We start from the raw sequence: 288,358 nt of genomic DNA, 5'->3' as shown, positions 1-288,358 counted from the left end.
GGGTCCACCTCAAAATCTATACCAGACCCTTATCCCAGCATGCAACCTTGCAGGCCGCAGGAAAAGAGGGGGACGACGAGAGAGTGCCCCCCCTCCTGAACCGTACCAGGCCACAAGCCCTCAACATTGGGAGGGTGCTTTGGGGTAGCCCCTCAAAACACCTTGTTCCCATGTTGATGGGGACAAGGGCCTCATCCCCACAACCCTTGGCCGGTGGTTGTGGGGGTCTGCGGGCGGGGGGCTTAACGGAATCTGGAAGCCCCCTTTAACAAGGGGACCCCCAGGTCCCGGCCCTCCCCCTGTGTGAAATGGTACCCCTACCATTTCACTAAAAAACTGTCAAAAATATTAAAAATGACAAGAGACAGTTTTTGACAATTCCTTTATTTAAATGCTTCTTCTTTCTTTTATCTTCTTTCTTCTTTCTTCTATCTTCTATCTTCGGTTTCTTCCTCCATCTTCTTCTTCTTCTGGTTCTTTTGGTTCTTCCTCCGGTGTTTTCGTCCGGCATCTTCCTCCGCGGCATCGGCGTCTTCTTCTCCTCTTCTCCTCGGGCCGCTCCGCATCCATGATGGCATGGAGGGAGGCTCCCGCTGTGTGACGCTTCTCTCTTCATCTTCTTCTCTTCATCTTCTTGTCTTCATCTTCTTTTCGGGCCGCTCCGCATCCATGATGGCATGGAGGGAGGCTCCCGCTGTGTGACGCTTCTCCTCTTCTGACGGTTCTTAAATAACGGGGGGGTGGAGCCACCCGGTGACCCTGCCCCCCTCTGACGCACGGGGACTTGATGGGGACTTCCCTGTGGCATTCCCCGTGACGTCAGAAGGGGCGAGGTTATATAACGGGTGACCCCGCCCCCCTCTGACATCACGGGGAATGTCAAGTCCCCGTGCGTCAGAGGGGGGTGGGGTCACCTGGTGGCCCCGCCCCCCATTATTTAAGAACCGTCAGAAGAGGAGAAGCGTCACACAGCGGGAGCCTCCCTCCATGTCATCATGGATGCGGAGCGGCCCGAAAAGAAGATGAAGACAAGAAGATGAAGAGAAGAAGATGAAGAGATAAGCGTCACACAGCGGGAGCCTCCCTCCATGCCATCATGGATGCGGTATGGCCCGAGGAGAAGAAGGGAAGAAGACGCCGACGCTGCGGAGGAAGATGCTGGACGAGAACACCGGAGGAAGAACCAGAAAAAACAGAAGAAGAAGAAGATGGAGGAAGAAACCGAAGGAAGATAGAAGAAAGAAGAAAGAAGATAGAAGAAAGAAGAAGCATTTAAGTAAAGGAATTGTCAAAAACTGTCTCTTGTCATTTTTAACATTTTTGACAGTTTTTTTGTGAAATGGTGGGGTTACAAAAGTACCCCCTTACCATTTCACACAGGGGGGGAGGGCCGGGATCTGGGGGTCCCCTTGTTAAAGGGGGCTTCCAGATTCCGATAAGCCCCCCGCCCACAGACCCCCACAACCACCGGCCAAGGGTTGTGGGGATGAGGCCCTTGTCCCCATCAACATGGGGACAAGGTGTTTTGGGGGGCTACCCCAAAGCACCCTCCCAATGTTGAGGGCATGTGGCCTGGTACGGTTCAGGGTGGGGGGTGCTCTCTCGTCCCCTCTCTTTTCCTGCGGCCTGCTAGGTTGCGTGCTGGAATAAAGGTCTGGTATGGATTTTTAGGGGGACCCCACGCCATTTTTTTTTTCATTTTGGCGCAGGGTTCCCCTTAAAATCCATACCAGACCTAAAGGGTCTGGTATAGATTTTGAGGGGGACCCCACGCCATTTTTTTTTTCATTTTGGCCGGGGTTACCCTTAATATCCATACCAGACCTGAAGGGCCTGGTATGGAATTTAGGGGGACCCCCGACGTCATTCTTTTTTTAAATTTTGGTTCGGGGTTCCCCTGTGGGGAATTCCCATGCCGTTTTTATCAATGAACTTTTATGTGTATTGTCGGACCGGCAATTCATTAATAGCCGCGAGTAGTTTTAAATGACTTTTTTTCCTTTGAAATGTCATTTTGCTGTCAGACCGTTCTAAACACGGGAAACATGCGCCCCTTTACAGGCATATTATAGACACCCCCAGGTACAAAATTTAAAGGCATATTACACTTTTATTGTTTCACTTTAAGCATTATTAAAATCACTGCTCTCGAAAAAACGTCCGTTTTTAAAACTTTTTTTTGCATTGATCCATGTCCCCTTGGGCAGGACCCAGGTCCCCAAACACATTTTATGACAATAACTTGCATATAAGCCTTTAAAATTAGCACTTTTGATTATTCATGTTTGTGTCCCATAGACTTTAACGGTGTTCGCGTGTTCGAACAAATTTTTTCCCTGTTTGCAAGTTCTGGTGCGAACCGAACAGGGGGGTGTTCGGCTCATCCCTAACCTGCACTATGGAAAATTCTGTTGTAAAATAAGTAGATTTCTGAAGGATTGCTCCAGCAGTTGGTATAACAAATAACTTAGCAATATTAATGTTTGGTATTAACTAGGGTTGCACTGATACCACTTTTTGAAGATCGAGTACAAGTACCGATATTTTTTCTTCAAGTACTCGCCGATAGCGATTACCAATACTTTTTAATGTCATGTGACAGTGGCACTAATATGCAGCACTGATGGGCACTGATAGGTGGCACTGATGAGGCGTGGACAATAGTTTTTTTTCTTTTTACAATTTTATTTTTTACAATTTTTTTTTTATTGCTTTTTACAATTTATATTTTGTTGTTATTTTTTTTTACAATGCTTTCTTTTTTGGGGTTGGGGGAGTGGATGGTGTCAGTGTTTTGTTTTTATTTTATTTTTTTACAATTTAACTTTTAAATATTTATTACAATTTTCTGTCTTCTTTTTATTTTTAACAGCTCTGTGGGGGGGGGGGAGGGTCTTTGGTGAGATATCAGGGGTCTTAACAGACCCCTGATATCTTCCCTTTGAGATAGAGAGATAACAGACCCCTGATATCTCCCCTTTGAGACACAGTTTACAATGCTCAGGTATGAATGGACAGAGTCAGTGATCCGGCAATTGACAGATTTACCGACTCCTTCCTCCGCTCTCCATCCTGACAGATTCAGGACATGGGGGGAGCCGGAGGAGGAGCCGGAGAGCGGGGGAGTACACAGGGGGACCCGAAGGATGACATGGATCAAGACCCAGAGGAGAACCGGAGGGGGACACAGAGACACAGGGATCACAGAGGGGGACCCAGAGGAGGACACAGAGACCCGAGGAGCACAGAGGGGGACCTGGAGGAGGACACAGGGGACAGTCGGGGGTGATTGCTGCGGCGGTGGGGGCCACACCGATTATCTGTGATGCTGCCCAGGTATCGGGTTAAGCATGGGAGCATACTCATGTAAATGCTCGGTATCGGCACTGATACCAATACTAGTATCAGTATCGGTGCAACCCTAGTATTAACTGACCTTTTTATGTCAATTCCTTCATACAAGTGTAGCACCCTCTAGTGTAGAGTGCTAGTTAATGTACATAGGTTTTTGTAATGTAGGTAAATTTAGGCTTGACTGGCAGCCAAGCCTGTATTTTGAATCTGGGTCACAGTGAGTAACTCAAGGAGGCTGGATGACTCATCAGGCAGCACCTCTGGTACCTCCCCCTACTTGCTGGAACTTTGGAGAAACTTCCAGAACAATGAGATGGAGGTTAGGAGGAGCTGCCTAAGGTATTAATAAGGGCCACGGGCAATCCCCAGCTAAATCGGCTGGCAGAGGGAGGGCACCTCCTAAATACTGTGCAGGGTGGGGGATCCCTATTCACCAGTGGCTCCTATGGGGGATGGGCTACATATAGTTAACTACTTCAATACAGGGCACTTATACCCTCTTCCTGCCCAAGCCATTTTTCAGCTTTCAGCGCTGTCACACTTTGAATAATTGCGCGGTCACGCTATTCTGTAACCATGTGACATTTTGATCATTTTCTTCACACAAATAGAGCTTTCTTTTGGTGGTATTTAATCACTTCTGCGTTTTTTTTTCTTTCCTAAAAAAAAAGACAACATTTTGAAAAAAATAAAAGTTTTTCTTAGTTTCTGTCAGTAAATTTTGTAAATAAGTAATTTTTCTCCTTCACTGATTGGCACTGATGAGGCAGCACTGATGGGCACTGATAGGCTGCACTGATGGGCACTGATGAGGCGGCACTTATGGGCACTGATGAGGAGGCACGAATATGCCGCACTTATGGGCACTGATAGGTGGCACTGATGAGCACTGATAGGCGGCACTGATGGACACTGATGGGTGGCACTGGTGGGCACTGGTGGGTGGCACTGATGGGCACAGATAGGCGGCACTGGTGGGCACAGATAGGCGACACTGATAGGCGGCACTGATGGGCACTGATGGGCGGCACTGATGGGCATTCATGGGTGGCATTAATGGGCAGCAGTGATAGGTATTGGTGGGAAGCAGTGATAGCCAGCACTGGCTGGCATCACTAATGGGTACTGATTGCTTACACTTGTGGGCACTGTTTGCTGGAACTGGTGGGCACTCACTGCTGGCACTGGTGAGCACTCACTGCTGGCACTGGTGGGCAAACTGCAGGTACTGGTGTGCACACTGCTGGCACAGTGAGTGCTTTATTGTAATCAGGGTACTGATTACCAGTGCCCTTTTTACATACCTAGATATCCTCTGTGAGGAGATGCTGCTGATCGGCTCTCCTCTCCTCACACTCTGTCAGAGAGCTGATTACCGGCATCTCCGTGTTTACGTGCAACCGGCTGTGATTGGACACAGCCGATCACATGGTTAAAGAGCCATGGCTGTTTACAGAGATTGGAGTCATGCCGTGTCCTAGCAACCCAGCGCGGCCAAGATCGCCGCACTGCGCACCCCCGGGGGTGCACGTGAGTGGCCGTTCTGGGCACCATCATATGACGTCCACCTAGAACAAGAGCCGCACCGCCGTCAAATGACAAGTGGTTAAAGAAGAATTCAAGGTATGGATATTTCATACATAATTACATATACCGTACTTGGCCAAAGCCCCTGGAAGCTGGAAATCACTGAAGTAGAAACCACTACCCCTGTGATCTCCACTTGCTTCTGGGTCCCATGCCGAGCAGCTGCCATGCTGCATTTTGAACACAGGAGGCTGGCTGCTCAGCACCAGGCACCATTCAGAAAATGCTTTGTATTTTTTTAATGAATGCAAAGTGTTTTCTGATTGAATGAGGTGGAGAGGTGGGGCGTAATCTCCTTTGATTAGACAAGGTGGAGGGTGTGATGTCCTGCTTTGCAGAGAATCTCCTGTTCAGAATGCAGCAGGACAGCTGCTTGGCATAAGACCAGGAAGGAAGCATTGATCACTGAAGAAGTGGTGACTTCAGTGATTTCTAGCTTCCAGGGGCATCAGCCAGATGACGTATATACATTGTTGCATTGGTCCAAGTGGGGCCAATGTAACTATATATAAAATAACCATACCTGGAATTCTTCTTTAACTTATTACCTATTTAGCATTCTAGCCCAATTGATCAAATAAGATTTCATTTAACCACTTGCCGACCAGCCGCCATCATTATACTGTTGCAGGTTGGCACGAACCCGTGAACAGTCGTAGCTGTACATCAGCTCCTTTAAGCAGGATAGCAGGCGCACGCACGTGGCCAGAGGCACGCGTGCCCGTCGCTGCATTGCGGGGGTGCCAATGCACGTGGCCGGCGGTCGCGATGACCGCTGGCTGCGCGCGATCATGGGCAAGAGAGGCAGAACAGGGATGTGTAAACACACAAATCCCTGTTCTGTGGGTTGAGGAGAGGCAGATCGTGAGTTCCTAATAGCTGGGAACCACTGGGATCACAGTTAGAACACACAGTCAGGGAACACAGTTAACCCCTTGATTGCCCCCTAGTGTTAACCCCTTCCCTGCCAGTGACATTTACACAGTAATCAGTGCATTTTTATAGCACTGATCTTTGTATAATTGTCAATGGTTTCAAAAATGTGTCAAAAGTGTCCAAGGTGTCCGCCATATTGTCGCAGTCCCAATAAAAATCACAGATCGCCGCCATTACTAGTAAAAAAAAATAATAATAATAAAAATGCCATAAATCTATCCCCTATTTTGTAGACGCTATAACTTTTGTGCAAACCAATCAATATACGCTTATTGCGATTTTTATTACCAAAAATATGTAGAAGAATACATATCGGCCTAAGCTGAGGAAAAAATGCGCTTTTTTAAAAAAGAATATTTATTATAGCAAAAAGTACAAAATATTGTGTTTTTTTCAAAATTGTCACTCTTTTTTTGATTATAGCGCAAAAAATAAAAACCACAAAGACGATCAAATGCCACCAAAAGAAAGGTCTATTTGTGGGAAAAAAAGGATGTCAATTTTGTTTGGGTACTGCATCGCACGACCGCGCAATTGTCCTGTTTGGGTCTGTCACAATCAGACCAGGCCAGCTTCTACCATTGGTCCGTGGTTGAGTTCTGATACTCATATGGCCAATCTACAGTAGGTGCATTTGGCTGTAGACACGGGTCAGCATGGACAGCCTGACGGGTCTGCAGCTACGCAGCTCAATACTTAACAAACTATGATTCACATTTTTTCTGCTTTTAACATATCAACTTCAGGGACAACATGTTTACCTGCTGCCTAATTTATCCCACCGGCTTTTAGATGCCATTATAAGAAGATAATCCCCCCTCCATTTTTGTGTTTTTTTGTTTATCGTTTTCTTTTTTTTTTTTCTTTTCTTTTTCTTTTTATGTTATAATAATATAAAAATAATGTGTATTTCCAGGGATTTCATTGATATGAAACCATATATGGTTTTATTTGTAGGTTTGTTTATTTATAATAATTTTGGAAATATTCAATAAAAACTTATTAAAACGTAACAAGATAATCAATGGTATTCACTTTATCTGTCAGTGGTCATAATGTTATAGCAGATCGGTGTATTCTTGCACTATATTTGCACAAATGTCTATGAAATTTATATTTTTGGTAAAAATTATGCTAAAATTATTTATATATTAATGTATATCTTATACAGAATGATTTCTAAATGCTCCTTTAAAGTGGTTGTAAACCCTTACATAAGCCTAGTGAAGTGACTTCCTCAGGTGATAAAAAAAATCCTATTACATAAGTTGTATCTGTTTATCTGCAGACTTCCTTCTGCAGAGCAGTTCAAAGTGTACAGATCTGATGTCACACACTGCACAACTAAAACTGGAGCACTGAGTGTAATCTGAGACATGTGTGTAGTGATGGACACACACCCTTCTACACAGACTAATAGGAAAACATGCACAGCTGATGCTGTCAATCAACCTGCTGGTAAAACAAATCTTAATGCCTAACCACAATTTTGCAACTTTGACATGTATTAGTAAAACCATACATATAATCACAAATACTTTGTACATACAGGTAAATTATATCTTGTCTTTTTCAGGACAAATTGGGCTTTCATTTGGTGGTAAATGGTTATGGATATCTCCTGATTTTCTTTATCAAAGAAAAAAATATTTTTTTAAATGTAGGTGTATACTTCTTGTTAATACCATAACCTACCATCAAAGAACACCCCAAAATTAATTATCCTGCTCCTGACGATCGCAGCGATACCACATACAGTATGTGTATGTAATTTGTTGTCTATACCCAAAGTACGGCCCAGAAACAATAGTGTGCATTTTGCTCTTTTTTGTCCTACCTAAAACACACTGAACTCAACTGACTGAACTTAAAAAAATTAAATAATTTAAAATCCTGCCCAAAATATATTGACCCTGACCTTGACCTTTGACCCTTACTTGACCCAAAGGCCCCTTTCACACAGGCTTTCCGATCAGGTCTGCCTGTCAGTTTTTCAGGCGGACCTGATCGGACACTCCATGCACCTCTATGGAGCGGCGGATGTCTGCGGTGACATGTCCACTGAATCTGCCGTTATCAGATAGGATTGGATGAAAATGGACAGGTGGCCCGTTTTCATCCGATCTCCATAGAGGATGGCAGGGCTTTGACAGGTCCATCTCCGTGCAGTGAGCGGAGACGGACCTGTCATCCGCCTGCTCAGCGGGGAGCGAACCCTGCTGAGCAAAGTGGAGTCCCTACATGAACAAGCCCGTGTGAAAGGGGCCAAACACTAATCCTGGCACTTATCTAGATCAGACCTTGATCTAGGTATTTTTTATTTTATTTTTTTATATTTCTTTTTTTTCTTTTTTTTTTTTTTTTTTTTGCACACTTTTTTTATTCTCTCTCTGCAAGGAGAGACAAAGATACAATTTATCTTTCCTCTCCATTCACAGAGAGTAAAATGCAGGGTCTGGCTTCACAGTGAACGGATCAGTCTCTGTGCTGGGAGTGTGCCCCATGGCAAAAGAGAAATTATGTGGCCCCACGGCAAAAAGCCCAGTGCAGTGGGGCCGCATATTTGTGTTAAGTTGGCGTCAAGGGGTTAATGAACAGAACTGATTCATTTAGATGGTAGAGGGAGGACAGAGCAGACAGAAATTGCACTCAGAGCTTTAGATTGAAGTATACATTATAGTAGGATATGCTTTGTTTACTTTTTGTTTTACAACCTCTTTAAATGTAAAGATAAGAGTGTTTTAATAAGTTAATAAATACCAGTTATATAAAAAAAGTTTACATATGCTCTTACTTAAAGTTTACATTTGCATCAACTGTCATTATTGTCATCACTATCCAACAGAGTCACATCAGTAGCACTTGTTCCTCATTTTTCAAACACAGTCAGATTTTTCACTAAAGGGGGAGCACTTGGCACCCTCAGGTTGCTTCTAGAATTCTCTTGAGTCCAGAAGGGCCAGAGAAGGGACCTACATGGCTCTTAGGGCCATGTTCCTAATTCCTAAAATGTTCCTAATTTTTACTGACAGTCTACTGACCGGAATGGTACCAGCTGATTGGAGAAAAGCCAATGTAGCACCAATATTTAAAAAAAGGGCCAAAATACATCCCTGAGAATTACAGACCAGTTAGCCTAACATCAATAGTATGCAAGCTCTTGGAGGGGATGATAAGGGACTATATACAAGATCTTAGTAATGAAAACAGTATCTTTAGCTGTAATCAGCATGGATTCATGAAGAATCGTTCTTGCCAAACCAATCTATTAGCCTTCTATGAGGAGGTGAGCTGCCATCTAGATAATGGAAGGCCCGTAGACGTGGTGAATCTGAACTTTGCAAAAGCATTTGACACAGTTCCCCATAAACATTTACTGTACAAAGTAAGGTCTGTTGGTATGGACCATAGGGTGAGTACATGAATTGAAAACTGTCTACAAGGGCGAGTACAGAGGGTGGTGATAAACAGGAATACTTGGAATGATCAGGGGTGGGAAGTGGGGTCCCCCAGGGTTCTGTGCTGGGACCAATCCTGTTTAATTTGTTCATAAATGACCTGAAGGATGGGGTAAACAATTCAATCTCTGTATTTGTGGATGATACTAAGCTAAGCAGGGCAATAACTTCTCCGCAGGATCTGGTAACCTTGTAAGAAGATCTGAACAAATTAATTGGATGGGCAACTACATGGCAAATGAGGTCTATTGTAGAAAAATGTAATATAATGCATTTGGTTGGCAAAAATATGAATGCAATCTACTCACTAGGGGGTGAACCTCTGGGGGAATGTAGGATGGAAAAGGACATGGGGATCCTAGTAGATGATAGGCTCAGCAATGGCATGCAATGCCAAGCTGCTGCTAACAAAGCAAACAGAATATTGGCATGCATTAAAAATGGGATTACATCCAGGGATAAAGCAATAATTCTCCCACTCTATAAGACTCTGGTCCAGCCTCACCTGGAGTATGCTGTCCAGTTCTGGGCACCAGTCCTCAGAAAGGATGTACTGGAAATGGAGCGAGTACAAAGAAGGGCAACAAAGCTAATAAAGGTTCTCGAGGATATTAGTTATGAAGAAAGGTTGCGAGCACTAAACTTATTCTCTCTGGAGAAGAGACGCTTGAGAGGGGATATGATTTCAATTTACAAATACCATACTGGTGACCCCACAATAGGGATAAAACTTTTTTGCGGAAGGGAGTGTAATAAGACACGTGGCCACTCACTAAAATTAGAAGAAAAGAGGTTTAACCTTAAACTACGTAGAGGGTTCTTTACTGTAACTACACTGTACTGTAATCTACACACGGTCGGAATTTCCAACAACAAATGTTCGATGTGAGCTTATTGTCGGAAATTCCGACTGTGTGTAGGCTCCATCGGACATTTGCTGTCGGAATTTCCGACAACAAAAATTTGAGAGCTGTATCTCAAATTTTCCAAAAACAAAATTCAGAGTGTGTGTAGACAATTTCGACGCACAAAATTGCACGCATGTTTGGAATCAAGCAGAAGAGCCGCACTGGCTATTGAACTTAATTTTTCTCGGCTCGTCGTACGTGTTGTACGTCACCGTGTTCTTGACATTCGGAATTTCCGACAACAAGTTTAAGCCAACATTCGTCGGAAATAAATCCACGGCTTTGTTGTCGGAATGTCGGATCGTGTGTAAGCGGCATAAGAGTGGCAAGGATGTGGAATTCCCTTCCACAGGCGGTGGTTTCAGCGGGCGGCATCAATAGTTTAAAAAACTATTAGATAAGCACCTGAACGACCGCAACATACAGGGATATACAATGTAATACTGACCTATAATCACACACATAGGTTGAACTTGATGGACTTGTGTCTTTTTTCCTTGTCAAAAGAAGTTTATTGAGTATACAATGTTATAAAGATACATAAAGTAAGTTTACAAGGATCTATAAAGTAAGCTCATTGTTTTACAGTAGGGTTTATATAGGTAAATATCATGAAATTTCAAATATTAAACATTGGGTTCACGTAAACCTAAATTAAAGATATATATCATTTCCTTAGTTACTTTTGTAGGTATTTAAATGATTTATACCTACTATACATATTGTTTACAAGTAGAGTGTATATAGGTCAAATAAATTCTGATAATGAGCTTTAATCGTAAGGTGGAGAAAAGGAAAGAGAAGAAAAAGGGTAGAAAGGTAGAGGTATGGTCCACAAGGTTGTCCCGCTCGTCAGTTTATTATTCTTTTTAGTTCTCTTTGAAGCCTTAGAATGGGTGTCTCTGTAAGTCATTTAATCTGTTACCATGGCAACAGGACAGAGTCATTGAAGTTTGACAGGAATTGTTGTTTTATCCAAGGATGCCAAAGTTTTTCAAATTTTGGAATTTGGTTTTGATCGATGGCTACCATCTTAGCATGGGACATTGTATTATTCATTCTGTGAATTGTTACTGCTAGTACCAATGTAGGAGATTTCCATGCCTTGGCCACTGTTTGTTTTGCAGCCGTTATTAGTTGGATCATAAGTTTGAATTGAGAGAGTGTTAACCATTCCGGTTTTAGATTAAGTAAAGTTAAATATGGATCTGGTTGTATTATTTTTTTAAATATTTTAGATGCAATCACGAAGACTTCCTTCCAGAAGGTTTGGATTACTGGGCACGTCCACCATATGTGTAAATATGTGCCTATTTCTGGGCATCCTCGAAAACAAAGAGCTGAGGTATTAGGTGAATATTTTGCCACTCTAGCGGGTACAAGGTACCAGCGAGTTAGGACTTTATAATTTGTCTCCAGTGCTAAGATGTTGGGTGAAGATGACTTAGATGTGAGCCATATGTTAGACCAGTCCGTGTCTTCTAAAGTTCGTCCCAGGTCCTCCTCCCACCTCTGAACGTAAGAGGGTCTATTAAGATTTGCTACTCCATATAATTGATTATAAAGTGATGAAATTGTACCTTTAGCAAATGGATCTTTTGTACAGATTGATTCAAAAATGGATAATTGGGATAATGGTGTATCCCCCTTTAGGAATGGTGTATAGAAATTTTTGATTTGGAGATATCTAAATATCTCAGAGTTTGGTAGATCATATTTTTCTCTAAGCGATGGGAATGAAAGGAATGATTTAGATGCTATGAAGTCATTTAGTGTCTGAATGCCTGATGTTGTCCAAGCTTTAAAAGAATTTGGGTAGATCCATGCCGGATAAAAGGCCGGATTTCTGATAAAAGAAAGGAGAGGATTGTGTGGAGATTGTAACTGATATTTGGTTTTTAGTTTATCCCAGAGAGATAAGAAGTGTTTAGTTATGGGATTATGAATTTTAAAGCGGTCTTTAGGATCAAGCCATAATAAATTTGATATTAATAGAGGGTCATTTTCTGAAGCCTCTATAAATACCCATAATGGGATTTCCTGTTTTGCATGGTATTTGGACAGACTGGCCAAATGTGCTGCTCTGTAGTAGTTAGTAAAATTAGGGTATCCCAGGCCTCCTTTATTTTTGGGAAGATGTAGTGTGTGTATAGGTATACGTGGTTTAGAAGAGCCCCATATAAACGAAGTTGCTCTTTTTTGTACTATTCTCAAAAAATAGGAAGGAATTGGAATAGGGAGGACTCTGAATAGATAAAGCAATTTGGGTAGAATAGTCATTTTGATTGCATTAATCTTCCCTATCCAGGATAAAGGAAGTTGCGACCATTGTTTTATTAGATTTGTGATCTGTCTTAATACAGGAGGATAATTGGTTGAGAATAAGTCAGAATGAGATGCTGTTAAATGAATTCCAAGATATGGGATTGATTTTTCTGCCCATGTGAATGGGAGTGCAGCCCTAGCCGGGATCAATTCCATGTTTGTGAGTGAAATATTAAGCACTAGGCATTTCTTAGGATTAATCATAAGGCCGGATAGGGCTGCAAATCCATCAAGAGCTGGTATTAAGTTAGGACCAGAGACCTGTGGTGATGATAGAAAAAGTAATATATCGTCTGCAAATATACATAATTTGTGTGTAATACCTCCCACTTCAATGCCAGTTATAGTTTGGTTTGTTCTGATGTATTGGGCCATGGGTTCGAGTATAAGGGCAAATAATAAGGGAGATAATGGGCAACCCTGTCGGGTACCTCTTTCGATATTAAAGGCTTCAGATTTGTATCCAGCATATTTTATATAGGCTTTGGGTTTATTATATAATGCTTTGATCCATGTTAAAAAGTGGGGTCCAAAACCCCATTTTTGTAATGAATATTGCATATATTGCCAGGATACTGTGTCAAATGCCCTCTTAATATCGAGAGATAGAAAACATAAAGGGATTTTCCGTTTTTTAGCAATATGTGCCAATAACACTGCCCTGCGTATATTATCGCCTGCCTGTCTATTTGGCATGAAGCCTACTTGATCTCTATGTATTAATTTTCCTATAATGCTATTGAGGCGTTTTGCTATTATTTTTGCTAATAATTTAATATCGAGGTTTAACAGAGAGATAGGCCGATAATTCACACAGGAAGTATCATCAGAAAGGGGTTTTGGGATCATACAAACAATTGCCATTAGTGTTTCTTGCCGAAAAGAATGTCCATCTAGAAGATTGTTAAAAGTTTCAGTGAGAATGGGAGAGAGTATTTCTGAGAATGTTTTATAGTATAAAGCCGAGTAGCCGTCTGGGCCTGGTCTTTTGTTCAGTTTTAGGTCTTTTATGGCGTTAGCAACTTCATCTATAGTTATAGGCTCATCCAAACTGCTTTTTTGATTCTGAGATAATTCAGGTAAGGTTATTTTTGAGAAGAAGGATTCAGCCTCTGTAGGATTAAATTCATTGTTTGTCTTGTATAAAGTTGCAAGATGTGAGTGAAATTTATGGACTATTTTAACTGGATTACAAGTGTAAACATTTTTTGATAATTTCAAACGTATTGGTTTGAAAGATTTGTTAGTTGAATTTAATGCCCGAGCCAAGTATGTACCTGGTTTGTTTGTATTCATGTAGAAATTGTGTTTGGAGCGTTTGAGGGATTTATCAACTGACTCAGTGAGAAATAGATCGTATTCCAATCTAGATTTTTCCAGATGAGATTTTGTACTCTGAGATGGATTATCTTGAAATGATATGTAGGCTGCATTAAAATTGAGTTCTAGTTTTTTTGCTAGATTTTTGCGTTCCCGTTTAAATAGTGCCATTTGTCTTTGTATTGTACCACGCAAGACAGGCTTATGAGCTTCCCACAGTGTTATTGGGGAGATGTCTGTTGTATTATTAATTGATATGTATTCCTTTAAAGATTGTTCAATGGCCATCTGATGTAGTGGGTGTTTGAGCATTATGTCCGGTAAGTACCACATTGGGTCATGCGCATTTGGTATGGCTGAGGCTATAGTAGTGTATACTGCATTATGGTCAGACCACGGAATCGGAATTATATCTGATGCAATAATTTCTGGCATCATTCCTATTGTTAGAAAAATATGATCTATTCTTGTGAAGGTTTGATGAGGGTGCGAGAAATAAGTGAATTTCTTTTTCATTGGGTTACTTTCTCTCCATGAATCTACCAGATTGTATTTGGAAAGAAGTTGAGATAAAGGTAATCTAGAGGTTATTTTAGATGGTGTAAAAGGTGATTTATCTAGAAATGGGAGGAGGACCTGGTTCGAATCCCCACACATTATCACTGTTCCTATTTTGTGTGTATTAATCACTAGTAATATATGTGAGAGGAATGGTGTAGGTTGTTTGTTAGGAGCGTAGTAGGAAATCACCGTGATTGCTGTATCCATTATATAACCCATGAGTATCAGGTATCTACCTTCTGGGTCTTTAATTTCTGATGATAAGGTGAATGGTGTGGATCGGTGAAATGCAATTAGAGTTCCCCTTTGCTTGGTACAGGCAGAAGCCGTGTAAATTTGTTGATAAAAAGGAGAAATATTTTTTGGAGTAGAATCTTTGGTGAAGTGTGTTTCTTGGAGGCATACTATGTGAGCCTTCTTGTTATGGAAAGTACGGAAGGCTTTGGTCCTTTTTTGAGGGACATTTATTCCCTGAACATTCAGGGAAAGTATATTCAGTGGTGCCATGGCAATAGATCAAATAGTTTTGACTTACTTTTTGTTATGCAGAGCTGACTGCGCAGATCAACCTGTGTGGACTGAAGAGATGAATAGATAGAAAAGAAACCAGTGAATTCTGGAGTAAAGAGTAAACAAAAAACATATGAGATTAGATGATACATTGTATAAATTATTTTTTGCAAGTAATCACAATTTACCCGTGAAAGAGAATAAATATCTCTCTCAGGGGAATAAGTGCCTTTGTCACACTCCCACATAATATGGTTGGGAGAATGAGGAGGGCTAATGGGGGTACACGGATCTTCCGCTTACAGGAGAGAAGTGCTATGTCAAAAGACATCAAAATGATGTTTCATTAATTGGAGTGCAGAATATAGTTTTTGTTGAAATTATTTATTCCAGGGTGGTTGTATATGGTTAGTCTTGCCCTAGGCTAAATAATTCAGTTAGAAAGGTACTGTTAATAACTTTGGTATTGATGAAGATAGTTTGAATTATTTTGGGATTTTAACCCTTTTAGAGTAAACAATTACGTATTTTATTCATATGTAACTGTTTAGATATGTTAACTCATAAAATTGGGCTTGTATTGCTTCAGATTAGAATAAACAAAAACATAATTCTAGGAACTAGTTAGGTAATAATATATTTGTTTTAAGAAAAGAAAGAAAAAGCTTCCATTACTTCTGGATTATTGAACATATTTGTCCTAAAAAGTAATTAATCTATTGTTATTACCTGATAATATATAACTGAACAAGAATTTCCTTATTTCACTTATATATTCTAAGGCTATATGAATCAGAAGTAATAAGAAATATAACTGGAATGTAACATGATCCCACACAGTGTGTGACTATCAGAATGCAGTTACATTCAGTTATAAATACAGGTTTTTTATAGAGAACCATCTCTTAGTATAATAAATGAAGAGATATCAGGAATTAGGATGTCAGTCCATTGAATCTTCTTGGTCCATGGATGAAGTGGCATAACGGCCTCTTTTGTGAGAATGATGATTCCCATTTTGTTCTGGAATTTTCTGGGTGCTGCCTGAAGGTGAAGATGATGCCATTCTTCTGCGTGTGGGAGTGTTGCTGCTTGTGGGTTCTGTCAGATTTAATTTTAAAAGGGTTTGTTTTAGTTCATCTGCTGATCTGCTTCTGTAAATTGTACCTTGGTGGTTAAATCTGACTGAAAAGGGGAAGCCCCATTGATACATAATGTTGTGGCGTTGCAGTTCCATTAGTTGGGGTTTCATGGATCGTCTTTTAGTAATAGTAAGTTGGGATAGGTCAGCAAAAATTTGATAATTGTGTCCTTGAAAATTAAGTTCCTTTTTTTCTCTTGCAGCAATTAGTATTTGTTCTTTCGTTCTGTAATAATGAAATTTTGTGATTATATCACGTGGGGGTCCATCTTTCTTTTTGGCTGTGAGGGCTCTGTGTACTCTGTCCAGTTCTAAACGTTCAATAGGGATATCTGGCTTTAGTTCTTGTAATAGAGCAGTAATAGTAGATTGCAGGTCTGTCACAGTTTCAGGTATTCCCCTTATGCGCAAGTTTGAACGTCTGGCTCTATTTTCGTAATCTTCGAGTTTAGTTTGAAGTATTAAATTCTCTTTTTTTAATTGTTCCAATTCTGTTATATTTTCTTGGGCTGTAATTTCAATTTCATCCATTTTTATTTCTAAGGCTGCGGTGCGGTTTCCCAGCTCTCTTATTTCTTTGGTTAGGCTTTTTGTTATTTGGTCTGAGGTTTGTTTTAAAGCCTTATGAAGCATCTTTTCAAATTGTAATAATATTACTGGGGATACTGAGGAGGCTTGTGGAGAAGTTTGTGAGAGGATTTGTTCTGTATCTGACTCAAATGGAGAGTCTTGCTGTGACATTTTCTGTCTGTGAGAGCGCCCTGATGCTGTATCTTGTGAGGTGACTGGAGCTGCTTCAGCTGCAGTGAGTGCCTGTGAGCTCTTTGTGAGGTGATTTTTATTTCTGCCACGGTTTCCTCCCAGTACCATATTTCCTGCCCAAACTTTCACAGTTTGTTCCCTGGGGCAAAAAGGTTCAAATGGATACCTTTTGAGCCTGCAGGCTCCGCTTTGTCCTTCTCTTCTCTCCTCAGCGGTGTGGAGCTCTAACAATGCATGTCTGCTCCGCTAGGCTCCACCTCCTGCCCCCGACTTGTGTCTTTTTTCAATCTTACTACTATGTAACTATGTAACCTAGCTACAGGGAAATGAACACTGATTCTCCTCTAACATTCTTGAGCATAAACACAACTTATGCAGAGTAGTGAAGTTTAGGTACAGAGCTCTTTCTGCACTTTAAAGTGATTGTAAGGGTTAGTTTTTGTTTTTTTAAATAACAAACATATCATACTTACCTCCACTCTGCAGCTCTGAACCTCGTCTTCTGGGGTCTCTCGGCGGCTCTTGCGGCTCCTCCCCACATCAGATAACCCCTTAGGAGAAGCGCTCTCCCGGGGGGTTACCTTGCGGGCATGCTCCCGAGTCCAGCATGGGGCTCACGTCATTGGATTTGATTGACAGCAGCGAGAGCCAATGGCTGCGTTGCTATCAATCTATCCAATCAAGAGCCGGGACACCATGGGGAGAGGGAGAGTGCGTCTCTGGTGACAGAAATACGGGGCTCAGGTAAGTAAAATGGGGGGGCTGGGTGGCTGGTCCCTGCCAGGTGTTTTTTCACATAGTATGCATCAAGGTGAAAAAACACAAGGGTTTACAACCCCTTTAAGTTAGGTACCTAGCCTTGGTTTGGCTGGGGAAAAGTGGAGATAAAATGCAGGGTATGTGATTTATTTCCTTAGGAAGCACTTTGTTCTTTTGCTTCTGATGTTCATTCGGCTCTCAGTTAACTGAATATTGTTCTTGCAAAACAATATTTATGTTGAACATTTTCATTCTGCAAGAGTCACTAAGACTGTATTATTGCAGTGTACACTTGTAAGCTGTATAGCAGTATTCAGGGTGTCCTGCAGTATCCAAATGAATTATGCATTTGTAGCTCAATTTTACTAAGACTGCTTCAGTATGTAGGCAAATTGCATTTGCCCCCACGGGACTTCTTAACTATTGCAGGAGTTTTCAGAAAAGTTAAAGTGAAAGTATATTGTATTTCTAGTGAGCACCTATTTCATGTTATTATTATTATTATTGCAGTGTTTACCCTAAAGAAATTTTTGATGTCACATCTTTAAATGCTTGTTCTTTTACACTGTTATTGTATGAAATATAGATCAAGGCTCAAAATTTCAAGTCCTGAGCTACTAGCCAGGCCTTAAAAGTTACCCGCCACCAGTTGCCCCACCCAACCCCCACCCTGCCCCACCCCTAATTCTGCCCTTAAATATGCCCTTGTAAATGATCTCATAAAATTACACGATTAAATGTTTTATTCAGAATTAAGTTATAAAAATAAATATTAACAACAACTTTAACAATATTAATTTCTCTGGTATTGTTTTGCCTCCCCCAGTACACCTCTACTTTCAATGCCTCCCTCAGTACACCTCTACCTCCAATGCCTCCCCCAGTACAACTTTACCTCCAACACCTCCCCCAGTACACCTCTACCTCCAACGCCTCCCCAGTACACCTCTACCCCCAATGCCTCCCCAGTACACCTCTACCTTCAACGCTTCCCCAGTACACCTCTATCTCCAATGCTTCCCTCAGTACACCTCTACCTCCAACGCCTTCCCCATTACACCTCTACCTCCAACATCTCCCCCAGTCCTCCAATGCCTTCCCCCCAGCACAGCTTTGTCCCAAATTCCCCCTCCCCCTAGCACACTTCTACCTTTAATTCCTCTTCCCAGCATATCTCTGCCACCAATGCCCCCCCAGAACACCTGTGCTTTTAACAACCCCTTAGCACACCTCGTCTTCCATCCTCCCCTCTCCAGCACACCTATGCCTTTAACCCCCCCCCCCCACAAATCCAGCGCATCTATGCATTCAATATTCACCCTAATCAATCATACCTATGCCTCCAATTCCACCCCCCCTCCAATCCATCATACCTTTGCCTCAAATTTAACTCCCCTCCCCCAATCCATCATACCTATGCCTCCAATTGCTCCCTCCTAATCTATCATACGCATGCCTCCAATTCCACCCCCCTTCCCCCCAATCCATTAAACCCATGCCTCCAATTTAACCAACCTCCCCCCAATCCATCATACAGTACCTATGCCTCCAATTTCCCCCCTCCTAATCTATCATACCTATGCCTCCATTTCCACCTCCCTCCACCCAATCCATGAAACCTATAATGCTAATTCTACACCCCCTCCCCCAAATCTATCATACCTATGCCTCCAATTCCACCCCCTTCCCCAATCTATCATACCTATGCCTCAAATTCCACCCCCTCCCCCCTAATCCATCATACTTATGCCTCTAATTCCACCCCCCTCCCCACAATCTATCATACTGTATGATAGATTGGAGGGGAGGGGGTGGAATTAAAAGCAGAGGTATGATAGATTGGGGGGAGGATGGGGTGGAATGGGAGACATAGGTATGATAGATTGGGGGGAGGGGGTGGAATTGGAGACATAGGTATGATGGATTGAGGGTAGGGGGTGGAATTGGAGGCATAGGTATGATGGATTGGGGGATGGATTGCTTCCAATTACTCCCCCCCAATCCAGCACATCTATGCTTTCAACTCCCCCCATCCTTCCTCCCAGCAGACCTCTTGTTAAATCCCCCATCATACCAATGCCTCCAACCCCCTCAAGCACGTGTACTGCTTCCAATCACAGCACACTGTCATTATTGTTACCATTTTCCTGCAGGCACAGGCCAGCAGAGGGCGAGCTCGAGAGGGTTTGAGCCCACCCACTTAGGACTGCCTTGCCGAGGACTGCCAGGAGACATGCACTGCCCCAGTCCTTAGATGTGCAGCAGGAGGAACGAGGAGAGGGATGGTCCCAGGCGGCTGTACTGTTCACATTGAAATGCCTGCTCTGCAAGGCTTTCTGGGGCGGGGGGCACTGGCTATGAATTCCCAGGACTGCTTAGTTGAGGTGGGACAGTTAGCAGACGATATGGAATCCTCAGCGAATGGCTGGGGATTCATACTTTACTGCTGGCCCTGCCCATACTCGCCCTCAACATATTTCCACTCGCTTAATGCCAGCAGGCGAGTGGAAATTTTGAGGGCTGATATAGATAATAGATAATCCACTAGAGGGAGATCTGAATTTGATGCAGCCATATTCTTCCTCCCTGCACAACCTGTATAAAAGGGCAAAGTAAAAAAAAATAAAAATTGGTACATGTCTCTAATGCATGCACATTTCTCCATGTTTTTCCCTTTAAATCTCTGCAAACACAGAAAAATACTTGTTGATCTTTCAGAAATTCATTTTGCATCTAAAATTTTGTTTGGGATGACAACATATTGCCTTTGCTGCACAGAATTTCCAACCAGTGTTGCCAGCCCCATTGCTGGACCGTAGAACATCAACTATTCCTGTCCTTCTCTGTCCCACTTCACATGTATACACTCATTTCCTTCCAAGAAAAATAATAATGCTGCCTTGACTACAAATAGCCTGGACACACACCATTTGTAGGGAAAGGGCTTTTGGAAGGTGTAGTTATGGAGGTTTACATCAATAAAAACTGAGCTTCCAGCAGCTGCCCTTGTAAGCATGTGAAGGAAGTATGGAAGAATCTACTGTCCTTAATGTAACACTGACTTTCTGTGTTACAAGTAGGGATGAGCTGAACACCCCCCCCCCCCGGTTCAGTTCGCAGCAGAACCTGCGAACGGACCGAAAATTTGCACGAACGTTAGAACCCCATTGAAGTCTATGGAACTCGAACGTTCGAAATCAAAAGTGCTAATTTTAAAGGCTAATTTGCATGGTATTGTCCTAAAAAGGGTTTGGGGACCCGGGTCCTGCCCCACGGGACATGTATCAATGCAAAAAAAAGTTTTAAAAATGGCCGTTTTTTCAGGAGCAGTGATTTTAATGATGCTTAAAGTGAAAAAAAAAGTGAAATATTCTTTTAAATATCGTACCTGGGGGGGGGTGTCTATAGTATGCCTCTAAAGTAGCGCGTGTTTCCCGTGCTTAGAACAGTCCCTGCACAAAATGACATTTTTAAAGTAATAAAAGTCTTTTAAAACTGCTTATGGCTTTAACGTAATGTCCGGTCCCGGTAATATGGATGAAAATCAGTGAGACAAACGGCATGGGTACCCCCGCCCCCAGTCCATTACCAGGCCCTTTGGGTTTTGTATGGATATTAAGGGGAACCCCGCACCCAAATTAAAAAAAGGAAAGGCGTGGGGCCCCAGGCCCTCTAAACAGCAGTATACAGGCGGTGCAAACAAGACAGGGACTGTAGGTTTGTTGTTAAGTAGAATCTGTTTGTAATTTTGAACTGGTACATTTTTAAAGTGTAGCTCCAGCCAAAAAATCTATTTTTAAGCTTTTTGGAAAACATAGGGAAGGGTTATCACCCCCGTGACATTTGTTTAGCTGTCTGCGCACCTCTTCAGAAGATTTTTTTTCAAATATAATCTTTATTCAAGTTCCAGAGAGGTTATTGCTCAGAACAGTATCAAAAATATGGAAACATTTGAGGTTGCAGCCTCCAGTATAGCATAGTAACATTATTTCCAACACTTCAATTACTTTAACAAAACGTGCATGTTAAGGAGACCTCATATTGTATTGTTAATATGTTGAATAGAGCCAACCCCTTCTATTTTCCGTTTTCACATTAAGCGTAGTAAAGGATAGAGAGTTCAAGAAGAAAGGAGAGAAAAAGATGGAGAACAAGGCAGAAGGATATCAGGGAAGGGAGGATAAGAGAGAGATGGGGAGGAGGTGGGGAAAGAATATAGGGGATGGGTACAGAGGGAAGAAAGGGAGGTATTAGAGCAATGTGGGGATAGGGATAAGTAGGTAAAGGAGACGCTTGATTTGAGCAAATAATCCTCAATTTGGCTTTGTGGAGAAGATGGTTTCTGTAAATTGTAGAGGGACGCATACAAATTTTTAAATTCCCGTGCAATGCTACGGGGAAGTGTGACCCTCTTACCAGACGGTGCCATAATGTGTGGGATGTAGCTCGCAAGTACCTGTCCTCTTAATGAATTGGCCAAGAACTTACCACATTTATTTCCTGATTCATATGATACGCGCCTGCATACCTGTATCGCCGCTTTAGCGTGAAACTGCATAAGATCAGTAACTTTGCTACGCAGGAGCAAAAATTTCTGCCTCTACTGAGGGAGTTTGTGCATGTTTGTGTCTAGCTTCAGCTTTATGTAAGTCGCTAAGAAGCGATGTCAACTGTGTCGAGAAGTGTTTCTTAATGCGTGCCCCGTGTTTAATTAGTACTCCGCGGATCACCGCCTTATGGGCTTCCCAGACAATGCCGGGGTTACTGTCAGGGATGTTGTTAGTCTTAAAGTAGCAGTCCAGTTCCCTGGTCACATCCTTAAGGACCTCTTCGTCCTGCAAGAGACTTTCTTTTAATCTCCAGGTCCGTGTTCTAGAAGTGAGATTATCAGTCAGGGCATACGACAATAAAACTGGGGCATGATCAGACCATTTTATAGACCCAATCGAGGAATCGCGAACGGCGTGCAATTGGGCATGAGGGAGTAAGAAGTAGTCAATCCTGGAGTACTGCTTATGAGGGGTGGAGTAGAAGGTGTAATCCAGTCTGATGTAGGAGTCTCCAAGCGTCAATCAAGTGTGCTTTGTGTAGGAAGCGTGCTATACGTTTCCTAGTGGCCGGTGTAATTGAGTAGTGTCCCGAAGAAGTATCTTCGGTGGGGATTAGCGGGACATTAAAATCACCTCCTAGAATCAACTGGCCTCTAGTGAAATCCATCAAAGTGTCTAATGTGTTGGTGATAAAGTGATCCTGTTGACTGTTAGGGGCATAAATATTTGCCAATGTCACCTCGACCCCCCCAATGTCTCCCCTAAGGAACAAAAATCGCCCCTCAGGATCAGTTTTCATGTCTGAGCATTTCCAAGGAACCATACGGGATATAAGTATGGACACTCCACGGGATTTGGCAGTCACATATGTGGAGTGATACACTGTCGGGAAGAGTTTATTTTTCAGTATAGGGAGACTGCCTTCCTTAAAATGAATTTCCTGTAAGAACGCCAGGTCAACCTTATGGCGGCGTAGGTCGTGTATGAGCATGCGTCTTTTTTCCGGCACATTTAGGCTCTTCACGTTCAGAGAAAATACATTCACCACCTCCATGGCCCCGTTTTATAAATAAGGGGTTGGGGTCAAGGGTAAAGGTAGATGGGAGGGAGAGAGCTTGACGTGCAAGAGGAGAGGAAGGAAAAAAAAAAGGGTGAAAGCAGAAGATAGAAAAGTGAGAGATATAAGAAAGAAGTGCTAATTCGCACCAAAAGAATACAAGGAGAGTATTCTAAATAGGTAGCACAGTAGTGCTAAGACGCTCACCAGAACAAACTGGTAATCGAGCGCAGGCCTAGGTGGGGTTGTGAAAAAGAAATGGCCAGTAGTGAGACCACTGACTCCCCACTTCCACCCCGCAGCATAATTATATATGATAGTATTGAAATGATAACGGCTTTAACACATGTGTAAGGAAGAAAGATTTAAATAAGATATGCAACAACTTCCCGTTAAACAAGGATACATCTTAATGCAACTTACGGGTAATATTCAGTGTCCGAGCCTGATCATGGTAACATTTGTAAATATATAAAACCCCGTTGAACTTTAAAACAAAAAATAGAAACGTAGGACTGCATTCCCAATATCCAATGTGTACTTCACAGACACAACCCGCAGGAGGGGAGAGGGTATCTGGCAGTATCATAAAATATTAATCTCCCATGTCCCCAGGCTACTCACTCCGTCATAGATCAAAAGGACCTCATTGCAGGAGTGAATGTTATGCCACAGCCTGTTCCCATGAGGTGAGTTATCCAGTCTAGCACCTACAATCCAAGGCCCCTCCCTCCACCCACGCCACCCGGGGAGGAGTGATTTACGGTCCTGTCTGCAGAAGTATTGCTCCCCTTAAGCTATGCATGCATGCCTAGTAAAAGCATAATATCAGTAGAGGCCACATCCAGCTCCCCACCCCCTCCCCCTGAACTCTCACTAATTACCCACACTGATATCAGCCGGGTCAGCTAAGGAGGAAGGGGGGAAGAGCCACCACCCCCACCACATCACTCATATCGTCAACAGGGTTATACAATACCGGGACATATTCCTGTCAGGCATTTCAGTGCATTTACATACTGGTAATTTGGTCCGGGCTTAACATTGGGAGGCATATAGGTGAACAGCCGCTCAACATATTTGTGAATGTGTTATATGAGACCCCAAACATGGGAGAAAGTCCCTGAGATCCTCCATTCTATACCAATTATATCTCCCACAAGTCAGGCACACTTGCTCATCACTGAGCGCACTCTCCACAAGGTTCCCAGGTCAATGGTCCAGCAACACAGTATGCTCCGTCCACCCCCGCCAGTCCCCCATCACAGAGAACATTTAGCATAGGGAGCAATGGACTCGTACAACAGGGCAATACGGCTCCAGCCGTCAGGTGATCAGTGGAGGTGAGAGCGCCGTCAGCATACTGACAGAGGGAAGCAGTCAATAGGTAAACAGTTCTAGGGGCAAAAGGAACCCACCATGATCAGGCTGCAATATGGACTGGTACTAAATAGATAGGTCATGACTCACGTGTACCCTCGGTGGAGGGCGCCCTGGGTCTCCTCCTGGAACGCTGCTGGCGGGGAGGTTGATTCCACTGAGTGGAGGATCCTGGGCGGCCCGGGGGATGCGGGACAAGCACCAGCCAATTTGGAACTGAGATCGGTTCCACCCCTAGAAAGATAAAGAAGGCCGGTAGATCCGATGGGGCACGCAGAGTAAAAGAGGCAGTGGCGTTCCAAAAGGTTACCGCCAAGGGGTATCCCCAGCGATATGTGCAGCCCTGTCTCCTGGCCAATTCCAGAGCCGGTCTCAGCATTGCCCTTCGTTGCAGTGTGGCTCTGGATAGGTCTGGGAGAATCTTGATCTCGGCGCCGTCGAATGTCACATCTCCTTGATCCCAGGCCTTGCGGAGGATAAGCTCCTTCTGGGTATAACGGTGGACCCAACAGAGCACATCCCGGGGTCTGTCCGAATCTGACGATCTAGGACCAAGTGTCCTATGTACCCGGTCCAATTCCAGGGACGGCGGTGGAGCGCCCAAGACCCTCTGAAATATAGCCACTACCGTCGCCTCTAAGTCTTCAGCTCCGGTAGCCTCGGGGAGACCCCGCAGCCGCAAATTATTGCGGCGGCTGCGGTCCTCCATATCCTCCAGATGGAGCTGCAAATCCACGGCCGTGGCTGCCTGGGTCTCCTGGGCTCACTCCAGTGCAGAGATCCGCTGTGTGAGGGCAGAGATCGAACTCTCTCCAGCATCCACTCAGTCCGAGATAGTCTGTATCTCTGTCCTGATCTCCTGGACGTCTCGAGTATGGGCCTCCTCCACTCGTTGTATGAGAGCCTCAATATCCGATTTGAACGGAAGGGCCTCATTGTCCGCTTTAGTAGGAAGGGCTTGCAGTATGGCGCGGAGATCATTGGGCATGTCGCTCAGCTGCCGAGATGAGCCTGCCATGTCTGTATGGAAGATAGCAGGGGAGTCCGACTAGCAGTCCGACTCAGTAGACGGAATTGGAGAGGCAGGTAAGGACAGTGTGTCAGATTCGGCCATGCGATGTACACGTGGCTCTGTAACAAAGTAGCTCCGAATACTGCTCTGTGGGGTTGATATCGGGGTGCAGCTGACCGATGATCTTGTCCTGTATTTCTTGGAGGTTGGCATACTTCACTTTCTTAAGAATAAGCCGTCAGTTACGCGGGTAAGACAGGGGGAGGCCAGGAGCTCTCTGGAAACACTTCTTCACTCGGCCATTGCTAAGCCACGCCCCCCCCTTCAGAAGATTTTACCTCACTTTCTGTCCCAAAGACAAATGTTTTTTGACAATTTGGGGTTTTTAGTGAAACAAGGATTGGTGATAAAGCATCAGTGGAGAGGAGACACGTTTTTCCCATATTAACTCTTACAGGAGAGAATTTTCCTTCCATGGGGTAGATTTCATCTCACTTCCTGTTGTCTCCTTCCATTTGCAAGTAGGAGTCGTTTGTAAGTTGGATGTTTGAAAGTAGGGGCCTGCCCTATATACTCTGCAGAAATTGGGGCCTTAGGTGTTGGTGTTACCACAACACTGTAAGCCCTCACAGTTACTCTTGGTGGGCGCAGGAGCGGGCTCTGCTGTGAAATATTAGATGAAGAATTGTAATTACATGCCCCTGTTGAACAGGGTCAGAAAAATTGGGCCTTTGGTGGTGGTGGTGGTGGTGGTGGTGGTGCTGGTGCCACAACACTGTAAGTCCTCACAGTTACTCTTTGTGGGCGCAGAAACGGGCCCTGCTGTGAAATATTAGATCAAGAATTGTAATTACATGTCCCTGTTGAACAGGGGCAGAAAAATTGGGCCTTAGGCACTGGTGCCACAACACTGCAACCCCTCACAGATACTCTAGTTGGAGTGCAGGAATGAGCCCTCCTGTAAAATATTGCATCAAAAATTGTAATTACACGCCCCTGTTAAACAGGGGCTGAAAAATTGGGCCTTAGGCACTGGTGCTGGTGCCACAACACTGCAACCCCTCACAGATACTCTAGTTGGAGCGCAGGAACAAGCCCTGCTGCAAATTATTGCATCAAAAATTGTAAATGCACACCCCTATTAAACAGGGGCTGAAAAATTGGGCCTTAGGCACTGTTGCTGGTGCCACAACACTGCAACCCCTCACAAATACTCTAGTTGAGTGCAGAAACGAACCCTCCTTGCAAAATATTGCATAAAAAATTGTAATTACACTCCCCTGTTAAACAGGGGCTGAAAAATTGGGCCTTAGCCACTGGTGGCGGCGCCCAGAACCAAAAATATTCTTACAAGCTATCAGCATGATCATTGAGGAGGAAGAGGATTGTCACTCAGCATAACAGGATAGTCACTCAGCATCAGCATAGGCAGTCTTGAAGGGATCTGACATTTCAAAAAAAATTATTTGCTTACATCAGCATCAGGTGCTTGGTAGCTGGTGGTGATCCAAGAGTGATTCATTTTTATGAAGGTCAGTCGATCGACTGAGTCGGTGGACAGGCACACCCTGTGATCAGTTACAAAACCTCCAGCAGCACTGAATGTGCGTTCCGAAAGAACGCTGGATGCAGGACAGGCCAGTAGTTCAATTGCATACTGTGCAAGCTCTGGCCAGTGATCCATCCTCAAAGCCCAGTAACCCAGAGGATTTTCAGTGGTAAAGGTGTCCAAGTCAGATCTTGCCCCTAGATATTCCTGCACCATGTAAAACAGATGCTGGCGATGGTTGCTGGAACCGATCATACCTTGGGGCTGCGGACAAAAAAATTGTCTGAACGCATCGGTCAGACGGCCACCTTCTCCACCGCTCCTTCTTTGACTGACCGAAGCCTCAGCAACACGTTGTCCAGGAACAGGAGTTTGTAACCTCCCAGTCTCTGGGAACGCGTTGCACAAACCTTTCTGCAGGGCCTCCCGAAGATGTTTCATCCTCTGCTCCCTCTGCGACGGCAAGATAAGGTCCGCAACCTTACCCTTGTAACATGGATCAAGGAGGGTTGCCAGCCAATATTGATTCCTCTCCTTGATACCACGAATACGAGGATCCTTCCGCAGGCTTTGCAGGATCAGAGAGGCCATGCAGCGTAGGTTTGCTGAGGCATTACTCTGGGTCACTAAGGACGACATGATCCGCAGCCACCTCCTCCCAGCCACTTACAAGTCCATGGGTTTCTTGGGACTGTAAATGATCCCTTAAAGACTGCTGTTGATACTGAGTGCCAGGCTCCACCTCCATGCTGACACAATCCTCCTCTTCCTCCTCCTCCTCGTCCTCTTCCTGTGTGATCGGTGGGAACGCAGGAACACTGTCTGGATAAAGGGGGTTTTGAGAGCTAAGGAAGTCCTCCTCTTCCTGCCTCTGTTCTGCCTAAAGTGCCCTGTCCATTATTCCACGCAGCGTGTGCTCCAACAGTTGGACAAGGGGGACAGTGTCACTGATGCATGCACTGTCACTGCTCACCATCCTCATGGCCTCCTCAAATGGTGACAGGACAGTGCATGCATCCCTGATCATGGCCCACTGGCGTGGGGAAAAAAAAACAAGCTCCCCTGACCCTGCCTTGACGAGGCCTTGCAGCTTTCACATGCGTTTGCAAATGTGTGCTAACTAAACCCCTGCTTTTAACATACGGTTAGACAGGTAAATTTGGTTGGTCAGCAGACTGGTTGGTGAGTTGAGCTATGGAATTGTCTTTTTCTTGTATGTATATGCCCTCCATGTGCTCCTTACTGTGAAGGCCAGTTATGGGTGTGGGCGGTGACCAGTGTCTTGTTACCGTGTGTATATTTGGGTCGGGGACACACTGGACGCCTCTGCTGCTATTGCTGGGTGTCCAGTGTGTGTCCTGTCCCTTTAAGGGGGCTAGGGCGGCCTCCTGGCTCACCTGTCTCACACCTATCCATTCAATGCATGTGCTTCCACTGTGGAGACACTTATAAATTTAGTGTTAGGACTGCAAGTAATACAGGGTGCCTTGACGAGGCCTTGCAGCTTTCACATGCGTTTGCAAATGTGTGCTAACTAAACCCCTGCTTTTAACATACGGTTAGACAGGTAAATTTGGTTGGTCAGCAGACTGGTTGGTGAGTTGAGCTATGGAATTGTCTTTTTCTTGTATGTATATGCCCTCCATGTGCTCCTTACTGTGAAGGCCAGTTATGGGTGTGGGCGGTGACCAGTGTCTTGTTACCGTGTGTATATTTGGGTCGGGGACACACTGGACGCCTCTGCTGCTATTGCTGGGTGTCCAGTGTGTGTCCTGTCCCTTTAAGGGGGCTAGGGCGGCCTCCTGGCTCACCTGTCTCACACCTATCCATTCAATGCATGTGCTTCCACTGTGGAGACACTTATAAATTTAGTGTTAGGACTGCAAGTAATACAGGGTGCCTTGACGAGGCCTTGCAGCTTTCACATGCGTTTGCAAATGTGTGCTAACTAAACCCCTGCTTTTAACATACGGTTAGACAGGTAAATTTGGTTGGTCAGCAGACTGGTTGGTGAGTTGAGCTATGGAATTGTCTTTTTCTTGTATGTATATGCCCTCCATGTGCTCCTTACTGTGAAGGCCAGTTATGGGTGTGGGCGGTGACCAGTGTCTTGTTACCGTGTGTATATTTGGGTCGGGGACACACTGGACGCCTCTGCTGCTATTGCTGGGTGTCCAGTGTGTGTCCTGTCCCTTTAAGGGGGCTAGGGCGGCCTCCTGGCTCACCTGTCTCACACCTATCCATTCAATGCATGTGCTTCCACTGTGGAGACACTTATAAATTTAGTGTTAGGACTGCAAGTAATACAGGGTGCCTTGACGAGGCCTTGCAGCTTTCACATGCGTTTGCAAATGTGTGCTAACTAAACCCCTGCTTTTAACATACGGTTAGACAGGTAAATTTGGTTGGTCAGCAGACTGGTTGGTGAGTTGAGCTATGGAATTGTCTTTTTCTTGTATGTATATGCCCTCCATGTGCTCCTTACTGTGAAGGCCAGTTATGGGTGTGGGCGGTGACCAGTGTCTTGTTACCGTGTGTATATTTGGGTCGGGGACACACTGGACGCCTCTGCTGCTATTGCTGGGTGTCCAGTGTGTGTCCTGTCCCTTTAAGGGGGCTAGGGCGGCCTCCTGGCTCACCTGTCTCACACCTATCCATTCAATGCATGTGCTTCCACTGTGGAGACACTTATAAATTTAGTGTTAGGACTGCAAGTAATACAGGGTGCCTTGACGAGGCCTTGCAGCTTTCACATGCGTTTGCAAATGTGTGCTAACTAAACCCCTGCTTTTAACATACAGTTAGACAGGTAAATTTGGTTGGTCAGCAGACTGGTTGGTGAGTTGAGCTATGGAATTGTCTTTTTCTTGTATGTATATGCCCTCCATGTGCTCCTTACTGTGAAGGCCAGTTATGGGTGTGGGCGGTGACCAGTGTCTTGTTACCGTGTGTATATTTGGGTCGGGGACACACTGGACGCCTCTGCTGCTATTGCTGGGTGTCCAGTGTGTGTCCTGTCCCTTTAAGGGGGCTAGGGCGGCCTCCTGGCTCACCTGTCTCACACCTATCCATTCAATGCATGTGCTTCCACTGTGGAGACACTTATAAATTTAGTGTTAGGACTGCAAGTAATACAGGGTGCCTTGACGAGGCCTTGCAGCTTTCACATGCGTTTGCAAATGTGTGCTAACTAAACCCCTGCTTTTAACATACGGTTAGACAGGTAAATTTGGTTGGTCAGCAGACTGGTTGGTGAGTTGAGCTATGGAATTGTCTTTTTCTTGTATGTATATGCCCTCCATGTGCTCCTTACTGTGAAGGCCAGTTATGGGTGTGGGCGGTGACCAGTGTCTTGTTACCGTGTGTATATTTGGGTCGGGGACACACTGGACGCCTCTGCTGCTATTGCTGGGTGTCCAGTGTGTGTCCTGTCCCTTTAAGGGGGCTAGGGCGGCCTCCTGGCTCACCTGTCTCACACCTATCCATTCAATGCATGTGCTTCCACTGTGGAGACACTTATAAATTTAGTGTTAGGACTGCAAGTAATACAGGGTGCCTTGACGAGGCCTTGCAGCTTTCACATGCGTTTGCAAATGTGTGCTAACTAAACCCCTGCTTTTAACATATGGTTAGACAGGTAAATTTGGTTGGTCAGCAGACTGGTTGGTGAGTTGAGCTATGGAATTGTCTTTTTCTTGTATGTATATGCCCTCCATGTGCTCCTTACTGTGAAGGCCAGTTATGGGTGTGGGCGGTGACCAGTGTCTTGTTACCTGGTGCCATACTCGCACAGGTACTCATTGATGGCCCTCTGCTGCGTGTGCAGCCACTGCAGCATGGCCAACATTGAGTTCCACCTGGTGGGCAGGTCACAGATTAGGCGGTTCTTGGGCAGGTTAAATTCCTTTTGGAGGTCAGCCAGCCGATCACTGGCATTATATGACTTGCGGAAATGCACACAGGCTTTCCTGGCCTGCCTCAGGACATCCTGTAAGCCCGGGTACCTGCCCAAGAACCGCTGCACCACCAAGTTAAGGACGTGAGCCAAACAGGGCACATGGGTCATTTGTCCCTGTCGGAGGGCGGAGAGGAGGCTGGTGCCATTGTAGCAAACCACCATACCTGCCTTAAGCTGGCGTGGCGTCAACCACCTCTGAACCTGCCCTGCAGAGCTGACAGAATCTCTGCCCCAGTATGGCTCCTGTCCCCCAAGCACACCAGCTCAAGCACCGCATGGCATCTTTTGGCCTGCGTACTTGTGTAGCCCCCTTGAACGCCTACGGAACACCGCTGGTTCCGAAGTCAAATCAGCACAGGAAGAGGCCATGGAGGAAGAAGAAGAGGGAGGAGACAGGTGTGGCAGAATCACCACTAGTAGTATTTTGGAGGTGTGGTGGCAGAACAACCTCCAACACTACTGCACCCTGTCCTGCATCCTTCCCAGCTGCCAGAAGAGTCACCCAGTGCGTGGTGAAAGATAGGTAACGTCCCTGTCCATGCCTGCTGGACCATGAGTCAGCGGTAATATGCAACTTACTGCTGACAGCCCTGTCACAGCGAGGCCAAGACATTGCTTTCCACATGCCGGTAGAGAGCCGGAATCGCCTTCCGTGAGAAAAAGTGGCATTTGGGAACCTGCCACTAAGGAACCGCACATTCCACAAACTCACGGAAGGGGGCAGAGTCTACCAACTGAAAAGGCAGCAGTTGAAGTGCTAGCAATTTAGCCAAGCTAGCATTCAACCGCTGGGCATGTGGATGGCTGGGAGCGAACTTCTTTCGGCGGTGCAGCAGCTGGGGCAGGGAAATTTGCCTGGTACAATCTGACGTCAGTGTACCGATAGCAGATTGCCCCCAAGTACTTGGCTGTGACACACCTAATTCTACACCTTCATTCCTCTCAGTGCAGGTCTCAGAGAGGACTGAAGGTATAGTGGGGTTGGAAATCCCAGCTGATGAGGAGCAAGGAGAGGTGTGGGTCTTTTAGGTACGCTTGCCAACGAACTGCATGGCAGGTCAATATATGTCTGGTCAAGCATGTGGTGCCCAAGCAGGAGATGTTTTGGCTACGAGAGATACGCTTGAGACATATGTTGCAAATAGCAGTGGTGGGATCCGATGCACTCATCTCAAAAAAGGCCCACACCAAAGAACTTTTGCAGCGCCCTGCACATGCGGAGCTCTGCGGTGTGATGCAGTCGGTGTGCTGCCCTTAAGCTAGCCCCTGGAGGGCATCCTGCCTCGTTGGTGATGTGCCTCCTCCTCCTCCTCCTCTCTCCTATCAGGCACCCACGTGGAGTCAGTGACCTCATCATCCCCTCCCTCCTCATCACTGGAGCAAAGCTGAAAGTATGCTGCAGCTGGGGGAACATGACTGCCAGATTGCTGTCCTTCTTGGACACCCCTCTCTCTAGGCTCACGTTACTGCCTTCCTCTAGCTGGGTACCATCATCAGAGCCTTCAAAACGCTGGGCATCCTCCTGGAGCATGTAGCCAACACTGTGGTCAAACAGTTTGGGGGACTTCTCAGGAGGACATGGTGGGGCTAGGGAAGGAGTGACTGATGCCATTGAGCCGAGGGAAGAGGCCGCGTTGGCAGCTGCTTTGCCAGACAAAGTATCCTAAGTGTGGGTGAGAGAGGATGAGGAGGATGAGGACGGCTTGGTCATGCACGCTACCAAGTCTTCAGCATGTTGCGGCTCAACATGGCCAGCTGCCGAAAAAAAGGACAAGCGTGTCCCACGGCCACGTGCTGATGAGGATGCACTGTCTCCACAATTAGCACTGTTGCCTCTAGACACAGAGCCTGCTTGCCCTCTTTGATTGGCTTGTGACTGTCTGCCTCTCCTTGTTGGCTTTCCAGACATACTAATGGCCTGCAGTGAGATGTAGCTGCACAAAGCTGGGATGTGTGTGTGTATATATATATATATATATACTGATACTGCAGCTAGCAGAATCAACTGCCTACCTGTAGTATTATTAGTATAAGAACAACAGCAATTGTCTTCAGGTAGTTTTAGGTGCACACTGTGCAGAGGACGCAGTACACTAACTGTAAATACTGTAACTGCCTGCCCATGGTATTAATAGGAGCAGAACAGCAGCAATTGTCTTCAGGTATCTTTAGGTGCACACTGTGCAGAGAACGCAGTACACTAACTGTAAATACTGTATCTGCCTGCCTGTGGTATTAATAGGATCAGAAGAACACCACCAATTTTATTCAGGTAGCTTTAGGTGCACACTGTGCAGAGTACACAGTACACTAACTGTAAATACTGTAGCTGCCTGCCTGTGGTATTAATAGGATCAGAAGAACACCACCAATTTTATTCAGGTAGCTTTAGATGCACACTGTGCAGAGGACACAGTACACTAACTGTAAATACTGTAGCTGCCTACCTGTGGTATTAATAGGATCAGAAGAACACCACCAATTTTCTTCACGTAGCTTTAGGTGCACACTGTGCAGAGGACACAGTACACTAACTGTAAATACTGTAGCTTCCTGCCTGTGGTATTAATAGGAGCAGAACAACAGCAATTTTCTTCAGGTAGCTTTAGGTGCACTCTGTGCAGAGGATGCAGTACACTAACTGTAAATACTGTAGCTGCCTGCCTGTGGTATTTATAGGATCAGAAGAACACCACCAATTTTCTTCAGGTAGCTTTAGGTGCACACTGTGCAGAGGACACAGTACACTAACTGTAAATACTGTAGCTGCTTGCATGTGGTATTAATATAGGATCAGAAGAACACCACCAATTTTATTCAGGTAGCTTTAGGTGCACACTGTGCAGAGGATACAGTACACTAATGCCCCGTACACACGATCGGACATTGATCGGACATTCCGACAACAAAATCCATGGATTTTTTCCGACAGATGCTGGCTCAAACTTGTTTTGCATACACACGGTCGCACAAAGTTGTCGGAATTTCCGCTCGCTAAGAACGCGGTGACGTACACCACGTACGACGAGACTAGAAAAGGCCAGTTCAGAACCAAGCGCGGTACCCTTTGGGCTCCTTTTGCTAATCTTGTGTTAGTAAAAGTTTGGTGAGAGACGATTCGCGCTTTTTCAGTCTCGTGGTTTTCAGATCATTTTCTGCTGTTCAGTTTGTGCTTGTGGGTTTGTATCTGCTTCATTGTGTCATTGTGTTCTTCTTCGTTCGTTACTGATTTTCAGGTCGCTCTTCACAGGCCTTGCTGTTCTTCAGTGCGTTCTGTTACTTCATTCTGAGCAGCCGACCATTTTCTAGCCATGTTGCGTATACGTACTCCTCGTAGAGTTCGTGCTGTGCGGGGGCTTGGTGTTGGGGTCCTGACCTTGACACAAGCCCAGTCCATGAACAGGGTGGGGAGGAGTTCATGGACCAAGAATTGGTTGCTTCAGCGTGACCAGTTCTGTCATATGCCTTTGCTCCGTGAGATCCATGAGAATAATCCTAATGATTTCAGGAACTTTCTCCAGATGGCGGACCCCGTATTTCACCGTTTGTTGGCTTTGCTGACCCCCTATATCAGCAGGCAGGATACCTGCATGAGGCAAGCCATCACTCTGGAGCAGAGGCTGGTTGCCACCCTGCGGTACTTGGCGGCAGGGAGAAGCCTGCAGGACTTGAAGTTCTCGACAGGCATCTCCCTCCAGGCTGTGGGGATCATTATCCCAGAGACCTGTTCTGCCATCCTTCAGGTCCTGCAGAAGGAGTATATTAAGGTAAGATTTTTATCCTTTAATATCACATTTTATTGTATTTATTGTTTGCTAATATTTTGTATTTCTTTCCTCATTCCCTAATTACCACGATTGTAATATGCTGTGAATGTCCCCTTTGTCCTCATTCATGCTGGATTTTTATGTAATTATTTTTTTGTCCTTCACACATATTTGCCTTCACTTACCTCCCCAGCATGCTCTCCTGGCCCTATATTCACCTCATGTAGTCACTTAACAATGTATTTTATCAGTTCCATAGTAGTGCTTTACCCTAAACACCCCCTAAAATGTTTATAAATGTGATTTGTGCTTTAAATTCAGGCAGAGTGCCAGAGGCTTTTTTTGGGGGTTCTCCAAATCATTTGGAACCCTCCCTCCCCCCAACTGCTAAGTCAGCTGATACCAATTCTCTATCTATCCTCAATCGTCTATCTGCTGACTTTGCCAAGCCCATACCCACTCTTTTGTGGTCAGATTTATGGATGAATTCCCCAAAGCATGTAGTGCAAGGGCCTGCCTGAATACTTTCAAATGGTACTGTTTAAAGTTTTTGTATACTATTATTATCTTGATAGGTAATAGCAGAATTTCCAAATGTGCTCTACAGGCGTCTCCAGAATGGCAGCTTGGACTTGCCACCTTCAGAAGACAATGTGGAAGGACTCCCATTCGTCTTCATTGCAGATGAAGCATTTGCGCTGGGGGACCATCTTATGCGGCCATTCCCGATGAGGACCCTCACCCCAGACCAAAGGGTTTTTAATTACCGGCTGGCCAGAGCCAGAAGAGTGCTGGAGAACACGTTTGGAATCATGGCCAGCCGGTTCCGCCTATTTCTTACACCCATACATATGGCAGAGTACAAACTGAATAACATTATCCTGACGTGCTGTGTTCTACACAACTTTTTACGGCAACATTCTGCCAACTATGCTGGCTCAGTTGGGCCTGAGGCCGGAATTCAAAATGAACCAACCCTGATGGCGCTTGAAAGTGGCCGTCCTTGCTTGTCCCCCCTGAGTGCCCGTGATGTCCGGCTAAGATACCTTGAATTCTTTGCGGGTAGGGGGGCTATCAATATGCCAGACAATGTCTAAAACCTTTTTCAAATTAAAAAAAATAATAATAATCAAATCTTTGGTGACATTTACTGCTTGTGTTTGTTTTAGCTGACCCTGTGAGAAATGTGGTGAGTCCTGAAAATGGCGTGATTGTGTAACATTACAAAGCACTGTTGGGTGTTATTTACTAAAGGCAAAGACACTTTGCACTACAAGTGCACTTGAAACTGCACTTGTATTGCAAAGTGGATTTGCCCTTAGGAAATAACACCCATTGTCACAGAAAACAGCAATTGGAGCACCACAAAAGTGTTGTAGCGTTGAGACAATAATCCACACATTCTTGATTAACAATCTTTTTAATACCGGCACAATCACATGTGCATTTAGAAAAGGTTTTTAAAACAAACCAACATGTTTGTTGTATAACAATTTTTGGGGTCACATTAGAAAAAGTAGAAATGTCCATTTAAGATAAAACAGGCATGTTTAAAACCAACAAGAAAGACACAAATCTTGAACTTACAAAGCTCACATTTGGTAGAACTTGAAGGCAATATCAGACATGAGTATTTACAAACTGTGTTTGATATTGCTTTCAGATGGGGTGACATCCCTTATAAATTTTGAAGATGCACACAAATAGACGAATGTCAACATGTGCTAGCTGCCATCATGGGGGATCAAGGGACGTGTTTTGGGGGTGCAACCCCTTCCTCTCAGTTACTTTATTATTGAGGAAGGGGTTGCACCCCCAAAATGTGCCCTTTGATCTCCCGTGATGGCAGAGATCAAATTTTGAAGATGCACATGTTGACACACTGTGTGCATCTTCAAAATTTGGCTTTTCTCCAATTTGTCAAAAAATGTTTAAAAATTGTAGCACACCAAAAAACAAAGGGATTTGGAGGGGTTTTAAACTCTCCCTAAAACATCAATGATGTTCTAATTTTTTTGAAGAATATCATTGATGTTTTTCTTGATGTTTTCCAAGTCCCTATTACACCGCATGATCTCCCCGATCAGGATCTGTGCACTTTCCGAGGTGAAAGGATCAGGATCCACAACATCACGATCACCTAAAAAGATAGAAACCAAAAAAACCCATGTATTATAAATATGCCGGCATCCATCTCTTACCTGAGCCTGTGGTCGCAGACACTCACCTGTTGTGGTGCCAATTTCCACCACGTCTTCCTCCTCCTGCTCTGTTTGTTTTGGGTGGATTTCCCCTTCTTCCAGAGGTGAGGGGTCTCTGGTCTCCTCGGATGAGGGGTGTCCTCCGAGTCTTTTCTCCCCTATGTAAAAAAAAATGGTATACTTAGCACACAGATATTTGATGGCAGAACTATAAATATGAAACATTGTTTGGAAATGGGGTACAATTTTTTTTGTGGGCAGAGTTCCAAGATGTAGCATTTTTCTTGTCCTTTGTCAAGCTTGAATACTTTACCTGTCTTGTACAAGCTTCACAGATGGAGACACCCCTACAGTATACACTGGAGCACCTGTGTGGGCCCCCTAATAAAAAGGGTGTTCTTGTGTCCCACACTAGTGCTCCAGCGTCCAGATGTGAAAACTGCTGCATAGTGTCCTCTCCTTACACAGAATCTAGTTTGCATTTCATTCTAGTTACAAACCCATCTGCCCAACCAAATTCGTTTCAGACAAGTAGGCCCTAAAAAATGTGGCCAAATGCATATGGCCAAAACCATGGTGTTTTCTAGGCTGAACGAACAATGTTTGATACGAACGAATAATAATGTGCCCATGAACATGAAATTTGCCATTTTAAACTGGACAACAGTTAAGAAAAGCACATGGAGCAGCACGAACGTAATAAAAATAAAGAATAGGAACACAGCACAACTACTTACTTTTTTGCAGCACTCTCCGGATCTTTCTGTACTTCTCATGCTCTCTTAATTTTAGGTCCAACCACCGCTTCCTGAGCTGATCTTTCAAACGTCGTACCCCGAAATTCCGGTGCAGACTCTTGACCACTTTAGCCATGATCTTGGCCTTTCTGACATTGGGCTTGGGGTAAGGTCCCTACTTCCCGTCATAGTCGGCCTTCTTCAGGATGTCGACCATCTCCAACATCTCCCCAAAGGACATATTTGAGGCCTTAAATCTTCTCCTTCTGGATCTAGACGTTTCTGGCTCCGTGCCTTCCTCCTCATCCTCCTCCTCGTTTCTGTAATTAGCACGCACCTGCTGTGTCTCCGCCATGTGCTCTTCCCCCACTGCGCCGAACGAAAAGGGGCGGGGAATAGACTAGAAAGAACGTCAGGGGCGGGCGGAGTTACACGCATGCGCAGTGTGTATAAAGCGTAACACGCGTGTGTAGTACGTATGATCTGTGAGCGGAGGAAGGAGTATCGGAGGCGCCGATCGTGATAACGAAGGTAAGATCTAAACTTGGGCCTATACTGCTTCTACATTGAGGCCTATATTGTAACAAGATTAGGAGAGTTTTGCCTGACATTAGGGTTTGTCTCGTGTTGTGTCTTGCAGATAAAATGGATGGCTTCAATGACCACAACTTCCTCCCCCTGTTCATAGACAAATACAGGGAGCTGCCCTGTCTGTGGCAGGTCAAACACCCACATTATATTCATAAACAAAAGAGGCAGGCAGCGCTGGAGAAACTGGTCAATAAAGAAATTATGTTTACTAGATGTTATTATTGATCACTAATTGCTGATTTCATAAAGTGTTTTACATATCAATAGACAGTAGTTTTGAAAAATACTTGGGACAAGACTGAAAAATGCTGGGCTCAGAATGATAGTCTTTTATATTTGTTAACATTCAATTTGCAACAATCATGAGGTGAAAATTGTGTGTGATTGATGAATAAAAAACTAAAACGTTGTCCCTTTTTCATACACAGGAAGACCTCAGCCAGGAGGAGGCTGTGGAATGTGGCAGCCAGGAGGAGGTGGGGCTAAGTGGCAGCCAGGAGAAGCCTGGGCCCAGTAGGAGTCTGACCGAATCGCAGGTTCCTCCCCTCCGCCTTCCATACAAAAGACCGAGGAAGGGGAGTCACGTTCAGGATTCAGCGCTCAGGCTCATTCAGGAGGCTATATATATATATATATATATATATATATATATATATATATATATATATATATATATATATATATATATATACAACACCTAGGATGTACATATATACACAATACACTGTAAGTGCAGCTAACTGACTCGCCTGATTACTCTATCTAACTTAAATCAAATGACACTGTCTCTCTGTCTATCTATCTCTCTCTCAACGCCGGAACACACTACACAGGTCCGCTGTGCAGGCGGCCTTATATAGTGTGGGGCGTGTACTGAACCCCCTGAGCCATAATTGGCCAAAGCCACCCTGGCTTTGGCCAATTACGGCTCTCTGTACAGACGGCGCTATGATTGGCCAAGCATGCGGGTCATAGTGCATGCTTGGCCAATCATCAGCCAGCAATGCACTGCGATGCCGCAGTGAATTATGAGCCATGACGCGCCACTCGAATTAGGCGCGAACGGCCCATATCGTTCGTAATTCGGCTAACGTCCGTGCGTTCGATTCGAACACGAAGCTCATCCCTAGTTACAAGTGAGTGTCTCATAGACACATAGAAACTTGAGCACAAAGAGGGAAAAATTAATAATACATATTATAATATATGACAATAAATATAATATAGAATAATAAATAAGATTTTCTCCTCACAGAACAAACATATTGTATGTAACACACAGCAGAGAAAAGTTGGTGGTACGCGCATTCTTACATTGATTGTTAGTAATAAGTGCACCCGTTATGCTGGTGATAAGTGTCTCCTAATGTTGGTGGTCAGTAGTATGTGCCCCTTAGATTGGAGGTCAGTGGAGAAAGGTCCCTTACAGTGGTGGTAAGTGGTAATTGCCCCATTTCATTCGTAGTCCATGTTTAGCACTTGCCTGGAACCATTTTCAAGTAACCTGTTGTCTGGTGTGACCAAATATGTTGACAACACCAAGAAATACTTCTGTTCAAATGGAGGACAATATAATGTATTTAGGAGAAACATCAACACAAATAACATTGAAAAAATACACTCACCGGCCACTTTATCAGGTACACCTTGTTAGTACTGGGTTGGACCCCCTTTTGCCTTCAGAACTGCCTTAATTCTTTGTGGCATAGATTCAACAAGGTGTTGGAAACATTCCTCAGAGATTTTGGTCCATATTGACATGATAGGGGAAGATCTGAAATGTGGGGAAGGTCTGCTGATTTTTATCATCCAATCATGTACAAGCAAAAATGCTGTTTTTTTATTTTCCTTGCATGTCCCCCTCAGATCTACAGCAACTGCACTTCCAAGTGCACTTGCAATGCACCTGTAGTGCACCGTGGATTTGCTTTCAGTAAATAAACTCCAGTGTCATGTCCAAGAAACCAGTTTGAGATCATTTGAGCTTTGTGACATGATGTATTATCCTGCTGGAAGTAGCCATCAGAAGATGGGTACATTGTAGTCATAAAGGGATGGACATGGCCAGCAACAATACTCAGGTAGGCCGTGGCATTTAAACAAAGCTCAATTGGTAGTAAGGAGCCCAAAATGTGCCAAGAAAATATCTCCCACACCATTAGACCACCACCAGCCTGAACCATTGCTACAAGGTAGGATGGAACCATGCTTTCATGTTGTTTTTACGCCAAATTCTGACCCTACCATGAATATTAGACATGTGCAATTCGTTTCATAACAAATCAAAATTCAGCCGAATTTTGCATCTTTCGGACATTCGGATGCATCTGAATGTCTGAATAAAAAGATAATGAATTTCAATGAATACGAAAGAAATTATAGGGAATATAACAAATGAATTTGACATAATGCGGTAATTCGTTAAAGATCTAATGAAACAAAAGGTCAACCCAAAGTAAATCTTACAGTCCGATCAGCTGATTAATTTTGTGCTGGAGGTTGGATTACTGGCAAAATGCATTCCCGAGAACTGAGTGAGAAGGGTGTTGTATTGCATTTGAGCAGAGGAGAAGAGATATTGTCAATGTGTGTGTTAATAGATTCAATAAACAAACGACTTTCCAAACTACGAATTATTATCACGAATCAATATACATACATAAATATCGAATTTCAACTAATACGAAAGAAATTATAGCGGATATAACAAATTAATTCGACATGATCCGAGATTCAGTATAACGAATATCGGCACTCTACAGAAATAACGAATTATCCGAAAACTAGTTAACGTAACATAACGAATATAACAGAACGAAATTATGTATTTTATGAATGACAACGAACTGAAACTAAACAAAATTTTCCGTTGTGCACAAGTCTACAGCTGAAATCGAGACTCATCAGACTAGGCAATGTTTTTTCAACGTTCTATTGTCCAATTTTGGTGAGCCTGCGTGAATTGTAGCCTCCATTTCCTGTTCTTAGCTGACAGGAGTGGCACCCGGTGTGGTCTTCTGCTGATGTAGCCCATCTGGTGGTATTCTGCTTACCTTGGTTGTAACGAGTGGTTACTTGAGTTACTGTTGCCTTTCTATCATCTCGAACCAGTCTGCCCATTATCCTCTGACCTCTGACATCAACAAGGCATTTTCCTCCACACAACTACTCACTGGATATGTTCTCTTTTTTGGACCATTCTCTTTAAACTCTAGAGGTGGCTGTATGTGAAAATCCCAGTAGATCAGCAGTTTTTGAAATACTCAGACAAGCCTGGCACCAACAACCATACCACGTTCAAAGTCACCTAAATCCCCCTTTTTCCCCATTCTGGAGCTCGGTTTTAACTTCAGCAAATCATCTTCACCACGTCTAGATGAATAAATGCATTGAGTTGCTGCCATGTGATTGGCTGATAAGCAATGTGTGTTACCAAGCAATTGAAAAGGTATACTTAATAAAGTGGTCAGTGAGTGTATATAGCAATAGGTTAACAGTGGAAATAAATATAGTGTAAAGGAACCAAACAATGTGTAGAGAGCAACTCCGATTTAACTCTATACTGGGGCAATTCTAACTAGAGGGTACTACATCACCATGACAGAAGAATGTAATATAACCCCCCCCCGGCCATTTTGTTGGGGCTAAACTCATACATTGGAGGGCTCAGGAAATGTTCCTTTAAGAACTGATACAAGCACTGACTCTGTGTTGCTTGCCAACAACACTATCCCCCTTCTTTGGTCAAAATGTAATTTGGTTTTGATAAGCAGTCTCTCACCACCTTTTGTGTCAGCAGGTGATCTCTCTCTGTTCACTGTGTGAACTGTCAGTGTGCACAGCTTCCTTTCCTTGGGCAGGCAGCCAACTCCACCAACATTAATGGTGTTCTCCAATGTCCTAGAATGTCTGCCACTTTGCCTCTCTCTCTCTCAGGTGTATTAGTGAGCGGTCTGTTGCAAGCCCAATGTGCATTCAGTCTTTTTGAACAACATCCACGCTTCTCCTCTGGAATCCCAGGAAAGCAACAGAAAACCACCTCCCCAATGTGCCTCAGTATATTGTGGGGTCTTGCCCAAGCCTGGACCGGCTCTGTGACGTCAGCCGACAGCAAGCTTCAGACAGCTGTCAGCTGAAAACAGGTCACAGGAGTGCAAAACAAACTGCACTCCTGTAATCCACAGGAGAAGTACAGCCAAACGAGCTTTGGCTGTACTTCTCCTTTAAATTGTGGGTCATTGTTAATGCAGAGTACTAGAAAGAGAAATGGGCAGAGAGAGAGACAGATCATTTAGAACCAACAATTTAAGAAAAACTATATATTATAATATACACTATATTGTCAAATGTATTGGGACACCCGCCTTTACACGCACATGAACTTTACTGGCATCCCAGTCTTCGTCCGTAGGGTTTATTATTGAGTTGGCCTACGCTTTGCAGCTATACCAGCTTCGACTCTTCTGGGACGGCTATCCACAAAATTTATGAGTGTGTCTATGGGCATGTTTGACCATGCTTCCAGAAGTGCATTTGTGAGGTCAGACGCTGATGTTGGATGAGAAGGCCTGGCTCACAGTATCCGCTCTAATTCATCCCAAAGGTGTTCTATCCCGTTGAGGTCAGGCCAGTCAAGTTCCTCCACCCCAGACTCGCTCATCCATGTCTTTATGGACCTTGCTTTGTGCAGTGGCCCAAATCATTTGGGGGGGGAGGTTATGGTGTGGGGTTGTTTTTCAGGGGTTGGGCTTGGCCCTTTAGCTCCAGTGAGGGGAACTCTTAAGGCAGGGGTTAGCAACCCGTGGGATGCACCTGGCCTGCCACCGCTAGACGTCCGGCCCATCAGTGCCCGTGATTGATTCACGGACACCCGGCCCACAGACATGTTCACCGATGTCCTCTTCATTGAACAGCGGCGAGCTGCCAGTATCACAGAGCTGGATGGGGGCAGGAACCAGTGGAGTTAACTTTTTTTCATTACACAGCAGGTGATTGGTTGTGGGGCGATCCTAGCAACCAATCACCAGCTTGTTAATGTGAAAAGTTAACTCCAGAGGTTCCCAACCCCATCCAGCTCTGTGATACTGATCTCTGCTCGCTGTACACCTGTGTAAGGTAGGATATTTCTACCTACACAGTGTGTGTGTGGGGTGGAGGGGGGCAGAGGACATTTCAGTGGGGGGGGGGGGGCGGGCGGGAGGGGTGCAGGGGACACTATGGGGGTACAGAGGACACTGTGCGGACTAAACCCCTTTTTTAACGCTTACTGTTAGATAGGTCAATTTGGTTGTCTGCAAGCTGGTGGTAAGTAGACTTTGGCTTTTTCCTGGGCATTCCCCAGACTTTATTGGTACAGAGGACACTGCAGTGGTGGGGTGGTGCAAGGGACAAAGGACACTATGGGGTACAGAGGACACTGCAGTGGGGGGATGCAGGGGACAGAGGACACTATGGGGATACAGAGGACACTACAGTGGGTGGGGGTTGCAGGGGACAGAGGACATTATGGAGGTAGAGAGGACACTACAGTGGGGGGGGGGTGCAGGGGACAGAGGAAACTATGGGGGTACAGAGGACACTATAGTGGGGGGGGGTGCAGGGGACAGAGGACACTATGGGGGTACAGAAGACACTACAGTGGGGTGGGGGTGGGGGTGGTGCAGGGGACAGAGGACACTATGGGGGTACAGAGGACACTACAGATGAGGGCTGCAGGGACAGAGGACACTGCTTTGGGGGCACAGAAAACTTGCTATGGGGGGAGGGGGGCAGAGGACACTATGGGAGTAATGTGAAGGGGGACAGAGGACACTGCTATAGGGGTACAGAGGACACTGCAATAGGGGTTGACCCTATTAGGGACCTCATCTCACCTGGGGACAAGGACCCCTCCTCATCTGGGGACAGGGGTCCCATCACCCCTGGGGACAGGGACCCTTTCTCACCTGGGGACAGGGACCACATCACCCCTGGGGACAGGGACCCCTTCTCACCAGGGAACCACGACCCCTTCTCACCTGGGGACAGGGACCCCATCACCCCTGGGGACAGGGATCCCTTCTCACCTGGGGACAAGGACTCCTTCTCACCTGGGGACAGGGACACCTTGTCCCCTGGGGACAGGGACCCCTTCTCACCTGGGGACAAGGACCCTTTCTCACCTGGGGACATGGACCCCATCACCCCTGGGGACAGGGACCCCTTCTCACGTGGGGACAAGGACTCCTTCTCACCTGGAGACAGGGACACCTTGTCCCCTGGGTACAGGGACCTCTTCTCACCTGGGGACAAGGACCCCTTCTCACCTGGGGACAGGGACCCCATCATCCCTGGGGACAGGGACTCCTTCTCACCTGGGGACAGGGACACCTTGTCCCCTGGGGACAGGGACCCCATCACCCCTGGGGACAGGGAACCCTTCACCCCTAGCGACGGAAACCCCATCTCCAGACTATGCTGGCTGGCAGGGCTGGCATCAGCCTCCCTTGAGTGCCAGGATGTGGGAGGGGCAGTAAAACCTGTATCCCCTGCCACACGCTTCATCAGGGTGAACTGGCTTTGTATTAGTGAAGCACCTTAAAGTGAGGTAAACCTGTACTGTTATTATCACTATGTCAGGATATTATCTTCATTTATTAGCAGGTGAATGCGGCCCTCCATGCATTAACTTACATTAAATCTGGTCCTTAAGTAGAAAAGGGTTGCTGATCCCTGTCTTAAGGTGTCAGCATACCAAGACATTTTAAGACATTTTGATATGCAATTTCATGCTCCCAACTTTGTGGGAACAGTTTGGGGATGGCCCCTTCCTGTTCCAACATGACTGCACACCAGTGCACAAAGCAAGGTCCATAAAGACATGGATGAGCGAGTTTGGGGTGGAGGAACTTGACTGGCCTGGACAGCACAGCCCTGACTTCAACCCGATAGAACACCTTTGGGATTAATTAGTGTGGAGACTGCGAGCCAGGCCTTTCGTCCAACATCAGTGCCTGACTTCACAAATGCGCTTCTGGAAGAATAGTCAAACATTCCCATAGACACACTCCTAAACCTTGTGGACGCCCTTCCCAAAAGAGTTGAAGCTGTTGTAGCTGCAAAGGGTGGGCCAACACAATAATAAACCCTACGGACTAAGACTGGGATGCCATTAAAGTTCATGTGCGTGTAAAGGCAGGTGTCCCAATTCTTTTGACAATATAGTGTGTATACTGTATATATTCAGTTCCCTTGTGCAGAATGCTCACAAAGATCATTAGTGTTGGTTAGTGCAGTTAGTGCAGTAGCACATAGGAGTCTTGGGAATGCCAGTGAATCCAGAATGTATTGTTCTTGATGTATATTAAATGGCAAAATGTTAATGATATTGTGAAAGTAGAAATAAAATTAAATTGGGGTTTAACCTATTTATAAGCGTTGTAGTTTATGACATATTCTTTGAATAATCCATGCACAGATACTAAAAGAAAACTAAAGACGGTTTTCCATTGTATTTCCTGATAAAAATGTATTTCTAAAACCACAGGGTGTGAAGAACTATTAAAAAGACAGAAAAGGAGGTAAAGGATTTCTGTGGTCACAGTATACACTTTTGTTTTATTACATCAGCATTGTAACAGAAATACAAACAATATTTATTTTTGACATAACAACATAATCTTTCTTGAAAAATTCTCCTTTTTAGTCAAGACCTATACATTTAAATCACCCCCATACCCTTTTAGTACCTTTGTTTCTAAATCCCAAGTTTACCCCAGGCCTTAATCTTCAAACCTTTGAATGGTGGATTAATAAAGGGTTTATGCGAATAGAAGATTTATATGACCATAGAGGTATATTGACTAAGCAATTTCTGATTGAAAAACATCAGATGCCGGAATGTGAGTGAACTTTATTAACTCTTTAAAGTGTAACTCAGATATCAAATCTATGACACCCATGAAATACTTATGCAATCATTTTGATAAACCCTAAAGGCTACATTTCAGTAATGTATTCTATCCTAACGTCTGCTAGAGGGAAACAAGGTTATATAGAAAGATGGGAGAATGATTTGAATGATTCTTTAGAATTGAGTGAATGATATAAACTAGTCCACAATGCTTCTAGATCCCTGGGTAACCATTGAAGTCAATTACAAATATTATTAACCCTTTCATGACTAAGCCTATTTTTGAAATTTGGTGTTTACAAGTTAAAATCCGTATTTTTTGCTAGAAAATTACTTAGAGTTCCCAAACATTATATATATTTTTTTAGCAGAGAATCTAGAGAATAAAATGGCGATTGTTGCAATATTTTTTATCACACGGTATTTGTGCAGCGGTGTTTTAAACGCAAATTTTTGGAAAAGGGACACTTTCATGAATTTTAAAAAATCCAAACAGTAAAGTTACCCCAATTTTTTTGTATAATGTGAAAGATGATGTTACGCCGAGTAAATAGATACCAAACATGTCACCCTTTATAATTGCACGCACTCGTGGAATGGCGACAAACTACGGTACCTATGAATTTCCATAGGCGACGCTTTAAAATTTTTTTACGGTTACCAGGTTTGAGCTACAGAGGAGGTCTAGTGCTAGAATTATTGCTCTCGCTCTTTTTTTTTTTTTTTTTACTTTTATTGCTGTCACAAGGAATGTAAACATCCCTTGTGACAGTAATAGGTGGTGACAGGTACTCCTTATGGAGGGATGGGGGGTCCTTTACACTTCAAAGTATTCAGATCGCCGAAAACGGCGATTCTGAATACTGTGTACTTTTTTAAATTCGGCACCATTGGCAGCCGAGTAAACGGGAAGTGACGTCATGACGTCGCTTCCGTGTTTACAACAAGAAGGCTGGAACGAAGCCGCTCACAGCTTCGTTCCAGCCCGCCCCCAGCCGCCGAAGATTCCCGATTGGACACCGGGCCTCCCGATCGCACGGGAGGCCCGGTAACAGCGGCGGGAGGCGGCAGGGGGGGGGATGTCCCCTCCCGCTCCTCCGGTATAACAACCGAGCGGCTTTTAGCCGCATCGGTTGTTATACAGGGGTAGCCGATCGCCCGCTGGAAACAACGGTACCGGGATGATGCCTGCAGCTGCGGGCATCATCCCGGTATAACCCCGGAAAGCCGAGTACGCATATCTGCGTACGGTCGGCGGGAAGGGGTTAAGATGGTATATATGGTTCCAAGGAGGATAGCTTACTATGTCACGGAAGCTTCACCATTGTGTTTTAGGGGCTATGGTCAAGAGGGGACGATGTATAACATGGTAGCAATGCCCCAAAGTGAAATGTTTTTGGAAGGAAGGGTGACCTCTGGAAGTGCCACATCTATGGTGTCCTGCTGCAGCTGCAATGAATGGAGTGACAACCTCAGCCTGGACTCCGACCAGGCCACGCCCCCAGTTCATTTCACTCCGCCCCTGGAGCTAGGAAACTCATGTGTATGGGGAGTATGGATTTGGGAACGTTTTTGGATTTGAGATTATAATCTTGTTTATTCCCTCACTGAAGCCAATCTGATGGGTTTTACTTCCTCTTTATTTCCCTGCAAAGTTAAAGCATAATGGGCTACTATGCACAGCATAGTAGCCCATTATGTGTCACTCATCTGAAAACTAAGCCTGCAATGTCACCGCTGTCCCCACTAGCAGCGAGCTTCCATCTTCACCCCTCTTCCTTTCGGGGCCATGAACTCCAGCTCTGTGACTGGCCGGAGTCGCGTGACGTCACTCCCGCGAATGCCCGCGGGAGCTGCCAGTCACGGCATGACCACCTTTAGAAACGGCACCATCTGCCCTCTCTAAAGTGCACATGCACCATAGACATCGGCGCACAGCTTTATTGTAAATATCTCCTAAACCGTGGAGGTTTAGGAGATATTTCCAGCACCTACAGGTAAGCCTTAATATAGGCTTACCTGTAGGTAAAAGTTTAATGAGCATTTGGGATGTGTTGTACAGGCGTTCATGTTGCGTCAGGCAATATTTCCCAAATGCCCTGTGTGTTGAGTTGTGTTTATTTTTATTTTTTTACTAATCTAAAATGGAAAACGATCACTTTTGATTGGCGCCATAAGCACGTTTACAGTGCATTTAACCACTTCTGACCTCCGGAAGGTTATACCCCCCTTAATGACCAGGCCATTTTTTGCGATATGGACTGCGTTACTTTAACTGACAATTGCGCGGTCGTGCTACGCTGTACACAAATAAAATGTATGTCCTTTTTTCCCACAAATAGAGCTTTCTTTTGGTGGAATTTGATCACCTTAGCAGTTTTTTTTTTTTTTACACTGTAAACAAAAGAATACTGACAATTTTGAAAAAAAACTATTTCCTGACAGACTCCATGGCAACCTACGTGTGGGTTAACCCCGCCTCCTCTCCAATGCTATAGGACCCCATACCCATAAATCTGAACTCACCACTAGGGACTGCGTTCCTTTTTTGTCCTCCTCTATGGACCTACATTTCGTTTGTTCCAGTTTGGCATCCAGTCAGGATAACTCCGGATTCCGGCATACCATCTTGTGGTGCAAGCTCAGGGCCCAGCCATGGGTGGGCGAGTAGCTGTTCAGGCACATGATACCCCAAGTGGTGGAGGGGAGGTTGATTTGGTATGCCTAGGATGGACATCTGGCAAGCGCAAGCGACTCGGCTGGTAAGGTCTGCTGTTTTTATGTTTTCCACTTCCATGGCAGCTGTTTTTGTTTTCTATGTTTGTCTATTTCCCCCTTCCCCTGCCAGCCTTCCTAAAGTCCCTCATGGCGTCTGGAGCGTTTCTGCGTTCCAGGACGCCGCAGCACTTCCAGGTTGCGACCGCCAAGATCCTCTGCGCATGCGCGAGGCCTCTGTGACATTGAGGCTTGGCTTGCACATGCAGAGCGGTGGAGTGCCCGGTGGTCACACAGGCGCCGTTTGGCGGCTCTCCACAGCTCAGGCGCAAAATGGGGAAGGCGGTGACGTCATTCGGGTGGGGGATTTAAATGGCTGTCAGCCCCTGCCAAGTTGGAAATACCTGCGGGTAGTTAGCGGCAGCCTCCCCAAGCCTGGGAACATGTGGGACAAGGTAAGCCCTTGTGGGGGAGTTTCAGGTCTTAAAGGAGAAGTTAACCAAAAAAAATAAAAAATCTTTCTTTGGCTTCTTTTGCTTACTCCCCTTGCTTGTCCTAGGAGATCTGCATATCACCCGGTCCCGTACAATTCCCTTAGAATTTTGACATTTCATCCAGGAGTCATGGATAGGTCACCGCCTTCGTGCAGCCAACCCTCGCGCATGGTATAAGCAAGGTATGTGCAGATGAGTGGGGAGGGGCTGAGATTCTTTTAGTTGAAAATACGTGTAACGTCAAATCTCGCTTCCCCCTTTTTTGTTCTTTTGTATTCCTCCAGCCCTTCCAGATCAGACTGCCAAATCATGGTCCAGGACGACAGAGACCTTGCCAGGCCGAAACATCACTCATCATCCTGGTCCCAACGTGATTCTTCGCCCAGGACCCAACAGCAGAGGAGATGTTCCCATTCCTCCTCCAAACAGAGGAGATGTTCCCATTCCTCCTCCAGTCACCACACCCACCGACATGACAGCCGCTCTGATCGCAGAGCCTGCTGGGGATGTAGGACATGAGCCCCGGAGGGCAAGTCACTGTGTAACCCATGTTATGCCTGGGCGGTTGGAGAAAAAGAGACAGAAAACCAACATATGGAGTCTCTTGTCAAGCGTGTGGTGCAGCAATCCCTAAAAGAGTGGGGTACAACCCACACGTGGAGCCAGTCCACCACACTATCTGGCTCCCTAGCTGATGAGGCCCAGGAGGATCCAGGCCCATTCCAGATGCTTCTCCCGAATCTTCGGACAGTGAGTTAGAGACAAGTTTGCCAAGGGTTTCAATTTTGCTTTTGTTTCTCCGCTAGTCATGGTGGTCAAAGAGGCCTTGAAGTGGGAAGACCCTTCCACTCCTCCGGCTAAACAAAGTAAGTTCTTTAAACACTTGGGAACAGAGCGTGCTAACTTTCCGCTCCTTTCGAAATTGAAGGATATCATTGACGAGGGGTGGAGCAAAACAGACAAGAAAGCTTCCATGTCACGCAAAACCTCCAGATTATATCCCTTCAAGGCAGAGGAAGTGAAACATAAGCTGATGCGTCTGGCGAAACACGTCACTCTTCCCTTGGAGGATGCGGTTTCCTTCAAGGACTGTCTTGAGAGAAGAATAGACCAAGACCTCAAGAGAATCTATGGGCTGGCTGGTATGGCTTACAAACCCACCCTAGCGGCTATGTCCAAGGCTATGGAAACCTGGACAGAGAATGTGGACTCTGTACTAAGAGGGGTTTCAGAAGAGTTGGCCAGAGGCTTGGCAGTCCAGGAACTGAAGCTGGCAGTGGCCTTCCTGGGGGAGGCTTCATTTGTTCTTATACGCCTGCTGGCCCGGACTATGTTGTCTTCAGTCACGGCTAAGCGGGCCTTGTGGTTATGGCCTTGGGTCATCGATCAGGTATCCAAACAAGCCTGGTGTAGGATCCCCTTTGAGGGCTCCTTGCTATGTGGTAACAGGCTGGACAGCGCTATAGCCCGGGCCACCAGTGGGAAGTCGGGCATCCTACCTCAGGATGGGTGACTGTTCAGTCAGAAGAGACCTCAGCTTAGAAGACGCAGTACCGAGCGTTCAAGGGAAGCACGCTCTTACAGGCTTGGCCGCGACTTCTGAAGGAATTGGAACAGGGGGCAGGCTCCCTTCCGAAAGTCCGCTAAAAGCCAGGCGTCCAGTGGACGTGAGCTGGCTAAGTCGCTTTGAGATTGGGCCTGCCCAGGTGGGTCGGGTGGGGGCTCGTTTGCTTCTCTTCCGGCACATCTGGGTGGCCTCAATTTAGGATTACTGGACCATCAAGACGATATCCTCAGGCCACACATGGTCACCAGTATTCCTCCCCCCAGATGTATTTCCACCCTGCTACCATGGTCAGTAGAAAAGAAGCAGGTGTTACTATCCTACGTGAATCCGCTGAGAACACAGGGAGCTGCGGTGCCTGTCCCAAAGGACGAAGAGTTCCAGGGGGTGTACTCCCCTCTCTTCTTAGTTCAGAAGAAAAACAGTTCATGGCGCCCAGTGACAGATCTAACTTACCTAAACAAATTCATAAAATATGAAAGGTTTAAAATGGAGACCCTGTCTACCATCCAGCAAGCCGTTCAGCCAGGCGATTGACTCATTTCAATCGACTTAAAAGGTGCTTACTTTCCACAAATACCTCCGGTTTTAAGTCAGGCAAGAACATCTACAGTTTACCTTCCTCCCTTTCGGGCTGACAACCTCACCCCGAGTCTTTTCAAAAGTGCTACTGGCCATGGTGGCCCTTATCAGAACAAGAGGGATACGCTTGTACCACTATCTCAACAACCTCCTGTTGCTGTCCCAGGACAAGGAGCAATTGTTTATCCACAAGGAGCAGGTCATCTCCACATTGGTCGACTTCAGGTGGCTCCTAAACCTGCAGAAAAGCCATCTAGTACCAGTCCAGTGCCTGATATACTTGGGGGCCCAGTTCGACACAGTGGAAAGCACCATCTTTCTCCCTGTGGAGAAGATCCCAGTTATTCGAGAAAGAATTTCATGGGCTCTGAACTCCTCGGGCCTGAGGGCCTTACAGTGCCTAAGATTTATCAGCACCCCCATGGTCAAATGGTCTTTTTGGAGGTTACGTCCCTTTCAGACAGGGTTCCTTCCGCAATGGAATTTGGGGACATCAATCAGTCCATTTGCATAACATCAGTGATGAGGAACAGCCTCTTTTGGTGGCTTCAGTGCAGGAATTTACTCACTTGCCACTCCATCGCCCCCCGTCTCATGGGTCACGGTCACGACCGATGCCAGCGGTGCTGGATGGGGAGCCCTCTGTATGTCAGAACTGGTACAAGGCAAGTGGGATGCTCGTCTCCGCAATTCGGGCTCAAACGTCCTGGAACTTCAGGCGGCCTGGTGTGCCCTTCAATCCTTCTCTTATCTCCTGAAAGGGGAGTCAGTGGTACTAAGGATGAACAACATAACGGCAGTCTCTTATGTGAGGGGGCAAGGGGACACTCAGAGCCCCACCCTGCTCCATGAGGTGGAACCCATCATGTTTTGGGCCCAGAAGAACCTGGCCAATATTTCAGCAGTCTTCATCCCCAGAGCAGAAAACGTCCAGTTGGACTTCCTGTCCCGCACACAGCTAGACAATGAGTGGTCTCTTCATGGGCAGACGTTCAAGTGGATCCTGTCCCTAGGAGTTGATCCTGAAGTGGATCTATTTGCATCCCCCTGCAACTTCAAGCTCAAGAGGTACTATATTCAAGTTCGTTGCAGCCAGGCCTTCATAATAGATGCCCTGACAGATCAGTGGAACATCTACAGAGCCTTTCCCCCGCTCCCGATCATCCTCAAGTTCTTACGGAGACTCCAAGTGGAAGCGGTCGAGGTGGTGGTGATTGCACCCTACTGGCCAAACAGGTCACGGTTTCCCCTCCTGACCCAGCTCAGCTTCTGGGACCCGGTGCCTCTCCCACTCAGGCTGGACCTTCATTCTCAGGGGGCAGTCCTGCACCCTTGTCCGGCATTACTGAGTTTGATGGTCTGGTTCTTGAGAGGGAGAGGCTGGAATCTTTTGGGTGTGCTTCAAGAGCGATCTCCACCCTCATGAGCTCAAGAAAGGCGAGCACGAATAAAGTATATAAGAGAATATGGGCCATTTGTTGCATTCTCCTCCTCTATGGCCAAATCATTTAGAGATCCAGAGATCCAGGATATCCTCAGCTTCCTTCAATCCGGCCTAGATCTGTCTCTATCCATCAGCTCTCTTAGAGTCCAAGTCTCAGCCTTATCAGCCTTCTCCGGAACATCATGGGCTGTTCACCCGCTAATCCGGCAGTTCTTCTGTGGGGCATCAAGACTCAGGTCCCAAAGAAAACCAAGATTCCACAAATGGGATCTTTCCCTCGTTCTTGACTCATTGTCTGGACTCAGTGTCACGGGGTCTGCCCCCGCTTTCTATCAAAAACCTTTCCGCAAAAGTCGCCTTCTTGGTCGCTATCATTTCGGCCAAAAGGGTTTCTGAGATTGGTTCCTTGGGTCATGAAGGACCATTCCAGACCTTCTCCCCAGACCGTGTGGTCCTCATCCCTATGCTCGGCTCAAATCTGAAGGTTACTTCAGTGTTCTATGAGAACCAAGAAATCGCCCTACCTACATTCAGGTCTCCAGGGTCCACCAAGGTTCATCCTCTGGATATAGGCGAAATACTGAAGGAATACCTGCAAGGTACTTCCTCCTTCAGATGCTCCGAATACCTGTTCGTTCTGTATTCTGGCAGTAACAGAGAGAAGTGAGCTAGTTATTTCCCACACGTAGGCTGCCATGGAGTCTGTCATGAAAACTGAAAATTTATTATAAAATACTGTAATTTTTCATTTCCTGATGGACTCCATGGCAGACGGAGTTCCCACCAATTTGGTCAAAGAGTTGGCTAGTTACGGAACGCAGTCCCTAGTGGTGAGTTCAAATTTATGGGTATGGGGTCCTATAGCATTGGAGAGGAGGTGGGGTTAACCCACACGTAGGCTGCCATGGAGTCCATCAGGAAAGGAAAATTATGGTAAGTATTTGATAATAAATTTTCCATTATTTTTTACTTTCTGCTATAACACACATCCAATAAAAAAATGTAAAAAAATTTATTTTCTTCATAAATTTGGGTTAAAATTTATTCTGCTACATATTTTTGATAAAGAAAAGTGGGAGATGAACATCATGTACAATAGTGGTATTGGGACCCCAAACTTAAAGGGGAAATGCCATTTTATACAAATAAAGCAAGGTGGCCAGGAGTGGTCATTTACTGGCATTTTAGCAGCATTTTTCTACATAAATCTCTATTCTTGCTGCTGTAGTAGATCGTATACTGCTTGAATTTTTTTACATTTTTTTTCTTGCATTAGGCTCGGTTCACACATTTTTTCATGCTTCTTGCAAAAACGCACTGCAGCCCATTTAACATAGATTCCTATTGGACACGTTCACATCTATCCTTTTTTCAGCCGCTGTGTTTTTGAAAAAGGGTCAGGGACTTTTTGAAAGCAAAAAGGTGCAGTTTTGGTTTAATAGACATCAATGGAGAAGCTGCAGAAAAGCATGTAGTGCATCTATGCCTCGATTTTACAGCGATTTTGCCACAATTCACAATTTTTTAATCCAACCAACAACAAATTGTCCAAAAAAAAAACATAAAAAATGCAAAACGAATCGAAAAATTTGCAAAAAAAGTGTCAAAAACACATGTACAAAAATGCAAAATGCATCACAAAAAGCACTACAGAAACTGATCAAAAGCATAGGTGTGAATCAAGAAAAAAAAAGAGGGTACGGAATATGGTCACCGAGACTGAGAACATTTATACTAATGACCCCACAGAAGATACTAGAAGAGCATGGTTAAGTGCGCAGACAATGTCTGGCCAACTAGCATTGCAGCTGGCGGAGAATAAACGTTTTTTTCTGCAATAATCACACTTTGAGGAAGGGGAGACAACTGGTCATATGCTCGCAGTAATGGCAAGGTCTCAACAATCATCCTCTCTTATCCCCGCCATCTGTGATGAGCAGGGGACTCTGAAATGCTCTACTTTTGATTTCCTAAAAGTCTTTAGCAATTTTTATGCTGATCTATATACTTCCAAAGTTACACCCACTGACAGTGCAATAGAAGATTTTTTAGGAAGTTGCAAGCTCCCCAATCTCCCAATAGAAGATAGGACCATGCTTAATGCCCCTTTAACAGCAGAGGAACTAGACATCGCTCTATCCTAAACTAAAAATAACAAATCACCAGGCTTAGATGGTCTCCCGTCAAAGGTATACAAACGCTACGCTGACTCCATGCTTCCCACACTACTGAAAGTTTACAATGAGGCATTAGGAGAGGGTTCCCTACCAAACTCGATGAACGAGGCGATCATTGTTGTCATATTAAAACCGGGTAAGGACGCGAACTCCCCTGGCTCTTATAGACCTATATCACTGCTCACATCTGATATCAAGTTGCTGGCTCGGATGCTAGCAAATAGACTAGCCAAAGTAATTCATAAAATAGTACATAGAGACCAATCCGGGTTCATCCCCACGAGATCCACGGCCCAAAATATAAGACGATTATTCCTGAACCTACAACTCTCAGTGGATAATACAGGCAACAGAGCAATTTTCTCACTAGACGCAGCTAAGGCCTTCGACAGTGTCGAATGGCCTTATCTGTGGAAGACACTACAGAGCATGGGATTAGGAGACACCTTTATCCGCTGGATAAGACTCCTGTATGCCGCACCCACTGCCAGGATACAGATTAATGGGGAACTATCGGAACCTTTTCCTTTATTTAGGGGCACCAGGCAAGGGTGCCCTTTGTTGCCCCTGCTGTTTGCCCTGGCCCTAGAGCCCTTGGGGGCAAAAATCAGAGGGGACTCCAGAGTAGTAGGTTTCCAGAGAAATATGAATAAAGATGTAGTGTCCATGTATGCAGATGATACCTTGCTGTATTTAGGAGACACAAAGGATACATTACAAACAGTCATGTCCCTCATTAAGGATTTTGGAGAATTATCAGGCTTTTCCATCAATTGGGACAAGTCGGTGTTGATGCCACTTGACCCCCTGAATACTCCACTGCCCTTAGGTGCAGAAATGGTAAAACAGGTGAGCTCGTTTCGTTACCTGGGGATTCAAGTGACATCGAATCCGGCCACCTATATTGATCAGAATCTGACACCCCTCTTAACCAAATTCCGTGAAAAATGTAGGGCTTGGTGTAAACTACCCCTGTCAGTAGCTGGTAGAGTTAACCTTATTAAAATGGTTTGGGCGCCGCAACTGCTATATATTTTTAATAACTCCCCAGTGTGAATACCTAAAAGATGGTTCGATAGGATAGAAACCCAATTTAGGGAGCTTATTTGGAAGAAAAAAACAGCAAGGATAAAATTATCAACATTACAATACAGCAAGGAGGAAGGGGGACTTGCTGTCCCTCATCCCAGAATGTACTATTTAGCATCCCAATTACAACAGCTAGGAGGATGGGGCTTACTGGATCCCTCAGACCCGATTCGTAGGCTTATAACATTAGATGAAAATAATTATTCAGCCCTGGCAAACTTGGAGGTGGGGTTCCTACATTTAGACCCGGAAACTCCTACAATTAAACTGTTGATTATGCTCTGGTCCTTTGTTAAGAAATTACTAGGCTTTACAGGTTTTTTGTCCTGCACACCTCTTTGGCGAAACAGACATCTTAAAGAAATACAAAAATTAAAAGGTTTTAAGAACTGGGATGATGCAGGCATCAAATATATTTCACAATTATACCAAGATAATACCCTCAAATCATTCCAGCAGATTCAAATAGAGTTTGAGATCCCGCGCAATAACTTCTATAAATATCTTCAACTGCGCCATGCCATGCAAATTCAGAATAGAACTGTCAGGATTCATCACACAGAACATCCGATTATTCAGGAAGTTTATATGGAGGAAGCTAGAAAGGGGATGATATCTCGCTGTTATAGCACTCTCCTTACACGAATACAAGACTCCTCTAGACTACCATGTAGACAGCGTTGGGAGGAGGACATAGGGGCGATAGATGGAGACAGTTGGGATTTATGCCTGGTCTATGCCCCCCTGGTATCATTATCTGCATCCCAGAAAATCTCACACCTCTATTTACAACACAGGGCATACAGAACTCCTCTTCAGCTTTATAAATGGGGAATTAGAGACTCTCCCCTGTGCCCAAAATGTGAACGCGACCATGGGGACTTACTCCATATGATCTGGAAATGCCCCAAATTGTTCAGGTACTGGAAGGAAATACTAGATACGATCTCGGAAATATATATGATACCTCTTGAAAGAACCCCAGTAACATGTATACTGGGAGGAATAGATGATGAGTCGATACCCCCACCCACTCGTATAGCGCTTATTCGTCTATTGTACATGGAAAGGAAACTAATTGCTCAGTGGTGGATTACTCCGCGAGTTCCCACCAAGAGGCAATGGATAGACAGTGTTAATAGGCTTCTAATAAGAGAAAAGATCGCTTACCAACATAGAAAGGTCCCACAAAAGTTCTTATCAATATGGCAGGCGTGGTTGGACGTTCCTGGTCTGGCCCCACACCAATTAATTAAAGATATATTACTCCTCGGCTGATGTAGACATGACCATCGCATGGAAAATTAACATATGCAAAGGAGAGGGATATATAGGGCAATACGCTCCCTGTGAGGTATAAGGCAGAGTGTGTTATGTTGCAATGTATGGCATGGTTTTGCTCTGTTTTGCTACTGTTTTTCTCTTTTCCTCTTTTCTTTCTTCCTTCTTTTCTTCCTCTTTTCATGTTTTCTTTTCTTCTCCTCTACCAGAGAATATTATATTGAGCTAAATATAATAAATCTAAACAAGGTTAATAGAGTCACAGTGTACTGGGAATGTCCCCACTGATCTGTTAGATGATCACTATGTTCTCCCTTTTTATAGCTTAAGGTTATTGTAGATCATTGGAGTTCTTATTGTATAACGGTAATACTATCACAGTTGGAATCTGGTTATATTATACCACATCTAGATACATACCCTTTACGAGTCATATTACAAGCTAGATTTATTGTTAAAAGATAACAGTATACTACTTTTTACCCCTGATAGAATGCAAATAGAGCTTCCTTCTGGTAACCTTGAAATGCTGATAACTGTATCCATAAAGTGATGTGTTAGAACTCCAAGATGTGTATACATTCAGTATTCTAACCTGTATGCTATGTAATTTTGTTCTTTATGCAAAATAAAAACCTTTCTGATTTAAAAAAAAAGAAAAAAAAAGAGGGGATAAAAATGACACAAAAGGGTTGATTTACTAAAACTGGAGAGTGCAAAATCTGGTGCAGCTCTGATTAGAAACCATCTTCTACCTTCAGCTTGTTCAATTAAGCTTTGACAAAAAACCTGGAAGCTGATTGGTTTCTAATCAGAGCTGCACCAGATTTTGCACTCTACAGTTTTAGTAAATCACACACAAAGGCTCAACCTCTATTAATTAGTAATTGGGGCCAAGAGGAAAAATTTCAATAGTAGTGCCTCAAAGCGCCTCTCAAATGCCCTCACTCCAGAACAAACCTACAAAGGAAGTCTGAGGTGTGTTCCACTGAATTAACTAAGCATACAGGAAAAAAAAGGAAAATAAAGGGGTCCCAAAGCAATTCTTCAAAAAGGAACCAACAAATGAGTACAAAAATTATGAAAAGTATTTATTATAGAATTCACTTTACACTAACCAAAAATAGAACATGCCTCCACCATAATACCTAAAATTAGACAACGTTGTCTAGGAACTCAGATGGCCACCACATTCAGACATACACTCCTCATAAGTATCGCTAAATACTTATTAAATCACTGGCAATAACTAAGATATGAACTCGAGTATAAGCCGAGTTTTTCATTTTTTTGTGCTGAAAATGCCCCCTCGGCTTATACTCAAGTCAAGCACTTTTCTGCAGCAGAGAATGACATTTTCCGTACTGAATTTGGGGCCCCGTATCTCGGGGCCACTTAGTGCTAGAAGCCCTAAATTTGGTGTGCAAACCCAGTGGAATTAACACCACAACAAGTCCAAAGCTGGGGTTCCTAGCACCAAGTGGCCCCGAGATAGGGGACCCCAAATTCGGTTTGGAAAATGTCATTCTCTGCTGCAGATTCAGGGAAAGGGGGTATTCGCACCAATGCATCAGAAGGGCTAAAAAAAGAGCAATGCAGGCCAATAGAGGAACTCTCCTTGATAAAACCTTTATCTCAAAATCTCAGACTCAATCACAGGCACCCATCAGGATTATTACCAAATATGGGGCACAGTGGGATCAGGTTAAAAATATACTTGGTCACCAATGGCATATCCTGACGAACCTATCCTTGGCGCGATTGTCGGTGACCGGTGACCGCTCGGCAATCATGGAATCTTAAGGATAGCCTTACCCATTCTGAATACCAAAAGATCAATTACACCTAACTGGTTGTCCGATTTGCCACCATTGAAGGGTATGCACCCCTGCTGGAGGTGTAAAGTTTGTAGGTTTGTGGACAAGACGGATGTGTTCACCAACTCTGATGGTAAAAAGGAATTTAAAATCAACAACATTATTAATTGCAATACCACCAGGGTAGTTTACACACTTACCTACCCCTGTGGTAAGAGATATGTGGGAAAAACTAAAAGGCAGCTGAAAATCAGAGTTGGTGAACACATCCACAGCATCGTTAAGAAAGATGATGAACGTCCACTTGCCCTGCATTTCATAAGTTTTCATGATAATGACCCTAGGGGACTTTCCTTTAAAGGTATCTACAGACTTAATACACCTCTTAGAAGGGGTGACGTTGACAGGATATTATGTCAGAAAGAAAAAATGTGAATTGATAACCTTGATAGCATGCAACCCCTGGGGCTCAACAACTAATGCAATTTATCCATTTTTCTTACAAAGTGATTGCTTTCTATGATTCTATTCATGATAATAATCCTTTCTGAATCCCCTTGAGGTCCCCCTTTCAGGTGTGGTTTATCATTTGGTTATCCTGTACTGTATCTCCTGCAGGATTTATTGGTGTCTGTGTAGTTGATTTAAAGGACGGTAGCTTGCTCTTGCCCCCCCCGTTTTAAAACTCGGTCCAATTGATTGATATCCACCATTTAGTGTTTTAACCTTTATTTTTATGTTTAATGCTGGTGTTTTTGTGGCTGCTGGGACCCTCTGCACTCCCGACCGACCAGCTAGAGTATGGTTGTTGTTTTCTTGGGAGAATGGCTGCTAATCCAGAAGTGGACATCTGCCTGTCCCAGCACAGATGCCAATTACAGCACTGCACATGGGCTATTTAACCAGACGTCTGCGCATGCTCTGAAGAAACTCGGGTCACAAGTGAAACGCGTCAGCATGATGCCATCACGTTCCCTGTAGTGCGGACTCAGATCCGCCCACCAGCTGAGAAACTCCCCTCCATCTTCAGAGATCCGAAGGAACCGCTGGAGTGTATGGGCTGTACGTATGCCCGCAAACAACTAGAGAGACCCCATCAACACTCGATACAAGCAAGTCATTTGGAGGGACAGATGGAGGCCATTCCTTAGGTCATCAACAAGCGGAACTGTGGCTTCACACTATTGCAGTGGCAGAGGTGGTTATCGGGAGAGTGGAGAGCCCCTAGAGATATACTAACCCACCGGCATGTGTTGTATAATAGCCTGACTAGACATATGATCTCAGTAAAGGAATTGTGAATAATTACCTCCTATTTTCTCCCAGGTGGGATTTTCAGAACACCAAGCACTACTAGGATGCGATCACATTGTACGATTTTGTGAAGAGTCTTTTGATCAGATTGTTACATATATGGTCACCTGAAACCATCATATAATCAGGAACCTGGAAAGTTGGAGATACTGGTGGAAAATTTGTAGCTGTGTCCAGCATTACTAGAAACCACAGTGCCCTTGTGGGATCGAGAGGAGGAGATTTGATCTGTCCTAAGGAGATCGTTAAGGCGGTTCACATTCCTCATTGAGGTAAGAGCTCTGGGATTAAGTTCACATGAAGATCACATATAGAAGAATCATTCATTACAAGAATTGTCTATCACAAGATTTTTACACAAATTTTCCACAGGAATTTTGTTTGAAAAGGACTTTTTTCACAGCAATTGACCAATCGTTATTATTATTATATTCTTTGTGCAGTTTTTGATGGATTTTGCCACAGTAACCATTTCACTGTATGTTATTTAATTATAGGAAGTTGCGCTGATCACTATTTCATTTATACCTCCACCAAATCGCTGCTAGTACTGATCAAATAAATAGAATGGTGCTTCACTGTGCTGAAAAAAAGTCTTCAGTTCCTTCCAAATTGAAGACTTCACCAAATAGTGCACAACAAATTGAAAGTGTTGATGCTCTCCTCCACCTCGATATCCTAGCCGCTTACCTTAAAATCTGACCCCTGTTTTACCAGCAGGTCAGATAAAGCAGATCCCCTCTGGGGGTAATCAATGATTCGGCCCAGAGTGGAGCTCATAAATATTTCGTTTCACCCTCTCTCTCCTTACTGGCTTAACCAGTCTCTGACCTCCCTCAGGTGACTCCGGTACAATATAGGATAAAAAAACACCAGATCTAGTGCTCTCTGTTTGCCAAAGGTTTATTTGTCCAAGTAGGAACAACATACGGTATACTCACGAAAAAAGCACTTCAGCAGTGCGGGCTAAGGATGCAATGAACAACACAATACTCACGGGATGACGTCACCACTGTGACTCCTCCCCCTATACGCATTACGTCAAATGGGCATGACTTTATCAGTAAGGGGCAGAGAGAGGACATCTCACTGCTGTTTATATACACTGCTGACTCCTCGTAATGTTCAGCGACTCCTCCCTTTCTATCCAGCTCCTTTTACAGAGCCGGCTGCATTAAACACAACCACGTGTCTCACACAGGAACAAGAAGTGGCAAAATTGCACTAATATAAACGGGGACACTCAGTAAATACACCAAATCTTCCCAAATTTGGCTAAATAAAAATTAGCTGGTGACTCCATCACGCAAGTACCCTCTGCATATATATAGCAAACAGTAAATACTATATAAAATTACTCAAATGCATATATTTACACAAATCAATATTTAAAATATAAAAAATAAAAAACTTTTTTTTATAAAAAAAAGTAAAATAAAAGGATACATATTACAAGTTACTAATGAAGCAATTCAGGTCGAAGTCAACATTCAAACCCCTCGGCCAGAAAACCTTGGTCTCATAAATCCAGAAGGATTCCCTTTTACGGAGTTGTCTGATGTAATGACCACCCCTCCAATGTTTTTCCACCTGTTTGATACCCCAAAATTTAAGCAAACTGGGATCCTTATTATGCACCAATTTAACCACTTCAGCCCCGGAAGATTTGGCTGCTCAATGACCAGGCCATTTTTTGCAATACAGCACTGCGTCACTTTAACTGACAATTGCGCAGTCATGCGACGCTGTACCCAAACAAAATTCATGTCCTTTTTTTCCAATAAATAGGGCATTCTTTGGGTGGTATTTGATCATCTCTGCGGTTTATATTTTTTGCGCTATAAACAAAAAATGAGCGACAATTTTGAAAAAAAACACAATATTTTGTACTTTTTGCTATAATAAATATCCCCAAGCTAATTTTTTCCTCAGTTTAGGCCGATATATATTTTCTACATATTTTTGGTAATAAAAATCGCAATAAGCACAAACGTTATAGCATCTACAAAATAGGGGAAAGATTTATGGCATTTTTATTATTATTATTATTTTTTTTTTAGTAGTAATGGCAGTGATCAGTGATGTTAATCGGGACTGCGACATTATGGTGGACAGATCGGACACTTTTGGCACATTTTTGGACCATTGGCATTTATACAGTGATCAGTGCTATAAAAATGCGCTGATTACTGTGTAAATGTCACTGGCAGGGAAGGGTTTAACAGTAGGGGGCACTCAAGGGATTAATTGTGTGTCCTAGGGAGTGATTCTAACTTTGGGGGGATGAGATTGCCTGAGTGAGGAGGGCGATCGTTGTTCATACTTAGTATGAACAACAAATTGCTCTCCTCACCCCTGACAGCACGGAGATCTGTCTGTTTACATTGACAGATCTCCGTTCTGTCTCTGTGTGGAGCGATCATGGGTGCCCGGTGGTCATCGCGACATTCCAGAAACTAAAAAACCTCCATAAGTGCAGCCAATGGTGAAGTGAAAATGTAAACAACAATAAACTGAGTTTCTATCAGCGCAAAAATTTAAATTAAAATTGATGGCAACAAATATTGATAAACCTGTATAAATATGTGCAAAATAACAATATATGTGCAAATTTCGTTGATCGACCCAGGAGGGGGTAAAGAAGAAAAAGAAAGGGAGGAGAGAAGGAAGAAGGACCCAAAAAAAGAAAACACCATTAGGGACTGGCATATATAACTTAACTGATGTAGATTTGAACAAAGAGGAGATCATTTTACATAAAGGACTCAAGTATGCACTGATTAAAAATCTGAATAAGTTTGACACCTATGTTCAAATACAGAAGTATGTACGTACACTCAACCATAAAAAATATTTTTTATCGAAACTTGATCCGGGACCGCACAATTTGAAAATTCCCATCATTTATTGTTGCGAAATAAGTCTGTTTTTAACCCTCACAATGCAAATAACAAATATTTAGATGTGTTTAAGAATATGGTTACAGAAGATTTGGAGAAGTTACAGGTCAGAAAGGTTAATGATCCCCATTGGATTGAGAACGGGATTGAAGGCATTGAGCTGCGAAAAATGTAGTCATACGAGCCGCTGATAAAGGTGGAGGACTTGTAACTATCACCAAACAATACTACAAAGCAGACATTGAGAGACAACTAGGGGACAGTGAAACTTATCACAAGCTTAGTGGTAAGCCTTTGTTGGAATATAAAAGCAAGTTAGTGCGAGTAGTCAATAAAGGGAGAAAGAGAGATATTTTATCCATTAAGGAAGCTAAATATCTTAACCCTATTGCATGGCATACGCCCTTCATCTACTTTTTGCCTAAAATTCATAAAAGTTATACAGATCCCCCAGGGAGGCCAATTATCAATGGAATCGAATCGGTATGTTTGAGATTAGGTCAGTACATAGATACATTTTTGCAACCGCTGGTGGTCAAAACTGAGGCACACATTAGAGATACCAAGCATGTGATCCAATGTCTTGGTTCTTTGATTGAATTAGATCAATGTATCTTGGCCACTGCAGATATAGGAGCTTTGTACACCATTATTGGGCACCAAGAATCCATAGCATCCATTGAATGGGCTATGAAAGATTCTGATCTATCTAGGAAACATAAAAATTATATATTGATGTGTTTACAGTTTTGTTTAAAACACAAATATTTTTGCTACAATAGATATTATCATTTACAAGTAAGAGGAATAGCTATGGGACCCAGATTCGCTCCAAGTGTAGCTAACCTTTTCATGGCCCATTGGGAAGACGTAGAGAGTCTTAACCCTAGACTGAAAGAACTCATTCTGTATAAAAGATTTATAGATGATCTCCTAATTATTTGGAAGGGGGATGCAGCATCATTTGATACATTTAAAGAAAAGATGGATGGGAACGATAAAAATAGTAAACTGACGTGGACCATAAGCAATGAGTGTATAACCTTTTTAGATTTGGACATTTTTAAAGAGGAGGGACGATTGTTTACAAGAAATCATTTTAAACCTACAGACAGGAACTCATACCTACCAGTGGACAGTTGCCACCACAAGCCCTGGCTTATTAATATTCCTAAGGGCCAATTTATGAAGATACGGAGGAACTGCTCCAAAGAGGGAGATTACTTGAAACAATCAGAAATATTGACCAGTAGATTTAGAGAAAAAGGCTATGATATGAGGAAAGTTGAGGAAGATAAAATTAAGCTATTGAATATGAATAGAGATATATTATTATCGGAAATGAAAGAGCCCTTTCGTCGTGAATTTAATTTGATTCTTGATTTTAATATTCAATTCAGACAGATGGAAAAAATTATTAAAAAACATTGGGATATTTAAATAAAAGACAGGCTATTGGGACCCAAGCTACCTGCTCTCGAGGCATTTGTATATAGAAAGGCCCCTACTCTGAAAGATTTATTATCACCAGGAGTAATAGACCCCCTAAGAAACAGAAGGGTTCATTTTTTGGAGTGTTTACAGGTTTTTTTGCATGCGGAAGATGTAGGGCTTGTCGTCATGCCAGGAGTAATACTAAAAAGAGAATATAATTTTTATCTACGAGTACAGGTAAAAAATATGCGATTAAAGATTTTGTAACCTGTTCCTCTACCGGCGTGATTTATATGCTGGAATGTGGGCATGGGTTACAATATATGGGTTGCACCTCTAGTACCCTGCAAATCCATGTAGGAGAGCACATCACCAATATTAAAAAAGGGACACTACCCATAGTGTTTCAAAACACTTTAAATTGGTGCATAATAAGGATCCCAGTTCACTTAAATTTTGGGGTATTGAACAGTTGGAAAAACATTGGAGGGGTCGTTATTACATCAGACAACTCAGTAAAAGGGAATCCTTCTGGATATATGAGACCAAGGTTCTCTGGCCGAGGAGTTTGAGTGTTGACTTCAACCTGAATTGCTTCATTAGTAACTTGTAATATGTATCCTTTTATTTTTGAAATTTAAAAAAAAAAAGATTTTTTATTATTTATATTTTAAATATTGATTTGTTTAAATATATGCATTTGAGTAATTTTATATAGTATTTACTGTTTGCTATATATATGCAGAGAGTACTTGCGTGATGGAGTCACCAGCTAATTTTTATGTAGCCAAATTTGGGAAGATTTGGTGTATTTACTGACTGTCACCGTTTGTATTAGTGCAATTTTGCCACTTCCTGTTCCTGTGTGAGACATGTGGTTGTGTTTAATGCAGCCGGCTCTGTAAAAGGAGCTGGATAGAAAGGGAGGAGTCACTGCACATTACGAGGGGACAGCAGTGTAAAAAAAAAAAATATATAAACAGTGGTGAGACGTCCTGTCTCTGCCCCTTACTGATGAAGTCATGCCCATTTGACGTAACACATATAGGGGGAGGAGTTGCAGTGGTGACATCATCCCATGAGTATCGTGTTGTTCATTGCATCCTTAGCCCCTGCTGAAGTGCTTTTTTGTGAGTATACCGTATGTTGTTCCTACTTGGACAAATAAACCTTTGGCAAACGGAGAGCACTAGATCTGGTGGTTTTTTTATCCTATGTTGTACCGGAGTCACCTGAGGGAGGTCTGAGACTGGTTAAGCCAGTAAAGAGAGAGAGGGTGAAATGGAAGGATTATGAGCTCCATGCCGGGCCGATTCATTGATTACCCCCAGAGGGGATCTGCTTTATCTGACCTGCTGGTAAAACAGGGGTCAGATTTTAAGTTGAGTGGCTAGGATATCAAGGTGGAGGAGAGCACCAGCACTTTCAATTTGTTGTGCACTATTTGGTGAATCCTTCAATTTCGAAGGAACTGAAGACTTTTTTTCATCACTTTGGACTTTCACATTTATCATTTATATGCAATTGAATTGATATAATTTTATGTGTCATTAGTGCAGCACCATTCTATTAATTTGATCGGTACTAGCAGCAATTTGGTGGAGGTGTAATGTTACATCCTATTTTGCACTGAAATTGTATTTTTACACGTTGTATTTTGCACATTTTTTTGCAGGTGAAATAAGTTCAGTATTAATTTTACTATTTGCACACTTATATGATTGGAAGCGCGGCACTGTTTTGGTATTTATTACTTTCATACATGACTTTATATAGTATTACAAAGGGTACAAGAACATCTAAGGGTTATTTTACTAAAACTGGAGAGTGCAAAATCTGGTGCAGCTGTGCATGGTAGCCAATCAGGTTTTAACTTCAGCTTGTTCAATTGAGCTTTGACAAAAAAAAACAAAACCTGGAAGCTGATTGGTTTGTATGCAGAGCTGCCCCAGATTTTGCACTCTCCAGTTTTAGTAAATGAACCTCATGTCCTTACTCCATAGTGCTCCTTTATTGGGTCTCATGACAGTTTACCTTGGGTCAGCTCCGCCCCTTGACCCCAGAAGAACCACCTTCGTAGCAAAAAAAGAAAAATTCCTTTAAATATAGTTCCTGGGGGGTCCCCTTAGTCTGCCTATAAAGTGATGCATCTGCACCATGTATGGAACCTGCTGCAGCAAAACTGACATAGATAAAGCAAAAAAAAAAAAATGTAACTTAAATTGATTTTCCTGGTTGCAAGTTTTTGCCAGCAATAGGAAAATATAAAAAAAAAATGTTACGGTCCCCCCCAATCCATACCAGGCCCTTTGGCATGGGGTTCCCCTTAAAATCCATACCAGACCCAAATAGTTTTATTTTAAATGGCATGGGGCACCCCAAATCTATACCAGACCCTTTTGTTTTTTAAAAATGGCATGGGGTCCTCCCCCAAATCCATATCAGGCCCTTATCCAAGCATGCAGGCTAGGAAAGGGGGGGAAACAAGCGAGTGCCCCTTCCTCCAAAATCATACTAGATCACATGCCCTCAAAATGGGGGGTGCTTTGGGGCACCTTGTCCCCATGTTGATGAGGACAAGGGCCTCATCCCCACAACCCTGGGCAGTGGTTGTGGGGGTCTGTGGACAGGGGGCTTATGTGAATCTGGAAACCCCCTTTAACAAGAGGGCCCCCCAATCCCCCCACATGTGAATGAGCATGGGGTACATTGCACTCCTACTCATTGACCAAAAAAAGTGTCAATAAGAAAGCAAATCACAGTTTTTGGCAATTCCATTATTAGAAATTAAAAATGGCCCCGATCCATCGACTGCCTGCTCCACCATCTGACAGTTCTTAAATAGGTAAGGGGCAGGGCACCTGGCGATGTCACCTGGTGGCGTCACTGACCCAGAATGCACCCCTGCCCCAAAGAACCCCCCCATGTTGAGGGCATATGGTTCGGGGGGGGCGCTCGCTCATTCCCCCCTTTCCCCCCTCATTCCCCCCTTTCCTGGCCTGCATGCTCAGATAAGGGTCTGGTATGGATTTTAGGGGGGCCCCATGCCATTTTTATTTTCTAATTGGTGTGGGGGGTTCCCTCAAAATCCAGTAGCCATACCAATATACATTTTTGTTGGTAATAAAAAAAATGAAATCTTTTTCTCTTTTATTTGCAGCAATTTTTTTGCATTTAGCTGTTAGTGGGGAAGCCCGCGACAACTTATAAATCATTGGTTGTTAAGGACGTGGCGGCTGGCTTCCTGGCCCGCTCCATAACAACCTATTCACTGCTGTGTCCTAAGCGGGCAAACATACCGCTGAGAGCAACGCAAATTCGGGTGTTTTAAAAAAAAAAATGCCCAAATTGGGCAACTCTGCTGGACACCTTGTGACAGGTTTGTGAAATTAATCTTGCATTGTTGCTTAGGATCCTCTTCTGTTCATTACTTATGTTTCAGTAATAGGCTGTCATTGTGGAACTGACACTAGATGTCTGGTCTTTTTAGATTCTCTATCTGGAGCTACAGGCTATTTTCTTAATGAGTGTTTGTGCCTTATCAGCACAGGGCCCTGGAATATACTAACCAGGAGACCTCTGGTGTGTCTATATTTAGGCATATTCCTACTAATATATTACGCTTTTGTCCTGTTGGAAATCTCAAACTGTGTCATATTTCTCTATAGATGGTCACATATTGTGTCCCATGGAGATATTTTTCCTGCATATGTTCTGAGGCCTCATCATTCTCTTTTGAGGTAACCTCTGTTCATTATCTAATGATAGATCTTACTGGAGTTCTTTAGCTGTCTACACTTCTGACGGCTTTTTTTCATTTTAGCCCACAGCCACTGTCCTTTCATCTAGAGTCCAATCTGGTACACATACACCCGCTAGGCTTGATATTGAAACTTTTACATCTCCATAGCCAAGTAAGTATTTGCTGAATTTAGGGCTATTATCATATATATATATATATATATATATATATATATATATACATATATATATATATATATATATATATATATATATATATATACATATATATATATATATATATATATATATATATATATATATATATATATATATATATATATATATATATATATATATATATTCTTTAGCTTATTATCATTATTATTTTTTTTCTAATTCAATCCCAAGGTTTTTGGATTATTTAGAGTATGCATATTTTTATATTATATAGATTTTTGATTGACCCCTCTGGGCATTCTTGTGATTCTTGGTACCATCCAGGCACCTGGGGAAGATGCACCCGGGGAAGGCATGGGGGATGTCATGCATATGAGAGTTATGCAGTTCTAAGTGAGTGGTTTCCTCTGTGCATCACTTATATGTCTTTCTCGGACATCTCACCTTTTTATATGTATATCTGTACCCATTGTCCGTATCTGAAATATGATTATTTTTCCTTTCTTATGCAGAATCCCTCTGCTTGGTGTCAGGCATATAGGTCTAGCACTAGAACATGCGAACAGGAAAAAAGTTTGTTCGAACACGTGAACACCGTTAAAGTCTATGGGACACAAACATGAATAATAAAAAGTGCTAATTTTAAAGGCTTATATGCAAGTTATTGTCATAAAAAGTGTTTAGGGACCTGGGTCCTGCCCCAGGGGACATGGATCAATGCAAAAAAAACTTTTAAAAACGGCCGTTTTTTCAGGAGCAGTGATTTTAATAATGCTTAAAGTCAAACAATAAAAGTGTAATATCCCTTTAAATTTTGTAGCTGGGGGGTGTCTATAGTTGCCTGTAAAGGGGCGCATGTTTCCCGTGTTTAGAACAGTCTGACAGCAAAATGACATTTCAAAGGAAAAAAGTCATTTAAAACTACTCGCGGCTATTGCATTGCCAGTCCGACAATACACATAGAAGTTCATTGATAAAAACGGCATGGGAATTCCCCACAGGGGAACCCCGAATCAAAATTAAAAAAAAAAATGACGTGGGGGTCCTCCTAAATTCCATACCAGGCCCTTCAGGTCTGGTATGGATATTAAGGGGAACTCCGGCCAAAATTTTTTTTAAAAATTACGTGGGGGTCCCCCTAAATTCCATACCAGACCCTTCAGGTCTGGTATGGATTTTAAGGGGAACCCCGCGCCAAAATTTTTTAAAAAAAAGGCGTGGGGTCCCCCCAAGAATCCATACCAGACCCTTATCCGAACACGCAACCTGGCATGCCGCAGGAAAAGAGGGGGGACGAGAGAGCGCCCCCCCTCCTGAACCGTACCAGGCCACATGCCCTCAACATTGGGAGGGTGCTTTGGGGTAGCCCCCCAAAACACCTTGTCCCCATGTTGATGAGGACATGGGCCTCATCCCCACAACCCTGGCCGGTGGTTGTGGGGGTCTGCGGGCGGGGGCTTATCGGAATCTGGAAGCCCCCTTTAACAAGGGGACCCCCAGATCCCAGCCCCCCTGTGTGAAATGGTAAGGGGGTACAAAAGTACCCCTACCATTTCACTAAAAAACTGTCAAAAATGTTAAAAATGACAAGAGACAGTTTTTGACAATTCCTTTAATTTACTGCTTCTTCTTTCTTCTTTTTTCTATCTTCCTTCATCTTCTTCTTCTTCTGGTTCTTCTGGCTCTTCTGGTTCTTCCTCCGGCGTTCTCGTCCAGCATCTCCTCCGCCGCATCTTGTATCTTCTTCTCCTGGGGCCGCTCCACACCCATGGCATGGGGGGAGGCTCCCGCTCTTCTCTTCATCTTCTTCTCTTCTTAATCTTCTTCTTCATCTTCTTCTCTTCTTCATCTTCTTCTCTTCTTCATTTTCTTCTCCGGGCGCTCCGCATCCATGCTGGCATGGAGGGAGGCTCCCGCTGTGTGACGGCGTCTCCTCTTCTGACGGTTCTTAAATAACGGGGGCGGGGCCACCCGGTGACCCCGCCCCCCCCTCTGACGCACGGTGATTTGACGGGACTTCCCTGTGACATCACGGGGAATGCCACAGGGAAGTCCCGTCATGTCCCGTGCGTCAGAGGGGGCGGGGTCACCAGCTGGCCCCGCCCCCCGTTATTTAAGAACCGTCAGAAGAGGAGACGCCGTCACACAGCAGGAGCCTCCCTCCATGCCAGCATGGATGCGGAGCGGGCCAGAGAAGAAAATGAAGAAGAGAAGAAGATAAAGAAGAAGATGAAGAAGAGAAGAAGATGAAGAGAAGAGCGGGAGCCTCCCCCCATCCCAAGGGTGCGGAGCGGCCCGAGGAGAAGAAGATAGAAGACGCCGCGGAGGAGATGCTGGACGAGAACGCCAGAGGAAGAACCAGAAGAGCCAGAAGAGCCAGAAGAACCAGAAGAAGAAGATGAAGGAAGATAGAAGAAAGAAGAAGCATTTAAATAAAGGAATTGTCAAAAACTGTCTCTTGTCATTTTTAACATTTTTGACAGTATTTTAGTGAAATGGTAGGGGTACTTTTGTACCCCCTTACCATTTCACACAGGGGGGAGGCGCCGGGATCTGGGGGTCCCCTTGTTAAAGGGGGCTTCCAGATTCCGATAAGCCCCCGCCCGCAGACCCCCACAACCACCGGCCAGGGTTGTGGGGATGAGGCCCATGTCCTCATCAACATGGGGACAAGGTGTTTTGGGGGGCTACCCCAAAGCACCCTCCCAATGTTGAGGGCATGTGGCCTGGTACGGTTCAGGAGGGGGGGCGCTCTCTTGTCCCCCCCTCTTTTCCTGCGGCCTGCCAGGTTGCATGCTCGGATAAGGGTCTGGTATAGATTTTTGGGGGGACCCCACGCCGTTTTTTTTTTTTTAATTTTGGCGCGGGGTTCCCCTTAAAATCCATACCAGACCTGAAGGGTCTGGTATGGAATTTAGGGGGACCCCCACGTCATTTTTTTAAAATTTTGGCCGGGGTTCCCCTTAATATCCATACCAGACCTGAAGGGCCTGGTATGGAATTTAGGGGGACCCCACGTCATTTTTTTTTTAAATTTTGGTTCGGGTTTCCCTGTGGGGAATTCTCATGCCGTTTTTATCAATGAACTTCTATGTGTATTGTCAGACCGGAAATGCAATAGCCGCAAGTAGTTTTAAATGACTTTTTTCCTTTGAAATGTCATTTTGCTGTCAGACTGTTCTAACCACGGGAAACATGCGCCCCTTTACAGGCGTACTATAGACACCCCGCAGCTACGAAATTTAAAGGGATATTACACTTTTATTGTTTGACTTTAAGCATTATTAAAATCACTGCTCCTGAAAAATCGGCCGTTTTTAAAACTTTTTTTTGCATTGATCCATGTCCCCTGGGGCAGGACCCAGGTTCTCAAACACTTTTTATGACAATAACTTGCATATAAGCCTTTAAAATTAGCACTTTTGATTTCCCCATAGACTTTTAAAGGGTGTTCCGCGGCATTCAAATTTGCCGCGAACACCCCAAATTGTTCGCTGTTCGGCGAACTTGCGAACAGCCAATGTTCGAGTCGAACATGTGTTCGAGTCAAACATGAGTTCGACTCGAACTTGAAGCTCATCCCTAGTCCTGAGGAAGCGAAAGTGAAACGTCGACCTGCCATATTCAAGCAACAATAGGGAGCAATATACATACTATGTGTGGCTTATTTTAATGGAAGCCAACGCTATTCGTTTTTAATGTTATATTGTCAATTGTTTATATCTTTGTATAATAAATTAATTATTTTTCTAATAAAATTTTGTATTCCTTTTCTGGTACCTATAGAGTCCGCTCCAACGTCCCCCCTTTTTCATTGTCATATATCTGTACTATTGTTTAGGGTTATGGAATATACAACTTGCCTAAAATCTGTCTCTGTGAGCCTTTAGGTACCCATATAATTTAGAATATCATGAGATTACTATTTTAAGGTAAAAACATTCAGGGCCACGTTAACAAATGCACGTATGTCATGCTCTGCCATTCTCCTTTACAAAACAAGAAATAGGTCGTTTTATTGCAGTGGTAAACACATTTTTGTAGCTATGTAATAATAACACATGCAGTAGATACATAAGTGATTTTGCCACAAAAGCAATATTGTACTGTTCAATGTATTGTGCCCGTGCCTGTTTGAATAGCTATTAATTATATATTCCATTTTGCTTAAATTATATAGTGACGTTATCTTTTATACAAAAATGACTACCCCTAACAAGCAAGTATTTGTCAAACTGAAAAAGCAAAGGTAACAGGCTCATACTTTTTTTTACAGAGCTGCTCTTTATATATATTTTTTTAATGGAATACAAGAAGGGTGAATAAATTTTGCATCACACTAAGTATTCAGGAATTGTATGTTGCATTCCACAGATCCCACAGTGCTCTCTGTGTTTCCAATACTATATTTCCCAGCAGGATAAGCTAATGCAGTGTGTATTTTAAACACAGCTGTTAGACGGTCTCCTTCTCGCTTTTTTCACTATAGCAAACAGCACTCTAGATACAATGAAGAATGTGCAGGTTGTATTATTTTATTTACTTAATAATAATTTTTTATATTACCTTTCTGGGTCTTAAAGAGACACTGTCACATTGCCCAAACTGCCTTGGTTTGTAGGTATTGTCCTTCTTTTGAAACAAAATCCCTCCGTCACCCTTTTTCCCAGTTGTCGCCATTTTTGGCTCGATGTAAGGATCAAAATATTATTTAACCACCTGCCCAGGCCAGGCCAATTTTCAGCTTTCAGCGTTGGAACACTTTGAATGACAATTGCGTGGTCATGCAACGCTTTACCCAAACAGATTTTTATAATTTTTTAGACAGATAAAGCTTTTTTTTGGTGGTATTTAATCATCACTGGGTTTTTAACACCTGTATGGCACTTCAAGGAGGAACCTGTTCTCCATTTCAGGGATGAATCAGACACAAATTTTGGGCTGGATTTGGCCCTGAAACAGACCAGAAGAGCACAGGCCTCTTCTGCAGTGTTCTCCGCAGCCATCCTGGAGCTGTGTGAACCGGCTCCATTTAGAGTCGGTCACAGTCTCCTGACATGCAAATTGGATGCGGGGAAACCCACATACAATTCACACTAGTGTAAACCCAGCCTCAGGCCCCATTCACACCTAGAGCAGTGGGCGCATATTTTTCTGCCTTGTTTTTCCCATGACACACATAGGGAAGCCCATTGAATAGCTGAACCAGACTGCTGATTGGAAGCTAAACAGTGGGGACCTTGAGTGGAGAGTGAACAATTCTTGCTTTTTGACTGCTGGTGATTGCTGGATTGCATTTTTAGGTTCTTTTTGAGGCTTTTCCTTGCAGCTTTTTAACACCTTTTTCTGACACTTTTTAAACAGCTTTTTTTCTTTGCTTCCTTCAGCCTACTAATTAAGGGGAGTGGTTAATTGGTCACAGGTGCTTGAGGCCGATGTAACCTTGTGTAGAACTCATTGTGAGCCTGCTCATCTTTGAGCTTGCTGGAACTCTGTCCAAGTGGAACTGGTCTAAGTGCTGAGTTAAAAACCAGAGTTGAAAACAGGAGGTTATAACAGGGGTCATAGTACCTGTGTAGTGTGAGTACCTGAGTGTTGTCTGAGTAGTGTGTGTGGATCGTTAGTACGAGTGGTCTACGAGTGCACGTACTTCTGCGAGTGGTCTGCGAGTGCACGTACTTCTGTGAGTGCACGTAGGTCTGTGAGTGAACGTAGGTCTGAGAGTGCATGTAGGATTGAGAATGCGCGTAGTTCTGCGAGTGGTCTGCGAGTGCAAGTAGTTCTGCGAGTGGTCTGTGCATGCACGTAGTTCTGCAAGTGCACGTAGGTCTGCGAGTACCTGTGTATTGTCTTGTTGAGTACCTGTGTATTGTCTTGTTGAGTACCTGCGTATTGTCTTGTCTAGTTGTTAGTTAATTTGGACAGGGTATAATCCCCAATCCACATTAAATTTAATAGGTATGATGCCTCGGTGTGGAGAGGGACTCGTTTTACATCTTGCAGCATGTATGCGTTCCTTGATCATCCAATCGAGGGGAATACTGCTGTACAAAATGTAAGCGCATTGTTTCCCTAGAAGCCCAGGTTCTGAATCTGGGAAAGCCACTGTCAGCACTGAGAAGTCCCTCAATATTAAAGGAGAGCCAGGAACGTACACGGCAGGTGCCAGCAGGGGCCAGCACAGAGGCGGGTGGAGACAAAGAGGTGCAGGCACTAGCAAATAGTAGATGGGTGGAGGGGGGGAGTGCCAGGGAGGCCGATCCAGGGCTGGAGCATCCCAATAAGTACGCTCCATTGAGTGAAATTGGTGAAACCAGTCAAGGACCAGCACTGCTGGAGCTGAGAGACTCTCCTAGCTGCCAGGTGAAGAACTCCTCTAGTGAGAGTGGGGGGGAATTGAAGGGAAAGGAAAGACAGATTCTGGTAGTAGGTGACTCAATTCTTAGAAGGACAGAGAGGCCAAACTGTAACAGACCTGAAGCGCTGAACAGTATGTTTTCTACCGGGAGCTCGGGTTCGGCACATCACGGATCTGGTGGACAGATTACTGGGAGGGGCTGGGGAAGACCCAGCTGTCATGGTGCACGCTGGCACCAATGACAAAGTCAGAGGCAGATGGAGTGTCCTAAAGAACGATTTTAAGGACTTGGGAGCTAAATTGAGGAAAAGGACCTCCAAGGTAGTATTCTCAGGTACATCGAGCCACACCAGAAAGGCAGAGAGAAATTAGGGAAGTAAACAAGTGGCTGAAGAGCTGGTGTAGTAAGGAGAGGTTTGGGTTCCTAGAGGACTGGGCCGACTTCTCAGTCGATAATCAGTACTATAGAAGGGACGGACTGCACCTAAATGAGGAGGGTGAAGATCAGCTGGGAATGAAGATAGCCAAAAAGTTAGAGCGGTTTTTAAACTAGGCAATGGGGGGGGTGTCCAGAGGTAGATATAGTCCGCACGGAACATATTCCAGAGGGTAGTATTGGGGGCATTAGTGGTAGGTTGACCAAAGCACATAAACCCAAGGTAAGTATAGTAGCAAGTCCTAGTTGCAATCTCGGAACACCCAATAAGAGGATAATATGCAACAGGTCTAAACTACGTGGCATGTTCACCAATGCCAGAAGCCTGGCGGATAAGATGGGTGAACTAAAGATACTGTTGTACGAGGAGGATTTGGATTTTGTGGGAATTTCAGAGACCTGGTTCAACAGCTCCCATGATTGGCTGGCAAATATTCAAGGGTATACCCTTTATCGCAAGGATAGAGAGGGTAAAAAAGGGGGAGGGGTATGCCTATATATCAAGAATAATGTACAAGTGAATGTGAGCGATGACATCACTAAGGGAGCTAGGGAGGAGGTGGAATCCTTATGGGTAGAGCTCCAAAGAGATGAAGCTAAGGGGAAAATAATACTGGGAATATGCTATAGGCCCCCTAACCTGAGGGAGGAAGGGGAGACAGATCTCCTATCACAAGTTGGATTAGCAGCAAGGATGGGAAGTGTTATCATAATGTGGGATTTTAACTATCCAGACATAGACTGGGTGGAGAGAACCGCGCATTCATCTAGGGTTCGCCAGTTCCTAAATGTCTTGCAGGACAATTTTATAGGTCAGATGGTAGATGCACCAACTAGAAATAAAGCGTTACTGGATCTACTGATTACCAACAATACAGACCTGATCACTGATGTGGAAATACGGGGCAATTTAGCTAACAGCGATCACAGGTCAATTGGCTTCAGTATAAATCACACAAATAGGAAACATAAGGGGAATACAAACACACTGAATTCCAAAAGAGCCAACTTCCCTAAACTACGAACCTTGCTAGAAGGCATAAATTGGGATAAAATCTTAGGAATAAAGAACACGGAGAAGAGATGGGTTTGCTTTATTAAATAAGGGCATTAGCCAATGCATCCCATTGGGTAATAAATTTAAAAGAGCGAACAAAAGTACTGGATGGCTTAACTCCAATGTAAAAATGCATATAAAACCAAAGGAGAAAGCCTTCAAAAAATAAAAGTTTAAGGGATCATCTTCAGCATTCAGACTTTATAAAGAATGCAACAAGAAGTGTAATGCTGCGTACACACGATCGGACATTCCGACAAATCCTGTGATTTATTTCAGATGGAAATAAAGTTCAATAACCAGTGCGGCTCTTCTGCTTGATTCCGAGCATGCGTGGAATGCGTTGGAATTGTGTACACACGATCGTAATTTTCAACAACGGATTTTGTTGTCGGAAAATTTGAGAACCAGCTGTCAAATTTTTTTTTAAATTCCGACAAAAAATGTCCGATGGAGCCTACACGATTGTCAGGAGAATAATTCCTCCAGGTGTCTTGCACAACGGTGCATGCGCATTCGCGGCCTGGCGCACGTGCATGCGCATTGGCGCATGCCAAACGTGACCGTTTAGTTAACCTAATTAAATGGCTCTGGTACTCAGACAAATTGCTGGTTCGTCTTCAGCTTCCTGTTGTCCCTTGATCCTGTTTGTTATACCTGATTACCTGCTGTGACCCGGATCGATCATGACTCTGCTGTTCTTCTCCTCAACCTGACCCTCGGCCTGTTTAACGGATTCCGCTCGTCTTCTGTGTTTGACCCTCAGCCTGGTTCTGGACTTTCTGTTTACCTTGGTCCAGTGTTCCATCTCATCTGCCAAATCTCTGCACAGCTGCTCATCCCTTGCCAAGACTACCACTCCAGTCTTCACCTGCCTGCTGGGTAGCCTGTGCCTCTTTGTGCCATCCACTCCCTGTCTCACCTCCAGGGGGCGGAATGCGCTTAGTCACAAGGATGAACCGCTTTCGGCATCTCGGCCTCGGTAAGTACGTTTCTGATAACGATGGAGGTCGGAATTTCCGACAACAAGCTCCCATCGAACATTTGGTGTCGGAATCTCGTGTGTACGCGGCATAAGGGTGCAATGAGGACGGCTAAGATAGAACATGAAAGACACGTAGCAGAGGACAGTAAAAAAAATCCCAAGAAATTCTTTAAGTATGTAAACAGTAAAAAAGGGAGGACAGACCATATTGGCCCCATAAAGAATGAGGAAGGACATCTGGTTACAAAGGATGGGGAGATGGCTCTAGTGTCCGGTACTCCATCTTATATTAAAGATTCTGCACAGGTGATTCGCTGTTTGGAGAATTTAGAGTGGAAGGAGGGTTACATCATGGCTACCGCCGATGTGGCATCTGTTTACACTATTATTTCCCATTCAGATGGGTTAGAGGCTGTAGATATGTTTTTGAGAAGAGATGTTGAGTTGATTCCTTCTCAACAGGGAATTCATATTGGATTTATTGAGGTACGCTATGACCCATAATTATTTTTGGTTCGGAGGGACTCATTACCCCCAGAACAGAGGGGTCGCAATGGGTGCAAAATTTGCACCCAGTGTGGCCAATCTATTTATGGCCAAATGGGAGGAGGATGTCATCTATTCCGACAGGAGACCGGAGTTGATCTTCTGGGGTAGATATATAGACGACATCCTCCTCCTGTGGGATGGCGACATGACGTCGCTTTCCACGTTTATGCGACAACTCAATGATAATTCGCTGGGTATTGTATTGCAATTTGAGAGTGGCACCAACAAGATTAATTTCTTGGATTTGAACATAGAGATCAAAGATGGTGCATTCAATATGTCTACTTTTTTTAAAAGACAGGAATGGGTACATCGGACAGGGTAGTTGTCATCACCCGTCATGGCTCAAGTCTGTACCCAAGAGCCAATTCCTCCGCTTGAGGCAGAATTGACCCTTAAAGAAGACTTCTTTCAACAAGCCACCACCTTGAAAGAAAAATTCATTGAAAAGAGCTATTCGCCTAGTGATTTGAATCTCATAATTAACGAGGTGGGCAATGTGGATAGAACCTTTGTTCTTCAGAGTAAGAAAAAATCCCCATGTAATGAGGCAGATTACAATTTTTCAATGGTCACAACTTATTCTAAGCAACATTTTGATATCAAAAGAATTATGACTAAATACTGGGGGGTTTTAAAAAATGATAAACTCTTGGGTATAGTGCTTCCTGATCTGCCTTAGATAATCTTTAGAGGGGTTCCCCCTCTCAAATGTCAGGTAGCACCCAAAATCCTGGATGCTCCCAACAGTGTCATTTTTGCAAAAGTCTAAAGGCTATTATCCCTGTTATAATTGCAACGTTTGTACCATCAACAAAGATAAAAGTAGGAAAATATGCCAGTTCAAATCCCATACCACTGGTAGGATTTTTGACATCAATACCTTCATCACTTGTACCTCAATGAATGTGGTTTACCCATTAATTTTTCCATGTGGCCTACTGTATGTGGGCCGCACGATACGTGTTATGAATGTTAGGGTTAATGAGCATTTTACCAACATTAAAAAGGGATTCCCGAAACATAGCGTATCTCGGCACTATTTAGGGTGCCACAACCAAAATCCTAAGGGAACTACCTTTATGGCCATCGATAGGTTTAATCCACATTGGCGAGGAAGTATGACCAAACAGGAAATTTCCAAGCTTGAGACCCGTTGGATAAATGACCTCAAGTGTTACACCCCTTATGACATGAATGTCGACTGGGATATAAATTGTTTTATCAATAATTGTTAATTTTAGGATCTTTTTATATTTTCATATTATTGGGCAGTATATGTATATATATGAATTTTATTACTTGGTATAGTTTTAATATTATATATTTACATCACTAAACTCGTTTTTACATTTTTAATATTATGTATTTATATCACACAATTTGTATAGTAAGTGTTTTTTTTATTGGTAGTTTTATTATTATTTTATCTACATTGAATATCCATATGTCATTCATCTTGAGAGTCTCCTTTTTCCTCTCTTCAATGTTAGAAATCAAAATAATTGTATTTGTTATAATAAATGTAACAGGCGGGGATGGACGTCTTGGTCCAGTTCATGTGTACACATAGCACTGGGTACTGATTTGCCCTAAGATTCCCCTGTTTGTATGGTGTTTGGAGTGCGCTTCACTAACGTCACTTCCGGTCTATGGTGTCATCCTCCATTTACCGGATGTTGTTGCAGGATGTGAGCGCTGTTCCGTCACGCCTTCTTTGCATTACTTCCGGTCGGCGCCTAGGTGTTCTGCCCACCGGAAGCAGTAAGGGATAATGCTGGTTTTGCTTCCTGCTTTTTGAATAGCACGGCCAGACTGCGCATGCCATAGCCATAGCTTGTGTATGCAGTTAAGTGGAACCAGTTGCTGCTAATGTCATGCTGTCCTATCAGGGGTCAGAGTGGCATAGGATTTTTGTATATATGGGCGTACTTGCATCGTTAGGCCATAACTCTGATGATATCCACATAAGATGAAACATGTCAGGCTGGCCGATGCAAGTAGCCGTGGAGTTTACATGTCATGACTTTACTTTTTACCTGTAAGTAGACTACAATAATGACTGTGTTCTTTACATATACGGGCTTCACTATTGTTGCTTTTTCCTTCCAATTGGGTTGAAATCCTATTGGTGAATGCATATTACATTCAACTCTTCATGTGACTCCTGATTTTTTTCTGAGATTGATGTACCTGGATATCTTTATGACCTGCCTATCACGCTTGGAATGTGCCATTTGAATCCATCACTGACCCCCTGCTATATATGATTACTTTGCGTGTTTTTCATATCCTTCTGGTAAGCAGATTGATTGCACCTGGGTGTGGTGTGCTTTCTTTATGCACATTGAAGTTGGTGGAGGCTCTACATCATCTTTATCTCTTATATACTTGGACTGTTACATGTTTTATGAATCACTGAAGCGCTGCATTTTGGACTTTTATTTTTATTGTTTGATGAATCAACGAACTACGCTGGCTGCTTTTTTCCTTTCATTTAGCTAGCGCAGATATCCGTTCACCCTGTTTTACCATTTTATAATATATGTGTCCACTTAAAGCTGGCCATAGATGGATCAAAATTTGGCCAGTTCAGCAGGGACCAGTCGAATTTTGATCCATCCATGTCTGTTCCCTTTCGAGAGGAATCAATCTATTGAATCACTCCTCTCGACTGGACTGTTATGCCGTATACACACGGTCGGACTTTTCAGCTACAAAAGTCCGGCAGCCCGTCCGACAGACTTTCAACAGACTTTCGACAGACTTTCAACTAACTTTCTAACGACCAGACTTGCCTACACACGATCACACCAAAGTCCGACGGATTCGTACGTGATGACATACACCGGACTAAAATAAGGAAGTTGATAGCCAGTAGCCAATAGCTGCCCTAGCGTCGGTTTTTGTCCATCGGACTAGCATACAGACGAGCGGATTTCTGGGTCCGGCGGAGTTACGACGTAAAGATTTGAATCATGTTCCAAATCTAAATTCCGTCAGATTTGCGACTGGAAAAGCCCGCTGAAGGTCCGGTGAAGCCCACACATGATCGGATTGTTCGACGGATTTGGTCCGTCGGCATCCGTCAGACAAGTCCGGTCGAAAAATGTCCGACCGTGTGTACGCAGCATTAGGCTCCGTTTTTGTGATCGATTTTCAGCTTGTTCATAAATAGGTTGGTAAACCAGGTATCACCACAGAGTGGTGCTGTGGATACTGGAAATGTAGTATGTGCAGCATCCTGATTAATTGAGGATAAAATAGAGAACATAGAATTTGGACTTTGTATGCACTACAGTACACATAATTGGAAAAATACAATATCTTTTATATAAAAGTTAAAAATATACAAAAAAGCATAAAACAAATCAATTTAAAATTCACGCTGATAAAGTTGCCTATTAAAGGTAATCCAACTCTACCATCAACCTTGTGCACTACATAGAAGGAGAAAGGTATCTATAGTAACAATTGGTTCCAGAGTGCTGGTTATGATGTAGAGATGTATTGTGACTTGCTTTGGCTCTACATGTTACTCGACAAACGCTTCTTTACTATTATGCGTGAAAAGAATAAACATATAAGCAAAGTATATATAACACATAAATATCTTTATCACGTATAAACCACAGGAAGTGGTTAAACATAAAGTATAAGACATTTCAATTGTCCACCCCTGATATGGCCATAAAATGAGCCCCCAATCCAGGTAGGATAAGCAAACCAACAACTATGGGGGCATACATAACAGTACTAATAAAAATGGAATTGTGGATATATATATATATATATATATACAGTATCTCACAAAAGTGAGTACACCCCTCACATTCTTGCAAATATTTTATTATATCTTTTTGTGTGACAACTCTGAAGAAATTACACTTTGCTACAAAGTAGTAAGTGTACAGCTTGTATAACAGTGGAAATTTGATGTCCACTCAAAATAACTCAACACACAGCCATTAATGTCTAAACCTCTGGCAACAAAAGTGAGTACACCCCTAAGTGAAAATGTCCAAATTGGGCCCAAAGTGTCAATATTTTGTGTGGCAACCATTATTTTCCAGCACTGCCTTAAAGCGGGGGTCCACCTATCTGTCGTTTTTTTTTTTTTTTTTTGAGTTCATTCACAAACTTTTCTTCTCAGCATTACATACTCACATATTGTGTGTAATATGTCCACCTGTGTCAGATTTTGTCGGAAAGAATAACTTATATTATTCACTGCAGGCGGTTTCCATCTTCATTGTGGGCATTTGAAGCCCACAAGCATTTATTTCCTGGATGTGGTGAATGCTGTGCTCCCAGCATTCACCACTCGTTCCCGCACATGCTCAGTGGCATCCTGGGAAGCCTGAAACTAGCTCCCAGGAGTCTGGGAGAGGCTAGAAACACGCCTACTCCCACGGGAGGAGAACCAGGAAGTGCAAAGAAGAATAGAAAAATAAAAGGTAATTACGGCGATTTAAACTTTTTTAAACGGCATGTCAGCATCTAGGCAAGGAAGAGAATACATACAGATATTGTTCGAAATTTGGGTGGAACCCCGCTTTAACCCTCTTGGGCATGGAGTTCACCAGAGCTTCACAGGTTGCCACTGGAGTCCCCTTCCACTCCTCCACAACGACATCACAGAGCTGGTGGATGTTAGAGACCTTGCGCTCCTTCACCTTCCATTTGAGGATGCCCCACCAATGCTTAATAGGGTTTAGGTCTGGAGACATGCTTGGCCAGTCCATCACCTTTACCCTCAGCTTCTTTAGCAAGGCAGTGGTCATTTTGGAGGTGTGTTTGGGGTCATTATCATGTTGGAATACTGCCCTGCGGCCCAGTCTCTGAAGGGAGGGGATCATGCTCTGCTTCAGTATGTCACAGTACATGTTGGCATTCATGGTTCCCTCAATGAACTGTAGCTCCCCAGTGCTGGCAGCACCCATGCAGCCCCAGACCATGACACTCCCACCACCATGCTTGACTGTAGGCAAGACACACTTGTCTTTGTACTCCTCACCTGGTTGCCGCCACACATGCTTGACACCATCATCAAAAATATTTACAAAGATGTGAGGGGTGTACTCACTTTTGTGAGATACTGTAGATCTGGACCTGAATTGCTTTATTAGTGACTATTAATTTTATGCTTTGCAGCTCTATCATGGTACTGCTTTCTAATTCAGGTTCTGGTTGAGTCCCGAGCCTTTATGTAGCCCGGGACAGGTCTTGTGGCTTTATGCGGTTTTGAGGATTAGTTTTACCTTTAACCTCATAGGATTTCATATAGAACTGAATATGTATCGTGTACAATATACTTTTATATTCAGTTAGGTTATATGGTACCCTACCTAATGCTAACCTTATAGGTTTTAGGATTGCAGGTTCACTAGGGCATGGTATTGCTGATATTAAAGTTTATTTAATTTTTATTTTTATTACATTTTTTCATGAATTTTACAATTTTTATTTAATGGGTGTTTTGGTTTACTTGTAAAATTATGGGTTAAATTATAATCCCAGCTTCTATTGTAAATGTTTAATTCAAAAGTACATGTGCCATAAGAGCTTTGTTTGTTAAATAGGACACAATAATTCGATTCGGTTTCAGCTGCATTGCCAGGGTGCAGCGAAGTGCTTTGACCTATATTGGAAACTATGTTTATGTTATATGCCATTATTATGGAGCACTTATTAAGACTATGTGATTGTATTTATCTCTTTATGACATGACAGCGCGCTGCTTATGAGCTATAGGGGCATGCATATTGCACGGTGCATCATGTTTATGAAAGTAACTTCATACTTTAGCCGATCTGTCATTTCAGCTCCGCTATCTTGCCTGGTGCTTTGGTTGCGATGCGACTAGTGATGGCACTCCGGTTTTATCACATGCATGGTTAATGGTTTGCCCCTTGTTTGTATAAAAGAGAAGAGCCACGCTGTGTTGCCACGCCCTCCGAAGAAGACGTGATGATGAAACGCGTTAGGGCGTGACTACAACGGCTCCCTCATCTGTCAGTCTCAGATCTGGTCATCCCGGGTTCCATCACAGCCAAATTTAATCTCGGAGGTGGTGAGGGTGACTCGCAATGTGCTGCACAGACATTTATTTTATATGCTGTTTTATCCTGAATCTTGTAAGTGTAATCTCGTGTAAGTGAATCTCGTGTAAGCAGATATTATGTGTGTGGGTATTTTAACTAATAAACAATTTTATGCTATGCCAGTTTCCCTTTTCTCTTGCATTTATGAATTATGCCATGAAAGAGTGATCTAATCCGGGGACAGGAGCCAGTTTCAAGTCTCAGATGATTACAGGCTTCAGTGTCTGCTACATTTGCATCGCGCTGGAAGGATTGGAGTTTATCTTTCAGTGTGTGGAGACACAAGGCTCATATATTTTTCATCTCTGGTGAGTTCATTACCAACGGGGATTATTCGTGCATGAGGTGTTAGTGATGGTATCCAGATGAGGAATCTATTTCTGGTTGCTAAGAGTTACGGAGCACAATTCACACTACAAGTGGACTTTTTTTTCTATATTGCATGTTGATTGACTCTCCAATGGTTTTTAATTACCATTATCTGCACTGAATATTGCATTTTCATTATTCTATTAGCACTGTTAGTGCTGAGATGACTGCTCTGATTTTTATCTTTGGCACATTTGAATAATAATTATACTGTATATGAAAATTGTCCAATATAGACAAACAACCTGTATACAATAGTAATAATTCATGAAATATTATAAAATCTTTAAAACATTAAGCGTAGGCAAGGACTCTGGAATAAAGAGTCCAAATACAGACAGAACAATGGAAATTGAGAATGTATTAAATTGGCCCAACAAATACTAAAGGTAAGGGACCTTGCTGAACAAGTATAAACCAAAATTGGAAAGCTTTAACGACGACATTGAGCCAGACCAACATGGTGAAGACTAGTAGTCTCCACCAATTAAGGGAGAATATGCATTAAGAATATAACCACCAAACAGAAGATCTGTCATCAATGGCGAATATAGACGAATATAAGGAATCTAGTTCCCAAGAAGGGTTTGTAGGACTGAGCCTCATTGATGCCAGGGGAACGTGTGGCATCAAGACACTCGATCCCTGTAGTTTCTTTCCGAAGGATGTGTTTGTCCCACTCCCCACCCCTCGGGTCTTTGGGGACCACGGCCAGGTCAATAAATAAAACAAAGGAAACATCAAACTTATGATAAAGATCCAAATGTCTACTAACTGACATCAACATGTTTCCATTTGTTGAATAATATACATGATCTTTTATACTTTGACTTGCTGTTTCCCCAACGTAGAAGGCCCCACACCTGCAAAGCATGAGATAAACTACCCCTTGTGTCTCACAATTTGCAAAAAAGGTTGGTATAAACATTTCTCCATTTGGGGAGCTTGAACCTAGTGCCTGCAGCAATCCAAGGGCAAGAAAGGGCATCTATAACATTCATGGATACCTAGTCGGGGTTGTGCATTGGTAGACTGGGGGGAGTAATGGCTAGATGCTAATTTGTCTCGCAATGATCTTGTCTGTCTAAAAATAATTTCAGGATGTTGGCCAATATATTTTCTAAGGATGGGGGATCCTCCTGTAGTAGAGGCCAGTGATTAGCTAGTATATTATGCACATCAAGATGTTGATCAGAGTATCTTGTAATGTATTTAACTGTAGGATAAGATCCAGTTGTCCTATTTTTGAAAAGAAGTGTACTGCTTTGTTAATTTTTTGGTCCCATAGACCTCAATAGAAACGCCTGACTTGAGCAGAATAATTCTTGCAAAAACGCATGTAAAAAGCTTAAAGCAGCTCTCCACCCCTAATTTCCTCTCCCTCTCCTCCCCCTAGTGCTTTCTATTGGATCACTGTATCCCGACAGTGGAGGAGTCCCACTGTCAGAATACAATAGTGCAGCGCGGAGGATCCCCCATCCACCTCCCTTGTGTGACCACTCAGGCTGCTAGCTGATCAAAAAAACGTATCTATGGCCAGCTTAAGACCCTGGTGATGTCTTTTTAGATAAAATGTGTCAGGTAAACCAAGTGATATGTGTGGTTTTATATATGTGTGGCACCCTCTACCTAGGTAGGTGCTAGAGTAGGTCTTTTTGGTAAGTGTAGGTAAATTTAGGCAGGCCTAGCTGGAAGCAAAAGGCTATTGCTAAGGCCTGGCTGAGCCAGTGTCAGGCCTAACAACCATGTGCTAGCTGTTCCTAGAACCACTAGATAGGAAGTGATGTGCAGGAGGAGGTGAATGGAGCGAACTAACAGATAGGAAGTAATGTGCAGGAGGAGGAATGGAGCAAATCTTCTGGACTATACATAGTTTTGTCCCAACCAAATTTCTATGATCTTTGCTGGGCATCCCATATATTCCTTTACCCCGTCCAAGTTAAGTTCTCTCAATAAAACAACTAAACAAAGCCAACGGGCTGTTCATTGTCTTGGAGTGTCTGGGAAGTGAATGCCGGGCCGGGCAGAGTGACAGGTGGGCCACATCACTTAGCAGCCCCTACTGGGGTACCGATAATTATCTAATAGAGTTCATGTGATGTTATTATAGGTTATCTATACATTTTCTACAGTAATAAAGTCTTTTGTACTTCCCTTCTCATGTGGCATCAAATAATATGCCTGCAGGAGAGCAGGGCTGTCCTAATGAGTGGGCACACCTGGGTACTGCCCAGGGGCCCCAGCTGCATGGGGGGCCCCTACACATTGCCCAAAGCAGCTGGTCCTTGAGCCCACGCTGCCCCAAAATTGGGGGCCCCATGGTGGCACTGAGAGTGATAGATACACAGGGGAGGCAGGTTGGCAGCGGTGCGCCGTGCTGTGCAGAACGATACCTATTATTTCACAGCCAGCTGGGAGGGACAGGGCCGGAGCACCAGTGATGCTCTGACCCGCCCCATGCAGCTTGAAAGCTCGGGACTCGGAGTCCGCGGGGTAGGAGCTGGAGTGGGAGCTGCTGAGTCGGCAGCACTGAGAGCCCACCTGCGGAAGTGGCATTGTGGATGGTGTTATGGTGAGCTCAGTTGTCCAGCACTGTTTGCACCGAAGGGCTTGGAATGCCCAGAGGGATGCTCCCTCCCCTGCCCCTCCTTCTGCCTGCTTGATTGGTATAGGTAAGTCCAGTGCTGGAGGTGGGCACATAGCCAAAAGTTTACATGCACTGTATCTCCACTGGAAAACGGGGTACTACATGAATGGAAAAATGGTGCTGGTCGATATCAAGGGTGTATGGGGGAAAACAATGCTGAGGGGGGATCTGGGGTGTATAGGGGGTAGCAATGCTTGGGGTAGCTTGGGTGGCTATAGTGCTAGAGGTATCAGGGATGTAGAGAGGCCACCGAAAAACGCCAGTAAATCGATGTGCTCAGGTGTGAATGGAGTGAAGTGAATTTTCATTTGATTAGTGCTGCAGCCAATCAGCTGCAGCTCTGATCACTGTATCCTGACAGTGGAGGAGTCCCGCTGTCAGAATACAATAGTGCAGTGGGGAGGATTCCCCCATCCAGCTCCCTTGTGTGACCACTCAGGCTGCTGGCTGATCAAAAAACCATATCTATGGCCAGCTTAAGACCCTGGAGATGTCTTTTTAGATAAAATGTGTCAGGTAAACCGAGTGATATGTGTGGTTTTATATATCTGTAGCACCCTCTACCTAGGTAGGTGCTAGAGTAGGTTGTTTTGGTAAGTGTAGGTAAATTTAGGCAGGCCTAGCTGGAAGCTAGGAGTGGCTCAGAGTAGCAGCTATGATTCACAGACAGCATCACCTCATTCTAGAAGAAGAGGTGGGGGAAGAGAGATGGAGCTGTCTGGGGTGTATCAGGGAGCCCTGACCAATCCCCAACTAGGATTAGCAGTGGGCAGGCCTCCTTGAAATACCTAGAGTCAGCCCAGCTGGGGAAGAGTTGTCGGGTGGAAGAACTGAGGATGGAGTACTAGGCTGTCGGGGCCTTTGAGGGAGCTCCCAAGTCTGGAGGGGTGACCTTGGGTCTGGGACTCGGGTGCAGGATGGAGCCCTTCAAGAACTCATAGAGGGGGTGGTTTGTTCTGGGGGGGTCTGTACTAATAGAGGGGGGTGGTTTGTCCGGGGGGTCAGTACTAATGGAGGGGGGGTTTGTCCTAGGGGTCTGTACTAATAGAGGGGGGGTGGTTTGTTCTGGGGGTCTGTACTAATGGAGGGTGGTCTTTACTAATGGAGGGGGGTGGTTTGTTCTGGGGGGTCTGTACTAATGGAAGGGGGTGGTTTGTTCTGGGGGGGTCTGTACTAATGGTGGAGGGGTGGTTTGTTCTGGGGGGGTCTGCACTAATGGAGTAGGGGTGGTTTGTTCTGGGGGGGTCTGTACTAATGGAGGGGGGTGGTTTGTTCTGGGGGGTCTATACTAATGGAGGGGGGTGGTTTGTTCTAGGGGTCTGTACTAATGGAGGAGGGGTGGTTCTGTACTAATGGAGGGGGGTGGTTTGTCCTGAGGGGGGTCTGTACTGATGGGAGGTCTGTACTGAGAGAGGGGTTTATACTTAGTGGGGGGTCTGCACTGATGAAGGGAGGTCTATACTTAGTGGAGGGGGGTCTGTACTGAGGGGCGACTATAGTTGGTGGAGGGGGGGTGACACCATGTTTTACCGCACTGGGTGACACCAAGCCTAGTGACGCCACTGCAGCCGCGGGCTCTTATTTCCCCTCTCCCTCTCCTCCTTGCGCGCGCTGCTGTACTAGTGAGCGGCGCACTATGGTCCCCCACCTTTATATCGGCCAGGGAAGAAATAAAAAGGTGCAAAGAAGAGGATTGTGGGACATGTAGTCCCGAGGACTAGCAGCCCCACTGTAACACGGAAACTGCAACCCACACAGCATGCTCAGCTGAATGGGAGAGAGAGAGAGACAGGAGCCCGGGAAAGCTTACAGGGAAGTACACCCAGGACTCCAGAGGGAGAGGACAGTGCTGAGGGAAAACCATCAGAGAGAGAACCCCACTGACCTGCACCACCAAAGGGAAAGCCACGCAGCCTGGCACCATCCCAGATCTGGGCTCTACCCAACGGAGTCGCCACGGGCAATTCAGAGTGAGCTGACTCCTGATCAGAGGAACCGTTGTTGCTGTATCGCTGGGTCAGGTGAGAGGGCCAATCGGGCATTATCTACTAACGTTCATAAGAACTGCAGTCTCTGACCATCTCTTGTAACATGTCTGCAGTCTCTGACCATCTCTTGTAATATGTCTGCAGTCTCTGACCATCTCCTGTATTATGTCTGCAGTCTCTGACCATCTCTTGTATTATGTCTGCAGTCTCTGACCAATTCCTGTATTATGTCTGCAGTCTCTGACCATCTCTGGAAACATGTCTGCAGTCTCTGACCATATCTTGTAACATGTCTGCAGTCTCTGACCATCTCTTGTAACATGTCTGCAGTCTCTGACCATCTCGTGTAACATGTCTGCAGTCTCTGACCATCTCCTGTACTATGTCTGCAGTCTCTGACCATCTCTTGTAACATGTCTGCAGTCTCTGGCCAAATCTTGTATTATGTCTGCAGTCTCTGACCATCTCTTGTAACGTCTGCAGTCTCTGACCATCTCTTGTGTCACGTCTGCAGTCTCTGACCATCTCTTGTATAATGCCTGCAGTCTCTGACCATCTCTTGTAATATGTCTACAGTCTCTGACCATCTCCTGTATTATGTCTGCAGTCTCTGACCATCTCTTGTATTATGTCTGCAGTCTCTGACCAATTCCTGTATTATGTCTGCAGTCTCTGACCATCTCTTGAAACATGTCTGCAGTCTCTGACCATATCTTGTAACATGTCTGCAGTCTCTGACCATCTCTTGTAACATGTCTGCAGTCTCTGACCATCTCGTGTAACATGTCTGCAGTCTCTGACCATCTCCTGTACTATGTCTGCAGTCTCTGACCATCTCTTGTAACATGTCTGCAGTCTCTGACCATCTCTTGTAACATGTCTGCAGTCTCTGACCATCTCTTGTAATATGTCTACAGTCTCTGACCATCTCCTGTATTATGTCTGCAGTCTCTGACCATCTCTTGTATTATGTCTGCAGTCTCTGACCAATTCCTGCATTATATCTCCAGTCTCTGACCATCTCCTGTAATATGTCCGCATTCTCTGACCATCTCTTGTAACATGTCTGCAGTCTCTGATATCTCTTGTAACATGTCTGCAGTCTCTGACCATATCTTGTAACATGTCTGCAGTCTCTGACCATCTCTTGAAACATGTCTGCAGTCTCTGACCATATCTTGTAACATGTATGCAGTATCTGAGCGTCTCCTGTAGTATGTTTGCAATCTCTAACCATCTCCTGTAATATGTTCGTATTCTCTGACCATCTCCTGTACTATGTCTGCAGTCTGACCAGTCTCTGACCATCTCTTGTAACATGTCTGCAGTCTCTGACTATCTCTTGTAACATGTCTGCAGTCTCTAACCACCTCTTGTATTATGTCTGCCGTCTCTGACCATCTCCTGTAGTATGTCTGCAGTCTCTGACCGTCTCTTGTAACATGTCTGCAGTCTCTGACCATCTCTTGGAACATGTCTGCAGTCTCTGACCATCTCTTGTAACATGTCTGCAATGTCTGCAGTCTCTGATCATCTCTTGTAACATGTCTGCAGTCTCTCACCATCTCTTGTAACATATCTGCAGTCTCTGACCATCTCTTGTAACATGTCTGCAGTCTCTCACCATCTCTTGTAACATGTCTGCAGTCTCTGATCATCTCTTGTAACATGTCTGCAGTCTCTGACCATCTCTTGTAACATGTCTGCAGTCTCTGACCATCTCTTGTAATATGTCTACAGTCTCTGACCATCTCCTGTATTATGTCTGCAGTCTCTGACCATCTCTTGTATTATGTCTGCAGTCTCTGACCAATTCCTGTATTATGTCTGCAGTCTCTGACCATCTCTTGAAACATGTCTGCAGTCTCTGACCATATCTTGTAACATGTCTGCAGTCTCTGACCATCTCTTGTAACATGTCTGCAGTCTCTGACCATCTCGTGTAACATGTCTGCAGTCTCTGACCATCTCCTGTACTATGTCTGCAGTCTCTGACCATCTCTTGTAACATGTCTGCAGTCTCTGGCCAAATCTTGTATTATGTCTGCAGTCTCTGACCATCTCTTGTAACGTCTGCAGTCTCTGACCATCTCTTGTGTCACGTCTGCAGTCTCTGACCATCTCTTGTATAATGCCTGCAGTCTCTGACCAATTCCTGTATTATATCTCCAGTCTCTGACCATCTCCTGTAATATGTCCGCATTCTCTGACCATCTCTTGTAACATGTCTGCAGTCTCTGATATCTCTTGTAACATGTCTGCAGTCTCTGACCATATCTTGTAACATGTCTGCAGTCTCTGACCATCTCTTGAAACATGTCTGCAGTCTCTGACCATATCTTGTAACATGTATGCAGTATCTGAGCGTCTCCTGTAGTATGTTTGCAATCTCTAACCATCTCCTGTAATATGTTCGTATTCTCTGACCATCTCCTGTACTATGTCTGCAGTCTGACCAGTCTCTGACCATCTCTTGTAACATGTCTGCAGTCTCTGACTATCTCTTGTAACATGTCTGCAGTCTCTAACCACCTCTTGTATTATGTCTGCCGTCTCTGACCATCTCCTGTAGTATGTCTGCAGTCTCTGACCGTCTCTTGTAACATGTCTGCAGTCTCTGACCATCTCTTGTAACATGTCTGCAGTCTCTGACCATCTCTTGTAACATGTCTGCAATGTCTGCAGTCTCTGATCATCTCTTGTAACATGTCTGCAGTCTCTCACCATCTCTTGTAACATATCTGCAGTCTCTCACCATCTCTTGTAACATGTCTGCAGTCTCTGATCATCTCTTGTAACATGTCTGCAGTCTCTGACCATCTCTTGTAACATGTCTGCAGTCTCTGACCATCTCTTGTAATATGTCTACAGTCTCTGACCATCTCCTGTATTATGTCTGCAGTCTCTGACCATCTCTTGTATTATGTCTGCAGTCTCTGACCAATTCCTGTATTATGTCTGCAGTCTCCGACCATCTCTTGAAACATGTCTGCAGTCTCTGACCATATCTTGTAACATGTCTGCAGTCTCTGACCATCTCTTGTAACATGTCTGCAGTCTCTAACCATCTCGTGTAACATGTCTGCAGTCTCTGACCATCTCCTGTACTATGTCTGCAGTCTCTGACCATCTCTTGTAACATGTCTGCAGTCTCTGGCCAAATCTTGTATTATGTCTGCAGTCTCTGACCATCTCTTGTAACGTCTGCAGTCTCTGACCATCTCTTGTGTCACGTCTGCAGTCTCTGACCATCTCTTGTATAATGCCTGCAGTCTCTGACCAATTCCTGTATTATATCTCCAGTCTCTGACCATCTCCTGTAATATGTCTGCATTCTCTGACCATCTCTTGTAACATGTCTGCAGTCTCTGATATCTCTTGTAACATGTCTGCAGTCTCTGACCATATCTTGTAACATGTCTGCAGTCTCTGACCATCTCTTGAAACATGTCTGCAGCCTCTGACCATATCTTGTAACATGTATGCAGTATCTGAGCGTCTCCTGTAGTATGTTTGCAATCTCTAACCATCTCCTGTAATATGTTCGTATTCTCTGACCATCTCCTGTACTATGTCTGCAGTCTGACCAGTCTCTGACCATCTCTTGTAACATGTCTGCAGTCTCTGACTATCTCTTGTAACATGTCTGCAGTCTCTAACCACCTCTTGTATTATGTCTGCCGTCTCTGACCATCTCCTGTAGCATGTCTGCAGTCTCTGACCGTCTCTTGTAACATGTCTGCAGTCTCTGACCATCTCTTGTAACATGTCTGCAGTCTCTGACCATCTCTTGTAACATGTCTGCAATGTCTGCAGTCTCTGATCATCTCTTGTAACATGTCTGCAGTCTCTCACCATCTCTTGTAACATATCTGCAGTCTCTGACCATCTCTTGTAACATGTCTGCAGTCTCTCACCATCTCTTGTAACATGTCTGCAGTCTCTGATCATCTCTTGTAACATGTCTGCAGTCTCTGACCATCTCTTGTAACATGTCTGCAGTCTCTGATCATCTCTTGTAACATGTCTGCAGTCTCTGACCATCTCTTCTAACATGTCTGCAGTCTCTGATCATCTCTTGTAACATGTCTGCAGTCTCTGACCATCTCTTGTAACATGTCTGCAGTCTCTGACCATCTCTTGTAACATGTCTGCAGTCTCTGGCCAAATCTTGTATCTTGTCTGCAGTCTCTGATCATCTCTTGTAACGTCTGCAGTCTCTCACCATCTCTTGTGTCATGTCTGCAGTCTCTGACCATCTCCTGTACTATGTCTGCAGTCTCTCACCATCTCCTGTACCATGTCTGCAGTCTCTGACCATCTCCTGTACCATGTCTGCAGTCTCTGACCATCTCCTGTACCATGTCTGCAGTCTCTGACCATCTCCTGTACCATGTCTGCAGTCTCTGACCATCTCCTGTACCATGTCCTCAGTCTCTGACCATCTCCTGTACCATGTCTGCAGTCTCTGACCATCTCCTCTACCATCTCTGCAGTCTCTGACCATTTCCTGTACTATGTCTGGAGTTTCTGACCATCTCTTGTAACATGTCTGCAGTCTCTGACCATCTCTTGTATCATATCTACAGTTTCTGACCATCTCCTGTACTATGCCTGGGGGCTCTTTCTAACAGACTCTCTAACAGAAGCCCTCTCTGTGTGCATCAGAGAGACTCCCCTCCAGGTCTCATTATTGTACGCTCTTCCTGTATTTGCTTTATTGTTAAGAGATCATGGGAGGATCCTAGGGTAACAAAGACTTCTTAGGGGAGCATCTCTGTGTTTGAGTTATTGCCATAGAAACATTTGTAAAGGGGAGGAGTTGGTAAGATGACCACGCCCACGTGGGGGCGCCAGAAATATTTCTGCACCCAGGCGTCTGTGACACTGGGATCGGCCCTGATCTCAGCTGTCCAGCACTGTTTGCACCGAAGGGCTTGGAATGCCCGGAGGCATGCTCCCTCCTCCACCCCTCCTTCTGCCTGCTTGATTGGTATAGGTAAGTCCAGTGCTGGAGGTGGGCACATAGCCAAAAGTTTACATGCACTGTAGCTCCACTGGAAATGGGGTACTACATGAATGGAATAATGGTGCTGGTCGATATCAAGGGTGTATGTCGGAAAACAATGCTGAGGGGGGATCTGGGGTGTATAGGGGGTAGCAATGCTTGGGGTAGCTTGGGTGGCTATAGTGCTAGAGATATCAGGGATGTAGAGAGGCCACAGTGTAGGGGGTATCAGGGATGTAGTGGGATCACAATAGAAGAGGTATCTTATTGTATATGGTAACAGTGCTGGGGGGGAATATCTAGGGTGTAGAGTGGTCAGAGTGCTGGGGGGATATCTAGGGTGTAAAGGGGTTAGAGTGTTGGGGGGATATCTGGGGTGTAAAGGGGTCAGAGTGCTGGGGGGATATTGGAGGTGTAGAGGGGTCAGAGTGCTGGGGGAATATCTGGGAAGTATAGGGGTCAGAGTGCTGGGGGGATATCTGGGGTGTAGAGGGGCCATAGTGCTGGGGAGGCATCAATCTAGCAGATAAATTATATGCACAGGACAGCTTTGTTACTTTATGTATGTAGTATTTTCCCACTGTTTCTTTGCTGTACAGAATGATTGTTCATGTAGGTAATGCGGAGCTCCACCCAAAAGGGGAAGCTCTGCTTGTCTGCCTCCTACCTACTTGATGTTTGTTTACCTGTGCTGTCTCCATTGTAGGGGCCCCAGAGCATTACTTTGGCCAGGGGCCCATGATGCTATTAAGCTGACCCTGCAGGAGAGAGGAGTAAAAATAAAAAGATCCTAACCAGTGAATCACCATTGTGAGGACAGGTTACAGCCAGGGATAACAAGCACTTTCCGACCTACATTTTTTATACAATATGTGGTCAAAGTGGTCCAGTAAATGTCCCTTTTTATATGGAGGAGGACACAGGAGGTGATCAGTGTAAGCGCTGCTCATATTTAACCACTTCCATTACCGGGCCATAGACAAATTACACCGGCAGGAACACTCTACCATCCCGGTTGGACGAGTACCTGTCACCAGCCCATCAGAGTACCCGAGTACCTATCTCCAGCTCATCAGAGTACCCGAGTGCCTATCACAAGCCCAATCAGAGTACCCCAAGTACCTATCTCCAGCTCATCAGAGTACCCGAGTACCTGTCACCAGCCCATCAGAGTACCTGTCACCAGCCCATCAGAGTACCCAAGTACCTGTCACCAGCCCATCAAAGTACCCAAGTACATGTCACCAGCACATCAGAGCACCCGAGTACCTATCACCAGCCCATGTCTTGTAGAATATACGTTGGGGTGTTTCCATTGACCTGGTGCTCCAGGACCTTCAAAAGTGTGATAGGTAGTCAGGAAACTAAATGTGTAATTTATGCTACTAGAATGCCTGATGGTGCTCCCTGCATGTTGGGCCTCTCTATGTGGTTAGGCTGTGTAAAAGTCTCACACATGAAGTATCGCCATACTCGGGAGGAGTAGCAAAATGTATTTTGGGGTGTCATTTTTGCTATGTACATGCTATGTGTTAGAAAAATCTTATAAGTTGACAACATTGTGTAAAAAAAATAAATAAATAAGTTTTCATTTTCTTTCCACGTTTTCCAAAAACATTTGGGAAAAAAATAACATGTTCAAAAGACATATAATGCCTCATAGAATATACCTTGGGGTGTTCGCTTTCCAAAATGGGGTCATTTTATGGGTAATTCCATTGTCCTGGTGCTCCAGGGCCTTCAAAGTTGCAACAGGTCATCAGGAAATGATACGTGTAAATTTGTCATGAAGATCCTGCCAGTAATCGGTAATTCAGACGCACGGGAACATGGCCACGGGTTCCACTGCGCATGCGCGCGCATTCACGGATGCTGTCACGCACGGGCACGCACTCGTGCACTCCCGCTAGTGTCAGGTGGGCTATTTAAACCGGCCTGTCACACTCAATCCCCGCTGTCTGCTCTACAGCATTCCGTGTGCCTTAACCTGATCTGACCTGTGTACTCTGCTATCTAACCCGGCTTCCTGTTAGACCATCCTGCTATCCGCCTGCACCAGACCCTCTTGGCTTGCCTGACCATCCCTCTGTGTAATCCCTGGTATCTCTGCTGCTCGACCGATACCGACCTCCGGCTTGTTTGACCATGTCTGATACCAGTATCCAGTCTGTTTACCTGCTGCCTTGTTCCTGGCTCCAGTCCAGCTTTCCAGACTACTACCTGTTGCTTGTTCCTGGTTCCAGTTCAGCGTTACAGGCTACTACCTGCTGCTTTGTTCCTAGTTCCAGTCCAGCGTTCCAGTCTACTACCTGCTGCTTGTTCCTGGTTCCAGTCCAGCGTTCCAGTCTACTACCTGCTGGTTGTTCCTGGTTCCGGTCCAGCGTTCCAGTCTACTACCTGCTGCTTGTTCCTGGTTCCAGTCTACTACCTGCTGCTTGTTCCTGGTTCCAGTCCAGCTCTTCAGTCCTGCTTACTTACCTGCTGTGGTTCCTGGTCCTCTCTGCATTCCAGTCTACAGTTTCCCCGTCAGCTTTAGGTTCCAGAGGGTGCCACCACTCCTGAACTTCCGGTGACTGTTGATCCTGCCAGGCACCCATACCACTCCTCACTCCTGGGCCCTCTGTCTCCATTCCAGGGGAACGGGAGTGGGAGCTGTAAGGGAGGTCTTTCTCTGCACTTCAGGCTCAAAACCTACCAGGTACGTGACAGTGGCAGACAGCCATGTCTGAGCCTGAGCAGGGAACATCTCCCGTGGAGGAACTTTGTGCACACCTGGCAGGATTGACTGAAGCAGTCAAGAATCTGCAGCAAGGATACACCAGGCTGGAGGAATGAGTGCTAACCTTGTCTAATCCCACTGGGGTCCAGGGAGTTCCTTCCGCTTCTGCTCCTTCAGTCGGGCCTTCCTCAACGGTGGTAATGCTCCCTCCAGAACCCAAAGTCCCGATGCCTGAACGTTTCTCCGGGGATTGTCTTAAATTCAGGGCCTTCCGCAACTCCTGTGAATTATTCTTTGCTCTTCAGCCACATACCTTTTCCCTGGAGGCTACCAAGGTGGGCTACGTAATTTCTCTGCTTTCTGGTGACCCCCAAACCTGGGCCCATCGCCTCTTGGAGCAAAAGGACGTATCCCTGACCAATCTCTCCACCTTCTTTGACGCATTGGGTCAGCTGCGCGATGACCCCCAGCTGTCTGTGACTGCTGAGGCAGCTTTGCACACCCTTCAACAGGGTCGCAGGGCAGCAGAGGACTATGTGGCTGAATTCAGGAAGTGGAGTGCGGACACAATTTGGAATGATGCGGCTCTCCGCTATCAGTTTCGGATGGGACTCTCTGACTCTTTGAAGGATGAATTGTCCAGGGTGGGTACACCACAGACTTTAAATGCCTTGATCGATCTAGCCATCCAGATCAATCGACGCCTAAGAGAACTTAGGACTGAGAGAGCTATGTGATCTTCTCACCCAACTTGGGTTACCCCTAAAGTTCTTCATCATACGTCACCAACACCACCTACCTCCACATTTAACCCACCTGAGCCAATGCAATTAGGGGTCCTGCGGCCTTCTCTTACCCAGGAGGAACGACAACGTCGTCGAGTGAATAATCTGTGCCTGTATTGCGGGGAACCTGGGCACTATGTCAGGAACTGTCCCCTTAAACTCCGTAAGTGCCTATCCCTGTCCACTGACTATGTTGCACCTCTGGCTAAGAATACTACTCACCTTGCTCTCTCTATCCTGTTACAGCTTCCAGGAGAGACTCTGCAAATAACCGCCATTATTGACTCTGGAGCTTGCAGTTGTTTCATGGACTCTCTCTTTGCCACCCAACACCAGATACCTTTGTTGCCTAAGGCCCATGGACTTTCCATCCATCTAGCTGATGGAACCGCCATTAAATCTGGACCTGTTACCCAAGAGACTGTTCCAATACCCGTCTCCATCACCAATTCTCATCAAGAACTGCTACGCCTGGATATCATCGCCTCACCCCTGTTTCCCATAATCCTCGGCATGCCATGGTTACAGGCTCACAATCCTGACATTAATTGGATCAGAGGTGAAGTTACCTTTTCTTCTTCATATTGCCAACAATCTTGCAGATTTCAGAACGTTCAGGAGAACCCTACCTTGCTTTGCCTAGATACAGATCCTAGTCTACACCTCTCCATCCCTTCTGCCTATCATGATTTCTTAGACGTATTCAGCAAGCAGGGTGAAGAGGTCTTACCCCCTCACCGTGCCTATGACTGTCCTATCGAATTACTTCCCGGTGCTGAGATTCCTTCTGGAAGAATCTTTCCTTTGACTGAAGTAGAACAAGGGGCTTTAAAATATATCGATGAGAATCTAAAGAAAGGCTTCATTCGTCCATGCACGTCTCCAGCAGGTGCAGGCATCTTCTTTGTACAGAAGAAAGATAAGACCCTCAGACCATGTGTGGATTACCGCGAGCTAAATAAAATCACTGTAAAAAACCGTTACCCTCTTCCTCTGGTGCCAGAGTTGTTCCAAAGACTTGGGACAGCTACCATATTCACTAAGCTTGACCTCTGCGGAGCCTACAATTTAGTTCGTATTAGAGATGAATGGAAGACCGCCTTTCGTACCCGTTATGGACATTTTGAGTACCTAGTGATGCCTTTCGGTCTGTGCAATGCCCCTGCTACATTTCAGTACCTTATCAATGATGTGTTAGGAGACTTTCTAGATCTGTTTGTTATCGTCTATTTAGACGACATATTAATTTTTTCTTGTTCCCTTGAATCCCATCGCAGGCACGTCAGAAGTGTGTTGGCCCGGCTTCGACAACACGGTCTATATGCAAAAGCTGAGAAGTGTGAATTTGAACAGGAAAGTATTCCATTTTTGGGGTTAATCATTTCCAGTAGAGGCATTAAGATGGACCCTCAAAAGGTCGCTGCAGTTTTAGATTGGCCAGTCCCGACAGACAAGAAGGGAATCCAGCAATTCGTTGGATATGCTAATTTTTACCGTAAATTTATTAAGGGGTTCTCAGCCATCATTACACCCATCACACAGCTAACTAAACAAGGTACACACTTCCACTGGTCTGCTGAAGCCCAAAAGGCTTTAGAGACTCTCAAGGGCCTTTTTACTTCCGCCTCCGTACTAAAGCATCCAGATTCCTCTCTGCCGTTCGTTCTAGAGGTGGACGCATCTGAAATTGCAGTAGGTGCAGTGTTGTCCCAAAGACAGGGAACTAAGGCCCTGTTACATACTGTGGCCTTCTTCTCTCGTAAATTGTCCACGGCAGAGAGAAATTATGATGTAGGTGACAGAGAGTTGTTGGCAATCAAATCAGCATTGGAGGAGTGGCGCTATCTGCTGGAGGGTGCCGCTCATCCAGTCTTAATTTTTACAGATCATAAGCACCTGGAGTATTTGGGATCTGCAAAAAGATTGAAGCCACGTCAAGCCAGGTGGGCTCTCTTTTTCTCCAGGTTCTCCTTTCATGTCACTTACCGCCCTGGCTCCAAAAATACCAAGCCTGATGCCCTATCCAGGATGTTTCACAAGTCCCAAGAGGTTTCCCCTCCAGACACCATTCTATCCCCGGGGAATTTTCTTTTGCTTCAGGGAGACCTGCTTTCCCAGATTAAGTAGGCTTCCGCGGAATTGGGATCTTCCATTAGGTCAGAACTCCAAGTTAAGGATGGTTTACTGTGGCACGAGAATAGGATCTTTATACCTGAGACACTACGAGTTTCAGTATTAGAACTCTGTCATGATAATGCATTGGCTGGGCATTTTAGCGTGGCTAAGACCACTGATCTGGTACAGCGTACCTTCTGGTAGCCTCAGTTACGCGAAGATTGTAGGAAATTTGTTGAGTCCTGTACCACCTGTATCAGGAACAAGGGGCACAGAACCAAGGCATGGGGGTTGCTAAAACCATTGCCTGTCCCAGATAGGCCTTGGAAAATGCTTTCTATAGACTTTATTGTGGAATTACCTCCGGCTGGGGGCTTCACCTCAATTTTTGTCATAGTAGACCGGTTGTCGAAAATGGCCCACTTTGTCCCAATGAAGGGCACTCCCTCAGCTACAGAAACGGCACAAGCATTCATTAAAGAAGTCATCAGGCTCCATGGGGTACCCTTTAATATTGTTTCTGATCGGGGGGTACAGTTTACCTCCCGATTCTGGAGGTCACTGTGTAAGACACTGAACATTGAGCTCTCATTTTCATCTGCTTATCATCCCCAGACTAATGGGCAAACAGAGAGAACAAACCAGACTCTTGAACAATATTTACACTGTTTTTCTTCTTTTGCCCAAGATGATTGGATTTCTGTTCTCCCATTGGCTGAATTCGTCTACAACAATTCTATTCATTCCGCTATCAGACAAACTCCGTTTTTTGCAAATTATGGTTTCCACCCTTCATTTTTGCCTAATTCTCTGTATTCTCTGAGTGCACAGTACCCGCAGTTCAGGAGAGGTTGGACTTCTTTACTTCCAACAACCAAGTTTTACAGGAGACCATGACCAGGACCCAGGAATACAATAAAGCAATCTTCGATAAGAAGAGGCGAGGTGAGCTGTTACTTACACCCGGGAACCAGGTATGGTTATCTACAGTAAATCTCAGAATGGCTTGCCCTTCAAAGAAATTGGGTCCCAAGTTTCTTGGACCATTTCCTGTCAAGCGGAGAATTAATGAGGTGGCATACGAACTTGAACTCCCGGATTCACTAAAAGTGCATCCAGTATTTCATGTGTCCCTGCTCAAACCCTCTATTTCTAATCCATTTCCAGGCCGAAGTACGGATCCTCCTGATCCAATTTTGGTAGATGGGGAGGAGGAATTCGAGGTGGAGGCTATCATGGACCATAGGAAAAGAGGTAACCAAAATCAATTTTTCATAAAATGGAGGGGGTTTGGGCCAGAAGAAAATTCTTGGGAACTTGAGGACAATATTCATGCTGAAGATCTGTTGCAATCTTTTAAAAGATCCCATCCAGAGAAATTTCTTCAAAGGGGCAGCCGGAGGCAATGTCATGAAGATCCTGCCAGTAATCGGCGATTCAGACGCACGGGAACACGGCCACGGGTTCCACTGTGCATACGCGTGCGTGCACAGGTGCTGTCACACACGGCACGCGCGCGCGCACTCCCGCTAGTGCCAGGCGGGCTATTTAAACCGGCCTGTCACACTCAATCCCGCTGTCTGCTCTACAGCGTTCCGTGTGCCTTAACCTGATCTGACCTGTGTACTCTGCTATCTGACCCGGCTTCCTGTTAGACCATCCTGCTATCCGCCTGCACCAGACCCTCTTGGCTTGCCTGACCATCCCTCTGTGTAATCCCTGGTACCTCTGCTGCTCGACCGATACCGACCTCCGGCTTGTTTGACCATCCCTCTGTCTGATACCAGTATCCAGTCTGTTTACCTGCTGCCTTGTTCCTGGCTCCAGTTCAGCGTTCCAGACTACTACCTGCTGCTTGTTCCTGGTTCCAGTTCAGCATTCCAGGCCACTACCTGCTGCTTTGTTCCTAGTTCCAGTCCAGCGTTCCAGTCTACTACCTGCTGCTTACAAGAAAGTGGGGTTCTTGCGAGCCACAAGTGGACCAATGGCTCTAAGGAGTGAAACCACTAATTTTTAAGCAGCAAACACTTAACCACGTTTCATTCCGTGTAGTATAATACATAAAACCAATTGTGCCTGCGCTAAAAAATAAAATGAGAAAAAAAATATATATATGGACTAAAAGAAATGATGTGCAGAAATGCTTAAATTTAACCACAATAAATATGCTAATAAAACCATACATATGTAAATATATATATATAATGTGCAATCCTTTATAATAAACCTCAAAGTGCATATAAAAAAATGTGCAATCCTAATATAAACTGTTGAAAGTGCACCGTGCATGTATAAAACACAAATGCCAGGTGCTATCCTGTGACGTTCAAGTGTCCAACACAATTAGCAATCAGCAAATTCAAACTGAAGAAAAGAAGTGTGAATAAACAGTGTCCATGAAATAAGTGTTCATCATGCTTCTCCTGAACGGTGTCCAAATCACAATAAGCAAGATGTGCTCTCCCGTGACACCCCACATGTGCTTGCGCTCACCTCTGATCGTGTGACACAGTAATCAAACAGTGTCAAACACGCAATGGGGCCACTCCTGGGCTCACTCAGGATGCAATGATGTATATACAATCCTCACAGGTAAAGCCAAAATCCTCATTCATAGAAGAGAAAAAGAGAACCCCATGGTGTAATATAGTTATGAAATTTATTTAAATAAAAGAGATTCCTCCAGGAGGGTACTCACAATGTGTGGGTGCTGCAGTGCACCAAACTATACAGGTATAAACAGTAAGCAGCGACTCGTATGGCGTGCGGTGTGGTGTGTAATGACCTCCTCCACTGCTGACAGCTCCGTCCTACCCCTCCCCGACTCGGCACAGGGATCACGTGCCTTCCTCTGGGGGATATCATTGGATGGATGTTCAGTGTGATATATATATGCTAACAGCGGCCATTTTGCTGAGGACCGCCAACAGCCTTAATAAGGAACGAAGCAGCTAAAGAGAACGGCCGGTGGCCATTTTGCCTATGACCACCGGTCTATAGTATAATAGGCTCCACGTGTGTGTGGTGATTAGAATGAAGAGCCATGTTTCACATCGCCCATCATCTAATAGAGCTGTGTCGGCGGCCATTTTGCCTAGGTCTGCAGACAGCTCTAGTGATGGGCTACAGTAAAGAACAACTAATTCGATACATCAGCAGCTGGCAGCACTAGAAAACTAGATCCATGATAAATTATCCAACCATAAATGCCACAATAGACAGTGAAGGTATATAGAAGTGATCCTATTTAGTTATATTATGTTTTGGTAAACAAGGAAAGAGCTGTGCATCCAGGAGTCACCACACCGCACCTCATATAACAATATAAAAGAGCCTCACCATAATGTGAATCTGATTAGCCTTTACAGAACACATGCACAATACACATTAGTACTAAAACATAAATTCCATATGTCATATATTATGATGAAAAAACTACTCAGATGCATGAACTTCTCCTCCATAGAGTATAATAAAACCCCCTTTCTAAGGAGATCTGAATCTTAGACCCCTATTGTAGAGTATAATAAATTTAATAAAATAAGTTAAAACCAATTCACACCCCTGACCATCCTACCATATCAAAAATATGAATATAATATAATATGACTAAAAATATTGTTAAAAATATTAAAATGTTGGAATGAAAACCACCATACCAATAATAAAAATCTATATTAAAAATAGCATCAATATCAACACTGATAGGTGTATATATGGGAACCAACGAAAAATGTAAAATTAACATAAAAACCACCTAAATAGTACAATAATCAGAGAAACAGAAAAATATTATCTTTAATTAATAATTATTAGTTATCAATTGAATAATTAAAAACTGATTAAAAATTAAAAATGACTGAGGAAACATGTTAAATCAAAATCCCTATTGAGCCCCCCAGGGGACAAAGAACCCAACTGATGTATCCACCAAGATTCTCGTTTACTAATTTCTCTCGTGAAATTGGAACCTCTCCAGTGGCGTTTGGGGGCCTCTATCCCCCAGAATTTCATCCCCACCGTACTTTTATTATGCATTTTCTCAAAGTGGATGTATAAATGGTGTTTGTCTGACCCTTTGCGGATATTTCGTACGTGCTCCTCTAATCTGTCTTTCAGGGCTCTGGTGGTGCGCCCCACATAAATAAAATTACATGGGCACTTTAACGCATATACGACCCTAATAGTGTCACATGATAAAAAGTCCCTGATGGTATAAGACTGATGGGTTCTAGGATTCAAGAATTCCTTTATTCTTCTGTCATTCCCCGGAACTCTCACACAACTATAGCATCTACCACACCCATGGAAGCCCTTAAGGTCCCAGAACATTTTAGGATTGGGGGGGGCGGTTCAACTACATTGTGTACCAATTTATCCCTTAGATTAGGTGCTTTTTTAAAAACAATTTTAGGTTTCTCTGGGAGCACACTTTTGAGGTGAATGTCCTGCTTTAGGACATTCCAGTATTTGCGTATAATTTTTTGTACTTCGTTGTTTTGTAAGGAGTAATCAAGAACGATACTGATATTGTAACTAGCGACACTTCCCGTGGTTTCAATCTTACCTCTTAATAGGCTATCCCTATCAAGACATGCAACCTCCAATTTTTCTTTCTGTAAGAAATCATTATGATATCCTTTATCTAGAAACATACTACTTAGCTTGTTGGATTGCAGCTCATAGTCCTCAATTTTCGTGCAGTTTCTTCTCATCCTCATATATTGGCCTCTGGGTATGTTTTCCAGCCAGGGTTTGTAATGACAGCTGGTAATGGGTATATAGGAGTTACGATCTGTTGCTTTAAAATATGATCTAGTAATGATACCTTCATTAGTGTTAAAAATTTCCAGATCTAAAAAATGGATGTTTTCTCTATTAACATCCCAAGTTAGGGAGATATTGAGATCATTGTGGTTCATGGAATCCAATAAATCCATTAATGCCTCCATGCTCCCTTTCCAAATGATCAACAGATCATCGATAAATCTCTTGTATAATAAAATATTATCGCATACTCCATACAAAACTCCCTCCTCCTCCCATTTGGCCATATATAAGTTCGCATACCAGAAAAAATTGTGCCGTAAACAAAAATCTAAACACTTAAGTATAAATATGATAAAATCTCCATCCACAGGTTCTTCCTTCATAAGAACCCATTCCACTGCTTTCAGGGCCCCCTCATGATCTATGTTGGTATAAAGTGAGGCCACATCGCCCGTGGCCATAATAATATTGTCGCGTGCGTTGCATTCACTTAGTAGCTGTAATGTGTGTTTAGTGTCCTTGAGGTAGGCTTTTGTTTTTTTCACCAGTGGTTGCAGGTGGATATCTATATATTCCCCCAAATGGGACGTCAAAGATTCAATGCCACTCACTATTGGCCTTCCCGGGGGGTTTTTACTATCCTTGTGTATCTTTGGTAAGAAGTATATCACTGGAGTTTTGCTGGAGTCTTGAGACGGGATGTTCCCATAAATGACGGATTACTAGGTGAAGGTGATATAGAGGAATGGTACTCCTTCTTTTCCAAAAAAGGAAGAGAGGTTATGGAATTTCTCCTTAAACGCAAACAACGCAAATTATCACAATAGATGGTCAGATCAAAGAAATTAGGTAAAAATTTGTTCCTTTTAATAACACACCTGAGTATGATAGAGTCATGGGGGATCTGCACAAGAGTATGCAGAAAAAAGATTTAGAGAATAAAAACACTAAGAGGAAAAAGTATCTGAGGGATTTTGAGGATTACCAAAATAAACAGGTCTTTCGATGGCAATCTACATTAATAGCTAATGCTAACGCTAGCATACAGCCGCAGGCAGCAATTAGTGGTTCGGGCGATACGAGAGTATCGCAACCACAAGGACAGCAACTTCATCAGCAACAGAATGCCAAACAACCAGGGAGAGGATTACCCTCATACCATCAAGAGGACAGACAACCTCAAACCCCCCATTGTCAACCATCAAGGAGACCATATTATGATCAGCAGGAACGACCAAGTTATGGAGGCAATCACACCCAACACTCTGGCTATGGTCCACCAAATAGCCAGGAAAATTGGCATGATGGAAGACCGCCTCATCGAGGGGAAGGAAATAGAGTCCAACATAATTATTATGATAGGGGGTATCAGTCAAACCCCCCCCCCCTCAACGACGGGGTGGACAATACAATTCCTATGGCCACAAAAAACAGCATGGATACCAGCAAGGTACCCCACATAGGTCTCAAGGCAACTATGGGTACCAACAGGGAACACCATATAGAGGGAATTATCAACCACACAGAGGTCCCCCACCGAATCAATATCAACAGAGGGGTTATCCCTCGGATTCTTATGGGAAAGCACAAAGGGGCGCTGTTTACTACTCACCAAAACCTCAGAGAGTGAGGTATGAAAACCCTCCGCAAGACCAATATAGGATACCAATATATAATAGTTACCAACCTCTGGAGGACAACGAAGATCAATTTTCTGATGAGTCTTTTTTAGGGGGGACCAGGGGAGGGCCCCCCCATGAGATAAGAAACCAAGGAAGAGAGGTGGGAGAGCAGGAAGAAGAATACAGCAGAAAAAGAAGGTGAGAAGATTAGGAGAGGGGATCTTTAACCTCAGTGGGGCTCCGCTTTCAAGGGAAGAACTGCTGGTACGCGAAAAAGGTATTAAGTTCGCCCCCAAGAAATGACTCAACAAATTTGAGACATATATTGGAATACAGAAGTTTATCAGAAAGTTGAACATCAAAAAATATTATGCCCTTAATCCTATCGAAAAAGCTATTGGAAATACCAAATACACTAATCTGAGGAACAACTCAGTATTTAACCCCCACATAGCCAACAACAAATATGTTGATTTGTTCAAGAAGTTGGTGACCACTGAACTAGAGCAATTACCCATTAAGAAATTTTATGAACATAAGGATTTCACAAAAGGTTTGAATCTACTAAATAAAAGAACAGATATAGTGGTGAGGCCAGCGGATAAAGGCGGGGTGATAGTTGTACTATCCCTACAACAATATAAGGTGGAAATGGAAAGGATACTGAGCGATACTGATACTTACAGGCTACTGGATAGAAACCCATCCAAATCCTTCAAAAGAACACTAGAAACTATCGTTCATGATGGTGAGGAAGAAGGATTCCTGAGTAAACAGGAAGCGAAATACCTTGTCCCTACGGTTAGCAAGACTCCAGTGATATACTTCTTACCAAAGATACACAAGGATAGTAAAAACCCCCCGGGAAGGCCAATAGTGAGTGGCATTGAATCTTTGACATCCCGTTTGAGGGAATATATAGATATCCACCTGCAACCACTGGTGAAAAAAACAAAAGCCTACCTCAAGGACACTAAACACACATTACAGCTACTAAGTGAATGCAACATACGCGATAATATTATTATGGCCACGGGCGATGTGGCCTCACTTTATACCAACATAGATCATGAGGGGGCCCTGAAAGCAGTGGAATGGGTTCTTATGAAGGAAGAACCTGTGGATGGAGATTTTATCATATTTATACTTAAGTGTTTAGATTTTTGTTTACGGCACAATTTTTTCTGGTATGGGAACAAGTTTTATTTGCAGATAAAAGGTGTCGCTATGGGCGCTAAATTTGCCCCCAGCGTGGCGAACTTATATATGGCCAAATGGGAGGAGGAGGGAGTTTTGTATTTTATTATACAAGAGATTTATCGATGATCTGTTGATCATTTGGAAAGGGAGCATGGAGGCATTAATGGATTTATTGGATTCCATGAACCACAATGATCTCAATATCTCCCTAACTTGGGATGTTAATAGAGAAAACATCCGTTTTTTAGATCTGGAAATTTTTAACACTAATGAAGGTATCATTACTAGATCATATTTTAAAGCAACAGATCGTAACTCCTATATACCCATTACCAGCTGTCAATACAAGCCCTGGCTGGAAAACATACCCAGAGGCCAATATATGAGGATGAGAAGAAACTGCACGAAAATTGAGGACTATGAGCTGCAATCCAACAAGCTAAGTAGTATGTTTCTAGATAAAGGATATCATAATGATTTCTTACAGAAAGAAAAATTGGAGGTTGCACGTCTTGATAGGGATAGCCTATTAAGAGATAAGATTGAAACCATGGGAAGTGTCGCTAGTGACAATATCAGTATCGTTCTTGATTACTCCTTACAAAACAACGAAGTACAAAAAATTATACGCAAATACTGGAATGTCCTAAAGCAGGACATTCACCTCAAAAGTGTGCTCCCAGAGAAACCTAAAATAGTTTTTAAAAAAGCACCTAATCTAAGGGATAAATTGGTACACAATGTAGTTGAACCGTCCCCCCCAAATCCTAAAATGTTCTGGGACCTTAAGGGCTTCCATGGGTGTGGTAGATGCTATAGTTGTGTGAGAGTTCCGGGGAATGACAGAAGAATAAAGGAATTCTTGGATCCTAGAACCCATCAGTCTTATACCATCAGGGACTTTATATCATGTGACACTATTGGGGTCGTATATGCGTTAAAGTGCCCTTTCCTTGTTTACCAAAACATAATATAACTAAATAGGATCACTTCTATATAACATCACTGTCTATTGTGGCATTTATGGTTGGATAATTTATCATGGATCTAGTTTTCTAGTGCTGTCAGCTGCTGATGTATCGAATTAGTTGTTCTTTACTGTAGCCCATCACTAGAGCTGTCTGCGGACCTAGGCAAAATGGCCGCCGACACAGCTCTATTAGATGATGGGCGATGTGAAACATGGCTCTTCATTCTAATCACCACACACAAGTGGAGCCTATTATACTATAGACCAGTGGTCATAGGCAAAATGGCCACCGGCCGTTCTCTTTAGCTGCTTCGTTCCTTATTAGGGCTGTCGGCGGTCCTCGGCAAAATGGCCGCCGTTAGCATATATATATCACACTGAACGTCCGTCCAATGATATCCCCCAGAGGAAGGCACGTGATCCCTGTGCCGAATACGTGTCGGGGAGGGGTAGGACGGAGCTGTCAGCAGTGGAGGAGGTCATTACACACCACACCGCACACCATACGAGTCGCTGCTTACTGTTTATACCTGTATAGTTTGGTGCACTGCAGCACCCACACATTGTGAGTACTGGAGGAATCTCTTTTATTTAAATAAATTTCCTTACTAAATTACACCATGGAGTTCTCTTTTTCTCTTCTATGAATGAGGATTTTGGCTTTACCTGTGAGGATTGTATATACATCATTGCATCCTGAGTGAGCCCAGGAGTGGCCCCATTGCGTGTTTGACACTGTTTGATTACTGTGTCACACGATCAGAGGTGAGCGCAAGCACATGTGGGGTGTCACGGGAGAGCACATCTTGCTTATTGTGATTTGGACACCGTTCAGGAGAAGCATGATGAACACTTATTTCATGGACACTGTTTATTCACACTTCTTTTCTTCAGTTTGAATTTGCTGATTGCTAATTGTGTTGGACACTTGAACGTCACAGGATAGCACCTGGCATTTGTGTTTTATACATGCACGGTGCACTTTCAACAGTTTATATTAGGATTGCACATTTTTTTATATGCACTTTGAGGTTTATTATAAAGGATTGCACATTATATATATATATTTACATATGTATGGTTTTATTAGCATATTTATTGCGGTTAAATTTAAGTATTTCTGCACATCATTTCTTTTAGTCCATATATTTTTTTTTTTCTCATTTTATTTTTTAGCGCAGGCACAATTGGTTTTATGTACTACCTGCTGCTTGTTCCTGGTTCCAGTCCAGCGTTCCAGTCTACTACCTGCTGCTTGTTCCTGGTTCCGGTCCAGCGTTCTAGTCTACTACCTGCTGCTTGTTCCTGGTTCCAGTCTACTACCTGCTGCTTGTTCCTGGTTCCAGTCCAGCTCTTCAGTCCTGCTTACTTACCTGCTGTGGTTCCTGGTCCTCTCTGCATTCCAGTCTACAGTCTCCCCATCAGCTTCAGGTTCCAGAGGGTGCCACCACTCCTGAACTTCCGGTGACTGTTGATCCTGCCAGGCACCCATACCACTCCTCACTCCTGGGCCCTCTGTCTCCATTCCAGGGGAACGGGAGTGGGAGCTGTAAGGGAGGTCTTTCTCTGCACTTCAGGCTCAAAACCTACCAGGTACGTGACAAAATTTATGCTCCTAGAAACACCTGATAGAGCTCCCTGCATGTTGGGCCTCTGAATGTGGCCAGGCTGTGTAAAGGTCTCACACATGTGATATGCTCCTAGAACGCCTGATGGTGCTCCCTGCATGTTAAGCCTCTCTATGTGGCTAGGCTGTGTAAAAGTCTCACACATGTAGTATCGCCATACTCAGGAGGAGTAGCAGAATGTATTTTGTGGTGTCATTTTTGCTATGTACATGGTATGTGTTGGATAATATTATAAATTGACAACTTTGTGTAAAAAAAAAAAGTTTTCATTTTCTTTCCACATTTTTCAAAAACTTTTGGAAAAAAATTACATGTTCAAAAGACATATAATGCCTCATGGAATATACCTTGGGGTGTTTGCTCTCCAAAATGGGGTCATTGTGTGGGTAGTTCCATTGTCCTGGTGCTCCAGGGCCAAAGGTGCGATAGGTCATCAGGAAATTATATGTGTAAATTTATGCTCCTAGAATACCAGATGGAGCTCCCTGCATGTTGGGCCTCTGTCTGTGGCCAGGCTGTGTAAAGGTCTCACACATGTGGTATGCTCCTAGAACGCCTGATGGTGCTCCCTGCATGTTGGGCCTCTCTATGTGGCTAGGCTGTGTAAAAGTCTCACACATATGGTATCGCCATACTCAGGAGGAGTAGCAGAATATATTTTGGGGTGAAATTTCTGCTATGTACATGCAATGTGTTGGAAAAATCTCAGAAATTGACAACTTTGTGTAAGAAAAAATATGTTTTCATTTTCTTTCGACATTTTCCAAAAACGTGTGAAAAAAAATGACGGTCAAAAGACTCACAATGCCTCATAGATTATACGTTGAGGTGTTTGCTTTCCAAAATGGGTTCATTTTTTGGGTAATTCCATTGTCCTGGTGCTCCAGGACCTTCAAAGGTGTGATAGGTAGTAATGAAATTAGATGTGTAATTTATGCTCCTAGAAAACCTGATTGCGCTCCCTGCATGTTGGGCTTCTGTATGTGGCCAGGCTTTGAAAAAGTCTCACACATGTGGTATCACCACACTCAGGAGGAGTGGCAGAATGTTTTTTTGGGGTGTAATTGGAAGTATGCTAATGCTGTGTGTGAGAAATAACTTGTTATTATAATAATTTTGTGTAAAAAAAATGAATTTCTTAATTTTCCCAAGAATTGTGGGAAAAATTACAACTTCAAAAAACTCACCATGCATCTTACTAAATACCTTGGACTGTCTACTTTCAAAAAGGGGTCATTTGGAGAGTATTTGTATTGTCCTGACATTTCAGGGCCTCAAAAAATGAGATAGGCCATCAGTATATCAGGTGTGATCAATTTTTAATGATTTGCACCATAGCTTGTAGACTCTATACCTTCACACCGACCAAATAATATATACTATATTGGGTTATTTTTACCAAAGATATGTAGCAGTATAAACTTTAGCCCAAATTTATGAACAAAAATTAATTATTTGCAAAATTTTATCATAGAAACTAAAAAAAAGTGTTTTTCTTTCAATATTTTAACTCTTTTTTTACTTATATCGCAAAAAATAAAAAAAACCCAGTGGTGATTAAATACCACCAAAAGAAAGCTCTATTTGTGTGAAAAGACGAAAATTGGTCTGGGCAGGAAGGGTTTATAACTGTATTGAAGTGGTTAAAAGTGTTAAAAATACTTTTAAAACTTTAATACAATGGTAAATATTTTGCTGTGGAAGCTTTAATAAAGCTAGGTAATGTTCATGTATTTATTATTGTTAATTGGCTTAACTTCATAGGTTATGCTCACCTAAAGTAAGTTGGAATCCCTTTCAGAATTCACTACATTTTGATTTTGGCTTTGTCCTTGCACTATACATTTACAATGCCTGTTCAGTGCATTAATACTGAAGTTTACTTATGGCAATTTTTACAAGCAATTTTTACAAGCTGGACCAATACAACTATGTAAAAATTACAATACCTAAACTTTAGCTTTAAATTATATAGCAAATAAGAGTTGTTACACATGTTACTCTGTGTCCATTCTCTTGTTAAACTGTTTATTTCACCAAGAATGCCATTAAACCTCTTTAAAGAGGAAGTAAACTTCCTCTGCAGACATTTACCTATAGGTAAGCCTATAATAAGGCTTACCCGTAGGTAGTGTAATCACTGTTTAGGAGATATTTACATTACATGCAGCCAGTGACATCACTGGCCTTTGCGCTCTGAAGGAATGGCCACAGGTGCCGTTCCTTCTGAGCCCTGTGCTGTGAAGAGTGGCTCCCGCATGCATGCACGGGAGTGACGTCATCGCGGCTCCGGCCACTCACAGCTCCAGAGCCTGCAAACCTGGAAGAAACTCCGGGGAAGATGTCAGCATTCTCAGCGGTGTGCGGGCGCCGCTGCAGGGGCTTCGTTCTAAGGTAAGTATTTCATTATGCCTTTGTCTTACAGCTTTTTTTTTCTAAAGAGTTTACAACCTCTTTAACCCTTTCTTGACTAGATTTTTGATTTTTGATGAAGATCAAACCAAATTAGGCAGCTTCATTATGCATCAGTTAACTTGAAAATAACTCTATGACTAGTTTGCTAACTAAATATTGTACACATTATTTTATTTATAATGACGTTTAAAGTGGTTGGAAAGGTACAAGGTTTTTTACCTTCATGTATTCTATGCATGAAGGTAAAAAAACCTTCTGTGTGTAGCAGCCCCCCCCCCCCCCCCCCCGCGCCCAGTACCCCTAATACTTTCCTGAGCCCCCTCTCAAAACAGCAATCTCCACAAGAGCCTTGCCTCTCCTGGGACTCCCACTCTTGATGGGCTAGTGACATTGGCTCCTGCTGCTGTCAATCACAGCCAGTGAGCCATTCAGGAAAAGGTGGGGCAGGGCCAAGCTGTGGCTCCAAGTGTGAACGGACACACAGAGCAGCAGCTCGGCTCGGGTGCCCCCATAGCAAGCTGTGTGCTGTGCGGACAACCTACAGGGGGAGGGGACAGGAGCACTGATGTGGGACCCGAGAAGAGGAGGATCCGGACTGCTGTATTCAAAACCACTGCACAGAGCAGATAAGTATAACATGTTTGTTATTTATTTTTATTTTTTTTTTCAAGTTTTACCATCACTTTAAGGCTTCAACTCAGTGCACTGTTCTAATAAATACCTTGCACGTTTTTTTTGTAAGCTGACAAATAGACAAAAATGTGAAAAAAATAAAAAATGTTATTGGTAATTACACATTTTTAATAATTTTAAAAAATTGTACACATGATGTATGTTGTACATGCAGCAGGGCCCAGAGAGGTAGGAAGGGTTTTTCAAGTTTTTGTGAAAAGGTGATATAATGCTTCAAAGTGGTTGTAAACCCACTAAAAAAAAAAAAAAAAAAAAACCCTGCAAGACAAAGGCATAATGAGCTAGTATGCATAGCATATAGGTTTAGGAGATATCCATGGTAGCTACAGGTAAGCCTTATTATAGACATATGTACCTGTAGTAAAAAGTGGTTTGTAAGGGTGTACAACCACTTTAAAACACTGAATTAGTATGACCAGGGAACTAGTATTTTCAGAAGGAGTATTAGCTAGTGTCAATTCATACTTCCTGAGTACAGGTTTCCTTTAAAAAAAAATGAATATATAACCAGCAGTATATGTTTACAATCATAAACTGTTTCTGCTCATTTGCTGGTTAGTTATGCCCCAAGGCTAACACTGAGCTGAATAACAGTTTGGACCTTGTGAACGGACAGTGTTTCAATTTTGTGTAAAATGTGGAACTGTTTAAAATGAAAATATTTTTATCTATAATAGGCTTTATACAAATATCTACAAAATGACTAATTTGAGAAATACCCAAGAGTACAAAGAAAGTAGTACTATCCCAAGGCAAAATGTCTTTACCAGTAAGTCACGACACATGCACAGGTCATCTTACTAAAGAAATTCAATGCTGAGCTATTTTTATTAGCCACATCTTGCCATGGGCTTTTAACTTGTCTTACCTTTTCATGCATTTTCTAAGTAAGTCAGCAAATGAAACAAGGAATTGTAGTATTTTATCTCAGACCTTGATCTAGATAGATATCTTAAGGTGCAGATTCTCTGGAAAAATAATTGTAAACCTTCAAAAAAGTCAGCAAGGACATGGATATTGATTATCGAAAGACAGCTCGTCAGGAAGCCTTTGTAAAAAAAAAAAACACTTCATTTCCTATAACTTTTTAAGAAAGTAACAGAATTTTGAGTGTTTTTAGGCTATCATATGTGTCAAGGCATACATTCCCTGGACTGTGATGTTATTTGTGACTTTTGCAAAAGTTATATTGCACTAAACTTTTCATCCAGCCATCCAATAAATTATATTTTAAAATGCTAATAAATAAAAGTAAAAAAAAAGTAAAAAAAACATGATTTTAATTCTTTAGACTAATCTGCAACTTTACCTACAATGCCACATGCCATAATTTGTTCATATGACAGGCACCAGGGTTTACATATATATACAGTATCTCACAAAAGTGAGTACATCCCTCCCATTTATGTAAATATTTTATTATATCTTTTCATATGACAACAGTAAAGAAATGACACTTTGCTACAATGTAAAGTAGTGAGTGTACAGCTTGTATAACAGTGGAAATTTGCTGTCCCCTCAAAATAACAACACACAGCCATTAATGTCTAAACTGCTGGCAACAAAAGTGAATAAACCTGGGACAGAGGCTTTTGGAGGGGACTGAATGCTAGCCTCTTGCCTACCGATTATGGGCCCTGGCATTTGGGGGAACAGTGCTCTTTGTGAGCTGTATGCCTGGGGACCCTTGAGGTGGCGTTATTTTAGATTCAGGTTCATGTCCCCCAAGACACACAGACTCTGGGGACCCTGGATATGCCATATTACAAATAGTGACTGATTCATACTGTTGGGACACATACTGTTAGATGCTGATGTTATCAACTCCAACCACCTGTCTGTTGTCTTCTATAATGTAAATGAGTCTAGTGTGGCTTCTCTTTCAGCCATTGTTGCCTGGGCTAAATTAACCCTGCAATTGTATGAAGGAGTTCTGTGTTGAGATGTATGATAATGTGTATTGTATAGTCAGTGAGCTAGGAGACATGAAATCTGTCCTAAAGGTCATGTCTCTGAGTCACCTAGGCTGTCTAAAGGATTAGATAATTAGCTCATGTTAATTAGGTTTCTGGTGAGAGGTTGTATTGTCATCCTGCTGTATATATTTGTGTGAGATCTCAAAATAAAGATTCATTCCTGTTTGACCCTCAATACAGAGCCTTGTCTCATACTTGGGGGGAGAATTATTTGTATGTGTTTCTTGTTCGGCTGATTGAAGTGTTCGGTAGCTGCCTTTGTGTTCGGAAGTGGAATGTCTTAAAGGGCTTTAACCCCTTTCATACTCGGGGTGCCATTACAACACTCCTAAGTGAAAATGTCCAAATTGGGCCTAAAGTGTCAAAGTGTCAATATTTTGTGTGGCCACCAATATTTTCAAGCACTGCCTTAACCCTCTTGGGCATGGAGTTCACCAGACCTTCACAGGTTGCCACTGAAGTCCTCTTCCACTCCTCCATGACGACATCGCAAGGCAAGTGGCTGCTGAGTGTATATCCACAAATGATTGATACCGCATCCTAAATTTGTATGCATTAAAACTGAGGAAATATAAAAAATACAATTGTAGCACTAACCCCAGAGGGGCCACTGGCAATAACATGGGTCTTCTTTACCTGTCCAGAGGCTGCCAGCTCTGTAACCAGTCCCAGAAGCACACCTACAAATTCAGGCTCAGTCTAATGCCCTGTACACACGGTCGGACATTGATCGGACATTCCGACAACAAAATCCATGGATTTTTTCCGACGGATGTTGGCTCAAACTTGTCTTGCATACACACGGTCACACAAAGTTGGCGGAAAATCTGATCGTTCTGAACGCAGTGAAGTAAAACACGTACGTCGGGACTATAAACGGGGCAGTAGCCAATAGCTTTCTTCTCTTAATTTATTCTGAGCATGCGTGGCACTTTTGTGCATCGGATTTGTGTACACACGATCAGAATTTCCGACAACGGATTTTGTTGTTGGAAAATTTTATAGCAAGCTCTCAAGCACACACACGGTCGGAATTTCTGACAACAAGGTCCTATCACACATTTTCCGTCGGAAAATCCGACCGTGTGTACAGGGCATAAGGGTCTTTTTAAGTATTATAGCAGTCTTTAACAAAATGCAGGGAGGAGGCTTAAGGGTGCAGGATACCCAAAAGTGCTCACAGTATTAGGCAGCCTCAAAATAATGCTGAAGAAAGAGAAAATAGCCAGTAAACCTGAGACCCTATGAGACCAGTCACAGTCAGCAGCAACCTCTGGCATTGTACCCTCAAGAAGTACTTCCACACCTGGAGCTTAAAGAGAAAGGCTCCCACCTTTCCAGTTGAGTTTCTACAAGAAAGTTTCCTTCAAGCAAGTTTTCTTTAAGCCCTTAGCCCATAACACATGCTGAGGTCTAGCAGCAGTTGATCTCTGGAACACACACAAACACACACATCCCCCTCCCAGGGGAAAGTCCCAAGGGAAAAAAAAGACTGATTAGATCCTCCCAAATATTTATCTTCTCCCTTTTTTTTCTCCCTCTTCTTATGCCTTCAGGGCCAACTGCTCAGGAATTGGCTAAGGTCAGATAACTATTCATAATTCAGTGATTGACCCTTCCAAACTATTTCTGGGACATTATTTTAGAAGCAGGCAGAAGCAATCAGCCACCAGGTTTAGGGATAAACCTGATCAGGCCTACAAAGTAAATTACAGCTCTGGATACAGAAGAGCCATAAACTACATTGTACATTTATCAAGCCCAGGGAAGAGGCACTACACAACAATTTTATTTGCTTACAAAATTACCGGTACAATTAAAAGAAATTGTATAAAAGCATAGTAGTCACAACCATAAAGTTTAACCTTCCTATAAGTGTGTCCCAGTCCAGTACATCTTAACATATAGTCTCAAACTCTCACTTCAATGAATGGTTTTATCATTGACAATGCAGTGGACAGTGAACTTTATTTATATGTGCCTTTCTCAGATATCTTCCACTTCCTTGGGAGAATAGGAGGGGGCTAACACTAGATAAACATGTGTATAGTTGTACTTGTCAGCTCAAGCTTCCCATGACACTCCACACCACTAGTTTCATGTGTGCAAGTGCCTGCCTGAATGGTGACATCACAGTGCTATAGCCTCACCCAACTAGTTTTTGTCACCGACGCATTTTCTCAGGAGCAGTAACAGAATTATCCATCAGTATATTCAACCACATAATCATTTGCATGATAATTTGCAAAGATATAATAACTTATTATTATTCAGTCATTATATTTCACTACATTTCATTGTGCCAGGGTAAATAAATGCAGTTTATGAAATTAAATATACAGTACAAACTGCAAACATTAAATGTATCATATGCATAACGAGATGTAGAGAGTGGGTATACAATTTATACATATCATAATTTACTACTGTTGTCTTATGCCAATTTGATACAGATCCATAAAAAACTGATACATACCTATAAATTATATTGACATTACGCAAGGTCTTTTTTTATTGGCAGCCCCAATTCCTCAAAGAAAAAGTTTTAAAAGGGTGGCACAAAGCACCATAAGGGGAAAAAAAATTAAATTAAATACATACTGTCACCATGACTCACAGATCCTGGGTGCTGGATATCCCACAGAATTGTGCTCCTGCACAGTGCAGCATAGGCTATTCTCTCCTCATTTGGTACCTAATATATTATCTTCAATGTTTGCGTTACTCTGGATTGTGTGTATGTGATGCTATCGTTGAGGTTTTTCAGTCACAGATGAAAACAAACAATGCCTCATGTAATAAACCAAGAATTTTTTAAAAAGTTTAAACAATTCCCAATCTGTGGTTTTATATCAATATAACAAAAGCATTTTATTGCTTTTTACTATTTCTGTAAACTAGAGGAGCTATTGTTGCAATTGGCTAATTGTTAAAATAATAATATACACAATATAACTACTGCATATGATTACTGAGTAATGTTGTACAAAGACATTTATATAAACCTGATCTCTGGTGAAAAAAAATTCCTTTCTACTCTACCTGTCTTTAGCTATCTAGCTAATCAATATATATATATTTTTTAAAGTACCTTAAAGCATTCTCCGCATTGAAGTTAAAAAACCTTCTAAGATCAGCCCCTCCCTAGCCCCCCGATCCTGATCCAGCGATGTGCAGCAGCGCTGCTCTCTCTCTCCTCACTGGGCATGGAGGCAGCAGCAGGAGTCATTGTGAAATTTACATTTTTTTTTGCCTTTGGCCACCAAGTATCTCCAATCTTCTTCAATGATGAAGCCTAATTAATAGAAGGTATCCTTCCTGCGGAACCCATTAGGGACTCCTCTAGACTGGCTCTAAGGAGAGGTGCTATAGATCCATTGAGGGTAGTGGTGAGAGTAAAATCAGACCCTTGTATTATGGGAAAGGTGAGTTTCTTGTATAAAGGCAACATCACATGCTCGAGAGTGAAAAAATATTATAAGTCACGTGTGGTTAACAGTGTGGTTTATAGTCTTGGATTGTGCTTTTAATGTCAGTGCAGCAACCAGCATATGATGGAAATCTATTAATATACTCACACTGGGAGCCATGAATATTCGTTGATGTATACTATTTTATTAAAGAGTTCAAACATGTTTTGCTTCAGGCACACCAAGACTAAGGGACCCCAAGAGATTGGCAGTAGTAGGAGGAGAGGAAAATGTAATCTTGTAGTTAATACGTTGATTTTTTTTTTTGAAAAAAAAAAAAGCTTCTCAAAAACACATAGCAGAAGATTGTGTAAATCATACCTTTCTAGTAGAAAATGTTGCTTCTACATTTTTTAGAGCTACAGTATACCATTACATAGTACAATAAATTGAAACATGATTGGTTGCTGTGGATTAAAACACTGTGTACATCATTATATTTAGAGCAGTATATCCAACATTATATCCCTACTTTTCCTGCACTCCCCTGACACTCTTTTAGTGCCTGGAGCTGTAGATAATACTCTATATTTTAGAGTATAGGGGAGTATGTCACTCATATGATAATGCTGGTTTATTCAACACTGTCACATGGGGTGTCTATAGTCCTGGTAAGGCTACCGCTCCAGCAACTCATGGCTTACACAAGTCTTTTTTTTACTTTCTGAGGCTGAACAGAGCAGAAGGAGAGTGGAAGGAGGGCAAGTTTATTCTGCCAAGGAGTGTGCTGCTACGTGAACCTGTTTCCTTGCCTATGCATTTACTTTACTTGTTTACTCAGGCCTTGTTTGTGATCAAGCCTGCAAGGCTTGGTCAGGCGCATGAGGAGGCTGGGAAGGCTGCTAACTAAGCAATACATCAATCCCTATTTTTTTTTAACTTCTGTGCAAAATGATCTTCTTTTGTGCACCCCTGGGTTCCGTGCTCTGAAAATCCAAAAAGAGTCAGTGCCATGTTCCTTTCAGGGTGGTGGCATCTAAAAGCTAGTCCAGCTTGCCAACATGTCAGTGGACCTGAATGAATGCAAAGATCTTGGATTTGTGCAAGTGTAAATGTATTATGTATGATAAGCCTTCTATGCTCAGATTCTGTATGTGGATATAGTCATGTTGCTAAGGCAAGTGTCTGTGCATTATATAAGCAGCTCTACCACTGCTTGTAAAATGGTAGCAGTGCTAAGTTGATTTTTTTGCAATTTTTACAGTGCTTCATGTTAAAGCAACATCTAGCTTTTTAATCCTGACAGATATCCTTCTAGGTAAACATTAACCGATAAAGTTCTTATTCTTTAACGTAGCTATGCATCCTTTTTCAAATCTACATTTCAAGATGATCTGCAGCAATTATTGAAAGAACTTTGTGCTGTTTTTATTGTTACCCTGATTAATCATTAGGAACCTCTTCTTACTGCTGTACATGTGCTGCATTTAAATCTCCACCCTGCGTTAAACTAATTTCTAAGGACTTTGCACCCAATCCTGCTGTTCTGAATACGCCATTCCAGCGTGTAATAATTAATCAATAAGCTTTATGGCGCTGCTCTACAAACTGTTTCCTGGTTAGAGTGAGAATTGTGTAACAGTCCTGCCGTCGCTGGGTAGACAGTGAAAATGTCCACCAGGTACCACCAGGCCGCAATAGACGGTTATCTGGATATCTTGAAAGAAGCCACTAGGAAAGATATTAACACATCAGATGGAGATGGTATGACACCCCTTCTCTTAGCAGCCTATCACGGGCATCTGGATGTCTTGGAGGTTGTGTGCAACCGAGGGTAAGCTGATGCATTACCTATCTATCATTAAAACGCTAACTAGAATATTTAAAAAAAAAAACACTAGAGTATTACCACCCAGTTTATGTGGATAAAAGTTAATATGATTGGTATTTATGAAGAGCTTCCATAACTCATCAAACAAAATATATTTTACAAGTAAGAATTTATAGTCTAAAACTACTTCCTGTCCAGTAATTTTGTACAAGAAAAGTGTCAGCTATCATTTGTCAATGTTGTAGGTACAGAGTCTCTGTCAGGGCTAGATTACAGAAATGAATGAATAAATATACTGTGTAACTACAAAAATTTATTAAATTTACTCATAACTGTATGTTAGAGTCCAACCTGTGAATGATTTTATGGCTTGTTTTAAACAATAGTATAGGAAAAGCAGTGATGTTGCCATGCTACCTTATCTAATATTTTCAAAATTACTACCGAAACACAATCTAAATGTATTAACATAATATCTTTACATATCTTATTATACCTTCGTATTTAACATGTTCCCCTCTACAGCATTTTTTTTCTTCATTTCTGCATATGTTAAAATCTGTATTTTTGGCTATAAAATGTGTTTAAAGTTAAAGTGGCGCTCCACCCAAAAGGAGAAGCTCCACTTGTATGCTTCCTCCCCCCCTCTGCTGCCATATTTGGCACCTTTTGGGAGGGGGCAGGTACCTGTTTTTGACAAGTGCCCGTTCCCCACTTTCATGGGACCTCGCTGCAGCGAGGTCCTCTGGAAGTTCGTCCCCCTCCTTCCCCCACCTCCAGACCATTCACAAAGCGCAGCGCGCTTCGCACATGCACTCTAGGGAACCGGCTGTGAGGCCGCAAGGCTTCACTGCCGGTTTCCCTTACAAGGAATGGTGGCAGCAGCAACCGAGAGATGGATCCCTAACAGGCAAGTGCCCTAATATTAAAAGTCAGCAGCTACAGTATTTATTTTTTGGTGGGGGGCCTGGAGCTCCGCTTTAAAGCCCCCAGGACATAATATATTTTCTGAAAGCAGAGGCCTTGTAAAATAAAAAGTTGGTTGTTATAATTTTTTATGTTGCATTATATTTGCGCAACTGTTTATCAAATGAATATTTTCAGGAAAAAAATATACTAAAATTAATTTTAGTGCAAACAAACAAAATGTAATACTTACTTTTTGACAAAATATAACATCAAGCAAAAATATACCAAACATGTCAAGTTTTAAATTGCATGCGCTTCTGATATTGTGAAAAATTATGATACCCAAAATTCTCCACAGGTAATGTTTTCAAAGCCTATAAATTTCATCAGTTTAGAATAGACCATGAATCCTGGCACTAGAATTATTACTCTTACTCAAACGTTCACTGAAATACCTCACATGTGTGGTGCAACCACCGTCTACATACACATGCACACCCTGTGCCACATTTGCATTTACATTTACAGTAACACTAAAGACAAAACATGTTTTTCATTTTGGATTGAATAAGGGAGGATTATAACCCCTGTAAGGTTTATCTTTGTCATCTGTGTCCCATTGGTGACATTTTCCTTCACTTCCAGTATATTAAAATAGGGTAAATCCTGAAAGACTAAAAAGTGGTGCTTACACCATATACTCAACAAATTACAATAAAAATATATTGATTAAATAAATAAACATCCAGAAATCCTTATATGCCATGAGTCCAGGTGTTGGAAAGCTTAAGAAGGTTATTTTTTTCTGGTGAGTGAGCACTCAAATCACAAGGTGAATTCTTCAGTTTGGTGGTGTGCAAGGGGACATTATTGTGTTCAGGCACTATTGGTGGACTTTTTCTTATGTGATGGCCATGTGGACATTTCTAATAACACTTCACTTTCTAACATATGATTTCATGGAATATGAGGATTTTTGGATATTTATTTACTTTATTAATTTTATGTTTGTTGTAAATTGTTGAATATATGATGCAAGCAATAAAAACCCGACAGGTGTTTTAATCCCTCTCTACTCTAGCCAAAAAAAATATATATATACATATATATATATATATATATATATATATATATATATATATATATATATATATTGTCTTTAGTTATACTTAACTTTTTTATAAAATGTTATTATTTTATTGATTTTCCATTTAAATTTTTTTTTTTTCATTTAACCTTAATGCTATTACAAATGGGTTACTGTAATATGTTCCCTATGTGATAGCATTGGGCAGGTAAAAAATACACTTTATGGAGACATCCAAGGGCTAATAGACCCTAAGGCTGGGTTCACACTATTGCGAATTGGATGTCGGTTTCCCCGCATCCAATTTTCATGTCAGGAGACTATGACCGGCTCTCTATGGATAGGCTCTGGTGGGAATTGCACACGAGTGTAATTCGTCTTCTGGTCAATTTCAGGTCCAAATTCAACAAAAAATTCATACTGAAATGGGACCTTAGCTGCTTCCCTGGCTACAGCAGCTTGGGAATTACAGCTCTGAAACATGATATGCTCAGAACTGAGGGCTTTCAGCTTCATAAACAGCAGAGGAGATTGGGGAATGGATGTTCCTTGATCTCTTGCCGCTTGCCATCCTGAGACCTATTATTTTAGTCCTGGGAAAAGTGGGAGGGGGGGTGCAACCGCCCAAACTGTAAAAGTGATCACTTTTACATGACAGCCGGCTGAACAAAATGGAGAATAGGGTCATGGCTGTAGTACATCCAAACAAGCAAATTAGAGAAGTGTCTTTTTTCTACATTACCTATTTTAGATCTTTATAGGTTCATGACAATGACGTTTTTAAATCTCTGTCATATCTTTATTGCTTTGTCTCCACTGGGGAGAATAACCCTCACCTTTTGTTCCAGTGACTTTGTCACTAAGACATAATGGAACAGGAAAGTCAAATGAAAACTGTTGGAACAGTGGTAGAGAAGAAATCGCTGAATGGGGGCATAATGAAGGATTCAACAAACAAATATTGGTTTTCCCCTCACTTTTGGTAGATTTTCTCTTACTTTTCATCATGCTTCTGAGACAATCTATGAAGCTATCTCCCCAAACAGGGACGGCAAAATTGTTGGAAAGCTACTACAGATATGTTTCTTGACAGTTAAAGCAGGCCTTCAGTCATTTTTTCAACTTTCCATCTATTAAATCCTCTGCCCTTGTTGTTTTACCTTTGGACAGTAAAACATTTTTATTCTGCCAGTAAATACCTTATACAGCTCGCTTCCTGTTTCTTCTCTGGAAAAAAGCCTAGGCTTATGACATCATGCACAGCTCTCTCTCTACTCTTGTGAGAGTTTGCCAGGAAGGGAGGAGGGTGAGTCATACGAGGGCCAATGAGAGCTGCAGGGCTGCAGGGCTGCAGAGCTGGAGGTGTGCCTCTCTGTGTATCTGTGTAAATCCGGGAAGTGAACAGGTAGCAGCTTCAGCTGCCCACAGCTAAAATGGATGCAGCCAGACTCAGTGGAGGGAGATTTCTGCAGCATATTTGGCAAATACAGAATCCAGTATATATAAAATAATATGCAAAGTGGTTGGAGGGAAGCTTCAGAATGGCAAAGATGTTTTTATTACAAATGATGTGAGCAGATTGCAGTTCCTCTCTAATGCCCCGTACAGACGATCGGACATTGATCGGACATTCCGACAACAAAATCCATGGATTTTTTCCGACGGATGTTGGCCAAACTTGTTTTGCGTACACGCGGTGTTGTCGGAACTTCCGATCGCCAAGAACGCGGTGACATACACCACGTACAACGAGACCAGAAAAGGCCAGTTCAGAACCAAGCGCGGCACCCTTTGGGCTCCTTTTGCTAATCTCGTGTTAATAAAAGTTTGGTGAGAGACGATTCGCGCTTTTTCAGACTCGTGGTTTTCAGATCGTTTTCTGCTGTTCAGTTTGTGCTTGTGGGTTTTTTATCTGCTCTTCAGTGTGTGCAGCAAGCTACATGTGAAATAAATGTGAAAAAATATGTGCAACTCTAATCACACAATGTGCAAGTCCACTGAAAATTGTGTTGAGGCATGTGCGATTTCTCCAGAGTGAGAAATGCAAAGATTATTATATTGAAATTTTGTACAAATATACTATAAATGCACTTAAAAATTTTTTCAACTAAAGAATGATCGATCCAATTGGTGCCAATGAAAATGGGGTGAAAGTTACTAAATAAATAAATAATTAATTGGATATATTCCCTGTGGTAAGAGCTAAACACTCCATGATGCTGAAAAAGATAAATAATAAACTTATAACAGTGCGATATATATACAATTGATAAATATAAATAAAATAATGCCGGTAAGGTGCGATTAAGTATAGATGATTTAGTTCATGAGATGGGATTAATAATAGACAACAGTTCAATCCTCAGTAACCTGGATTCCTGCAGTACTTGTTTGTTCACACTATAGGTTATTTCTTCCACAGCCACAATAACTAGTAATTTTCTCAGTATCAGATGATTTATGTAAAACAAATAAAGAGAAAAATCATTGCGCAATATTGCTACAAAGAAAGTCCACAAGCAAAACAGCACAGTGATACACTCACATGTGCCCGACTTGTTTAAGGCATGCAGATAGGCAGATAGGCAGATCTCAGCTGGCCGCTACGGACGAGGCTTGTATTACAAGCTGCTGCTGTTTGATACAATGTATTCGGCAGACTACGTCCTAGGCTCCTCCCACGGGTTGCGTCACTGACACGTGAGAAAGTCACGTGTCAGTGATGCAATGTGTGGGAGGAGCCTAGGACGTAGTCTGCCGAATACATTGTATCAAACAGCAGCAGCTTGTAATACAAGCCTCGTCCGTAGCGGCCAGCTGAGATCTGCCTATCTGCCTATCTGCATGCCTTAAACAAGTCGGGCACATGTGAGTGTATCACTGTGCTGTTTTGCTTGTGGACTTTCTTTGTAGCAATATTGCGCAATGATTTTTCTCTTTATTTATTTTACATAAATCATCTGATACTGAGAAAATTACTAGTTATTGTGACTGTGGAAGAAATAACCTATAGTGTGAACAAACAAGTACTGCAGGAATCCAGGTTACTGAAGATTGAACTGTTGTCTATTATTAATCCCATCTCATGAACTAAATCATCTATACTTAATCGCACCTTACCAGCATTATTTTATTTATATTTATCAATTGTATATATATCTCACTGTTATAAGTTTATTATTTATCTATTCTCAGCATCATGGAGTGTTTAGCACTTACCACAGGGAATATATCCAATTAATTATTTATTTATTTAGTAACTTTCACCCCATTTTCATTGGCACCAATTGGATCGATCATTCTTTAGTTGAAACATTTTTTAAGTGCATTTATAGTATATTTGTACACAATTTCAATATAATAATCTTTGCATTTCTCACTCTGGAGAAATCGCACATGCCTCAACACAATTTTCAGTGGACTTGCACATTGTGTGATTAGAGTTGCACATATTTTTTCACATTTATTTTTTGCGATTTTACATTTTAGCGACCTGGTAGTTTTTATTGTATTTATATTTGATCACATTTGTCTTTTAGCACAAACTTTATTTTATTCACATTGATTGAATTATGCATCAGAGCGCATCAATCTATTTTATACGTATTTAATTTCTATGTGATTCTGATCACTGTGTAATTGATAGCAGCTTGATTTCATATTTTTCAATCAAACAACTATTATCAATCACTTAATTAGAATGTAATCGCACGTGCATTCACATATTTTGATTTACACTTATATGTCACGGTGAGAACATTATTGCGCTTGGCATTTTGTTTATTTATTTTATAAGCTACGCGTGACTCTGTCATTGTCTTCTTGTTCGTTCGTTACTGTTTTTCAGGTCGCTCTTCACAGGCCTTGCTGTTCTTAAGTGCGTTCTGTTACTTCGTTCTGAGCAGCCGACCGTTTTCTAACCATGTTGCGTATACGTACTCCTCGTAGAGTTCGTGCTGTGCGGGGGCTTGGTGTTGGGGTCCTTACCTTGACACAAGTCCAGTCCATGAACAGGGTGGGGAGAAGTTCATGGACCAAGAATTGGTTGCTCGAGCGTGACCAGTTCTGTCATATGCCTTTGCTCCATGAGATCCGTGAGAATAATCCTGATGATTTCAGGAACTTTCTCCGGATGACGGACCCCGTATTTCACCGTTTGTTGGCTTTGCTGACCCCTTATATTAGTAGGCAGGATACCTGCATGAGGCAAGCAATCACTCCGGAGGAGAGGCTCGTCGCCACCCTGCAGTACTTGGCGACGGGGAGAAGCCTGCAGGACTTGAAGTTCTCGACAGGCATCTCCCCCCAGGCTCTGGGGATCATTATCCGAGAGACCTGTTCTGCCATCATCCAGGTCCTGCAGAAGGAGTATATTAAGGTAAGATTTTTATCCTTTAACATCACATTTTATTGTATTTAATGTTTGATAATATATTGTAGTTCTTTCCTCATTCCGTAATTACCATGATTGTAATATGCTGTGAATGTCCCCTTTGTCCTCATGCATGCTGGATTTTTATGTAATTATTTTTTTTCTCCTTCATACATATTTGCCTTCACTTACCTCCCCAGCATGGTCTCCTGCCCCTATATTCACCTCATGTAGTCACTTAACAATGTATTTTGTCAGCTCCATAGTAGTGCTTTACCCCAAACACCCCCTAAAATGTTTATAAATGTGATTTGTGCTTTAAATTCAGGCAGAGTGCCAAAGGCTTTTTTTTGGGTGTCCCCAAATCATTTTTAACCCTCCCTCCCCCCAACTGCTAAGTCAGCCAAACCCATACACACTATACCCATCTCTTTTGTGGTCAGATGGGATGGGTGTTATTTACTAAAGGCAAAGACACTTTGCACTACAAGTGCACTTGAAACTGCACTTGTAGTGCAAAGTGGATTTTACCTTAGGAAATAACACCCATTGTGACAGAAAACACCAATTAGAGCACCACAAAAGTGTTGAAGCGTTGAAACAATAATCCACACATTCTTGATTATCAATCTTTTTAATACCAGCACAATCACATGTGCATTTAGAAAAGGTTTTTAAAACAAACCAACATGTTTGTTGTATAATAATTTTTGGGGTTACATTAGAAAAAGTAGAAATGTCAACTTAAGATAAAACCGGCATGTTTAAAACCAACCAAGAAAGACACAAATCTTGAACTTACAAAGTTCACATTTGGTAGAACTTGAAGGCAATATCAGACATGAGTATTTACAAATTGTGTTTGATATTGCGTTCAGATGGGGTGAAGTCACCCCAGGAAAAGCCAAATTTTGAAGATGCACACAAATTTACGAATGTCAACATGTGCTACCTGCCATCACGGGGGGATCAAGGGACGTGTTTTGGGGGTGCAACCCCTTCCTCACAGCTACTTGATTATTGAGTAAGGGGTTGCACCCCCAAAACGTGTCCATTGATTTCCCGTGATGGCAGATAGCACATGTTGACACACTGTGTGCATCTTCAAAATTTGGCTTTTCTCAAATTTGTCAAAAAATGTCATTTAGCACACAAAAAAACAAAGGGATTTTGAGGGGTTTTAAACTCTCCCTAAAATATCAATGATGTTCTTCATTTTTTGAATAACATCATTGATGTTTTTCTTGATGTTTTCCAAGTCCCTATTACACCCCATGATCTCCCCGATCAGGATCTGTGCGCTTTCCGAGGTGAAAGGATCTGGATCCACAACATCACGATCACCTAAAAAGATAGAAACCAAAAAACACCATGTATTATAAATATGCCAGCATCCATCTCTTACCTGAGCCTGTGGTCGCAGACACTCACCTGTTGTGGTGCCAATTTCCACCACGTCTTCCTCCTCCTGCTGTGCTTGTTCTGGGTGGATTTCAGAGGTAGGGGGTCTCTGGTCTCCTCGGATGAGGGGTGTCCTCCGAGTCTTTTCTCCCTTATGTAAAAAAAAATAGGTCTACTTAGCACACAGATATTTGATGTCAGAACTATAAATATGAAACATTGCTTGGAAGTGGGGTACAATTGTCTGTTTTGGCAGAGTTCCAAGATGTTGCATTTTTCTTGTCCTTTGTGAAGCTTCAATACTTACCTGTTTTGTACAAGCTTCACAGATGGAGACACCCCAATAGTATACACTGGAGCACCTGTGTGGCCCCCTAATAAAAAGGGTGTTCTTGTGTCCCACACTAGTGCTCCAGCGTCCAGATGTGTAAACAGCTGCTGAGTGTCCTCTCCTTACACAGAATCTAGTTTGCATTTCATTCTAGTAACAAACCCATCTACACAACCAAATTAGTTTCACACAAGTAGGCCCTAAAAAATGTGGGCAAATGCATATGGCCAAAACAATGGTGTTTTATAGGCCGAAAGAAAAATGTTTGATACGAATGAATAATGTGCCCATGAACATGAAAGTTGACATTTTAAACTGGATAACAGTTAAGAAAAGCACATGGAGCAGCACGAACGTAATAAACACAAAAAGACTAGGAACACAGCACAACTACTTACTTTTTTGCAGCACTCTCCGGATCTTTCTGTACTGCTTGTGCTCTCTTAATTTTAGGTCCGACCACCACTTCCTGAGCTGATCTTTCGATCGACGTACCCCGAAATTCCGGTGCAGACTTTTGACCACTTTCGCCATGATCTTTCGGACATTGGGGTTGGGGTAAGGTCCATACTTCCCGTCATAGTCGGCCTTCTTCAGGATGTCGACCATCTCCAACATCTCCCCAAAGGACATATTTGATGCCTTAAATCGTCTCCTTCTGGATCGGGACGTTTCTGCCTCCGGGCTTTCCTCCTCCTCGTTGGTGTAATTATCAGACACCTGCTCTGACTCCGCCATGTGCTCTTCCCCACTGTGCCGAATGAGAAGGGGCGGGGAATAGACTATAAAGAACGTCAGGGGCGGGCGGAGTTTCACGCATTCGCAGTGTCTATAATGCGTAACACGCGTGCGTAGTACGTACGATCTGTGAGCGGAGGAAGGAGTAACGGAGGTGCCGATCGTGATTGTAAAGGTAAGATTTAACATTGGGCCTATACTGACTCTAGATTGAGGCCTGTATTTGCACAAGTTTAGAAGACTTTAGGCTGACATTAGGGTTTGTCTTGTGTTGTGTCTTGCAGTGAAAATGGATATCTTGAAAGATAAGTACTTTATGCCAATCTTCATTGATATGTTCAGGGAGCTGCCCTGTCTATGGGAGATAAACCACCCTGAATATAAGAACCAAACAAAGAGGAAGGCAGCGCTGGATCAATTGCTGGAATTTGTGAAGACGGTGATCCCCACGGCAGACATCACCTATTTGAAGATCCTAATTGGTGGCCTGAGGAGCACTTATCTAAGGGAGCACAAGAAGGTCCAGGATTCCCAGAGATCAGGAGCTGCAGATGACATTTATGTCCCCAGGCTGTGGTACTATGACAGGCTGCATTTTCTGGCAGGTCAGACTGAACCCAGGCCAGCACTCTCCAATCTTCCTTCCAGGCTTCCTTCCCCCCCCAGCTGAGGCTTCTGAAGCCCAACCTGGGCCTTCCAGGCAGCAACATGTGGAGGAGCCCAGCTTGAGCCAGGTATAGCATTCCTCTAAATCTTCATGGTTGTCCAATCAATGATGTTAACTAGATGTTAGTTTGGAGTACTAATTTATGATTGTGATTGATGATGCATAAACTACAACTATGTCCCTTTTTCATACACAGGGAAGTCTCAGCCAGGAGGTGGCCGGGCCAAGCAGGCTGCCTGATATCCAGGTACCTCCCCTACACCTTCAAAGACAAAGTGGCAGGAAGAGGAGTAACCTGGAGGAGGCTGCCATAGGCCTCTTTTGGAAGGCTACAGAGGCACTGAGAAGCCCCCACAGTGTGGAGGAGGACTTTGCTGGCATATCTGCCTGCAAAATGCTGCAGATGGAGGAGGGCCAACGACTCCTGTGTGAGTCCTTAATTTTGGAAGCTCTCAATAAGGGGTTGAGGGGCCAAATAACATGTGCTACCTACATTTGTAACCTCACACATAGTCCTCCTCCTCCAGGTCCTACTACTTCTCCTCCTCCAGGTCCTACTACTCCTCCTCCTCCAGGTCCTACTCCTCCTCCTGCCACATCTCCAACACCAGAGCCACAGCCGGGAAGGAAGTGTGGAAAGAAGACCAGAGAGAGATGACCCTGGGTCCAGTCTGGTCTGGCAAAAGATGCAGCCTCTTGTAGTACCACAGCCTGGGGACATAGATGTCATCTGCTGCTTTCATGATCTCTGGGACTTCTGGACCAGACTGCACTGCCTTAGATAAGGACTCTTTAGGCTACCAATTTTGCAGTAAAAGAATTGATGTCTGCCCTGGGGGTCCAAGGCTTCGCCAATTTATGATGTTTCTCCAGCGTTGCCTCCCTCTTTGTTTGGTTCTGAGCCCTTAATAAAGGATTTTTTGTTTCAATTATACTCGCCTATGTGTGTTTTCCTTAAAAAAGGACAGTTTGTGAGGATTCAGGTACATTTCAAAAATACAATGTGAAATTAACAAGAGACACCAACACCAAACAATCTCCTTGAGATTAAATAATACAAGATAATAATGGTGTTGTGGTAACTTGACACACAAAACACACACAAAAATATTATGGAGTAAAACTTAAAATAAAATAAAACAAAGATCAGCCTTGAAAAAAATACACACCCAAAAAAAAAAAAAAAAAAAAACAGCCTTGAAAAAAAAAAAAAAAATAAAACAACAAAAAAGAAATTTGGTCAGATGTGACAAATCAAAATATATTAAGGGAATCACGATAAATAATAAAGAAAGAAGTCTGTGTGAATATGAGCAGCAAAACTACTTCATTCTTCTCACATTATAAAGAAGAAGAGAGTGCGCTGTATTAAACCATTTTTTACATTGCAGCGTGACGAAAGTGCTGTATCCATTGCGAATGCTAATTTTACCAGACCGAGCTGTTCCGTCTCGGAATTTCTTCTGAGCATGCGTGGCACTTTGTGCGTCGGAATTTTACACACACGGTCGGAATTGACGCGATCGGATTTTGTTGTTGGAAAATTTTATAGCCTGCTCTCAAACTTTGTGTGTCGGAAAATCCGATGGAAAATGTCAGATGGAGCCCACACACGGTCGGAATTTCCGACAACACGCTCCGATCGCACATTTTCTGTCGGAAAATCCGACCGTGTGTACGGGGCATAAGATGTTGCTAAACAAATGCAAAAGCCTTCTTTCCTTAGAAAGGACTGAAACACACAGAGACAGGAAATCATGTCATAAGCATTTAGTTCCACAAGAGAGAACATTACTACCACTGCTTCATGGTAAAACGAATATGTGTCCAAGACAACAGGTCTAGGTGTGAATACAGTTTAAATGTTTTTCTGCTTTGGTAGTGTTAACCACTTTTCTGCATTTTAGCTGAGACAGTTCATTTGTGATTTTGCTAGTGTAGCACTATCCCTGTAGGGGTTGCAGATGGCAGGGTTCCCCACTGCTGCATATACAGGCCACAAGTAACTTCCACACTTTCTCCAGAGGCCAGGAACAGTCTTTGAGCTTTGTTTTTGATGTTTTATTAGGGGGTAATAACTTGGATGGGGAAAAGGAATTATGGGATGCCCAGCTTGATAATAACAAAACCAAGGACAACTTCCTCCCTATGTACAACTCCAATTGATTCTTCTCCTTTACTCTGTACAGCTCTGATTGATTTCTCTTCCTTAGTCTGTGTACAGCTCTGATTTTTTCCTCTTTTAGTAGCTAATAGTCTTTGTAAGAAAAGCAACAGCCCCTTGAGGACTAGCAAATCTCCACCCCCTTTAGAAAGTAGCACAATGTGTTGTGAACTGCATCCTGGAGCACCTCTAACTCCTTTGTAGACACTGGTCCCAGCTCTAACACTGCAGGAAACGCTAGCCCACCTGGCTGCTTCTCCACCAGCTCACTTGGTTGCTTCTTCACCAGTCTACCTGTCACGTACCTGGTAGAAGTCTGAAATGACGAGGTCAGCCTCTCTTGTATCTCCAATCCAAGCCCCACTGGAGATGGAACAGATGGTGGCAAGGATCAGGAGGAACATGAGTGCCTGTGAATGCTGCATGCAGAACTTGCCGGAAGTGTTGCAGACTAGGAAGTGCAGGCAGGGTTTCTGGTGAAGAGCTGAAACCAGCAAAGCTGAGAGGAGGGACGGCTAGCACAGGTACTCGGAAACAGCGTGGAGCCAAACAGGAGACAGGAGCAAGGTCATCAGATAAGCCGGGTTCAGTAACGGGCGGGCAGCGAGGTACCAAGCTGTAAACAGGAGCAAGGTCAAACAAAAAGCCAGGATCAGGAACCGGTAATCAGAGTAATCAGAGTCCAGAAACAGGGTCAGGAAGGCCAGGGTTTCAGCAACAGGAAGTCAAGTCAAACAAACAGGTTTCCAGAATCTCAGGACACAGCTGAAGATCAAGCAGCACCTGTCAGAAATCAGAGCAACCCTTAAATAGGCTGTCAGGTGCCAATTGTGGCCAGATGTGTGTTCCTGCGCAAGGAAATCTGCCGATGCCTGTGAATGCGCACATGCGCACATGCGCGTGCCGGGCGCATCCTGACAGTTCTCTTACACTACCCAACATAAGAAAGGAAACACTTGCATGAGAAAAAATAAATACTGCACACCCCAAATAATATTGAAAAAGGGAATGTCCCCCATATGGTGTTTTCTAGGCAGCGAGTGTGGTAGAAGAATGCTACATGGAATTGAAAATTACTTGATTTGTATTGACATCAATAACAATGACAGTTAAAATATGAGCTGAGGTACAGGAGATATAAAAACAACACAAATGAGGCTAAACACAATAGTACACAACATTAAACGCAAAAATGTTGAGGTACACGAAATCTGACACGTTTTGACCCCACTGGGTCTTCTTCAGAGGATTTGTTCGCTGTAAAAAATGTTTTCATACATTGGAATTCCTGGATATAAATGTAAAAAATATAATAATAGCAAACATCATATTGTATAGTTACCAGTCACACTGTGTTGTACAGTATCTCCTGATCCTAAGGTCCTCTAAGACCCCTTAACTTGATCCCACCGAGAGTCCCCAGTTGACCGGCACATCAAGAGGGGAGCCCAAATGCTTATGCCTGGCTTACGAGGAGTCACACTAGTGGAAAAATTCCCAAACACCAGCGCAAGGTGCGGAGGCAGAGAGACAGCACCTGCGATTGAAGTGTCGAGGAACAGTGCTATAAGTGCATATTAAATAGCACAAATAGAACATTTCATAGATTTAATAAGAAAGTATGAAATGTAATAAATGGACAACTAGATATTACTGATGAGAAAACTGCATGTTGTAAAGATCTAATAAAATGAATTTAAAAATAAATTTGTAAAAATAAATAAATAAATTAGAGAAGTTCCTTTAGATGTAAAAATGGGGTTGGGGATTACCTAGTGTGAATATAGTGTGAATCATAAGTGAAGAATGAGTGAACGTGTGAAAAAGGTGATGAAAATTACAATGGAGGGAGTGAGGGGAAAGGGAGGGCCGTAGGGGATGAAAAAAAAAGGGGGGGAGGGGAGGAAACAAGAAAAGAAGAAAAGAAACCCTCCTAGAGGACCTCTATCTGATCCAATAGAAAGATGAATAAGTGATGGACAAGTGGGACTAAGGGAGGAAAGGTGAGCAGTGACAAGTGAATGTGAATGAGTGTGTAAAATGTGTATGGAAGGAACCAGTGGTGGTAAAACAAAAATTCTGTCAAAAAAAGGGGGGGGGGGGGCTGAATATAACAAACCCAAAACAAAAACATGAAACAAGTAAATGGGCAAAAAGTGAGCAAAAAGCTGGTGTATGAGTGCTAACATCAAAAAATTGTGAAGTGAATTGAAACCAGTTTTACCTTGTTAGTTCAAAGGGAAAAGAATCTTCCAACAATAGAGGAAAATTCTTAATGTTGTGATTGAAAGTAGCGAGGTAGCTACTGTGTGCAAATAAAGCCAATGAGTCTATAATATGAAAAGAAGTATAATAAAAAAGTGACATGAAGAAGGAGCCCACAGCGCAAAGCATACACATACGGGGTCCGATCAGTCACAGTATAAACACATTTTACCTTTCTGCAGGATGCTCACGAATATATGGTCGTCTTGCTGGAAAACTCGGGATCAACTGAGGATCCCTTGGGTATTCCAACAATTTGTATTGTAACAGCTTAACGCTGATTGGCTACCTCGGCACATCTCAGGTGTCTGCAATCTGCCCCGCACCCCACTTATGGCGGGGACTTTCCCGTGTAAGCGGCACTCCACGTTGGGCTCCCCCGACGTTCCCGGTAGACATATGAAATTATATTTTAATTGCTTTGATTTTGTATATGTTTTTTGATGTATCATTTGTTTTTGTTCTTCCCCTTTTGGGTCCCTATTTCTGAAACCATACAGTATACTGTCCATTAGCTGTTGTAATTCTTTCTGTCTTGCTGTTCCTGCTTGTGCTAGCCTTTCATTAACTTAATCTGGTTTAACTTTGTAATTAGGTACAGTTTTTTGTTAAATTTGTTGTGAAGTCAGATGGTTTTTTATCTTAATACATTCTGTGCATTAAGATAAAAATCTTTCTGTGTGCAGCAGCCCCCCTTGCCCCCCTAATAATTACCTGAGCCCATCTCTGTCCAGCGATATCCACAAGTGTCTTGGCCGCCCGGGACTCTCCCTCCTGACTGGCTGAAACACAGCAGCGGCACCTTTTGCTCCTGCTGCTGTCAATCAAAGTCAGTTAGCCAGTCAGGAGAGCGGGGGCAGGGCCAAACCACAGCGGTCTGAATGAACACAGGGAGCTGCAGCTCGGCTCGAGTGCCCCCATAGCAAGCTGCTTGCTGTGGGGGCAATCGACAGGAGGGACGGGCCAGGAGCACAGAAAAGGGACCCGAGAAGAGGAGGGTCTGGGTTGCTCTGTGGAAATCCACTGCACAGGTCAGGTAAGTATGACATGTTTGTTATTTTTATAGAAAAAAAATGAGACTTTACAATCATTTTATTATTTGCCCTCTTGTTTACTTTCTGTAGCTCCTCCTACATTTCTTTTGCAGTTTCATTTCATTTCATTTTTTTCTGGCAAAAAAACAATTTGCTTTTTATGCTGAAGTAAGCTATTTTTGTTTGTTTATATATAATTGTATTCTGTATATATGTAAATATGTCTTTATTATGTTACATGTTTGTAAGATTTTTAATAAATGAAAAATGTACACTAGTATGCAGCTTCCTATGTGATATAAGGGCTGTGATCTGAATTTCACTAAATATCCTTGCTTGGTGAACTTCTTCACTGGTAGTAGGTTACTTTTAAAAGAAGAAAGATATAGTACATCTTTCTGATAACTGGGATGTGTAGATAACTTTTCCCTATTATTTCTGAAACCATACAGTATACTGTCCATTAGCTGTTGTAATTCTTTCTGTCTTACTGTTCCTGCTTGTGCTAGCCTTTCATTAACTTAATCTGGTTTAACTTTGTAATTAGGTACAGTTTTTTGTTAAATTTGTTGTGAAGTCAGATGGTTTTTTATCTTAATACCTTCTATGCATTAAGATAAAAATCTTTCTGTGTGCAGCAGCCCCCTTCGCCCCCTAATACGTACCTGAGCCCATCTCTGTCCAGCGATATCCACTAGTGTCTTGGCCGCCCAGGACTCTCCCTCCTGACTGGCTGAAACACAGAAGCGGCACCTTTTGCTCCTGCTGCTGTCAATCAAAGTCAGTTAGCCAGTCAGGAGAGCGGGGGCAGGGCCAAACCACAGCGGTCTGAATGAACACAGGGAGCTGCAGCTCGGCTTAAGCGCCCCCATAGCAAGCTGCTTGCTGTGGGGGCAATCGACAGGAGGGACGGGCCAGGAGCACAGAAGAGGGACCCGAGAAGAGGAGGGTCTGGGTTGCTCTGTGGAAATCCACTGCACAGGGCAGGTAAGTATGACATGTTTGTTATTTTTATAGAAAAAAAATGAGACTTTACAATCATTTTATTATTTGCCCTCTTGTTTACTTTCTGTAGCTCCTCCTACATTTCTTTTGCAGTTTCATTTGTATGTTTGGACAATTTGATCATCATCTATGCTCAGGGATCTAGTTTGAGCTTTTCATCTTTCTCTAACCTCTCATTTGAGTTTATTCTGGGCTCTTGTATACACTTCCATGTACCCTTTTATCAGCATCATCTGCACTTTAAATTTCCAGTACTGGTAATTCTGATTTGTCAAATTAGCAACTGAAAACTTTTTTAAAATCAAATTGTTTTTTATTACATTTTTTTCTTTGTACATCAAAAAAAACCTCGAAAACACACAAAACATTTCCATCAAATAACTGGATCCTAACGAAAAAAAAAAGAAAAACTCTATATTTGCGCTCATCAGACTATACTTCAGCTATTGCTCATAACCCTCCATCCCATCAGGCCCATTAACCATCCTTCTAAATAAAATAATAGCATTGTAATACTAACCTGAGTGTTTCATTTAATTATTACGCCTTAACGGTACATATATACATATGTAATTATCCCCCTCCAAAAATCTATTTCATTATTAACTTTCCTCAGTATCATTGATATATTCAACTGACTGCTCAGTCAGATTAGAGACTAACCACCAATGCCAGATTTTAACAAATTTTTTTGGACTATGTTTATATGCCAATTCCTCTCGTCTTAAAATAAGATTAAGCGCTTTAATCCACGGAACTATTATTGGCGGATAATTTGATATCCATTTTTGTAATATAAGTTTATGGGCCATATACAGTGGGGCAAAAAAAGTATTTAGTCAGCCACCAATTGTGCAAGTTCTCCCACTTAAAAAGATGAGAGAGGCCTGTAATTGCCATCATAGGTATACCTCAACTATGAGAGACAAAATGTGGAAACAAATCCAGACAATCACATTGTCTGATTTTTGAAAGAATTTATTTGCAAATTATGGTGGAAAATAAGTATTTGGTCAATATCAAAAGTTCATCTCAATACTTTGTTATATATTCTTTATTGGCAATGATAGAGGTCAAACGTTAGCTATTTGAGAAGCAGAGGTTGGCAGATTGGTCACCAGGGGATCTACAGGTAAAAGAACTGATTTATCCTAATTTATTGTAAAGCCTGAGAAAGAGCCATATGTATCAATTAAAGACATCATTGCCTTTAGAGAGGACGAAATATCTCCCAAAAATAAAAGTTCATCATCAGCATATAAAGCAATCTTATCCTCTCCCAAAGGTCTACGAAACCCAATAATATTTGATGTCTGAAAAACAGGAGCGGCCAGAGGTTCAAGAGCCAAAGCAAAAAGTAAAGGTGACAATGGACATCCCTGTCTTGTTCCTCGTGGCAGTGAAAAAGGCTCCGATACATGTCCATTTACTTGTACCTGTGCCAAGGAGTTGTATCCAGCCTATAAACTGTGGTCCGAAACCAAACTTTTCCAGACAATGCCACAAAAAATCCCATTTGATGCTATCAAAAGCTTTTGCCGCATCAAGCGACAATATAGCTCTGTTACCCAAATTTTCCGACGGAACCTGCAGGTTAAGAAATAAGCGTCTTATATTCACCGCGGTAGATCTATTTGGGATGAAACCAGTTTGATCTATATGCACTATCTTGGGTATTATTTTCACCAGTCTAATGGCTAACATTTTTGCCAATAGCTTTACATCTGATGTAAGCAGTGATATTGGGCGGCATGATTCGGTATGATTCGGGGTTGTTAGGAATTTTATCAGGTTTTAACAAAACTATAATAATTGCTTCATTCATTGCTTTAAAACATCTTCGGTCACTGAGCTTTCCCAAGCCCTACATCTTTTTTTATCTTTGAGATTAGAGAGATAAATAAACCTCTCATATAGGCCTTTAACAAGTCCCAATAGATCTGTAATACCGAAGGTTTGTTAACAGTGCCATAAGCTAAGATGTCAAGTAGTATTTTCTGTTTTCAAGGAAAAAGGTAGAACCAATAAAGGTAACTTTCCATAAGGTGCGAATCTGTGTTGAATTTATAACTAACTTAAGAATCAATGGGGAATGATCCGAAAATCCTCTAGCTGCATAGGTCACTCCCCATATCATGGGTAGCATCATAGAGGTGACTAAAGCCAAGTCTATTCTAGACAAGGTCCCATGGGTGCTAGAGAGGCAAGAAAACACTCTATAATTAGGATGTAGCATTCTCCAGATATCCATAAGGCCAATCTCCCGAACAGAGCCAGCAAAAGAAGTGCATACAGAGATGACCGGGGCTACATCCAAACCAAATTTATCCAAAAGAAGGGTTAAGGTAGTTATTAAAATCTCCTACTATTAACCAGGGGACATCAGTTTTATCAGAGGTAGTATTCAGTAGTTCTTTAAGTACCTCTGAGGAATATGTATATATATATATAATATAATATTAGCTAACACATATGATTGCCTATACATTGCGCAATATAAAAAAAATATAGCGACCTTTAATATCCGTTTGTACCTGCCTGTAGGAGAAACCAGCATAATTTGCTATCAATATAGATACATCTCTAGAATATGTAGTATAAGTAGAATGCTATTGTGCACGCTTCAAACTGTGTATTTAAATGGGTCTCCTGCAGGCAGATAATAGATGGAGAAAATTGTTTTAATGTAGTAAACATTGCTTGTCTCTTTACCAGGTCTCTAAACCCTCTAACATTCCAAGATACCAAGACTTGCATTAAAGTTGACATATTAGTATATTATCAAATTTTAGAACTATAACCCTGGATCAAGTAATCCTTACAATTAGGGGATATAAGATGGAAAATGGTCCCATCCGATATCCATTTTAATAATGCCTCTTAAGGTTCTTTTGTAAGAAAAAAGTTTCTACATTCATTTTAATTCTCTGCCCAAAAAAAGGGGGGATTCCCTTATTCTATTTTATTTATAAAGTCTGTCCAGTCATTCAGTAGCTGCTTGTGGTTTATTAAAAAAAATGTGCAACTTCATTTGCCACTACTCCAGTTGCAAGGTCAGCAGTCTTTTTTTTTACATCTTGAAATTTGACATGCTGTTTTTTTACGTCTGTAGAAAAATCCGGAAAGAACATAACTTTAGTTCCATTAAAGAGAACTTCCTTCAATAATCTGACTCTTCTGAGAATAAAATCTCTATCTTGTTGATTCAGTAGTCGTATTAGGAATGGCCGTAGGGGGGCTCCTGCTGGTAAAGGCCTACTAGGTACTTGGTGTGCTCTTTTCACCCGAAAAGGACATAGAAAGATGTTCTTTCCCAATCGTCTCCCATAACCATGTTTCCACAAATTATGTAGGCTTTAGGCTTCAGAATGCTCAGGGAGGCCTATCAGCCTAATATTATTGCGTCAAAGGCGGTTTTCACGATTCTTCCAATTGTTGCCCTGCTTTTAAAACATTTAGTAATGTGGGCTCTGATGGCGTTAATGGTGTTGTTAAAGTATGTATGCCTTTTTACTGTTTGTCAGTTTGCTGTCTCACGCTCTTATGCTGCATGCACACGGTCGGATTTTCCAACGGAAAATGTTGGATGTGAGCTTGTTGTTGGAAAGTCTGACCGTGTGTATGCTCCATCGAACATTTGCTGTCAGACTTTCCGCCAACAAATGTTTGATAGCAGGTTCTCAAATTTTCCACCAACAAAACTTTGTTGTCAGAAAGTCCGATCGTGTGTACACAAGTCCGCGCACAAAAGTTCACGCATGCTCAGAATCAAGTACGAGCCGGAAGCACTCGGTCTTGTAAAACTAGCATTCGTAATGGAGATATCCCATTCGTCACACGGCAAATTATGAAATCTCTCAATGCAGTGCATTCTCTTCTTCTTTATAATGCTATAACAATGAAGTTGCTTTGCTGCTGATATTCACAGAGTTCTGACAAACGTATTTTTTGTTATTTCTCGTGATCTCCTGAATAATATTTGTTTTTGTTGTTTTTTTTTTCTCGTGATCTCCAGAATAATCTTGCATTTTTTAACATCAAAGATACAACTATGTTGGTGTCCCTTGTTAATTTGACATTGTATTTTTGAAATGTGCCTGCCTGCTCACAAACAAACTGTCCTTTTTGAAGTAAAACACATAGCCAAGTATTTGTCAAAAAAAAAATTAGGAATTTAATAGGGGTCATAACAAAATAAAGAGGAAGGCAACACCGGAGAAACAGTAGGAATTGGTGAAGCCTTTGTACCCCAGGGCAGACATCAATTATTTGACTGTCAAAATTGGTAACCTGAGGAGTCCATTTAATAGGGAGCACAATACGGTCCATGACTCCGGATCGGGAGCAGCAGCAGATGACATATATATCCCGTGGCTGTGGTCTTACAACAGCCTTCATTTTTTGCCAGACAACACCAAACCCATGCCATCACTCTCAACACTTCCTTCCATGCTTCCTTCCATGCTGCTGTGGTGGGTTGGGTGGCTGTGGTGTTGGTGGTGTTGCTAAAGGTGGTGGAGGAGTATGGTCCAACTCACACAGGTGGGTTTGAGTTGTTAGTTCGCCCCTCATCCCCTTGTTTAGGGCCTTCAGAATGATTTCCTCACAGATCGTGCGTTGGTCCTCCTCCATGTGTTTGAGCTTGCTTGCTGTGACACAGCCAAATGCCTCATGGCCACCAGGGGTCGTGTTAAGTGCCGCAGTAGCCTGGCGAAGGAAAACAGTCACTGACTCCTCTAGGTTCCTCACCTTGCTGGTCCTTTTGGTTGGAGGGCAGAGGGGAGGAACCTGGGCTTCTGTCAGGCTGCTTGCCACGACCACCTCCTGGCTGAGACTTTCCTGTGTATGAAAATGGTACATAGTTTTAATTTTTGGTCATCAATCACACACAATTTTAAACTCATGACTGGCGCAAATTGATTGTTAACAAATAGAAAAGACTATCCTTCTGACCCCAACATTTTTCATTCTTGTCCCAATCATTTTTGGCTACTACTGTCTATTGATATGTAAATCACTTTGTTAAATCAGAAAGTAGTGATCAATAGCATCTAGTCATCATTCAATTTTTGACAAGAAATACATTCAACAATGCTATACCTGGGTCAAGCTGGGCTCTTCCACATCTTCCTGAGTGGAAGACCCAGGTTGGACTTCAGGAGCCTCAGCTGATGTGGAAGGAAGTGTTGAAGGAAGTGTAGATAGTGATGTCCTGGGTTCCGTCTGGTCTGACAAAAAACACAGTCTGTCATAGTACCACAGCCTGGGTACATATACAACATCTGCTGCTGCTCTGGATCTCTGGGAATGCTGGACCTTCTTGCGCTCCCTATTATATGTGCTCCTCAGGCTACCAATTTTGGCCTTCAAATAGTTGATGTCTGCCGTGGGATACACCGGCTTCACCAGTTCCAACGGTTTATCCAGTGCTGCCTTCCTCTTTTGCTTGTTTGAATAATCCCTGTTTTGGACTTGCTAGAGACATAGCAGCTCCCTGTACATGTCTAGGAATTTGGGCAGGAAGTCCGGTCAGTCAATTTATCCAACATTTTAGCTGCAAGACACAGCACAAGACAAACCCTAATGTCAGGCTAAACTCTCCTAATCTTGTCCCAATATAGTCCTCAATCTATAAGCAGTATAGGCCACTAACCACTGATGCCCTAAGTTACAATTATACCTTTGTTTGCATGATCAACGCTTACGATCCTCCATCCTCCACTCACAGATCATACGTACGATGCCAGCGAGTTATTCTTTATATACACTGCGCATGCATCAAACTCTGACCCATGTCATTTTTTCTAGTGTATCCCCCGCCTCTTCTCTTTTGGGGCAGTGGGAGAGCACATGGAGGAGACAGCAGGTGTGTGCTGTTATCAGCAATGACGAGGAAAGCCCGGAGCAAGGCAGTTCCAGATCCAGGAGGAGATATAAGGCCTCAAATATGTCCTTTGAAGAGATGGTGGACATCTTGAAGAGGGCAGACTATGATGGGAAGTATGGACCATACAGAAACCCAAATGTGAGAAAGGCCAAGATCATGACTAAAGTTGTGAGAAGTCTGCACAGGACTTTTGGGGTACGACGATCCAAGGAGCAATTGAGGAAACGCTGGTCAGACCTGAAATTGAGGGAGCAGGACCAGTATAGCAGGATCAGAAAAGTGCTGCAAAAAAGTAAGTATTTGTCGTGTGTTACTATTATTATTATTACTTTTGTGCTGGTACATGTGCTTTTCTTTACTGTTGTACAGTTTAAAATGCCAAGTTTGAGGTTCGTGGGCACAGTAATCATTCGTATTAAACATTGTTCGTTCGACCACTAATACAACGTTTTTGGCAGATACAGGTTAACTAATTTTGTTCATGCCTATTTGTATTAAAAGAAGGTTATTACATTGTTGTCTAGATGTGTTTGAAACTATAATGAAATGCCAACTTGATTCAGTGTAAGGAGAGGACACTCAGCAGCTGTTTACACATCTGGACGCAGGAGCACTAGTGTGAGACACTATAACAACCTTTTTTATGGTGTCCCACGCAGGTGCTCAAGTGGATACTAGGGGTCTCTCCATGTGTGAAACTTGCACAAAACAGGTAAGTATTCCAGCTCTGGAAAGGGAAAAAAACCATGTCTTCAGCTTGGAACTCTACCAAAACAGACAATTGGACGACACTTCCAAGCAATGTTTCATATTACTATTTCTTGCCTCAAATATCTGTCTTCTAAGTATACCTTTATTGTATTCATATAGGGGAGAAAAGAATCTGGACATCTGAGAACCCCAGGAACCCCACACCTCCTAAAGAAGGGGAACTCAGCACACAACCTAAGGATGTGGATGCAGAACCTGAGGATGTGGATGCAGAACCCGAGGATGTGGATGCAGAGGTTCAGGAAGTGGTCAAAATGGTGTCCACAACAGGTCTGTGTCTGAGACCACAGCTTCAGGTAATAGATGGATGCCTGCATATTTATAATACATGGTGTGTTTTTTTATTTTTAGGTGATGTGGATGTTGTGGAAGAAGAAACTCACTTCAGCAGTGCAAGTGCACAAGTCCTCATCAGTGAGATCATGGTGTGCAATCGGGATTTAGAAAAGCTCAAGCAAAACATCAATGATGTTCAAAAAAGACTGAGCAACACCATTGATGTTTTAGGCAAAATCTAAACCCCAAAAAATATAAATATTGTCGTTATTGTTGTTTGTTTTTTTTAAGTTTTAAAGTACGGTAATTGCAAAGCCAAATTTTGAAGATGCACAGTGTGTCAACATGTGCTATCTGCCATCATGGGATATCAATGTACGCATTTTGTGGGTGCAACCCCTTACTCGAAACTAAAGTAGGTGAAAGGAAAGGATTGCACCCCCGAAACACGTCCAATGATCCCCCATGATTGGAGTTAGCACATGTTGACACACTGTTGACACACTGTGGCTTATTTGAAAAGAGCCAAACCACTTTGCACTACAAGTGCAATGCAAGTGCACTTGAACGTGCACTTGTAGGGCAAAGTGGATTGTCCTTTCTGAAATAAGGCCCAGTGTGTCAACATGTGCTAGCTCCCATCATGGGGGATCCATGGACGTGTTTCGGGGGTGCAACCCCTTCCTCTCACCTACACCTAATTCTAGAGAAAGGGGTTGCACCCACAAAAGGCATACATTGATATCCCATGATGGCAGATAGCACATGTTGACACACTGTGTTTTTTGTGGCTTTAAAAAAATAGATGTAGGGAAAAGACACACATTTTAGGCATGGGATCATGAGGGAAATCCACATTTTGAGTCCCAATTTATGTGCGTCTTCAAAATTTGGCTTTTACAGAGGTGAGGTCACTCCATCTGATGAAGGCAAAATGAACACAGTTTTGACATACTAATGTCTCATATGGCCTTCACTTTATCAAAGTTGGGGATGTGTATGTTATGGTTTTAAAGATGCCTGTTTAGCCACAAAAAAGGCTATATACTGTCAAATATACATGTTATACACCAAAGATGTTGGTTTGTTAAGAAACCCTTTTATGAGGCACATGTGATTGTGCTTGGAGTAAAATGTTTTATACTCAACAATGCGTGGCTTCTTCTTTCAATGCTCAATACCAGTTTTTTTAACAAGTTGGTGAAGTTACGGTGACAATGGGGGTTATTTACTAAAGGCAAATCCACTTTGCACTTGTAGTGCAAAGTGGATTTGCCTTTAGTAAATAACCCCCACTGTGCTGTAAAATTTGCCCAAATCAGGCCATTTTAGGGACTCCAAGCAATTAATTCATGGAGTTGAAAAGGATGAATATTTTTATCATTAATGCATACATACATACATTAACAACAAAAACATTGCGTGTGTAGCAGACCCACAGCACAACATAATAGTTGAAGAAGAGATTGTCACCTCATGTATCAAATAAGTTACGTTTGCACTTTTGAAGAAAATGGGCAAAAATAAAAGGCCATTGGAGAACCTAGGAGACAGATAAGAAACACAAGCAATAAATCAAATGAAATATGAGTTTAGTTTTTCCCAAAAAAATTATTTTAATGAGCTTCCAGATTCTCTGGTATATCAATTGCCCCCCTACCCACGAAGTACTCCACATAGCTTTGCCATACTTCACGGGCGCTTTGGGGGGGCAAGCCAGGACGCCCAGTTTCAAGCGCTGTCATTGTTTCTGCGGGTAAAAAGTCGGCCTCAGTCACAAGTGAGGCCAGATAGTTGGCTGCATTCTTATGCAGAGAATTATGAATAATGCAGCAGCTTAAAATTATGTGGTTCAGTTTGTATTCGGCCATGTTTATGGTCGTTTGGAAAAGCCAGAACCGGTTGGCCATTATGCCAAAGGCATTTTCTACCACTCTTCTGGCTCTGGCCAGCCAGTAGTTAAAAACCCTCTGCTCTGGGGTCAGGGTCCTCATGGGGAATGGCCCCATCAGTTGGTCCCCCAGCGCAAAGGCCTCATCTGCCACAAAAACAAACGGGAGGCCCGTCACGTTATCTGCTGGAAGTTGCAAGCCCATTCTGGAGATGCCTTTAAAATTTGGTCTGTGCGATCACTCCACCATCTGACATATGTCCAATCTTCCCCACGTCCAGATAGAGGAACTCATAAGTCGCCGACACCACCGCCAACATCACAATACTACTGTACCCCTTGTAGTTGCAGTAGTATGACCCCAAATTGGAGGGTGGAATGATCCGGACGTGCTTCCCATCTATCGCACCACCGCAATTGGGAAAGTCCCACTGCTGGTCGAATTGGGAGGCCACAGTCTGCCATTCCTGTGGGTTGGAAGGAAACTGTGGAGTCAAACAAGAAAAAAAATGTGTACTTTTGCATATAACATTGCAAGCAGATTAGGCACAAACATTCTTGGCCAACATAAGTAGAACATTTATTGAAATGAGTATTTAACCACCTCAATACAGTGCACTTTCACCCCCTTCCTGCCCAAGCCATTTTTCAGCTTTCAGCGCTGTCACAATTTGGATGACAATTGCGCGGTCATGCAACACTGTACCCAAATGAAATTGTTATAATTTTTTTCCCCACAAATAGAGCTTTCTTTTGGTGGTATTTGATCACCTCGGCGGTTTTTATTGTTTGCGCTATAAACAAAAGAAGAGTGACAAGTTTGATAAAACACAATATTTTTTAATTTTTGCTATAATAAATATCCAATTTAATTTTTTTCAATTAAATTTTTTCCTCAGTTTAGGTCGATATGTATTCTTCTACATTCTTTTGGTAAAAAAAATCGCAATACGCGTATATTGATTGATTTGCGCAAAAGTTATAGCATCTACAAAATAGGGGAGACATTTATAGCATTTTTATTATTTTTTTTTTTACTAGTAATGGCGGCGATCTGCAATTTTTATCATGACTGCGATATTGTGGCGGACATATCGGACACTTTTGACACATTTTTGGGACCATTCACATTTATACAGTGATCCGTGCTATAAAAATGCACTGATTACTGTATAAATGTGACAGGCAGGGAAGGGGTTAACACTAGGGGGTGATCGAGGAGTTAATTATGTTTCCTAGGGAGTGATTCTAACTGTACGGGGAGGAGACTCACAAGAGGAGGAGACCGATCGGTGTTCCTCTGTACTGAGAACACACCATCGGTCTCCTCTCCTCTGACAGGACATGGATCTGTGTGTGGTCCTGTGCATTTGCGGGTGCCCGGCAGACATTGCGGCCACCAGGCACGCGCATCGGGTCCCCAGTGACGCGGCGGGCGCACGAGAGTGCGCCGGCGGCGCGCACGCGCCCCGCGGTGGGCCAGGGAAGGCGAGGGCGTCGTACGACGCCCTCCCAGAATGAGAGCCGCGTCACCTGGCCATCATATGATAGCCAGCAGGCGGCAAGCGGTTAAAGACAAAAGTATTAGGTCCACTTATCTGACTCCTCACCCCCTCTGATGGCCCATTGTAAAAATTTTAGGGTGGGGGGGAGATGTTTTGGACAGGTAACTGTCCCCACTTCATTGAGAGCTGAATGCATAAATAATGTGTGTTACTTTGGCCAGCCCCTCCTTACTTACACTATTGTCAGCCCACTGGACAGGTCCAAAAATATGAATACACACTGTCCAAATTGAAGCACATTTTTACATTCTGCAATTACCTATCAAGATAATAGGAGAACAAAACTTTAAACAGTACCATTTGAAAGTATTCAGGCAGGCACACTACATGCTTTGGTGAATTCATCCATAAATATGAACACAAAAGAGGTAGGTATAGTGTGTATGGGTTTGGCAAAGTCAGCAGATAGAGTATTGGTATCGGTTGACTTAGCGGTTGGGGGGGAGGGAGGGTTCCAAATGAGTTTGGATACATTTTAGGGGGTGTTTAGGGTAAGCACTACAATGGAGCTGACAAAATACATTGTTAAGTGACTAGGCTAGGTGTGTATGGGCCCAGGATAGCATGCTGGGGAGGTTAGTGAAGGCAAATATGCATGAAGGACAAAAAAGGAGCATTAACAGCTTACAACATGCATGAGGACAAAGAGGACATTCACAGCATATTACAATCATGGTAATTAGGGAATGATGAAATAAATACAATACATTAACAAACATTAAATACATAGAATGTGATGTTAAAGGATAAACCTTACCTTAATATAGTCCTTCTGCAGGACCTGAATGACAGCAGAACAGAGCCTGGGGGGAGATCCCAGTCGTGAACTTGATAACCTGGAGACTTCTCCCCATCGCCAAGTACCGCAAGGTGGCGACAAGCCTTTGCTCGGGAGTGATGGCTTGCCGCATGCAGGTGTCCTGCTTGGTAATATAGGGGGACAGCAAAGCCAACAGACGGTGATAGACGGGGTCCGTCATCTGGAGATTTGGAGTTCCTGAAATCGTCAGGATTATTCTCCTGGAGCTCCCGCAACAAAGGCATATGAGAGAATTGGACACAATTAAGTAACAAATTCTTGGTCCATGAACTCCTCCTCCCCCTGTTCATGTACTGCACTTGGGTCCAATCAAGAACTCCAACACCAAGCTCAACAACAGCACGAACTCTACAACTAGTACGTAACCGCAACATGGCTAGAAAACAGTCGGCTGCTCAGAACAAACTGACAGAACGCATTGAAAAACAGGACCTGAGAAGAACAAGCTGAAAATCAGAAACAAGCAGACAAGAACGCACTGAAAAACAGAAGCAAACTATAAATAGAACGTGCTGAAAGACAGGAACGAACTGACAACACGCACTGAAGAACAGATACGAACCGACAAGCACAAACTGAAAAGCAGAAACGAACTGAAAAGCACAAGGCTGAAAAGCGTGAATCGTCTCTCACCAAACTTCTACTAACACGAAATAAACACGAAATTAGCAGAAGGAGCCCAATGGGTGGCGTACTGGCTATTTAACTTCCTTTTTATCGGCTCGTCGTACGTGTTGTACGTCACCGCGTTCTCCCGTTTGGAATTGTTGGCCAACATTTGTGTGACTGTGTGTATGCACATTTTGCAAGTTTAGCAGCAGCAGCTTTTTTAGCCTTCTCTTTTACTGATTTACCACTTTGTATTTGCTGAGGAGCTCCTCCAGCTTATTGCGTAGGGGCTACAGTATTTAAAGCCCCCGTCCCTCTTTCCATATTTTTATAGTTTTATTTCCACCCCTCCTTTCCATTTCTCCTGTTCTCCTCTCTCTTCTTCCTACTCCTTCCTTTCTCCTCTTTCCCCTCTTCACTTCTTCCCTCTTTCTTAATTGTACATTGCTTAAAGTATTTTGCAGTTATTCTGCTGCTTTGCAGTTCAGCTTTCGCCAGATTTTTAACTTGTTAAAGTTACCTGTGCTTTTAATCGGATCTCCACTAATTCTGCCAAATTCTACCAGGTTCTGCCGATCCCAGCAAACCAAAGCCGTTCACACTCTTCTCTAATTGTCTAAAAGAGGAAGCTTTGCTGGACTCAATGAGCCATGCCCATATAGTTTTAATTTATAAACCCCCAAAAGATCCATCCTCTTGTGCCTCATATAGGCCTATTGCTCTCTTGAATGTTGATTTCAAGATTTTGACAAAACTTATTTGCAGACGATTATAACCTATGATGTCTAGCATTATTGATCCAGACCAGACGGGGTTCATGGCCGGTAGCGCCAGTGATGTGAACCTGCGAAGATTATATACTAATATCTATGATTCACATCTTAATATAGGTTCTAGGGTAGTTGCTTCTCTAGATATAGAGAAGGCTTTCTTGAATGGCCCTTTCTGTGGGAAGTGCTCCACAGAATGGGCTTTCCAATTTATAAAATGGTTGCAGGTCCTGTATATAGACATCTCACAGCTGCAGTGAAAATGGGGGGAGGATTGTCAGCTTCATTTTTTTGTTATTTAGGGGAACTCGGCAGGGTTTCCCTCTGTCTCCAACCCTCTTTGCTATTGCTATGGAACCTGTGGCGGAAGCTCTTTAAACTTCGCCCAATATTAGGGGGTTGAGGATTGGTTGGTTGAAGGAGAGGGTAGCACTGTATGCAGATGATCTTTTATTCTTTTTGAACTATGCTGGACCCTCTCTTCAAGGAGCTTTACAGATATTGGATTCTTTTTCAACCGTCACTGGGCTGAACGTAAACTGGGCTAAGTCCTTGTTTGCAATAGATACTAAGGCCCGTAGTATGGCTTCAAATGAAATTCCATTGCAGTGGGTGGAGAGTTTCAAGTACTTAGGAGTGATAATTTCTCACCAAGCCTCTGAATTTATTTCCTTGAATTTGACTCCGATCCTAGGAGATATTGGGTTAAAGCTGAAAGTGTGGAAGTCTACCATTATCCTTATTGGGACGTATTAACCTTTTAAAAATGAAAATTATACCAAAACTTATGTACCTTTTAAGACACTTTCCTCAGTGGCTTCCTAGCTCCTTTTTTACAAGATAAAATCAATTTTTTCAGCCTTCATATGGGGATCAAAGAACCCCAGATGTAAATTAACCACCCTGATGCGTCCTTGTGATCATGGCGGTTTAGCATCTCCAGATCTACATAAATATTTTTTGGCCGCGCCCGCCGCGAGCTTCGTTAGTGTGAACATCGAGTCCGCGGGGATACCCGGAATTGTCTCACGGAGAGGAAGAACAGAGAAATGCTGATGTAAACAAGCATTTCCCCGTTCTGCCTAGTGACAGGACACTGATCACCGCTCCCTGTAATCGGGAGCGGTGATCAGTGTCATGTCACACATAGCCCATCCCCCCACAGTTAGAATTACTCCCTAGGACACACTTAACCCCTACAGAGCCCCCTAGTGGTTAACCCCTTCACTGCCAGTCATGTTTACACAGTAATCAATGCATTTTTAATCTCACTGATCGCTGTATAAATGTGAATGGTCCCAAAATAGCACCAAAAGTGTCCAATCTGTCCGCCATAATGTCGCAGTCACGATTAAAATCGCTGATCGCCACCATTACTAGTAAAAAAAAAAAAATATTAATAAAAATGCCATAAAACTATCCCCTATTTTGTAGACGCTATAACTTTTGCACAAACCAATCAATAAACGCTTATTGCAATTCTTTTTACCAAAAATATGTAGAAGAATAGGTATCAGCCTAAACTGAGGAAAAAAAAATTTTTATATATATTTTTTGGGAATATTTATTATACCAAAAATTTGTGGGGAAAAAAGAATGACAAATTTTGTTTGGGAGCCACGTCGCACGACTGCGCAATTGTCAGTTAAAGCGATGCAGTGCCGAATCGCAAAAAGTGCTCTGGTCTTTTGCCAGCCAAATAGCCCGGGGCTGAAGTGGTTAAGGTACTTGTATTTAGGGGGCGTAGGGAAACCTACCAGTTGACTGCTTCAATGCTATACACTATTCAAGCTTGGGAGGCTGGTCTTAGATGTGAATATTATCCCAAAGAAGCAGTTTCTCCAAATGTCCCTTTATGGCTGAACCCTAACCTTCCTCATTTTTACAAACTATCAGAGCCTATCGCATGGACTAAGTATAATGTCAAACTACTTTCTCAGGTGGTTACTGATCAGAAAATGTCCCCATTCTCTACACTTGCCTCAACTTTTAGCTTGCCTGGTTCTCACTTATTTAGAATCTACAGCTTTCCCATGCATTACATGCCCAGTTTCCATAAGATAGTTTAATGGATACATATGTAGCACTAACTCACGGTGGAGCTGCTGGTTTAAGCGGGTCTGTTACCTTCACCTTGCTTCCCTTGGTTTTACTGGCACCGGGTCTAGGGGTTCTGTTGAGTTTACTTCTGGATGACACACGCACCAACACTGGAGTAACGTTTTCAATGCTTTATTGAACAAACAAACTTTAGGAAGTAGCAGGAAAGAGGCGGAAAAGGAAACTTTCAGGAGAAACTCAAATATCTTCTTATAGAATCTTAGCGACAAATGTCCTGGTAGAATTCAGATAACTAGGTGGAATGCGCTCCCCTTGTGGGACACACTTCCTTGCTCGTCTGGATAGGCCTCTCTCACCGGTCTAGCAGCCAGTACGCAGCACGAATCAAAAGTCTCTGCCACAGACTCAATTGGGGGGTAAATCCGTACGATCCTCTGCCACAGGATGTATCAGATTTTTTCTGCAGTGAAAGTCAGTCACGGTGCCTGAACCTTTAAGCCGAACCAGCAACACTATGCTGTATGGTTGCTTCTCTTGGATACGTCCTCCGACCGAGTCACCAGGCCACTCTATAGACCAGCACGCTGCGTGATCTCTCCAAGACGGGTTCTCCCCTGGGATCTCCTCGGCCGCCCAGCTTCGTCACGCAGGACCAACAGCTCAGGACCATTCCTCGGCCGCGGTGGTAGGCCCCAGACAAGCCTCTGGGCCCACCCCTGCGCCGCTGTATCATGGGCCTCCCGATCGGAGGACCACAAGGTAGCTTCTTAACGCATACCTGTCGGCCAGGAGGGCCAGCAGGTGGCTGTAAGAAAAACCCAAGAACATGGCGTCTGTTCCATAAATACCCTCTTCCCAGAATGCAACTCAGAGGACCACCTCCACCGAGCTTTTCTCCGAGACAGAGGAGCATCTATACACTTCGACACATTGCCTTTCCAACACTGACCAGTGGTAACAGCGACACCCACCAGTCAGCCCGGAAGCACACACAACGTCAGCCAAGCTGGAACAGAGGCAAACTTTTAACCTTCCTAACACACTATTTACTAAATTTACCTAACCTGCGGTAGATTGTAAATCTACCAGCGCTACACATAATCTACTCTAGAATAAGTGCTTAGGTCTGAATGTATGCAGAAGACCACTTCAAGGTTGTATTTCCATCTTAATCTAATTTCCCTATTGCCACTGGAGGGTCTCAGGGCTAAGTGGGTGGGAGACATACCAGATCTGGATATGGAAGATTGGAAGAGTGCGTGAGATTTTCCTTTGTGATCTTTGGTGTCCTTGAGAGACCGTATGATCCAATTTAAATTGGTACATAGAGCTTATCTTACACCATCCAGACCTGGAAGATAAATCCTGAGTGTTCTTCTGAGTGTTAGCAATGTGGGGGACTTCTTAAACATCTTTTGAACCTGTCCACATATAGCAATTTTTTGGGAAGAAGTGGTAGATCTGTTAACCACTTGCTTACTGGGCACTTAAACCCCCCTCCTGTCCAGACCAGTTTTCAGCTTTCAGCGCTGTTGCACTCTGAATGATAATTGAGCGGTCATACAACACTGTACCCAAATGAAATTTTTATCCCACAAATAGAGCTTTGGTGGTATTTGATCACCTCTGGGGTTTTTATTTTATGTTAAAAAAATTTAAAAAGACCAAATTTAAAAAATATATTTTGTTATAAAATTTTGCAAACAGGTAATTTTTCCCCTTTGATGTACGCTGTTGAGGCGGCACTGATGGGCACCGATAGGTGGCAATGATGGGCACTGATGGGTGGCAGTGATGGGCACTAATGGGTGGCAATAATGGGCACTGATCGGCACTGGTTGGTTACACTGATAGGCAGCACTGTTAGGTGGCAATGATTGGCACCATTGGTGGGCATTGATAGATGCCATTTGTGGGCATTGATAGGTGGCACTCATGGGCATTGATAGGTGGCACTGTGGGCACTGGCAGGTGGCAATGGCAGGTGGCACTGGCAGGGGGTACTGGTGGGCACAGATGAGGCAGAATTTCCTCTACCGCTTTTGTTTACATCATGTGATCAGCTGTCATTGGCTGACAGCTGATCACGTGGTAAGGGGCCGGGACCGGCCCCTTACTTGGATCTGTGATCACCTGAGTTTCAGTGACTCGGTGATCACAGCGCGTGCAGGGCGCGTGCAGGGAGTATGCAAAGGGGAGGCTGTCATATGACGGCCTCCCCGAAATTCAGATCCGCGCTGTGGCCGTCATTCGACTATAGCGCGGACGCCAAGTGGTTAAATTCTATTGCCTCTGTTCCCTTGCCGGTTTCAATGTCTGTATGTCTGTTGATTCTGGTGGAGCCTATACTTCCTACAGAGCAAGTGTTTACTAATACTACATTATTTTATGCGAGAAAAGCTATTGCTTTGTATTGGAAGAAACCTTCTTCTCCTACGCTCTTATATTGGAAACAATTGGTAAATAATAATCTTCCACTGTATAGCGATACCTACATAAATAGGGGTTGTCCTAGTAAGTTTGATAAAGTCTGGGCAAAGTGGCTGGATAAGCCATATACAGCATCTAATGCTCATGGGGGGACTTAAGTTTATTAAATATATTGCTGAATAGTTAATTAGATCTCATTTGAGTCAAAATATTTTTTCTTTCTCGTTACCTATTTTTTTTGTTCTAATTTGCTATTTTGAATTGATGGCCACTATACCATATATGTAATGTGAGTGGATTTCAAAGCTGCTTCATTATTTTGATTTATTGTGTATGATGTTTTTATTTCGTCTTGTTTTGTCTGTTCGTTTACTAAGAAAATAAATAAAAAGATTTATAAAAAAAAAAAAAAAGGCGTTCGCGGCTCCCGTCTCCGCCAAATACAAAGATATTGCCAGCATGTTTCCTCGAGCCTCTCCGATGTTTCCTGAGGCTCGCTGGAGTGCTCCTCACGTGCCACTCACTCCTATCATCTCCAAGTCCACACAGAGAGTCCCCGAAAACCGCTGTGTGCCTCCGATCCACCAAGTGCCACCAGCAGAGGAAGACAGAGGCAGAGACCGGAGCATACACAGAAGCCAGCCACAGGACAGCGCAGGACAATACAGTACAACACAGGACAAGGGCCTCTTTGAGAAGGGATTCCAGTCCGTGGTTTGCCTGTGTTGGGTAGCGCTGTCTGCTCTCAGTGCCATTCTGGTATACAGAGAGGAGTGTTCAAACGTGAGAGAGGGAAGTGTCAGCGGAGCGCACTGTACAGACTCCCCGTCAGGACTACACCCTCACTAGATGATGATTTGGAGGACTGCCAATACAGCGGGGATATCCAGCCTCTAAAGTGCTACCCAGTGGCAGATACTGTGAATGCTCCATACCCCAAGAGGAGGGAAAATTTTGGTGAGTTCAGCCACAATAAGAGCACTGATAAGACATGCATACTTTGATCACCCTTGGACAGTTGAATTTTTTCACCAGCACAGAAGCACTTTATTGAATATTTATCAAATGGGACTATATATAGTTATATTTGTCTAAACGCATGGTATATGGGACCAATCTGTCCCCTTTCGTTTTGGGATTCAAGTTTACAAATTTATTTTATTTTTAAGAATTGATTCCATCGAAGTCACGAATTTTGTATTATTAATTCTATCAAAATCACTACTTCTATAAGTTTATGCACTAATCATATATTATTTATTATTTATTTGGGATTTATCATGCATGGAATATTGTGAAGGTTTAAACATCACGTTTAACATAAGGGATTCAATGCATGTCTTATGCATCAACGAACGTCCACTAGAATAACATTTTTTATTTTGTACATTTTTGTTCATTAGTATGTATGTGATCAAGTGCACAACACATTAAAACAGCGCCACATCTACTTCACTTTCTTTTTATGTATTTATTTACTCCACTCAGTGGTAGTAACTAGTAGAGGCAGCAGTTCTCTTAAACCATTTATTTAACCTAATTTTTCTGCTAGTACTTATTCCTTGCGCGGAATCACTTATACTCTTCTCTCTTTCCCAACTCATAGAATTTGGATGAATGACCAAGCAACATTGTGTAACAAAGTTTCACTGTCAGATAGCTTAGTTTTTGGGCAGGTATGGCATAGCTTACATAGATAGCTGTGATTATTATTTCTCATTACCCTTTCCCACATGAAACCGATTTCATTTTATGAATAGTGGTCCTTTATGAGGGTGAAGGATGATATGCAAATTATAGCAAAACCAATCAGCAGCTATTATTCATAATAGTGACGTGTCAAAAATGATAAGGAGATCAATTACTATAGGACACTGAACTATGCACACGATCCTTGCTCTTTGCACTGCCCTGTTATGCAAGGCAGTGCCAGCCAGCCGACAATATATTGTTGAGTGCACATTGTAAAGCAAAATAAGGCATAATATCCTACACATATTTATTAACAGTACAAAGAACATCTGCGAGTAGTAATACATTAAAAGGCCAAGTACACCTTTTGAAACATGCTACACATTACACCCATGTTTTGAGTGTAACATATAACATGCTCCAGCAGTACTCCTGCACTCCTCATAACCCCCCTTCAGCTCCCCATGACAGTGGGCAAGGGGTTCCTTTCCCTACACCCGCTATCCCTTTCCAAAAACTGAGCCGTGATCTGTGAATGAATGAACTGTAAGTCCCATCTACCACTGCAGTAGCTACTTCACAACCATTCCGGAGGTTCAGAGAGGTGTGTTTTTGTGCAGTCAACTGTTTGTTTATCTCCTTTGCTACCAGGCTCCTTTGGATTACTCCAGCTGCATGTACCCTTACCTGGCTTCTCAGCTAGTCCTTTAGAGCTGTGGCACTGGTTGGTTATTATTTTTTGTATCCTGTATATACAGTCAGGTCCATAAATATTGGGACATTGACACAGTTCTAATCTTTTTGGCTCTATACACCACCACAATTGATTTGAAATGAAGCAAACAAGATGTGCTTTAACTGCAGACTTTCAGCTTTAATTTGAGGGTATTTACATCCAAATGAGGTGAACGGTGTAGGAATTACAACAGTTTGTATATGTGCCTCCCACTTTTTAAGGGACCAAAAGTAATGGGACAATTGGCTGCTCAGCTGTTCCATGGCCAGGTGTGTGTTATTCCCTCATTATCCCATTTACAAGGAGCAGATAAAAGGTCCAGAGTTCATTTCAAGTGTGCTATTTGCTTTTGGAATCTGTTGCTGTCAACTCTCAATATGAGATCCAAACTGCTGTCACTATCAGTGAAGCAAGCCATCATTAGGCTGAAAAAACAAAACAAACCCATCAGAGAGATAGCAAACATTAGGTGTGGTCAAATCAACTGTTTGGAATATCCTTAAAAAGAAAGAATGCACCGGTGAGCTCAGCAACACCAAAAGACCTGGAAGACCATGGAAAACTGTGGTGGATAGCCGAAGAATTCTTTCCCTGGTGAAGAAAACACCCTTCACAACAGTTGGCCAGATCAAGAACACTCTCCAGGAGGTAGGTGTATGTGTGTCAAAGTCAACAATCAAGAGAAGACTTCACCAGAGTGAATACAGAGGGTTCACCACAAGATGTAAACCATTGTTGAGCCTCAAAAACAGGAAGGCCAGATTAGAGTTTGCCAAACAACATCTAAAAAAGCCTTCACAGTTCTGGAACAACATCCTATGGACAGATGAGACCAAGATCAACTTGTACCAGAGTGATGGGAAGAGAAGAGTATGGAGAAGAAAAGGAACTGCTCATGATCCAAAGCGTAGCATGGTGGTGGTAGTGTCATGGCGTGGGCATGTATGGCTGCCAATGGAACTGGTTCTCTTGATGATGTGACTGCTGACAAAAGCAGCAGGATGAATTCTGAAGTGTTTCAGGGAATATTATCTGCTCATATTCAGCAAAATGCTTCAGAACTCATTGGACAGCGCTTCACAGTGCAGATGGACAATGACCCAAAGCATACTGCGAAAGTAACCAAAGTTTTTTTAAGGGAAAAAAGTGGAATGTTATGCAATGGCCAAGTCAATCACCTGACCTGAATCTGATTGAGCATGCATTTCACTTGCTGAAGACAAAACTGAAGGGAGAATGCTCCAAGAACAAGCAGGAACTGAAGACAGTTACAGTAGAGGCCTGGCAGAGCATCACCAGGGATGAGACCCAGCGTCTGGTAATGTCTATGCGTTCCAGACTTCAGGCTGTAATTGACTGCAAAGGATTTGCAACCAAGTATTAAAAAGTGAAAGTTTGATGGATGGTTGTTAATCTGTCCCATTACTTTTGGTCCCTTAAAAAGTGGGAGGCACATATACAAACTGTTGTAATTCCTACACTGTTCACCTGATTTGGATGTAAATACCCTCAAATTAAAGCTGAAAGTCTGCAGTTAAAGCACATCTTGTTTGTTTCATTTCAAATCCATTGTGGTGGTGTATAGAGCAAAAAAGATTAGAATTGTGTTGATGTCCCAATATTTATGGACCTAACTGTAGTGCACTCCTGAACTCTGCACATTCAACTGTACACTATGTACAGGGTGCAGTCAACTGTACTCTGCGCAGTCAACTGTTTGCAATGTACAGGGTGTGGAGTTCAAGTGTGCACTATATACAGAGATCAAGGTTCAGCAATGTGTTATGTACAGAAAGCACAGTTCAGAGGACGCTATGTACATAGAGCGAAGTTCAGGAGTGCGCTATGTACAAGGTTCAGGACTCAGAACGGAGCTACATATACAGTGCGGGGCTCAGGAGTGCGCTATGTACAGAGTACAGGACCCAGGAGTGCACTACATACAGTGGGCAGAGGTCAGGAGTGCACTATGTACGGGATGTAGGGTTCAGAAGTGTGCTACATACAGAGCGCAGAGTTCAGGAGTTAGCTAAATACAGAGTGCAGCATTCAGGAGCGCACTATATGCAGGATGCAGGCCCCAGGGATGTGCTATACACAGGGTGCAGGACTCAGAATGGCCCTACATACACAGTGCAAGGTTCAGAAGTGTGCTTTGTACAGGGTGAGGGGTTCAGGATTGTGCTACATACAGTGTGCAGAGTTCAGGAGTGTGCTACGCACAGAGTGCAAGACTCAGAAGGGCACTGTGTACAGAGTGCAGAACTCAGGACTGTGCTACGTACAGGGCCAAGACTCAGGAGTGCGCTGTTTATAGGGTACAGAACTCAGGAGTGTGTTGTGTAATGGGTGCAGGACTCAGGAGTGCATTATGTAGTGCGTGCAAGAAAGTCATGCACTACATTCTATTGATGCAAAAAATATTTCTGTGCAGTATCTGCTTAGGAGGACAGTATCTGCTTAGGAGCCATTTTTTAAATATAAACATTAGGGCAAGGAAAGGCGGGAAAGCGTCTCAGAAGGGTGGGCCCCATCTTCCTGTGTACTTTTACTTTCAGCAATTGTTTTGACTGCCTCAAACAAGGGTTTGCCATGTGAAAAATTAAGCACTTGCTAGATGTAATCTTGCTCATCATGAAGCATTATGCCCCAGTCAACATTATAGAGTTTTACAAATTTGCATTCTAACTCGAAATATTGTGTAGAAAACCATCCAAGAAGCAACGTTTCCATTTAATAAAGTGGGCTTTTGTTTTAAAGGAGGGATTGGGGTGGGGGGCATTTCATTAGGGGGTTTCTTAAATGTTATTTTATGTTGATAGGGTCTTTTCTTAGGTTTAGCGTGTTTAAAGCGCAGCTGTACATCTGTTTTTGAAGACGCTGATTGTTCGCAGCACAGTACTGCATCATTCTTAAAAAAGGCCAAAAAAAGTCACCTCTAATTATATCACTTGTATTCACTGCACCTCCTATTTTCATAGAAAAGTTAGGCATACACTGGTTAGACCTATTATCACTCATAGGGATACTACATGGGCGATTGGTGCACCTGGAACGACAGGTGTATGCAAAGAGCTGTGGCCACTTAGCCCATAAAAAGCAATAGTTTGCAGCTTACAGCTATCTGTGACTTTTCACAGTTATTGGCACAGCCAGGTGTTACCTGCAGTAGGAGATAGATGATCACTAATGATTGGACACAGCCTGTTCCTACTGCAGGTAATTGCTGGCTGTACGAACAGCTGAGAACAGGCACAGATAGCTGCAGCTGATGTCAGCCTGTCAGCTTTGTATTAGCTAGAGTGGCCACAGCTGTTCACACACCTGCCATTACAGCTGCAAAAATCTGTAGATTCTTGACACTGGAATTTGCAGAATGTGCTAATATGTAAACATGTGCTTTATGTATAATGTGCTAATATGTAAATATGTGCTTTATTTAAATGCATCCTAAAACTATCCTGCTAATTCTTGCAGTAACACCCTTGCTCTTTGTCTCTAGGAAATTTGGGCCTAGTTTTGCTCATTGGAATTGTCCTACTGTTGGCCAGTAACACTGAGTTAAACCTAATCATCCTTTAATTACTCCTACCTTCCAATCTCTCCTTAGACCGGGTTCACACTGGTACGACGCGACAGTCGTACCACTTTAGATCTGACTTTGCCCTGTGACTTGAAGTCCGACATGCATCCAACTTCAATGAACAGGGATCCCTGACAATACCAGGCACTGTATCTGGTATGAATCTTTAGAGGGAACTCCACTCCGGCCCTGCGCCCCCCCCCCATCCCAAAGCACCTTGTCCCCATGTTGATGAGGACAAGGGCCTCTTCCCGACAACCCTGGCCGTTGGGGTCTGCGGCGGGGGGGCTTATCAGAATCTGGGAGCCCCCTGTTACAGGGGGCCCCCAGATCCTGGCCCTCCACCCTGTTGTGTCGTACCAGTGTGAACCCGGTGTTCTGTCGAGAAGTGCCCCCCATCGAATAATGCCCGCGCATGCACAGGACAGAGCCGCACTTCAGCTGATTTGCCGATCAGCTGGAGTGACGTGACCAGGGCGCAAGCGCACATTGTAGGAGGCATCTCTCGATGGGAGATTCCATTTCACGGCCACAATTGAAACCTATACAAACAGTGGGGGGGTGACCGTTGTTCTCACATTGTGCCTCGCTGTTGCGGGGCGGCTTTACAGTGTGCTGATGGTCGCGTTTTGTCTGTGTTGCAGGGCAGGTTTGCCTGTGTTGAACGGCCGGTTTTGCTTGTGTGAAAGGGCAGCTTGCAACACAGACAAAATCAGCTATTCAACACAGCCACTAGCCACCCTCCAGCAGCAGCGATGCACAATCTAGGAACTACGGTCTCCCCCGCTGTTTGTAAAATCTGCCTGTGAAATTGTATCTCCCATCGAGGGATACCTCCTACGATGTGCGCATGCGCCCTGGTTACGTCAGCCCAGCTGATAGGCAAATCAGCTGTTGTGCTGTTCTGTACGGCGTATGCGCAGTACATACCAGGCAATATTTCTTCCCCTACCCTTCCCCTCCCCCTTCTTTCCTTCCTTTGCCATTCTTTTCATGGGCTTGAGCATTCCAGGAACCCCTATATGGATGCCCATGCCTTATTATTCACATTTCTTGTGTTCTATGTTATACGACAGTGTCGTGGCATGATCATCCATATATAGATCTTTGGCGTACGGACGATTGTATATTTGTATTTTATTGTCATGTGTTTTGTCAATGTCCTGTACTGTTTGTAGTCACACCCAGAGATGACCTGATGCTGGCATCCTGGGCTGTTTGCCAAGTTTTCAGTATTCCCATTATGATCTCTCATTGAGGAGTTCCTCGTGTAAGAGTTTTATAGTGATTTGTATTTATTAATAAATTACTAATTATTTTCTACTTTCCTATACATAGTATGCTGTGTTGCTTATTAGGTCTTTCGGTTCTTTTCAGTCTTGATTAGGACAACTCAGTTTTTTGGTACATGCACCATTCGATGGGTGGCACTTCTCGGCAGAACACCGGCCTTAGCCATTATTTTGCTACTGATTTTTTTTTTTTTCATTAGTGCTATTATGTTAATCAACCTTTAATACCTAAACTTTTTTATATTTGTTTTTTTATTTCGTTTTTCAAACTAACACTGGTCAAGATGGAAAAAAATGCATTTTTCTTTGTTTTATTACACCTAGTTTCTAAAGATTGTGTTTGAAAATATTTTTTTTTCCAAGACAATATTACCAGGAGAAAGTCTTGTTTGTACTAAAAAAACAAAAAAACAATATATGTAAGACTTTGTTATCTTAAGAACAAGATTTGTTTATATAAATCAATAGGCCCATAGCTGGAATGTAAAAAATTATCTAGTTAATGGATATACAGGTGAGAGAACATAACCTTGTTATAGCAAGCATGCTATGTGAAAAATGTGTTATTTTTTTCAATGTTGCCCTTGAAGCTGCTTGAAAAGTCCCATTGCCCGCTGTACAGTATTTGTTTTGTTTCTTTTGTTTTTTTGCGTTATCGTTAAAATGGTTAGAATTTACTAACACGATTTGCCCCCCTTAACTTTAATGGGATTCACTGCTAGGTTCACTGAGTTTCAAAGATTATTCACCAAACCCTTGGCAAATCAAAACTGGATGAATTCACTCATGCCTAGTCTCAACCAGGTGTCCAAGTTAAGTGTGATAAAGTGAAAGTGCAGCTGGAAGATGATTGTCTGAACAGGGGCCTTCATGACAGCATCAGTGTTGTTTAAGTGTAGCACTGACCCCTTGAGGGCTGCTGTGATTTACCTGTTCATCTGCACCGCCCTGACGCTGTGAACACTCCAACCCACCTGACACTCTGGGTTCAGACATCTTCTTGCAAGCACCTTTAAATGACACTCCAACACAAGTCAAATTGATATTCTCTTAAGTTTTACAGAAGTAAAGATATGTGCACAAGGGGAGGGTTCATGGATCAACTGAGTTCTGAATAACAGCGGAACTCAGGTGAGGAACCCCCAAGAACCAGCTTAATTACAGTTCAATAGCACAAATGCAGGGTATACATATATACAGGGAATACCAGATAGAGAATAAACAGGTGTTTGTAAAGATTTCACTAGATAATGCAATATGTCCCATGCTCAGATATTACTAAGAACAATTCTGTTTTATGCACGGAAAGCTGTCTTACCCTCCCAGTCGAACTGATCAAGATCGGCCTGCAGTGTGGTGTGACCTTGTCGCCCAGGCGGATATTGAGGAGTCGAACTGGGGATGGTCTTGTATTGTACTATATCTCTGTTTTACATAACCTGAGATTATGGCATATAGGGACTGGTGCATGTTCATGGTGTATATGTATGTGTGTGAGCATGTGTATGTGTGTATGGCTGGTGCTATTTTGTTTTGTTTTCTAGGTACCTGAATTCATACATCCTAGTTTCTAGTCGCTTAGGCCTAAATAGATGTATTTGGTCTTTAAGTATATATATCACTGGTGCCTTTGTATTTAATTTCTGATTTCATTTTATTGCATTGTTTATGTTGTGTTTCTATGGAAATTCATAAGTAAACACCTTTCAAAAAAAAAGATAATGCAATATGTTACCATGCTAAAGGGGAATCCTAGGCAGGCCTATTAAACCTTTACGTCCAAATAAGAGACCAGATAGAATTGGAATAGGATAGGGGCCCTTTAAACAACAGCAAAAGCAGTGTCTAGGGTGCAGGCCTGCAGTAAACTTTACCAGCAGTTGGAGCTCATTAGATCATATCCAAGGTATGGCGCAGTGATGATAAACAGGGCAACTTAATCCGGCTAGTGATAATCCTGAGCGTAGCTCAGGATATGGATGTCTATGTACAGTGTCTTATGTAATGCAATAAAGTGTTTTCATGGGCAAGGTGTCTATACACAGTGTCCAAACAAGATGACCAGGTAGGGATTGTGAACGATGGGCGACTGCCCTTTCACCAACTGTAGAATTGGATAAGATCCTCCCGAACAGTGATCCTGGATGAGATGTCCTTCTGGTAATGATTGGCTGCTCTACACAGCCAATTGTTGGATCCTTCTGATGAAGTGGTGCTGCGGTGATGTCTCACGAACAGTAAGCAGAGTTTGGCCCTCTGAGGCCGGGTTAAAGTCACTGGATTGCCACGTGGTAGGCCGCAGCCCTCTCGCCTAGCAGCAGAGAGGTGTTCACTTGGTGAGGCCCAGGAAGAAGAGAGCATGGAGGGGATCTGCTGCCCCTTCCTCCCAGAGGTCTGTTGGTGTTGCAGAGGGGCTTCTGGGATGTGTAGTCCAGGGGGTAGTTTCACAACATCAGACCGGCCGCTCAAGAGACTATTAGTCCCACAACCCCCCTTGTTTGGCTTAAAGATATGATGTCAGTTACTGGAGCCCAGCACTAGAGGGACACGGGAATAGATGGAAAGTAATAGGGGTGGTCCTCGGAACAAGGTAACTGAAGTCCACTGCCAGCTACATAAGATGCTGCAGATTTTAATGGATTCAAACCCGTTTTAAGGTCTCTTGCACACTGCAGCTTGTAAAAGCTCAGTACAGCTTTTTTTTTTTTTTTACTGAGCTAAAATGCAGCCCATTAATTGTTATGTGCCTATGCACACAGGCGTGTAATCAAGCGCCGTGCATTCTTCAGGTAAAAAAAAAAAAAAATTGAAAAATAATTTACGCCTCATTCACACAAATGCACACTTATGCCCTGTACACATGAATGGACTGTTCGACCGGACTGGTCCAACGGACCGAATCCGGAGGACAATCCGACCGTGTGTGGGCTTCATCAGACCTTAGATTTGGAACATGTTTTAAATCTTTACGTTAGAACTCCGCTAGACCCAGTTCCTATTGAAATTTGAAATATTGACGGACGAACACCGACGCTAGGGCAACTATCGGCTACTGGTTATGAACTTCCTTATTTTAGTCCGGTCGTACGTCATCACATACAAATCCGTTGGACTTTGGTCTGATCGTGTGTAGGCAAGTCCCATTCGTTCGAAAGTCCGTCGGAAGTCCGTCAAAAGTCCATTGAAAGTTCGTCGGAAAGATTGTCAGACCTTTGTTGCCAAAAAGTCCGCCCGTGTATACAGGGCATAATACGCGTGATTGCGCGCAAATGCCCATTTACATATTGTGCAGAACGAGAGTGACAGTATAAGTTCTCGTGCATTTGCGTGAGTGTGCACAAAATTGCGCAAACGCCTATACAGTAAATTGCGTGTAAATATGTGCACATACATACAAAAAAAGAGTCTGAAAAAGTAGATGCTCAAACAGGAGTATCTTGTGCAAGAGGCCTAAAGGTACAGTTGACCGGCTAGTCGGAGACCCGAAGAAAGCCAGAATTGGCTTTGATGGGGTCTCTGCTATGGTAACCCAGAAGAAATAACATGACATCACTTTACCGACATCTTAATGGCGCCATTTTTTGAATATCAAAAGTATTCAAAGACGCAAATCTTGGTGTTTTGAATGCTTTTAAGTGCAAAGGAGGGATTTGGGGTCTTAAAGACCCCAGATCCCTCCACAAAGAGTACCTGTCACAAGCCTTTTGCTGTCCCAAAGATGTTAACATTCCTTGTGACAGCAATAAAAGTGATCCAAAAAATAAAATCAAAGCAACAGTGTAAAAAAAATAAAAATAAAAATAAATGAATAGTCAAAAATGTTTTTAACATGCCCCTGTCCCCCCCGTGCTAGCTTGCAAAGGCGAATGCATGAGTCGGTCCTGCATGCATGCAAACCACGATCACCCCACACATGTGAGGTATTCTCGCACACGCGGATCAAGGGCAGTAATTCTACCACAAGATCTCCTCTGTACATCTAAAGTGGTAACCTGTAAAGGCTTTTAAAGTGTTGCCTGTGGATAGAAGAATGTATGTTGTTTTTTTCGCCATTGTGCGGGCATGCACAATTTTAAAGCATGACATGTTTGGTATCCATTTACTCGGCGTGACATCATCTTTTATATTTTACAAAAAAATTGGTTATGTATTTAAAAAATGCTGTGCAAATACCGTGTGACATATATTAAAAAATTGCAAAACCCGACAATTTATTCTCTAGGGCCTCTTCTTTAAAAAAATATATAATGTTTGGGGGTTCTTTTCTAGCGAAAAAAAAACGGATTTTCACATGGAAACAAAAAGTGCCAGAAAATGCCCGGTCTTCAAGTGGTTAAATGTATTCTTGTCATTGTTTAACGTGAACCTGTGTTTTGCCCATGCAAGGCAAAGTAGCAAGTTCACTTATGTGTTAGACCCCCAAGCTACACATACCAAACTACTTTGCTCCCCTGCCACACTGTTCAGCTATTGGGAGTTCATAGAAGAACCTGAGGGAGAAAGAAGAAATGGTCGCACACCAGAGCCAACAGGATACTTGCTGAATAGAGTCTTTATTGTCATAAGCCAGACAATCATGCAGGGTTACAGTTGATGCGTTTCACACGAGTGTACCGTGCTTGTTCACAACATTAAACTGTTCCCCCCCCCAGGCTACTTAAAGGTATGCATCTCATAGAAACCACACCTAAAACACCTGAGTCACGAGAACAGCCTATAGAAAAAATCACTGACATGTGAATTTAAAAACATTTCTCTTTGCTCTCCAAAGGTCTCAACTCTTGTCCACAAAGACATTTTAATATGTTTGAGTCTATCCTGGACATTAATAAATGTATTAGAAACATGACAATCAAAAATCATTATGATAATGATGATGATAGTGTGGAATTATGTGTTTCAGTAGAGCCTCTCACTGCACACAGTGCTACGGAGGGATCAATCCAGTTCTCGTTCAAGGAGCTGTGTGCTTTGGGAGATTTAGAGGATCTGTCATGTGAGGGCAATGTGGGTGTTTCCAATGAAATTGTTTTTCCTGGTAATTCTTCAGATTGTTTTAAAAAATGTTCCGATTTCTATCCCATCGGTGCACGTTGTCCCGAGATGGATACGTTTCAGAAACTAATTGAGAGAGATCTCACTACATTATCTCTACAGTCATCAGCAGACACATGCACCTATTAGGATAATCTCTCATATCAGAAAAGAAAAGCCCTTTAAAGTTTGGAGAATGACACATCTATTGTCATAAAGAATTCTGACAAAGGAGGTTTGGTAGTGGTAATGAGTATTGATGCGTATAGAGTGGAGGCGGAGAGACAGCTTTCTGATAGTGACACTTATTTAGGGTTAAAGGGTGACCCCACAAAGAAATATAAGATGGCATTGACCACTTTGAATTTGATTCCTGATCATCCTATAGCACCTATTTTTCCCCATTTGCCTAAAACCCATAAGAGACTTGATCTGTTACATGGGAGACCTATTATTTCCGGTATTGGTTCCCTTAATGAGAAATTTGGCCAGTGGTTAGATGGTGTTTTACAACCTTTAGTGTGTAAGCTCCCCAGTCATCTCAAGGACACCAATCACTTACTCAACATTGCAGATGATACAAAATGGGGTGATCGGCCTATTTGGATCACCTGTGATGTCTCCAGCTTTTACTCCAGTATCCCCCATGACCAAACACTAGAAGCTGTCAGTTTCTATCTTGAATGTGATCCTACCTGCAGCCTTGAAAGGAGATTGTTTATTTTGGATGTTTTGCAATACTTATTAAAACACAACTATTTCTCCTTCAGCGGAGAGTGGTTTCTTAAAAAATGCGGAGCAGCCATGGGAGCTAAATTTTCGCCTTCGTGGGCGAATTTATATATGGTATGGTGGGAGCGCCGCCACATATATGGAACAGATAACCCCTACAGTCCTTTCATTAAAACTTTTTTTCGCTATATTGATGATCTGATTTTCATCATGGATGTAGGTTTTGGTTCACTTGATGATTCTTTTAAATATCTCAATCACAATAATATGAACCTGCAGTTCACGGGACATTGTGACAGGAATGAAATTAATTTCCTGGATGTTCACTTATGTGGTAGAGACATGTCCATACATACCAGCCTATACAGGAAGCCTATTTCTGGGAATACTTTGTTGGCCAAATCTGGCCACCCTCGGCACACCATTAGGGGCATTCCTGTTATCCAGTTTCTTAGAATTCGTAAAATATGAAATGATCAATGCACCTATGAGAAAGTACAGGCTCTTTATTCTCGTTTTTTACAAAGAGGTTATCCCAGATATACATTGGATAGGGCTGTGTCTACTGCTAACTCCAAAAATAGAAGCGATCTTTTAAAAAAGACTTACCATCGTGTTAGCAGAGGCAGGAAAAAAAACTTTATTACAAAAGACCAACTATCAGTACGTGATATATGTTGTTACATGCAATATTTGCAATGTGCAATATATTGGCCGTACCACGAGGCGACTCATTCATTGAGGAGACAGATTCCAGGAACACCTTTATAGTAAAAAACCTTTCAACAAATGTCGCCAGACATTTTAACCAGTACCATGAAGGTAACACTTCACCTGTAGGGGTAAAAATCATAGAAAAAAAATCATAAACTTAAGAGAGGGGGGATGTCTTTGAACTCCTTTGTAGAAGGGAGTTTTTTTTTTATTTTTCAGTTCAAAACTCGGATTCCATTTGGGATGAATTTTGAGTGGGACATTACACACTGTTATGATTATGGCCATAGTCTCGATTTTTGGATATTTTTTTCGACACCTATTGTGTTCTTCTATGGTTTCCCCTCTCCCCTTTTCCTCTGTCATCTACCGTTCTTCGTATGGTCAAGCTTGACTCTTTTTATACATTTGGTTTTGAAGGGCGATTTACTTTTGGGAGGTTCTTCTCACCACAACAATTTCCATCTGAAGTGTTTAGGTGTCGCAGTATTGGTTTTTATCTTGTTTCTCATACACCATATTGGACATTTCTTCTGTTGACTATATACGTAATTTATACATTATTTTCTTTACACAAACAGCAGTTTGGGAATGTAAACATTTTTCAAACACGAGTCCTATGCGAGCAGGCATTTGACATTTTTACATTTTTACATTTTTTACATTTTATTTGCATATGTAGATTGCTGTCTAGGAAACTGCCCCTTTTTTTCATGTTCATTTATGTATTCCATATATGTGGTTTACGTTTTTTCATTTTTGTCTATTTCTGCTGTTTTATCTCTCTGTCAGTGTTCTTAACAATAATAATTTTTATTAAATCTTTATTTTCTTTGTTTAGTTTATTTCAAGTGTTTATTATTTTGAAGCTTTTTTGGGGTTTTTTTTGTATATTTTTCTATTTAGCATCTAAGAAATGTTTTTAAATTCACATGTAAGTGATTTTTTTCTTTTAGCTGTTCTCATGACTCATGACATGGGGTTTCAGGTGTGATTCTAATCAGATGCATACCTTTAAGTAGCCTGTGGGGAGAACAGTTTAATGTTGTGAACAAGCACAGTACACTTGTGTGAAACGCGTCAACTGTAACCCTGACTCTATTCAGCAAGTATCCTTTTGGCTCTGGTGTGCAACCATTTCTTCTTCCCCTTTATGCTACAGACAGTGGTGAGCCGGGGTCTGCACCTGGAGCTGGATACACCTGAACGTTACCTGAAGCGGTGTGTGCTTCTTGTTTGGTTTTTAAGAACCTGAGGGAATTCACAGAGGGAGCTTAGGCAGGCCAGAAGACCCTCTCCCACCCCATGTCAAGACATCAAGTGCCTGAGCAACTGTTGACCAAGAACCTAGTGCTGTCATGTGGTAGAAGGAGCAATGAGCTCCTAAATAACCAGAAATACCAAATTTTTTTTATTTTAATCTCAGTATTGGAGCAGTAAAGGGAGAAGGAGTATGGATTGCTAGTGGGGCCACCATTAAAGCGAATCAAGTAGCAATAGGGTCCTTGGTTTGAATCCCACCATGGCACTACCTACACAAAATTTGGATTTTCTCCCTGTGCCTGCGTGGGTTTCCTCTTGGTACTCCGGTTCTCTCCCACACTCCAAAGACATGCTGGTAGTTTAAATGACTACTGTCTAAATTGGTCCTAGTATGTGTAAGTGTGAATGTGAGTTAGGGACTTTAGACTGTAAGATCCTTGAGGGCAGGGACTTATGCAAATGTATAATAAATATGTAAAGCGCTGCGTAAGTTGACGGTGCTATATAAGTACATGTAAGAAATTAATAATAATACCATGTTGCTTTGCCCAACATTGGTAACAAATGTGGCTGTGTTGTCTGGAAAAGGTGCTTACATTAGAAGACTGCTTTACAGAATTACAAATCTTTTGGCAGTAAATTCAGTTCTCATGTATGTGTTTCTTTAATGCACTTTGTTTTGTTTTGTTTTTGCTTTTGGCTCGCCTTTCAGCAATAACAAATATGAGGCTAGTATACCTTTACATTTGTTTTATACACATTTGACCAAAACATGTTCACATTACAGTGCCTATCGCTATTTAACTGCCAAAATATTCTAATCGCTATGCAGGTAATGCAGTTATTTGTTTTCCAGAAATGTCTCCCATGTAGCATGATAAAATCTCTATTTCTGAAATGAAAAGAATACCCAGATTCTCCACCTCCACATGTGAGACAAGCATAATTTCACATTTGCTTCAGGCATTCTGTAATAATGGTCATATGGAAAACTATCATTTCAGTAACTAAGTACCATAAATCATATACAATTCCTTGACGTAATTTTCCGTAATCAGCAGTAGAGCAGTGGGACATGAAAATAAATTGTTTATGACATTTTAATGAATGACAGCTCAGTGTGCTATACCTATTTCACTTTCCTCATTCCATATTATTGAAGGACACCTTTGTACTGACTAGAAATATATAATTTATATGTGCTCTATGTGTTAATGGGTTTGAATATTACACAAACACAGTGATGGCACTACATGGTTGCTATGTGGTGAATCTAGCTCTGTTTTACCATTTCCATTTTGATTTATGACTGGTTCAACCATTGTTCTAACACCCCTTTCCACTATCCCATTTAGTTTTCTATGGAGCAAAAAGTTGCAGGCCTAGGGCCAATAAACAGTAGCCATTCATTTCTGCTTACTGGCCTAGCCACTACATAGCACGATCAGGCACACTTTGGCATGTTTGTCTGAGGTTCCAGTAGACATTGTTCTAGTTCTGCCTTAGGGGCATGAAAGCGGGAATCATCAGGTATCAGCAAAAATTCAGCCTAATTGCCCATTTGTCAGGACCTGGATCACCTGCTGGTGGCACTGTGGTTCCCAGAGCGGAGGGTTGTGTTCATTAGTGGGTGTCTCCCAGCAGATCTCATTAATCAGTCTTCACCTGATGCTGGCTGCTGGGAGGGTATTTAGTCCTTCCTCTACTAGTCCCTCTTGCTCCAGTGTTTGGCCTGATAGCAGGTTCATGCTTGCTGTGTTATCCTGAGTCTATTTCCTTCTTGATCTTGCTCCTGCCCTGCATCCTGTACCCTGTAACCTGCTGCCTCACATCTGCTCACCTTGTTCCTGATGCCAGTCCTGGTGCCCCTTTGCTAACTGTTTCTTGTATCTCCAGTTTATGCTGTTGATCTGTGCTTCCCTTTTGTCTGTATATATTATATTATAGTTTGCTAGTTAGGTTTTCTGTCACATGGTTAGTTAGGCTGCTAGTTAGTTATTTTTATCACTTGGTTATGGTTCACTTATAGCTTCATGTTTGCTGTGTATTCTGTTTGTTAGTGTTTGGTTTTGTTACACTATTAATGATTCCTATTTTAATTATATATAGTCTAGTTTCAGTTTTCTGAGTGCAGCTACAAAGATCTGGTCATCCCTGCTGCTGGATGAATGCATTCAGTATCCATGACATAACACTAAAGCCCATTAACGACCAGATCAGCTGCATTGGGGAACTGCAAAGTATTTGCTCTGAGTATTTGCTGTCCTTTATGTTAAGATGCATCTAGGGGAGGCTATTTGTCATGAGGAATTGGCATTAGAGGATAAAAATCTTTGTCGCCAGATTTATGCAAGTTTTTTATGTAGAGACATATAGCCTTTGGTTCAGGTTTGTTCTGACTTTGTTTCGCCTGCTACATTCCATGGCCATGATGATTTCACTCCTCCCTTTAATACGCCTCAGGTTGAGTCTTTGGAATGGTTACTGGAAGATGACACAGTTTACTTCTTTGAGCACTACACAGCTTGTTCACAACAAGTGCTGTTAGATTTGTATTACTGCTATGCAGTCTTTACTCAAGCAAGGGGGAGAAAGCACAAGCGCCATACTAAGTGTAGCATATATGGAATTTATATTTGATAACAAGCGTGTTACTCACAAAGGTAAATTGATCAAAAGCATACAGCACTGCCGATCGTCCCTGTCAGTGGAGCAGTGTGTCAGGATAGCCTTCTGCGGTTGAGTACTCGGAGGGAAGCCGCCAGTGGATTCCGGCACTTCCTGGAGCAGTGGAACGCACAGGCAGCCAATCGTAATGTCACTTCCCGGATATGATGGGATGTCATAGGCGAAGTGTTTGCAGAGCATGGGCTCCTTTTTCAGGCCTTCTTCTGGTTATCGTCAATAAATTCCATATACGCTACACTTAGTATGCTTCCCAAGCTGCTTCTTGCTTGTTAGAGAGAGAGAAGGATGCACCAAACTAAGTGCAGTATCCCAAAGATTTAATGCATAGGCAGGATTAAAAACACTTACAGAATAAAATATAAATAAGGGCTCATCTGTATACAGAGATAGAGATCTATATACAGATGAGCCCATATTTATCTTTTATTCTGTAAGTGTTTTTAATCCTGCCTATGCATTAAATCTTTGGGATACTGTACTTAGTTTGATGCTTCTTTTTCTCTCTCTTGCTTTCTTTGATTTACACAGAGCCGTTACAACTCTGAGGACAGCAGCCGCAGCTGATCCTTTATTCAGTATACCCCATATCACAGCCCAGTGATTTTTAAAGACTGCCTCCCATCCCATACCATTGTGTCTTTTAAAGAGACATTTGTTTTTTCATTTGGCTGGACTATGCCTGAATACAGTTCTAATGCACCAGTATTTTCCCCTTAATGCTGCTTCTTGCTTGTTCACTGAGCTGGCCATCCAAGTGAGCCCACCTATGGACTTTTTGGACTTCATGGACTTTTGTATATAGTTTTTAAATCCAATTAATATATTGGTTTGTGAACCCCTGGGACACACCAGCACCTACATTTTTTATCAAAGGTTATTTACTCATGCAAGGGAAGTGCAAACTAAATTTTTTTCAACCACTGTTCCAAGACTGGTAAGAGATACTATCCCCAGTTTCAGTTGATTCACACCAATTCAGATCTGCCTATAAACACCAAGAGTCCTTTCCTTCATTACCCTTATCAACCACAGATGTTACTTAGTGGGAGGTTGGACGTCCTGACGTCATCACGTTATCCTTGCAGTGGACGGGTGTTCGCTTGTTTTACCGGCCGGGTTTTTTAACTTGATGTTCTTAAAATTATGTAAGTGCAAACTCTATCTATTAAACTGAATACTGTTACTATGTGAGTTCCTCTTCATTTTGGGTGACTGGTACATCTGTGGCCTGAGTATTCGTGATCGCTTACCTTGAAGCTTGCTGTGGTCTGTCTATTTGAAATACCTGGAGGTGCTGTTGCTGCTATTCTGGATAAAGGACCTTGGCTGGGTTATAGCCGCAGGCTTTTTTAAATTTTATCAGGGCAGGGTTACTTTTTGGTTATGCTGCTGTATATATCACCATGTTTTTCTACTGTGTACCTACAATAAATATTTCATTGTTATTCAATATACTTTTTTAGATTGCCTCTCGCATGAGCCCCGCTTTTCTTTTGGTCCCCCCCTGTTTGGGACAACTTTTGGGTTACGAGTAATTAGGGGTTGGAGGGCAACTATAGGTTCAGGTCACAGTATTTCATACATGGTAAAACAAGCCTTTAACATATTATATTCGATGCATATTTGATATAGGGATTACTGGTGATCCATTCCTGAGGCATTTGCTTGATATCTACAGCAACACCTATAACTGCCCTGTGTGTTCCACGCGGTTCATTGTTTGAATGTTTTTTGCTGCCTTGGTTGATCAAGTATGGCCTTTGTGATCGGGGAAGATATCGATCGTGAAATCAGTCAGGCTTTCAGGACGGACACGGTGACCACTCACTCTCAAGAAGAAGAGGTAAAAACTCGGTTCAAGGAACATAAAAAATTACTTATTAAACATCTAAATAGAAAGTGGGACGTGTCCTTCCTGGAAACCTACATCAATAACAGGATAGTACCGAGGGGCCTCAGAGATAAGGTGATACCCGCTGAGCACCTCCATAGCCCAAGATTTTTGGATAAATGGAAGGAACTCTGCATAGATCACGGAGTATCGGTTATGAAATTAATAGTAGAAAAGTAAAAAATCCAATTAGAGGAATTGGTCAAAGCAATTACAGAGAGCTCCCAGGGATTGGAACCATTTAAAGAATTAGAGGAGTTCCAGAAACTCAATGAGGCCCTTAGAAAAGAGGTGGAAAAAACCCAGTCCACACTAAAAACAACAAAACAATCTAAATTCAGACGGGACCTGAGTGACTGGGAGAAGGGAGACATTTTTGACTTAACCCCACGTCGGAGTCGGAGTAGCTCTAGGAGAAGAAATAATAGATCATCATCCAGGGGTAAAAAATCTGTGAGCGATACGGAGGAAGATAATTTGACTAAGACGGTGACTTTTTTAGAGGGGGAGGGGGCGGTGGGCGAAAACAAGGGCAACTACCCAGACGCGAACCCAAATTCACACAAACAACAAGCCCCCGAACCCCAGAGACAGACAGCCAGAGGGGGAACACGAACCAGGAGTCAGCGGAAGTAAACAGGCCACTCATTGACGAGGTGGATAGGAAGGACATGAAAATTATTGACCTGTCTAAGTTTGAACTAAGTAAGAGACATATCGATCTCCTACAAAAAGGGATGTCTTTTTCGCCCACCAATCAGATGGACGAATTTACAGTATTTAAGGATGTTACCCTTTTTATACGTAAAGTATTTCTACGCTTCATCCATACCAACAATCCAGGGTCAATAACAGATAAAGACACAACTAAAAATCAGGATGAAGAAATGCTGGCTATCCTCAGCTCCCTCTTGGAGGAAAATGAGAGGGAGGAAGCTGAGCATGGTCCCCACAAAAGACAGTCTAAATTGAACATCAAGTCCATCAAGATGCCCCCACTCAATAAAAATAGATGGCTATGTCTATTCTTGGATATGATACAAACAGATCTATCCAAGATGGACTGGAGTATTAAAAATAAAAATGAAGACAATCTCTCCCTGGCGGAACGTAAAGCGATTCGTGAACTGTCAGAAGCCCCACAGTTAGTTATAAAGAGGAGTGACAAAGGTGGGAATGTGGTGCTCCTGGATGAGAAAAATTATGAAAAGGAGGTTTTTCGCCTGTTAGGCGATGCCAAAACATATAAAAAACTATCCAGTGACCCCTTCCCTAACCTAGTCACCAACCTTAACAGCAAACTTAAATTGGCGGCAGAAGCAGGACTATTAGGTAAACGGGAATTAAATTATCTTACAATTCAAGAATATAATGTACCGATATTTTATATTATCCCGAAGGTACACAAATCGCTTGAAAATCCTCCAGGGAGACCAATTGTCTCAGCGATAAAGGGTCCCCTCGAAAGAACTGGAAAATACTTAGACAGCTTGTTGAAGGAGATGGTTATAGACCTTAGATCCTATGTGAAGGACACAGGCGATGTCCTGAGACACATCTCTCAGATCAATGTACAGGGGGAGCTCCTCCTGGTGGGGATCGACGTGGAATCTTTGTACACGTCGATTCCCCACGAATGGGGAATTAAAGCAGTTGATGTCTTCCTTGACAGACACTTTCCCAACTATGGTCCACAGAATGAATTTCTGGTGGACCTGTTGACCTTCGCTCTTAAAAACAATTTTTTTCAATTTTTGTCCAATTTTTATCAACAAATCAATGGCACCTCCATGGGAGCACCATGGGCCCCAGCATATGCTTGTCTCCATCTGGGACTGTGGGAGGAGGATGTCGTGTACACCTCGCCGATGTACCTGAGCCATGTACACACGTGGCTCAGGTACATTGACGACGTGTTTGTCATTTGGAAGGGCGACCAGGACACGCTGGCGCAGTTTATCGATTATCTCAACACCAATGACCGCAACATCAAATTGACATACTTATGGGACCGAGATAAAATCTCTTTTCTGGATCTATTCATTAGCAGGAGGAACTCCTCCCTGGTGACCCAGACCTACCGTAAGGAGACTTCTGCGAACACACTCCTAAGAGCAAACAGTCACCACCCGAAATGGCTCAAGGACAGTATCCCTGTAGGTCAATTCCTCCGTATCAAGCGAAACTGTTCGAATAAAGAAGACTATAGACGTGAAAGCGACGAGCTATACAAACGCTTTCGGGAACGCGGATACTCCCATAAACAGCTTAGGAGGGCCAAACGCAAGGCAGCAGGACGGGATCGCCCCTCCCTCCTAGACAGAAAACAATCTAAAAACTCACAACTTACCCTTCCCTCTCCCGCTGTCCAAGACCCGGTGAGAATCATCACAGAGTTTGGGTCCCAATGGGACACAGTTAAAACTATTTTAGAGAAACACTGGGGTATACTTACTAACACCCCCGGTATAGCTCAGATAGTAGGACCCACTCCCAAAATGGTAGCCAGAAGGGCTAGAAATCTGGGTGACTCCCTAATTCACTCGGAACATACGAGAAGCGTTTATGGCTCGTGGCTATCTCGATTCCCTAGAAGCAAGGGGATGTTCCCCTGTGGACACTGCCAGGTTTGTCCATATGTACACAGGACAACAACCTTCAGCGACTCTTTAAATAAAAATAACTTTGAGATTAAAAGTCTCATTAACTGTGCAACCACCAGGGTCATCGACATGTTGACCTGCCCATGTAAAAAGATATACATCGGCAAGACAAAACGGCAGTTTAGGATTCGCCTAGGGGAACATATGAGGGAAATCCTGGAGAAAAATCTGGAAAAACCGATAGCCAGACACTTTGCCCAATACCACCAGGGCAAACTGTCTGGCATGCAAGTAAAGGGAATTTATGCCCTAAATCTCTCCTCCAGAAGAGGGGACTTTGATCAAATTTTGCAGCAAAAGGAAAAAAGATGGATCTTTCGCTTGGGCTCCCTGGTCCCCCTAGGCTTGAATACAGAATTGAACTTTCAGCCTTTCCTTGCAGCATAAATATGCACGGGGGGCTTATTATATAAGACACTGACCCCACAGCTATCACTCTAGCCCTCTATAAAGCATCTTTTCTGACAGGATGGGACTTTATCTAAACATTGTTGCAAATGCCCAAGTCTGCCCTCTCTTACAAGCCATGTATATGCCCAAAGCACTTAATATACTGTCAACATTTTTGGATTTATCCTTTCTACCTATGAATTCCCTCCATTTGGGACCAAAAGGCCCCTCATCCCCCTTCCTTCCCCTTTTTCCTCCCCTCCCCCCCCCCCCCCTTTTTTCCTTTTTTTTTTTTGTTTCCCCCCCCCCTCCCCTACTTTGGCCCCCCCCCTCTTCACCTTTTCCTTCCTTCCCCCTTCCTCTTCTTTCCCCCCCTCCCCTCCACCCTTCTGGCCCATTATATATTGTTTAATCGTTGTACTGTGGGGTACAGGAACATTACCCGCATGATGACATACTCTAACATACTATCTATATTTATCAATACCCTTGCTGGTGAGTGTATACTTAAGAGAGTATATGCAGGAAATTTTGCTATGAGAATTAAAAACTGACCATAAACAGTAAACGGCAAACAAGCAGTGAACGACAGCCTGGACATACACAGACTGGATAGACCTCCTTCACTGAAATTAGCTGGGTGGGCGTGTATGAGGGAGGGATTACAATAAGAAGGAGCCCTCACACGCCACCTGTACGTCCAGATGAAGCTACACACGTTTGTTTTGTGAAACGCGTTGACGTCACTCCGCCCGGACGTCACGCCTGCTGTCATCCCCCGTTGGGGTTAGCCGGCTCACCTATCGAGAGGGCGTTCCGCTCCACGCTCAGAACAACCGCACGGAAGGAAACAGATGCATCTGTATGGCCGGCCATTCATATATATGAGCAACACCATTTGGCTCATGGCTCGCGGATAACTTCACTGGGACAGTGTCCGGCACTGTACACAGCGGCAAGTGGAGCAGTTCATCATACAGGGGCTACTGCTATCCGGAGATACCCAAGGATTCCCAGACGGGACCCGGGAGCGGTAACGTACACAGCCACCTGTTCATGTATTGCTGCCCATGTTAATTACCGCCTGATTCCATCACAGCACGGTTCTGCATATACACTTATACTATACCGGACAACTGCATATGATAGCTGTATACTACCCCGGACCCTGGCTACCGCGATCCACTAACTACACATGCAAGGCCGATACATCTCCATCAACAGCATGAATTGATGTCCCATTATAGGACTCATTCTGGCATCCCATTCCACGGTTCACCACCCTCTCTTTGATTCCCTCCCGCCTTCTTCCCCCACCCCCCTCCCGCCCCGCACCCCAGATCCCTCCACACCTCATTCTGAGCTGCCCCTCCCCCGGGGGAATTGATGTCTGCTCAGCAAACCTTACCCAGCATTGCTGTACACTTTTTAATATTGTTGGTTTGCACAGACATCAATAGCTTAGACGTCCGGACATTTTTGTTTTGTTTTGTAAGTCCCTACATGTTATATGTTCCCCATGTCTGTGTTTTTTGTTTTTGATCAATCCAGGTATTAATCAAATTTTATCAGGGCAGGGTTACTTTTTGGTTATGCTGCTGTATATATCACCATGTTTTTCTACTGTGTACCTACAATAAATATTTCATTGTTATTCAATATACTTTTTTAGATTGCCTCTCTCATGAGCCCCGCTTTTCTTTTGGTCCCCCCCTGTTTGGGACAACTTTTGGGTTACGAGTAATTAGGGGTTGGAGGGCAACTATAGGTTCAGGTCACGGTATTTCATACATGGTAAAACAAGCCTTTAACATTTTATATTCGAGGCTTTTTTAAAGCTTGCTTTCTGGTAAGCTTACAATCTGTGTGGTGGAGGTGCACTAATCTCTTGGTGTATACTAGACCGCCCTGGTTTACCTTCTGGTGATTTATGGACTGACTATATTCATATGGTGTTATTCATTTGATTATCCTCACCCACTGACTTTTTTATCATTATTTTTTACTCATATAATCACTGTATATGAATTCCATGTTAATGTTATAGTGAGTTCACTTATATGGTGTTTTTTATACAATCATTTTCACTTATGAACTTGTTTATAATCTTTATTTTCCACTCATATAATCACTGTATATGATTTTCATATTATTGTTATAGCGTAGCTTTATTTTTTTTTATTTCTTGTTGGTGTGTATCTCACTTTCTAGCTGCAGCTTATTTTTAGAGGTTGACCTGTGTTAGCGTGGTATTCTTTATTTACCATTTAGATGGTCCTTAGTGTTCCTTACCTCCTGTATACCAGTACACTGCTTCCATTAACTGCACTTATCCTGCATGATCCCCTGTCTGCTGCGCAGCCTGCCAGTGATGATCCACTGTCCACTGCTCAGCCTGCCAGGGATGGTTCCCTGCTCACTGCCTACCCTGCCTGTGATAATTCCCTGCCCACTACCCAGCCTGCCCGTAAATATTCCCTGCCTGCAGCCCAGTCAGACCTGTTAAGAAGGTTGAGCCCCCACCTGCTAATGTGTCTGACCAGGGGCGTTGCTAGGTGGCAAAAAGACCAGGGGCTTCAGCCCGAAGTCAGAGCCCGGCACCGGGGGGGATGATGGGGTGGCGGGCGGTGCGGTTGTATGGAGGGGGGGTGTTACCTACCTGACACGCACTGACCTACCTGACCCACACTGACCTACCTGGCTGACATACACTGACCTACCTGACACGCACTGACTGCTGATCTAATGGGTCACCAGCAGTCAGCACCCCCTCTACATTAGCTCAGAGTCCCCTTACATCAGCACCCCCCTTAGAGATCTCTATTAGATCAGTGACCCCTCCCCCCATCAGTGTCCCCTGCCCCTTAAGACCCCCATTAGACTGCTTTACCGAGAGCCATTTAGAGTCAGGAAGTGTGGAAGCCGGAGTTTGGGGGTGGAGCGAAGCTGCTCTTCTGTAGTGCCATTTTCCTTCCATTGTCGGCAAGACACATTTGAACTGGTACACTCACTCACAGGGCCGCTGTTGGGAATCATGGGGCCTCCACCCCCTGAGGGGGGGAAAGAGGTGGGGGAAGGGAGGTGAGAAAGGGGAGGTGAGAGAGAAGGAGGTAAGGGGGGTGAGTGAAAGGGGGGAGGAGGCAGGAGAGAGAGGGGGTGGCTGACACAGAGGCAGGGGGGTGCTGACAGAAAGGGGGGTGCTGACAGAGGGGGGTGTTGACAGAGGGGGGGTGCTGACAGAGCGGGTGGGCTGACAGAGGGGGTGCACTGCTGACAGAGAGGGGGTGCTGACAGAGGGAGGGTGCTGACAGAGAGGGGGGGGTGCTGACAGAGAGGGTGTGGGCTGACAGGGGGGGGGGTGCTGAGAGAGAGGGGGGATGCTGAGAGAGAGGGGGGATGCTGAGAGAGAGGGGGGACGCTGAGAGAGAGGGGGGAAGCTGAGAGAGAGGGTGTGGGCTGACAGAGAGGGGGGTGCTGACAGAGAGGGGGTGGTGCTGACAGAGAGGGGGTGGTGCTGACAGAGAGGTGGTGGTACTGACGGAGGGGGGGTGCTGAGAGAGGGGGGGGATGCTGAGAGAGAGGGGGGACGCTGAGAGAGAGGGGGGACGCTGAGAGAGAGGGGGATGCTGACAGAGAGGGGGTGGTGCTGACAGAGAGGGGGAGTGCTGACAGAGAGGGGGAGTGCTGACAGAGAGGGGGAGTGCTGACAGAGAGGGGGAGTGCTGACAGAGAGGGGGAGTGCTGACAGAGAGGGGGGGTGCTGACAGAGAGGGGGGGTGCTGACAGGGTGTGGGCTGACGGGGGGGTGCTGAGAGAGGGGGGACGCTGAGAGAGAGGGGAGTGCTGATAGAGAGGGTGTGGGCTGACAGAGAGGGGGGTGCACTGCTGACAGAGAGGGGGGAGCTGATGGGGGGGTGCTGACAGAGGGAGGGTGGTGCTGACAGGGGGGGTGGTGCTGACAGAGGGGGGGTGGTGCTGACAGTGGGGGGTGCTGACAGGGGGGGGTGTTGACAGAGACGGTGTGGGCTGACAGAGAGGGGGGTGCTGACAGGGGGGTGGGCTGACAGAAAGGGGGTGTGCTGACAGAGAGGGGGTGTGCTGACAGAGAGGGGGAGTGCTGACAGAGAGGGGGAGTGCTGACAGAGAGGGGGGGTGCTGACAGAGAGGGGGAGTGCTGACAGAGAGGGGGGTGCTGACAGGGGGGTGGGCTGACAGAGAGGGGGTGTGCTGACAGAGAGCGGGAGTGCTGACAGAGAGGGGGGGTGCTGACAGAGAGGGGGGGTGCTGACAGAGAGGGGGGGTGCTGACAGAGTGGGGGGGTGCTGACAGAGTGGGGGGGTGCTGACAGGGTGTGGGCTGACGGGGAGGTGCTGACAGGGGGGGGTGGGCTGACAGAGAGGGGGATGCTGACAGAGAGGGGGTGGTGCTGACAGAGAGGGGGGTGCACTGCTGACAGAGAGGGGGGCTGACAGGCGGGGTGGGCTGACAGAGAGGGGGTGGTGCTGACAGAGAGGGGAGGTGCTGACAGAGGGGGGGTGCTGACAGAGGGAGGGTGGTGCTGACAGAGGGGGGGTGCTGACAGGGGGGTGGGCTGACAGAGAGGGGGAGTGCTGACAAAGAGGGGGGGTGCTGACAGAGAGGGGGAGTGCTGACAGAGAGGGGGGGTGCTGACACAGAGGCAGGGGGGTGCTGACAGAAAGGGGGGTGCTGACAGAGGGGGGTGTTGACAGAGGGGGGGTGCACTGCTGACAGAGAGGGGGTGCTGACAGAGCGGGTGGGCTGACAGAGGGGGTGCACTGCTGACAGAGAGGGGGTGCTGACAGAGGGAGGGTGCTGACAGAGAGGGGGGGGTGCTGACAGAGAGGGTGTGGGCTGACAGGGGGGGGATGCTGAGAGAGAGGGGGGATGCTGAGAGAGAGGGGGGACGCTGAGAGAGAGGGGGGAAGCTGAGAGAGAGGGTGTGGGCTGACAGAGAGGGGGGTGCTGACAGAGAGGGGGTGGTGCTGACAGAGAGGGGGTGGTGCTGACAGAGAGGTGGTGGTACTGACGGAGGGGGGGTGCTGAGAGAGGGGGGGGATGCTGAGAGAGAGGGGGGACGCTGAGAGAGAGGGGGGACGCTGAGAGAGAGGGGGATGCTGACAGAGAGGGGGTGGTGCTGACAGAGAGGGGGAGTGCTGACAGAGAGGGGGAGTGCTGACAGAGAGGGGGGGTGCTGACAGAGAGGGGGGGTGCTGACAGGGTGTGGGCTGACGGGGGGGTGCTGAGAGAGGGGGGACGCTGAGAGAGAGGGGAGCGCTGATAGAGAGGGTGTGGGCTGACAGAGAGGGGGGTGCTGACAGAGGGAGGGTGGTGCTGATGGGGGGGTGCTGACAGAGGGAGGGTGGTGCTGACAGAGGGGGGGTGCTGACAGGGGGGGTGGTGCTGACAGAGGGGGGGGTGCTGACAGAGGGGGGTGGTGCTGACAGAGGGGGGGTGCTGACAGGGGGGGTGCTGACAGGGGGGGGGGTGTTGACAGAGACGGTGTGGGCTGACAGAGAGGGGGGTGCTGACAGGGGGGTGGGCTGACAGAAAGGGGGTGTGCTGACAGAGAGGGGGTGTGCTGACAGAGAGGGGGAGTGCTGACAGAGAGGGGGAGTGCTGACAGAGAGGGGGGTGCTGACAGAGAGGGGGAGTGCTGACAGAGAGGGGGGTGCTGACAGGGGGGTGGGCTGACAGAGAGGGGGGTGCTGACAGAGAGGGGGAGTGCTGACAGAGTGGGGGGGTGCTGACAGGGTGTGGGCTGACGGGGAGGTGCTGACAGAGGGGGGTGCTGACAGGGGGGGTGGGCTGACAGAGAGGGGGATGCTGACAGAGAGGGGGTAGTGCTGACAGATAGGGGGGTGCACTGCTGACAGAGAGGGGGGCTGACAGGCGGGGTGGGCTGACAGAGAGGGGGTGGTGCTGACAGAGAGGGGAGGTGCTGACAGAGGGGAGGTGCTGACAGAGGGGGGTGCTGACAGAGGGAGGGTGGTGCTGACAGAGGGAGGGTGGTGCTGACAGAGGGGGGGTGCTGACAGGGGGGTGGGCTGACAGAGAGGGGAGGTGCTGACAGAGGGGGGGGTGCTGACAGAGGGAGGGTGGTGCTGACAGAGGGGGGGTGCTGACAGGGGGGTGGGCTGACAGAGAGGGGGGGTGCTGACAGAGAGGGGGGGTGATGACAGAGAGGGGGGGTGATGACAGAGAGGGGAGGTGCTGACAGAGAGGGGAGGTGCTGACAGAGAGGGGAGGTGCTGACAGAGAGGGGAGGTGCTGACAGAGAGGGGGGGTGCTGACAGAGAGGGGAGGTGCTGACAGAGAGGGGAGGTGCTGACAGAGTGGGGGGGGGTGCTGACAGGGTGTGGGTGGGGGTGCTGAGAGAGGGGGGTCGCTGAGAGAGAGGAGGTCGCTGATAGAGAGGGTGTGGGCTGACAGAGAGGGGGGTGCACTGCTGACAGAGAGGGGGGGCTGACGGGGGGTGGGCTGACAGAGAGGGGGTGGTGCTGACAGAGAGGGGGTGGTGCTGACAGGGAGGGGGTGGTGCTGACAGAGGGGGGTGGTGCTGACAGAGGGGGGGTGGTGCTGACAGAGGGGGGGTGGTGCTGACAGAGGGGGTGGTGCTGACAGAGGGGGGGTGGGCTGACAGTGAGGGGGGTGGGCTGACAGTGAGGGGGGTGGGCTGACAGTGAGGGGGGTGCTTACAGAGGGGGTGCACTGCTGACAGAGGGGGGCGGGCTGACAGAGGGGGGTGGGCTGACAGAGGGGGGTGCTGACACAGAGGGAGGGTGCTGACAGAGGAGGGGTGCACTGACAGAGAGGGGGGCAGTGACAGAAAGGGGTGGGCTTACACAAAGGGGCGGGATGACAGAGGGGTGGGCTTACAGAGAGTGGCACGCTGACAGACTAGTGGAAGGGCAGATAACAGAGAGACCTCAGTCAGGTGGAGACACAGCGCGCGCCAGGCAGGGAGGCGGGGCTCCGGGCGGCCACGATCACCCACAGTCCAGCCCCTCCCCGCCTCCGTCAGGAGGAGACACAGCGCGCGCCAGGCAGGGAGGCGGGGCTCCGGGCGGCCGCGATCACCCACAGTCAAGCCCCTACCCGCCTCCACATGTGACCAGTCAGCAGCTCCACCGGGCCGATCACAGACCCTTATGTCTTCCTCCTGCACAGCCAATCAGGGAGCGCCCGCTGCCCCGCTAAGCGCTCGTACAGGCTGTATGTAATATAACACTGATGGCGGCACGCACGGGAATCGGAATGCGCCGCTCTAGATCTTGCAGCTGGGGCCACTGCGCTTAGACACTCAGGGCTATTGGCCCCACATTCGGGGCTCAAGCCTCAATAGCCCCCCCTTAAGGATGCCTATGTGTCTGACACTACCAAGTTTCCATTGTTGTCACCTTACTTGTGTAGCAATACTCACGGTGGAGCTGCTGGTTTAAGCGGGCCTGTCCTCTTTGCTCTACACCCTTCTTAAATTGCTCACTCCCCTTGACACAACTGTAGTGCAGTGTTGAAATAATATGAGCATTAACTTTAACCCACAATATACACTTACAATTAGGATTACCTCTGCCTGGGTGCTGGTAACTCCACTTGTAGGAGAAAAGACAACATTGCACGCAAACATCAATAATAACCAAAAATAACTTCTTTCTTTAAGTAATATATTTATATAAAGAGTTATTTCAATGAATATACTATCACACCAACATAGTGTGATAGTATAAGGAATGATAATGACAGTCAATAACAATCACAGAAATATATGTATGTACAGTGGTATAGGCCTATACCCAGGAGCTCCCCTTAATCTAAACCTTTAAAGCGGTTGTATACCTGCTGAAATTTTATTTTATTTTTTTACCCCTGTAAAGCAAAAGCCATAATGAGCTAGTATGCACTGCATACTAGCTCATTATGAAATACTTACCTAGGAACGAGGCGTCGGTATCTTACCTGGTCCACGCCGAGGTAGCTGACATGTTGCCTCGGCGTGTCTTCCGGGTATCGCGGTTCCAGCGCTGTGAGTGGCTGTAGCCGCGATGTCATCACTCCCGCGCATGCGTGCGGGAGATTTCTTTCCCGGCAAGGTCCAGCAGTTGCCAGGCCTTCAGCCGAGAATCCCCTGTGCGCATGCGCTGCTGCAGTCAGTGGCTCATAGCAAGGGGAATATCTCCTAAACCGTACAGGTTTAGGAGATATTTTTTTACCTACAGGTAAGCCTTATTATATTATTATTATAGGCTTACCTGTAGGTAAAAGTTAAAAAAAAAAAAAACTATACAACCGCTTTAAGTCAATATACTAAAGTGCAGGGCCCTGCAATGAAAAAGGCAGTCCAGACATCTTCAGTCTTCGCTAGCTTTTATAATTGTAATCCGCATAGGTGGGTTTCACAGTATAGTGTAACACACTAAATAATTGTATTCCAAATGAGTGACTAGGTGTCTTTATATGAAGAAACAAACATCTAACACCCGCTCTTGAAAGCTGAAGTCTATTTGGATGTGATACTCTCAGACTTAACTTGTTCCGTGGGACTATAAGTCCCAACAACACTCTGTACAGTTCTAAATATGTGTGTGTAATACTCAATTAAACTTATGGGTATCAACCCTCTCACCACACGGAACCCAGGCAGGTGGATGTCTCCGGCTCAGCAGTTCTCAGTTCCGTATGGAGGCACCACCACGGCGTCACACTGTTCCGTTCACAAACAACCGGGAGTCCTCGTTTATCTCCCCACGGGTCTTCTGGAACAATCACGTCTCTTGTCCAGTTCACTGCGATGCAAATGGCAGGATACCGCAGCTGCTCCGCTCCTCCGCAAGGTAGGCCGCAACCCCGTGGGACACACACACCCACAGAGTCCTGCTGGCAGGCCACGCGTCCCAGGAACAAGAGAACTAAAATGGCCGCTGCTTACCCTTTTATATCCTCCCACAATGCAGTTCAGTTCTGACTTTGTCCAGGAGCATTGTGGGTGGGTCAAAGCTACAGCACCGAAGTAAACAGTGAATCGCTTCCATGTCACTTAATCCTGAGATGTAAACTTATTGTGCTTTATCAATTGTCCACAAGATGGCACTAACACAACTATTGTACTAAATAATACACATAGAGCTAGAAACAACAGTTGTCAGCGCTACATACTCCCCCTGCTCTAAATCTTTGGTCCCCAAAGATATGTAGGACTTTGTTTCTGCTACACATCTTAGCCTCTAAATGAGAACACAGGACTGACAGGGGAGCCTCCCACCAGTTTTCAGGTGTTGGAAAGCTGCCCTGTGTACCCACAACTGTCACTCTAGTATCAGTTATAGGTGTGCCAAGGGGTGAAGCAGGGCTCTCATTATCTAGATTGACTGAGCAGGAACTAGGCTCATCAATGTTCCTTTTGCTGGTAATCTTTGTGGTTTCAGAACACTCGCCCAATGTATCGTATGTTAGTCTCTTAGGTGGGCGAATGTTCCTCTTCTCCCTTTGTTTCTTTGGTGAGTCCCCTATTTCTGGCTGGACACCACTTTCTTCCATTTCAGTGAGAGATAAACACTCTTCAGTTCTTTCGGACAATGACACAAACTCTGGAGTTTCTGGCCTGAGGGCCTCACTACTCTCCTCAGCTGTGGGTGATGAAACACTCGCTTTGGTTTTGGGTATATTAGATGACCACAACCAGCTAATGTCCATCTCTCTCTCCTCATTGTCTTCAGTTGCTGAAGTTCCAGACTGGGACCTAGTTATAGGCTGTTGTGCAACTTCTGATGTGGATGATAATTCCTCTTCGGGGATTATCCTGACTGCATCAGTAAGAGGCAAAAGGTGATTCCGATGCCAAGTTTTAGTTGGTCCAGCACTTCCTTCTGGCCTGATTTCAAATACTGGGAGCCCTGGGAGCTGTTTACACACAACGTATGGCTGTGATCTCCATCGATTTGCCAACTTGTGTTTGCCAGGAATACCCAAATTCCTTAGTAAGACTCGGTCACCTGGTTGAAGATCTTGGACCCTTACTTTAAGGTCAAAGTTTCTTTTTTTCCTGCTCTCTCTGTTTTCTGACATGGTCCGGGCCTTCTCATAAGCAACCTTCAGACTCTTCCTCAACCTATTTGCATATCCTCGGTAGGAAGCTACTGATGTGTGATCCAGAGAAGTTCCAAAGGCTAGGTCCACTGGTAGCCTAGCCTCAGCCACTGTGACTGCCTTCTGGTCTTTCGTGGAGAAAGCTTGAGCATATATGGTGAAATGGTCCTTGACTACCAGAATATTTCCTTGTTCACTCAAGTCAGATTCTAGGCACAGGAAGTCTATACACACTAGATCCACGGGATCTTGGCTTGATAAGTGTCCCATTGGGGCTGCCCGTTGTGGCAGAGTCTTTCTCTGGATACACCTATAGCAGGAGTGACAGTAACTCTCCACTTCTTTCCTCATGTAAGGCCAGTAGAATCTATCTCTTATCAACTGAAGAGTTCTTTCTGACCCCAGATGTCCATGACAATCATGTAGAGCGATTAACACTGTCTCTCTGTGCTTCTCTGGCAGCAACAGTTGCTACTTCTCCTCCGGATCTTCAGAGGGGCCCCTTCGGTAGACCACCACTTGCAACAACTGCAACAGATCCCACTCTTTGTGTAACAACAGAGCTTCTTTTTGGGCGCTTTTCAAAAGTAGATCAGGGTGTTTACCCTCCAAAGCTTCCAATACCAAGCTGCAGAGTGGATCCTCTTGTTGATCTATCCTAAGATCTTTTCTTGATAATTTCGGTAAACCCTCTGCAGCAATCTGGGAGACATTGCAGTAATACCTGGGCACTCCTGCCGTAGTCACTCCAATCTCTTCAGCTCTGGCTCCACCTTTCTCCTGCTTAACGGCTCCTTCACAAAGGGCTCTTACCCCATCTGGGGCAGTTTGAGTCCAATCCTCTTGGGAGCTCAGGGGACTGTGGGGTCTTCTTGACAGCGCATCTGCATCTCTGTTGCCGGCTCCCGGTCTGTATTTCAGGCTGAAGGAGAACGTTGAGAGAGCAGCCAACCACCTTAGGCCTGTGGCGTCCAATTTTGCGGTGGTGAATAAGTATGTGAGGGAGTTGTTATCTGTTTTCACTACAAATTCGGCACCTTAAAGATAATCCCTCAGCTTGTCTACCACAACCCACTTCAAGGCCAGAAACTCAAGTTTATGAGTTGGGTAATTCTTCTCAGCAGGAGACAAGCTTCGGCTCACATAAGCAACAGGCCTTAATTGTCCATTGTGTTCCTGATAGAGCACTCCGCCCAGCCCATCTCGGCTGGCATCCACGTGCAGTTCATAGGGCTTGGTAGGATCTGCATAAGCTAACACTGGAGCAGTTGTAAGACTCTTCTTCAATAGACTGAATGTCTCTTCACATTCCTGAGTCCACTGATCCAGAATAGATTCCTTTTTCTTCCGGGGCCCTTCTTTTTGTCTCCCAGGTTTCTCCGAATCCACATCAGCCTCTTCTTGATTCTTTAGTAGTTCTGTGAGTGGGTGAGCTATTTTTGCGAACCCCTCCACAAACCTCCGGTAGTAGGAGCAGAATCCTTGGAAGGACCTGAGCTCAGTTACATTCGTGGGCCTTGGCAAAGAGGTAACAGCTTCCAATTTCTCAGGATCAGTTGCTATCCCTTCTTCAGACACAATGTGCCCCAGATAGTTCACTGAAGATTGGTAGAATTGACACTTCTCCATTGAAAGTTTCAAGCCCTCTTCATGTAACCTCTTTAGAACTTTTTCCAGTCGCTCTTCATGTTCTTCAATAGTTCGGCCGAACACAATGATATCGTCTAAGTATACTAAGACCTCAATCAAATTCATGTCGCCTACTGTCTTCTCCATGAGCCGCTGAAAAGTTGCTGGGGCCCCAGACAGACCTTGTGGCATCCGGTTGAATTCATAGAACCCCATGGGGGTGATGAAAGCAGTCTTCTCCTTATCCTCAGGACTCATGGGGATCTGATAATAGCCACTCTTCAGATCTAATACACTGAACCACTTCGCCCCTGACAAGCTCTGTAGGGCATCTTCTATACGAGGGTAGTGTATTGATCTGGGATGGTCCGTCAGTTCAGAGTCCTGTAGTCGATACACAGCCGAAGTGACCCATTTTTCTTCCTCACCACCACTATCGGAGAGGCATATGGACTCCTGGATTCTTTGATAATCCCAGTCCTTTTTAGCTCAGCCAGCTGTTCTCAGAGGTCTTCAAGGTCTCCCAATGGGATCCTCTTTACCCTTTCCCGGAATGGTTTGTCTTCTTCCAGCCGGATCTTGTGCTCTGCACTTTTTGCATACCCCACGTCAAACTCACTCTTTGAGAAAACTTCCTTCCACCATATGAGCTGGGCTTTGGCCCTCTCCATCCAAGCAGGCATAAGAGAGGTGTTTTTTGGGTAGAAATTCTCTATGGGAATCTCTTCTTCGGGGCTCCTTGTTACATCTCTTGGTGAAATTGGGGTTGCTTGATTCGCCTGCCCAAGCAGCATTCTTGCTGGTATCTTCACAGGCAAGACTGTCGTGTTCTGAACACTGACTGAGACTCTCCCCCTGCTTCTCTTAAGTGCCTTAGTCGATAACACTTTTGGAAGTATCTCCAGACCCACATTCTCTTCCTGGGTGTCCGTTTCCAAGACAATGAAAGGACCAGGTCGTTTCCAGCTCAACTTAACAGAGGCCCTCATGCACACCACTTCACCTGGTTGTAGCAGTTGTTCACCTCGGTCTAAACGCCAAACTTTTCCCACTCCTTCTGCTGGGGCCTTCTGCTCATGTACTATGTCCCTGTACACTTGGGTTAGCATGGGATGTACCTTCATGGCCGGGGCACTTTCCTTCTGTACAAGGGGTATCAGGAGTCTTCTGACCAGGTCAGTGTTTGTTCCGATGATGAGGGAACTTTTGTAGGCCCCAGGGGCCCGGAGACACACAACTGCCAGAGTGTCGAAAGTCTCCGCCTTTCCAGCCACACTTGGGTCAAAGGTGAGTTTGATAGGGATATACCCTTCATAAGGAAAGTTCTGGGTACCCATACCCCATATCTCCAATTCCTCCAGCTTTTGCAAGGGCAGATGCTGGAGATGCTTCATGTAGAAATCTTTGTATAGTAAGGTCACTTGAGCTCCAGTATCCAACAGTGCCTTGGCATAGATTCCTTCGACCTGGATTGGGATGATTGGAGAGGGTCCCACTAGGTTGCGGGGAAATTCACTCTGAGGGTTCGACTTCTCCTGCCTACTAGAGCGTATCTTGACTCCTTGTTTCCATGTACGCTTCCTCAACTTCATTCTTCCCCTTTCTCTCAAAACTTTGGGAACTTGGGTTTTGTTGGAGTTGACAACAGTTTCAGGGCGCCCAGCTGACTCCTTCACTGGGGCCCTTTGAAGTTTTCCGCCGGCTTTTGACGTTGCACTGCTGCTCTTGGACTTGGGCACACGTTCCCGAAGTGTCCAACCCCTCCACAGTTGAAACAACGCCCAGATCGGCTCCTGAAGGTGGAGTCTGGTACTCTCTTCAATTTTGCTGTTCCTCCACTGGGCGGATTTGGGGGTTCCGTGGTCAGTAAAGTCATCATCTCCATTATTTGAGCCACCTCAATTAATGTGATGGAGGATGATCTGGGGATCATCCTCCATCACATTAACTGTTCGGACTCCAACAATGTGCTTTTGTTCTGGGATGTTCTCCTTCTTTCTCTCCAGTATAGCTTCTTCTTCCCGGACAATCCAAATCAGATCTGGGTATCTCAGTATGCCTCCATCTTGGCGAGTTCTTAACTGGAGGGTGATGGGGTCCAAAGGCTGGGCACCCCTTAGGACTTGTTTGGCTCAAATCTCATCCACCTTACAAGGATCTATTCCCTTCTTTAGTAATATCTGGTGAATGACCTTGTCCAGCCGCCTCACATATTCTGATAACGTCTCTCCAGTTTCCTGATAGGTGTGTTCTAATTGGTAAATTAGGTCGGAAACATTTTCAGTACGTCCAAACACATCTTGCAGGATATCCAAATAGTCTTGGGCTATGCAGTTCTGTTTGCTGAGCTTTAAATTCTGAATGGCCTCAGAAGCAGGCCCCTTGAGACTCTCAGTGATCCGTTGCTTCTTCTGTATTTCAGGGATGTCCCACTCATCCAGCACCTCCAGTGTGGTCTGTTCCAACCATTCCTCAAAAGTATCTTCTCCTTTGGGTACAGGCTGTTGGCCTGAGAAGATGCCCAGTTTTCGGTACCCAATCCCTGAATAGGTTGAGCACCCCTTCTGACATTGGGACATCAAGTTTCCAAAGGCTGTGATGAGTTCGGTTCAATTGCAGTCGGTGCTGACTGCGATGGACCCCTGACTCTTGTTAAACTCATCTGAGAGAAGTTGGCAGGATCCTCCCCCTGCTCTCTTGGGTGAGTCAGGTAAAATTTTGTCTTGTCAGCGAGTTCAACACTTTCACCCTTGAAGTTTTCCGGAACTCCCTTCCTCCATTCTAATAAGGCATAAGTGCGGCATGTCTCATGGTCAGGTCTTACTGCGACCACCTTGGCTCTTTGACCTGGGGATAGTGTTTTCACCACTTGATTAATGTGTTCCTTCTCCCAGATATTTCCCCAGAGTTCCATGGCTATGCTTGCTTCTGAGCAGACGCCTTCCGCCTCACACCACTGTGCCGCAGTGAGGGGATCCATTTTAGGGTTATTAAGAGGGTGTTTGGCTTTAGAGTGACAGTTATCCCGGACGAGCCCCCACATGTAGCAATACTCACGGTGGAGCTGCTGGTTTAAGCGGGCCTGTCCTCTTTGCTCTACACCCTTCTTAAATTGTTCACTCCCCTGGACAACTGTAGTGCAGTGTTGAAATAATATGAGCATTAACTTTAACCCACAATATACACTTACAATTAGGATTACCTCTGCCTGGGTGCTGGTAACTCCACCTGTAGGAGAAATGACAACACTGCACGCAAACTTCAATAATGACCAAAAATAACTTCTTTCTTTGAGTGAGTAATATATTTATATAAAGAGTTATTTCAATGAATATACTATCACACCAACATAGTGTGATAGTATAAGGAATGATAATGACAGTCAATAACAATCACAGAAATATATGTATGTACAGTGGTATAGGCCTATACCCGGGAGCTCCCCTTAATCTAAACCTTTAAGTCAATATACTAAAGTGCAGGGCCCTGCAATGAAAAAGGCAGTCCAGACGTCTTCAGTCTTCGCTAGCTTTTATAATTGTAATCCGCATAGGGGGATTTCACAGTATAGTATAACACACTAAATAATTGTATTCCAAATGAGTGACTAGGTGTCTTTATATGAAGAAACAAATATCTAACACCCGCTCTTGAACGCTGAAGTCTATTTGGATGTGATACTCTCAGACTTAACTTGTTCCGTGGGACTATCAGTCCCAGCAACACTCTGTACAGTTCTAAAGATGTGTGTGTAATACTCAATTAATCTTCTGGGTATCAACCCTCTCACCACACGGAATCCAGGCAGGTGGATGTCTCCGGCTCAGCAGTTCTCAGTTCTGTATGGAGGCACCACCACGCCGTCACACTGTTCCATTCACAAACGACCGGGAGTCCTCGGTTATCTCCCCACGGGTCTTCCGGAACAATCACGTCTTTTGTCCAGTTCACTGCGATGCAAATGGCAGGATACCGCAGCTGCTATGCTCCTCCGCAAGGTAGGCCACAACCCCGTGGGACACACACACCCACAGAGTACTGCTGGCAGGCCACGCGTCCCAGAAACAAGAGAACTAAAATGGCCGCTGCTTACCCTTTTATATCCTCCCACAATGCAGTTCAGTTCTGACTTTGTCCAGGAGCATTGTGGGTGGGTCAAAGCTACAGTTCCGAAGTAAACAGTGAATCGCTTCCATGTCACTTAATCCTGAGATGTAAACTTATTGTGCTTTATCAATTGTTCACAAGATGGCACTAACACAACTATTGTACTAAATAATACACATAGAGCTAGAAACAACAGTTGTCAGCTCTACACTTGCAAAGGGCTGCCTGTCTGGCCTAAGATTCTTCCAGTAGTTACCTCATTCAGTTCCCTCTTGCAGTATATTTATCCTGTTGCACTAAAGCCTGGTGGACAAGATGGTCCCTGTACAACTGGGGGCTGAATTTGCCCTAACAGCCCAAGTACCAGCGATCCTTTTGGGAGTGGCAGAGTACCATTTGTGCCTTGTCATGATACAGATGAAATTGCTGTGACTTCAGGTGCACAAGAGGACCCAGGTTTGGTAACCGGTGCCTTGGAAAGGTTCAGGTGGCAGTTGGTGTGCAGAACAAGTCCTGTGAACCAGGCAATCTAATTGGCTACAATGAGACACCCTGGTTTTAGGGTTTTGATGCTGTCAAATGAGTGTGCTGATTTATGGCATCCCAGTGTTGGGGTACCAGCTGCCTTGAGGTACTTGAGGTGCCAGAGCACCAAGCCATTTGCCAGACCCCCACATTGGGGCACCTAGCTAGTTGCCATACATACAGTGGCGGGGAATCCTGCAGGCTGATGGACTTTGGTCTAATGAAATTTGACATGCCTTCAGACAATGGTGATGGGAGACCTTTTTTACAGACTTACTCAACACAAGGATATCTCATATGAATGTGTATAATCAAGGCTAGGTGGAACGTCTGGAGGCTACTCCTTAAGGGGGAGGACTTTCAGGACCTGGATCACCTACTAGTTGCACTATGGTTCCCAGAGCAGAAGGTTCTATTTCCAGTGTCCACCAGCAGTCAGCAGATCTCAGCAATCAGTCTTCATCTGATGCTGGCTGCTGGGTGGGTGTTTAGTCCCTCCCCTATTAGTTCTTCTTGCTTTAGTGTTTAGCTTGATTGCCAGAGTCATGCATGCAGCATTATCCTGAGTCTGTTTCCTGCTTGATCTTGCTCCTGCCCTGCATCCTGTACCGTGCTGCCTCATATCTACTCCCCTTGTTCTTGATCCCAGTCCTGGTTCCCCCTTCCTGACTGTTCCTTGCACCTCCAGTTTACCCTGTTGATCTGCGCTTCCCTTTTGTCTGTATACAGTATATTACATTATGGTTAGTTTGCTAAATAGGTTTTCTTTCACTTGGTTAGTTAGCCTGCTATTTAGGTATTTTTGTCACTCGGTTATGGTTCGCTTATAGCTTAACATGTGCTGTGTATTCTGTTTGTTGGTGTTTGAATTGGTTTTGTTACTCTATTAATAAATCTTATTTAAATTATATACAGTGTTGTGAAAAAGTATCTGCCCCCTTCCTGATTTTTTATTTTGTTGTCACACCTAAATGATCATCAAACAAACTGTAATACTACACAAAGATAACCTAGTAAATACAAAATGTAGTTTTTAAATAATTATTTCATTTATTAAAAGGAAAAAATCTGTCCAAACCTGTCTGGCCCTATTTGAAAAAGTAATTGCCAATTATGATTAGCCACATTTTTTGAAAAGCGGAGTTAAAATTCACACCCAGGACCAGACTGGTTTCAGTTTTCTGCGTGCAGCTAACTCTCTACACTCCCTGCTGTTCGATGTCTGCATTCAATATCCCTGACACCATCCACCCCAGCCAGTCTTTGCTGCACATCCATTCTCTTAGGATCAGGGCAGAGTAATCAGGGCAGGGCAGAGTAATCTGCACCTTATAGTAGCCTATTTGTTCAGGCCCTGACAACATTAGACAGAGCAAGTAGCAGGATCTGAGCAGAAGGATCTTCTCCTAGACAACTAACCACCACTGACTACCAATGAAATAAAAGGACTTTATTTTTCTACTGACTTTCAATGTAATATAATTCTCCAGTTACATTGATGGAAGAACATGCCTCTTTCTCCCACTGACAACCAATGTAAGAATGTAGGTTATATATACATCTTTCTGAAGAAGGAACAGTACCTTATTCTCCTTATTCTGAAACCTTAATTACCCAATTAAAGTTTGAAGTTTATTTTCTTGAATATCAGGGACCTTCCTTTAAAAAAAAAAGCTTGCTGCATGTTTGAATTCCTCAAGGCCCAGAAACCCCACATTCTTTTTCTACAGGAAATATATCTCCTGGGTACAAAGATATTAACACTACAGAGATATTAGGCTGCTCAGGGGTTGCACTTTCCCCACTCTAACTATGCTATAACTAAACCATTCACAAAAAAAAAAAAAAACGAATCCCATCTATAGCTTAATGTAAGAAGGGTCTGTTATACAATGTATATAGTACCCTACTCACCCATTCTAAAAGCCCCACTTTACTATCATGTAAAAAAAACGGATACATGACTTGGGCCAAATTATGAATGAGCAGTGTCTGAAGACACTTCAAAGAGTACCTCTGATGTCCATCTCACCCTTCCATGAGCTGTTATCAGGGCCAGTACAAAGGGGGGGCGGAAGGGACGACTGCCCTGGGTGGAATGAGGGAGGGGGTGCTGGGTTTCCAGCAGCATGCAGAGGAATCTGTGCACAGAATTTCCACTCAATGCTACAGCCTGCCCAAACACACGCCTAAGGATGTGCCCATACATATTGCCTGCCTCCCCTCTACAGCGGCAACCACATCCCGTCATAGAACGAGAAGAACTTTCTCTACTGGGCTTGATTCATCATCAGTCTGGCTCCATCGGGGCTGTGACACTGAAAGTTCTCTACAGGTGGGCAGAGCAAGAAGACAACCAAACAGTGCAGCCCCGATCACTGCTTCCACCCTGCACACATCACAGCTTACCTCAGCATGAAGTTGTCAGAGGACGGATGTCAGACATGTCTTCTTCCATGTGAGTCCCCACTGCTCTGCCTTTCAAACTGTACTTGGCTGTGCTGTAAACCTGCCCTGTACTTTGCAGAGCAGGTTTACTAAAAGAGAAGAACAATTCTTATATATGCTGAGAATATACTGGGACTTTTCAGTTGGTACTGTTCTTTGCTGATCCATTTGGTACTTGTGTATGGGGAGGGGATCCATTGCTTATCTAACTCCCCCCAGCTGTCCCCCATCCTGAACACAGGATGTGTCCCACTAACAGTAGTGTATTTACTGTATTATTTTCCTGATATTAGCTGGATGCCATGAAAAAAAATCTGTCCCTATTAGCCCAGCCTCCTGTCAGTCTGTTGAGCCCTCCCCCTTTTAGCCAACCATCAATCATCAATTATAGCTCAGTACAAGCACAGGAAAGGTGCAGAGCTGCTCTGACAGCCCCACATTCTCAGCAAAGATAGAGGAGCTGTCCTGAAGTGTAAGCATAGAGCTCTGTACATGTGCAGACCGGGGAAGTTAGAAAGGCTGGGAGTTTCTAGACGTTGGGGAAACATTATTTCAGCAAGCTGCAAATGCTATAGACCTTGTTGGGAATCAGGACCCTGTGTGTGAGAGCCCCCCTGTGTATGAGAGCCCCCCATGTTTTAAAGCCCCCCGTGTGTGAGAGCCCCCAGTGTAAGAGAGCCTCCTGTGTGAGCACCCCTGTGAGAGAGCCTCCTGTGTGAGCCCCCCTGTGAGAGACCCCCCCGTGTATGAGAGCCCCCATGTGAGAGAGCCCTTCCATGTGTGAGAGCCCCCACCGTAAGAGAGCCCCTCCATGTGAGAGAGCCCCTGTGTGAGAGAGCCCCCACGTGTGAGAGAGCCCCCCAGGTGTCAGACCTCCTGTGTGTCAGAGCCCCCTGTGTGAGACCTCCCTGTGTGTGAGAGCCTCCCCATATGTCAGAGCCCCCCGTGTGTCAGAGCCCCCTGTGTGAGACCTCCATGTGTGTGAGAGTCCCCCATGGGTCAGAGCGTGCTGAAATGTGAGGACTGCTGGATCCTGTTTTCCATGGATTAGTGAGTTTGGCTTCAACTTGTTAGTGTATCTAAATCTGCTAGTACATCTAACACTACCCTCCTTCCCAGACTGACCATGCTGCTGTCTGCTGTGCCTCCTGTGCTCCTTTATCCAGATTGGATGCACTCTAATACAGGATGTGTGCCACTAACCAGATCACCAGGTGAAAACAGAGGGATAAAGCCTAAAATAAAACTAATGCAGCCACTGCATCTAATGATTGTTAAGCTGCAATATATACATTTTTGGGTTTTATACTAGTCCCAAGTTCATGCACACTAAAATATTGTAGATATTCTGAACAAGCACTAAAAGAAGTGGACCCTCTCTACACTAAAAAAGTTAGATCTTCTGAACACCCCCCTCCCTTCCTCCATTTCCACAATCCTAAATAAGTAATTTTTTTTTAATTTCTGAGCTCTGCATCACTTGCTACTGAACCCTTGCACTGTAAATCCTTTTAAGTCATACTCTATAGTCAGCACAGTGAAAGCCACACCAAATTCTTGACGCACACTGCTTTTATAAAATACCCCGGTTGCTGATTCCTGTACTCTGTACATTATTTCTGCTCCTGACCCTTGCACTTTGTAATTTATCCAGTCCTGACTTTTCCACTCTATAAGTAGGTATAATGATCAGGTGTGGTTATCAGACCAGACAGAAGATGATTGGTCATGAGCAATTTGGTATGTTCGCTGGATGGCCTTGTCCCGCAACTGGCTGTTCATATTACATATAGGGTATTGGACCCCATTAAAGAGGAGGTCCAGCCCCCCCACGAAAAAATTAAAAGTCAGCCGCTACAAATACTGCAGCTGCTGACTTTTAATATATGGACACTTACCTGTCCAGGGAGCCCGCAATGTCGCCCCCCCAGCCGATCTTTGGATGGGCTGTTGGGTGCAGCCACCGCCATTCCTGGTAAGGGAACCCGGCAGTGAATCCTTTTTGGCTTCACAGCCCGTTCCCTAATGCGCATGCGCACTGCGCTTTCTAATTGGCCCGGCAGTGGAGAAAGGAGGAGGGGGCCGAGCTTCTAACTCCAACTCCACTTTATGTCTATACTGTTTCCCCCACAGAGACTCCCCACTGTGCCCTAGATGCATGTATGAACAATAGGATCTTATTCACATGTTCTGTAAATGCCAAAAATTGGTTTGCTACTGACAGAAATTGTTTGATAATATTAAAGTGGTTCTAAAGGCTAAAGGTTTTTTTACCCTAATGCATTCTATGCAAACACACAGCGGTGCCCCCCATGGCAAACAGCTTTCTCTGCGGGCACTGCTCAAGGGGGAGGAGCCAGGAGCACCAGCGAGGGACCCGAAAAGTAGAGGATCCGGGCTGTTCTGTGCAAAGCCACTTCACAGAGCAGGTAAGCATAACATTTGTTTGGGTTTTTTTTTTGTTTTTTTTTTAAACGGGAAGCTTTAATATCACTTTAATTGCATATTTCATCTTCAGTGCTCCAATGAACCAACAATAGAAGTTTTGTCAGTTTTGGAACTCTTCACTGAGATCCACACTTGGAAATAGCAGTAGCAAGAGCTCTGTACTAGGTTATTAAAACAATGGCACCATATTTACTATCCTGCTAAGCTTCTACAACACAGCAGTGGATAGAAAAGGTAAATACTATTCTCTGCCTAGAAAACTTAACGTCTACTAGTGGCGGCTGGTGCTGTATATTTTGGGGGTGGCAAACAATGCACCCATTGCCACATCCCCCCCTCCCCTGGTCATTCCTCCACTCGTCTGTCCCCCCCACCAGCCCTGCATTTACCCCATCTAAAAGCTTTGACTCCTTCCTACGTCTCCTCTTCCTCAGGGCATTCACATTACGTCTCCGGCACAAAACCCTATTGAAATCCATGCGTCCGGCACCCTGCATGTAGATTAGGGGCCGGACGCATGGATTAGGGGGGCGGCGCCCCTACACCACTGACGTCTACCAACACAATTAGCTCTAAAAAATTTGAAAAGATTTGGAATATATGGCTCAAAGACCTTGCTCTTGCACACTCTGCATTAGTCATGCATAGAATATTTAGAGAACATGGTCTACAGAGCTGTAGTTGATCTGTTCCCCTTGCTAATGAACATTGGTCATTATTGCTGCCCATGATAAATATGAAAACACAAACGTTATTTATTAACAGTAAAAGCCATTTTATTGATTAGTTCTTCATGTTTACAACTGTATCATAATGTTAAATGTGAACATATTGTAACTTCTGTTTCGAAAAGAGGTTTTCTCTGTATTTGTATAAATACAATGACTCAGTTGATGTCATAAACAATGCATTGTTCATACCATAATGATGCAATGATATGTCTGTTTTCTATATTTGACCTCTATACCTTGTCAGAATGTTACTGTATTTATATTGCCAGTGATGTTCTGTTCCTTTCCACCATTGATTGTTCATCGCTCGCATAATTGTATCACCCTCATTTTTTAAAAACATTAAAAAGAATGAACAAGAAAAAATACAATGACCACATACATGTATCTTCCTCTACTGTAAGCCACATTGTTCGGTTTTGTTTTCTGTTTAGTGTTCTTTTCTATTTCTGTAAGACAATCATTTTGAAAAAAGGTAAAGAGATTTGTTGTTTTCAAATCATTTAATTTCTTAAAAATAAAATAAAAGCAAAAGTACAGTCTCAGTTAAAATTAACCAATGGCAGTCCAGTTTTCAGCATGCCTGGGAAGACATAATAATGAAAAACTTTTTCCAGTTGATTACAACCTAAAACTATTGATTCTCCGGGAATACCAGTTTTGAGAAAAAAGGGCTTGTCCTAAACAGAACTGCAACACTTTCAGTGTCAGGCTACATTTTATTTGTGCCTGGGAGACCTACTCCACTATGAGAGCTAAGGGCTACTATTAAATGATATTGTGGCAAATAAATGAATGAACTGTTGTTATCTGTTGATGTGTAGGTATGAGTGAATGTGTCTGGGTTATGGATTATATTTGGTCAAATACAGGCATTTTTTTTTTTTTAGAGAATAGGGTGCAGGTACTCCCCACTTCTGAATTACCGTATTTATCGGCGTATAACACGCACCCCAAGTTTAGGTGGGAATTGTAAGGAAAAAAACTTTTTAAGGAAAAAAACTTGTATGCTTGTCCAGTGTCATTTGCAGCGTTGTCAGTGTCATTTGCAGCCTTGTCAGTGTCAATTGCAGCCTTATCAGTGTCCACCTGCAGCCCTGTCAGTGACATTTTCAGCCTTATCAGTGTCCACCTGCAGCCTTGCAGCCTTGTCAGTGTCCAAAAAAATTATTCGGTTACATCAGCATCAGGTGCTTGGTAGCTGGTGGTGATCCAAGACTGATTCATTTTTATGAAGGTCAGTCGATCGACCGAGTCGGTGGGCAGGCGCACCCTGTGATCGGTTACAAAACCTCCAGCAGCACTGAATATGCGCTCCGAAAGAACCCCGGATGCAGGACAGGCCAGTAGCTCAATTGCGTACTGTGCACGCTCTGGCCAGTGATCCATCCTCAAGACCCAGTAACCCAGAGGATTTTCGGTGGGAAAGGTGTCCAAGTCAGATCTTGCCCCTAGGTATTCCTGCACCACGTAAAACAGACGCTGGTGATGGTTGCTGGAACCGATCATACCTTGGGGCTGCAGACTAAAAAATTGTCTGAACGCATCGGTCAGACGGCCACCTTCTCCACCGCTCCTTCTTTGACTGAAGGAGCGTGTACTCCAACAGGTGGACAAGGGGGACAGTGTCACTGATGCATGCACTGTCACTGCTCACCATCCTCGTGGCCTCCTCAAATGGTGACAACACAGTGCATGCATTCCTGATCATGGCCCAATGGTGTGGGGAAAAAAAAACAAGCTCCCCTGACCCTGTCCTGCTGCCATAGTCGCACAGGTACTCATTGATGGCCTTCTGCTGCGTGTGCAGCTGCTGCAGCATTGCCAACGTTGAGTTCCACCTGGTGGGCATGTCACAGATTAGGCGGTTCTTGGGCAGGTTAAATTCCTTTTGGAGGTCAGCCAGCCAAGCACTGGCATTATATGACCTGCGGAAATGCACACAGACTTTCCTCGCCTGCCCCTGTAAGCCCGGGTAACTGCACAAGAACCGCTGCATCACCAAGTTAAGGACGTGAGCCAAACAGGGCACATGGGTAAGTTGTCCCTGTCGGAGGGCGGAGAGGAGGTTGGTGCCATTGTCGCAAACCACCATACCTGCCTTAAGCTGGCGTGGCGTCAACCACCTCTGAACCTGCCCCTGCAGAGCTGACAGAATCTCTGCCCCAGTGTGGCTCCTGTCCCCCAAGCACACCAGCTCAAGCACCGCATCTTTTGGCCTGCGTGCTTGCGTAGCCCCTTGAACGCTTATGGAGCACCACTGGTTCTAAAGTCAAATCAGCACAGGAAGAGGCCATGGAGGAAGAAGAAGAGGAGGGGGTGGAGGAGAGAGGTGTGGCAGAATCACCACTAGTAGTATTTTGGAGGTGTGGTGGCAGAACAACCTCCAATACTACTGCACCCTGTCCTGCATCCTTCCCAGATGCCAGAAGAGTCACCCAGTGCGCGGTGAAAGATAGGTAACGTGCCTGTCCATGCCTGCTGGACCATGAGTCAGCAGTAATATGCACCTTACCGCTGACCGCCCTGTCCAGCGAGTCCAAGACTTTATCTTCCACATGCCGGTAGAGAGCCAGAATCGCCTTCCATGGGAAAAAGTGGCGTTTGGGAACCTGCCACTGAGGAACCGCACATTCCACAAACTCACGGAAGGGGGCAGAGTCTACCAACTGAAAAGGCAGCAGTTGAAGTGCTAGCACTTTAGCCAAGCTAGCATTCATCCGCTGGGCATGTGGATGGCTGGGAGCAAACTTCTATCGGCGGTGCAGCAGCTGGGGCAGAGAAATTTGCCTGGTACAATCTGACGTTGGTGTACCGATAGCAGATTGCCCCCAAGTACTTGGCTGTGACACACCTAATTCTACACCTTCATTCCTCTCAGTGCAGGTCTCAGAGAGGACTGAATGTATAGTGGGGTTGGAGATCCCAGCTGATGAGGAGCAAGGAGAGGTCCTCTTTGTTCTTTGGTGTGGGGCTTTTAGGTACGCTTGCCAACTAACTGCATGGCAGGTCAACATATGTCTGGTCAAGCATGTGGTGCCCAAGAGGAAGATGTTTTGGCCACGAAAGATACGCTTGAGACATATGTTGCAAATAGCAGCGATGGGATCTGATGCACACGTCTCAAAAAAGGCCCACACCAAAGAACTTTTGGAATAACGCACAGAGACAGCAGCGCCCTGCACATGCGGAGCTCTGTGGTGTGATGCAGTCGGTGTGCTGCCCTTAAGCTGGCTCCTGCCTCGTTGATGATGTGCCTCCTCTTCCTCTTTCTCCTCTCTCCTATCAGGCACCCACGTGGAGTCAGTGACCTCATCATCCCCTCCCTCCTCATCACTGGAGCAAAGCTGGCAGTATGCTGCAGCTGGGGGAACATGATTGCCAGATTGCTGTCCTTCTTGGGCACCTCCTCTCTCCGGGCTCACGTTACTGCCTTTCTCCAGCTGGGTAGCATCACCGGAGCCTTCAAAACACTGGGCATACTCCTGGAGCATGTACTCAACACTGTGGTCAAACAGTTCGGGGGACTCCTCAGGAGGACATGGTGGGGCTAGGGAAGGAGTGACTGATGCCATTGAGCCGAGGGAAGAGGTTGCGTTGGCAGCTGCTTTGCCAGACAAAGTACCCTGAGCCTGGGTGAGAGAGGATGAGGAGGATGAAGACGGCTTGGTCATCCACTCTATCATGTCTTCTGCATGTTGCGGCTCAACACAGCCAGCTGCCGAAAAATAGGACAAGCATGACCCATAGCCACGTGCTGATGAGGATGCACTGTCTCCACGACCAGCACTGTTGCCTCTAGACACAGAGCCTGCTTGCCCTCTTTTATTGGCTTGTGACTGTCTACCTCTCCTTGTTGGCCTTCCAGACATACTAATGGCCTGCAGTGAGATGTAGCTGCACAAAGCTGGGATGTATATATATATATATATATATATATATATATATATATATACTGATACTGCAGCTAGCAGAATCAACTGCCTGCCTGTAGTATTATTAGTATGAGAACACCAGCAATTGTCCTCAGGCAGCTTTAGGTGCACACTGTGCAGAGGACGCAGTACACTAATGCCCTGTACACACGATAGGATTTTCCGATGGAAAATGTGTGATAGGACCTTGTTGTCGGAAATTCCAACCGTGTGTAGGCTCCATCACACATTTTCCATAGGAATTTCCGACACACAAAGGTTGAGAGCTTGCTATAAAATTTTCCGACAACAAACTCCGTTATCGGAAATTCCAATCGTGTGTACACACATCCGACGCACAAAGTGCCACGCATGCTCAGAATAAATTAAGAGACAAAAGCTATTGGCTACTGCCCCATTTATAGTCCCGATGTACGTGTTTTACGTCACCGCGTTCAGAACGATCGGATTTTCCGACAACTTTGTGTGATCGTGTGTATGCAAGACAAGTTTGAGCCAACATCCGTCGGAAAAAATCCATGGATTTTGTTGTCGGAATGTCCGATCAATGTCCGACCGTGTGTACAGGGCATAACTGTAAAAACTGTCTGCTTGTGGTATTAATAGGAGCAGAACAACAGCAATTTTATTCAGGTAGCTTTAGGTGCACACTGTGCAGCGGACACAGTACACTAACTGTAAATACTGTAACTGCCTGCCTGTGGTATTAAAAGGAGCAGAACAACATCAATTTTCTTCAGGTAGCTTTAGGTGCACACTGTGCAGAGGACACAGTACACTAACTGTAAATACTGTAGCTGCCTGCCTGTGGTATTAATATAGGATCAGAAGACCACCACCAATTTCATTCAGGTAGCTTTAGGTGCACACTGTGCAGAGGACACAGTACACTAACTGTAAATACTGTAGCTGCCTGCCTGTGGTATTAATAGGATCAGAAGAACACCACCAATTTTATTCAGGTAGCTTTAGGTGCACACTGTGCAGAAGACACAGTACACTAACTGTAAATACTGTAGCTGCCTGTCTGTGGTATTAATAGGAGCAGAACAACAGCAATTGTCTCTAGGTAGCTTTAGGTGCACACTATGCAGAGGACGCACTACACTAACTGTAAATACTGTAGCTGCCTGCCTGTGGTATTAATAGGAGCAGAACAACAGCAAAAGTTCCCGCATTCGCAAATTTCCATACTTAAGAGTTCCGAGGTCCTCATTACCGATTCATATTTTTGTACTACGCGTCTGGCTCGGCTGTCGCAGGTAGGGTTCCGACTGACGTTTTATTTTCACGCATTGTTAGATATCATGTCACTAAACCGTGATATCAAACTTACGAATCACTCGCAATTTCACAACGTCACCGCAACGCATACTACTCGCACTATTGTTATGTCAGCTATTTGCGTTGTTTGCAAACCACCACGACGTAGACGTTGCTTCATTTAGGCATGTCTAAACAATTTTTTCTATGATTCATTAGACAAACCGTTGTGATTCGCAAATTCGCAATTTTCTATCGACTCGTGTCAGTTCGACACTAAATCATTTCTCATTTCAGAAACATTTCTAAGCATTTCAAACATTTCAAACCATTTCAAATAATTTCGTTCATTTCAGTCACGTACCGCGCTCCGATTCGAATCCAGACGCATCTAAAGATGCGCCGATTCACTCCAGTGTGCCCCAGTTGCTTACGGCCTAATTTCAGTACATGCTCCAGAGTCAGATTCGTTGTCAGTCACTCCTCACGACTCACCGATTCATATCTCTGTCATGGCCAGCATTTCACTGTCACATATCACGCTCCGATACTAATCCAGTCGCATTAAGAAAAGCACCGATTCGTCTTGATGTGCCCCAGGTATTTGCCACATTTCGGTACATGCTCCAGAGTCCGATTCGTAGTCAGTCGCAACAGCGGCATGATCGATTCGTGCCTCTGTCATGGCAAACAACTACTCCACTGTCACTTACCGCGCTCCGGTTCGAATCCAGTCGCATCTATGATGCACCGATTCGTTACGGTGTGCCCCAGGGCTCGGCCTCATTTCAGTACATGCTCCAGAGTCTGGATCGTGGTTAGTCGCAGATGCCGGGCGCATCTCTGTCATGGGAATTAAATACCATTCATTTCACTCCCACATATCGCACCACCGCTGCGAATCTAGTCGCATCCGAGATGCACCGATTCGTTACGGCGTGCCCCTGTTATTTCGGCTTATCCTATAGCTGTACCAGAGCTCGGTTCGTTGTCAGTCGCAGTGGCGGCACAATCGATTCGTGCCTCAGTCAGGGTAAAACATTTCACTCATTTCATTGTTAGGTACGGCGCTCCGATTCGAATCCAGTCGCATCTAAAGATGCACCGATTAGTTCCGGTGTGCACCAATGTTTTCTGTTGCCTCATTTCAGTACATGCTCCAAAGCCCAGTTCATGGTCAGTCGCAGTCGCGGCGTGACCGAGCCGGACCTCTGTCATGGCAAGATATTTCACTCGTTTCATGATCAAGGCAAACATTTCAATCATTTAGTTGTCGCTTCACCGCACTTAAGATTTGAATCTTTTTTTTTTTTTTAACAACAAGGGTGGTCTTTATTGAAGAAAAGTCAGTACATAATATACAGTTGTAAAGAAACAATATGATAGGTACACAGGTATCACATGTTCTGCATAGGTAGGGAACAATGAACAGCACAAGAATAGTAGACCAAGTTTATAAAGGCATTAAACAAAAATGGGGGGGGGGGGACAGGGGGGGGCGAGAAATGGGGGGGGGGAATGGGGGGGGGGTACAGCCCGGACCACACCATATGACACACGATCATAAACAGCTCATGTAGGGTCAGTCCATGGCTGCCACACTCTTGTGAACTTCCGAGGGCACACTCTATTGATATAGGTCATCTTGTACATAGGCAGGACCGCATTGATCGAGTCCTCCCAAGCCTCCACTGAGGGAGATCTAGGAGAGCTCCATTTCAATAAAATTTCCTTTTTTGCATAATAAAATAACAGTGACACCAGCAACTTTGTGTATCTAGGCCTCTGATCATCCTCATGTATACCCAGCAAGGCCATCTCAGGAGTTAGAGGTATTTGTAACTGTAGACGGGTATTAATAGCTTCCCCGACAGCAGCCCAATAGCGGGACAGTTTAGGGCAGGACCAGAACATGTGGATATAAGAACTGTCAGGAGATTGGCAGCGTAGGCAATTCGGGGATCTCTGAGGGTATATTCTATGCAGTCTCTGAGGCGTGAGATATATCCTATGTAAAAATTTTGTTTGAATTAATTTATCTTTAGAGGATATTACCAGTCTAGAGCTATCTTCGAAGCATTCCTCCCAAGCCTCTCTATCTAATGTTGGGACCTCAGCCACCCACCTGTTCCAGAGTGTATCCATCTTTGGGGAAGTTCTTCTAAGGAGGGTCAGATAAATTGTGGACAGGGGCTTGACTAAGCCCTCCTGAGCCAGCAAAGTCTCAACCTCATCAGATTCGAGAACTGGAGGTGTGGGCAGGGCCGGACTGGGAATAAAAACCAGCCCTGGAAATAAATTCATACCAGCCCCATAGTATTTTTATACCAGCCCAACCGCATAACGTCTTTATTTTCTTGTTCACAAAAGGGAAAACCATGCATTTTAAAGCACATTTGAAGAGTGTATTATATATAGATAAGAGAGACATGGCTTTTACAAACAGCAGCAATTTTTTTCAAGGCAAAAACTTATGCCATTTACTGGCACATTTTTTATTGACACTGCAAAAAAAAGGTGCCGTAAATGGCAGTTTTCAGTGCAAATATCAATATTTAAGCTATAAACTGCTATTAGCAATGTGTTAAGTTAAACAAAAGTCAAAAACCATATTTCTCCATTTACATGAAAGTCAGATTAATATAACCCAACACAGAGTTCCCCCATATATCAGGAGGATTCCCCTTTACAGTGCAAGGGAACTCTGATATAAAGGGGAACATTGCAGATCATGATCTAAGCAGGAACTCTGATATAAAAGGGGGGCACTGGTGACCAAAGACCCCACTTATATCAGGGTCCACTGCATTCCCCTTTACATCAGAGTTCCCCCTTGCACTGTAAGGTGGAATCCTGCAGACTATGATGTAAAGGGGAACTCTGGGAATGTGGGGAGGACTCTGGTGACCAGAGAGTACCTTCCGCAGAAAGAGAACACTAAAGTAAGGGGGTTTACTGATATAAGGGGGAAACCTATATATCAGTGCCCCCTTACAATATTGTATTGACCCCTCCCCCCCTCAGGTAGGCCTGGCGGCACTGTCACTGACCTCCTCTCAGGTGCACCTTACAGGGCTCAGTCAGTCGGCTCCAGCTCGGTGGCTCTGGTTTTATCCCATAGTTTCCTCTCCACAGTCCATACATGTCTGACTTCTCCCATGACCCTCATCCCTGCGGCACTCCCACTGTTGACTCCACTCCAGACTGCAGACGTGATATAAGACAAGAGATGGTCAGAGGCTGCGGATGGTACAGGGGAGGTCAGAGGCTGTGGATGGTACAGGGGAGGTCAGAGGCTGCCGATGGTACAGGGGAGGTCAGAGGCTGCCGATGGTACAGGGGAGGTCAGAGGCTGCCGATGGTACAGGGGAGGTCAGAGGCTGCCGATGGTACAGGAGAGGTCAGAGGCTGCCGATGGTACAGGGGAGGTCAGAGGCTGCCGATAGTACAGGGGAGGTAAGAGGCTGCCGATGGTACAGGGGAGGTCAGAGGCTGCCGATGGTACAGGGGAGGTCAGAGGCTGCGGATGGTACAGGGGAGGTCAGAGGCTGCGGATGGTACAGGAGAGGTCAGAGGCTGCGGATGGTACAGGAGAGGTCAGAGGCTGCGGATGGTACAGGAGAGGTCAGAGGCTGCAGATGGTACAGGGGAGGTCAGAGGCTGCCGATGGTACAGGGGAGGTCAGAGGCTGCCGATGGTACAGGGGAGGTCAGAGGCTGCGGATGGTACAGGAGAGGTCAGAGGCTGCGGATGGTACAGGAGAGGTCAGAGGCTGCGGATGGTACAGGGGAGGTCAGAGGCTGCCGATGGTACAGGGGAGGTCAGAGGCTGCCGATGGTACAGGGGAGGTCAGAGGCTGCCGATTGTACAGGGGAGGTCAGAGGCTGCCGATGGTACAGGGGAGGTCAGAGGCTGCCGATGGTACAGGGGAGGTCAGAGGCTGCCGATGGTACAGGGGAGGTCAGAGGCTGCCGATGGTACAGGGGAGGTCAGAGGCTGCCGATGGTACAGGAGAGGTCAGAGGCTGCCGATGGTACAGGGGAGGTCAGAGGCTGCCGATAGTACAGGGGAGGTCAGAGGCTGCCGATGGTACAGGGGAGGTCAGAGGCTGCCGATGGTACAGGGGAGGTCAGAGGCTGCGGATGGTACAGGAGAGGTCAGAGGCTGCGGATGGTACAGGAGAGGTCAGAGGCTGCGGATGGTACAGGAGAGGTCAGAGGCTGCGGATGGTACAGGGGAGGTCAGAGGCTGCGGATGGTACAGGGGAGGTCAGAGGCTGCGGATGGTACAGGGGAGGTCAGAGGCTGCGGATGGTACAGGGGAGGTCAGAGGCTGCGGATGGTACAGGGGAGGTCAGAGGCTGCGGATGGAACAGGGGAGGTCAGAGGCTGCGGATGGTACAGGGGAGGTCAGAGGCTGCGGATGGTACAGGGGAGGTCAGAGGCTGCGGATGGTAGAGGAGAGGTCAGAGGCTGCGGATGGTACAGGGGAGGTCAGAGGCTGCGGATGGTACAGGGGAGGTCAGAGGCTGTGGAGGGGGGATGACAGGAGGTCAGGGGCTGCGGGGGGGGTGACAGGAGGTCAGAGGCTGCGGGGGGGGTGACAGGAGGTCAGAGGCTGCAGGGGGGGACAGGAGGTCAGAGGCTGCAGGGGGGGACAGGAGGTCAGAGGCTGCAGGGGGGGGCAGGAGGTCAGAGGCTGCAGGGGGGGCAGGAGGTCAGAGGCTGCAGGGGGGGCAGGAGGTCAGAGGCTGCAGGGGGGGGACAGGAGGTCAGAGGCTGCAGGGGGGGGCAGGAGGTCAGAGGCTGCAGGGGGGGGCAGGAGGTCAGAGGCTGCAGGGGGGGAAGGAGGTCAGAGGCTGCAGGGGGGGGCAGGAGGTCAGAGGCTGCAGGGGGGGCAGGAGGTCAGAGGCTGCAGGGGGGGGCAGGAGCTCTGAGGCTGCAGTGGGGGCAGGAGGTCAGAGCCTGCAGTGGGGGCAGGAGGTCAGAGGCTGCAGTGGGGGCAGGAGGTCAGAGGCTGCAGTGGGGGCAGGAGGTCAGAGGCTGCAGGGGGGGCAGAAGGTCAGAGGCTGCAGGGGGGGGCAGGAGGTCAGAGGCTGCAGGGGGGGCAGGAGGTCAGAGGCTGCAGGGGGGGAGAGGTCAGAGGCTGCAGGGGGGGCAGGAGGTCAGAGGCTGCAGGGGGGGCAGGAGGTCAGAGGCTGCAGGGGGGGGCAGGAGGTCAGAGGCTGCAGGGGGGGCAGGAGGTCAGAGGCTGCAGGGGGGCAGGAGGTCAGAGGCTGCAGGGGGGGGACAGGAGGTCAGAGGCTGCAGGGGGGGGGACAGGAGGTCAGAGGCTGCAGGGGGGGACAGGTCAGAGGCTGCAGGGGGGGCAGGAGGTCAGAGGCTGCAGGGGGGGCAGGAGGTCAGAGGCTGCAGGGGGGGGCAGGAGGTCAGAGGCTGCAGGGGGGGGCAGGAGGTCAGAGGCTGCAGGGGGGGCAGGAGGTCAGAGGCTGCAGGGGGGGACAGGAGGTCAGAGGCTGCAGGGGGGGGACAGGAGGTCAGAAGCTGCAGGGGGGGACAGGTCAGAGGCTGCAGGGGGGGCAGGAGGTCAGAGGCTGCAGGGGGGGCAGGAGGTCAGAGGCTGCAGGGGGGGGCAGGAGGTCAGAGGCTGCAGGGGGGGGCAGGAGGTCAGAGGCTGCAGGGGGGGCAGGAGGTCAGAGGCTGCAGGGGGGGGACAGGAGGTCAGAGGCTGCAGGGGGGGGACAGGAGGTCAGAGGCTGCAGGGGGGGACAGGTCAGAGGCTGCAGGGGGGGCAGGAGGTCAGAGGCTGCAGGGGGGGCAGGAGGTCAGAGGCTGCAGGGTGTGCAGGAGGTCAGAGGCTGCAGGGGGGGGCAGGAGGTCAGAGGCTGCAGTGGGGGCAGGAGGTCAGAGGCTGCAGTGGGGGCAGGAGGTCAGAGGCTGCAGTGGGGGCAGGAGGTCAGAGGCTGCAGTGGGGGCAGGAGGTCAGAGGCTGCAGGGGGAGTAGGAGGAAGAGGCCACCAGACAAGTACTCGCTGCGGTACTTTTAAAAATGGCGCCGCTCGGCGCCATCGTCACTGTGCATGCGCCCGCATTTCCGAGAATTGCCGAGTGTGTACGGACTTTCCCGAGCACGGCTAGCTCGGGAAAGCCCGTACACACTTCCGAGAATAGCGCTAGCGCATGCGCAGTTGCATGTCAGCCTGGCGGCCCCGCGGCCATGTTTCTTTCAGGCGCCGCTGCCCTCACAGCGGCACCAGGGGCAGCCAGACAGCCGGCCCACCGGAGGATTTCCCGGTATCCCGGTAGGCCAGTCCGGCCCTGGGTGTGGGGAACTGTGCCCGGAATGCATGTTTTAGCTGATGGTAGCGGAATAACATCCACCCAGGCAGATCATATTTGCCCCTCAACTCCTGAAAAGATCTTAAGGATCCATTCGACATAATATCTTTCAGAAGTTTAATATTGTACCGGGCCCAAATCCTCGGGTCAGGGATTGTTCTAAAGTGCGGGAGCAATGGGTTCCCCCAAAGTGGACAGAAGGGGGACCAACGGTTTGGAGAAAGAAACCTCTTCCTAGCCACGTTCCATACCCTAAGAGTGGCCCTGGCTGGGGTCGGCAAGGAAGGATAGGGCGAGGCTCCTCGATATATCAGGTTACCCAATTCCCTGAGCGAGCCCACAATCGCTGCCTCTAGGCAGACTGCGCGCATTCGCTGCCCAATAATACAGCACCAGATTAGGTAGAGCCAGGCCGCCACACTCAACAGGGAGCTGGAGAGTCGATCTAGCCAACCTAGGAGGGGATCCCTGCCATAAAAAAGTTCCAATACAGCTATCTAGTTCCCTGAAAAAAGATTGGGGTATCCATACCGGACAGTTCCTGAAGATATAAATAAATTTTGGAAGATAGATCATCTTCAGGATATTTATCCGTCCCAGTAAATTCAGTGGTAGATTCGCCCATCTAGAGCAATGCTCCTTGAGCCTGGTCACTACTGGCTGGAGATTGAGACGCCGAAAAGATTGGGGGTCCCGTGTAACCTTAATACCCAGAAATACAAATTCATCCACCCATTTCAGTGCGGTCTGTGCCGCTGATTGTCTGGCCTGGGTATCAAGCGGGAACAGAACAGATTTGCCCCAATTGATACGGATGCCAGAAAACCGTCCAAATTGATCAAAGGCCTCCAGGGCGGCCTTCAAGGAGGGACCAGCGTCTTGTAGGTACAACAAAGTGTCATCCGCATATAACTAAATTTTCTCCTCCAGGGGGCCGACCCGCAGACCCCTAATAGTGTCAGATTCCCTGACTAAAACTGCTAGGGGTTCCAGGGCCAGCGCAAAAAGGCTGGGAGACAGAGGGCATCCCTGTCGGGTCCCCCTCTGGAGGAGAATAAAGTCTGAGAGGGAGTTATTTACCCGTATTCTTGCCTAAGGGGTTTTGTACAGCAGCTCCAGCCAGCGTAAAAAACGAGGCCCAACTCCAAATCTCCGCAACACCTCCCACAGATATTCCCACTCTACGGAGTCAAAAGCCTTCTCCGCGTCCAGAGAGGCTATGACTCTAGTGCCCACATTACTGTGAGAGGCTGCCAAATTCAGAAACAACCGACGGATATTGATATCCGTGCCCTTCCCCGGCATGAACCCCGTCTGATCCACATGAATGAGATCCTCAATTACCTTACTAAGTCTACGGGCCAAGACTTTTGCTAGAAGCTTAGCATCCGCATTAATCAAGGAGATAGGCCAGTAGGAGGAACACTCCTCAGTATCCTTGCCAGGTTTGGGCACCAATACCACTATTGCCTCAGACCACGACTCCGGTAATGAGTCTAGGTTAAAGGATTGCTGCATTAATGAAGTGAACTTGGGGGCCAGGAATTCCTGGTAAACAGTATAAAAATCTATGGGAATTCCATCTGGTCCTGGAGCTTTCCCAGGTTGCATAGAGCCTAGTGCTTCCTGTATCTCTTCAAGTGATATATCTCTATCTAGTTCCACACTTTTATCCTTCTCTAAGGAGGGGAGCAGGATCCGGTCTAGATAACTAAGCAGTTCAGAGCTGTGAAAGTTTACTTTAGAGGAGTAGAGGGATTGGTAAAAAACAAGGAATCTAGCACTAATGTCCGCTGGAGCTGTTAGAAGACTACCATCCAGGTCTCTTAGTCTACCAATGTGAGTCGTGGCATATTGGCCCTTGGCCAGCCAAGCCAACAGCCTCCCGTTTTTGTCCCCATATTCAAACACTCTTTGGGCACTATCGAGCATAGACTTCTTAGTAAGTTCAACTCTAAATAGGGACAACTCACGCAAGGTATCCTGCCATGGGACATAATGCCCCTGATCGGGGGATCGAACATATTCGGCTTCTTTTATTTTTGCTTGTTCCTCCAATTGCCTCAGGGACTGCACAGACTGCCTTTTTTTTTTAGCTATACGAGACATATATTCACCCCTGAGCCATGATTTAAGAGTATCCCATAACACTAGAGGGCCAGCAGAATCTATATTAGTTATCCAGAAAGCACAAAGAGCCTCCTGCATCTCTTCTTGAATATCTGGATCTGCAATCCAGTATTTGGACAACCGCCACACCCTCACCCCCTCTACATCCGAGATCCTAATCGTAACAGACACCGGAGCGTGATCTGAGATTCCTCGGGAAAGGATCTCCGCCGAGACCACTCTGCGCAGCAAAGCAGGAGAGGCAAATACCAGGTCAATGCGGGAGAGGGTCCGGTGTGTTGTGGAAAGGCAAGTGTATTCCCTATCTGATGGGTGAAAATGTCGCCAGACATCCATCATGTGAAAGTTAGAGGCCCAACGGGCCAGACTCGGCTGTTGTACTCTAGAAACGTGCTGCCTGTCCATCTCCGGAAAGGGAGCCATATTAAAATCTCCAGTAATCAGAACCTGGTCCACATTATATAGCGTGATCTGTTGCATCAGCCTGTGTAGCACATCTATGTCAGCTGGGGGGGGAGATAGACCCCCACTATTACAATTGGTATCCTCGATATTAGAGCGTGCAGGAGCACATATCTACCCCCTGGATCCAGCTTAACATCTAAGAGCTGAAACGGTAGGGCCTTATGCACCAATACGCTAACTCCTCTAGCATAATTGGAATAGGGAGCATGATAATGTGCCCCGACCCAAGCTCGCTTGAGGCTCAATATTCGGGAACCCATCAAGTGTGTTTCAACAAGAATACACACCTGCGGACGCAATTTCTTCAAATAGTTGAGCACCAGCGAGCGCTTTATAGCGGAGTTAAGGCCTCGCACATTCCACGTTATCACTAAACAGTCAGTCATATTGTATGCACGGCAATATAATGGAGGGGGAGCATGCACGCCGCCCACCCACAGCTTCTCGCGAGAGTACTCCGTGCACGGTCCCACCCACAGCACAACCCCCATGAGGGGCACCCACATAAGTATTACCATCTACACGAACACAGTATGCACCAAGCAAATTCTTCAAAAGACCAACTTTAAATACATAACATATGTATAACTTTAACACCCAAACCAGGACATCAAATGTCCCCACCCCGCACACCTCTGAACAGTGAGGAGTGCTTGGATCCCAAAAAACCCATAGTCAATGACTATAACAGCAAAGTTGGGGACGTGAGTCCGAGATTAGACGCTACTGCATCAAAATGCCAAGGAGGCGCATCTGAGTGTAATAAAAAAAGAGAAATAAGGGGAAAAAATAAAGAATATATATAATAAGGAGGGGAGACTCATCCCTGAGCAATGGAGTAATATATACCAGAGGGTAGATCACCTGAGTAAACAGGGGCACATTCTTGAACGTTTATTGCATCTTTCATCCAGCTGAGATTTGCAATAACAATAGTCTTGAAAAAACCAGCAGGGACCCAGATTAACAGGAGGAATAGTCATATAGATCTATGACCGACAAGATTGTCCGGGGGTCAGACCGTTACCTGACCTAAATTCAAAAAGGAACAAGCCCTTCACATGTGTATCCACCACGAGGGTATTACATTGGAGTAATAATACATGTAACAGAAGAAAAAGGGCACAGACATCCGAAGGAAAAAAGAAAAAACAGGCAGGTCTGTCTCAGTAACAGCAATTAGGATGGATGATCCAAACATCAGTAGGACGGTATAACTGCACCTTACGGAGGTAGGGACTCCAGCCAGGCAGACGCATCTTTAGGGTTTGTAAAAAAACGGACTGTCTCGCCATCCACGACCCGGAGCTTCGCTGGAAACAGGATACTGTATTTGATCCCTTTCTTCCGTAGGTCGGCCTTGACAGCATCGAAGGAGCGACGTTGTCGCTGGGTTTCTATAGTGTAGTCCGGGAACAATAACAGTTTGGTGTTTCGATATGGTAGCTCACCCGCTGCCCGGGAGGCTCTCAGCAGTTCATCTCTATCCCGAAAATTAAGCAGTCGGAGGATGAGCGTGCGGGGAGGGGCACCTTCCAGACCAGGCCGAGGAGGCACGCGATGGGCCCTTTCTACTACAAAGTAAGGGGAGAGTTGTGCAGAAGGTAGCAGGGACCGCAGCAGTTCTTCTGTGAATAGGGCTGGCGTTCTTCCTTCAACTCCCTCTGGCAGCCCCACAATCCTTAGATTGTTTCTTCTACTACGGTTCTCCGCATCTTCAGCTCTATACTCAAGAGCCCTCACCTTTGTTTGAAGGGTGCGGATAGATGCCGTATGATCATTTATAGTGTCTTCCACCGAGCCGACCCGACGCTCCGCCTCAGAAACCCTGGACCGAATCTTGTCCAAATCTTGTCTCAATAAGCCCACATCAAGTTGGACTTCTTCTATCTTAGAAGCCAGCGTTGATTGACAAGTGGTGACGGTAGATTGGCAAGAGGTAATAGCAGCCATGATGTCTGGTAATCCCGGGGGAATTGTAGAAGGGTCCGCCCCATGGTCTGTTTGCGACGCCATGTTTGTATGGTGTACAGGAGATCTCTGAGCGCAGGGGACCAGGCCGGTTTCCTCAGATATGTTCGGGGGAAATTTCAGTTTCTTACCCCGCTTTTGCCCGCTGGGAGTTCTGGCAGGCATCCAGATGCTTAGGGACCCTCCGGTGAACACAGTTAAGCTATACGGATAATTTGTAGAGAAAACTCCAAGAGCTCACAGGGAACACGTCTGCTCAGTTCGCCATGCCGGCCACGCCCCCCTAAGATTTGAATCTTAAAGCATTTCAGCCCGTTAGGCCACAACAGTCCTGACCTCGTTTCGTGCCAGGCCCAACAGTTCGACTCGTAGCTTGTCGCAGTCGCAGCATACCGATTCGTGCCACCATCAAGGCATTTACATTTCACTTATGTTATTCCATTCCATGCACCTGTTGTTAAAATCACCATACAAGTTACTACTTCAAGTTAGTTGGCAAACCCTTCACGAGTTATCACCTTTCATTTTCCTCCAGGTCACTCAAAGTTCAGTAGGTCCACCCTGTACCAGGTTGGACGATATACCCCCAGGTAAAAAAAAAAAATATATATATATATATATATATAATAAAAAAGGGGAGAGCACAAGCTGGGTAAGTATGGCTTTTAAGGAAACGAAGCAAACTTGAAATTCATGTCACCCCCAATAGGTTACAGTCAACCAAATACACGATCTCAAGGACAGGATATCTTATCTAGACCAACCATGTCCCAGGCCGGCAGCGAAGACCTCACGGCCCCTCTGTCACCTTCTCCGGTCTCAGAGAGCGGCAGTGTGCAGTCCCTCAGGGGATGGACTATCCCCAAGTTGACGGCAGAGCTGAGACGCAGAGGCGTGCCCTTCTCCGCTACAGCTAGGAAAGGCGAGCTCTTCAAACTCCTCTTCCCCCCACCAGCTGCAGCAGGACCCAGTACCCAGCAGGCGTCTCTACAGTCGATATCCTCTGCCATCTCACAACTCCACACTATGGTATCGTCCCTGTCTTCCTCGGTCACGGATGTACAAACCAGGGTGGCACTCCTGGAGGCTCGGCCGCGGCTATTCCTGACCCAACAGCAACCCAAGTTTTGACACCCCTTCCTGCAGGTACCACAGGGTGGAGCCCCATTGTCTAACCCTCCCATTTGGTTCCAACCAGCATCAGGAAGGACATTCTGGATGGCAGGGACGTCAACCTTGCCTCTCTCCTCATTTCTGTCCATGATCTGGCAGAAAATAAGGCCTATACCTGGGGTGACGTATCGGTGGTCCTTAAGGTCAAAGACCCCAGACTCAATAGGAAATTATCTGTCCCAGAATTCACATTGGCCTTTGGCATGCTGAGGGATGTTCTATGTTCAGCCTCTCCCAGCAGGAGGGAAGAGCTGGACTTATACCTCCATACTGTAGTAGATCTGGGCTACAAGTATGGAGGATTTTCTTTTTATGACTACCACCGTTCTTTTTCTGCAAAGGCAGCAGCCAGACTCACACAGTTTCAAACGACCACAAATTGGAGCCACATGGACACAAAGTTGTTCTGTCGCCACTTTGCCGGCTTGCGCTCACCACTGTGTGCAATTTGCCAGTCCTCCGCTCACACCACCACCTGGTGCGCCAATGCGACAATCAGATGTCCCTTTGAATTTTCCTCTACCTCCGGTGCACTTCAGGGTCAGTCGGTCCCTGGACAAACGCCTCAGGTGGACAAATTCAGACACCCAGTCCGAACCGTGGGAGGGGCAGCCATCTGCAACAATTACAACTACGGGTCCTGCAACTTCAGTCAGTGCCGCCTGCTCCACATCTGCGCCTTATGCCAAAGAGCGCATCCAAGAAATTTGTGCAAAGTCAAACAACAGAAGAGGGCATGACTAAGCCGAATCAACGTCTTGTGGCTAGGGCTCTACCTCACCTCACACCCCACCCCCTCCCTGGCCACATACCTTATCCAGGGATTCACAGTAGGGTTTCACACCGGCCTCATTTCACTGCCCCATACTACCTACGAATGTAGGAATCTTCGCTCAGCGGCCACTGACGAACAGGCCATAGACCAGCTCTTACAGACAGAAGTAGACCGAGAGTTCATTATAGGCCCCTTCACTCAGCCCCCTTTCAGTACTTGGAGAGTCAGCCCTATTGGGCTTGTCAAGGGCAAGTTCTCAAATAAACTACGTTTGGTATATGACCTGTCTGCGCCTCATTCTTCCCACATTCCCAGTCTCAATTCCCTGATCCCCTCTGAAGAATTCTCCCTTAAATATTCCTCCGTGGATATGGCAATCCAAGCAATCATTAAAGCAGGTACAGGCGCCTGGCTCTCCAAAGCCGATATCTCGGACGCCTTCAAGCTCCTGCCTATCCACCCATCCCTTTGGTGCTGGCATGGCATCAACTGGAAGGAGGCATACAATTTTGCCACAAAACTGACTTTCGGTTCGAAGAGTAGCCCTTGGCTCTTCGACACATTTGCTCAGTCCCTCGCTTGGATTCTCTTGCACAAAGCTTAGTGCCAAGAAGTCATCCACTACCTGGACGACTTCTTACTAATAGAACCATCCAGCATGCCCCCAGGAGACCTCGACAAACTCAGAGTCGTATTCGGAAATCTCAATGTTCCCATCGCTGAGCATAAAGTCGACGGCCCAGCACACAACATCACCTTTCTCGGGGTCAACTTAGACACCTGCACCATGCAGGCCAGTCTCCCCCTCGACAAACTAACCCGCATTAGGGTGGTCCTTCAAGAATTCACCCACACTAGGGGGTGTACCAAAAAGCAGTTGCAATCTCTCCCGGGAATGCTTAATTTCGCTATGCGAATCATTCCACAAGGTCGCACCTTCGTGTCACGTCTCCTGAGATTTCTGTCACAAACACAAGACCCCTATCAGATCTTAAATCTAGATTCCGCAGCAATAGCGGACCTATTTATGTGGGAGGAATTCCTTTCCACCTGAAATGGCATATCCCTATTTATACCTATGGTTTCGGCCCTTTCACCCCAGGTGGTGACAGATGCTGCAGCTTCTACAGGGTTTGCGGCAATTTTTGGCCACCAATGATTTTCAGGACCCTGGCCTTCACAGATACTGTTGATACCCGGCTTCACCCGAACATCCTCCCTCTTCGAGCTCTATCCCATAGTGGTAGCCGCACAGCTCTGGGGTCATCATTGGACAGGGCAAACTGTGGTCTTCACCACCGACAATCAGGCCACGGCAGACATTATCAACAAGGGCAGGTCCAAGTCCCTATCAGTCATGTCCTTCCTGTGCAGGTTGGTACAACTGTCTTTGCAACATCAGTTTAACATCCACTGTTCATTTATTCCAGGTAAATACAATCTAGCTGCTGACGCACTGTCACGTTTTAATTACACTTCCTTTTTCAAACAGGTTCCCGGAGCCGATCCAGTGTCGGCCCCTATCCCTGTTTGGTCTCAGCTGACCCTGGACTAGTTCAACATTTACAAGGAGCAACGCAGCTTATCAATCACTCACTCTCCCATAACACACTCAAAGCCTACCAAACAGCTTGGAGGGCGTTCAATAAATTTCTGGCACCCTGCTTCAAGGGAACAACAGATGTCAAGCAGGTACTGGCCTTCATTTCATATTTCTACGCTCAGCTGGCCTTATCCCATAATACTATTCGGCTATACCTAGCCGGCATACAACATTTCTTGACTCTTGAAGACCCTGCAAAATCTTCACTATTTTCGTCCCACGCTATCCGGGCCATCCTACATGGCACTCAGAAACACCAACCGGTGGTCAGTACCAAACGTTTACCCATTACGGGGCCCATCTTTAGGGATATGTCGACCATCCTGAATACTTCTCCATTCGGTATTCTCTCCAGTACGGTCCTACAAGCAGCCATATACTTGGCCTACTATGTGTTCTTACGACCTGGCAAGTTTACCTGTAACAACCCCGCAGGCCAAGTACTACGCAGACAGCACTTGGTTCGCTACCAAGACCACTTCGTCCTCCACCTCGAGGTTTCTAAAACCCAGCAGACAGGCTCTGGAGTGGACATTCACCTTTACAAAACCAATAATGACTGGTGTCCAGTCATCATACTCATCATCTTCTGTCACTCCTGCCTCAACAACCGGACTCCAGTCCCCTTCTACCATTTCCAGTCAAACCCTTAAGTGCCTGTCAGTTTGTGAAACACATAAGGATACTGCTCCGCAACCTTCACCTTAACCCTAGTCATTACTCCAGCCATTCCTTTCGTATTGGAGCAGCCTCAGCAGCATCCCGCCACGGGGTCCCAGAACACGTCATTAAAAGACTAGGCAGGTGGAAGTCAGCCTGCTTCGCCCGGTATATCCCTAATCCTCAAGTGGAGATGGCACAAACATTTTCAAAATTGGCTCAATGAATTACTTAATACCTATAAAATACTATACCCCTACCTGAATGTTTTTGCCCCCTTATTTTGGCATACCGTCCATCAGACCAAGGCATACTTTCAGGTCCATTTCATATGATAAGTCCACACTTCCAGGTTCATTTCATATGGTAAGTCTTATCTTAACTATTAAGGTTATCCATGTCCGTATCGGCCATAGGGCTTCAACCATAAGTAGGAAGGCCAGTATGGTGGCCTGAATTTATGGGAGGAGCCCGGGAGATATTTAACCAGCCCACTCCCCTGTGGTACTTGTCGGTTTCCTGTGTGCGATACCCACCCTCCCAAACCCCCTTTCAGGGCATTTCTCAATTATTCATTTCTCTTTACAATTTAATCATTTCTTAAACTAGGGTATGCCCCCTTATTTTGGCATACTGTCCATCAGACCAAGGCACACTTTCAAGTCCATTTCATATGGTAAGTCCACACTTCCAGGTTCATTTCACATGGTAAGTCTTATCTTAACTATTAAGGTTATCCATGTCTGTATCAGCCATAGGGCTTCAACCATAAATTATATATATATATGTATATATATATATATATATATATACACACACACACACACACACACACACACACACACACACACACACACACACAACACCTAGGGTGTATATATATATACACAATACACTGTAAGTGCAGCTAACTGTCTCGCCTGCCTACTCTATCTAACTTAAATCAAATGACACTGTCTCTCTGTCTATCTATCTCTCTCTCAACGCCGGAACACACTACACAGGGCCAGCTGTGCAGGAGGCCTTATATAGTGTGGGGCGTGTACTAAACCCGCTGAGCCATAATTGGCCAAAGCCACTCTGGCTTTGGCCAATTATGGCTCTCTGTACAGACGGCGCTGTGATTGGCCAAGCATGCGGGTCATAGTGCATGCTTGGCCAATCATCAGCCAGCAATGCACTGCGATGCCACAGTGAATTATGGGCCGTGACGCACCACTCGAATTTGGTGCGAACGGTCCATATCGTTCGTAATTCAGCGAATGACCGAACAGGCAATGTTCGAGTCGGACATGCGTTCAATTTGAAGTTCTAGCGTGCCGTTCCTGATGAGAAAGAGCCCTTGATCTAATCCCTGGAGCCGATCGGGTGAGGTATAGTTGCAGTGTGTGGCCGCTACCAGGCGATTCTGACCCCTATCATCTGAGGTCCGTTTTTTTACGGCATTCATCATGGGAGAGAGCCGCCATCCCTGCCCAGCAAACCAGGTAGAAGCATTACAGCTGAATTGCTGAATTCATTGGAATGCATGAAGGGATCGTTCCAGTGTGGCATTCCTGATGAGAAAGAGCTGCTGATCCAATCCCTGGAGATGATCGGGTGAGGGATTGTTGCAGTGTGTGGCTGCTAACAGGCGAGTGTGAGCCTTATCATCTGGGATCCATCTTTTTTGGTAAGAGGCCATCTATATGAGTGTATGTTCACTGTCCAGAGTTGAAACACAGGACCAGTGTGCAGAGTGTGCGGGACGGCATCATCAAATCTCCTTGTCTTTTTACATTTTCTAATTTGATGCATTTTGGACACTCTTTTGATACATTTAACATAAATATTTGTGTGAAAAAATACTGTATATATTCACTTCACTTTTTTTGGGAGGATTATCCTTTTATCATAGATTTAACCTTTGTTTTTGGAGTTTTTTTCACGTTAGAGATTCATTTTATATAATAATGAGTAGCATCTTTATTCACATATTTGGGTGTATTAATTTGCGCAATCTTCTTTGTGTCTATATAATATAATGGATTTACAAGAGCGCTATACAGCAAAAACGGAAAATTGTATACTCACCTTTCCGTAATTTTCCTTTCCTGGTGCATCTTCATGGCAGCACACATATGGGTTGTGACTCCGCCCCCACAACCTGATAGGATTGGTTAACTATAAATCAAAGACAGACCCGGCTCACAGCATTCTCTGTAACTCTCACCATTTGGGTGGGTATCGGTATGCTGCCATGAAGATGCACCAGGAAAGGAAAATTACGGAAAGGTGAGTATACAATTTTCCGTTTTCCTGGTGCATCATGGCAGCACACATATGGGGACTAACTCGTCATACGGGAGGGTGCAAGAAAAATTTTGTAATCATCAGTAGCGCAAGTATGCATAATGAATTTTTCCAAATTTTACTGTCGCGAGCCGGGTTTATCTATAAAAGTGTAATGAAGGTGTCCTGGGAGGACCATATTGCTGACTTGCAAATAACCTCAGGAGACACTCAGCGCTGAGATGTCCACAGAGCTGGCACTGCCCTAGTTAAATGTGCTCTTAAGACCTCCAAAACAGGAAGGCCTTGAAGAGTAGGCTCTTTTAATTGTCTTAACAATCTAGGAGGTGACTGAACGTGTTGATGCTGACTGACCCTTCCTTAAGCCATGCTGGAACCAAGTACATATTTCAGCTTTCCTGAATGAAAGGGTAGCTGCCAAGCAGGTCACCAGCGTTAGCTCAACCTACAGGGGATGTGGTTCCCACTCAACCAAGAAAGACGGGAAATTGACTTCCTGGTTAAATTGGAAGGAGAAAGACACCCCATGGATAAAAGCATTCTGGAGTTTTAGGACTATTCTGTTCTGTCCGGGTATAATGTTAAGTGAGGCTCCTTGAGTGCAAAGCCTGTAGTTCTGACATCCTTCTTCACAGAGGTTGTAGCAACCAGAAATATGGTCTTTAGGGTTTGCAGAGTGTAGTCAATTCTGTAGGATAGAAATGAGTCTTTGATAGAAATGGGGACCATAAGCAAGTTCCACATAGGGAACAATGGTTTCCTGGGAGGCCTATAACTTCATGCAAGCCTTTTAAGAATTGCATCACTTAGGGTTTAAGAATTCCTTAAACCCCTGCGAGTGCAGACGAAGGTGAACTTCGAGCTTTAAACATATTTGAACCTAGGCCTCGGTTCAGCCCCAGTTGTAAGAACTGTGGAACCTTGGCTGGTTTAGGTGATAAAGGACTCCAGGCTTTTGCTGTGTGAGATCTGCATCATTTTCCCAAATTCTTAGGTAAATCTAATTCATGAAGACCTCTCTGGTTTGACACAAGGTAGGCACTACCTGCACTGAGCATACTTGACTTGGTAGCCACTGCCTCTCAACATCCATGCCATCAAAAGTAGTCTCTTGAAGCTGGATGGCAAAATTGTCCATGAGAGAGCGAATCCGTCATCACTGGAAGGGGCAGTGGTGATTCAATGCTTAAGAGTAGGAGAGAGAGACACTAGAGCCTCCTAAGCCAAAATGGTACATTTGCAATTATTGATACAGGAAGCTCCACTGACAGCCTAAGAATTCTACCCTTCCACTGCTGCCTAGGCACAGTTCAAATCTTGCTCCTCTTGCTAAAAGGAGTGAATGACAGAAGTGCTTTGAACACTACTCAGTTCAAGTAATTCAATACTATTCCTCATAAGCTTAACATCCCCTGACCTTAAGCAGCCTGGTCTTTGAAATGAGTCCCCCAACCTTTCTAGCTGGGGTCTGATGTGACAATGTTCCATCTGAGAATAATTGGTCAGTTACGAAGAGCCAAGGATACTTCGGCACTGTTCTGCTGGAAGAGACTTCACTCCCAAAGTACCTTTGGCTTTCTCTATCAGAGGATGGAAATTCCCTTGAGGATGAATTGGGACAAGTAGGTGTCTGATAAACCTACAGGAGAATCCAGTCTCCCAGATTTATGAATATTATAATGGATTGGAGGTTTTCCATCTTGCACGATTTTAACTTCTTGTGCTGCTTGTCAATTTTTTTTTTTTTTTTTAACTTTAGCACTGAGCACAGATTACCTGGTTTTCATTTTTTATGTTTGCTAGGAACAGAGGTGAACCGAATCCTCATCTCCCATGGGTAACTGGAACCTTCACAATTGTTCTTTTTTTTGTTTTTTTTCTATCCAGCTACAAACGGGAACAGAATTTTTTACTTTCCCATCAACTCTGGTAGCCTGGCTGACTGGAAGAGATTGAAAGGTGGACTTCCCATCTGTCAATGTTATATGATCGGTATGCTCATTGAATTATGCCCCTGCATGGGTGAGTTTGTCATGTTATACTTTTTCAATAAAAATTATTGTACCAGAAAGGCGGACCTCCCTTAAACTTCCGCCAATGTCAAGCCAATATAGCTGATATGGCCCACTGATCCTGAAGGTTTTCCCTCCAGGTGTGTGCATAAAGCTTTGCACAGGCACCCCCTGGATTAGTGCACCCTTAAAAGGGACTTCCACTGTTCTCCTAAGACAGGAGCCTTAGAGCTTTAAGGCTTCAATAATGAATATTGGGTACTTCTCCGGTTCATTTACTAATCTTTTTCCCGGTCCGTAGGATCTTGCCTCCTGGTGTCTACATGGGAGTCGCCACCTGTATGTTGGACCTTTGAATTTTCTGTTTTTTGTCAGATGATATTCGCCTGGTAGAGCTTGGCAGGCAAATGATCTTCCACCACAAATGCAGTGGCTATTAGGGCTGGTAACTTGTGATGTTTGTAAACGGGGAGCAATGATAATGAGGGGTGAGATGATGAGTTTAATCAACATTGCCTCGATGTCTGTTCTTAGATGGTGACTTTGTCTTGGCCATCAGAAGGCTCCCTCCATCTTGTAGTCCTTTTAGGACTATAGATATTGGCTCTCTTTTTCTCAATCTTCACTACTTACCTAATCCCTATACCTTAAAAGCAATGGATGGTCTGGCTGGACAGCGTTTCCCATAGAAACAGAGCAAAGCAGCAGACTGAAATGAAAATCAGCATAAGCTAAGTCTCCACTATTGCGACCTGAAAGTCGCAAGATTTTTGCTGCAATTTGATGCGACTTGAAGCAATGCCTGTGTATTCTTAAGGTCTATGAATGCAGATATGAACGGTACTCATTGGAAATCATGGGGTACGGCTTGTCATGTGACTTTACAGTGACAAGTCGCACTAGTGGAAACTGAGCCCAACACAGTGATCCCAGAGCAAGCATAGAAAAGGGGATAGGAAGAGCCCAGGTGAATGCTATAAAGAGCACAATGATCCTAGAGCAACACTGAGAAGGAGATAGGAAAAACACAGGTGAATGCCATAAAAAGGGAAAACATACCTGCAAACAATGACCACATAAGCATCCAACATGCATGAGTAGAAAGCTCCACCATTTGTTGCCCAAAAATGCCATAAAACCATTTAGAACTCACATTTGCCAATAGCGATGATATCAGTGCCTGAGCATGTTCAGATCAACATCCTGGAAAAGCTCTAACCAGAAAACACAGAGGCTTCTCTGCTTCTCCCTGCCTCTCATGCTCAGAGTGTACTTGCACTGCTGCAGCAATCTTGGAAATGGCAAACACCCATAACACAGAGAAAAGAAGTAAAAAGCATATGGAAAGCAAAAGAAAACGCTGTCACTTACGTCAAAGCTTGTTTAAAGCTTTCTTTGAGAAGCCTGCACCACCAGAATGGGGCTCCAACCATCTAGCTCATTCAGAGGCTGTACAGGAAGGACTTCTGCCCAGGAGAGGCTGAAATATGCCCCCCAGACCACCAGAATGGGGCTCCAACCATCTAGCTCATTTAGAGGCTATACAGGAAGGACTTCTGCCCAGGAGAGGCTGAAATATGCCCCCCAGACCACCAGAATGGGGCTCCAACCATCTAGCTCATTTAGAGGCTATACAGGAAGGACTTCTGCCCAGGAGAGGCTGAAATATGCCCCCCAGACCACCAGAATGGGGCTCCAATCATTTAGGTTCGTTTAGAGGCTGTACAGGAAGGACTTCCACCCAGGAGAGGCTGAACCTGGCTGGGGCGACAAGCGGGAAGGGATACCTCGCGACTCCAGTTTTGATCAGGTGAGGAAAAAAAGGAGAATGCTGTGAGCCGGGTCTGTCTTTGATTTATAGTTAACCAGTCCTATCAGGTTGTGGGGGTGGAGTCACAACCCATATGTGTGCTGCCATTATGATGCACCAGGAAATAGTGTATGTAGAAGAATTTTCAAAAAGCCAAAAACTTCAATTTTGGTCTCATCTGACCAGAGCACCTTCTTCCATATCTTTGCTGTGTCCCCCACATGGCTTCTCGAAAACTGCAAATAGGACTTCTTATGGCTTTTTTTCAACAATGGCTTTCTTCTTGCCACACTTCCATTAAGGCCAGATTTGTGGAGTGCACGACTAGTAGCTGTCCTGTGGACAGATTCTTTCACATGAGCTGTGGATCTCTGCAGCTCCCCCAGAATTACCATGGACCTCCTTGCTGCTTCTATGATTAATGCTCTCCTTGCCTGGCCTGTCAGATTAGGTGGACGGCTATGTCTTGTTATGCCTCGTATACACGGTCGGACTTGTTCAATGGCGGACCAAATCCGACAGACAATCCAACCGTGTGTGGTCTGCATTGGATTTCCAACGGACCGTTTCGGTCGGAAATCCGACGTATTTTAGATTTGAAGCCTGCTTCAAATCTTTACGTCGTAACTCCGCCAGACTCAGTTGCTGGCGGAAAGCCCGTTCGTCTGTATGCAGGTCCGACTGACCAGATACAATGCAAGGGCAGGGTACTGCATCTCACGCTAGCTGCAATAGGAAAAAACACATTTTCCCCGAAGTCAGAAGAAGACCCCCGAAGCCGGAAGAAGACCCCCCCCAGAGCTGTCTAATAAATTACTTGAAAAACCTGTGTAGTGTGTTTTATTATTGACACTTTTTCCCTAGGTAAATGGGTAGGGGTACCATGTACCCCATACTCATTCACATAGGGTGGGGGGCCAGTATCTGGGGGCCCTCTTATTAAAGGGGGCTCCCGGATTCCGATAAGCCCCCCGCCCACAGACCCCGACAACCAACGGCCAGGGTTGTTGGGAAGAGGCCCTTGTCCTCATCAACATGGGGACAAGGTGCTTTGTGGTGGTGGGGCCCCCGCAGGGCACCCCCTTCCCCAAAGCACCCACCCCCCCATGTTGAGGGCATGCGGCCTGGTACGATTCAGGAGGAGGGGGGGCACTTGCTCGTCCCCTCCCCCTTTCCTGACCGGCCGGGCTGCGTGCTCTGATCGGGTCTGGTATGGATTTTGGTGGGGACCCCACGCTGTTTTTATGGCATAGGGGGTTCCCCTTAAAATCCATACCAGACCTATGGGCCTGGGATGCCCCGCGATGGGGCTCGCAAGGTGTCAATCTCGCCGATAAAATCGGCGAGATTGACTTCCTTTTCTAGTCCCGTCGTACCCGAGTCACGCTCAAAATGAACCGACTTGTCCGTGTGTGGGCAAGTTCGTTCATTCTGAAAGTCCGGCGGAAGTCCGTCGGGAAGACCGGATTCCGGAAAGTCCGGTCGTGTGTAGGCAAGTCCGTCCGTTCAGAAAGTCCGGCGGACCTAGCTTCCCAGAGAGGCCGACCGTGTGTACGAGGCATTAGGTTTGCAGTTGTGCCATATTTTTTCCATTTTCGGATGATGGATTGAACAGTGCTCCATGAGATGTTCAAAGCTTGGGATTTTTTTTATTACCTAACCCTGCTTTAAACTTCTCCACAACTTTATCCCTGACCTGTCTGGTGTGTTCCTTGGCCTTCGTGATGCTGTTTGTTCACTAAGGTTCTCTAACAAACCTCTGAGGGCTTCACAGAACAGCTGTATTTATACTGAGATTAAATTGCACACAGGTGGACTCTGTTTACCAATTAGGTGACTTCCGAAGGCAATTGGTCCCACTAGATTTTAGTTAGGGGTATCAGAGTAAAGGGGGCTAAATACAAATGCACACCACACTTTTCAGATATTTATTTGATGTTTATTTGTAAAAAAAATTGAAAACCATTTATCATTTTCCTTCCACTTCACAATTATTTGCCACTTTGTGTTGGTCTATCACATAAAATCCCAATAAAATACATTTACGTTTTTGGTTGTAACATGACAAAATGTGGAAAATGACAAGGGGTATGAATACTTTTTCAAGGTACTGTATATAAGATATAGATAGATAGTGTTTTCTTTTTTTTTACTTTCTGCAAGGTTAAACAAATGCACAAGAATTCCTGTTGTCACTTATTGAGGAAGAGAGCACCAGTGTCAAAGAGGGAAGGTACACCAGGCAGTGATTAGCAACTGCTTGTGATGATCCTGCAGCTACATCTTACTGCCAAGTCCACAAAACTTTGTGGGAACAGCACCTCAAATATACTGGTAGGCAGCAAAAGGCCCCACGCCTCCTTTTTCCTTGCTTTACACATAACCTCTCAATCTACCAAATTCTACATCTGCCCTTGCTGCTTTAGGTCCAAGAGGCAATGACCAAACATACCCAGAAGACCTCTATTGTGCTGAGAAGCCTTATAGTCCCTCCCTAAGAAAGATGGTCAATAAAATTGAAATCAGTGAACATAGCTAATACACATTCCACTTCTCTATCTAGATAAAAAAGGAGAGGGAAGCTGTTGGACCTGGCAGTTTACAATTCATGAAAATTGTAGCTGCAGGAGCCTGGACCTGCAACACCACCTTTGCTGTCAAGTGAAATCTGCCATCAGATGACTGAAGGAATTGAAAGACCTTCTGAAATTATGCTCTTTGTCTATTTTTCTTTTTTGTGCCTCTACTGTACAATAACCAAGCAATGCACATGCTGCATCAGTGGTGGCCCATCCATTAGGGGTGCAGAGGCGCTGCCCCCCTAATCCATGCACCCGGCCCCAAATGTACATGCAGGGCGCATGGATTCCAGTGGGGTTTTTTTAAGCACATGATTAGAGCCTGATGCTCTAATTGGCTTCAAAAAAGGGTGCACTGCACCCTGAGACCACCCAGTTGTGTGACAATAGCGAATTAATAATCACTAATGTCTCCCTGATTCTCATCCTGGCCAATAAGGAAGCTGGTCCTGAGACCTGATTGGCCAGGGAGTCTCAGGACCCACTTCCTGTTCGACCGGGAGAAGCCCCAGCTCTTCCCTCCCCAAGCTTATCACTTCATCTCAGCTTGGATCCCATCAGCCTCCTTATGGTAAGGCCTCCCCACTGTCTCCCATGGGCGGCGATCATAGCCTCCCGTCCGTCTCCCACAGGGGGGCTGTGTTAGATCGTGGACTCTCGTCCATCTCTTCCATGGGGGGTAGTTGTGGTGGTGGCAGCGGTGTGAGTGAGGGGGGGTTTGTTTGCTGCCCCCTCCAAAATATTGAGCACCAGCCACCACTGTGCTGCATGATGGCAGCACATTGGCAGCTACCAATATGTGAAGGACATTTTTTGTAGAGACTGTATGAACAGTTTACACAGTCCTAAACCTCACCTGCACTACAGATCATTCGGACATATTTGGTGTTGTTGGCATGTGGGACTATATAACTGAATGCAGTCCAAGTACAGTATGTGGGTGGGGTCATCTTTACCCTGCATGCGGGGGTACCTTTTGCATGGAGTATGCTCATTAATGCCCAGGTCCAGATGGAGACTGCGGTCATGTTAAGAATCTAACATTAAGGCAGTTCCCCGACCTAGAGATGAGCCTTTAAACAGTGTGCAGTAAAAGTGCAGAATTCCTCCAATAAAGTGCTGCCCATGTCACTACACACTTTAACCACTTCAGCCCCGGACCATTTGGCTGCCTAAAGACCAGAGGACTTTTTCCAATTTGGCACTGCTTCGCTTTAACTGCTAATTGTGCGGTCATGCAATGCTGTACCCAAACGAAATTTGCGTCCTTTTCTTCCCACAAATAGAGCTTTCTTTTGATGGTATTTGATCACCTCTGCGGTTTTTATTTTTTGCGCTATAAACGGAAAAAGACCGAAAATTTTGAAAAAAAATTATATTTTTTAATTTTTGTTATAAAAAAAATCCAATAAACTCAATTTTAGTCATACATTTAGGCCAAAATGCATTCGGCCACATGTCTTTGGTAAAAAAAAATGTCAATAAGCGTATATTTATTGGTTTGCGCAAAAGTTATAGCGTCTACAAGCTAGGGTACATTTTCTGGAATTTACACAGCTTTTAGTTTATGACTGCCTGTCATTTCTTGAGGTGCTAAAATGGCAGGGCAGTACAACCCCCCCCAAATGACCCCATTTTGGAAAGTAGACACCCCAAGGAAATTGCTGAGAGGCATGTTGAGCCCATTGAATATTATTTTTTTTTGTCCCAAGTGATTGAATAATGACAAAAAAAAAAAAAAATTACAAAAAGTTGTCACTAAATGATATATTGCTCACACAGGCCATGGGCATATGTGGAATTGCACCCCAAAATACATTCAGCTGCTTCTCCTGAGTACAGGGATACCACATGTGTGGCACTTTTTGGGAGCCTAGCCGCGTACGGGGCCCGAAAACCAATCACCGTCTTCAGGATTTCTAAGGGCGTAAATTTTTGATTTCACTCCTCACTACCTATCACAGTTTTGAAGGCCATAAAATGCCCAGATGGCACAACCCCCCCCCCCCCCAAATGACCCCATTTTGGAAAGTAGACACCCCAAGCTATTTGCTGAGAGGCATGTTGAGTCCATGGAATATTTTATATTTTGACACAAGTTGCGGGAAAGTGACACATTTTTTTTTTTTTTGCACAAAGTTGTCACTAAATGATATATTGCTCACACAGGTCATGGGCATATGTGGAATTGCACCCCAAAATACATTTAGCTGCTTCTCCTGAGTATGGGAATACCACATGTGTGGGACTTTTTGGGAGCCTAGCTGCGTACGGGGCCCCGAAAACCAATCACCGCCTTCAGGATTTCTAAGGGTGTAAATTTTTGATTTCACTCTTCACTGCCTATCACAGTTTCGGAGCCCATGGAATGCCCAGGTGGCACAAAACCCCTCCAAATGACCCCATTTTGGAAAGTAGACACCACAAGCTATTTGCTAAGAGGCATGGTGAGTATTTTGCAGCTCTCATTTGTTTTTGAAAATGAAGAAAGACAAGAAAAAAACATTTTTTTTTCTTTTTTCAATTTTCAAAACTTTGTGACAAAAAGTGAGGTCTGCAAAATACTCACTATACCTCTCAGCAAATAGCTTGGGGTGTCTACTTTCCAAAATGGGGTAATTTGGGGGGGTTTTGTGCCACCTGGGCATTCCATGGCCTCCGAAACTGTGATAGGCAGTGAAGAGTGAAATCAAAAATTTACGCCCTTAGAAAGCCTGAAGGCGGTGCTTGGTTTTCGGGGTCCCGTACGCGGCTAGGCTCCCAAAAAGTCTCACACATGTGGTATCCCCGTACTCAGGAGAAGCAACAGAATGTATTTTGGGGTGTAATTTCACATATCCCCATGGCATGTTTGAGCAATATATCATTTAGTGACAACTTTGTGCAAAAAAAAAAAAAAAATTGTCTCTTTCCTGCAACTTGTGTCACAATATAAAATATTCCATGGACTAGACATGACTCTCAGCAAATAGCTTGGGGTGTCTACTTTACAAAATGGGGTAATTTGGGGGGGTTTTGAACTGTCCTGGCATTTTATGCACAACATTTAGAAGCTTATGTCACACATCACCCACTCTTCTAACCACTTGAAGACAAAGCCCTGACACTTTTTGTTTACATAAAAAAAATTATTTTTTTTTGCAAGAAAATTACTTTGAACCCCCAAACATTATATATTTTTTTAAAGCAAATGCCCTACAGATTAAAATGGTGGGTGTTTCATTTTTTTTTTTCACACAGTATTTGCGCAGCAATTTTTCAAAGGCATTTTTTGGGGAAAAAACACACTTTTTTAAATTTTAATGCACTAAAACACACTATATTGCCCAAATGTTTGATGACATAAAAAAGATGATCTTAGGCCGAGTACATGGATACCAAACATGACATGCTTTAAAAGCCTTTACAGGTTACCACTTTAGATTTACAGAGGAGGTCTACTGCTAAAATTACTGCCCTCGATCTGACGTTCGTGGTGACACCTCACATGCATGGTGCAATTGCTGTTTACATTTGACGCCAGACCGACGCTTGCGTTCGCCTTTGCGCGAGAGCACGGGGGGACAGGGGTGCTTTTTTTTTTTCTTTATTATTTTTTTGCTTTTTTATCTTGTTTTTAAACTTTTCCTTTCATTTTTATTTTTTTTAATCATTTTTATTGTTATCTCAGGGAATGTAAATATCCCCTATGATAGCAATAGGTAGTGACAGGTACTCTTTTTTGAAAAAATTGGGGTCTATTAGACCCTAGATCTCTCCTCTGCCCTCAAAGCATCTGACCACACCAAGATCGGTGTGATAAAATGCTTTCCCAATTTCCCAATGGTGCTGTTTACATCCGGCGAAATCTAAGTCATGAAATGCTCGTAGCTTCCGGTTTCTTAGGCCATAGAGATGTTTGGAGCCACTCTGGTCTCTGATCAGCTCTATGGTCAGCTGGCTGAATCACCGGCTGCATTCTCAGGTTCCCTGTTGAGACAGGAGAGCCAGAGAAAAACACAGAAGACGGTGGGGGGGGCACTGCTTGTAAAAGCAGTCTAGAGGCTAATTAGCCGCTAGGATTGCTTTTACATGAAAGCCGACCGCTGACTGAAAAGAATGATACCAAGATGATACCTAAACCTGCAGGCATCATTCTGGTATAACCACTGAAAGTCGTGAATGGCGCACCTGAAGACAAAAAAATGGTTAACAATAAAACACAGTAAACAGTAAAGTATAAAAAATTGCATACCTGAAAAGTAAACATGTTAAAACATAACAACAATAAAACATTGCAGAATAGAATACAGTAAAAAAGAGCAGAACAATAGAGAGAGAATAGAGAGAGAGAGAACAATAAAACGACAACTATTTTTTTTTTTATTTTATATATATTTTTTTTTTTACACTTATTTTTGTAACTAACTTTTATAACTGTAACCGGTTCCAGGTTCGGGTCTCTCAAAATGCGATGGCATCTTGGGAGACCCTGTGAAAGTGTGCCTTGTCCGTGTAATGCTGTACCCTACGCTAATACTCAACTAGTGAATGGTAGCGTTCAAAACATTCACCAATGCAAAGACCAGGATTGTCAGGACAGGAGGGACAATAATAGCGGGTGTCACGCCTATATCCATGCTTGCTGCAGACATGACATCTTTTTTGGGGGGGTTCGTTGGGTAGGGGTACTCGGGAGGACATAAAAATGCCTCTCATGCAGCCGACTGCATTTGGTTGGGGATGTGAATGGGGAAAGTACGTGCGCTGCAGAAGTGGTGGGTTCCCAATTAGGATTGGCGAATGCAGCAGGAAGGGCATTATGGGCATGATGGGCCTGTGTTTGTCTTCTTCTTGGTGGCAGCGGGACACTACTTGTGCTTGCCACCTCACCAGCTTGAACTGCACTTATGGGACTCGCTACGTCACCAAGTGTTACTGCAGTGCTGGTTTGACTACGACCGGGGTGTACTAGGCCGCTGGTGCTTGCCAGTTCACCAAAACGCTACCAAAAAAACTGTTAGCAATCGCAGGGATCAGGCCTGACTCTGCGAACGCTGCAGTTATGCGTTTAGTGTTTTGTAAGTGACAGTGATCGATCGATACTGCACTTGGGTGGGCCGGGCCGGGCGGAGGGGCAAAACGCAGGTGCTAGCAGGTATCTGGGCTGATCCCACTAACACTGCATTTTTGGGAACCCTAAACTGCTAGGGACGCTAGTATAGATCTGATCGGATCAGATATTGATCCGTTCAGATACTATACCACTAAGGGAGGCGTATGCTGCGTGCGTGGGTGTTAGCGGTACTGGCGCTAACCTGACTCTGCCTGGGGCTGGTGCTTGCCAGTTCACCAAAACGCTACCAAAAAAACTGTTAGCGATCGCAGGGATCAGGCCTGACTCTGCGAACGCTGCAGTTATGCGTTTAGTGTTTTGTAAGTGACAGTGATCAATCTATACTGCACTTGGGTGGGATGGGCTGGGCTGGGCCGGGCAGAGGGGCAAAACGCAGGTGCTAGCAGGTATCTGGGCTGAACCCGCTAACACTGCGTTTTTGGGAACCCTAAACTGCTGGGGACGCTAGTATAGATCTGATCGGATCAGATATTGATCCGTTCAGATACTATACCACTAAGGGAGGCGTATGCTGCGTGAGTGGGTGTTAGCGCTACTGGTGCTAACCTGACGCTGCCTGGGGCTGGTGCTTGCCAGTTCACCAAAATGCTACCAAAAAAACTGTTAGCGATCGCAGGGATCAGGCCTGACTCTGCGAACGCTGCAGTTATGCGTTTCGTGTTTTGTAAGTGTCAGTGATCGATCGATACTGCACATGGGTGGGCTGGGCTGGGCCGGGCGGAGGGGCAAAACGCAGGTGCTAGCAGGTATCTGGGCTGATCCCACTAACACTGCGTTTTTGGGAACCCTAAACTGCTGGGGACGCTAGTATAGATCTGATCGGATCAGATATTGATCTGTACAGATACTATACCACTAAGGGAGGCGTATGCTGCGTGCGTGGGTGTTAGCGGTACTGGCGCTAATCTGACGCTGCCTGGGGCGATGCATATCACCGCCGGGCGATCAGGGGGCTAAACCTTTATTCGGTAAAAAACGGCGGGTGCACTGACACTATAAAAAATAAACGAACTAACCAGCGTCACCCGTAACAGTTATACGGTGATCAGTGGTGAAAGGGTTAACTAGGGGCAATCAAGGGGTTAAAACATTTATTAGGTAGTATATGGGGGTCCCTGTCGCTATAAAACGCTGACGGCGAACCTAAATATTTACCTCCCTAACTAGTGTCACCAGTGACACTAATACAGCGATCAGAAAAATGATCGCTTAGCGACACTGGCGACGGGGGGTGATCAAGGGGTTAAAACTTTATTAGGGGGGGTTAGGGGGTACCCTAGACCTAAAGGGGGCTAACAGTAACTGTCCCACCACACTAACTGTCACAAACTGACACCATGCAGTAATCAGAAAAAAAAAAAAACTGCTTGGTGTCAGTGTGACGGTGATCAGGGGGGGTCGGGGGTAAAGGGGGGTGTATTATGTGCCTGGCATGTTCTACTGTGTGTGTAGTGTGTTTTCACCCACAGTGCAGTCTTCTCTCCTCGGCGCCGGAACGGAAAATACTGAGCCAAGGAGAAATGACATCATTTCCTTTGCTTCTGTTTAGCATACAGCAGTATAGGAATGATCTGATTGACCGGCGGCGATCGCAAGGGGGGGGCCCATGAATGGATGGTCTCCCCCTCACCTCCGATCGCCGTTGGACAAAAGCGGACCGCCTTGGGCCCGCGGGAGGCAGATCACGTATATGTACGTGATCCTGCCTGCCCCTGCCACCTTGCCGACGTACATCGGCGTGAGACAGTCCTTAAGTGGTTAACTTTAGTAGATGTTGCATTAGGAGGGACATGCCGAGCCTGTGCCTACTCAACTAGTCCAGCGTACCTCTGTTAACTCACTTCCAAACGGAATGGAATCCCACCCTGCAAAAAGCATGGACCTCATGCGTGCACTCTTTAACTCCTTCCTTCCATTGTGACCAGGCCATACATCTCCATAACGCGGGTTTGGATCTGGTTGCTATTGGATACTGACCACTAGGGAGGGAGCCAGAACAGCGACCCCCTCGCTACCAGAGGACCTGTCACCTTACCAGCTACCATGCCTAATGACTGGTTGCTTGGTGTCTTGAATTTGTACTTGGCAAGTCTTAGCAACTGCAGTCCTCTTCCTTATCCCGCCAAGTTAACCCTTTGTATTGGTGTTACTTCATACCCCTTTTGTGCTTTAAAGACCCTGGTTCTTTAGATATGCTATACCATCATGCACCCCATTGAATACCTTCAGACCAGGCTCAGAATGGTTACTGCAACTTTACTGAACAAGTTGCAGCATAACAGTTCAATATGAATAACGTCTTTGGCCCTAAACTAACTACAGTAGTGTGGCTGCCCAGGTACAGTATACCTCCATCAGGTGATAGTCCGTCCTAGTATTCTCAATGGCTTGGATGACATCTGAAAATCCTGGTGTCTTCAGCGGACTGCAAGCAGCAGCAGTCCCGATGCCACGACCTACAGACTTAGTCCCTTCCTTGGACCTTGCAGTTAATAATTGTGCAGCAACTAGATGCATTGCACCATCTAACTACACCAATAAGAATACATGTCACTAGCAAAATGTTTGCTTTCTCCAGCTAAACAAATTGTGTGATATTGCACCTTAGTATCAAGCCTAAAAGTGTAGTACCACCGTTGATGGGAAAATATTTTACATAATAACAGAAGATTGTCCTCCCAAATGTAAAAACTACCTTTATGAATAAATATGATTACATTTTTATTTAATTGGGAAAGACCTTTTTTTTTCAAAGAACCACCGTCTGCAGTGGACATTCTGTTATTAGGCTAAAAGTGACTGTTTGCAATATGCTACTCTATGCCAATGAGGCAAGTCAAAGAAAAAGAGCACTTGGTGTTTGACTTGAGTTAGCCTTGCTAAATGCCATCCTGCATTGATGAAGGTGATGTTTTGGTGATGGTTTGCACATCCACTGGTTCCTCTCTGGTTGATTTAGGGCTTAGGGGTCTTGTCTCTGCTGACTTGGGGGCACATCTCTGCGCTACATTGATTTGTCTTGGTGTTATGAATCTCCCTTAGAGTCCAGAGTTCTAAGCGTAGGTCTCAGGCCTCTGGATATAATACAGATTTGCCTCTGAAAAGAGAATAACACAGTCACATTTTATGCACTCATACAAGAGCAATAAGTGTCTGTGAGACTACTGGGTACAAGCTGATCTATGATTTAAAAGAGCAAAGTCCATATATATAGGATCTCACAGAAGAAGCATTACGGATCCATTAGATGAAATATCTGTAACTGAGGTGAAGGTTAAAAGGTATCCTAACAGCAACACACTGTCTGTCACTCTGTCTTCATAAAAGTGTTAAAGGCATGTGAGCTGTAAAAGGCAGTTCCTGTTAATAAATACAAAAAAAAATATTTCATTTCTACAAGAAGGAAGAAAAAGAAAATCTCCAACAAGAGACAGAAATGGGTCCCAGCAGGGATATAAGTCTTGTAGCGTTTGCCACCTGTAGTGTTCCTGTTAAATTTATAGTTGCAGCACTGCACATGGGTTCAATGAAGTAAATCAGTTATTCTGTTTTATTTATGTAAATGCAAAATATTTTGGAGAGTTCAAAAGTCATTATGTGGCATTCCACCAAATGATCAATATGTCAGGGACGAATTAGCCTCCTGTGTGAAGGCAATGCACCAGCCCATGCACATGCCAGAAAGCTAAATTTTCCTGACATTACCTAAATATCCTGAATGTCTTTGTAATTTCTAGGCAGTGGTCGAACTGCAGGATAATACACACATCTGCCCAGTGTTTCTTAATAACAATAATAAATGAAAAAGCACATTTTGCTGCAATCTTTTTTTTTCTTTCTTTTTTTTTGTCTGTCCCATGTGCAGAAGCTCTACTCCAGTGATGCACCCCTGATGTTTTGGAACAGTGTACTAGAGCATCATGGGAAATGTAGTTCCAAAACATCTGGGGTGCCAAGGTTCACCATCCCTGCTCTACTCCATCCTGTTACTGCTTTTCAAATTTGAATGAGACTCAGCATCATTCAAGCCACTTCCAGGGAACCCAGGGCATCAAGAATCTACACCCCGGGGTGTCGTTGCACCATTCTGGGCTTACAGTAGTGCTATTCCTAGTGGCACCTAAATGTTACTTTGGTAAGGCGAATTAGTACAGACTGCCCACCTGGAGCTGTTTTTTATAGTACCTTTGATCTCAGCAGTGATGGAAAAACACTGCATGGTAGGTAAAAGAAAAGAGTCATAGTACAGCACCACTAACCCATCTGGCACCAAGAGTTGAAGCAGTTCAAATCCTTGTTCTTAGGTCAGTAACTCATTTTTGTGGTGTCTAGAGTACAAATTGAGCATATTGTGTCAAACAACCTAGCTATATACAGAATCGAATTTTATATTGTTAAAAATACATCAAAATAGCAATGTTAAAGTAAAACCGTGGACTCACTTTGTAAAGCGGCTGCAGGACCATGGAGCAAGTATCCCCAGTTGCTTACGTGCTTGGATTATCTTCAGAACATACCAGGATTCCCAAAACCTGGTGAGCTCTATTAGCAACCCATGTCTGCCCATTCTGCTGGGAGACCACCCATTGCATTTGGTTGCTTAAAGCAGAAGTTAAAGCAGATATTTGCATAATAAAGCACTGTAGATATTAAGAATCCCAGGATGCTTTAAGGATAATACAAGAATGCAAGGAGGCAGCTTAAATATTTACAGTTTAAAGAAGGCTTTATTCCGCTATGACTCTGCATTTTATATATTTTACAAGTACAGTCCAATCTGACATGAAAACTTTGCATCTAAACTTCGCTGTAAGGCACCACACAGTGGCACAAATTTTTATTCCAACATTTATGGTTGTTAGTCAGTTGCTCTTGGTAAAGATACATGAGTATCCTGCTTTTGAGCAGCCATAATTTTGAACATGCAGATCAAGGGTTACCTAGTTCTGAGCACCACCCTCTGTATTACTAGGATAGGGAGGAATTATACAATACAATGCTTCAGTCAAGCTCTGATGCATTGGTAAAAAACTTTTAAAATGTATTTGCAAAACACTGAACATAAAACAAATCAACCAGTTCCCTTCCAGAACTGCATTTGCATTTTGTGCATACATGGTAAATGCACATGTTATGCCTGACCATTAGTTCAGACCTCACACATTATATATTTTCTGTCATGTCACACGATATTAACACGTTTCTTAAAAATATATTTTCCATAAAAATACAATGATATTAATTTTAGTGCACACAAACTGTGTGCACTAAATAATATTAATTTTAGTGCACACAGACTATTGAGTTTGCTTTGTATACAGTATTACCCTTTTTTAATAACATATAAAATAAATAGATACCAAACATGTCAAATATAAAAGATGAGTTTGTGTCAAATAAATAGATATCAAACATGTCAAGCCATAAAATGTGTGTCCAGGAATCTTTGTTACCCAAAAGCCTTTATAGGTCATCAGTTTAGAGTTAACTATTTATGATGACCCTATAATTATTGCTCTCACTCCAGCATGCATGTTGATACAAATATGTGTAACACAATTGCTGTTTGCACATGTAGGCTGGTGGAGTTAGGCAGGGCCCCATTTAAGGGTTGCTTCTCCCCCTGGGTAGCCCTATTTAAGGTGGGTAGAGCTGGGGCTACAGTCTTCTGCCCAAGGAAAGTTTGAGAAGAGAAAGACCTGCTGAGGGTGCTCTTGCTCTCCCCTTTGTGGGAGGGACTGCTCTGGGGTCCCAAGTTGGGAGCTACCTTGAGAAGAAGAGGAATATTGGACAGCTAGGAAGGTCTTTGGTTTTCTGCTTGATTCTCCCTTCCAGGGACTGTGGTGCACCATCATAGGGGATCAAATCTAAAGAATAGAAAAAGGACTGAGCATTATTCAGGATGAGCCACAAGACATCTCATGCCTCAAGATTGTTGCACTGCTATCTAATACAGGCCAATATTTGGACTATGCCTTTGCCATTATCCAGACGGTTTCATTGTTGATCGTTAGCAAAGTAAAAAAGGTTTATTTGCAACCACGAGCCTCCATTTGGATATTTAGGGAAGTGTCTATTACAGCCAATATCTGGGGAATCTGCGAGAGCTGTGTTTACTGACAGCAAACCTTGCTGTCAGGGTCCTGGACGTATACCAAGACTGTAAGTACTCCCAGGGCAGAGGGGGTTATCAATGAAAGGGGCAGGAGAATAGAAAGTCTAGGCCTCAGGCCACCATCCATGCACAGGATAGTATCTGGTTGGGGTTGAGAAATTCATGGTGCCCTGGAACCCTTTATGTAAAGCTGGTGCCCAGATATCTGTGAGGGCCACATGAGATACAGCTCTCCCCACCTTACACTCACAAATGTGCACCTGACATCTTCATTTACATATGTATGTGCTTGTATGTGGGGCTAAGAAGACACCAAGAGTCTATTAGACCCCTAATGTCACCTATAAACCCAAATTAAGCTATTCAAACACAGACTGTGTTTTATCAACTTCTTCTCCAGCCAGCGCTTTAGGAAATGACAGCTGTAAACTCAAAAGTGTTGAAATGCATGTTTCCTTCAGGTTCATTCACTGGAGGGGAGATCAGTGAACAGATGTTTGCTTGTAGACAATGGATTAAAGAAAATAGAGTGGACTTTCTGACTTTAGTATAGTTTTACTGGTTTGCAGTGAAGCTAAAAGTCCCAGAGTTTCTCCTAAGCGCAAGTCATTTGAGGTTTGTAATTCTGCAAAACAAGCCACAGTTTAAAGAAATTTTAATTGAGGTTATAGAGTAATTGTGCATAGGAGCACCAGCAATATATACAGATTGCTAAACCACAACGTTCAGCACTTGTTTGTTGGGGAGGTGGAGGAGTTTGGAATTTACACCAATGCCCTATAATCTGATACTCCAAAAAGATAAGTTAATGCTGAAAAATTCTGCTGCTGCTGTTATGTTAATTATTTACTTTGATGTTCTTCTCTGGCAACTTCTACCCACAGCATTTGTCTCCAATAATGAATAGTGTCCTTTTAGGCTTACTTTTTTTGTAAGTGTATGTAAAACCCCACCCAAAAAATCTAGGTATGAAGAGAGCAAGGAAGGATTAGAACTTCTGTCTGGTTTCTTCTGCTATCCAGGGCTCCATTACAGAGATTTCTCCTCACTTCCTGTCCTGTTTACAATGTTTAACAAGGCAGGAGATAAGGGTAAATCTGCAATAGGTACACAGACAGAAATACAAATCTGACAGTGGTCCCTTACTTTGCTAAATAAAAGCATTTTTATTTTTGTCTGTGTTGCTGTTAAAGAGTTCCCCTCACTTTTTGTTTGGTAAAATTTTTACCAGCAGGAAAAAATAGAAAAACAATGGTTCTAATCCTTCCCCATTTCATCTAAAACTAAAGCCGCGTACACACGGGCGGACTTTTCGACCGGACTGGTCCGACAGACTTTCCGACGGACTTTCAACGGACTTTTGACGGACTTCCGACTGACTTTTTAACAAACGGACTTGCCTACACACGATCACACCAAAGTCCGACAGATTCGTACGTGATGACATACACCGGACTAAAATAAGGAAGTTGATAGCCAGTAGCCAATAGCTGCCCTAGCGTTGGTTTTTGTCCGTCGGACTAGCATACAGACGAGCGGATTTCTGGGTCCGGCGGAGTTACGACATAAAGATTTGAAGCATGTTCCAAATCTAAAGTCCGTCAGATTTTCGACTGGAAAAGTCCGCTGCAGGTCCAATGAAACCCACGCACAATTGGATTGTCCGCCGGACTCGGTCCGTCGGACCAGTCCGGTTGAAAAGTCCGACCGTGTGTACACTGCATAAGAAGAAAAATTGCTAAATATACAGTTTAAGATTATCTACACAAAAGTCCCAGTTGACCTTGGCAGGTCTCACACAGAAAGGCTGTAGCGGGGTCCTATCATAAATTTGTAATGGGGCCCCAAGAAATGTAGTTATGGATGTGGTCTGCACTGTGAAATTTTGAGGACTGCGGAAGCTCAGTCAGTCCTGTTGAGGTAAAATTAGAAAACTAGCTGTAGGCTATGGAAAGGAGAAAAATTGCGCTAATTACAGTTTGTGTATCAAATTGCAGGGCATAACAGTTCCAATAGTTGTATATGTGGTTGAAAAACTTCAAATAAGGGCATCCCATTGATGTAATCACTTCCGCTGCTGCTATAAGTACTCAGAAACACAAAGCAAAAAGGACTGGTAGCAGAGCCTGATTCGATTAGGAAGGCCTCTCTTACATCTCTGACTCCGGGGCCCCCTAACAGTGTAGACAGAAGGCACAGGAGTGCAGAGTGGCACAAGTACATGTAAGTCTTGCTAGCAGCAGGGCAGGAGAGGTCGACAGATGGCTCCAACAAGCCGGTGAGCAGGTGGGCAGCTGGAGGATGGCAGACTGAAGCAGGCTGGTGCTGGCAACAGCAGGTAGGTGAGGCATGCACTGGTAGCAGACTAAAGAAGAGCAGGCACTGCAGGATATGTCCGGAAGCAGAGTCAGGCAAGCCTGGTCATCCACTGACAGGACAGATCAGAGGAGAAGGCAATAGCATGGTCTGGGTACAAGCCTGGGTCAGGGCCAATCAGTGCAATAGAAGCCAATGGAGTAGACAGAAGCGGAGGTCAAGGACAAGCCAGGGTCGGTGCAGATGGAGTTCAGAGAGTGGTTAGACAAGCCCGGTCAGTAACTGGAATCAGGATACAGGATAACAGGAATACAGGATACACAGGAGGCAGCGATGCTGCCTTAGAAGAATTGGGATTTCCTCTGAACATGTAGTGCAGGCTTAGCTGACTCCATACAGTCTGTCCTCATGGAAAAGATGAAAGAGTTGTATGACCATGCTTGCCTGACTCTGCTTCCGGACACATCCTGCAGTGCCTGCTGTTCTTCAGTCTGCTACCAGTGCATGCCTCACCTGCCTGCTGTCGCCAGCACCAGCCTGCTTCAGTCTGCCATCCTCCAGCCGCCCGCCTCCTCACCTGCTTGTTGGAGCCATCTGTCGACTTCTCCTGCCCTGCTGCTAGCAAGACTTACATGCATTTGTGCCACTCTGCACTCCTGTGCCTTCTGTCTACACTGTTAGGGTGCCCCGGTGTCAGAGATGTAAGAGAAGCCTTCCTAATCGAATCAGGCTCTGCTACCAGTCCTTTTCGCTTTGTGTTTCTGAGTACTTATAGCAGCAGCGGAAGTCTTGGATTTTCCACAAGGGTTTGAGGGAGATCATACTTCCCTAAGGCTGGGCGAGACTGCTGTGGCGGTCATCGCTTTCTGGTAAGCAGGTTATCCATACACTTTGGGTGGTGATCTGGATGCACTTTGTATGTTTTGAAGACTTTGTCAGGATCTTCTTTCTGCAATTCATTTTATATCAACGTGTATGCAGGATCCTGGTGAATCGTGGAAAGCAAAGGCCTGGGCTGGGTTAAAGCCATCTGCCCAAATTTGCTTGCTATTTGGTAAGCATGTTTTCTATGAGGTGGTGGTACACTTATCGGTGATTACATCACTGGGGTGCCCTTATTTGAAGTTTTTCAACCACATATACAACTATTGGAACTGTTATGCCCTGCAATTTGATACACGGACTGTAATTAGCGCAATTTTTATCCTTTCTATTTCGTTTGTGCTATAGCACAATTAATTGCTGCTTTCGGACTAGTCCATCCATTTATAACATTTATTTCTTGTGTTTTATTCTTAGCACAGTTTTTTCCCCTTTTTTTATAGTTGTAGGCTATGCACATACTGTACTTTATCCCTTGAACTTGATCACATTACTGGATCAATTGTAGTGTTACCTCATGATGTTATTGCTGCACTGAACTCAGAAAACATTGATTTGGGCTGTTAATATATTCATTTTGCTTCTATTCCTGCCCTTCTATTGAAGCTGCTTGAATTTCTCCCTTCCAGCTAAATTTCCAGAAAAGTAAATGAAATTAAATATACAGCTAATTACGACCCCTTCATCATCACATGGCATGTAGGCAGACCACAGTATTCAAGAGAATAAATCTCTCTACCACTATACTGAAAGGTTATCAAAGTGTGTGAATCAATTTTGTAGCATCTATTTAAAATCAAAATATCAATGATAAGTTGGTTTTTGGTAAAGATCCAAAAACATTTTTTGCTAATAGACATTTACATTACATTTTAAATATTGTTATCTATATGATCTTCTCTTTCAGTGGGGACCCAAACAAAAGTGACATCTGGGGAAACTCTGCATTGCACCATGCAGCTGAAAAAGGACATGCAAATTGTGTGGCCTTCCTAGTTAATTTTGAAGCAAATATTTTTTCTTTGGACAACAAACACCATTCACCACTGGATGTGGCCAATCTGAAAGGTCATACAGATTGCATCAAGATTCTGGATGAAGCAGCCAACAAGCAAACATCATTGAACCCTAAAAGAGTAGCTAAATTAAAAGAACAAGCTTTGAAAGATGCTGAAAAGAAGATTAAAGAATGTGAGAAGATCCAAGATAAGCATCAAAGTCAGATGAACAAAAACTTCAACAGAAACAACACTGGAACAGTCAACTCAGCAAAGGGTACACTATCAGGTTCTGTCGGCGCTCGTTTCTCTACTCCATCTACCATGAGCAGTTTGACAAAAGGGTTAAGGGACACACTACAGCTAAAAATGAAGAAGAAAGCTAAAAATACAATTGATCAAGACACAGTAAATAATATCATTCTGGCCAAAGATGAAAGTATTGGAGGCCAGCGTACCAGGATCACAGATGTTTTTAGTGAAATTAAAGAAGAAATAGATATGGAAGAAGAAAAGCAGTCTATCTTTAATCGACCGGGCCTTGGGAACATGATTTTCAGGAGAAATCTAGCAATGGGAATCAACACTGATTTTGGAGAGAATTTCACAGCTGAAGATGACATGACCTTAAAAGTTAAAAATGAATTGTTTGCTGAGGATGCCAAGAATGGAAATGAAGATGATGGTGAAAATATTAACATAGCTTGGAATGATGATGAAGTGGAAATGGATGAGGAGGAAGAAAGCTCCCCTCTCAAGGTCTTTCTAGAATCCCATAATTTGCTGGAGCTTCATGTCACACTGTTAAGAGAGAAGATAGACTTAGATTCTCTTTTTTTATGTACTAATGAAGATCTGCAAAACATAAACCTACAACTTGGTCCAAGGAAGAAGCTCCTGAATGCAGTGGAAAAAAGAAATCAAGCCCTGAAAAAGCCTGGAAAGATTATAGACACTAAATTATGAATTTTTTCACCCTTTTAGTATGATTGTGAAATCAGAAACATGGTTCTACAAATATTCAAGACACAAATGCAAGGCAAAACTACAAGGAATTTTAATAAAATATTGACTCGGACATCTATTTTCCATAGTCTGAATATCTAAGGCTAACTTGGAATGGTGAACTAATTCTAATATAGCATATCTACTATAAATGTGTATTGCGTATTCTCATTTTGTTTTGAGTGTCTACTCCACTGGTTCTTTTGTAGGCTACATTGTGTGTGATATGATAGGTAAAATGACCTACTATTATCAGTCTTCAATGATGACAACCTTTGCTTTCTTCCTAAATTATTTTGTCTAAATATTAACTGTTATCTTAAATGTATAAACAGCGTGTGTGTATATATATGGAAGAAGAAATAAATATATAAATATATATATATATATATATATATATATATATATATATATATATATACACACACATACATATACACTGTATCACACATACACACACTATATTACCAAAATTATTGGGATGCCTACCTTTACATGAACATGAACTTCAATGGCATCCCAGTCTTAGTCCATAAGGTTCATTATTGAGTTGGCCCACCCTTTGCTGCTATAGCAGCTTCAATTCTTCTGGGAAAACTGTCCACAAGTTTTGGAGTGTGTCTATGGGAATGTTTGACCATTCTTCCAGAAGCGCATTTGTGAGGTCAGGCACTGATGTGGATGAGAAGGCCTGGCTTGCAGCCTCCACTCTAATTCATCCCAAAGGTGTTCTATCAGGTTGAGGTCAGGACTCTGTGAAGCCAGTCAAGTTCCTCCACCCCAAACTCAGTCATCCATGTCTTTATGGACCTTGCTTTTTGCACTGGTACAAATCATTTGGAGGAGGGGGGATTATGGTGTGGGGTTGGGCTTGGCCCCTTAGTTCCAGTGAAGGGAACTCTTAAGGCGTCAGCATACCAAGACATTTTGTACAATTTCATGCTCCCACCTTTGTGGGAACAGTTTGGGGATGGCTCCTTCCTTTTCCAACATGACTGCACACCAGTGCACAAAGCAAGGTCCATAAAGACATGAATGAACGAGTTTCGGGTGGAGGAACTTGTGTCCTGACCTTAACCCTATAGAACAAGTTTGGGATGAATTTGAATATAGCCAAACCTTCTCATCCAACATCAGTGCCTGACCTCACAAATGCACTTCTGGAAGAATGGTCAAGCATTCCTATAGACAGACTCCTAGACAACTCAATATTAAACCCTACGGACTAAGACTGGGATGCCAATAAAGTTCATGTTCGTATAAAGGCAGTTGTCCCAATACTTTTGGTATTATAGTGTGTGTGTATATGTATATATATATATATATATTTAAATAAAATATTTGATTAAACCGCAAAGCCAATGTATGGGTATAGATATGATGCTCCTGAAACAAGGCAGGCCCCAGCAGCCTTAACATATAGAATAACAAAGTCTGAGGTTGCAGCACTCTGTATAATTATTTAGAAAGAAAATAACAATACAAGTGTAGACATCTTTTAAGGGAGGATATTGCGTTAAACATGTAGGTAAATAGGAGAACCAGAACCTTCACTAAGTGGAAGAGTGGGTTTTATAATACAGTTGGCAGTGCCTCCACCCAGGACAGGGCCTCTGTAAAAAGAGGGGATTCCCTTCCTGGAAAATTAATAAGTACACTAATCAAAGTATTTGGGGACTGAAGAACTACTGTAACCAGCAAATAACATTAACCATAAGTATATAAATGCATACAGTATAGAAATAATACTTTATAATATATTTATATTATAAGCTATATATAGGAAGAGATTAATGACAGTACATACATCCAATGTACAAACAGGTATTATCAACAAAGGGCCCGATAGGAGACCTAGAGGAATTGTGCACATATACCCAGGTACATATAGTAATTAATAGTGATGCCTCAAAATTAATGTTGCTGCAAAGTCCAGTTCCAGGGGCCCCTGAGGATGTGGCATCTGTTTTTGTGTCAGAGACCTGAAGACAAGATCAGGAGTCATGGGTATATCCTCCAACTGTTGTCTGACCAGCCTGGAATGAAACTTCTCACTGGTAGGAACTGTGGTGTGGCACTGGAACTCAGATTCAGCCTATCTACGCTGTGCTTTAGTTCCTCCCTTGTAGTTTATAATAGTCTCTCCTGGATCCAGGATTTAGCAGCATGGACAGGTCATATGGCTGAGACGTTCTCTCTCTCTCTCTCTCTATTTCCTCCTTCTGAGGTTTCAAAGCCAACATCCAGGGGCAGGAAGTGGATACAGAATATATTTATGGGCATTTACGAATTCAGACAGTAGAAGGCAGGAAATCGCTACCCAAGTGTTCTGAATAGACACAATCTTTTGGCCAAAGACTGCCCTTCCTCAGGCTAGAACTACTGAATACACAAGATCCAACTGCACAGCATATATAGACAAATAAACAATGAGTAGCAGCACTAAATAAACTTAAACACCATACACCAGTGATATTGAAATCAGCAATATAAAAAACAATATGAAACCTCCATGAGTGTGGGTAAGTAGTGCTTCAAGGATCAGCCAAAAGGTTTGCAATACAGTCCAAAATAGTGAATTTCATCCTCCACCGCACCAGCAGTGATAAACCATAAAAAATGCTCGCTTACCAGATGGCAAGCTATAAACGCTTGCGACCTATACCCGGCCAGGGCCTTTATCCAAATGAGGGGCCACAGGAAGACTCCAGGTAAAACCCTTCTAGATGATCAGCATGGGGACCGCCAAACTCATCAGCCAAAGACCGTGACTGGATGGAATATGGTGGTATTCAGATGTTCCTTCACACAGGACTTTGTAAAGCGCCGGAGCGGAGAGAATCAGCAGAATGAGTGTTTCCTCTATGGAGGACCGGGGAAAGAGGGAGAAGGCCGGACAGGAAGGGACTATGCACAGGAAGCACAGTCCCTCCCTGTCCGGCCTCCTCCCTCTTTCCCCGGTCCTCCATAGAGGAAACGCGTGTTCTGCTGACTCTCTCCGCTCCGGCGCTTTACGGCTACCCACACTCAGGGACGTTTCATATTGTTTTTTATATTGCTGATTTCAATATCACTGGTGTATGGTGTTTAGGTTTATTTAGCGCTGCTACTCATTGTTTATTTATGTTTGTGTGTATCTCACTTCTAGCAGCAGCTCTTTAGAATTTCTTTGATTTTTTTGTCAACACAATCAATTGGTTCATTTTAATTTAATCACAGCGCGGTATTTCTTGCTTATATATACACAAATGATCATTCTTCAAATCATCTACAAAGTAATATAGATACATCAAAATACAAATGAATAAATATATTACAAATGTAATATGCCCCAACATAATAAAACTGTACATAAACAAAATCATATATAAGCAGATCAGAAACAAGTGCAGATCAAAATCTGAATTTAGACCACGGGGTTGTAGGATGTTTAAACGCTCCAAGCAATACACTTCCTTTTTGTTAAGCAATAATTTCCTATAACCACCTCTTCTATTATGTGGTATATGATCTATCACCATGAACATCAGTTGTGGGATCAAATGAGAATATGAAAATGAGAACCATGGTCTCATTCGATCTTACAACTGAGGGTCATGCTAACAGGCCATATACCACCGAATAGAAGAGGTGGTGATAGGGAATTCTTGTGCAACAAAAAGGAAGTGTATTGGGTTGAAGATTTAAACAATCTACAATCCCATGGTCTGATTGTTTATACTGTATATGTTTTTTTTTTATGTATACAATTTTATTATGTTGGGGTGTCACATTTTAATACATGGGTGTGTGGTGGCATTTTTCTTGCACAATTTTCTATGTACTTTTTAATGCACTTTTTAGCACTATTTTAATAAATCCCTTGGATTATCTGAACCATTTGGAGCTTTTTTCTTTTTATTCATATTGTAGGAAAATCAAACTCCTGAAAGTTGTGATTGGGTTGTCACTGGCACCTTTACCCACCCATTGTGGGGATAATTAAATTCATAAGTGCAGGGGCGTTGCTGGGTCTGCAAAAGATCTGGGGCTAGAGCCCATAGCAGCAGTCACCAACCTTTTTGCAGGTCTGGGGGGTGGGCACGCCGGTGGTAAGCAATTTTTCACGGACAAAGGCTGGTGTTGGCGTTTCAATCATCATGGCACCATGGTTGATATGGTGTCAGGGTGATCGAAGAGCATTGTTTCTATTGTTACATTCTAATATTTAATGAAGTGGTTCAACTCACCATAATGCAGAATCAGTGGGAGCCCTGGGCGTGTCACTTCCCATGTCACCTGCCACAATTTAGAAGATTGACACTTGCCACGTCACCTGCCACCATTTGCAGATTGTCACTTGCCATGTCACTTGCCACGTCACCTGCCACCATTTGCAGATTGTCACTTGCCATGTCACTTGTCACGTCACCTGCCACCATTTGCAGATTGTCACTGGCCACATCACTTGCCATGTCACTTGCCACCATTTGCAGATTGTCACTTGCCACGTCATCTGCCACCTGTTGCAGATTGTCACTTGCCACGTCACCTGCCACCATTTACAGACTGTCACTTGCCATGTCACCTGCCACTAGATGTGGGTTGTTACATGCCAACTGATGTGGATTGACACTTGCCATGCCAGCCAATGCCACCAAATGTGCATTGTCGCTGCATTGGTGGCAGGCTGACAGCACTGATCCATTTAGTGAGGACAGGAGAGCTGTAATGCGGGGCGGGCAGTGAGAGATGATGTAATCTCTCTGCTCCCCGCCGCACCTCCGACATTGAAGAGTTCCACGCTGTGAGGGCGGAGGGGCGCTGATGTATGGTGGGCAGTGAGAGATGATGTCAAATCGCTCCCACATTGAAGTGGCCCGGCTTTGAGGGCAGAAGAGCGGTGGAGCGGGCGGAGAGAGCTGATGTCATCTCTGCTCGTCTCTCTCCTCCACCTCTAATGTAGCCTGCCTGCCCGCCGCAGCCGCGATACCTCCCAACTTTTGAACTTCAGAAAGGGACACTTGAGGGAGGAAGCAACCGGTGGCACGCTACATGAACGTGCTACGCGCGCGACAGCATAAGTGGGTGTGGTCAAACTTAACAGTGGGAGGGGCTTAATGGGCATGGTTAAACAAAAGGTTAATGCAAAAGTTGACCTGGTTCCCCCCCACTACCACCTGCCACTTCCAACTCATGCTAAGATAATCCAAGTGGCTAAAGAATAATTTCAGACCTTTATTTACACATTGAGAGGATCATTCAAAAGAATTTGGAGGAACAGTATGTCAAAATGTGGACAGTTTCTCCAAAATCTTTTGACTACTCTGAAGCAGGAGTAGGCAACAGATCAATCTGAACAAAATGAAAAAGATTACCGGGGTTTGGCGCCCTTTTTTTTTAGAAATTACCCAGCAAGACCTAAAATAGGGGAAAAATATAATAAAACAAAATGTCACAGTTAAAATATAAACTTAGCCTACCATAAAGGATAATGTCAGTAGAGCAGAGGACGGTGTCAGTAGAGCAGTGGACAGTGTCAGTAGGGCCGAGGACAGTGTCAGTAGGGCAGAGGACGGTGTCAGTAGGGCAGAGGACGGTGTCAGTAGAGCAGTGGATGGTGTCAGTAGAGCAGTGGACAGTGTCAGTAGGGCAGAGGACGGTGTCAGTAGAGCAGAGGTTGGAGGTAGGCAAGTGTACACGGACACAAATCCATTTAAACACCTGAAAAACAGACAGGCGGACCAATTGGACAGATCTATGAAAAAACTGACCTCAATCTTCATGGCTGCTGCCGTCCCTCAGGGCGGGTATGGCTGGCGGCTGCTGCTGTCCCCCAGGGTGGGTATGGCTGGCGGCTGCTGCTGTCCCCCAGGGCGGGTATGGCTGGTGGCTGCTGCTATCCCCCAGGGCGGGTATGGCTGGCGGCTGCTGCTGTCCCCCATGGTGGGTATGGCTGGCGGCTGCTGCTGTCCCCCACGGCAGGTATGGCTGGCAGCTGCTGCTGTCCCCCAGGGCAGGTATGGCTGGTGGCTGCTGCTGTCCCCCAGGGCGGGTATGGCTGGCGGCTGCTGCTGTCCCCAGGGTGGGTATGGCTGGCGGGGGTTGTTGCTGTCCCCCAGGGCGGGTATGGCTGGCGGCTGCTGCTGTCCCCAGGGCGGGTATGGCTGGCGGCTGCTGCTGTCTCCCAGGGCGGGTATGGCTGGCGGTGGCTGCTGCTGCTGTCCCCCAGAGCGGGTATGGCTGGCGGCTGCTGCTGTCCCCAGGGTGGGTATGGCTTATGGCTGCTGCTGTCCCCAGGGCAGGTATGGCTGGCGGTGGCTGCTGCTGCTTTCCCCCAGGCGGGTATGGCTGGTGACTGCTGCTGTCCCCCAGGCATTTATACCCACCCTGGGGGACAGCAAGCCAGGTAGCAATACCCACATGTGGCCCGCAGGCCAGCGCTGAGCACCCCTGACATAATGTGACAGGGAGGTGGAACGGGCCCCTGGAGCATGGGCCCAGCACTATGCCATTATGTTCACAGGGGTCCCGATACTGCCTGCACACTACAAGTCCCAGCATGTTCAGAATTTATCCCTTGCACATGCTGGCTCCTGTCACTCCAAGGGGAATCCAGGGAAGTCTCAGTCCTCCTTCCTTTTAATAGAAGCCCCCAGCCCTGTCAGTTTCCTAGACAGTAGAATGTACTCAGTCATCCCCATCCTCTGCTCTCACCATAAATATGCTTGCTTGTAGGATCTACTGCACCCGCTTAGAGAGCACTTCCCCCAGCCAGACCCTTGCCATTACTGAGGACAGGTGGGGGGTGAGAGGGAAAAAACGAGGCCAGGAGAGATCAGCAGAGAATGAATTGGAGCGAAAGGCGAGGGGAGGAGACCAGCGAGGAGAAGGCAGGACCAGCTCACGGAGGGAGCGGGACCAGCTCACGTAGAACAGGGGGTTGGGAGGCAGCGTCATTCTAAGCAAAAGAACAGCCACTGAGCAGATGACCTGCCTCCTCCACTCAGCAGCGTTCCAATGGCACCTGTGTACAGGGGAGGGAAGTGGTCTGTCCTATAACATACCGGCTCCTCATGCAAGCCCGCTACCCGCACACAGCAGTGACATAAAACCAAATGTAACAGGGAGCCAAATGGCCCCCCTGAAGCATGGGCGGGGTCACAGTTGCAACTCCTCACGCTACACCCTTTGTCCCGGCCAGCAATGTATGAATACCGGGTCTCCACTGGTTGGATGACAGAAGGACGGGTCTGGGTAGCAGTACCGCCCATACCCGACATCACACTCTCTTCCTGACTGCACAGTGTACATCCAGCCAGCTTGTCCACCAATCCCTGGCTGTGCTGGATGATCACACTGCTGCAGGTCCTACTGAGCCAGAACCTATCACATAATCAACAAAATTATGCGGGACAATGCACTTGAAGGGCGGGACAGAGACTCGGGGCTATGGGCTCCAGATTCGGGGCTCCAGCCTCGATAGCCACCCCTGGTGACGCCTATGCATAAGTGTGATATGACTGCTTTAATCTTAGGGTCCACCTACTGGTAAGTGGCTTGTGTTGTTGGAGTGGAGAGTGAGTCACAAGAGGAGTATCAATTCCTCTGCTGAAGCACAATACAATGGGTTTGAAAATTCTGGAATTCATTATTTACACACATTTTTCACATGGTGTGTGGTGGTGTGTAGTTTACAGAAGTGCTACATTTACTATTTCAACATTTATATGAACTTTATATCAGGGTCTTGTGTATGCAGTTTCCATTAGCACTAGGTTCTTGTTCAGATTATTGTAAAACTAAGCACAGATTGTTGGTGTTTTCACAGTATAAAGCTGGCCCATAGACAGATCAAAATGTTTGGCACAACAGAAGTTGATAGTTTGATTGGTCTCGTTGTCAAACGAGAATGTTGGAAAATGTTTATCTATCAGAGGCTGCTGTGTATGGCCAGCTTTTGGTTTAGTCATCAATTTGGTAGGATTAGGGTTTGGGTTGGGGTAGTGTTAGGTTAGGACCTAACATTATGGTTACGTTTGATTTTTTATTATAATAAGGATGGTCTCTTTTATTTCTCTATCCAAACTGTTTAGGAAGTCTTATTTGTATTATGTGATCATTTTTCAGGTGTTTTTAGTTTTCTGACAACTCAGGGACACTTAAAGTGCAACAAACCTGCCCCTACAACCAAAATACACTCATTGTTTTTGGACATTTTTACTGAATAATGCACAAATTTTGAGTCATTTTGCACGTTGTTAATATTTAATAAATTGATGTGTTTGGGCGTCCAATATTGTAAATGAAGTGCCTTTAAAAGAATTGGTGTTGAATTTTTTAAGCAGAGACTTTCTTTACATTCTGTTCTGTCATCGTTACACATTTCCCTGTGTGTAACTCAAAAAGCCAGACTGGATGTCATTTTGAAGCTTTATTAAAAAAACAGCAGGGATATGCAATTAGTGGATCTCCAGCTGTTGCAAAACTACAAGTCCCATCATGCCTTTGCCTCTGGGTGTCATGCCTGTGGCTGTCAGAGTCTTGCTATGCCTCATGGGACTTGTAGTTCTGCAACAGCTGGAGGTCCACTAATTGCATATCCCTGCTTTAGGGGATGCAAAGAGATGCAAGTTCCAGTCCAACGTGTGCTCTGATAGCTGGCTCCTTCTTTCCAATCTCTAAGATGGAGTCTAAGCTCCCAGGATGCACCGGTTTCCTTTTCTTAGACTGAAGGGTGATGGGAAGTTTGATTAAAGTGGAGTTCCACCGCCCCCCCCCAGCAAAAAATAAAAAGTCAGCAGCTACACTTACATGTCCAGGAATCTAGCGGCACCCCAGCTGATGTTTCCATCAGCTCTCAGGTGCTCCCGTTGACATTGTCTGTAAGGAAAACTGGCAGTAAACCTTGTGGCTTCACAGCTGGTTCCCTACTGCGCATGTGCTAAGTGTGCTGCACTTTCTGAATGGCCCGGCGGTGGGGGAAGGAGGAGGGGAGCTGAACTTCCAAGTGATCTCTCGGAAGTGGGGACAGGTACCTGTCAAAAACAGGTACACGCCCCCCCCTCCTCGAAAGGTGCCAAATGTGGCGGCCGGAGCAGGGAGGAGTCAGATAAGCAGAGCTTCCACTTTTGGGTGGAACTCCGCTTTAAAACTGAAAGGGTAACTCCACTTTCGTGGGGGAAAAAAAAAGCAAATAAAGAAAAAATAATATAGTGTGTACAATTGCGAGTCATATTGAATGTTATTTAAAATGACCTTTCCTTTTCAATCTGCAGCCACTGTAATTTTCCATAAATGCAATGCAATATGACTACATAGAGTTGTTCTGTACACAGAATGTGTACTGACCACTCCTCAGAAATATAATTTCCTCCTTGTGTGATTGGCTCACCAATTTTCCCAGAAGTCTGCCTAAGATACAAGTCAGATTTCAGGCATCCCCTGCAACATTTTTGGTGGGATATTTCCAATAGAAACATGTGAAAGGGATGCAGGCCCAGCAGCTTTCCTTATTAGTGCCATGTAGCTGCCACAGCTGATTGATAATTATGAAACCACTCCCATTAGACCCACATAGCACAGAGGCACAGACAAACACACATGGATTTCTTCAGAATAACAAAAGGTAGGAATCTGTAACAAAGGTTGTTATAATCCTTGCAATGTACACAGATCATAGTTTCTAGATTCTGCAAAACAGTAAATTCATTCTGGTCTTCATCTAGTGGCCACATTTAATATTGCAGGCAGAACTTAATGAATATCCTGCTGGAGGCAGAACACATGCTATAAAGATGTGAATTGTATATTCTCACGATAACATATGAAAATTAAAGCGTATTGTTTTTAAACTATACTGCAAAAGCAAAGATAAACATGTCCACGTTTAATTGTAATACATAAAACAGTTATGAGTTATTAGTACATGAATCTGCTATTAACAAAATGATGCAATTTAGCATTAAAAAAATGGGTTAATTAATAAATATATGATAAGTCTGCATAATATTGTCATGCAACATGCTTATTTAACTTTTTTTATTCCTCTGGCGTGGGTTGAATGCTCAGTGCTGAAGACTTCATGTACCAGCGGGTATTATTAGTACACCAAGATAAAAATGTCTTTCAATAGCAACATCACCCCTGTCTCGCTCCACAGCAGTCAGTAATCAAGACACTTCAACTGCTATTGAATCCAAAACTGTATAGTTCTGTATATCCACCCACAGGGCTGTTTATTTTAATACTGAGATCAATAAAATGGGCAGAAAGGGTTGAAGAACACTGGTAATGAAAGAAATCTGCAGTCTGCAACTGCTGGCCCCCTCCTATAAATGCAAGCTGTCAAGCTGTCATGCTAATTCAATGGGTATAGTACTTTGTGAGACACTAACCTTTAACAAGTACACAGATAATAGCATTGACTTTCAATTCTTTATTCTAGTTTCACATAGTTGCCAACATTGTAAAAAAAAATTTAGGGACACTTTTTTGGCTGTAGGCGGAATCTTGTTGTAATTAGGGGGCAGGGCATTTGTAGGTGTGACATCACGAAAAACAAAAATGTGGCGCGCGCAGTGCCGAAAAATGGGCATGGTTTACTTGAACTGGTGGGCGTGGCTTATGTGGGCCTGGTTCAGATGGGGGTGTGGTTACAGTGTGAGATAAAGGAGATATGGAGAAAGAAAGGGGAAAAGAGGGAGGGAGGGAGAGAGAAAGAAGGGAAGAAGGAAATAAGGAGGGAAGGAGAAAGAAGGAAGAAAAGAGGGATGAAGGTACAGGGACAGGGAGAGCAGGTCCAGATCCTACACCACAATAGAAATGTGTATTCCAGAGTTTAACAAATCAGCAGATAAAGATACTCCAAACACCTGGTGTTAGCACTTCAATCATCCCGGCACCATGGTTGTTGTGATGTCAGGATGATTGAAGGATATTATTACTATTATTACATTGTAATATAGAATTAAATCATTTAACTCACCATAATCCAGAACCAGTGGGACCCCTGAGCGTGTCACCTGCCACCAGATGCCATCAGGTGTCCCCAGCAGAGTCTGTCCTGGCATCAGGTGCCCCCAGCAGAGTCTGTCCTTACATCAGGTGCTTCCAGAAGCAGAGGCCCTTCTTACAGATCTGTGTCCCTGGCAGGGGAGCCCCTCCTTACATCTGATGTGCCCAGCAGTGGAGCCCTACTTTACATCTGGTGTCCCCAGCAGCAGAGCCATCCCGGAAAATTAATCGGGACAAGCTCCGATCGGGGTGGTGTACGGAGGTCATCAGGTTGCAGGGCGGTGTACGGAGGTCATCAGGTTGCAGGGCGGTGTACGGAGGTTAGCAGGTTGCAGGGCAGTGTACGAAGGTCAGCAGGTTACAGGGCAGTGTACGGAGGTCAGCAGGTTGCAGGGCAGTGTACGGAGGTCAGCAGGTTGCAGGGCGGTGTACGGAGGTCAGCAGGTTGCAGGGCGGTGTACGGAGGTCAGCAGATTGCAGGGCGGTGTACGGAGGTCAACAGGTTGCAGGGCGTTGTACGGAGGTCAGCAGGTTGCAGGGCAGTGTACGGAGGTCAGCAGGTTGCAGGGCAGTGTACGGAGGTCAGCAGGTTGCAGGGCAGTGTACGGAGGTCAGCAGGTTGCAGGGCAGTGTACGGAGGTCAGCAGATTGCAGGGCGGTGTACGGAGGTCAACAGGTTGCAGGGCGGTGTACGGAGGTCAGCAGGTTGCGGGGCAGTGTACATCAGCAGTGCTGACATGTGTGCCAGTGCCACTGTGACCCTTGCTCTCTATTTATAGAGCCACAGCCAGATCAGGGTTTAGGGACAGTCTATGGGGAGAAGGCAACACATACCTGGTCCTGCTGGCCAGCCAATCCACAGGCTGTAAATACAGCCTTCTACCGCTCCCAACAGCTCCTACTCCACGGCGTCCCCAACATGCAGGCAGCATGGCATAGGGCAGGATCAGAGCAGCAGTGACCCTTACGGCCTGCCCACTCATTCCTCGCTGGAGAAGCATAGCGGCTCACTGCCTGTCTCCCTGAGTTCAACAGAGTGCATGTGCCGAGATGATCCGCCTATTAGCATAGCCTCATGACACACTGTGTGTCGTGAGGCTATGCTAATGGGCGTATCATCTCAGCTGGCCATGCCCCCCACTGACCAATCTGCAATACTTCCGGGAGGAGGTGAGGGGATGACAGCGCAGCCCAGGGATGGGACAAATGCCGGGACAATAAAAATTTGGGACATAGGTCAGATTTCCAGGATTGTCCTGGCAAATTTGTGACTATTGGCAAGTATGGTTTCAGGCCTGTGATTGAGTTAGGCATAAAGTGTGTACAGTCAAAATTACTACAGGTAATTTCTGATTGTGTGAACATTCACAAATAGCTATAACTGCTGACAGCCTGTCATTGTAGTGTACAGGCGGGGTGTTTGCAGCTATCCTCACACAGCTTTCTATTCCAGCTGCAGGAATCAGTAGAACCTTTCAGCTAGGATTCACAGCATGGCTAAATGCCCATGCAAATGGAGCCTAGGCACAGGAAAATGCACTGCGGTTTTCAATATTATGAGGTATCATTAAGAATTACGACACCCCCGTGTGTTTGCTAACATTATTGATGTGGGTGTGGGAAAGTATGCTATTACACGTAGTCCCCTGCCTGTTTATAGTATGAACCTAGCCTTTTATATCAGTGTGTCATCCTGTGTATTTATCTGGAGTCTAGAGCTACAGAATAGTGAGCAGTGAATCTTGTGAACATTTTGGGATACTTTTAAAAAGCAGTGTTATAGCTGTATTGCTTAAAAAACAGAAACACACAAGTATAACATACAGAGATGTGCTTTACAAATGTGCATTAAGCACCACTAGCTTTGGGAGTTTGAAGCCACTGGAGTTCAATAAAAATAAATTAAGTTGAAATGAAAGACCTGTCAAAATGACATTACTGCCTCTCCTCCAATCAGAGGTTTCTTGGCTGCAGTAAACATAGAAGTACCATAGTCTAAATACCAGGGCCTGCATTTTAAAAATGGGTTATACATTTAAATCAGCCCCTTTGTCTTGTATTGAACTTAGGCTGTATTCACACTATGTGCGGTAACTGGCGTTTTCAGCATTGTAAAACGCCGGTCAATGCAAAGACTCACAGAAAACAATTGTTTTCTGTGTTTCCCATTAATACTGCAATGCAGCTCGGAGGTGCGCGGGAGCGAGCTGCAATAAAATGCAGACATTATGCATTTTAGCGCAGCGCACTGTACCAGTAATAACAAAAAACAACCTACGCAACTCAAAAAAAATCAAACATAAAAGTGACTGCGAACTAGTAGTATAAGCGATATCTCGTCACCTTATCAGCATAACCCAAAAATAGACAGCGCTGCCTTCTTAATGCTTCAATATATATACAATTATCTTATAATAAAATATAAAATAGAATAGAGTTGTTTATAGCTCATGAATTTAGAGGGCACCGTCCAGAAACACATGTCACTATACAGCAGCACAGCACATTCTGCTACTGTACAGTGACATGAATGAAGTGTATTCAGTGAGGAGAAAAAAAGAGCTGTGTGATGCGCTGAACCATGCACCACACTGCCCCTTCTGCAGCTGGAATGGACAGCTGCCAGAGAGGAAACTACTGTGGTGTTTCTATCCAGCAGCTTTCCATTGTGGGTGAATACAGTTGAATGTACAATAGGTGCAGCCTTAAGGTGGAACTATATTTGTTTTGGATTGAACAGCACATAAACTAATGCCATGTGTAGCTGTTGGGGGCAAGACTGAAAAATATTTGATAAAGACATACATTGACACCCAGATAAGTTAAGGGCTGTTTAACCACCTCCCACCTAGCATAATGTAAAAATAATGGGGGGGGGGCGACACTGTTATTCTGGGAGGACTTCACCCATTCGCATGCCTCGTGCGCACCCTAGTGACCCGGTGGACACATCTTTATCCAGTGAACACAGCGGAACACAGATAGTTGTACTGGGCCACTGACTTTGCGTGGCTCTGGTACTGTGTGATGCTTCATAACCACTGTGTGTACTATTGTGATTGCTGTGATTAGTCACAGAAATCACATGGTACAGGGGCCAATCACAATGAACCTGTACGATGTGATATCTGTGACCAAGCACAGCACCACAGTAGTAAGCAAGGTTTCATGAATGAAACCTTTGAACAGTGTTACAGTGATGATCACTGTAATAAGCAATCAGAGTGTAAAAAAAAAAAAAAAAAAAATCATGATTACCTCCCCAGAGTATTACATTGTAAAAAAAAAAAAAAAAAACTGTAAAAAAAAAAAAAAAAAAAGAGAAACTTTTGAAAAAATTGCTTAAAATGATTAAAAATTTATTTTTTACATACTGTCACCAGTCATCTGTTTACCGCCACACCAGTCATATGGGGATGCTGCACTGCTCTGGTAAAAGTATGTAAAAAGTATGTGAAAAAAACGCATTTTATTTAATTTCTTAAGTTTCCTAAAAATTGTGACAAAAAATTATAACTTTAAAAAACTCACCATGCCTCTTACTAAATACCTTGGGATGTCTACTTTTTTAAAAAAAAAGGGGTCATTTTGGGGGTATTTGTACTGTCCTGGAATTTTAGGGCCTCAAGAAATGAGATAGGCCGTTAGTACATCAGTATTGATCAATTTTCAAATACTGTATATATACCATAGATTGTAGACTCCATAACTTTTACACAGAGTGAATAAAATACACTGATTTGGGTCAATTTTACCAAAAAAAAAAGTAGGAGAGTACATTTTGGCTTAAATTTAAGAAGAAATATTTTTTATTTGCTAAATTTTATAGCAAACTAAGAAAAACTTGTTTTTTTTTTAAGTTTTCGATATTATTCTTACAAATTGCAAAAAAATAAAAATAAACAGTGGTGATAAAATACCAAGAAAAAGAAAAGTATATCTATCTAAAAAAGTAAAAGAAAATAGGATTTTTATTACAGCTTACCTGTAAAATCCTTTTCTTGGAGTACATCATGGGACACTGAGCCTTAAGTAATTACTTAATGGGTTATAGGCCACATTCAGGTGTTGACACTGGTAAACCCAATCAAAGGAAGTTTACTCTCCTATATAACCCCTCCTCCTTCCAGGAGCACATCAGTTTTTGTAGCAAAGCAATATACTTGTATCCCAAAAGAGGGGCGGGACCTCTGTGTCCCATTATGTACTCCAAGAAAAGGATTTTTCAGGTAAGCTGTAATAAAAATCCTATTTTCTTTATCGTACATCATGGGACACAGAGCCTTAAGTAATTACTTAATGGGATGTCCCATAGCAATGCCACATGTGGGGAGGGAGACACAACCCGGAGGGTACCACCAGACTTGAGGACCTATACTGCTGCCTGCACCACACTACGCCCGAAGGCGATATCCTCATACCTCCTTACATCCACCTGATAAAATATTGTGAATGTATGCACTGAAGACCAAGTTGTGGCCTTACAGAGCTGAGCCATGGAGGCCTGATGACGCACTGCCCAAGAAGCACTAACCGATCTGGTAAAATGTGCCTTAACTTGAAATGGGGGAATCTTACCCCTTGAATCATAAGTTTGAATTATCACTTGCCGAATCCACTTAGCAACAGTGGATTTTGACGCTGTCTGTCCTTTCTTAGGACCCTCCAGCAGAATAAATAAGACATCAGTTTAACGAATCTGAGCAGTTTTCTTTAAATAGATTTTCACTGCTCTCTCCACATCAAGATAATGTAGTGGCTTTTCTTCCCTGGAACATGGTTTTGGAAAAAACGATAGCAGGACAATATCTTGGTTCAGGTGAAAACCTGAAATTACTTTTGGCAAAAAGCATGGACGAGGGTGTAACACCACTCTGTCCTCATGAAAAATCAAATATGACTCTTTACGAGAAAGAGCAACCAATTCCGAAACCCTCCTTGCTGAGGATACAGCAACCAAAAATACCAACTTCCTTGTCAGAAGGACTAGGGGAATCTGTTGTGTTGGTTCAAATGGCTGTTTTTGTAACACAGACAAATCTAAGTTTAAGTCCCAAGGGTTCAAGGGAGGTTTGACAGGCGGATTAAGCTGCATCACCCCTTGTATAAAGCCCTGGTCTAAAGAATGAGTAGCAAGCAGTCTTTGAAATAAGACCGATAAAGCTGAGACTTGGCCTTTAATAGTACTTAAGGCCAATTTAATTTCTACCCTTAATTGTAGAAAGGCAAGAATTCTGCCTATGATATATCTCCAAGGGTGCCAACCCTTAGATTCACACCAGGAAACATAAGCCTTACAGACTCTATAATATATAGTTCTGGAAGTTGGCTTCCTAGCATTAATCAGGGTAGAGATAACTGACCCGGAAAGCCCACGTTTCTTTAGAATGTGGGATTCAATAGCCAAGCCGTTAAATTTAGAGACCGTAAGGAAGGATGGAATATCGGCCCCTGAGAGAGCAGATCTGGCCGTAGTGGGAGGGACCATGGGCCCTTCACTGCCATCTTTATGATCTCTGCGTACTATGACCTTCTGGGCCATGCTGGTGCCACCAGAATTATCGGCTTTCTTTCCAGTTTGATCCTGCAAAGAAGTCAAGGCAGCAACTGAATAGGGGGGAATGCATAGATCAGTGAGAACTGATCCCATGGGGTCACTAACGCATCCGTTCTGCATGCGAAAGGATCCCTTGTTCTGGCCACAAAGTTGACCAACTTCGTGTTGAACCTGGATACTAGAAGATCCACGTCCGGAGTCCCCCATCTTTGACAAACAGTCAAACAATATGTTGGGGTGAAGAGACCATTCCCTGGGAATAACTGCTGGCGACTTAAGTAGTCCGCCTGCCAATTCTCTACTCCCGGAATGAAGATTGCAGAAAGGCATGGAACATTCCTTTCTGCGCACGTTAGAATATGGTTCACCTCTCTCTGCGCTGAGAGACTTTTGGTGCCCCCTTGGTGCTTGATATAGGCCACAGCTGTGGCATTGTCAGATTGAATCCTGACAGGACAATCCCGTAACCTGAACGTCCAGGCTTTTAAAGCCAGACGTATTGCCCGAATCTCTAGGATATTTATGGGCAAGATTCTTTCGGTTCCTGACAAGTCTAAAGCTTGAATTGTTTTGTTCCAAGCAGACAGGATACTGTTTTGCAACAGTCTTGAATGGAACTGGGCATAGGTAATTGCTTCAAATGAAGCTACCATGGTTCATAGCAACCTCGTGCAGAGGCGAATGGAGGGATTGCCATTTGACCTGACCCTCCGCACCAGCTTCTTGTCTACAGCCGAGTGTATCCGCCCTGTCACTGCAGACATTACCTGGGAACTTGTACTCACCTTCGCTCATTACCTGGAACCTGGATTTCTCTGGCGATTCCCCTTCTTGGACGTGGTGTAAGGTGATATGGATGATTGACCTGGGAACCCTGGGACAGAGGATACCATATTTCAGCAACCACGGGATACCAACCAAGAGGACGGCATTGGAATCTTATAGTGTCTGTCACCCCTGCAGGGGTATTGGGAGCCGGTGAGTGGGGAGCCAAAAGGGGGAGCACAGAAGTCACGGATATTCTCCTCTGTGGGCACTACAGTCACCAAAGCAGTTGGAACTTTGTTATGATATATATATTTTGGAATATATCACTTTTGATTAGACTTTTTGTATTTTTTACTCCATTTGGATTTTTTATCTTATTTTTTATTTATTTTTTCCTTTATATTTATTTTTCCTATTGGCTTGCATTTGTTATTTACTTTTGGGACACGTTGGACTAATTACAGAGTTGCACAGTATTATATATATTAGTAGCACCTATTGGTCAGCACCTGCAACTGACTAATATTTCACACTTGCCCATTACATGTGAATGGGATGTTTTCATCATTTTTTTGGTTTCACTTTTTTAAATTTTTTATGGTATTAATCAATTTATGAGCATCCAGAGTTATTGCACTTATTTACCCTTTGCGTATGGTATTTACTATCCATTTTAATATATTTACTATAATCACTTATATACCCCCCATAAGGGAGCGCCATAACCCCCATTTACATTCTGTTGTATCTATGATCAGACCCAAGTACTTCAGCCTTTTTATCAGTATTAAGGAAGATTTCTCTAGGTTGAGAATCCAACCCAAACTTTTCAGATAGTTGTTGCAGTGCGTACGCTTTGCTCCAAACGAGTCACTGATTGATTTATAGGTAATAGATCGCCTAGGTACGCTACGATTGTTATGCCCTGAGCCCTTAACCTGTCTAGAGGTGGGGCCAGCACTTTGGTGAACACCCGAGGTGCTGTGGCTAGCCTGAAGGGCAGGGCTACAAATTGAAAATGCTGCTATTCTAACTCGAACCACAGAAACTTTTGATGAGCAGGAAATATAGGGACATGCAGATATGCATCCCCGATGTTGCTTGACGCCAGAAGTTCTCTTTCTAAAAGCATAAAAACTACTGACCTGATTGTCTCCATGCAAAAGGAGCGGATCTTCAGGAACTGATTTAGCTTTCTTAGATCTAAAATTTGTCTGACGTCTCCATTTGGTTTTTGGTACCATAAAAAGGTTTGAATAAAATCCCAGACTCTTTTCTGGGTATCTGTATGATCACCCCTTGAGTTATTAATTGGTCTAGTGCCTGAAACAGAGACTGTTTTTTCTCTGGATCTTTGGGAGCGCTTGACCTCAGGAAGCAAGACGGTGGAAAGTCCCGAAATTCCAGCTTGTACCCCAGCGTTACCGTGGAGATGACCCATCTGTCCTGAATATCCTTTTTGCAGACTTCTGAAAATTGCAGAAGTCTTCCCTCCACTTTGGTGAAGGGAGTTGCCTCTTCATGATGAGGCTTTAGGATTGTCAGGAAAGGTTCCATCCACTTGTAATATCTGTCATTTGGCGTGCAGTACTAAGGTCCACCAGCAGGTGTCTCCTGGCAGTTTGGAACTGTCAGTAGAACTTTCCCTTGCTGATGTTATATCATCTTTTGGGCCGCAGTACTGGCGTCCATCAGCGGATGGATCCTGGCAGTGTGGAGCAGACAGCACCTCCTGCAATCAGGTGTCACTTGAGGCCAATTACAGGCATATAATTACCCGGCAAACACTCACATGTTTGCCTTGGTATCATCCTTGCGCCCTGACCTGCTAGCCTGTCATCTGATCCTGAACCTGTTCCTGTACCCTGAACCTGTTACCGGTGTACCCGATCCTGTCTCCATGTCCTGATCCCCATCCGGTCCCACCTGTTACCTTGCATCCTTGCCCTGCAGTCTGATCCATCCATCCTCTCTCTGTCTTGTTTTGTTCCCTTTCCTCATCTGTCCATCTGCTGATCTGCTGTGTATGACCCTGGCCTGGCTAACATGTTTGATTTTGGTAATTCCCTTGGCTGTATATAATTATCTGTTGTCTGTGGGTTTTTGTTGGTTGGTTGAGCTCTATTTGTATTTGGGGTGTTACTTATTTACCACTTATCTTTAATAAACTTATATTACTCACTTATATATGTTTTGGTGTCCTCTGTCTCAGATCACACAGTTCTGGTCACACCTGTCGATGACAGAATACCAAGGCCATCTCTGACCAGAAGTGAACGCGCAGAGGAACCATTGTAGTGCTGTTACTGCTACTGAAATGCAATCAGAAACGTTGTTCTCCTTGCCTCACTGGTGTTGGTGGATAACAATTATTGTCGTCTGGTATTGAAAGAATGGACCAAGGATCAGCTCCTGGAGTGTATCCGTCTGGCCCATTGTCTGGTTGATCAGGGTAGATTACTGTTTAAAAAACGTTCAGCCCCTGATACAGGTGTGTGCTGAGCTAGCCTTGTCTAGCAGTGCTAAAGGAAGTGACAATTTTTCTCCTTCCTTCAGTAGTGATCAGGTGGAGTCTTTGGTATGGCTGTTGGAGGATAATGCTGTATACTTTCTGGAGCATTATTAAGCTTGCCCTAAACAGGTGCTAGTGGATTGCATAGATTCAGTGCAGTCCCTGGTTAGACAGGCAGTATGTGAACTCACTTTTGTTCAACCTGTACTACAGGCATGGTCGGATTTATTTCCAGCCTCTGTCAGCTCTCCACAACTCGGACATACTATTAGACACCTGCCTGCCCAAACGTCTTTTCCCCCATCACTCACGGCAACCTCAGTCTCAGCCCAATATACTCCACTTCCAACCAAATACCAATATCTCGTTTCTACCCGCTGCACATATCCTGCCTTTAATCCACCTGCCTCTTCCCTACTGCCTGTAACAACCCCACAGAAAGCTCCTCCAGCCACTGTTCCCTTTGCTTCTTTTCAACCAGCTCCATCCCTTTCTTACAGCCCTGCAGTCACCTATAAAACTTCAGTGGCTAAAGCCAAGAAGAAATGGAAGTTCTTCCCCACTCACACGATCCTGCCAGTAACCCAACCCGCTTCCACACCAACCAACCTGTTCTAGTCTGCCCCAGGGAGGGAGAAAATGTTTATCCGGTTTATCCCATTCCGCAAAAATAAGCTGTTCAAGTAATGCATGTGCAGGAAATGCATGCAAAGGATGGGAAGGTTTTAAAGAACCTAAGGAAGAAGCCACGTTTTCGTGAGACTCTGTTAGAGGCAGCATGAAAGTGGAACGAACCATTTCTGTAAGAGATTGTATCAGTAATTTTTCAGATTGAGAAGATGAAAAGGGTTCTTCTACCGTTGTTTCCTCAGCAGAAGAATCATTGGTTTTCTCTTCCTGATCCATTGAGGGTAAAACCTCATTGTGTGCCCACTGTTCCCCTTGCAAAGCTGAACTGGGGGAGGGGGACCTAGTATGCTTCCTATCCATTTGACTGGAGGATGCGATTAATCTTTCTTCCAGATCCTGAAGGTAGGAAGAAAGGGCATCTTTAGTCACGTATACAGGTGCTGAGATGTGAGAGGCAGCTGCACCATCAATTTGCTCTAATGGCTCACCCTGAGTTGCCATAATTGGTAATTCAGGGGAGGATGACAACATGGAAATACAGCTGGAAATCCCAATGCCTGGGGGTGAAACCTTTACTCTTTTGGCTTTTGTGGTGTCTTTTTTGGCAGGCATAGTCCTAAGTATAAAAACAGAGGCGCTATACACATTGCACTAAATCGCTGAAAATAGTCATGACTTTTTAAAGCTGCTATAAAGTTCAGCCTAGTGCTGGAAAAAGAGTGTCCTTCCTGTATCAGGAATGCCAGTTTTGCAACCCATACGTGTGCCACGGCTCGTGTGTCCCTGTGTGCAGGCAGTTTGTTTCCTCCTCCTCATCAGCAGAGAAGAGACTGACACAGCTGTATATTTATCTGCTTTTAGCCTGCTGTGCATCCTCGTGGATGTTTCACGGAACCTGTGATAGGCCCCGCCCCCTCAGAAAAAATTCCGCCCCCTTTTTTATTTAAATTGTTTCCGGCCCTGAGTGCGGCGTTTTTCAGGTCCCAGACCCAACACGAGTGACAGAGCCTCCTGCAGTGAGGCACAAACGTGAAAAAATACAGCTACAGTAACAGATATTAGCGGTAAAACAGCGGGACCTTCTGCATCCCCCACAGCGCGGGGGGGTAATGTAAGGGGGTGCAGCGCTGCTGTCCCCCTAACCCTCTGGTCCCATCAGGGGAAGAAAAAAAGATATTTTTTACATATTTTTTACCTTGCAAAAATCTCCTTCCACACGCTGTGCAGCCAGACACGGAACTGAGCAAACAGTGAGACAAGAGTAAGGTACATGCATAGACTCCATCTAGTGGAGATTTTAACGCATGACAACATCTTTTCCTTAAATGAAAGAAAATGCATGGATGTTTTTAATATCTAAGTTTTCTTTCCTGGTGCATCATGGCAGCATACATATGAGTTGTGACTCCACCCCCACAACCTGATAGGACTGGTTAACTATAAATCAAAGACAGACCCGGCTCACAGCATTCTCCTTTTTTTCCTCACCTGATCAAGACTGGAGTTGCGAGGTATCCCTTACCGCTTGTTGCCCCAGCCAGGTTCAGCCTCTCCTGGATGGAAGTCCTTCCTGTACAGCCTCTAAACAAAGCTATATGGTTGGAGACCCGTTCTGGTGGTGCAGGCTTCTCAAAGAAAGCTTTAAACAAGTTTTGATGTAAGTGACAGTGTTTCCTTTTGCATTCCATATGCTTTTTACTTCTGTGTTATGGGCGTTTGCCATTTCCAAGATGGCTGCAGCAGTGCAAGTACACTCTGAGCATGAGAGGCAGGAAGTGATGCGGCCTCTGTGTTTCCTGGCTAGAGCTTTTCCAGGATGGTGATCTGAACATGCTCAGGCACTATCATCGCTAATGAAAAATGTGAGTTCTAAATGGTGGCCTTCACCTGGGCTCTTCCAATCCCCTTTTCTATGTTTGCTCTGGGATCACTGTGTTGGGCTCAGTTTCCACTAGTGCGACTTGTCACTGCAAAGTCACATGTCAAGCCATACCCCATGATTTCCAATGAGTACCATTCATATCTGTGTTCATAGACCTTAAGAATACACAGGCATTGCTTCAAGTCCCATCAAATTGCAGCAAAATCTTGCGACTTTCAGGTTGCAATAGTGGAGACTTAGCTTATGCTGTTTTTCATTTCTTTCTGCTACTTTGCTCTGTTTCTATGGGAAACGCTGTCCAGCCAGACCACCCATTGCTTTTAAGGTATAGGGATTAGGTAAGTAGCGAAGATTGAGAAAAAGAGAGCCAATATCTATAGTCCTGTAAGGACTACAAGATGGAGGGAGCCTTCTGACGGTCAAGACAAAGTCACCATCTAAGAACAGACATCGAGGCAATGTTGATTAAACTCATCATCTCACCCCTCATTATCATTGCTCCCCATTTACAAACCTCACAAGTCACCAGCCCTAATAGTCGCTGCATTTGTGGTGGAAGGTCATTTGCCTGCCAAGCTAGTATCTCAAATCTGCCTGGAGCAAGCACTATACAGCCCTGCAAGGACCTCAAGGTGAAGAGATCCTGCTAAAAGCCAGAACAGTCACCGTTCAAAGCACAGACATACAGGCAACATTGATTAATGTCATCTTCTCACCTCTCATTTTGTTTGCTCCCCGTTTGCAAACACCACAGATTACTAGCCCTAATGGTTGCTACATTCGTGGTGGAAAGTCATTGCTTGACAAGCTACAGTGCATAAATTGCCTAGCACTTCCAACCAGAACCAGTAGGTGGTGTCCAAATAGGAAAGCTTGCACAAGCTTTGAAGATTGCCCAATAGAGACTTTTTTGCAAGGACAGCTAAGGACGCAATTGCCTGGGTTGAAGTGGAGGAAACTCTCCACAAGGTTAGAAAGTACTAATTTCCTTCACTGAACAACTGAAAGAGTTAATCCAGGAAGAATTGAAGGGGTCAGAGAAAAATGCCCTCATAAACAGGCTGTCAAAACTGTATACCCTGAAAAAGCTAGAGGTCAACCTGCTGCAGTCTTCTCCGATGATGGATGCATCATGAATGTAGCTGGCAAGACATGGCACATTCAAGGAGACTCTAGTCCAAAAATTAGATCTAGATCTGAAGTGCTCCTTCATACTGTAGCATTTGCAGGTGCTGGCACACCAGCAATAACCAGCCCATGTGCTGAATGGGTCTTAATGGGAGTGGTTTCATAATTGTCAACAAGCTGCTGTACCTGCAGGACTCTGAGGAAAGTGGCAGGGTCTGCATCCCTTTAAAAGTGATTCCCTTTTAGGAGTATCTTATCAAAAATGAAATTTTTATTGTGGTGGATGCCTAAGAATCTGACTTTTATCTTGGTGCAGACTTCTGGGAAATTATGTTTAGGGGGTGCTCTGTACACATATATGTGTGTGTGTGTGTGTGTATATATATATATATATATATATATATATATATATATATATATATATATGTATATATATATAATGAGAAATAAGCTGAAAACTAAAATCATACAGTGTGCCAATATTACTTCATAGAATTCCCATATCAATGTATATATGTGCTGCACAGTGCAGTGCAAGAAAATTTGTGTGGAGAGCGGAGTCTCAATCTGTCCTAGTGTCTCCTCACAGCGTTCCACTGCTGTATTAGCTTGGTGCCGGCTGAGGGGCACCAAAACATGTGAGTTTGACTGTTTTTTTAATTTTTTTTAATAAATGAGAGTTACATACTACACCATGATGGCTATCCACATGTTTTTGTGAGCACCATATAGAGCAAGAGACACTATTGTACTGCTTGAACAGGCTGCGATTGGACCCATCATAAATGGAGTGGTTATCCTTAAATGAACCAAAGGCGCATATTTTTACCGTATCTGGTGAGTGGCCATTGCAACAGGTGGTGGTGAAATCACAATAAGTGGTGAATTTGGAGCACTTTATATTGAAGAAAAACGTTATTACTGCACAGGAGTGATCACTCACTGAGGACATCTAGTGTACTGTGGTGCACATGTTGGGGACATTATTAAAAAAAAACATTTTCTGCAAATTTTCTTGCACTGTGCAGCACATATATACATTGATATGGGAATTCTATGAAGTAATATTGGCACATTGTATGCTTTTAGTTTTCAGTTTATTTCTCACATAGCACAATCCACATTTTACTAAATCTGTGCCCAGTGCTAAAGTTAAAAAAAAAAATTGACAGGCAGCACAGGAAGTTAGAGTCGTGCAAGATGGAAAACCTCCAATCAATTATATTATATCAATTATATTATTCATAAATCTGGGAGACTGGATTCTCCTGTAGGTTTATCAGACACCTACTTGTCCCAATTCATCCTCAATTTCTCTACCAGATGAGTTCCTCCCCTTCGGTCTGTACATCTCTCCCAGGGCATTCACAAAGGTCTTACTGTCTGCAATAGTGACGGTAAAAATTCAGTAGAACTTACACAAGGGAATTTCCATCCTCCTGATAGAGAAAGCCAAAAGCCAAAGAGTGAAGTCTCTTCCAGCAGAACAGTGCCGGAGTATGCTTGGCTCTTCGTAACTGACCAATTATTCTCAGATGGAACATTATCACATCAGACCCCAGCTAGAAAGGTTGGGGGACTCATTTCAAAATTCAGGCTGCTTAAGGTCATGGGATGTTAAGCTTATGAGGAATAGCATTGAATTTCTTGAACCGAGTAGTGTTCAAAGCACTTCTGTCATTCACTCCTTTTAGCAAGAGGAGAAAGATTTGTACTGTGCCTAGGCAGCAGTGGAAGATTAGAATTCTTAGGCTGTCAGTGGAGCTTCCTGTATCAATAATTGCAAATGTACCATTTTGGCTTAGGAGGCTCTAGTGTCTCTCTCTCCTACTCTTAAGCATTGAACCACCACTGCCCCTTCCAGTGATGACGGATTCGCTCTCTCATGGACAGTTTGCCATCCAGCTCCAAGAGACTACTTTTGATGGCATGGAAGTTGAGAGGCAGTGGCTACCAAGTCAAGTATGCTCAGTGCAGGTAGTGCCTACCTTGTGTCAAACCAGAGAGGTCTTCATGAATAAGATTTACCTAAGAATATGGGAAAATGATGCAGATCTCACACACCAAAAGCCTGGAGTCCTTTATCACCTAAACCAGCCAAGGTTCCACAGTTCTTACAACTGGGGCTGAACAGGGGCCTAGGTTCAAATATGTTTAAAGCTCGAAGTTCACCTTTGTCTGCACTTGCAGGGGTTTAAGGAGTCCTTAGCCCTTAGTGATGCAATTCTTAAAAGGCTTGCATGAAGTTATAGGCCTCCCACAAAACCATTGTTCCCTATGTGGAACTTGATTATGGTCCCCATTTCTATCAAAGACTAATTTCTATCCTACAGAATTGACTACACTCTGCAAACCCTAAAGACCGTATTTCTGGTTGCTACAACCTCTGTGAAGAAGGATGTCAGAACTGCAGGCTTTGCACTCAAGGAGCCTCACTTAACATTATACCCGGACAGAACAGAATAGTCCTAAAACTCCAGACTGCTTTTATCCATGGGGTGTCTTTCTCCTTCCAATTTAACCAGGAAGTCAATTTCCCGTCTTTCTTGGTTGAGTGGGAACCACATCCCCTGTAGGTTGAGCTAACGCTGGTGACCTGCTTGGCAGCTACCCTTTCATTCAGGAAAGCTGAAATATGTACTTGGTTCCAGCGTGGCTGAAGGCAGGGTCAGTCAGCATCAACACGTTCAGTCACCTCCTAGATTGTTAAAACAATTAAAAGAGCCTACTCTTAAAGGCCTTCCTGTTTTGGAGGTCTTAAGAGCACATTTAACTAGGGCAGTGCCAGCTCTGTGGACAGCTCAGCGCTGAGTGTCTCCTGAGGTTATTTGCTAGTCAACAATATGGTCCTCCCAGGACACCTTCATTACACTTTTATAGGTGAACCCGGCTTGTGACAGTAAAATTTGTAAAAATTCATGGTGCATACTTGCGCTACTGATGATTACAAAATTTTTCTTGCACCCTCCCGTATGGCGAGTTAGTCCCCATATGTATGCTGCCATAATGCAACAGGAAAACGGGAAATTGTATACTCCCCTTTCCGTAATTTTCCTTTCCTGGTGCATCTTCATGGCAGCATACAGATACCCACCCAAATGGTGAGATTTGCAGAGAATGCTGTGAACTGGGTTTGTCTTTGATTTATAGTTAACCAGTCCTATCAGGTTTTGGGGGGGCTGAGTCACAACCCATATATATGCTGCCATGAAGATGCACCAGGAAAGTAAAATTACGGAAAGGTGAGTATACAATTTTCTGTTTTCCTTACCTTGTACTCTCCGCAGGATTTTGCTGAATTAACAGAAAATCCAACTGGAGGGGACAGGAGCAGCTGGCTCAGGCTCTCAGCGACTCGCTGAGAAGCTGAGCCAGGTGTCGGTCCAGGCTCCTGGGCGGATCCTGACCATATGGTCACAATTTTTCCCCAGCCTAGACTGGCTCAGTAACATCAGCTGACAGCGGGATCAGGGATTCAGGCTGGTGGGATGTGCTTTATCCACTTTAAACCCTGGCCTACCAGTACATAAATTAAATGTTTTTAGACTAGAAAAGGTCCAAGGTCTGGTGGGCCATCTAAAGTAGTGACCCTGCTGACCGGTGTGCTCTGAAATAAACCTGTAAGACGAAAACATAAAAGCTAAAATGAATGACCTCTTTCTGGAAATGCTAGTATTTTGATAAATATTTGTAGTTGAATTTGATGGTAATATTCAGTATCAGAAGTCTTTTATTTTACTTGCCCTTGTATATCCTTTACCCACATTTACAAGCAGACCAAGTTGTCCTGAAAAAGAGGCAGATGTTTGTGGCTCTATTAACATGCTATAAGTGCGGGGCGCATGCGCGGAGTCTAGCGCAACAGACATGTCCTGCCAGAGCTCCGCTCCGTGAAGGAGAACCACTGAATAAAGACAGCCCGCCGACACTTTTATTATAAAAAATGCTTCCTAATACTCCTGTGAGGTGAGAGAAGCATGTGGGATAAAAATGGTATTAGGGGGAGCCTAATAAGGAATAAGTATAAAAATACCCCCAGTGGAGGCACTCAGGCTAAGACTGCAGTGAAAATGCCGCCAGTCTCCTCAGCCTCAGGCCCATTCACCTCAGCGCGCAGGATAAAGACAAAACTGTCACAGCAAGTCTCCTCAGATGAATCTGACATGGAATTATTTCTGTCACAGAAATCTTCACAAGAACTCACTGCATCTCCAAGCCTTAGAAAATAATTTGAGAAAATCCTGTATAAAGCATTAAAGCATACCTCAGAACAAATAACCAATAATCTGACTAAAGAAATCAGAGAATTGGGAAATCGCACAGTAGCGCTGGAAATTAAAGTTGAAGAAATAGAAAGCACAGCACATGAATATGACTGAAATAGATCTCCTTAAAGAAGAGAACATAACATTACAAAAGAAACTGGAAGATTATGAGAACCGTGCAAGAAGGTCTAATTTGCGTTTCAGAGGCATACCTGAATCGATCACTGACTTATCTTCCACAATAACAGCATTATGCCAAGAGTTGCAACCAGGAATACAGATCGAAAGGCTGGAAATGGACAGGGTGCACAGAGCCCTCATGCCTAAAAAAACAGATGGACCCCCATGCGGCATCAATGCAAAGTTCCATTTTTATCGAACAAAGGAACAGCTCATAGAGAGAAAAACAACTTAACCTTCCAAGGTCACAGTTTTCAGATTTTCGCAGATCTCTCTCCAGTAACCATTTCTAAAAGACATGCCATGAAACCGCAACTGATGGAATTGCAAAGATACAACATCACATACCAATGGGGTTTTCCATTCTCCATACGCTTTAACTACCAAAGAAACAGACACATCTGTAGATCTCCGAACGAACTTCAACAAGCCCTACAAGACCTTAAATTGATAGATGGAACATCTGCAGCTACTACATCGCATAGACGAACAGCATCCACTTCCTCCCTACCAAACTCATCCCCTGCAGTGGGAAAAAAATGGAAACCATCATGCACATAAGAGGGGCCACTTATATTCTATATACTTATATTCTAATAAATAGAATATAATGAGGGTCAGGGTAAATCCCCTACTCAGATGATATCTGAGTATGCTGAACACAATCATATGGAAACATCATTCTTATCAGTTCTATATTTATTTCCAAAACTTGAAACCAAGTTTTTTCTTTCTTCCTAAACAGAATTGTTAAAAGTATCTCTCCTTATTTATTATTTGCAACCTCGGGTTGCATACTAATATCATCAAACAAATAAGGGGACCTAGTCATGACTGAAGAGATACAATTTTACTTCTATGGTTGATTTGTTTAGATTATAGAAACAAAGTTTTAGAATAGTCTAAGTACTTGTTGCAAGACATATCCCCTTTACCTTTTCAAACTAGATAGACTACACTTCCTAAGGCTCCATTCACACAGGGGCAACTTTGGATCCGACTTCAAGTCGCCCCAAGTCACCCCTAGTCGCCTCAAGTCGCGCTACATGAAAAAATCAATGTAAGTGAATGGATCCGTCTTAATGCACACTACTGCAGTCGCTCCGACTTCAGAAAAGGTTTCTGTACTACTTCAATCCGACTAGAAGGCGACTTGTACCCATAGGTGTGCACAGCCTATTGCATTATGGTGTGCACCTTAAAGCTCAAACACATATGCATGTATGTACATGTGTATATATACTGACGGTGTCAGTAGAGCAGTGGACAATGTCAGTACTTTTTTATTTTACTATTTTTTACAATTTTATTTTTTATTTTATTTTTTTACAATTCTTTTTAGGAGCCCCATTAGGGGGCTTTAGTGAATCACCACACAGGGTGATTAGGGTGTGCCCAGGCACACCTGGCACACCCTGTGCGCACGCCTATGCTTGTACCCATTGATTTCAATGGAAGTTGCCTCCAGGTCGGATTACCGTTCATACTGAGGCAACTTTACAGGAAGCAGAAAGGAAACAAAGTAATTTACTCCACTAAACAGCCAGCCCCCTCCTTCTCACACACAGCTGATAAGCTCTGATTGGTCACTTGTAAAGTTCCCTGTCCTGGAGGCGACTTCAAGTTGTGTTGTAAGTTACCCCAAGTCGCGCTGTGATTCATACTCAAGTCGTATCCAAGTTGCCTCCCAAAGTCGCGCTGGAAGTCGTGTTGCCCCTGTGTAAATGGGCTCTAAGTTTCACAGGAATTTAATAAAATTTTAACTTTCTCCCTACCAAACTCATCCCCTGTAGTGGGGAAAAATAGAAATCATCATGCACATAGGAGGGGTTGCTATATATCCCCGCCACAGGGCCAAGAAGATGATCCAATGGACTGAAAAACTATTTTCCAGAAACACAAATATATGATAACAACGAAGATATATTTCCGATGAAACCACAGTATATTGGACTCATTAACTATGCTCATTTGTCCCGACTCTAAGGGGGTCATTTACTAAGATGAATGCACTGCGCTGGTTCAGACCTTAATTGGTGCGCCGGATAAATCCTTAATTGAGCGTGTGAACCGTCACACGCACAGCAGTACCTACACGCAAGAATGTTTCCAGCGCAATCCCATCGCGCAGGTTCTCGGCGAGGTACATCTCGCGCTCGCTGCAATAGGAACACATTTTCCTATTAAAGCAAAAAGAAAGAAAAACCAGCATGGGTTCCCCCTCCAGGGGCATACCAGGCCCTTTGGTCTGGTATGGGTTTTAAGAGGAACCCCCTACGGTGAAAAAATGGCATGGGGTCCCCCCAAAATCCATACCAGACCCTTATCCGAGCACGCAGCCCGGATGGTCAGGAAAGGGGGTGGGATGAGCGAGGACCCCCCCTTCTGAATCATACCAGGTTGCATGCCCTCAACATGGGGGGATGGGTGCTCTGGGGAAGGGGGGTGCTCTGCGGCCCCCCACCCCAAAGCACCTTGTCCCCATGTTGATGAGGACAATGGCCTCTTCCCGACAACCCTGGCCATTGGTTGTCGGGGTCTGCGGGTGGGGGGCTTATCAGAATCTGGGAGCCCTTTTAATAAGGGGGCCCCCAGATCCCGGCCCCCCACCCTATGTGAATGAGTATGGGGTACATGGTACCTCTACCCATTCACCTGGGGGAAAAAAGTGTCAAGAAAAAAACACACTAGACAGGTTTTTAAAGTAGTTTATTAGGCAGATCCGGGGGTCTTCCGACTTCGGGGGTCTCTTCCGCGCTCTCCAGCCTCTTCTCCACGCTCTCCGGCCTCTTCTCCTGGTCTCCAGTCCTTCTCTGCGCTCTCCCGCCTCTTCTCCCGGTGTCCGGTTCTTCTCCGCGCTCTCCAGTTCTTCTGCCGGGCTCCTCCACTATCTTCTGCTCTTTTGCTAGTGGTGGCCTGGACTTCTCCGTTCTCTCCTCCCGCTCCCGGTTCTTCTGTCGCTGTCCGGTTCTTTTCTGCTCTCCAGTATCTTCTGCCAGACTCCCCCGCTATCTTCTTCCAGCTCTTTTGCTAGAGGTGGCCTGGTCTTCTTCGTTGTCTTCTCCCCTCTTCTCTTCTTCTGATGTTGACACGACACTCTCCCTCGCTGTAATGCTGTCTGCGAGGTGTTGCGCCGACTTATATAGGCATGGGGCATGGTCAGCGTGTGATGTCACCGGGTGACCCCGCCCCTTATGATGTCACAGTCCCGGGGCATGCTGGGACTGTACAAAAATCCATAGGAAAGTTTGTACAAAGTCCCATCTTGAGTTTTCATATCTTTAACTGCTTGCTGACCGCCGGCTGTCAGTTAACAGCCAGGCGGCGCAGCTCTCGTTGCGGGCAGGCGTCATATGATGGCCTCGCTTTCCCGGCCCACCAGGGGGCGCGCGCGTGCTGCCGACTGCGGTCGTGCATGCCCACCATGTCACTGGGCACCCAGTGAGCGTGCCCAGTGGCCGCGATGTCCGCTGGGCACCCGCGATTACTATTAATCACAGCAGGACCGTGGATCTGTGTGTGTAAACACACAGATCCACGGTCCTGTCAGAGGAGAAGAGACCGATGGTGTGTTCCCAGTACAGAGGAACACCAATTGGTCACCTCCCCTAGTGAGTCCCCTCCCCCTACAGTTAGAAACACTCCCTATCAAACACAGTTAACCCCTCGATCACCACCTAGTCTTAACCCCTTCCCTGCCAGTCACATTTATACAGTAATCAGTGCATTTTTATAGCACGGATCGCTGTATAAATGTGAATGCTCCCAAAAATGTGTCAAAAGTGTCCGATATGTCCGCCGCAATATTGCAATCATGATAAAAATCGCAGCTCGCCGCCAGTAAAAAAAAAAAAAAAAATAATAATAAGAATGTTATAAACCTATCCCCTATTTTGTAGACGCTATAACTTTTGCGCAAACCAATCAATATACCCTTAGGGTCCTTTCACACTGGGACGGTTTGCAGGCACTATTGCGCTAATAATAGCGCCTGCAAACCGACTCGAAAGTGCCGCTGCTTTGATTCCAGTGTGAAAGCCCCGAGGGCTTTCACACTGGAGCGGTGCACTAGCAGGACGGTAAAAAAAGTCCTGCTAGCAGCATCTTCGGAGCGGTGAAGGAGCGGAGTGTATACCTCTCCTTTACCGCTACTGCCCATTGAAATCAATGGGACGGCGCGGCTATACCGCCGGCAAAGCGCCTCTGCAGAGGTACTTTACGGTGGTTTTTAACCTTTTTACTCCCCGCTAGCGGCCGAATACCTATGGTAAAGCGCCGCTTACAATAGCGGCGCTTTGACGCCGCCCCCGCCTCAGTGTGAAAGGGCCCTTATTGTTTTTTTTTTTTTTTTACCAAAAATATATAGAAGAATACATATCGGCCTACACTGAGGAAAAAATTTGTTTTAAAGAAAAAAAAATTGGATATTTATGCAAAAAGTAAAAAATATTGTGTTTTTTTTCAAACTTGTCACTCTTCTTTTGTTTATAGCGCAAAAAATAAAAACGGCAGAGGTGATCAAATACCACCAAAAGAAAGCTCTATTTGTGGGGAAAAAATAACAATTTCATCTGGGTAAAGTGTTACAGTGTTGTATGACCGCGCAATTGTCATTTAAAGTGCGACAGCGCTGAAAGCTGAAAAATGGCTTGGGCAGGAAGGGGGTGAAAATGCACTGTATTGAAGTGGTTAAAGGTCACCATGCACTGGGCAATCAGTTAGATATTCCATAAATTAGATTCAGTGCAAGAGCCTGTTTGATTTTCTACAATTAGAAGTAATTCTTACAGTGCATCTTCCTATTACCGCTTTAGCCTAATGCTCTGTTTCCACTATTTCAACCCCAAAGTTGCGTGATTTACAATGTGCTTTTTCAGCTTGTTTTCCACTATTGCGACTTGTCATACCACTTGGGACTGAAAAGTTGCATCACAAGTTCTACCCCATGATTTACAATGAGTACCGTTCATATGTGTGCGACTTGCTTACACCCATGCCGTATACACAGTGGGTACACATCTTTATTACAGAAATCCATATTTTGCATGGAAATTAACCACTTGCTTACTGGGCACTTAAACCCCCCTGCTGTCCAGACCAATTTTCAGCGCTGATGCACTTTGAATGACAATTGCGCGGTCATGGTGGTATTTGATCACCTCTGCTTTTTTTCAAAAACAAGAAAAGACAGATTTTTATAAATAATTTTGTATATTTTTGGATATTTTGATATTAAATTTTGCAAACAGGTCATTTTTCTCCTTCATTGATGTACGCTGATGAGGCGGCACTGATTGGTTACATTGATAGGCAGCACTGCTTGGGACCACTGGTGGGCATTGATAGGTGGCACTGGCAGGTGGTACTGGTGGGCACAGATGAGGCAGAATTGTCTCTTCAGGACCACTGTCCCTTGCACCTAAGCCAGTGCTCAGCTTTTATTTTTATCCTCATGCTGTCAGCGTGAGGAGAAAAAATAAACAATTACCGAGCTTTAGTTTACATCATGTGATCAGCTATCATTGGCTGACAGCTAATCACATGGTAAGGGGCCGGGATCGGCCCCTTACTCGGATCTGTGATCACCTGAGTCCCAGTGACTCTGTGCGCCCTGCAGGGAGCACACAGGGATCCCATCCTATGACAGCCTCCCAGAAATTCAGGTCCACGCTGTGGCCGTTGTTTGGCTATAGCACAGACACCAAGTGGTTAATAGAAAAACAGATGCAGATTTCTAGGACTGGCCAAAAATAATGTTTAGAGTCAAAGGCAACTGATGACTTTCTAGTAAAGGTCTAAATGAGCCATTAACATGCATCACAATTAAACTTAGGAATGTGTCTTTGCAAAGTTAAACTAATTAAAATCCTCTCTTATTTTTGGGGATAGACTGCAGAGGGATTAGAAGTTTTGTCAGATGTCTACACCCCTGACAGGGTGAAGACAACTCCCAAATTTTGCCAATTTCTCATTCAAAATTATTCACTTCCTGTCACATAGCCAAACAGGAAGTGAGGGTAAAACCCCACCAATGTATGTCCTTGGGGACACACAAGTCAATCTAAATGGTTTCCCCATTCGAAAAATTGCACTCTAGCATTTTGCCATGTACATCCCAAATTATTATGTGTCTTGGGGTTTATTTACTAAAAGGTAAACCCACTTTGCACTACAAGTGCACTTAGAAGTGCAGTTGCTGAAGATCCGAGGGGGACATGCAAGGAAAAGGAAAAAAACAGCATCTTTGCCTCTACATGATTGGATGATAAAATCACCAGTGCTTCCCCTCTGATTTGCATCAACTACACTTGTATTGCAGGAAGGATTTGCCTTTAATAAACCCCAAAATACCTAATAATTTGGGGTGTACACAACAAAGTGCTAGAGTTCAATTTGCATAATGGGGATACTAGTTGGATTGACCTGTGTGTCCCCAAGGAAAAATATTGTTAGGGTTTTACTCACACTTCCTGTTTGGCTATGTGACAGGAAGCGAAGCCAATTTTAAGAAAATCTTGATTTCCCTCAAATGTCCACAATTAGAATAGGATTGTCTTGAGATTGATTTTAGTTCAGTGCTCTAAATCAGTGCTTCTCAACCCTGTCCTCAAGTACCCCCCAACAGGCCATGTTTGCAGGTTTTCCTTCATCTTGGACAGCTATTTTAGATAAGATACAATTTCCTAAACATGTCCCATCGGAGGGGTACTTGAGGACTGAGGCTGAAAACCACTGCTCAAAAAGAAAATTGAATACTTACCACTCTGAAATGTTACTTTCCTGGTCACTATCCATGGCAGCATACGCACAATCCATGCATGTGCTACCATGAAGGCACCAGGAAAGTAACTTAAAACGAAAAAAAATAAAAATAAAAATAAAAAAGGGATTTGTCTAAGACGTGCCAATCAGCCTAGTTAAGCTGCAGCTGGGATATCCGTTGCATGAAAAGAACACATAAAACAAAAAATTTGAAACAATTTTATTGGTCCAAAAAAAAACAGGACTTGGAAAAGAAGCAAGGAAAGCAAAATACACACATGTATGTTAAAGTGGTGTTCCGGCCGAAGTTATACTTTTTAAATAAAAATACCCCTATAATACACAAGCTTAATGTATTCTAGTAAAGTTAGTCTGTAAACTAAGGTCTGTTTTGTTAGTTTATAGCAGTAGTTTGTTATTTTATAAACTTACAGCAGGCCCGCAATATTCTGCAATACTCTGCAATGCCCTGCAATTCCCCGCAATATTCTGCAATACTCTGCAATACCCTGCAATACTCTGCAATACCCTACAATACTCTGCCATACCCAGCTATACTCTGCAATACTCAGTGATACCCAGCCATGCTCTGCCATACCCAGCCATACTCTGCCTCTGTATGTGGCCAGGCTGTGGAAGTCTCACACATGTGGTATCGCCGTACTCAGGAGGAGTAGGAGAATCTATTTTGGGGTGTAATTTTTGGTATGTACATGCTATGTGTTAGAAATATTGTATAAATGGACAACTTTGTGTTAAAAAAAAAAATGTGTTTTAACCAGTTCCCGCCCGCCGGCCGTCATACGACGTCCTTAAATTTGTGCAGGGATATCTGAATGATGGGTGCAGCTACAAGCATCATTCAGATATCAGCTTTTTCAGCCGGCGATTCCCTACACCATGAGAACGATCATAGCGGCTGTTCCACTGCTTGATCTTGTTCTTACGGGAGGCGAGAGGGGACGTCCCCCCCTCCCGCCGCCCTCAGGTGCTTCTACCGACTCACCGCTACGATCGAAGCCAGGATCTTTTTTTTATTTTTTTTTATTTCAGGCTTCCCAGCCTAGAGGTGAGATGTGGGGTCTTATTGACCCCATATCTCACTGTAAAGAGGACCTGTCATTCCATATTCCTATTACAAGGGATGTTTACATTCCTTGTAATAGGAATAAAAGTGATCAAAAAATGTATTTTTTGGAAAAAAGCATCAAACTAAAATAAAGTAAAATGAACAATAAAAAAAAAAAAAAAAAAAAAAAAAAATGAAAATGGTGTTCAAACCACACATGTGAGGTATCCCTGTGATCGGTAGAGCAAGAGCAATAATTTTGGCCCTAGACCTCCTCTGTAACTCGCAACATGTAACCAGTAAAAATTTTTAAAATGTCTCCTATGGGGATTTTTAAGTAGCGAAGTTTGGCGCCATTCCACGAGCGTGTGCAATTTTGAAGGGTGACATGTTAGGTATCTATTTACTCGGCATAACTTCATCTTTCACATTACGCAAAAACATTGGGCTAACTTTACTGTTTTGTTTTTTTTTAAAGCACAAAACTGTTTTTTGTTTTTTTTAAAAAAGCGTTCGAAAAATTGCTGCGCGAATACCGTGCGAGATAAAAAGTTGCAAAGATCGCCATTGTATTCTCTAGGGTCTTTGCTAAAAAAAAATATATAATGTTTTGGGGTTCTATGTAATTTTCTAGCAAATAAATTTTGATTTTTACATGTAGGAGAGAAATGTCAGAATTGGCCTGGGCACTCTAGAACGCCTGAAGGTGCTCCATGCATGTTGGGCCTCTGTATGTGGCCACGCTGTGTAAAAGTCTCACACATGTGGTATCACCATACTCGGAAGTAATAGCAGAACGTGTTTCAGGGTGTAATTTGTGGTATGCATATGCTGTGTGTGAGAAATAACCTGCTAATATGACAATTTTGTGAAAAAAAAAAGAAAAAAAATCTTTATTTTGCAAAGAATTGTGGGAAAAAATGACAACTTCAAAAAACTCATCATGCATCTTTCTAAATACCTTGGAATGTCTTCTTTCCAAAAAGGGGTCATTTGGGGGGTATTTGTACTTTTCTGGCATGTTAGGGTCTCAAGAAATGAGATAGGCCGTCAGTACTTCAGGTGTGATCAATTTTCAGATATTGGCACCATAGCTTTTGGACTCTATAACTTTCACAAAGACCAAATAATATCCACCGATTTGGGTTATTTTTACCAAAGATATGTAGCAGTATAAATTTTGGCCAAAATATATGAAGAAAAAATTACTAATTTGCAAAATTTTATAACAGAAACAAAGAAAAATGCATTTTTTTACAGAATTTTCTGTCTTTTTTTTTCTTTTATAGCGCAAAACATTAAGAACCCAGCAGTGATTAAATACCACCAAAAGAAAGCTCTATTTGTGTGAAAAAAAGGACAAAAATTTCATTTGGGTACAGTGTTGCATGACTGAGTAATTGTCATTCAAAGTGTGAGAGCACCGAAAGCTGAAAATTGGTCTGGTTATTAAGGGGGTTTAAGTGCACAGTGGTCAAGTGGTTAAATAAAGGAATTGTCAAAAATGGTCTCTTGTCATTTTTAACATTTTTGACACCTTTTTGTGAAATGATAGGGGTACTTTTGTACCCCATTACCATTTCACATGGGGGGACCGGGATCTGGGGGTCCCTTGTTAAAGGGGGCTTCCAGATTCCGATAAGCCTCCTGCCTGCAGACCCCCACAACCACCGGGCAAGGGTTGTGGGGATGAGGCCCTTGTCCTTATCAACATGGGGACAAGGTGCTTTGGGGGGACCCCAAAGCACCCTTCCAATGTTGAGGGCATGTGGTCTGGTATGGTTCGTCCCCCCTCTTTTCCTGCAGCCTGCCAGGTTGCGTGCTCAGATAAGGGTCTGGTATATATTTTGGGGGGGACCCCCCACGCCATTTTTTTTGGCGTGGGGTTCACGTTAATATCCATACCAGACCTGCAGGGCCTGGTATGGAATTTCGGGGGAACCCCACGCATTTTTTTTTCTTAATGCTGTTTTTATCAATGAACTTTTATGTGTATTGCCGGACCGACATTTCATTATAGCCGCGAAGAGAACCAGCGTTAAAAAAAAAAAAAAGTTTAGAGGTTCACCCATTCAACCTATGCAAATGCATTTATGTTGCTTGACATTTACTAAGATTTTGCCAGCGCAGTGAACCAAAGCATTTGAACAAGCGCAAATGCCGTTTGAGCATGCGTGGTGCATAAATTGACCTCCTGCAGTTCTAAATGTACTTGCCCGCGCTGCAGGCTTGTTCAGAAAAAGTTACTTTCTCATTCTATTTTGGGCATATTTGTTACTTGGGCAGTTATTACTATCCTTCCTCACATCACCCCACATCACCCCCATAATATTGGCACTTCCAGCTTTTTTAAATTTTAAGTTAAAGATACCGTGCGGCATGTCTATAGTGGCGTACCGATCGCCTCCTCCCGTGCGCCGGGAAGAGAATAGTAAATGGGGGAATTGCGCTGTTACCGGCGCAAATGTTTTGTAAATACGAAAATGTCCTTTGCGCATCGGCGTGCGCCGCAACTCATGGCGCAAATGCTTTGTAAATCAGCCCCTAAATACCATGCTTTTATTCTAAAAAATAGAATATAATGTGGGTTAGGGTAAATCCCTTACTTAGGGGACATCTGCGTATGCTGAGCACAATCATATGAGAACATCATTCTTATCAGTTCTATATTTACTTCCAAAATTTGAAAACAAATTTCTTCTTCTTTTTTCCTAAACAGAATGGTTAAAAGTATCTCTCCTTATTTATTATTTGCAACCTCAAGTTGCATACTAATATCATCAAACAAAAAGGGGACCTAGTCATAACTGAAGAGATGCAATTTTACTTCTATAGTTGATTTGTTTATTTAGATTAAAGAAACAAAGTTTTAGAGTAGTCTAAATGCTTGTTACAAGACATATCCTCTTTATCTTTTCAGACTAGATAGATTACACTACCTAAATATCACAGGAATTTAACAACTTTTATTTTTCAAGCGTTAATTTTTTCTTTTAAAGAAAATAGATAATATTTTCATTACGCCTTAAGGGCTATAACCATGCATCCTAGTGATGTTATTTTATCTTTTTTACAAAGCTGTTCTCCTGTACGCGGAAGTCCCGTGTGCCTCACCTAGTCTTCCTCGGCTCCCCTCACTTAATATGTGGGGCTCGATGAAGGCCTCTCGTCCCCTGTTGGGGGGTTTTACCCCTCATCACAGGCAAATTTTGAACACCTCCGTATTCTACTATTAAGCTTATGTAATGAAATCTTTCCTGTTTTTTTTTTCTTCTTTCCTAAACTAGATTACACTGGACCTTTTTTTTTTTCTCTTATCCCTTTTCAAGTCCGTGTGGGTTGAGTCGAGAGACCGACAAGTCAGAATATCTGGTAAGTGCTGCCTATTGACTCAGCTACCATGGCCCCTTTAAACATTTTATCCCTGAATGTACAGGGACTCAATGTACCACAGAAAAGTACTAAAGCGTTTAGATCATTCCAGGCAAAGAATGTGCACATTGTGTGCCTTCAAGAGACTAATTTTACAGTAAACTCAATGCCTAAATTTTTTAGTTCATCCTATCCACAAGTATTCACTGCCTCGGCCAATACCAAACAATGCGGAACTCTAGTGGCATTTCACCATTCCACTCCATTCACAATCCATTCACAAATTAAAGATCCGGAAGGACAATATCTAATCCTCACAGGACACATTTTGGACACAGAAGTAACTGTGGTCTCTTATAATGCTCCAAATAAACAGCCAATTCCATTCTTAACACTTCTCTTGCAAGTAGTTAATGCACATAGACTGGGAACAATTATTGTATGAGGTGATTCCAACCAGGTTCTCCTCCCATTTCTGGACAAAACACTGTATACTCCACTCCAAAATCACTCTAAAATATCTCTCTCTCAACTCCTTTCCAAACACAACCTACTTGATTCTTGGAGAGAGAATAACCCAACAAAAAGAAATTTTATGTATTTTTCACACCCTCGCCAAACATTTAGTCGTATAGACCACATTTTTCTAACCACAGGAATGATACCAGAGATTCTATCATCAAATATAATCCCCATCCCATGGTCAGACCACAACGCAGTTCTAACCACCATTGCATCCACCATACCTAAAGCACAAGATAAAACATGGTATCTACCAGAAATATTACTTAAACACCCTTATAAAGACACAAAATTGAACAAGCCTTGAAAGAGTGTTTAACTCTCAACAAAAGTCCAGAAATTTCCCCAATAACACTCTGGGAAGCTCATAAACCAGTCTTGAGAGGGATATTTCAGCAGCAGATTGGTATACTCAAAAGAGAACGTAGAAAACCTGCATGAAAATTAGAAACACAATTTAACTCCCTTTTCTTAGCTTTCCGAAACAATCCTAACCCAACTACTAAAAATGATTTAGAGAAGGCACGCCTGGAATATGATCTATTTCTTACAGACTCAGCTGATAAATTATTGCATCGTTCCATGCATGCCTTCTACATGAAATCTAATAAACCAGGCACATACCTGGCACGCGCACTCAGAGCAACAAATAAATCATTTAAACCAATTAGGCTGAAACTATCTAAAAACATATACAAGTAACCCCCTTAAAATTGTTTATAAATTCCGTTCCCACTTAAATGCACTATACACGGAATCAAATACAATTAATTCAAACAAAGCAGATTCTTTTTTTCACAAATTAACCTACCTGAATTATCTGATTAGCAAAAAGCACAACTTGAGGTACCTATCATGGCAGAAGATGTAGCAAAGGCAATCAAAGAATTAAAAATTAACAAAAGACCAGGACCAGATGGTTATTCTGCATTATATTACCGCATCTTTTCAGACTCTATCTCCCCCACATTGGCAGAAGCATTCAATGATTTACTTGAAAATAAATCATTTAGACAAGAATCCCTAATGGCGATCATATGTAGGATTCCTAAACCCCATTCAGACGATACTACTTGTACTAACTACCGACCTATTTCAATGCTAAATATAGATATCAAAATTCTTGTAAAAATTTTAGCATCCCGTCTTAGTAGGTTCATTGGCACACTTATAAATCATGATCAAGTTGGCTTTATGCCAACACGCCAAGCAGGTGATCATGTACGCCGAGCAGTTCTTTTAGTGCAAATCGCCAAAACACGTCGCATTCCCTCCTACTTTCTCTCACTTGACATTTAAAAGGCCTTTGATTCCATATCTTGGCCATACCTGCAATACACATTACAGAAATAGGGTTTTGGCCCAAATTTTACAAACTGGATCAGGGCACTATATAATAAGCCTAAAGCATATGTTAAATATGCAGGTTATAAATCTGATGCCTTTAACATTGAAAGAGGTACTAGACAGGGGCGCCCGCTCTCACCCTTGTTATTTGCCCTTCTTATAGAACCACTTGCCCAACAGATCAAATCAAACCCCACCATAACTGGAATTGAGGTAGGGGGATTTCATCACAAACTCTGTCTATTTGCGGATGATATCCTCCTATTTCTTTCATCACCACAAATATCAGGCCCCAACTTAATGCCAATACTTGATGACTTTGCTGCCTTTTCGGGCCTTTCCATTAATCCTAAAAAATATGTAGAATTTAAACGTATCTCTTTCAACTTTGGAACTAAATTCAGCTAAGGTAGGTCTCCCCTTTACCTGGGCAGATAAATACATTCCATATGTAGGGATACATCTCACTGCATCCTTTTCGGATCTTTTTTCAGCTAATTACCCTCCAATGTTGAAAAATATAATATATATGCTGAAATCTTGGAACCACCACCCTTTATCATGGTTCGGAAGAATCAATACAATAAAAATTACAATCTTACCCAAATTATATTTATTCAGAGTTTACCCAATACCAATTCCTGCCTACTACCTGAGAATCATACACATAAAGGCGAACACATTTATATGGGGCTCCTCTAGATCACGCACACAACAACACACACTCTACCTCCCTAAGTTGAATGGAGGTCTAGGATGCCCTAATTTTGCTTCTTACTATAGAGCGGCACATATAGCATCATTAACTAAATACCATGCACAACAAGAATCCCCTCTATGGGCATCGATTTGAGGCAGCTGACTGTGATCCCCTATTAATCGCAAACTTGATTTGGCTTTCATCGAAGGATCGTGGAGGGTTACGTAACCCAATTACCAAGCATTTTGTCTCCCTATGGGACAAACACAAACTCAGAAATCAATTGCAATCATTGCATAGCCCTTTACTATCTTTCTATAAAAACCCTGCATTTTACCCAGCATGGGTCTCGCCTAGATCTTTTAGAGCATGGGCTAGTCGGGATATACTAACTATGCACACATTTTTAAACTACTCGTCCTTCATCCCCTTCCCAATCCTTTGTGATATTATATTATTATATATATTATTATATTGTGGGATTACCTCAATCAGAGTTATTTAGATACCTCCAGATCAAAAATTTGTTAATGCCTCTTTTAACCACAGACGCATCACTGACTCAATTGACTGACTTTGAAAAATTTTGGAAAAATTACCCTCATGCTAGGGGCATGATTTCGGTTCTATATGTTCAATTGTTAGCCAAACCTGAAATAGAGAAACCATCATGTCCAGAAATGGGAGGTCGACTTAGGGCGAACATTGGAAACCACAGAATGGAATCAAATTTGGTCAACAACCAAAACAGCCTCCCCCAATATACTAGCGATAGAGGCTAACTATAAAGTATTAATAAGATAGTACCTTGTACCGGTTAGGATAGCGAAATATGTGCATAACTACTCAGCTGATTGTTATCGTGGATGCTCTGACCTAGGAAAACACTTTCATACTTGGTGGTCATGCCCCAAAGCTCAAATTTATTGGAAGGAAATCTTTACTATAGCATCTAAAATGTTAGAATATCCATCACCCCCGACCCTACAATGGCTCTCATCAATCGAAAGACAGAATTTTTAACACATACCCAATTTAAATTACTTATTCAACTATTTACTGCAGCGAAACAAACACTGGCAAGAGCCTGGAGATCCCCTTCATTGATAGTGGAGGAGGTAGTGAATAGAATGAACAACACTATGACTCAAGCCAAAATGGCAGCTCTTAAAGCTGACTCGCTTACCAAATTTGAAAAAGTGTGGCATCCGTGGATAAGTAATTATTTACCATCAACCTTTAACAAAGAAGTTTTACTACCATGGTAGCTGACCCAGTGGGCCAATGGATACATTATATAGATTCCGGTGGATGTGGCGGCCCTCGACTCGACCCTGCGGACTCTTCTTTTTCTTTTCCTAGTTTCTCCTTTTCCCATCTCTCCTTTCTTTTCTACTTACTCTTTATGATTTTGAAGCTCTTACTAACTATAGGATATAACTTCTCTTATAACGCATACCATTTGTATGTATTAATATCGTAGAAATTATAATTCAATATATAATTTACATTGTTTGAATATACACTTCTGAGCTTCATTCCCTTTGCTGTATAATATGTACTCAATTTACTGTCAAATACCCTATTGCATGTACAATAAAATCTTTTGACAAGGAACATGCTATGAGTGCTTTCAGTGGCCACCTTTAATACAAATTTTTTAAATCTTCTTAAATAGATGTTTTTGCTTAACTGCTGAACGGGGCCGGGACAAGATAGGGGGGACAGCTGGCCTGGGTGCAATGTATTCACTCACTCTGCTATTACTTTTAAAGTATAACTAAAGGCAAAACTTTTGTAGTTTTGGACAAAGTGAAGATGAATTAGAATATCTATTAGATTTTTATTGCTGTGTGAGCCCCCATTAAGGAGATTCACCCTCTCTATTTGTCTTGTTTACCATGATCATTGACAGTGGCGTCAATAAGGGGTGGCTATTGAGGCTGGAGCCCCGAATCTGGGGCCCATAGCCCCGAGTCCAGGGCTGGCCCTATCATAAGAGTGTCCTGGGCTACCTGACACAGTGCTGTCTGCACTCCGTGCTTCATTGACATCCAGATAAGGGAGATGAGTGTGAGAGCGAGTCTCCTCCTTGCTCCGCCCTTGTCATAGTCGGGAGGAAGTTTTTCACACAGAGCTCCTGAGCAAGTGAGTGCAGACCATGGGAGAGGGGAAAAACTCTGTATACCCAGCCTCTCTGTATACACCCAGTCGCTATGTATATACACTAGCCTCTCTGTATATACCCAGCCTCTCTGTATTCCTAGCCTCTCTGTATATACCCAGTCCCTCTGTATACACACAGCCTCTCTGTGTATACCCAGCCTCTGTGTATACAACTAGCCTCTCTGTATACACACTAGCCTCTCTGTTTACACTAGCCTCTCTGTTTACAATAGCCTCTATTCTATATACCCTAGCCTCTCTGTATGTAACAATCTGGTGGCAGGTGAGGTGGCAAGCTCTCTGGGGACCCCGATGTAAGGGGGAGGCTCTCTGGGGATCATGATGTAATGAGGGGGGCTTTGGGGACCCTTATGTAATAATATATAGTGTTATATATACACACAAGTATATTATAGACATGTGTATGCCCCCCCAAGCGTATGACTTTCTTTACTTCACTGCTATGGGCTCTAGCCCCAGATCTTTTGTAGACCTTGCAACGTCCCTGATCATTGATAGTGAAAGTAAAAGAAAATCTCAAATTTTTGGTTGTCTGGAAAAGTTAAAAAAAGGAAAAATTTCCAATAGGGACAATAATTTTGGTGTTCTGGGCCCCCCAAGTGATTGCCTTAATTTTCAGGGATTTCCTCTCACTTACTGT

The 288,358-nt window shown here is 44.2% G+C and overlaps 1 protein-coding gene across 1 annotated transcript; it reads left to right on the top strand.

Moving 5' to 3' along the window:
- The first annotated feature begins 120,399 nt into the window (after positions 1-120,399).
- On the top strand, positions 120,400-243,972 carry ANKS4B (ankyrin repeat and sterile alpha motif domain containing 4B). Its single transcript, XM_073591051.1, has 2 exons — positions 120,400-120,684; positions 242,747-243,972. The coding sequence occupies exons 1-2, from the start codon at positions 120,521-120,523 to the stop codon at positions 243,801-243,803; spliced, it is 1,221 nt and encodes a 406-aa protein (XP_073447152.1). The 5' UTR covers positions 120,400-120,520; the 3' UTR covers positions 243,804-243,972.
- Positions 243,973-288,358: the final 44,386 nt, after the last annotated feature.

This window comes from Aquarana catesbeiana, linkage group LG06 (genome assembly GCF_042186555.1).
Source record: "Aquarana catesbeiana isolate 2022-GZ linkage group LG06, ASM4218655v1, whole genome shotgun sequence".
NCBI lineage: Eukaryota > Metazoa > Chordata > Amphibia > Anura > Ranidae > Aquarana > Aquarana catesbeiana.
Note: the sequence above shows the minus strand (reverse complement) of the source record. Positions and strands in the feature narration are given on the sequence as shown.

Coding starts and splice junctions, on each gene's coding strand:
- ANKS4B (XM_073591051.1), top strand. CDS start 120,521: ATGTCCACCAGGTACCACCAGGCCGCAATAGACGGTTATCTGGATATC. Junction 120,685..242,746: donor GAGGTTGTGTGCAACCGAGG/GTAAGCTGATGC, acceptor CTTCTCTTTCAG/TGGGGACCCAAACAAAAGTG.